The sequence below is a fragment of the Amphiura filiformis genome, chromosome 5, assembly GCF_039555335.1.
Source record: "Amphiura filiformis chromosome 5, Afil_fr2py, whole genome shotgun sequence".
Lineage (NCBI taxonomy): Eukaryota > Metazoa > Echinodermata > Ophiuroidea > Amphilepidida > Amphiuridae > Amphiura > Amphiura filiformis.
The window spans coordinates 24209179-24416591 of NC_092632.1; the positions used below are offsets into that span (position 1 = coordinate 24209179).

The 207413-nt window shown below is 36.3% G+C and overlaps 7 protein-coding genes across 11 annotated transcripts; 5 read left to right on the plus strand and 2 right to left on the minus strand.

The window, feature by feature from the left end:
- Positions 1–10122: 10122 nt before the first annotated feature.
- On the minus strand, positions 10123–25964 carry LOC140152834 (cell division control protein 6 homolog). The gene is made up of 12 exons (XM_072175350.1): positions 25793–25964; positions 21806–22066; positions 20368–20703; positions 19038–19472; positions 17871–18076; positions 15800–15975; positions 14984–15090; positions 14395–14534; positions 13605–13777; positions 12715–12994; positions 11778–11918; positions 10123–10861 (listed from the first exon to the last, which is right to left on the minus strand). The coding sequence occupies exons 2-12, from the start codon at positions 22056–22058 to the stop codon at positions 10757–10759; spliced, it is 2352 nt and encodes a 783-aa protein (XP_072031451.1). The 5' UTR covers positions 22059–22066; positions 25793–25964; the 3' UTR covers positions 10123–10756.
- A 319-nt stretch (positions 25965–26283) lies between these two features.
- On the plus strand, positions 26284–58127 carry LOC140152835 (uncharacterized). 2 transcript variants are annotated; one of them, XM_072175351.1, is made up of 20 exons: positions 26284–26408; positions 35382–35774; positions 36731–36874; positions 37572–37721; positions 38916–39080; positions 40408–40731; positions 41184–41345; positions 42741–42869; positions 43640–43733; positions 44075–44203; positions 44582–44717; positions 46172–46378; positions 47142–47291; positions 48211–48359; positions 48984–49061; positions 50108–50260; positions 51156–51283; positions 51783–51884; positions 52882–53045; positions 53988–58127. In XM_072175351.1, exons 1-20 carry the CDS (start codon positions 26386–26388, stop codon positions 55346–55348), a joined length of 4341 nt encoding a protein of 1446 aa, XP_072031452.1. In that variant the 5' UTR covers positions 26284–26385; the 3' UTR covers positions 55349–58127. The 2 variants fall into 2 exon arrangements, with proteins under 2 accessions (XP_072031452.1, XP_072031453.1); XM_072175352.1 differs by lacking the exon at positions 26284–26408 and having other exon boundaries at positions 35716–35809.
- Positions 58128–60494: 2367 nt separating this feature from the next.
- On the plus strand, positions 60495–74244 carry LOC140152836 (monocarboxylate transporter 12-like). 3 transcript variants are annotated; one of them, XM_072175354.1, is made up of 7 exons: positions 60495–61455; positions 63252–63311; positions 67255–67303; positions 68219–68409; positions 70120–70260; positions 71400–72326; positions 74030–74244. In XM_072175354.1, the coding sequence occupies exons 3-7, from the start codon at positions 67260–67262 to the stop codon at positions 74179–74181; spliced, it is 1455 nt and encodes a 484-aa protein (XP_072031455.1). In that variant the 5' UTR covers positions 60495–61455; positions 63252–63311; positions 67255–67259; the 3' UTR covers positions 74182–74244. The 3 variants fall into 3 exon arrangements, with proteins under 3 accessions (XP_072031455.1, XP_072031456.1, XP_072031454.1); XM_072175355.1 differs by lacking the exon at positions 60495–61455 and adding an exon at positions 62470–62550; XM_072175353.1 differs by lacking the exons at positions 60495–61455; positions 63252–63311 and adding exons at positions 62484–62550; positions 63035–63186.
- An 8365-nt stretch (positions 74245–82609) lies between these two features.
- Positions 82610–93106, plus strand: LOC140152838 (monocarboxylate transporter 14-like). Of its 2 annotated transcripts, none has more exons than XM_072175359.1 (6): positions 82610–84806; positions 87486–87577; positions 88033–88226; positions 89199–89339; positions 89920–90864; positions 91927–93106. In XM_072175359.1, the coding sequence occupies exons 2-6, from the start codon at positions 87504–87506 to the stop codon at positions 92076–92078; spliced, it is 1506 nt and encodes a 501-aa protein (XP_072031460.1). In that variant the 5' UTR covers positions 82610–84806; positions 87486–87503; the 3' UTR covers positions 92079–93106. The 2 variants fall into 2 exon arrangements, with proteins under 2 accessions (XP_072031460.1, XP_072031459.1); XM_072175358.1 differs by lacking the exon at positions 82610–84806 and adding an exon at positions 86896–87003.
- Positions 85324–117567, minus strand: LOC140152839 (cytochrome c oxidase assembly factor 1 homolog). Its single transcript, XM_072175360.1, has 4 exons — positions 117398–117567; positions 112174–112322; positions 108182–108261; positions 85324–87033 (listed from the first exon to the last, which is right to left on the minus strand). The coding sequence occupies exons 1-4, from the start codon at positions 117495–117497 to the stop codon at positions 86913–86915; spliced, it is 450 nt and encodes a 149-aa protein (XP_072031461.1). The 5' UTR covers positions 117498–117567; the 3' UTR covers positions 85324–86912.
- Positions 95372–106405, plus strand: LOC140152837 (monocarboxylate transporter 13-like). Its single transcript, XM_072175356.1, has 5 exons — positions 95372–95530; positions 101807–102021; positions 102835–102978; positions 103752–104638; positions 105610–106405. The coding sequence occupies exons 1-4, from the start codon at positions 95505–95507 to the stop codon at positions 104168–104170; spliced, it is 804 nt and encodes a 267-aa protein (XP_072031457.1). The 5' UTR covers positions 95372–95504; the 3' UTR covers positions 104171–104638; positions 105610–106405.
- A 232-nt stretch (positions 117568–117799) lies between the features above and the next one.
- Positions 117800–201791, plus strand: LOC140152840 (dynein axonemal heavy chain 7-like). The gene is given in 71 exon segments (XM_072175361.1): positions 117800–118046; positions 123641–123712; positions 124414–124438; positions 124441–124524; positions 127008–127152; positions 127755–127854; positions 128171–128354; positions 128946–129144; positions 130065–130184; positions 130491–130674; positions 131473–131514; positions 131516–131653; positions 132267–132425; positions 132949–133062; positions 134253–134273; positions 135863–135990; positions 136845–137148; positions 137557–137840; positions 138823–139087; positions 139819–140102; positions 140621–140715; positions 140718–140806; positions 141186–141272; positions 141769–142074; positions 142504–142768; positions 142771–142969; positions 143733–144004; positions 144645–144772; positions 145189–145401; positions 146616–146714; positions 146951–147085; positions 147774–147887; positions 148224–148373; positions 149287–149469; positions 150066–150245; positions 150784–150915; positions 151776–151997; positions 152884–153081; positions 154265–154420; positions 154709–154877; positions 155624–155750; positions 155986–156202; positions 157034–157350; positions 157802–158057; positions 158881–158999; positions 159664–159844; positions 160235–160464; positions 160824–161013; positions 163018–163140; positions 163142–163159; positions 164284–164487; positions 166958–167100; positions 167269–167520; positions 167942–168056; positions 176629–176792; positions 177564–177909; positions 178453–178586; positions 185095–185506; positions 185964–186209; positions 186568–186660; positions 187971–188147; positions 188495–188656; positions 189289–189489; positions 189834–189995; positions 190599–190784; positions 190973–191110; positions 193739–193969; positions 194626–194778; positions 195020–195197; positions 195831–195934; positions 199176–201791. Coding segments are annotated over 71 exon segments (12045 nt in total). The 5' UTR covers positions 117800–118031; the 3' UTR covers positions 199383–201791.
- Positions 201792–207413: the final 5622 nt, after the last annotated feature.

Here is a 207413-nt window from a genome sequence, read left to right on the forward strand (position 1 = left end):
TTGTCCCTATTTCCTACCTGTGGATATTCAATAATTGGGACAGTCCTTATTAAACTTGATTAAGGGAAGCAAGATGGCAGCTATGCAATTACATTTTGTACAATTGTCAAGACACTGATGATTTTCAGACACATAATAGCATGTAGGGACTGTCCCTAATTTTTTTTAAAATTAGGGGCAGCCCCTAATAAAATGGAACAATTGGCAGGTTTGCAATTACTTTTGTGACTAAAATAACGCTCTACGGTGCTGCAATACATGATTTTATCAAAAGTAAACAAGAATGCTTAATCAATACACCTTGACCTTGACTACTCAAAGATACAAATTTCACTCTGATCATATGCGTCAGCTGCTCTTGATCGCTACAAATCTCATTGCAAGAGTTCTTTTATTGATTGTGTCATTGATTACAACACTTGAAAGCATGTACATTAGAGGAGTCGATTTTGAAAGTAATGCAGTGATTGATCTGTAGTTTGCTTTGCAAATCCTGTTTTATCATGAATAAATTGGCATAACATGTTTAAAGGTGTATTTCATGATTCAGGCATCCTCTTTATGATATTTGTTAGTAGATATCCATGAAGAAAGCTTATTCCATTTGTGCCCCCCTTCCGAAAACCTGCCTACAACACTGACGTACGTACAGTTTTATGAACATTGTGTATGTGTTGGACTCTAATTTTGATCGTAATAATTATACAATGTTGTTTTATCAAAAATCTCAGATTTTGTCACTCACAAATACAGCACCTAAGCCTTGATATTAACAGGGTGTGTTAGTTTATTAAAGTATAATATATTACAATTGCATAAAAAACATTGAGGGCACCATCCTCAGCAAATGTTGCAATACGGTTTTAAAGATCAGCTGTTTTGCTTTAAAATGACCCATCATGCATTGGTGCTGAAGTAGAAAATTGATTTTATGTAACAAATATATGGTACAATATCCTTGTTCCTTTATTTTATCATACAAATTTTTGCTATTTAATCTTTTTCCATGTGATGCAAGTGTGTGCACAGAAACTTCCAACCCTGCTGTGGCTTGGCACGCACCTGTGATGGGTCACAAATCACGGATGAACACTTATAGGACAGACATCAATGTGTATAATCATTAGCAATCATTGATTGTCTTTCAGCCTTGTACTTAACTAACATGTATCAGCCACATTCATCCTTGGCTCACAATCAATGGTTTGTACAAACTAATTATCAATGTACAAGCACTCAAAATCCATCAGTTGCCATGGATACATTAAACTTAAATGTGCACGTAAATAAACTTGAACGTCAATATCTGAACAAGGTTGATTACTATTTAGTTGCTTTTAATGGGAAGCTTCTAGACACGGAAACGGAAGGTAAATGGTTCTGGTCATAATGGGAATGTAGGGAAACAGGTAAACACTCTTCCTTCAGAAATAATTATCATGGTTGAGTGCATACAAGGTATACTAGCATAACATGCGACACAAGATGGTCCAAGCCAGGCCAAAGACAATTATTAAGATACAAGCAAAATAAAGCAAAAACAATGAAATACTTATGAACATTGCCTTTGTGATATATAATTGTTACCAATTCATAATCTCCGCATTTTACACCTTATGTACGTGCGTCCCAATGAAATTGCTCGTTAGATGATATACGCAAAAGCCCAACATTTTTCTGCTTTGCCAATTTTGCAGTTTTCTAAATTTTCACAAAAGGCTTAATTTTACAATTTTTACCTGATGTAGAAAAAAAAGTTTATTATCATGGAAAAACAGTGGCATGATCAATGGGAATTATATAAATAAACATAATTTTTCACCACAGGAGCTTCGTGATTATGTTGAAATATGCATTGTGATACCACTGCAGGCCACTGAGCATTACAGTAAACAAAAGTGATTTGGTTGCACATAATCCTAACACATTTTAAAAATAACTGGTGGTTAAGATTTACAGCAAAACTATGATTGTCAAAATTGCCTAGATGCTACCTTTGGTCTAATTTAATCAGATTGTGTCACATATGTCCTGCTTAAAGTTATTCAACTTAAACATAATAAAAATCCTAAAACATTAAGTGCACACAATTTTGTACAGTATCTAGATTCTGTTATAAATCCCATGCATTTGGACCATCAGTTCAGCATGGGTGATTAACACGAGTAGGACATGATTACAGAGTGCATATTTTATGCTTGGTTTAAATCACATAGTTCACCAACTGCTGGCCATCTGTTGGCATCTATACTCGGTTCAATACTAAAATATCCATAATATAAAAGCATATTATATCATATGAATTTGCTGTGTAGTGATATTTTAGCACCGCAATTTGCGTATTTTGGCTCCAATTGCGTTTTTTTGACATTTTTGACAAAAATCTATGCCATTTTTCATTTTTTTTTTTGTGGATTTGGAGAGTCCCTGGACCTAACATCAAGTGTTAGCACTTGATGTTAGCTCCAGGACTCCAAATCGATGAATTTTTTTTTTTTTTTTTCCATTATGACCCCAATGTTTCATACAAGTGGAAGGTAAAAATGGGCCCAAAATTTAATATTTGTTTTATCATGTTATAATATACCTAAAATTGTTTCTCTCTTAGTAGAATAAATAGTTATTTGGCATATTGCATTAGGGTGCTTAGTCCAGTCCAGTAGTCAAGTAGGTCAAATGTCAAATATTTCATATTTAAAAGGGTATCATTTCCAAAATGCACTTCCTAAATCCATACAAACAAAACATTCTTATTTTGGGAGAATTAACCAACTTATTGCCTTTGCAGATGTACAACTGATTCTATTTTTTCCCAAGACCACATACAAAATGTCGTCTTGGGACCAAGGCTAATAGTCTATTTGAGCTAAAATACACTAGACAAGTGCAAGTGCATTTAAAATATTTTATATTGGAAAGTTGAAACTTGAGGGAAGCCCAACACATTACAACTGCTTCCATGGGATAAAATTACATAAAAAATGTCATGTTACATAACAAATTCAAGCTTGATGCGGAAATGTTACATAATTTACACATTCTCAACCTTGAATCCTGCAAAATACTGTTCCATTGCAGAATAGTGTGATATCTCGGGAGTGTATCCATGTGTGTAACATGGTCGGCCTGTGTGTGCATATTGCTGGAATAATGTCATGTGACATAAGATGTTAATGTCATTTTATTCCAAATGTCAAACTACAGGCATTTTTATTACAAGCCCACCATCAACTATATTAAGAAAAATTTCCTCACAGTTCGCAAAAAAAAAAAACTAGGCAATTTCAAGTAAATTATTAGACTTGGATATGAGCAGAGGGCAAATTGACCTTGGGGTAGCTGCCGTCGCAATTAAATACTAACCAGTGCTAGCATGCAAGCCATTTTGTCTTAATTGGACCTTGCATTTACCAAGTTCCTATCACTTATAAAAGCATTTAGAATATGTGTGGTCTTGGAAATGTATGCATTATGAGTAACTCCCTTGGTGGTAGGTGTGATAATGCACAATTCATTTTTGATTTGCTGAAGTTCTAAATCTATAGCCATCATTATATGAAACAATTTGTAATATGACGGGATGAAAATTTTTGATGACGGAATACATAAGACCAAAGCAATTTGTAACAAGTTGACAACTCACAAGGCAACAACAACCTCAAACTAATTACATCAAGGATCAAAACATTTATGCAAGAAAGCCTCACCTGCAATAGCTGCCAGGTGTTAAGTGTGTACAAAATAGAATGCAGAAATAATAAAATCACTATAAGGCAGCTATTACAGAAAGTGTTTTCTTATACTAAACCCTTTGTAATGATTACAAGTGGATACGTAGCAATAATAATTGAGTAAGGTTCCATAAAGATTCACCCTATAAATGGTGCACTTGGGCTCCTTTTTGCCTTGAGGTAAATTTCATATGCAAATAGAGAGCTCCTTCCTCCGAAACCCCAACAAGAATTAAGGTTTATATATGAGGGCGCTACAGCTGCCTGTTGTAACAATTTTTAGCTCTGCGTAGCAACAATAATATCACTGTTTTTTAGTTATTTGCACGAGTATTTGTGACTTTTGTACTAGTTTGGTGTAGTACGTGAACCTTTGTGATTGATATGCGTTCATATTTTCGTCATCTTGTGTCGTCAGTGACTTTCTGAAGACCTGGTAAGCTTACGGTACAGAACATTGACTGCCGAATTCGTCACCTTGGTGACGAGCTGTCTTTTACACCAAGCCCATCAGTGTGATTGTAATTTCAATATGTGCGGTATACATACAGTGCAGATGAATTGAAAGCCTTAAATGAAAGTTGCTATAAAACTAAACTAAAGCCTTGGTCGTCCTCAGAGTGGAACCATATGAAAACTCTGGGCATAGCAAAATCAACCAAGTGTGGTTGCCGTGGAGGTGCACGTAAACAAAGGCAAATAAGTACTGTTATTAACATTAGAAAAACACATCCTCAGGCTCAACGCCCTCAGAATCAACACATATATGACAGACCCAGAGTGTTAACCAGCATCCCTAAGAGCAAGAAATCTGTGTCTCATAAACCTCAGGAGAGATCCTTCTTACCCCGTTTCTTTTTGACCAATGCCCGCTCAGTCATCAACAAAGCCGATGAATTAGAATTACTTTTAAGACAAGAGCAATCTGACATAGCTGTGGTCACTGAATCGTGGGTTACTCCAAACTCAGCTCCTGAACAATATTCCATTGAAGGCTACAATGTTTTTAGCAAATGTCATGAATCTATGCGTGGAGGAGGTACCCTTGTGTATGTCAGAGATCCCATCAAGGTGGAGGTACTACCAGATGTAGATGTTCCCCCTGAACTTGAAGTTGACTGGCTACGAATAACACACCCCAAGCTACCTAGATCAGTCCCGTATATAGTGTTATGCGCTGTCTACATCCCACCAGACTCTGAATACCAAGACTTGCTAATTTCACATTTGTGCACAACTGTAGATTATATAAAAACTCACAAATCCCAGGCCGGTGTTGCTATCTTAGGTGACTTTAATCGCACCAATGTCAAACCATTGTGTCTTGGTACCGGGTTGACACAGGTGGTCAACAAACCAACAAGGGAAAATGCCATCTTAGATCTGATCATCACAGACTTTTATAGTCTTTATGGCACTCCCATTGTCAGTTCACCCATTGGTAAGAGTGATCATAACTGTGTCAGCTGGATACCCAAGTCTTCTAGGCCAATTAACGGAAATCAATCAGAAATGTTCAACCCATCACTGATTCCAATCTTCGTGTGTTTGGAAGATGGATTCAAGACCAAAATTGGTCTGAGGTATACAGTAATTCTGATGTCCAATGCAAAGCAGATGCTTTCTATCAAATTGTGAATGAGGGAATTACATCCGTTTTCCCTATTAAGACAGTCCGGTTACATGTCACCGACAAACCGTGGATGACTGATAGAGTGAAATCCCTCATTGCACAAAGACAGAAAGCTTTTGCTGCTGGAGACAATACTGCTAGGGTTAAACTCAGAAATAAGGTCATTCGTGAAATAAAAAAGGCTAAAAACAACTACAATGCAAAGAAAGTCAAGAAACTCAAAATGTCAACAGGGAGGTTAGAAACCTGGCTAATATGAAGAAAGCTGATCCAACCATTCATGTTTCTGGTGTTGATACAACAAACCTTGCTGGTGTGGCAAATGCTATCAACACACACCTTGCTAGTTTTCCTAATTCTCAGGAACCTCTTGACATGAGCGAGCGCCCTTCATATCTTCCAAGCCCTGAGCCACCTCCCCGGTACAGACATGGGAGATATATGATGATTTGAGCAAACTCTCGGCATCAAAAGCAGGGGGGCCAGATAATATTCCTCCGAAGCTATTAAAAGAGTTTGCTTATGAGTTAAGTAGGCCTGTGACGAATATTATCAATGCCTCACTGAGTCAGAGTAAGGTTCCTACCCAATGGAAAGAGGCCAATATCATCCCCATCCCAAAACAAACTCCTCCCTCCATCGACAAATTGCGCCCAGTGTCTCTGACGTCATGTTTGGCCAAAGTCGCAGAGGGCAGGGTTTGTAAGTGGATTACAGATCAAATTCAACCTAACATTGACAGTAGGCAGTATGGTAATCAAAAAGGTGTCTCAACAACCCACTGTTTAGTTGATGCCTACCATCATATGATATCTGGTGCTGAAAAACAGGGGAATATCAGTACCCTAGTGCTTACTGATTTCTCCAAGGCCTTTGATCTGATAAATCATAAGATTGTTGTTATCAAATTACTGAAATTAGGTGCTCCTCCCATTTTGGTTCAATGGGTGGTTGATTTTCTTACAAATAGAAAACAAAGAGTCAAGTACAAAGATACATATTCAGACTGGGTCTTGCTTAATGGTGGTGTCCCTCAAGGCACCGTCATTGGCCCTCTCTCCTTCCTCGGCATGATCAATGACGCCTTGATGTTCCAAACCACAAAGTGTGGAAGTATGTGGATGATCTTACTATTGGTGAGAACAGGGCCTATGGTGAAGCCAGCACCGTGCAAGACAGTCTGGATTCTCTGAGTACTTGGGCTGATGAAAACAAATTGAGGCTGAACCCAGCTAAGTGTCAGGCTTTACAAGTGTATTTTGGCAGGAGGGAAGTTCCTGAGGTTGACCTGCATATTTCAAATCACCAACTTGCAGTTGTTGATAAAGTCAAATTACTTGGTGCCATGATCCAAAATGACTTAAAATGGGATAGCCAAGTCGATAGCATGTGCACTAAAGCAAACCGCAAAATGTTTATGATGCGCAAATTAAAAGAAGCAGGGTTCAGCCCCAGTGAGCTACTCACAGTATATAAGGGATACATGAGATCAGTATTGGAATATGCTGCCCCTCTTTGGCATGCTGGCCTTACTCAAAGTCAAGTGAACCAGGTGGAGAACATCCAGAAACGTGTTTGTAAGCACATCCAAGGCAGGGAGTACATATCTTACTCCAAATCTCTAGCAGATCTTGAGCTGGATCCACTCCATAACCGGAGGGAAAACATATGCAGAGATTTTGCCACAAAGACAACTACCTCTGAGAGGTTCTCCACCTGGTTCCCTTGGCTGAGTATAGGTCTGTCATGACCCTTAGAAACATGAGAAAATACAAGAACTTCAAGTGCAAAACAAAAAGATTCCAGGATAGCCCCATGCCATACATGGCTGACCTTTTAAACAAATAATTTGGTGTTTTTGAGTGCAATTGTATTATTGTATTTTTTCAACTCATTTTGCTGCCAGGTTTTTGAATATTATCTTGTCTTTGAATATTATCTTGTGTTAATTTGGTTGACCCCCCCCCCTGTTATCAGGTATCCAAACTTTTTAGCAGCTGGTCTGTTCAGTGCAATTTTGTCTGTGATAGCTATTTCATTTTCATTTTTATCTATTTTTTTTCCAAATATTTAAATCCAATTTTTTTTCTTGCAAGCAGCTGGTCTGCTCATTATGTATCCCCCTTCCAAATGTTGCCCCCTTTAAAACAGCTGGTCTGTTCTGTGTAATCCCCCATGGTCTCAATTTTTTGTTTGGTATTATTAATTACATGTATTTCTAATGTGCAATATTTGATGTTTTTTTTTATATATATTTAAATGTTTCTCGTGTGCAATTATTCTAAATGTAATTTGATGTTTTTACAATTTCTAAATGTGTCTTTAAAATGTTATTTGATGTTTTTATACTATTTAAATCAAATTGTAAAATCCATGTAATTCAGCCATTTGGCTGCAATGTGTTTTAATAAATATACTATACTATACTATAGGTTCCGTGCCATTTGCTGGTGGGAATTTTACAGGAGGACACTTTTGTGCCTAAAATTCCACTTACAGGCGAACCTTTACAGTATACCAATTTTGATGTTGAGAGAAGCAGCAAATCAAGAATAGAGAAAAATGCTGAGGACAAAAAGCAGCAGACGACAAATCAACAAATAAACTGATGTGAAAAAATACATTCAAAATAAACAATACAGACCCAAATAAACAATGACAATCACTTCCAAAGTGATGGGGAAAAAACCAAATATTGGTAATAGGCAAAAGAATATTTACCTGAATTACAAGGCACAGATAACCAATGCAAGTAATATTTGATATTTTTATTCTAAGTAAAATGTAGCATATGTCAAATCAATCACATGGTTGTTAAATCACTAAATCCCACCTGGTATACGCTATTCTGTTTGAAATCCATACACCCCCTATGGAAGACATGACCTTAATCTTTCACACAGGGAGTGTGAATTTCAAACTGGGTCACCTGAATGGGTGACTCCATTTGAAGTGTACACCTGATGTTTGGAAGATTAAGGTCATGTCTTGCATGGGGGTGTATGGATTTTAAATGGACAGCCCTATAAAGTACTTCAATACTCTGCATTACAGATGCATGCTCATTGCTAGAAATGCGGTTGTGAAGGCTATCAAATACCACACAAAATTAGCAATTTGTTTCTGGTCACAATTATCAATACCATATATGGTCATTTTCACGGTAAAGGGTGTAACTTTTGATTTTTAGGGTCAAAATTTCAAACCACTTAAATATGTTTCTGTTTACTGTAATCATGCATAGAAGCAACTTAAATTCCAGTAAAATAGTGTTTCAAGGCTTAAACCTTTTGATTTCTGATAAAAAATTTGACATTTCCATAACATTTTGGTTAAAATCTAAGAAAAATGTATTTTACATAAGCTCAGAAAATTATGACATGAAAGCTGGAATACATGTGAAATCCCATTCCAAAGTAAGTCAACAGATATAAGTTAAATTTTATACCATGTTTTGCTATGTTTGTAATTGCAATTTTGAAAATTTTTAACATCAAGGGTCATTTGCAATGGAAATTTCCCAACCTTAAACATATTTTTTAAGTTTTAATTGGGTTCCTAAAATAATTTAAATGTCTAACTTCATGTACAAATACTACTTGATGAAAGGAACCTCCCAGCCAAGTTTCACAGAAATTGGAGTTATTTTTTAGAATTGGCAATTCAAGCGATTTGTGTTTCGGAGGCTTCAGTTAACAACACAGGTGATCATAAAAGTAAAATATTTGGCTAACTACTACAAGTTGACATGAAAAAAATAGGTAAAAAATATCACAATTACCAATTTTCATGCTTTGCTTCTAAGTATTGAATTTCAGTTGTGACAAAAATTAAATTATCACAGCAAGTCATTTTTTTTGTTTCGTAGGCTTCATGTTTACAATGGTTAAACATGGCAGAAGTAGTTTTTTTGAAAACAACACTGTTGGGATCATCTAAGCTGTTATTTTCTTGTGTGTATTGAATCAATGATTCTATGCGGCAGATATTGCAGATTTATAACATGATAATTTTTTCACCCATTTGTTAAGTATGGTGTTATTTGCATGTGAAGCCTCGGAACCGGGCTTTCTTGGATATCAGCATTAACCATAATATCAATTTTTTTTTAAATTTATGACATTCTGCACATATCATGCAACAATTACAATGCAGATATCAATATGGAACATACCAATTTAGATATGCATAGATGATAATTAAGTTTACTGTTGTTTCGGAGGCTTCATTTGTTTCGGAGGCTTCAATTGTTAACGGAAAGTTTGTATTGGGTCCCATTTTCAAACGGTGATATATATCTCCATGATTTAAAAACAAGTGACTTGAGGATCTACTTTGCTACATTTTGATAAATAGATTGGATGAGCTCTTTTATTTATATTTGCCCAAGCTTGCTGAACAGTTTGTTTGGAGGCTTCAAAAAGTTAACGGAAAATCGGCTCTTTGAAGTCAAGATTTTATAAAAATTTTAAAAGCTTGCAAATCAACTAATTTTTGTTACCCATTTCAAGTTAAGATATCAACTGTTATGAATCAAGAAGAAGTGAAGAAATAACCAAGAATTATGAACCAAAGCTATACCCACAAAGTTTGTTAACAATTGTTAACGGAAAATGAAGCCTCGAAACGACAAATATTGAAGTCCGGTTCTCAAAAATACAGGGCTGTTCACAATTAAATCTAATGTGGCAGTGTTTACTGAACATATGACCGTACTTTCAGGATAAGAAAAATTATCCATGAACTAACTGAAGAAAACACAGGGTTTTACAAAAATGTTACTGTTTTTTACAGTTTTTCAAAATGGCAATATTAGGTACATTTAAGCCTGCTAAAACTGAACGCAGTAACTCCCGAAGATGATTATGCTACCCAAGGTAGCTGCTAACTAGATGACTTATGTGGCCAAAAATCATGGAATTCTGTGGCTTTATTAGAAAACTACGGATCAAAATGTTAAAAATCCAAAGTTACACCCTTTACCGTGAAAATGACCATATGGCAAACATGTTGTGCATATCCAACAGAATCCAAGTGCAATACAAGTAAGAATATGAATTTGGTAAAGTTAATTAAATACAAAGAATATTTTACATGCCTCAAGCATAGACATGGGTATACATATTACGATTTAAATCCTATTAAAAACACCATTTACAACATATCTCTTTAATTGGGTGCCCATATGTTATTCTTCTGTTTTTGTCATTTAAGCATATCATAATATTGAATAAATAAAACATTAATTAGTTTCAAAATTGAACGACAAACAACAAAATATTTAGTGACTGAAATATTGTCAACAGATAATAACAACATGTGTTATCACAATTTGTTCAATACAGATCTTTTAGATCCTAATCAAGTTAAGTCACTTAGAACTTGTGTGTTCTTACTTCTTCTTCTTACTTGGTAGCCCTTCCTTCAAGATGGAGGACACAAGGATTTTATCCTGCAGAGCAAACTCTAGTTCTTTCTCATCCAACTTCAAACAAATCTGTAAAACACAAAAAAGAACGAAAGTGGTTGATTATTGATACTATCATTTACATGTATCAGTTAAGACTAGAGCGCAGCACAGTGATTTATAGTGCGCTACGCACAGGCATAACACCTAGTCGTTGATCCACAAGCCTCAGCACACTTTACAGGTTGTCGCTGACCACTACGGCCCCACATCATTCCATAAACCATTTAACAACAATTCAGGGATTTTGCTGCTACAAGAGCGCATACCCTAGACATTCCACAAATAACCTTCGCAACCAGGATCAGTTCCCCCGAGACTCGTACGGGTTACAACGAGACAATTAGCAGTAAGTTCCTTGTCCAGGGGAATTTCAAGCTAACTCAATTTGTCCACTATACGTACGATCTTAAAATATGAAATCTGTTAATTATTTTCAAACCTTGGCATATCATTGAGTTTGGAAGTCAACAGAGCAATGCTTATGTGTATATATATTGTTTGTGTTTTTCTTCGTAAACTTCATTGATGTGCATATTTTCATGTGGTCGATAATCCACGCTTTTGCTTCTTCAGGTGAGATGTCTACGGCTATAGCTTTTTTTTTTTTTCTCTCAACAAGTCTGTGACTTCAGTGTGCATTTCATTAGGCGCAGCTTCAAATCACAAACCTATGCGCAATAAATTACACAAAACATTTAGAGCTTTTAGAGGCCAATGGATAAGTGCCGCATAAGAGCCCAAATAATTATTGTGCAATATCACCAATTTTTTGTTTTTTTGTTTTTGGATTTAAAAAACAGGGATGATAAAGTTGCAATAGACAATTTGAAAAGATTGAAAGAAAAGGATCTCTACTTATTGAATGGAACTTACCTTGGTTTGCCTGGTATCTTTGAAAAGATTCAAAGATCCGTTGGATCTCTGCTTATTGAATGAAACTTACCTTGGTTTGCCTGGTATCTTTGGCCTTCTTCAATCCCAGAATTCCCCTTGTTTCAATGAGTTCACACAGTGACAAGCATTCTGATTGGTCGACTGGTGCCATCTGTCTTCCGCGACATACCTTGGAGTAGGTTTCATGCAACTGAATGGATTAAAATAATTCTTGTATGAGTCGATACATCAATGACACAATTAAGTGAACAAGTATACATTTGATAGTAAGCTCTTATCAATTTGCTGCAGTAGTGCATGTTACAATCCAGCCATTTCCAGGTAAACTGATTAACGCTAACTTCATTCCGAACCAAAAATGATCACAACACAAACCAAATGGATTGCTTACGGGAGTGCAAACTAAGCGTGAACCAATACCCAAGGAATGAAGTATTCACTACGGCAGTGAATATCAAGCAGCTGAACTTCATAACATTGACAATGATATAAAGTAGTATACAGGAACAATTATGTCCAAGGAAACCCAACAGCCAATGAAATGCACTCCAAAAGATTAGCTAAGACCAAATAATTTCCTAACCATAAAAATGAACACCCCGACATGCACACACACACCCTTGTATCACCATTTTTCTGAGGACACCATATTTGTCTTTGGAAGCATGCTATCACAAATGTCCTTGGCATGATGCTGTGTGTTCAACATATTGGCTTCGAAATGAAAGAAAACAGGAATGTATGTGTGTAAAATACTTCGACATAATACCCCAACCCTAGGTGACAGGTATAAGTTGGTGGAAAACTGGCATTCATTCAAATTTCAATTCCCTGAAGTATAATAAGAACATGCTATTGCTAACTCAATGTCAGCTCCCAGTAAGTTCAGTTGGTAAGCTTACCAATACCAATTTATAATTGTCCTTACATAATTTACATGTATATGATTATCATTTGATATCACATAAAGACAATGCAAAGCTTACCTTTCCCAAAGTAACTTCTTTCAGCTTTCCTTGCTTAACCATGAGTAGTACTGTGCAAATGACAAGCTTCTGTTGAATAGGGAAAGTTTGTGAATCACTGCTACATGTTGTGAGACACGAAGCATAGACCTCCGAGATGACATTGGAGATTTGAATCAGCCCCACTTTCTTGACGGCAGGTGATTTGGTTTTAGATGGAGAGCCCAAAAGTCCTTTTCTTGGTGATTTTCTTGGACTGGTTAACACCGACTTCCTTGGACTAGTCGTTGATTTTCTTGGGCTACCTGTAATTGGAACAAGATTCAATTTCTTCTATTAGTAAGTACTATCATTATTAACTAAAGGGCAAGATTTATTTTAGGCATAATCCTCACAAAGTTGCATGTGTCATCTAACCATGTTGAAATATTGGTACCTGCAATCAAAACTTAAACGAAAATGCATTCAGCCAGCCACAATATTTGAAATTATCTGGGCTAAAGCATTTACCAACCTGATGTGGCAGTGACGTTAGTGCGCATTTCATTGGACGCAGCTACAAATTGCTAGTGTTCGCTCAAAGTGCTGGCATACACACGCTTAAAGACATTGCATAGATGTGCGCGAAACAGATGCCTCAACGCTTTGACGTCACTGCCACATCAGGGTGGAAAATGCTAAAACCTAAAAACCTCCAAGAAAGTGTAAAACTAGGGGAGGGGGCATGGTAGGAAATGCCTCCCAGATGCCCCAGTCAAAATCCAAAATTACGAATATTGCTACTTTTTGTGACAACTTTTGCGCAAAAATTAGTTCAGATTTTTGCACCCCTGGCTGAAATTCACTTCAGGTGCGGGCACTGTGTATGCTCTGTGTTAAAAACCCAAGTTTCAAGAGTCTTTCACCTCAACCTACCTGATATTGCTTTCAATACTGTTTGTTGGCGTACATCATTCTCTACAAGTTCTACTGCTCTTCTACACACATCTAATGCTTTCCTGATATCACCTGCCACTGCTGCAACTTTCCTTGCACAAAACTGAACTGCCATGGGCTCCACAATAGGAGTGTCATTCCCTGTGGCCTGTTGGAAGAATGTCAATGAGAATATTAACTTGTTTCAATTAGACAGGTCAAAGGTGTTACCATCCAATTGAAGTAAACTTTGCCCACCTACTTTAGTGCTGTTGCTGACATGCATTATGTGGACATAATATTCCGAAATGTCAAGGTAAATTGGGAGATTATATTGAATGCATAGACTAGATAATGCATGCTATTGCTTAGTATAAATATATACAAAAGATATGTAAACACATGACAGATTCTTTCATTTTGTGTTATGAACCAATCTGAAGGGTTCCCTGCCCACGAAATCGATGTGATGTAATTAATCCAACATGTTGACATTAAAAAAAATCATATTGTCAACAGCATTAGCCAACGTAACAAGAGTAGGGGCTTTTTTTTACAATTTCAGTTCCACTCCGTAATAATATTCAGCAAATCACAAATCTCCAAAATCCAAATGATTAATCATATCCCCATTAGGAATTGAACAACAATAAGATCAACATAGAATTACAATCCATTTTATCCTTCAACATTTTAAATCTGTCTTAATTTTTTGAACAAAATTCTAATAAGTTGTGGTTTTCAAATTGAATAGCCAATTGCTACATGTGTATCACTGAATCTTACCTCACTTAATCTGTCTTTGAGTATAGTTGAGATCTGATCCTTAGTGTATGGAGCAAAATGTAGCAGCTGAGGCTTGCACCTGGGTCTAGCTTGTAGTCTGGGTAGGATTCTGTCTGTTAAATCTAATGCATTCGCAATTCCTAACAGAGAAAACATAAAATGAATTTTAGAATAGTATTGGTAACATTTCAAAAGTACTAGCTAAATCAGATTGAGTAGTCCATATTTGGCCAGTAAATTTTAAGAGCTATACATGTATGTGTGACTGGCAAGCTAGACATACAGCACTTTTTATATCACTCATACAGTTCATTGGTTGATTACCATTTATCATTTTTACCATCAGCCTCTCCGTGTGATAGTTTTTACCACCATAGTGCTGCGCCGTAGTGCGCTTGCGCCAATGATGTATTGTTCCATTTTCCGGCTCGTGGAATGGAACAATCCATCTTTCACCTTGTGATTATATTTCGACCATCACACTCATAGACAGTTAATATTTGTATAACAATGCTACAGTTGTCATTTGAATTCATCTGCACAGATACTGTAGACATATATTAATACAACTATTAAGTATTATGCTTACCTATAAGAACTAATCTAGACTTCTTGAGAGCTGGCCATTCAAACATAGTGTATAATACTTCTTGGTTCTTGCTGTCTAGATGATCTATTTCATCCAGTATGAGCAGCCTGTAAAAAAAATGAACAAAACCATCAAGATAGGGGTAGTCATCAATAGAAATAAAACGGATTGTTTCAATCAAGACACGTGCATACAAAGTGTGGTCATGCTATGCTATACAAACATCTGTATACTAAAACACTTGCTCACTGTACATGTATGACTGTAGTGATCATTAAAACAATTCATAAAGAATGATTTTAATAAATTCAGAATAACCCCACAATATACCACTGAAGGGTTGCTCCATGCAATCCATCCACTCCCAATGTTTTATTTGAAGGAGGAATGAGTGTGTTTCGACCAAATTTGACCATTGTAGCTTTAAAAATTGCAATTATTTGCAAGCTTCAGGCCAGTTTAACATCAGACTTAACCATTTTAGCATCAAAATGGCAATTTTGTGCACTTCAGACACATTTGTTCCAGGAAAATTAGTGGAGAGCAAAAGATACTCCATACACCTTGTTTCATGGATTTTACTCCAATCCTCAAAGCTGAAAGTAAATGTACACCACTGTTCAGTGCTCACTGTACACCTGCTCTCAGTCTTTTAATGCTTATTCAGCTTTCAGCCCTAATCACTATTCATCTCTGATCGACTCAAAAAAAAAAGTATTCCTCTTTGTAATCAATCAAAATAGTTCTCAAGACGCCGATAATTGAGCTGGTACTACCCATGGAGTTAATCATGATGGGGGTGGGAGTTGTACTTACACCAAAGGACCCTTCTTTGTGATCTCTTTTTCTAGTCTGGCCACCACATCTTTGGCTTTCACTTTACTGGTATCCTGTCCTTTACACAGTTCACATAGCACCTTGTTGTAGATCTGTTGGCTCTGTTTGACACACATACAGTTGATGAAGATGGTTTGCGTATTCTTCATTACATCCTGCACAAAAAAAGTGACATGAAATCGAACTTAAAGCATGGCATTTGTTATTATGAATCTATCTTTCTAAAAAACAACTTGGCATCAAAATGGAATCTTACAAAAAAAAATGAATCCGTCAACCATTTCTCTTCAGTGCAAAATTTTGAATTGACCGGTAAGCCTTAACTGGATTAACAAGGCACGTCTATTAGGGTGATTCACAAAAAATGAAATTGGTATTTTTCAACGGGACACCCCCTCATTTTGTTCATTTTGATAATAAAATCATACCTGCAAAATATGAAAAAAATTCAAAAAAGTTTAGGGGGTGCTACGGTCAATGAACTTTTGTACACAAAGTCAATGGGATTTATGAGCCATTTTCTTTACAACACAAAAAAGCCATGTTAATTTTCCTGATTGTGCCAAAAATATTTGATCATAGTGTGAGTAATGTCCTTAAAATAAATGCTAAAGAAAATTGTAAAATGTTAACCCGCTTTCCAGAAAATTGCATTTTGTGAAAACTGTTACATTTGGGGCAAGGAAGTTGCTGGTTCAGCCAAAATATTATGGTTCTTGGCTAATATAAAGTTGTGTTTATGGGGCTCTAGTTCTTTCTTTCTTTTTTTTTGATGTGTCAAAATGATTGAAATGCATGTAGGTTTGTAACTGTAAATTATGTTATTCAAGTGTTGAATGTGTGTAGGTTTGTAATTTTATGTAAGTGTAGTGTAATGTTTAATGTGTAATCCAATAGCAAATGTGTCTTAGCCACTCTAGCTCTTGTCACAAGTACCTTGCACAAGGTGTAGTTTTGAACTGGCCACTATCCAATGTTGTGACCCCAATTTATATACATTTCTTTTCAACCATGGTGAATCTAATCCTTCCTGTGGTCATTCAATTCAAACAATGCAAATCTTCATCAGGTATGGCCATAATGACCACCCCTGATACAGATGTATGGATTTTGATAGTTACTATTACATAAGATTTCAAAAGCTGGTATCACCATTGGGGTAAACTAATATGTGAAGAATTTTAATCTTTTATTTTATCAACAGTTCAGTTCAATAAGGTATAAATTTGGGGTGCCTGGTGGGATTCCAGGGGATATCCCAGGGTATTCTTTTCTTGAGCTACACTCCCGCTGTCACTTTTGAAACATTTTTTATTATTACAGTCAACTATGAACTTTAATTTGGTAAAACCCATGTTTTCACAAAGTTAGGTATATCATTGAACATTTACTTCAGTTTTGCAAGCCTGGTAGACTTTTTAGGCCCTGAAATAAGCGTTTGAAATTTTTGACAAAAAATCCCATTGACTTTGTGTACAAAAGTTCATTGACCGGTAGCACCCCCTAAACTTTTTAGAATTTTTTTCATATTTTGCAGGTATAATTTTATTACCAAAATGAACAAAATGAGGGGGTGTCCCGTTGAAAAATACCAATTTCATTTTTTGTGAATCACCCTAACGTCTATAAAGCAAGTACAGAGCACAGTTGTAACCAAGAATTCAAGTGAACTTGGCTGATTATCGTTTGCACACTGATGATACAGAGACAGAAACATAACTAACGGGCACCGCAATTTTGAACATGCATGGTAGCTGCCATCAGGGTGCTGGCGAGTTGATGGTTGCCATGTTCTACGCGATGCTGAATGCAACGGGTGCCAGGAAGTGGTCTAATTACGCGACGAGAGTTCATATGGCTTTACCGACTGCTCACTGGACTGACAACTCCCATAATTAATACTTCTTGGTTGCTACTTTCAGCAGCTGCCTTTGTAACAGCGCTCTCCACATGTTGACCATCATGTTGAACTTTGCTTTTAAAAATCTCATGGCAGTTTCAACAGTCCCATAAAGACCCAAGCCTGTATACGCATTCAACAACCACTGACCTTGTTATCTTTCAGTTTCATGATGGATGACAAACATGCCGTCTTTCCAGTGCCTGGAGCACCTGAGATATACATGCTAGCTGGTTTGTCTTTGCCAAGATGTTCTTGTAGGAATGATGAGATCGCTTTAGTCTCTTTCTCTCTACATAATAGTCTGTCTGGTACCGATGTGTGCAGAGCTTGTTTGGCCTTCTGGTAGCATTCACCTGTAAATGTGTGAGAACTTTGCATTTTACAATTTCATTCGAAACTTTCACATCATAGGGCAAATGTTTCCCAACTTAAAGAGGCAAAATTCCTATTAACTTTATTTTGTGTGAAAACAGATGGTTAGTAATTTCTTTCTATTCAAGGAAGAGTGGTAGGACAACTTAGAGTTCTGAAACATGTTTAAAATAAGTTCAACAACTCTTCCTATACCTTTACAGGAGGCAACCGTTGTTAATCCGTGATGAATCCACTCTTATACAGCAGAGTATACGTGAACGGCGGCCGAACGCAAGAGCACACTCATTACACGTGAGGGCTAAAATTTGTCATGCATTATAGAACCTGTGTGCGTAATAGTTGAATTTGGAGATAGCGGCTAAACACTGCCATTTCATTCTGTAGTTTTATTGCCGATGAGGTGAGGCTGAGGTGCAATGATTAACCGACATTCCTCATGAAATGATTATGTGAATTATATGATCTTTAGCTTGGCTTTTGTTATTGAAAGTGATCATGTTTCACCATTGTTCATTGCCATTTAACAACTTGCGTCTGGTGCGTCTGCATGGTTATCTTCGCAAGCTTCGAATTAAACCAAGCAGACAATGCGGACGCATTGTAGTTGAACAGTGATGAACAACGGTGAAACATGATTAAATCGTTTGCTGTGTACAACTTGATCTATTAGTTATTTTGATATGAATCACTGATTCAGTATAATCTGACAGTTAATTATTGTTTAAATGATTTCCATTTCAATGTCAATGCACTTGAAATTACGCAAACTTAATCTGTGGCTTTATTGGAGTTAGAAATGGATAAGCCCTGTTTACAAGTCTTTCATTATTTTCTGAAAATGTTGGTAACAAAATCTCATTTTCGTCAAAAATGGAGATGAGTGTTGCACTGAGATCTCGGTATGTGAAACTTGGACCATGCACAGATATAAACACTTACCGTGCTGCCTCTGAAGGCCTAGTGCAACACTTTTCCTTCTTGATGTGGATGGTTTGCTGTCAGGTAATGTGTCTTCAATGGTGGATTGGCTGTTCTTTGTCTTCTTTCGTGGACTATTTCTTGGACTGATAATTTCTTCTGCCTCTTGTTTCTTTGACAGAGAGCTCTCCCTTTTCAGCTTTCGTGGACTACTTCGCACATTGCACTTTTCATTTGTGTCATCTTTCCTTGACGGGGTACTCTCCTTTTTCACCTTTCGTGGACTACTTCTTACTCCACATATTTCATCTGTGTCAACTTTGTTTGATGGACAATTCTCCTTTTTTGGACTACGTATTACACTGCACATTTCCTCTGAATCTTCTTTGGTTGATGGGGAACCTTCCTTCCTCCCCTTTTGTGGACTACACATACTCCTTGCACTGCACCTTTGATCTACATTTGAAGAGAGGGTAACAATATTGAGTTACAAATATAACCCATGTAAAATTGCAAGTATTTCCTTTTCCTGCTTCTGTTATAATCACTAACTTTTTGTTCACACCATTTAAACGAAAAAAGTTCACTTTTGAAGCTATAATGTGCGATCTAATAATATAAGGCTGTTGATTTCCGTTTAATTCTCTAAACATTTAAACAGATTTTCTAAAACCATTTAAGCATAACCGCCCCCCCAAAAAAAACCTACATGTATTAGAGGTCCAAAACAAGTCAACAGTGGTTCATAATAAAGGCCTTTTAAAATAATTTAAATTTTAAATAAAAGTGCACACAAATCTGGTGACGGTCATATCCTATAGTAAATTCAATGCATGTTGAATGTCTCCATTCACTACAATTTGAAAACTATTAAAATGTATAGAGTCACAGAAAAAATATGGGGCGCACTTTTTATATTTAGTGTGCACTTTTTAATATAATTTCACATTGTTTTCAAAGGGTTCCAGCCTTTGTTATCAACCTATGTCCATTTAGAAGATTTTTAAGCTATTTTTTCTGAACTTTTAAAAGGTCGCCTGTCTGTTTGAACAGCCCTATTATAACATGAAATTGGGTAACTTTGTTCAAACCTAATTTTTTGGCATATTTGTCTTCTTTACACATGTCCCATCTTGCACCTAAATGGGAATCAACCGCATTTGTTTTGGCCATTTAACATCAGTGGGGTTTCTTTCACTTTACTTCATCTTTAGATGGACAGAAACCCTTCCTGGCAGTTATTACTAATATTATTTCCACATTTTGGGTAAAGAAAAACAAAATTAAAATTTGAAGGAAATCGTACATTATGGCTAAGTTATGTCTTTGGTAAATCAACAGTATTACTTACCAGATTCATTTGGAAGTGAGAAAGTCAGGGCTCTTTTGTGAGGTGATGAGATTTTCTTGCGTGGTGACACCGGCAAAACCAATTTCCTCTTTGATAATGGGGAATTCTCTGTGCCAAATGTTCTGTCATTCTCAATAATATTGTCTAATACATTGTCTAAAATATTCTCAGAAGTTCTGATTTCCTTGCTTGGACTGTTTAAGACATTTTTCAATATCCCACCATTTGCAAATTTCAGCTTTGTTGGGCTCAAACATTGTCTTGTGACAGGAACATTTTCCTTTTTCATCTTTCTAGGACTACATTCGGAGTTCTCTTGTGCATCTTTTGTTGACCCTGCATAAACAACAAAATGGAAAGCCAGTTCATAAAGAAACCGGATATTGGAACAATCCACAGAATATCAGTTTATAATTATAATCACATATAGAACAGGAACACTTTGAACAGTGTTTGGAGCACTTGTACAATACAGTAAGGCGCGTGAAAGTCGATTCCGAGTTTATCGTCCCCCGCCCCCGTCACTTTTTGGAAACCAAAAACACCCGCGTCAAATTTTCAAAAATGCCAAAATAATTCATTATTTTCAAAGTATCAGGTTTTCACCAGTTTTAGCAATTGGAAACATATATTTTTGTTTGTAAAACATAAATTCATAACATGGAAGCAAAACCAGGCTCTTTTCTAACTTTTCTTGTCCCTACCCATATAAAAACATGTTTATAAATAACATGTACGAGTGTGGCTTTAAATCAACACACATTTTAGGTCAATAATGAAATATGATGAAATAATGAAAAATGAAAAGTCGCCTCACCAACCTGGAAAAAAAAAGGGACGATAAACTCGGAATTGACTTTCATGGGCCTAATACGGCATACCAATCCTGTCAAACATCCTCCAATTCTTTTATGAACAGTGCAACATACCGTACCTTATTGTACTACAACCTAGGCAATGTCCCCCTTTGCACCGCCACTGCTCATGTTTATAAACCCAGTGCAACATGAAATTTACATTCAGTGCATGCTCCATTATACTTTTATAGGTTCGGGTGTTGCTTCTAAAATAAATATGTATTTAGATATCTTTTTAATTTATTTTGTTTTCCTGGTGATTTATAAAATTGAGTGGAAGCAAGGGAACTTATTTATGAGTTATATAAAACAAATGTTGAATGTTTTTATTTGTTCCATTCGGTGAAATATGAACTGTTCCATTAAAAGCGAATTGAATGGAACAGTCCATATTTAACCTTATGAAAATATTCTTACAATTGAACTCAAACATTCAATATTTGTATAATAATAATTGTCTAAATTTAATGTTTTTAATTACCAGCCTGTGCAGTCTTCATTCACCCTTTGTACCCCTGGCTACATCACCGCTGATAACTACACAATGTTCATGTGTATACCTTTCTATCCTATAAAATTACCTCTTGCAAGATGCCTTTTCCACGGTGACACCTCCCAGTTCCCACTTGCACTCTCCACCGATGATTTCTCAGGGGATGGTTCACGCCTCTTTTCACTTCGACTTTTCATCCTGCTTTCTCTGGTACTCTCACTGCTGTGAGCTGCTACTTGTTTCTTCTTGGCACTAGCCCCTCCTTTGGCACTATGAGATCTTGTCTTTTTGCATGGGAATGGTATTTGTCCTTGAACCTTGGCTCTAGTTGCAATAGGCATCTTGAATTCTGAAAAATAATTCAAATAGAACATGAGACTTGGTAACCAAAGGTTAACTATTCATACCTCCTATTGTGAACTTTGCACACATAGATTGAATTGACTTGAATAACAATATTTTGTTTGCCTCATATGTTCATCACTGTCGGGTCTCTTTTTTCTGACAGGGCTACTTTTGGGGAAAAAAACAAAAAAACACCCCAACTAGTAAGCCAGGAAAATAGCTGACAAGACAATAACTGACTGGAATTCATTACCAGAACCCATCACAAATATTTCAAAAACAGAAGCCTTCAAATAGGCACTACAGGGCTGAGAAATGCGACATTTTCGATGTTTGTACCAGGGAATTTCAGACACTGAGACTTCTACAAATTCGTCCAAAGGTAACCAAAGGGTTGGGGATCGCATATTTAACTATCACTAAATGTTTCGGAATTGAGGTCGCCTAAAAAGTAGACCATTTCGGGGACTGTAATTGGTGTAGATGTCACATTTTGAACAATGAGCGAGAAGTGACCAACTTGGCTGTCAGCACAAGTATTGGGCCTTGCTCAGTGTGCTCTCAAATGTATGCCACTGCCAGCTCGTTCTTCCCTCTCATCATCCGGGAGTGGAACCATCTACAATGTACCAGTAGAGTGAGTAGACCCTGCTGCATACCCATTCTTCAACTGCTGCAAGACTGCTCTGAGGGATGTCCGTCTGAAGACTTGCATGTTTATAATCTGCTTTTCTTAACTTTCCTGTCATCTTACGCGACACATGTCCACAATACGTTGTGCATTTATACTCGGCCAAATGAGAGCTGCACAGTATTGGAAGGAAGGATGGCATCAGAGGTTTTTATGTTTAAGCGGTTAGTGATTTTTCTAAACGGATCTAGTGCATTTAACGGGCGGTTACACATGAAACGTTTAAACATAGACACCCTTACTTTAAAATTTGCCTATTTTGAACAGTCAACTTGAATTAGTCCGAATAATCAGACCCAGAACAAAATATTAATTTCTGACATGATCGTGTTCTGAACTTTCCATTCGAAATCTTGATGGCAAATTGGACAAAAGAAGCATATGGTCCTACTTCAGTTTTTAATCCCCTATTCATGTTGCATGAATCACTCTATTGTGGACCATCCTTTTGATACTTGAGTATTTTGGAAAAGCGGAACAGTTATGACAGGCCTTTTGTCTACCTTCTGTCCAGTGAGGTCATGTCACACTTCCGGTGTGACATGTCCAGAACTCCCATACATTTTCGTAAGCGACAGACAAATTGCAGAACAGCGTACCAATTTAAGCTTCCTGTAATATCTATTGCACATAACATACGAAGTCACAAACTTACAAACTTCAATATGAACTTCAAATACACCAGACCAGCTGTTAATCATTACCGATCCTTCAGAACGTTTTACTCTTGCAGCGTTTGATGTAAAATGCGACTTCGCTATCTCCATTTTCCCTTTCGAAACGTCAGGCGTTGTTTACAATTTTACCGGAAATGTGGGAAATCGCCAGGCCTTCTTCTGGAAATGCGCTAGGCATTGTGGGAAATTGTCAGAGCTGTGCACGTTGTGTAGCCTAAGTTCCTTGGCCCCGATCTCGAAACAATAAACATGGCGGAATAAAATGACCGTGCGTAAGCAGTAAAGGGACTGGTGGATCAAACCTATGTAACTCATCGGTATGACAAGGTCAGGTCATTACGCATCATCAGAGTTGGTAAATCGTCATCTGCTTTACGCCATTGTTGTAGCCGAGAGAGAGCAAGCGTGAGGTCTGGACACTTTTCGTGTTCTGGACACAAATTTGTCATAAATATATTGGCGATGTCCAGTATTTAAGGGCACTTTTTACATACAGGTATGTTTGCTTGTGATAGGGTAGATTCGATAGCTGTACAAATTGTATAAAATATCAATTTGATAATGACCTCAAAAATATATTTTTCCATACGTTGTCATTGTATCCAGTTGTTCGACGTTTATGTCTACCTCTCTGTTTGTAAACAAACGAGGAGGTCCAAATTGTCCTCCTCGCCGAATACGAAAGTCAGCGTAATAGACATACCTTAGACATACCTTAGAATGCCACACCTTCACCTTCTTCTGAGATGATAATAGTGTGGCAGGGTTTGGGGGGCTTTTTTGCCCATTAGAAACCCAATTTGCTTAGTTCCTGCTTAAAGCAGAGGAGTGTGGGCGATTGAATAGCACTTTCAGGCAATTTGTTCCAATTTTCCCCCACTCTTTGACTGTAGAAATACTTCCTTGTATCTAGTCTTGATCTTGATTTGGCCAGTTTTTGGGAGTGTCCTCTGGTGCCCTGGTAGTCCGCTTTCTGGAAAAGGGTATCTGGATCCCGGATCTGGATTGATCCTGTCGATTTGATTCATGATTCTGAATGTTTGGATGATGTCCCCTCTTTCCCTTCTCTTCTCCATTGTGGTGAGGTTGAGTCTCCTTAGTCGTTCTTCGTATGTAAGATGCTGAATACTCGGGATGAGCTTGGTTGCTCTTGCCTGCACCTTTTCGATGACCTTCTTGTCCTTTTCCATGTGCGGGCTCCATGCTTGCATAGCATAGTCCAGGTGTGGTCTAACCAGAGACTTGAAGAGTTTCAGTATGATGTTTCAGTATAATAGTACGGCAATGAACTTGAATATACAAATTTCTTTTTTAGCAACATTTTTGATGCGATTGCCCATTGTGATTGGCTGTGTTTACTTCTGAACTTTGCTAACGGTGGCATGCTTTGACAGTGAATCCGACTAGATTTTGAATGCAAAGGTCTCAAGCCTCGAATTTGAAGCTATTGGTGAGCAAATTCGTGGTTAGACTTAGCAAAGCCAAGGCAATGAATGTGCAATTATGTGCATGTGTAATGTCCCTCCCCATACATGTTGTGCATATATACTGATATATTGGATTTTTAAGTTTATACATGATCACAAATCAATAGAAAGTTTTTTTATTTTTCCTGCAAAACCACCCAAAGGCTATATTAAAGCAATACTATAACATTTCCATAAAAATAGCTTATTGAAGTCATCAAATGTATTAACGCACCACCTGTCATGCCTGTAAACCAGACATATACCTTAATGTTGACATATTTCGAGGTCGAGGAGCATAACAAACACCAAATTGGTGTCGTATGACCTTTGACATGCATGCATTCTTTTGTCGAGAGTGACATGGTCTTTCAATTCGTGCCGAGTGCCTTGGCAGACTTGACTATGCTTCAGTGGTCATGAAAGGAAACCTCTGCCCCACTAATCCCAAGCTATTGTCTGAAATTGCTCCTCGGAAGATGTATCATAAAAACTCAGTCCTCATATGATAAGTCATATTATACCGACCAAAAGATAAATGACTGACTATCAATGAGGACCGAGTTCCGCAGTCATGGCAGATACCTGTAAACATTTGAATTTGTCATCAATCTGCAAGTAAAAAAGTTGTAGCGACGAGTAAAACATGCATGCACATATGTGCAAATGATGGAATATTATAGCACAGTTTACTGAAAGATACTGCGTGAAAGCAGTAGCCAGTTAGTATTTAGAATGAAATTTACATTGCAGATTGTATCACTAGTCTATCACGTCTATCACTGTCTATATGACTTGTAGAAGTACATGTGTAGGTACGGTAAGCTTAATTTTATATCATCATCATCAGACATCATCATCATCATGTATGTATCTTGCAATGACAATGTACTTACTCGTTTGCGTTTCACCACACAGCCGTTATCTGTAACCTATCACTGTGCACCATGCATGAGCAAAGTCATGAAATTTTGAAGAATCAAATAAACGATTTCAAGCGGAGAACAAGTAAGCTTACACTTTGTGTTGTGCTTATGTCAATGATCAGCAAATTCCCGCGGTTTCAGTTTTAGACGCCAGTCACAGCTGATTGTTAAAGGCCAAATTGCCCTTTTCTGATTGGTCAATATTGGAACAGCGCGAAAATAGCTAATGAATATTGATTACTATTTTTCACCCTGTTGTTTATCATTTTACCCTATTTCCTCTATTTTCTAACGAATTATGATTGAAAAACAAAAATAAGATATAATGAAATTATATAATGTTCAATAAGTAGTCAATGGAGAATTCATTTTAATAAAATGTTAATAAAATATTTTATGAATATTCATAATAATGAATATTTATAGCAGAGAAATCTCGAAAATTCTCGTTGAAAATCTCGTCATCGCAATCATGTCGGACGCCAAATGAGCGTGTGTTTTGCAAAATCTGGTCAAAATTTAGACAATAAAAATTGAGTGTTTCTGTGGAAAATTGACACATCATGGCGAGAGGCCGCCGTGAAAGGTAATTATATAACACATCAGCTTGTATATACATGTATGTCTTCAACTAAAAATGATTTGCGGTTGAACAACCTTTTACAAGAAAGCTCATGAAATCCATTTTTGGATTCCAATCCAATTTCCTTGACACGATGTGAAAAAGTGCTCATTTCATTTCATTTCATCCTTCCCATACACATTGCAATATAATGAACTTATAAATCAGGAAGGAAGTTAGGACTTCATGGTTTTAATTTGTGTTTCAGAAATCTGTTTGTATTACCATATGATGTATTAAAGTTGTACCAGAACACGTCTCTGTTTCCATTTTCATGATTTTGCATTATAACAATACATGATGATCATGTGAATGTATTGTATTTATTCATGTATTTTTTACTTGATTCAATTTCAATTTGTTCAATCATGGCTCATGCACTGGTTCATCATATTCATGGATTGGGATTTACATGTTCAAGTAAGATTGACAATACTGGCTCAGTTGAAGTAACTACAAATTTCGAACGTTTGAGGACTTGTCAGTCAAGTTGTAGCAGGTGCCATGATATGGTTTTCGAGAACACTATTATAATCAAATTAAGTAATTCTGGGGGACTTGCTTGGCCAAACTTTACTGTGAACGCTAGTGGCTCCGCGATAAACACACACGAATATAGCGCGGTACAGAAGAAAGTATACACGCGCCTTACACTGCGTACACGCACTACATGGACGCAACAACGCGCATGTTCCAGTTTAGTCCTGCCAGCAAGACTTCAGTCTTTATCATAAACATAATGACATCTACTGACCTGACCTAGGTACGACGAGTTACAGTTACTGGAACTAGTTCCAGTTTGGCCAAGAATTACTTAATTTGATATAGCTTCGAATTTGCACACGATAAGTTATGCATTCGAAGCTAGAGTGTTTTGCTAGATGTTTTTTTGGTCGGGCAGCGGTGCAATTTTTTGCACAGGAGGCGGAGGTTATTTATTCGAATGCTGGACGGTTCGCACCCTTTCAATTTCGGACCCGTGCACTTTCGCCCCCCTTTCTATTTCGCACCGTGCACTTTCGCCCCTTTTATACCGCTGGTATTGTGCTGCTGTCATGCTGTTGATTGATGCACGATCGATTGCTTGAACTCCCGGCGATGCGGCGTAGTATGTTTATAGTACTGGGCCGTCGGGCATGCACTTATTAAATCATGATAAACCCGGGAAGGAAGGAAAGAAAGGATATTTTAAAACAAAATAGTGGAACGATTTTTTTTCTCAGAATATACCGTATTACAGGCCAGATATTTTAGCAGCAGGCTTACCCAAAATAATGAAATAATTAGAATTGAATGATAAAAATAGTAATAATAATAAATAGTAATAATAATAAATTTATATTTAATTATTAATTATAGTATGTATAAAAACAGGGGAAATTTGTTACAACTGACGACCAAAGGATGGTTCCAAAAGGATACAAGTGTCAACAAGCAATGGATAAAATTAAAAACAATGGAAGTATGACACAAAATCCAATGGGGGAGTAACACAAAACATAAACATAATAATAATAATAATAACAATAATAAAAATAATGATAATAATAATAATAATAATAACAATGATAATAATATAAACAAAGTTAATTAAAAAAATTAATATGATGATAATAATAATAATATGATAATAATAAGAATAATAACAATGATAATAAGGGGCTGTGGAATAATTATTCCCCCCCCCCCGGGTTAATTTCCGAACGGCACACCAAAAATCGCTTGCACCCCCCCTCTCGGCCTGTCAAAAAATCGGTTTGCCCCCCCTCGGCCCGCCAAAAATCTTTGCCCCCCCCTTACACATGCCAAATTTTTGGGATCCCAATTTTCAAACCTTATATGGTCTAGATATATGTTGCGAGCAGAGCGAGCAGGATAATTTGCATATTAAAGCATTTCCGTACTACTGTTTTCCGCGTTTTATTTAAAAGGCGCCACATGAATGTGTGCCAAAAATCACTTGCCCCCTCTCCCCAGGGCTCATAATTATTGCACAGCCCCTAATAATAACAATGATGATAATAATAATAACAGTAATAATAACAATAATAGTTATAATAATAAATTGAATATAAGCGTTTCTGTGTTTTAGTTGCAATTCATAATATTTGTAGCTAAGTTCCAAAATAAATACTTTAATGTGTAAGTGTAAGAAAGAAAGAAGAAAGAAAAACAAAGAAGAAAGAAGAAGAAAGAAAGAGAAAGAAAGAAAGAAAAAAAAAAAGAAAAGAAAAAGAAAAAAACAACTAAATACAAAGAAATTAAGATGAACTGAACAAATCTAAATGATAGAAATAAATTATTATGTGCAGCAACATCCAAAAACAAGACATGTTTCAAAAAATTCAAGACAAAGCGGCTTTCTTGATAAAAAGCACTATAAAAAAGAAAGAAAGAAAGTCATCCCCTTTACACGATCTTCTTTATTAATATCTAAGAAATAGATGCTATTACATTATTGACATCTTCGAGTTCAAACATCCTGCCTTAAAATTGTCGGCATAAAGTATTTAGCGGATTATAAGATACCGCGTAAGATATGCCGTGGTGTTAATGAAGCATCGTCATAATGAGTCCGTGATTGACAGGCCGGTAAACAAAATGAATCATGAACATATAAATGTCAATCATTTACAATGTACAATGCAGAATTGGATAGCATTTTTTCCACAAATTTGTTTATTTACTTATGTTATTTATTAAAACCATATTTATACAGGGTTACCCTTCAGATAAATCTGCTATTACAGGGGCCCTGTCGGCATGAAAACAATATACATAACAATTTGTAGAATTATACATAGGCCCTATGTAAGAATTTTTTTTAAACATAAACATCAAAAAATCATACATCAAATATATCAAAATTCATTAAAAGTATTTACATTTCTTTGTTTTATACAATTTACGTAACACTTGTAGAAATATATATATTAAATTAATTAAGAACACAGACAAAATACATCATTCATTAAGACATAAAAGTTAAAACATTTGGTTCATTATTTACATTTCTCATTAAAACGAACAGAAAACTTTCCTGATTAATGATATTTTATATTTGGCAAAGAATATGAATACAATTGTAATATTTCTCAATATGCAATCGTAACATATTGTTTGTAAATAAATATCTTTGTATGCATGTATTTCTTGACAAGTTTATACCGGCACGCGGCCGTGGGGCCCGGGGGCTTCGCGGGGCTCGATCGTACGTCACTAGGCATATGGCATGTTTGCGTGTCTGTTTACGGTACCATTGATTGAACCCACACCAGACCCGGCGCTTTCCCGTAAGTCATTCATCACATAATGGGTTGAAGAAGTCACACCTTATGTTATGTATACAGTCACGTGGCCGCGTGGCCCGGATACTTGTCAAGCAATCGATCCGCACGGGTATGTTCTGGGATCTAATATATGCGTGCTACTGCCTAGTCACCGTAGGCTACCATTGCATTGATTGAACCCATGTCACGCCCGGCGCTTTCGCGTACTAGTAGCAGCTAATACTAAAGTGAAGAAAGGTGGCGAAAGTTAGTCAGTACATCATTATCGCAAAGCTGCTGCCAGGCGTTTGTTTTGCTTGTGCACATTTGCCTTTGAGAAATTTGCTAAATATTTTTTCCCATTAGCTTCATGTCAAAGAAGATCAATTCGCAACATAAAGATGGGATAAAATTATAAATTATAAGCCATCAAATTTTTGGCCAAATCAATATTAGGCCCTATATAAATTTTATAGGCCATAAATAATTTAACACTAAATTACTAAAGCTATTAATAAAGTACTAATAAGGTAACATAATTTTAATAATAATAATAAACAACATTTATTTTCATTTTAGACTTTTTTATAGTCTATATTTTCTTCATTTCAGCTTAATTTAGCAGTTGTCATGGTTGTGTGCAAATTCCTATTGCTATTAGATACGTTGTAATAAAACATGATTCCTCTTTTTCGTTTGTGTATTAATCATCATCATCATCATCATCATCATCGTCATCGTCATCATTATCATCTTTGATTTGATTTGATTTGTTCATCATCATCATCATCATCGCCGTCGCCGTCGTAAATTGCCGCCGTCATCATTATCATCATCATCGCCGCCGTAAATGCCGTCAGTCGTCATCATCATCATCATATCATCTCATTACCTGACTACTAGCCACAAACCCATACCAAGGAAGATAAAATATCAATTTTGCTGCAAGCCCTCAGAGAAAAGTAATATACAAATGTTTAAAATCATGTTTTATTACAACTAATAGTAATAGGAATTTGCACACAACCATGACAACTGCTAAATTAAGCTGAAATGAAGAAAATATAGACTATAAAAAAGTCTAAAATGAAAATAAATGTTGTTAATAATAATAATATAATAATAATATAATATAATAATAATAATAATAATAATAATAATAATAATAATAATATAAAAATAATAAATAGGCCTAAAATAAAATAAAATAGAAATGAAATAAAATAAAATAAAATAAAATAAAATAAAATAAAATAAAATAAAATAAAATAGGCCTAAGTAAAATAAAATAACAAATCAAAAACATAATGAATACCAATCTTCAGTCGAAGCACATTTAATACATTGTAATAATATAGACCTATTAAATTCAATCAAACCGGAGAGTCCATCATCAACATCCCGGGTAAACATACTATTTGCTTTTGTACACGCCGGACTCAGTACCGGTACTGCAAACACAGACAATCAACAAGCGATCGATCGTGCGAGTTGAAGCGATCGATCGTGCATCATCAATCAACAGCAGCACATTACCCGCGGTTTAAAAAGGGGGCGAAAGTGCACGGGTGCGAAATTGAAAGGGGGCGAAAGTGCACGGGTCCGAAATTGAAAGGGTGCGAACCGTCCTGTTTCCATTTATTCTGGTAATGTTGAAATTTGGATCAAAGTTATTTCGATGAGTCAACTGCAACTGCAGTCCGAATAATCAGACCCAGAACAAAATATTAATTTCTGACATGATCGTGTTCTGGCGTCTGAACCAGTTTTAGTAACTACAAATTTCGAACGTTTGAGGACTTGTTCTCAAGTTGTAGAAGGTGCCATAGGGTGTCTTCAGTAAACACATACAAACAAACACATACACAGCACCTGTTGGAACTCCCCGTCTGAGCGGGGAGTTTCAATTATTGGAACTGGGTCTGAACTGTTTCCATTCGAAATCTTGATGGCAAATTGGACAAAAGTCAAAAGAAGCACATGGTCCTACTATACAAGTTTTTTAATCCCCTTTTCATGTTGCATGAATCACTCTATTGTGGAACATCCTTTTGATACTTGAGTATTTGGACAAGCGGAACAGTTTTGACAGGCCTTTTGTCTACATGTACCTCACTGCTTATAAACGAGGAGGTCGAAATTGTGAAGCCTTGAAATAAGTGGGCGCGGGGAGCAAATTTGCTCTCGTAAAGCCACTAATTGCTCCTGGTCCTTGTTAAATTAACATGAACCAGGAGCAATTTTCTAAAACAAATTGCTCCTGGTTCTAATTTTGCACTTGATGCAATAGGGCTGTGTGCTGTATTGTATGCAGAAAAGGATTTACTATTTCAAAATTGCTCCTGTTTCTTTAGAAATTGCTCCTGGTTCTTGTGAAATCCCAGTGAACCAGGAGCAATGTTCAAAAACAAATTGCTCCTGGTTCCAGTTTGCTTATTTCAAGGCTTGGAAATTGTCCTCCTCGCCGAATACGAAAGTCAGCGTAAAAGTACGGCACTACTGCAAAGTTCTGTATCTTTTGACTTGAGCAAGATTTGCTTATTTTGGGTTGATCGAAAAATCTATCTTTTATGCACGACGACACGATAGTTACTGTGTGCATAAGATACATGTAGAACTTGCTGGTATTACAAAACTCGTCTGTGTAGCGTTGTCACTTCTACGCTTTTAAAACAATTGTTCCGAATGTCCAATTTGGCTACAATTTTGCTGGCGAAGTTACGTAATTAATCGGATTAACTACCATAGCAATAGGTACAAACAATTTTGAATATACCGCGCTGCACTACAAGCAGGTTGCACTCATCACCTGTCGTCAATCATATAATAGATTGAATACAATACCGGTCTTTTCAAAGAGACTAATCTTACAGGTGCAAGTGATTAGCATTTCTTTGACATCTATGGTACAATGCATAGGTGCCGCATGAACGTAGTAGTGCAGCGATTTAATCAAAAATTGTTTGTACCTATTGCTATGGTAGTTAATCCGATTATTACGTAACTTCGCCAGCGTATATCCTCATATTTTTGAGACAATAATTAACTTGAGGAAGAAGTTTTTATTCATATGCATGAAATTGTGCCCTGCATGGCAACTGGGTACATGTGCCAAACAAGGTACATATATGACATGAGAACAAATACTTGCACCTTCTAACAACAACGACTGTGGACATGGTGGGCGCACTGGCATTTGTTTGGCATGTTTGTCCGCGTATTTATCATGTTATGCAGTTGCAATCGCTAAAGTTTGTCAAAATCACTGAAGCATGATGCCTTGCTGTCACGCCCGTTTAAAGAAGATGGAAGATCAGAAGTAAACACAGCCGGTCACGACCATGCGACGGGGGATCGCATTACCGTATCGCTCATTCTACAAAATCCGGTGCCAATAGCCTTTTTTCCATTCCTTGATCCACAAAAACTTTGTCGAGCATTTAGGGCATCAAATATGTTGTTTTTCTGGTAGAACTCAACGAGATCTACACGGACATATATAGTTTTCCATACTTTAAATGCTTTCTTCAGCCTGATTAACCCTTGCAAAGGCTCAAAAATCGCTAAAAATGCGTTTCCACAGCTCAAGTGTCGCATCTAACCCTAAATATTTTCTTTGAATAAATGCGATTTCTTTACATATTTGTTGTTTTTTAATTAGATAACGCACCATCATATTGTTTATCAACATTATTTTTTAGTGATTAAAATGTCTTTGTGTAATTCTAAAATAAATTGCACTTTCCACCAAAACGCTGTGAGCTACGTTACCCCTTTTTAACACACGTTATTGGAAAGAAGTAAAACAGAGGTATCAATGTAATTTGTGGTTTTTGAAAGGAAACACTCATAGGTTTTTAAAAATCACAGTAAAAATCGTGATGCTCTAGCATTTTTGGCATAGAAATGTTGTAAACATTGAAATTTTAACCGACCATGTTAAGATTGGTGAGCTACGTTACCAGAATTCTATAGTATGCACTTGTATTACATGTACTTCCTAATAATATGTGAAAGCTACCAGTGGTGAACCCCATTTATATAAGAATTAACCGACATAACGTTCTAACGTTCGCAAATCACAAAACCAGTGAACTACGTTACTGTGAGCTACGTTACACACTCATTTATGCATCTTCAAAACTTCTATGAAATGGTGAAATCTGTTTTACATTTCACTCAAGTGATCTTTAATTGGCTTTTTATGACCTTGGATTGAGTAAAAACAGCCCATTTTATAGTCGGTAACGTAGCTAACATTACATTGAGTTTTAATGTTAAAAAACATCATGACATCCTGAAAGAAAAATATGCAAGTGGTGTTGGCAATTTTTTTACATCTGAAAGTAGTGATACATTTACTTTTAAAAAACACAAAAAGCAGGGTTTTTTGAACAACTTTTATTTTTTCTATTTTTTTAGTGGATTGGCACCGGATTTTGTAGAATGAGCGGTATAGGCCAATTCCATGCCAAAAGTGCCTTTTGTAACGTCCGTAACAAAATTTTGGAACATTATTGCTCAAAACAGGAGCATTTATTTCAAACTTGCTAATCATGCCTCCATAGATTGATGTCAGACTTCAAGATATTAAAGAAAAAAATCTGAGGAAGCACCTTGACAGTTTTTTTTTTCATGGTGAAAAACGTTACGGACGTTACATTTGAGATAAAATGTAACGTCCGTAACACTAAATCAACAGTGTAGGACGATACAGGAGTATTAATTTCAAACTTGCTTTTCATGTTTACATAGAATGGAGTCAGGGCTTGCTCAATATAATTAAGAGAAAAAAATAAAACACAGAACTGAATGGAGATTTAAGGATATATACCATCTGTCAAAAAGGCAGGCACTTTCGCGTAACGTCTGTAACGCTCGTTTCTAATTTCTGTAGCTAATTAACTAAGAAAGCCAAAACAAAATTGCTTCATTATATTGAACATTAGAGTGTACTAGTAGCATACTAAGAAATAAAGTGTTATCCTAACAGCAAACATGTGTGCTATTCACTTAAAAGTTGCAAGTTGCATGTATCTGTAACGTCCGTAATGGTGGAATTGGCCTATATTAAAATGCTGCCAAAATTGCACTTTGTCATGACTTCAATTTAACTAAAATGATAATTTTTAGTTGTAGTAACTACAAATTTCGAACGTTTGAGGACTTGTTCTCAAGTTGTAGGTACTCCCGTAGGTTGCCTCCAGAGTTTTGTTTTGGCAAATTTGCATTAGTACATCTAGTAAAATACCCACTTTAGAAACCAGTGTCACTGATGTATGTCATCTGTGATTGCTTAACTTATTCTAAGCATCAGCATTTGTCCAAAGAAATATTTAAAAAGATTTTTGAGTGATTTTTATGAGCAGCAAAAAGTCCACTCCATGACATGTACATGTGAATATGGTGATGAATGCACGCTAAAGCACGGTCGGAGCCGTGAGTTCCTATTATTGGAACTAGATAATTTTAGACTTGTTCAAAATCTAGGCAACCAGACACAACTTTGACTCATCAAAATAACTTTGATCTAAATTTCAACATTGACAACAGTCTCAGAATAAATAACATCCGTTGCAAAAACTGTCAATGCCATGAACACTGATTTTTTTCCTTTCAAAATATTTATAATTGACACATTTTGTGAATTATCTGATACTTGTGACAGTGAGAGTGGAAACAACAGTGACAGCAGTGAGAGTTCATCCAGTTCATCTAGTAGCAATTCAAGTTCATCCAGTGAGAGTAGCGGGAAATCAAGCAGGGAAAATTCTCCTGATCTGAGGGAGCGAAGGAAGGTGGACAAACATGGAAGAGCACGTAAAGGTAGTTCAGAAGGACGGGGGAAGCAGCTGAAAGAGAGGAGTCCTGCGAAACAGCGTGGTAGTGATAGAGCGAGAGGAAGCCCAAGGCACAAACGTGCGCCTAGGTCACCTTCCCAGTCACCGCTGTCAGAGGGAGCATCATCGCCAGAACAACAATCAGGAAAGGCAAAAGCCAGGTCACCTCTGGGATCGCCACAGAGGGAGTCTTTCCATGAGAACCCTAAGGATACACACATGTAAGATATGGGTCTGCTGAATCAAACTCAATCAAGTAAGGTTACCAAGTACACAGGTGTCATAAATTGTATTTTAACTTTTTCTGTTCAAAATACCGATATTTTTTTGATATTTTGTCATTGATTTTTTGAGAAATTTAGGCCTGCTTTCAATTCAAATAGTATGTACGGTACATTAGTGCAAAACACAAGTACATTTTGTACACCTGTAGGTGTCATAAATTGTATTTTGAATTGTTCTGTTCAAGATACTGAATTTTTTTTATAATTTTCTTGTCATTGATTTGCTTTCAATTAAAATATTATGTACGGTACTCTAGATAGTGCAATTTCACAGTTCAGCATCCAGATTAGACTACCTACTGGTCTACCGTGGTAAACTATAATATAGTAAAGATTATTAAATCTTGCATCAAAATAATAATCATAAGCAGGATCATATTAGTAGACTTATATCCACATTTATATTTGATACTCTAATGAGATGGAGCTGAGTCAATCTCCTTGTAATGTATCTAAAAATAAATCAAAAAATAAATCTTTTGAAAGTCATTGTTATAGTCACAGCCTACCAGGAAATGTATTGATATTTATTTGCAGAAGTAACATTTTGAAGTCATTTGGTTTCTGGTTTTGCATTAAGTCTCATTCTTACATTAGTGCCCATATTTTTAGTAAAGTACAGAAAGGAAAAATGTTAAATCTAATGAAAAATAATATACTCATGTACCTGATAACAACAATGTGCGGTGCAATTCCAAGCTTGGATCTCTTATACACCTTAATAATAAGTAACCGGAGAGTGCAACAGGGCACCTCGTGATGAGCGAAATTTTCCACATCATAATAAATCAAGCCTACATGTGTATGACCTATTATTTTATTAACTAAATAACAAGATATTCATATAGAGCAAATCAATTGCTAATAATATTGACCTCTTTTTATGTGTACAGGCCTGGTTTTCCAAGAGGAAGCAGAGCGATGTCAGAAGATGAGCTGTCCATAGGAGCTGGAGCCAGTGATGATGAGTTTGTCCAAGAGGCTGACAAAGCTAGCCCAAAATCTAGCCCAGAGATACCCAAGAGAAGTAAACCAAGGTAGGTCTGATCAAACTTGCTCTTTGCCACATGTGAAGATGCAGGAAATTGTTTCATCATGTATCAATGATGATGTAAATGAGTAACATGGTGGTGTTGGAAGCAGCACGGTTTTGTAAAAGCGCTTGCAAAATTTACAGTGTGTATGTTGCACAAACATACCTCCTACTCATTCACCCGCAACAGTGGATTACCCAGACAACCAACGACATGAATATTGTGACATCCTACTATGAAATCATGGATTGGAAATATAAAAATTGGACAATTAATTACCACACCATGGTCCTGACATCCCATACTCGGGAATCTGGTCTAAATTCTTTCCAAAGTTGTGAGCACCTTCTGGAAAAGTCTTGTGACTGCGGACATGGATGTAATGAAGTTAGAGAATAATGTGGGTGAAATTAGACATAAACAGACATGCACGGTTCTGCTGTCCAGGACCATGAGTGGTCTTTTCCCCCGATTTTGGACATGTTGGTGATATCCACTCTTTGGTTCCAGAAGTTAGAGCACTTTGAGCTATCTAAGTGTAAGCAATCAACTATCAACCTTACCCAACCCTAATCTGAAACCTTAATCCTATCCTCAGTCCAATTTTTGATTTTTTGATTGATCTCTTTAAGTTAGTAACACAGTCTGGAAAGTGCAGTAATTACAATGTTCTGATAGTATATTATGTTTGTTTCTATAGGCGGGAAGATTTGAGCAGCGGTGAGGTGACCCCAGAGGAAGGCGATAGTGACGATAGCTTCTCATGGCGTGAGAATAGGGTGCGCTCCATGTTGCAGAGTCATGTGCAGAAGCCTAACAGTGATGTCACACACAGAGAGTCATACGACAGGTGAGAAGGGAATTGAATAAGAAAGATTCAATTTCATTGCATGAACGTTTCACCTTGATGGAGTAGTCTTGACTCCCACTCGCCATCAGTAAAATTTCATGCTGCACTTCAGTCAGTTTTGACTTTTGATATGAGAGCCAAAATGTGCATTTTCAAAGCCCTGTAGACTTATGTGACACATTTTGGCTTACAAAATCCACAGTACCTGACAGTACTAATATTTTACAGGGTCAGTTTAGTACTTTTCTTCTGATACCAAAATTTTGAGCACTTCCAATTAAGCCTTGGGTCGGTGTGGGGATGAGAGTTATAATATATTAACTATCTAACTTTGCATGGATCCGCTGCCAAAACAAGGTTCTCTATGCAAATACAAACTGTGCAAATGTGCAAGTTTTTTTTTGTGTTTACATGTATGGTACACAACATGCTAGAATACTTTAACATGGAAGTGTATGCCTAAATTAAAGCACACATTTTGCAAGTAGAAACTTGTTTTGGGATGACTGCAAGGTATCCATTGCACATGACTGATAAATGTTATTTGAGATGCATTTGTGGCAACATGAATGAAGAATTGCAACCAATTGCCAACAAATGACAAACCGATTTGTGTGTAGTATAAATAATTTGTCTAAAAACCTTTATTTACTTCCTTATGTACATTTATCCGTTGTAACTTCTAGCTTTTTCAAAATTTCAATACTAATATTAACATTGATTGAAGTAATTGTAATATTTATTTAATTTTGCTTTACAAACCATTTTTATAAGTACAGTACATTGATTGTTTAGATTCCTTTGTCAAATAAATTTTAATATCTATCTTCATTTGCATTCCAATAAAAAAGTAATTTTTTGGTGTGGTTAAATGGTTTAAATATTTACACCAAAGGTCAATTTCCACTTACACTCTGGAACTTCACTTTCGGGAAAAAAAGCCTGTATTCAGTTTGATTCCCATACAATTATTCTATTCCAGTTGAAAACCACGTACCCTGATGACCTTAATTATCCACACAGAGAGTGTGAATTTCAAATAGGGTTACATGAATGGGTGATTCTGTTTGAATTCTACTGTGTGGGAGATTAAGGTCTGTCTTACATGTACATGGGGGTGTATGGATTCCAACTGGAATAACTCTATACACATACAGATTGTTTACACTTAACATTACTTTGTTCTCTTGTCAGGTACGATTCTGACCATGAGGGTGATCAACAATTTCGTAGCGTTGTAGGTACCACCATCACCAGGCCAGGACAGCGGTACAGTGACAGTGGAGAGATAACAGATAGTGAGGATGAAAAAGAGCAAGAGAGGAGGAAATCATCCAGAAGATCCAGTAGTCCCAAGAGGTAATTATTTCAGATTATAAACTCTTGCCTTTTGTGTTAAAAAGGGGTTTTGTGAGTGCCAACAAAATCCGAAATGTTGCTGCATATATCATATCACAGACATGCCCCCATGAACACATCTCTCCAATGTTGACAGAGCTTCACTGGCAAGCAAAAGAATTGTATTAAACATTTGTATTCTTGTACTCATGGAATCACTCCTTTCTATCTTACCAGTGGTGGATCTAGGGGGAAAGCCCCACTGACCCCCATCAATCTCAGTTCAAGGCTTTTCCCAGTTTTCCCCTGTCAGATAGGGCAATGGCAGATTTTCCTGCTAAGTTTTGAGTTCTTTTCCAAGTTGCCCATCTCTCTGTCTAATAAGGATGGTATATAGGGGGAATCTGGCTATTCTTGGGCTTTCAAGTAAGCAAAGGAACATACTAACTCCATTCTTTAATGAAACACCTTGTAATAAATGTGACCCGTTACAGCAAAAAGTACCCTAAGTTGGGTCCTACATATGTCTCATTTTCTTGTACCAAGCATATTCTAAACCAATCATTAATCCTATTGGACGACCTATTGTTGAAGAGGATAATAAGCTTGTACCTATAGTCTATAGAAAAGTTTGTCATACAGCTCCAGTCTTTTTTACTATGGCTATTCCCTGTTTAAAGTGGTAAAAGCATTGTATTTTATTTGTGTAGGTATTTATAAGCCAACTGGGGGATGATTTGAAATGACCGCCACTTCAGATTGTCATGATTGTTTGTAATTTTTATTCCAACATTAACAATGGGGAAAAGGAGACATATGTACCAGCCGAAAGGTACCTTTCGTTGTAACAGGTCACATATGTGGTTCTGCAGACAATATAATTACATGTAACGAAAGGCATTTTATGTTAATGTTGGAAGTGGGATCAGTGTATACCCAGATTGTCGAATAAACGCCCTGGGGCGTTACATTTTCCCAAGGGGGCATTTATTAGAGGTCATTTTATACGAAAATTCCCGTTAAAAAATCGTTAGGTAAGCTTAAAAGCCACACTAAAATGACGAACTATGACCTTTTGACACTGACTTTTGGTTCACTTCCGGGTTCGGATGCAGATTTTCGCCATTTATTGCTGCTACTCGCGACCATGTGAGCAACTTGGTAAGCTTACTACACAAGATAGCATGGAAATATCAGAATTTTTGAAACATCTTGGTTGAAAAAAGTGGTGGGGGCGTTTATTTGAGGGGGGGCGACTATTCGACGAAATACGGTATGTTGTTTCTTATAAATTATATAAAAACTTTATCATCACAATTTGTTTTCCTTTACTATGGCAACATTGCAGGCGAACAAACGGGGACGAAAAGCGATCTAGAACTCAAAAGTCTTCCTCTGTCCGTCACGGTGATGACAGGGAGAGTATGGACAAAAGTAGAGATTATAGCAGATCAGAACACGAATCTGGTCGGGACAGAAAGAGAACTAGAAAACGTTCAAAAGATGGGAGCAAAGAAAGAACTGAAGATCACAGAAAAGAGAAACGTAGTAAAGAAAACAAAAATGGTGATCAATATGAGGATGCTAGGGTTAAGTTTCGTAAAAGAGTGTGGGATAGGAAGGAGGAGGAATCTAAGGACAAGAAGAGGACTCATGAACCGTCTTCACCTGAGTAAGTTGATTTTGAAATTGAAATAGATAAATTATGTAACACGTTTGAAATTGGTTGTAGCTTCCATACTGCCAACCAGACAAGTAACATGGGTAAGCATAACTATGTGAGTGACTCATATGACTCTCAAAGAGCACGACTTTGTAAAATATTCACATTTAGCGCAGGTACATTATAATGAAAAAAAAATAGCATTTAGCAGTTTGGCACTACATTTATTTGCACGCTTTTCGCATCCCATGCAGCTACCGCAAAAATAAAAACGCATAAATATATTCGTTTCGAGTATATATACATGTAGTTCAGTGTATGGAAGCTTAAATTTCAAAACAAGTGAAACACTTCGGAATTGGCAAAGCGCAAAAATTACACAAAATTTCCATTTTTACATTAGTGCCCATACTAATTGAAAATACAGTTAATTCAAAGTCAAATTGTGTCTATTTTTCTAGGAAAGAGAAGCAGAAAGAGGAAGATGCTACTAACAAAGAAAATGAACAACCTCCACCGCCTAAGAAAAAGAAGGAAGAATCACTAATTACAAGGACTGGGGGTGCGTATATACCCCCAGCCAAGTTGCGTATGATGCAGGAGCAGATCACAGACAAGTCAAGGTAAGCCTGCCAAATTTATGCTCAAACTCATATCTTGTTACTAGGGTTCTTTGTAATATAAAACTTTGACAAAGCTTATAAAACAAATGATTATACAACGGTGGAAAAGAATTTTTCGCTGTAACCTCCCTGTGCCTGATTAGTCCTCTAGACCCTTGTAAGATGAGTTTTTGATGTTCTACAAAATGAGTTACACAGGATGTCCTTGAGATAAAAGACTCCTTGGTAAACACCAGAGCAAGAAATTAAGTAAATGATGCTTACCCATCACCATAACAAATAGTACAAACATAGGAAAGGGCCTAATGCCCCCGTCAGACTTTCCTGCCGCTGCGGCAAGCGGCATGACGTATCAACCAATGACAAGCCTTGATTGTGTCCATTTGTCTGCAGTGCGCCACGCCGCTCAGCGGCAAGCGGCAGGGTAGTATGAAACCAGCATTACATATCGTACGCTGGAAACATTGTTCTATTTTTCAGTGTACAATGTGTAAGCCTCTTGTTAGATAGGCCTTCCAATGTAATATAACATAACAACAAGTATTATGTGATGCGATCATGCAAAATCACAGCTCGGAAATATTGATTTTGAGATATAGCCAAACAGGAAATAGTTCCTTTTGTTTCCTCTTGTTTTGGAAACTCTTTGATTGCTCATATCTTTGGAACTGGTCGTTCAATTTCAATGGGATTTTCTCCAAAATCCAGATTTGTAAATGCTTTTTAATATCCTAAAAGAAACTGAAAATTTTATATTATGAGTTCCGACTGATTTTGCTTAATCGCATCACATATGAGCCTTTGCTTAGGGATTCAAGGCACAAAAGAAAAGAAAACCAAAAAAATTCAAAAATACAGAAAGCAATGGCAGCAACAATTATGAAAATATGTGAGTTTTAATCAATGACTTAAATCTGATGGCATTCTTGATTGTAGATGGTAAGCAATTCCAAAACCTTGGGGCAGTCACTGAAAAGGCTCTATCCCCAGCACATTTCCTGGTGCGAGGAATGATAAAATTAACTCTCTCACTGGACCTAGTACTTATAGCATGTATGGAGCTCTTGACCATGAGACAGTTGGAAATGTACTGAGGAGAGAGCCCGTTCAGGGACTTGTACACAAGCGTGAGTATCTTGAACTTGATTCTCTCATGAACTGGTAGCCAATGAAGATGAGATCTCTAAGAGGGGGCTCACATGATCAGACTTGGGCTTACAATATTTAAGCCGGAGTCTTACGAGTGTGCTCAACTTTTGAAACAAGAGAAGCCAACAATTGTCTAGTGAAGCTAGAAAACACGACTGGTAGCCGACATTTCTATTTCTTAGTAATGTAAAAAACAACTGCAAGTGATAACAAAGAATGATATATTTGATTATGCCACCTACACAGTGAAGCCTATCAAAGGATGTCCTGGGAAGCCTTAAAAAAGAGCATCAATGGTTTGATCAACAAAGTCAACGTACCGAACATTGCCATGATTGTGTCGGAACTCCTTCAACTGAATATTGTTAGAGGACGGTAAGTTGAATATAAGTTCTTTTTAAAAACAAATAACATGCAATTAATTCCCACTAAAAAACAGAATAGTCCAATTTAATTATGATGTTCGTATTATGATCTTGCTTGATTATAATTGATCTTTGTATTGTAATTATAAACATTTGGTTGATGGACAAGAGGATTATAGAACGTTTGCTTGTAATTTTTACAGAAAATCTATAGTCTTCTCACTTCTTTCAACATCACTTTTATCTTTTCAATGGGGGCTTCCAACTAAGTGTGAAGTAAATACTATATTAGGTGAAATGTATTGTGCCAAACAAACATTCTTTCAAAGGTGTTTTGTGATGAGAGTTTAGTCATCAGATCTCACTTGCCTGTAATAACACTAGAACCTCTCGTCCATCAGTTCTTTGAATATCTAGGTACGTGTACAATGACGCATTCTCCACAACTTTTGAGCTTGGATCGTTAATTTGAGGTCAATGAACTGTTCCATCGGAGATGAGGCTGTTTTGTTCCATAGTTTCTGTCATTCTGATACTAGATTGCATGAATTTTTGTCTGAATTCAGACTTTTTTGTAGTCCTTATGTAATTTTATTTTCAGCCTGTTTTAGGGCTATTCTGGTCATTTTCACACTGTTTTTCAGGCTTATTCAGGCTTTTTGTCAAAATTGGTCTTTCATCCCACCCTGAGGTTGTTGTCAAGAATTAATTTATACCGATACAAACTCGGCTAACTATATTTTCCATTTCCTAATCCGATTTCTAATACTTTGTCACCAGGGGTTTAATGGCCAGGTCCATCATAACAGCACAGACGGCTTCACCCACATTCACTCATGTATATGCAGCTCTAGTTGCCGTCATAAATACCAAGGTCAGTAAAGAAAACTTTATAATAAGTAATCATACATATACAGTATACTTTATAAATGTTGTGCATCTCATGTTGCATTAGAAGTTATGGGAAATTTTATTTTATACTAAACTAAGTAGGCAGCTGCAATACTACATGGAAACAGTCACAATTTGGTTAAAACTTGCCACCAAGTTGTAAGAAACATGATGAGAATTTGAACTTGAGTAGGAGAGGTCGAACTTGGGCTGTGTAACTTTTATTAGTTTATTCACATTAGTTAGAGAGATAGGGACCAGTGAAATTATGTTGTTTCTTTTTGTATTTCCTTTCATAACACATGTTTTGTTCTTTTTGAATAGTTTCCTCAAAATGGTGAGCTACTACTACGTCGGCTAATCATCAATTTCAAGAAGGGTTATCGTCGTAATGACAAAACATTGTGCCTATCTTCCACCCGTTTCATTGCTCATCTAGTCAACCAACAAGTGGTAAGGGTTGTTTATTGATTGTTTAATTGTTACAAAGTAATCGGACATTAATACAAAGTAATCGGACATTAAGAACAAAACAAGAACATTCGTAGATATATGCATTCTTAACATTAAAAACTGGATGAAATCAAATATACTGAAGTTAAACATGGAAAAACTGAGTCTGGTTATTGGCTCAGCTCATACTCATTATACACAATCTGGTTGAATGCTAAAAGTTGACTTGTGTATTGTGAGCACTTATTGGATGATCAATATGCGCAGGGACATTTTGCATCGGGATAATACCGAAAAGATCAATTCACCCAAATCCAGTACATTAAACAAGACATGCCTCTGATCTTTAGTACTAAAACTTGCGTTTTTGTCCCACAGGCTCATGAAATTCTTGCATTAGAAATTCTAACATTGCTATTGGAGACTGTGACAGATGACAGTGTGGAGGTTGCTGTTGGATTTGTTAAGGAGTGTGGACTCAAGCTTCAAGAAGTCTCACCCAGGGGCATACATGGTGAGTAATTCTGCTTATCAAAAACCTCAATTTCATGTAAAAGAGAGACATAAACACAGTTTTCTTAGCTGCTTTTGTCTACAAGCATAATAATATGCCTCTAGATTTGTGTTTATTTGATTAAAGGCAAACACCCGCCACAAAAACATTAAAACATATTTTCTTACAATAATACATGTTTATACAGCTGCCTGTTTCAGTAATATAGTTGCCCATGCTTGTAGATGGAATTCTATGTTATTAACAAATAGGATCCCAAGTATAAACCGTCTTCAAGACTTCACTGGTAAAAAACCAATCCTCTGTAAAATGGAATAAAACAATACAATTTAAGCTTGATCGCTAGTCATAGTTCTTTTAGTTAACTGTTATTCACCTCTGCAGAATTCATATAGTAAAAGATGTTGGATAGGATGTTTGTTTGATCAATAACTTATGCATCAGGTGGGTTGGCATGGAATGGGCAAAGCATAGATTAAAACATTGTGTGGGGGTATGTGTGCAGATAGCTTTCACACAAGTGTCATTGTCAAACTATTTGAATCATCCTTGATTCAATGCCTAGGATGCATGATTGGAGAAATTAGTAATTGAGTGAAAACTGAAAAGAAAAAAAAGATATGTGTAGCTTGTCACTTTCTATGAAGAGAATCATTTAACACCATCTTTCGGCTGATTGACCCTGATTAGTCCAACTTTGTCTGAGAAAGTGATAAGTATCAGTAAAAATTTGCATCTTGAATTGACTGCTTACATGCTTTAAAAAATTTTTTTAGCATACTGGTTACTGCTGCAATAAGTCCAGTTGGGCTGTAATTGACTTTAGTGCAATCATCAGTATACTCTTTCAGGTTTAATAAAAGGTGATTTAATTTATAATGTTTTTAAGGGCTCGGATAGGGACGTTTGCACAGTATTTTTGTGGGGCCTGAGGGCACATCAAACACACCAAAATGCATTCTGGACATTAGGAATGCCCTTCTAATATCAATAATTTTGATTTTTTGAAATTTGCGATATAATACAAATTTTATGGCAAATTATTAAAAATTGATATTTTTGATATTTAACAGTCCTCGCAGAAAATTCATATCATTAGATTTATACAGTTTACTGTGAGGATTGTTAAATATCAAATTATATTTGATAATTTGCCATAACATTTGTATTATATTGCGAATTTCAAAAAATTATTTGATATCATCAGGACATTCCTCATATTCAGAGTACAAATTGGTGTGTCTGATATGCTCTCAGGCCCCACAAAAAATACTGCGCAAAGGTGGGTGACCGACCCCTTAAATTTAATTTGATTTACCACTCTGATTTGTCTCTATTTTGTTTAAGAGTGACATTAAATTGTTTGAATCTAAAAATTTATTTGATTTGTTTGTGTATATGTTAAAAATAGATGTTCGAAATAGAATAATTGCCTATGTTGTGTTTGTTTGCAGCCATCTTCGAGCGAATGCGTAACATCCTTCATGAAGCTCAAATTGACAAGAGAGTGCAATACATGGTTGAGGTAGTATTCGCCAACCGCAAGGATGGATTCAAAGACTATCCAGCCATAGTGCCAGAGTTAGATCTAGTGGAAGAGACTGATCAGTTCACTCACATGCTAACTCTGGAAGATAATTACCAGGATGAGAATTTATTGAGTAAGTTGAACTGGCGTCATACGGGAAAACAAATATATGCTGCTAGTTTAAACTGCAATTTAAGCCTTATGCTGGAAAAACATGTGCATTTATTATTTGATTGCCTGTTTTGCACATATGCTGATAAAAAATGTCAATTGTCAGTTCAAGGAAACAACATGGAAAGTTTTTGTATATATTGTGATGGATCAAAAGACTCTTCAAGTTACAACAGCCATCACATATCTTCCTCTGGAGAGGTTTTCTGCAACCGCATGAAGAGAGGTCTTCAGGGAGTCGGATTGAAAGTTTAATTCTGATTTAAAGATAAAACATGGATTGCATATCTTATGGCTTATATTCTGTGAGGATCATCACTCAACACCATCTTTCGGCTGATAAGCAATGATGTATTTCAACTTTGTCTGAGAATGTAGCCATAAAAATGGAATGGAAGTCAAAGAAGCATTGTATTTGTTGCTGATAGAATAAGAGCTAATGCAGTGTTAAGATGAAGAGAAGTCATTTTGTTAAATGGCATAATCTTGAAGAATGTTTGATTTGTTCTTCACAGTTGCCAAAACACACTTTATGTGAAGAAAAAGCAACCATATTGGAAGTCCATCATAATTGGACAAGATAGAATCTCTGCCCATCTAAAGAGAATCCTTAATGATGATATAAACTTTACATGTTAGTCATGTTGCTTCAGTACCCTTTTCCGCTATTTTGCACGAAGTTGCAAGACGTCAGTTCCTCAAATAGTGTAACAATTTCTTTGCAGATGTATTTAAGAATGATCCTGATTACTTGGAGAATGAGGAGAAGTATAAAGCGATCAAGAAGGAGATCCTTGATGAAGACAGTGATGATTCAGATTCAGATGGGGAAAGTGGAGAGGCAACATCTAGTCAAGAATCTGATGAAGAAAAAGGTAGGAAAATCTTCCCCTTTTAGATGGCAGGGGATTATTCAACGAAAAAACACTCATCCTGTTTTACGCAAGGTAATACTAAACAAGTAGGGTTGGTCGGTCGTTTTTTTTCTGGAGTCTAAAATGACTGCAATATCACCAAAAGCTTGATTTTTTGCAAACATATTTTGTTTTAAATTTTTTCAAAAAAAATCATAAATTTTTGCCAAAAAACAGCTGATTTTACATGATTTTAGCAAGATTAAAAAAAATTCTCCCAAAACACAAAATCTAGGTCAGTGGGGCCTATAAAATACTGTTTTTCTCTATGCGTGTTATGTTGTTGCTAAAAGCAAAGGAGATTATATTTCTGTGTTTTTTGGTGTCATATTCATGTATTATGAGCTTTTGTTTCAGAAAGTGAACTAAGCCAGCATGAAATAAACTTTTGTTGTGCATAGATGTGCATTCTCTTAAAAAGTTTTTTGATTTAGAATATTTGCTCACAATATTTTGTGCATTGCATCTGTGCATATTTGGAAGAATTTTTACTGATTACAGAAATTGAAAGTTGCTTATAATTTGAGAAGAAAACATGGATTGCATTTTTTTTTATCATGGCCTACTTTCTGTGATGATCATCACTCAACACCATCTTTCGGCTGACAAGCAATGATGTATTTCAACTTTGTCTGAGAATGTAGCTATGATAATGGAATGGAAAAGTCAAAGAAGCCTCTTTTGAGTTGCAGAGAGAATAGAATAAGTATTCTATTTTTGCAATCACTCAGGAAATTTTGTACAAAGAATGAATGCCTTGTTGCCTTGTTAGTACACTTAACAATTACAATATGATTCATTGTATGTTCCTTTTATTGTTGTTGGAAGTATTGTCATTTAACATTTATCCCATCTTTTATGAACTTTGAATATTATTCAGAGGAAGCAGAAAAGATGGAAATAATAGACCAAACAGAAACTAATTTGGTGGCGCTACGTCGGACCATTTACCTAACCATACAGTCAAGTCTGGACTTTGAAGAATGTGCCCACAAAATGCTGAAAATGGAATTTAAACCAGGACAAGAGGTAGGATGATAAAAAGTTTGATATTTTACTCCAGGTGGAGAGGGAATTATGAAATGTGATTAGTGTGCACCATGGCCTACTTTCTATGAGGAAGAATATTCAACACCATCTTTCGGCTGAGTAGAACTATGATGGTATTTTAACTTATCTGAGAATGTAGGCCTGATGATGTACTCGTATATTCCAAGTGTAAGAAGTAAGATACATCTTTTCTACATTCTTAAAAAAAGTTAATATGTATCTATGATTTGTAGATCTATACATTCATTATTGCACTATGCCTCTATAAAAGCAACATCAGTTAATTTCACAAAGTTATATATTTAAAAGTTAAATATTTTTTGTTTTAGGTACAGAACGTATAGGCAGATGTTTACCAAGTAAATAGAACGCGCATACACATAGGTTATCAATCCGTTAATTTTGAAATGCCCTATAAGTGGATTTTGGTGCATTGAACTTATTTTTATTGGAGAGTTTAATCATGTACTGTGACATGCTTTACATTGCATTGTCATGTGCTCTTTTTGGTGGTATAGGTACAGTGGAATGATATACAAATATTTCAAAACTGGCTTCAGGAACTAACAGGATTAATTTTTATGATATTATTTTTTATTACAGCGGGAAGTGTGTATGATGATCCTAGATTGCTGTGCTCAGCAAAGGACGTACGAGAAGTTCTTTGGTCTTTTAGCTCAGGTACGTATATTCAATTTTCATGTTACAACTTTGTACCATGGCCTACATTCTGTGAGGAAGGAGACTCAACACCATCTTTCGGCTGAATAAAACTATGATGGTATTTCAACTTTGTCTGAGAATGTAGGCCTGGTGATGTACTTTTGTTCAGAGTTATTGTGTTATCTTTTTCACATTCTTAAGTCATCTTTTGAAGGAAAAAATCCTGAATGTATAATAACATATCTATAATATCAGTTAATGTGCTGAACTTGTTGCATGAATGCCTGTCATAACTGCTTGTTCAGTAATTCAATGTTATTACATCAATTTTGCCATCTAAAGAAAGGAGCAGCATGACATCTTGCCAGTGCAGTATTTCATTTGCCATAAATTGTATTGACTTCATGCAGTTTTACTCTTTTACAGCAATTTTCGTTCTTCAGAATTTGACAATTACAATGTTGTAAGCTTTGGTCACAAAAGGGTGAGGGTTCAATTCCTGATAAAAGGGGAAAATCAAAAAAGGGTGGGGGTTTGACCACAAACAGTGCATTATATTGGCAATGGCCACTTCTTTTCACCTACATGCATGTCTGTTGTCCTGAAGATAGAGATAATAAAAATATAATAGATGTTGGCATGTTTATAACCTTTCCAACTTGTTGAAGGCGCTTACTTCACAACAATTTATTCAGTTGCCATCGAGATACATCATTATCATTTCACTTCTACAAGGGCGCATCTGTAGTGCAGCTCCTCTCAACCCATTACATCTGGGTGGTGTGAGACAAATGAGGTAAAGCACCTTGGACAAATGCACCACACAATGGCACTGCCTGGGTTCGAACCCGCAATTCTCTAATTGCAAGTTGTGCAATAGTGACCTACTTAATTTTTTATGATTATGATTACTTACAAACCGTGTAATGTTATTTGCTTACAGTGATTTTGTCAGTTGAAGAGTAACTATGTGGCACACTAACGAGGCTCTCTTCCCAGAGCAGTATTTCACCTGCTGTAGATTTACCATGGTTACCTAATTATACAATTTTGCTTATTTACAGCGATTCTGTCAGCTGAAGAGGGAATATGTAGCAGTGTTTGAGTCCATTTTCCCAGAGCAGTATTCCACCTGTCACAGGCTAGATACCAATAAACTCAGGAATGTAGCCAAGATGTTTGCCCATCTACTCTTCACAGATGCCATCTCATGGACAGTGAGTATTGAACATGTTCATCCATGTTTATTTTATTCTAACATTTGCTGAGCAAGACACCTGTAATTTTTTTCAAAATTCAAATTGTTACACTATTGTAATGTAAATGGACTGTAAAGTATTAGTCAAACATATACGATATGTTCATAACTCACAATGTTCATTACGTACATGGGGGATATGGAATGGTTATCACACATTAAATCGACTGACCTTGGTCATGAATGTTATAATATTGCTTTAAATCTCATCAAGCTGACCGCTACCTTCAGTTTTCATTTACAGTTGGATTATTTGCATATCCTATGAGGAAGAACATAACACACCATCTTTCGGCTGATATAAAACCTTGATGCATTTCAAATTTGTCTGAGGATATGTAGGAAATCTGTTTTGACCACTTTTGACCATGAAAAGTGTGTTTCCAGGAGTTAGAAAATGTGATTTTACTGCTTGCTTTGCTTTGTCCTTGAAAAGGAATTGTTTCCTTCATAATTGTGTCTGTCCACCATGAACGGGATGTTATCATAAGCAGAGCTTGTTTTGCGATATATATGGTCCGTTAGACTTCTCAAAACACAATAGAGAACAAAGGATTTCTCAACTCTCTTTTTACTGATATGCTACTACCTTGCATACAATCAACAAGGGCATGTAATAAATATTGTAAAGCTTATTTTGAGGAGAATTCCCATTTCCCATGTCCAATATCTCAAAAAGAGAAAACGTTGACATTACAGCTCCATTTGTGGTGGACAGTCACACTTATCCAGTATTCTAAAAACAAAAACATTGTCATTGTTACAAAACTGAAGCAAACTATCAATAGAACATCAAGGTAGGTATGTTTTTTGCAGAATTAACAACAGATATTTTGACATTGCCTTACTTCTAGGTGATAGCGTCCATTCGTATGAATGAGGAAGACACTACCTCATCTAGCCGTATTTTTGTGAAGATTCTTTTCCTGGAGCTGTCAGAATTTATGGGCTTGCCAAAACTGAATGACAGGCTTAAGGACAAGTAAGTGTGTGCATTCCTATGAACAATACAATTGTGTCAATTAAAGTTGTTTTTATGAAAAGAAATTTACATGCGAATGCTATCAAGCATAATTAATGACTCAGGATATCTGCTCTCAAATGAGCCATAGATCGTCATTTCTGTAGTTGATATAGTGGTTGTCCTTTGTGAGATTGGTAAAAAACTGGAATATGGAATTGATCGACCTTGGCAGGTATGTAAGTTTAGTTTAACAGAACCAAGATTTGCATATTAATTTATTACTTGCTTTCCTGCATGTGTATGTCAGGTGCTCACAGCTGAATACATTGGAAGCTGCCCCCTTTGCCACACATTTGTTGTCAGGAATCCAATTTATAACCGTCTAAGTCATGTAGACTACCATAAAAATATTAAGAACCATATTCATACTATATTGTTAATTATACTTTGTAAAACACAACCGATGTGTCCGATTGTTTTCAAGTTTAAGAAACATGTTGATTGTTATTTGATTCAGGACATTAATGCCATATTTTGAAGGCCTTCTACCAAGAGATAACCCAGCTAACACAAGATTTGCCATCAATTTCTTCACCACCATTGGTCTCGGAGGACTTACGTAAGTAGCAAATGAATTGTGATTTACATTCCAAAGAATTTTGTTTTAAGATAAGCGATCTTACTGAAATTCCCAATCCCATTATCAGGAATGCACAGTGGAGCATATGTCAAAAGAAATGGCAGTTCTAAAATGCTGATGTATATAATAATCTGATATAGGCCCTATGTTTTGAAATACAGTTGATGCTTTCATTTGCTGCATCATAACACAAGCATTAGAAAATGTTTTTTTGGTTTTTTTGGGGTTTTTTTTGGTGGTTTGTTTTAGCAATTCATTATACTATTTATTTCTATAAAACATCACCACGAAGTAGTGGCTCAGTGATTCGCCCATGGCAAAATTGGTAACGTCACCCTTTGTAGTCTGCTATTAGTCTGAATACCAGGATATTGATGATATGAAGGCTAAGAGTCATTTTATATTCTATGAGGAAGAACATGCAACACCATCTTTCGGCTGATTTGAAACCGTGATGCATTTCAACTGTCTGAGAATATGAAGTGAATAGCCAACTAGGTAGTGATTGGCATACTCATGCATGAACATTTTCAGCGTTTTTGCTGATTTTAGCGTTTTTTTGTTATTGTTTTCAGTGTTTTTCAGCCTATTTCTGAATCAAATTCACAGAAAATGGTAAAAAAAACCATGGTTTTCAGTGTTGTTTTTTTCTAGGCCAGTTTTCATGCCTGCAGACTGGTCTCTCTATATATAATAAGTCCATTCCTATGATTGGTACATTCCTGCCATTGATGGGGTGAACAGTGATATCAACATAACGAAAGTGAGGACAAGAAAGATATCACATGATTATAAATAAACAAAATGAGGTCAAGAAAGGGTTGGTATCAATGGTCACCCCATCAATGTCAGGAAAGTGTCAATTATAGGAAGGATCTATATAAGCTAGTGGTAACTTGATAGTAATGGAATTACATGGAGAGATGATATTTGCAGCATAAGATCATTTATAATATTATAATGTGTTCTATAACAGGGATGACCTGCGTGACCATCTTAAGAATGTCCAGCGACAGATCATGCAACAGAGGCAGCCAGTATTACCTAGTGATTCAAGCAGTGAGTCTAGCAGTGAATCCGAGTCTGAATCATCATCTTCATCTTCAAGCAGCAGTGAGAGTTCGTCTGACAGCAGCTCAGGTATGAAAAGTATGAAAGTACAAGAAAAACCCCAAATAGAATTGTTATATGCCAACAAATACCCATATGCTGTGTATTTATCGTCGGTTATATCTCATACTGTTTTATACGAAAATGGACAAAAGTGTTGCACATACAGAGCTATACAATAACTGGTTTTAGATTTAGTCTCAAACTTAATGCTAAATTAATTTTCCTCAAAGGGTATTTTTATAAAGAAGACACTTGAAAGTTTTAATTTTGGTGAATTCTACATGCTAATCTTTCGAGTAACATGGTATTAAAGTCATAGCTCTGTATGTGAAACGATTTTTTTAAAAACCTGTATTTAACTTGTGATGTGACCTTCGTATGTGTGTGGATAAGATAATGTGGTAGTGATCCGTGTAGTTTATGTGATGCTTCATCCCGTTATTGCAAATGTTAGGTGGTCAGTTTGAGTTTTGTGTGGTGGTTTAAGATGATCACTTGATGGCCTTTTATGATGGGGACACCGTTGCACAAGTATAAAACTGTCACTGAAATTTTGGTCAGGATAGGCTGTGAGTTCTGCATGTAGACTGCCCCTTGCCTACAAAGTATCATTGTGGATGACCTTTGCCCAATGATAGAGTAGATAACCCCTTATCTACTAAAGAGGTGGTGGCTCTGAAAAGAGCTGTTATAGTAGGTGCCACTTTCCAAGTGAACAGGACCTTGTCCACTGAATTGTTGGTACATGTAGCTCTGAGCAGAGTTGAGATAGATTAAGATAACCTAGGCTTTCAGTTTGTTCAATTGTAGTCTCTTCCCTGGCCCTTTATTTACTACAATATTGTGAAAAGTAAATGATGATGGTGTGATAAAACAGATTGAATTGAATGCATTTTCACTCTGTAGGCTCTCATTCTCTTTTATGTCATACATTTTAGAATATACTAATTATGTTTACATCTATTTCAGGTTCGTCATCTGACAGTGACAGAGACAAGTCTAAGAAGAAGAAGAAGAAAAAGAAGGGCAAGGAGGTGAAGGGGAAACCTGGAAAAGAAAACAACAGAGGGAAAAAGGCAGAGAGGACAAGAGATGAAGAAAAGCCCAAGAGAAGAGACAAGTCTGTAGCCGTACAGAGTTCAAACGGAAAAGATAGGAGGGAACGTGTAAGGGAATTAGAGGATAATCGGACAAGACGTAATGAACACGCTAGGGAATCAGAGGAAAATAGGACAAGACGTAATGAGCATGCAAGGGATTTTGAGGAAAATAGGACAAGACGTAATGAGCATCCAAGGGAATTCGAGGAAAATAGGACAAGACGTAATGAGCATGCAAGGGAATTTGAGGAAAATAGGACAAGACGTAATGAGCATACAAGGGAATTTGAGGAAAATAGAACAAGACGTAATGAGCATGCAAGGGATTTTGAGGAAAATAGGACAAGACGTAATGAGCATGTAAGGGATTTTGAGGAAAATAGAACAAGACGTAATGAACATGCAAGGGAATTAGAGGAACATGGGACAAAACGTAATGAAAGGGTGGGAGATAGGCCGGATGGAAGGGGCAAGCAAAATGACTCACGGGCTAATCGTACTACAAACAATGAAAGAGACCAGAGGGTAACTAGAAAGGATGATGGGAACAGATCTAAAATTAGGGCTAGCGATGATCACTCAGAAGAGAGAGCAACAAGAAGGAAAGAGCAACAAGCAACCAATTCAAAGTGTCAACAACTTGAAGAAGAGAGCGAGTCTTCTGAGAGTGGCTCGTCAAGTAGCGAGGAATCGTCGTCGTCATCTTCTGAAAGCGAAAGTTCAATTGATGCTTCTCCGCAGCAAGATAAACAAGGTAGACTCAATGAATCCAGGGAAATGGGTAGGGGTCGCGATGATCGTGACATGTATGTACGTGAAACTTTTTCTGATAAAGAAAATCAGCGGGGTAATAGACAGAGAACTCGGACTAACTCTGAAGGTTATCAGAGCTATAACGATTCTGGCAGGGACTACGTAAGGCACAATGATAAGCCAAATAATGAGTATGTTGATCACAGGCAGGGACGGGGCGATGGATGGGACCCGAGACGAAAAAGAGACGATCAGTATGAGCGAGGGAATGTAAGAAATCCAAGAACCAGGTATAATAGCAGAGGGGAAGATGATTTTGTTCACAATGCAAGAAATAAAGATTACAATAGACAGAGAATGGAAGTTGATGGGTATGATCGAAGAAATGATAGAGGGAGAGGAGGAGGGAGAGGAAGGTACAATGACCGTGGTGGTAGATATGATGGTGACAAAGGATCTAGATACAATAGATATTAGCATAAGAATATAGGGTTATACTTGGAAATTTTACATGATGATGAGAATCAGAGAATCAGTTCTAGCAACGATACTCCTTAACTTCTAATTCTTCTAAAATCATGACCATTCCACACACAGTAAATTAACTTGATTCTTGCAAGATGAGTTTGTAAGAATCAATTTTGATTCATACAAAGTGACGAAATTACACCCCTGTATAGTCTGTCTCGTCTCAACTGAAGAATAATGGCATGTTGAATTTCGCAGTGGCAGATTTGAATGGCGCGGTAACCACTTAAAAAGGGCAATTTGTCCGTACGTGGGCATTGCAAGCACGTAAACACAGATTCAAATCTGCAACTGCAAAATCCAACATGGCATTACTCTTGACTTGAGTGACTTGTGTGATTACAACAGTGTGGGCATCATAGGCTAGTTGCATCATGTCATGAAATACTGGATAAGTGGTCATTTTTGCAAGTTTATTTTAACAAATTTATCATCACACAATGAATTTGTTCATTATAATAACAATGTTATGGCATGAATTTTACGAAAATCCCAACATATACAAAGGTTGCATTTCTAAAAAAATTTATGTGTGCGGAAATAACCACTTATACAGTATTAGCACCTCATTCCCACTGATCAAGTTAAGGTGGATAGTGCAACCCTGGCATGACCCAGTTTGTGATAAACTGGGCTCAGTATGTGTGAAAGGACCCTACAATTCAAATGCAGTTTGTATTATATCAGATGTAGGTCTACAGGTGGTTCTTTTCTCCACTTTGAAGTAGCGATTTCTACTTTTAATTGAAGACAAATTGGGGAGTTTAATGTTGTAGATTGTCACACAGAGACACCCACCTTGTAGCTTGTTAAAATCAGTTGAGAAATATTTACTTAATCAGCAATGCAAATCGTAGAAGAGTCATTGACTAGTCCATTCATCTGCTTTAAAGGGGCATTTTGTGACATAATTTTTCAGTAGATATCCATGAAAAAACTTATTCTAAAAATGTCAGTTGATTCTGATTTTGCATTAGCAAGTTATGCATATTGCACTGCTCCATAGATGTGTTGTTATTTGTTTGGTGCACCAGAACGTAATTCAAAATTCATGATGTCTTTGCTAAAAGAATTAATCAGCAAGAAATTTTTTGTAAATAAACTGTAGCTCGAGGTTTCAAGAGGTATAAAAATCTCAACTTTTTTTGAGAAAAGTGGTGGGGGGGGGGGTGATGATGCTGTGGATCACAAAATGCCCTTTTAAATTTCAATAACTACTGAAAACAAAGATATTGATGGATTATTTGCATTCGAATTACGACTTTTGCCTTGTGTTATACTGTCTTATTAAGAATATTCTTAGTACTGATATTCAAATTTTGGAAGACTCTTGTTTTATACAAACCATGTATATTTCACTGCTAAAGGTGTTCCACTGAGGTGCAAAGTGTACAAGAAGCTTATGCTTTATATATAATGATTTGATAAAGAAGCTTCATATCCAAGTAACATGCAAAACATCTGTTGGAGATCTACCTGAAAATCTATGACAATTTTCAATATGTCTGTATTTGCCTAACACTGGTTATTTGTTCAGTTAATATTGGTTGTGCTGTAGTTTTTTGCATTGTAAGTCTACAGTTTTTGAGTTTTCAAGTTAAAAGAGGATTCTTGCATGCATGATGTGGATAATCATGATAGTGGAACAGATTGAGTAAATACCATTGAGAATTAAACAGTGAACATTGTGTTTATTATTATAGCACAACATATAAGCAGATTTTTCCAATTATAAAAACTTGTGTGGTAAAACCTTGTGTATAATGCTATGTGAAATTGTGAATGATTTTGTTCAGTATGAACAGACTGTCTGAAGGATGCAAAGTGCATACTTACTCATTGGTATCTTACATGGCTGTTCATTGGAAATTGACTGGAAATGGCTAGGCTGTACAATCAGGGGCTCTTTTCACAAAGAGTAACGATTGATCTTACGATTAATTTAATAGTTGCTTATGTGTAGTAAATCAATCGTAAGATTGATCGTAACGCTTTCTGAAGCGAGGCCCAGGTATGTCGCCTGCAAGGTGTGAATGTATTAGGTACCAACCATTCTCTACTGAATCCAAGAGTGTCAGAGAGGAGTGTGGGTACCATTACTACCATATTATACAAGTGCTCCCTGCAAACATGTTCAACACAGTTGAGTAGTAATCATTCATGATTGGATTTGACACATTGCTGTAATAAGTAAGGATTCTGGCATATAGTCACAACTTCAATGTGTTTGCCATGGCATGTGCAATATACTTTGAAGCATTTTAGGAAATTTATAATTTGCATCCCTATGACCAAGTCCGTGGTCAATGATAACTATTTTACTGTAACATACCGTAAAGATTTGCCTAATGGCACAGTTGGGCTCCTTTTGCCTTAGGTAAAAGTTCATGTGCAAATAGAGAGCTCCCGCCTCTAAAATCCCAAGAATAACTGAGATTCTGTACACTTAATTGCTGGTGGTAATTTTACAGGAGAGCACTTTTAGGTTGTGCCTGAAATTCCACTTATGTCAAGGGAACCATAGCAACATTAGGCAAATCTTTACGGTATAGGATCTGTGACATGAGGCACCTATTGGGTTTCCTTGTTAAGGGATGACTGCACCCTGGCAGATCCAGTGTTTTACCATGTTCTGGGGCTGGATTTTATTGTTGGGAACAATAGAACATGGTTTACTGCCAGTGGTCAACCAGCAGTTTGGTTGAAAGCCATCTATAAGCTTCATTTTTTTTAAATGGGATTTCATGAGTTGTAAAACTTCACAAATGGGGTTGCTTTCTGTATATGATTTGCAAGTCTCATGTAAGACAAAGAGTTTTGGCTGTTCAAGGTTTATCAAGATACATACGTGTAGGAAAAATGGTCAATATTGATCAAATAATGGAGATAATTGTCCATCTGTTAAAATGTCAATTGTCAAGTATTTACTGAAATAAGTAAATTAATTTGTATCTGGATTAGCATTCAAGATATGGTTCAAAGGATTCTTGCAAAGAATACAAAAATAACGGGTGACGCAGTTCTAGTATCCAAAATAGCGCAAGTCATACTCAGAGTGTAAAATGCCACATTTTTGAGCACAGATTTGAAGTTGGTTTCCTGATATCTTAGCAGTAGAATGTATCACTGAAAGTTATCCTTTATTGTGTAATTGGTGAAACTGATGAGTACATACCAATAATAGATCAATCAAACAATGTTCATGTGAATAATGTACCATCATGGTAACAGAATACATAATATTGATGTTACACAGCTTCACCATCACCTCAATTTTAAAACAAATATGAAAGTAATGTTATTAATTCATGCATATCAGAAATGTATCAGCATTGTGTTTTGCTTGCAAGAATGCTTTGAACTGTAATTATTCAGATGAGCGTACACTTTGTTGCTATCATATCACTGAAAGTGGTATATTTTTAATATTGTTTATTGGAATTGATTTTAATGTTATTAAAAGTAAATTAGGAGAAATGGTTGAAAAGTTTTGTTTTTATTCAAGTTGGTTTTTGACATCAAATTACTAGTATCTGTTCCAGCTTTGATGACACCTCTGCTACTTTTGGAGAGGTATTAGAGTGGTTTGATGAGACAGGTTCTCTGCAGCAAATCAAGGCTGTATTGATTGCAGTCTTTTGCAGATCTATTTGCTCCATGATTGCATTCATGCATGTGAACATTTACATTTCCAGCTGGAACGTATAATAAAATGATTTTGATATGGTATTGTTCCCCATTTAAATTAAATTTGTTATTCCCTTAGATTTTGTTTTTATTGAAAATTACTGATGCATTTATAAACACTACAATGATAAAATATTCAGTATTAATTGCTTTCATAAACATCTGTGCAGAGCTTATTTTAGAAATAAGCTGTTCAGTTTACAAAGACTTGTGAATAGCATATCCATAAATACTATAATGTATGTTTTGGACATGATTGACTATTCTGCCTCCTGTTCACAAAAGACACTAAAATATTCCTGACACTTTGATGAAGACAACCCTTTTGAATGGATTCCTTTTCAGAAGTTTCAGGTATGGATCCTTTAATATTCTTTTGCTTTATTTATGCACACAATGTTTACCCATTTGAGACCACAAGCATGGGACCAGTAATTGTAATTACTATTGAGAGGCAAGTGTTATCTGTTAAGTGGCTCTGCTATCAGATATATTCATAGCCTAATAGAGCAGCCAATAGAAGGGCACTGATTAGACCTCGCACAAATCCCAAAATATCCCCCAAAAAGCTAAATATGCAACGATATTCAAATTGAGCCTCTAAATAATGTGTCATCTAAATCCCCCCAAAATAAGCTGGGTGATGTTTAATTCTTTTCTGATGTTGATTCATATATAAAATGAAGAAGTTATGTCCTGATGGACATGTTTGAATTATCTGGATTTCATTAGTTCTTTAAGGGCACAGATAGCAACGTTTGCACAGTATTTTTGTGGGACATGAGATGAGAGCACATCAGACATCAAATTACATTTTGAATACGAAGAATGTCCTTCTGATATCAAATCATTTGTCATGAAATGTGTTTTATATCGCCAATTAAACAAAAAAATCAAAATTACTTGATATCAGAAGGACATTCCAAGTATTCAAAATGTAATTCGATATGTCTGATGTGCTCTCATGTCCCACAAAAAATACTGTGCAAACGTTGCTATCCTAGCCCTTAACCAAAACAACTTTTACAATGCAGGTCTTACTTTTTACTCCAAAAAAAATGATTTGCCTTTTTGAAAAATGTTTTTGTAGTTTCCGAAGTTTATGAAGTTTTTCCCGCACTTTGAGAATTATACATAAAACAGTGTATGTTTGGCCTTTCTAGAAATCTAGAAAGGATGGTTTTGTTATGTTCTTGTGTCCATTCCTTTCCTGACCATGGTTAAATGCATTTACGGGAACCATGTGGTGTTGTTTTTTTACATCAATTTTGTCAAGGTTACATTTTTTATAACATTATTTGGAAAAGCACTTTTACAGATAGACTTTGAGATACAGTGTTACTTTGGTTAATATTCAAAAAGATTTGACTTCAATAAGAAATGTTACTTCATAGCTTTTCAGATTTGGATGAATTAAATCAAATTTGATATGCTTTTGACCTCAATAACACAGCCGTAAAGGCCAATTTGAACAACAATAACTGCACCAACAATTATGTGTCTATTGTAATATGGAACACCTATCAATGGTAATAAGTATAATGGTCCCCTATAATCATATAATCAAATCTAATCAAGTAATTTTGCCTTGTATGTAACTTGGGGAAGTGCTCAACATACAGAGTTACATTTCTGAAGTAACATTGTATTGAGGCAAGTGTCCATAACATGAAGCATGATATCTTAAAAAGTAGGTAACAAAAAACTTTTCCATGTTCATAGCAAAAAAAAAGTATTTTTTATTATGTCAAGTAGGCTTTGTTCATTTTAATAAATGAATCGTATAAAATGCGGTTTTTTCATTGTTAAATCTTGGTGCATTGCATTGTACACTTTCATTGGTTACAGTGTGATCGTATGTTAGCAGACAAAACTGCAATGAAAATATAATCAAATAAATGATAAATGCAGTGTTCTGTAACCATTTTAGTACTTTTGTCATTTCTTTTACCTATTTGTGTGTGTAGGCAAATTGAGTCGTGTTTTGGTTTGTTTTCACAGTTCATTGCATACTTACACATGATATAGTTGGCTGCCCAGGGATACAATCGCAGAGTTCAATATGAAAAGAGGCCCAATTCTATTGATTGTAGTATGAAGTGATCCAGTGATGTATTCGTGTATTTTAAATAGACCCTAAGCAGCCATGTTGGCAGACAATCTAAGATGACAGGGACAGATTGTCTAGTTCAATTCCACAACCATTCCCATTTACACCTATCACCTGTTTTATTATATCATGCGAATTGCCCTATGGAGGCCTCATAGACAGAATTTTATTTAAATGAGTATGAGTGATGTTGGATGATATGCATGAGTCCATCCAATACGGTGTTAACTGATTGCCCTGAAAGAAGAAAGAAATCAAGGTATTTATATATTCCAATTTTAGTGTATACACCATATTTATAAGTTAACTTGTGCATATGACAAGCATAGACAACACATTGAGGCTACGGAAAACAAACCCTGTTCTACGGACCCGACTGACCCAGAACTTTTTTTAAATTGTGCTAAAATCATATAAAAACTACAGGTGGAAAATTATTAATTAATTTTGGCTGAACATTTTTAGAAAATAGGTTTCCAAAAAATGTGCAGATTTTTTTCAGATTTTGGTGAAATTTTAGGGTAAGTCTGGGTAATTTTAAAATTAACCTGCATAGAAAAAACAAAAATGCCTGACCGACCGACCCCACTTGAAAGGTCCGTCTGCCTGTAGAACAGGGTTTTTTGTCGCCTAAGGCTGAGTTCACATAGAAGTATACGGTATACGGTATTCGCTATACGAAATACGCTCATTCGATCAGGCTGAGTTCATATAGGAGTATACTATGTGAACTCAGCCTGATCGAATGAGCGTATAGCGAATAGCGAGTATGTCAGTTTACCCATTTTCTTCGTCTTATCAAATGCTTGTAACTTTACTTCTTGAGGTCACATTGCATTCAATGAGGTGTCATAATGTGCAGAATTAGATAGTGCATCTATTAAGGTTGGTCTGAACCCTGGAATTATGGAAACTTTCGGGCCTCATAACTTCTAAATTGTTGGTCTAAAGTATATAAAAGTATACATATTTAGAATGGCAAAGACTTGATATGTTCATCTGTGAGGTCAAATTTGGGCCAAAATGGCACTTTTGGCCCAAAATCCCAAAAATAACGGTTTTTGGCCCAATTCCTTTTTGTGCACCATAACAAAAAAATTCTTGGGCCAAAATTTTTTTGTTATTAATTTTTAAAAACTAGATCAAAATATCTAGTAGTAGATACATATAGGTCAAAAACTTATAACAATATGCTCTGTGTCATACATAGAACCCGTTACAGGTGACTGAGTTTGTGTCTGGTCCATGTTGCATAAACTGGAGCTGAGTAGCAACATTAGCTGTCTGTTTGTGTACAAGTCCAATAAAACATCACAAAATTGTGCAGCTCAAATGTGTTAGCTTCTACTTAAAGGTGGGTAAACTGATTGAAAATCTCATCCCACACTTTACCTCATCAAAATGCTGATTTTGGTATCAGATGAAAGCTCATATTTTTCTCATAAACATTGAAATTTCGTGTTCCAAATCGGTATATTTCCGAAGAAATCATCAAAAAACTGCCGAATTAGTCTCAAATATGATATACCACATTTGAGACTAATTAGGCAGTTTTTTGATGATATCTTCGGAAATACACCGAGTTGGAACTTCTAATTTCAATATGTTTATGAGAAAAATAGGGCCTTTCACTTGAAATCAATATATTACATGATCATGGTGATTATCATTAATAAAAATACTGTAGACTACCATTATCATGCTGTATAAATGTCGGTAATTCCCATAGGAATTAGTCACGTTTACAAAAAAACATTTACATGTTCTTTTTGCATGAGTGCTTGAAAGGGATGACATTTTATGCATAAGTTTTAAAGAATTTGATTTTCCAATATCAGGTGACCTTCCTTTAAAAACACATGACGTGTGAGTTGATATCCGTCACCAACGTCAATAATTGTATGTATGGTTAATCAGTCCATTCAGCCTACTGTTCATTACTTATGGAACCAGCTTCTTGTTCAGGGCCATTATCGGTGGATTGTTCTTGGTAAGTAATAAGTATATTATTAGACCTTTTCTAAATGTGTGATGTATTTTCTGTTGTTCTATTAGGCCCGCAATGATATCTTCAGAAGATAGCTGTGTGCGCGTTCCGAGAAAATGATGCAGGCCGTAAGTATGGTTATGATTGCGTGTGTTCACAGAAGATGATGCATGACGCAACGGGCCTATAATGATTGGCAAATCGCACATGAATTTTTTTTTCCTTAAATTATTTCATAAGGTTCCAAATGCTTATCATCAGATAACAAAATATTTTCAACCTTTCTTAATTTCTTTGTATTTTATAAATAAATACTATCTTGAGTTGATAGTGGAAACACAAACAAACAAACAAAAAACATCAAAAACAAACTTTCCTAACAGACATTTTCTAAATGTGTGAAATATTTTCTGTGTTGTTTTATTAGGCCCGCAATGCTATCCACTTCCGAAGATAGCTGTTTGCGCATTCCGAGAAAATGATGCAGGCCGTAAGTGGGCTTTTCGCGCGTGTGTTTGACAGCAGATGCATGTCGCAAAGGGCCTATAATGATTTGCAAATCGCACCGTAAATGCTATCCTCAGTAGATAACAAACAAACATATAATATAAAAATATACCAAATGAAATGTCTGACTCTGACTCGTCTCATGCTAAGTCTATGATTTTAGTTTTCTTAAAATTATTTTATAATGTTCCAATTGCTTATCATCAGTAGATAACAAAATATTTTCAACCTTTCCTAATTTCTTTGTATTTTATAAATAAATACTATCTTGAGTAGATAGTGGAAACACAAACAAACAAACAAAAAACATCAAAAACAAACTTTCCTAACAGACGTTTTCTAAATTTTTGAAATATTTTCTGTTGGTTTATTAGGCTCGCAATGCTATCTTCAGAAGATAGCGGTATGCGAGTTCCTCGAAAACGATGCAGGCCGTAAGTGGGCTATACTGTATGTTCGCCTGTGATTGACAGCAGATGATGCATGTTGCAAAGGGCCTATAATGATTTGCAAATCGCACCGTAAATGCTATCCTGAATAGATAACAAACAAACAAGCAAACAAACATGTGATATAAAAAAAAATATACCAAATGAATTTTCTGACTCGTCTTATGCTAAATCTATGATTTTATTTTTGTTAAATTATTTCATATATTAAACAAACACACAAATATTTTCTTTTTGTTTTATTAGGCCCGCAATGCTATCTTCAGAAGATATGCGCGTTCCGAGAAAATGATGCAGGCCGTAAGTGGGTTATGCTCGCGTGTGTTTACAGAATATGATGCATGTCGCAACGGGCCTATAATGATATTGGCAAATCGCATCGGCGTTAATGCCATCTTGAGTAGATAACAAACAAACAAACATGAAATATAAAAAAAATATACCAAATGACCTTTCTGACCCGTCTCATGGTAAATCTATGATTTCTTTCTTTTTTATATTATTTCATTAGGTTCAAAATGCTATCATCAGTAGATAACAAAATATATTCAACTTTTCTCCATTTCTTTGTATTTTATCTTGAGTAGATAGCGGAAAACTTGACTAACAAATAAATAAAAAACATCAAAACAAACTTTCCTAACAGGCGTTTTCTAAATTTGTGAAATAATTATATACTGTGTTGTTTTATGAGGCCCGCAATGCTATCTTCAGAAGATAGCTGAGAAAATGATGCAGGCCGTAAGTGGGTTTTGCGCGCGCGTGTTTGACAGCAGATGCATGTCGCAAATGGCCTATAATGATTGGCAAATCGCACCGTTATTGCTATCTTGAGTAGATAAAAAGCAAAAATGAAAAAAAAAAAAAAAATTACCAAATGACCTTTCTGACCCGTCTCATGGTAAATCTATGATTTCTTTTTTTTTTAAATATTATTTCATTAGGTTCAAAATGCTATCATCAATAGATAACAACATATATTAAACCTTTCTCCATTTCTTTGTATTTTATAAATAAATACTATCTTGAGTAGATAGCGGAAAAACGTTTAAAAAACATCAAAACAAACTTTCCTAACAGGCGTTTTCTAAATTTGTGAAATATATACTGTGTTGTTTTATGAGGCCCGCAATGCTATCTTCAGAAGATAGCTGTTTGCGAGTTCCAAGAAAATGATGCAGGCCGCCAGTGGGCTTTGCGCGCGTGTGTTTGACAGCAAATGAGGCATGTCGCAAAGGGCTTATAATGATTTGCAAATCGCACCGTAAATGCTACCCTAGGTAGATAACAAACAAACAAGCAAAGAAACATGTAATATAAAAAAATATATCAAATGAAATTTTTGACTCGTCTCATGCTAAATCTATGATTAAAACAAATTTCATAAGGTACCAAATGCTTATCATCAGTAGATAACAAACTATTTTCAACCTTTCTTAATTTCTTTGTATTTTATAAATAAATACTATCTTGAGTAGAGAGCAGAAAAACTAACAAATAAACAGACAGACAAACAAGCAGACAAACAAACAAAAAACATCAAAACAAACTTTCCTAACAGACGATTTCTAAATTTGTGAAATATCTTCTGTGTTGTTTTATTAGGCCCGCAATGCTATCTTCAGAAGATAGCTGTTTGCGCGTTCACAGAATATGATGCAGGCCGTAAGTGGGCTATATTCGCGTGTGATTGACAGCAGATGATGCATGTTGCAAAGGGCCTATAATGATTTGCAAATCGCACCGTAAATGCTATCCTGAGTAGATAACAAACAAACAAGCAAACAAACATGTAATATTAAAAATATTCTTTGTTTTTTATTAGGTCCGCAATTTTATCTTCTGGAGATTGCCGTTTGCTCATTCCGAGAAAATGATGCAGGCCGTAAGTGGGCTTTGCGCGCGTGTGTTTGACAGCAGATGCATGTCGCAAAGGGCCTATAATGATTTGCAAATCGCAATATATCCTCAGTAGATAACAAACATACAAGCAAACAAACATGTAATATAAAAAAATATACCAAATGAAATTTCTGACTAGACTCGTCTCATGCTAAAGCATGGTCCATTATTGCTTATCATCAGTAGATAACAAAATATTTTCAACCTTTCTTAATTTCTTTGTATTTTATAAATAAATACTATCTTGAGTAGGTAACGGAAAAACAAACAAACAAACAAACATAAAACAAACTTTCCTAACATACGTTTTCTAAATTTGTGAAATACTTTCTGTTGTTTTATAAGGCCCGCAATGTAATCTTCAGAAGATAGCTGTTTTTCGCGCGTGTGTTTGACAGCAGATGATGCTTGTCGCAAAGGGCCTATATGCATGATTTGCAAATCGCACCGTAAATGCTATCCTTATAGTAGATAACAAACAAACAAACAAACATGTAATATAAAAAATATACCAAATGAAATCTGGTCTCATGCTAAATCTATGATTTTTCAAAATTATATCAAAATACTATCTTGAGTAGATAGTGGAAAAACAAACAAACAAGAAACATCAAAAACAAACTTTCCTAACAGACGTTTTCTAAATTTGTGAAATATTTTCTGTTGTTTTATTAGGACCGCAATGCTATCTTCAGAAGATATATAGCTGTGTGCTCGTTCCGAGTAAAAGCTTATACGCTTCTCCCCCAAAACGACAGATAAATTAGCATGAAAGTTCATCTGTGTTGGTAAACTTCACAATTGGTAATTTAAACTTATGATCTCAACACATAATTCAGACGTCTCTCAAAAAGTACTGCTGCAGCTGGTCCAATATTATGGAATTCATTGCCAAACTCAATAAAAACGGCAAATTCATTGAAACATTTCCGTAAAATATACAAAAGTGACTTGATCTCAAAATATGATTAATTCTTGAGCATTGTGTTTCTCGTTTGTTTGTTATGCTTTGTTTTGTTTTTACTTCTTTTGATGGTAACATTTTTTTGTTAAAGGGGGTGACTTCCTCTGGCCTTACTGGGCTTCTGGTCATCCCCTCCATATGGGTAATCTACATTATCCAAAATGAAAATCCAAGCAAAATTAGAAATTATTTCTACGTGAAAAATTATAACCGTTGATGTTATACAGTGAAAGTTATATTTTTTTACAGATAAGATGAAGGCACAAGATGCGGAATATTCTTCTCTGAAGGAAACCAGGTGATTACCTATTAAAACGGGCATATATGCTAATACTGTCTGGCCCCGTCTTTATATGATTTTACAATTATGGTAGTAATGGTTGAACATTTTGTGAATATAATATGAGGCATATCGAAAATCCTAGCATTAAACCGCAATAGTCACAATAAATATCTGCATTAGCAAATGGAAACGCTTTCAACACACATCACCTTTTCTCGGCAATCGTCCAAATTGTGGTGTGATCAGCAAAATCAGTCTGAAGTCGGACATATTCAATTTACAGTTTCTTTAGGATTGTAAACAGCATTTGCAAAGCCACATTTTGAAGAAAACCCCATTGAATTTGGACAACCAGTTCAAAAGATATGCAGTTAAAGAGTTTCCAAAAAATTAGGCCTAATTATTATTAATAAATTAGTTATTATTAATTTTGTTAATCTGTGCTTCGGAATCTGTGGTGTTTACTTTTTAAGTAATAAATGGTTTATCGGAAAACAAAAATAAAGTTGTTTGGTTGTACTCGGGTGCAGGTCTGTCATATTGGGTAAATTGTTTTTTTTTAAAAGTAATTAAAGCCATGTGATTTGCTCCATAGGGACGATCTTAATCTTTCTTGAATTTCTACCTTTTGCACGATTGTAATGCTCAATGGTGTATTAAAATACCATGTGAAAGACTAAGCCTGAAGTGCTTTAATTACAGTAAAATTTAAGTTTATATATATAAAATATGACCAAATATGGGGTATATTTGGTCAGAAACCTACATACAGGCGACAACATTGGGGATGATTGTATGGACCTCCCCCCTATGAAAATATTGGGGATTTATCCCCCGATCTATGTAAGATATAACCGCCTCCATAGTGTAATGTCCCAGTTTTTGATCACGTCAAACTTTTGTTACTCATTAACTCGTTTTTCTGTTCAGTCCTCAGAATGTTCCCCGACGGAAATATTCCCGCTACTCATTATTCGCAAGTGCTTTTCTTTCACGAGTACTCCAGCAATGTATGTTCACGAAAGGCATATATTTCTTGGCGTTCCAGCAAGAATTCAACATCAGTGCAGCAATTGCTGGATGGCTGACGGCTGTACCTATAGCGCTGATGGGAATAATAGGTATTGTTATTTTATTTAATTCGGTAATCCAGCGACCGGGGTTCAATCCCCGCTGAGTCCTGATTTTTTCTCTCTCAACATTTTCATATGCCAGTTTGCTCGAGCCCCAATCATACCATTTAATTTAATTCAAAATAGTTTTGGAACGGGTGGCTTCCAGACATGCTTGGCCCTACCCCTAAAGAAGACAAATTTGACACCTCTGATCTTAAAAATCATAAACAAAAGAAAAAACAAAAGAAAGAACATCCTTACCAACGCTCAACACACCTTTCGTAAATTCAGCGTAACTGTATCTTCCTCACTACCCGTGACTTAACGAAAAACCTTGATGACCGCATTGCGATAGATTTAGCCATCCTCGACTTCTCAAAAGCCTTCGACGTTGTACCACATGAAAGTCTCATCAAACTTGACCATTATGGAATAAGAGGCAGCACAAAACGCTGGATTCGATCTTTCCTCACTACGAGACATCGGAGAGTTACCATAGATGGCACACCATCCACTTGAGAGAAAGTCCTCAGTGGCGTCCCTCAAGGAAGAGTACTTGGACCACATCTCTTCTTACTATTCATAAATGACATCAGTGAAGTTATATCCAGCACAATTCGCTTTTTTGCCGACGATTGTTTGGTTTACCGGGCAATCAGTTTGTCTTACTTCAGAATGACTTGACAACCTTGTCGACTGGACAGAGACATGGGGGAATGCTCAATACTGGGTTTTATTCAGACGAACTTTCACCACGCATCTACCAACATCAACATGATCAAGAGAAAACTTTACCAAACATTGGTTAGACCTCATATCGAACAAACTTTTATTTTGCCCCTGTGACCAAGAAAGCTGCCCCTGCCCTAGCTGCGATCATATTTTCCAATGACATGGCGTGTATTACTGCACTGAATCTGCTCATCCTTCTTGTATATTTGCGGTGAGTATGTAGAATGCCAGGCCCAGCAGTGTATTCGACAATATTGGACGAACATAAGTCATGTATATAGGTGGCTTCATTGATGGGTAATTTTTTACAGTGGTGGAAATTGGGCCCCAGAAAGCACGGGTTGAGTTTACTTTCTCAAATGGCATCAATGTGGTCATACCCAGGTACTTCGCTGACGAGGCTATCTCCATGCTTTCATCATGGATGATGTAGTGACGTGCAGATTGGTTTACGCTTATTAAAGATTCTTACAACCTGGCATTTGGATGCATGTGGAATTCTATGAGCCATTCCTTCCTGTAATGCATTCAATTAGTAAGTCATGTTGAAGAAGTAGCTAGAAGTGAGGAATGTGAAGCATATGATATTCGCTCATACAGCATGCAGTTTAGTCATCTGCGAAGAGATGGGCTTCTGAGCTCTTGACCCAACTTGACAGGTCGTTGATAAAGATGAGAGAGCACTAACACTGAAGTTGAGGAACAGCAGATGTAACTCTCGCTTCGCTGCTAACTTGCGCTGCCCATCGATACCTACCTGATGAGTGCGGTTGGTTATCATAATCCTGCTGAAGGATTTGAACTTATATCAGAAAAACTTTAGTGACATAAATGCACCTTACCCCAAAAAATAGTTATGTCCCTGATTTTATTTTATCCACATTATTCCTCTGGTCCAAACGATTCAGATAATAGTTTTAGTCTATCTACGACAAACTTAACACAATGCTTTCTCTTTATATTTGATCTCACTGGGATATACAGGTCTCCCCACTGGTATATTGCTACGGTACTTTAGTTGTCGAGGAGTAGGAGTTGCTGGTGCCATCATCTACTTCACTGGAGTCTTCCTGAGTTCCTTTGCAACTTCCATAGTATTTTTGTTTTTTACGTTTGCAATTATTGGTAAGTTACTGATGATGACGCAAGGACGAAAAGGGGGAAAACATAAAAGTATATAGGGGTAAATAAAATTAACATTTCTTTATCATAATCATATAAGACCTACTCAGGCCACAGCGATCATGATCATCTACACTCTTAAAATGTCTAGTCTAATTCAAGTGCAATAAGACCTCAGATTCCAGTAAAATAAGACCGGGAATAAGACCGCACTAGATTTTGTTTGTCAAATTTGCCCAGGAATCATGTCCAATTTGACTCAATACCTGTCAGATTTGACCTGAAAAGCGACACATTTTTGGTCAAATTGACTAGAAATCTAGTGACATTATATTTTACAAGAGTGAAGAACATCTGATGATTAATATTTTGTTGTTGTTGTTGTTGTATTGCTGACTTAATTAAGGGATCTGGAATGAGCGTTTCGACAGTATTTTTTATGGAACATGAGAGCACCTCAGACGTATCGAATTGCATTTTGAATACGAAGCATGTCTTTCTGATATCAAATAATTTTAATTTTTGAAAATCACGATATAATACAAATTTTATGACAAATTATAAAAATTTGATATTTTTCAAATTTTTCATATATAACAGTCCTCGAAGTAAATTTTATAAATCTAATGATATATTCTTAAAGTGTATGTAGCTGGGAGGAAAAGCCGACGATCAATTGAAAATTTTGACCTTTCATATTGAAGATATGGATTTTTCCCAAAAAGACCTAATTTTTTTTTTGGTGTTTTGGGAAAAAATCCATATCTTCAATACGAAAGGTCAAAATTTTCAATTGATCGTCGGCTTTTCATCCCACCTACATACACGTTAAGTATAAGGCATCAGATTTATAAAGTTTACTTCGAGTACTGTTAAATATCAAAAATATCAATTTTTAATGATTTGCCATTAATGTGTATTACATTGCGAATTTCAAAAAATCAAAATTATTTGATATCAGAATGACATTCTTCGTATTCAGAATGCAATTCGATATGTCTGATGTGCTCCAATGTCCCACAATAAATACTGTCCAAACGTTCATACCCCTTCCCTTAACTTTCAGTACTAAATTGTTTCCCCTACAGCATTATTTCTTACATTGTCTGCAAACACGACATCTTTTTCATTCTGTTATATAGGTATCGGAGGTGGGATGTTCTATCATGCCACCATCGTGGTCGTTCAAAAACAGTTTCGGGGACATTTTGCATTAACGTATTCAATCATCTGTACGGGAAGTTCTATTGGAAAGATGGTCCTATCACCATTGATCGGATTCCTTATCTACGTGTATGGATGGCGAGGGGCTTTGCTAGTTGAGGCAGCCATTCTTTCTCATTGCATTGTCGCTGCTATTCATTTCAAACCAAAGGAAAGAATTTTAGATGAAAAAACACTACAAAATAACGTTATGGTCCTAAGTGAAACTACTGACGGGAATATTTTCAGCAGCGCAGAAGACGTCAACACCTCCAACATTTCAAATGGACATAGCAACAGGACCAATATTATGAAAGATTGCTCCCCGAGCAATTGCACGAAATGTCATACAGACATGTCAGGGAAGCCCGGATTGCCGAAACAACCCCGGAAAAGTATGTACTTTTGTTTTGTTCCGTCTTTACCAGTATGGATAATCACATTCGCGTATATTTTCCAAGTGGTAGGATCTTTATGCGTGATGATTTTTGGTGTAGCCAAAGCCGAGGAAGACGGAGTCGAGTTTATCAGCGCAAGTTTGGTCCTGGCCATTCTTGGACTGGGTGGAATATTTGGACGAATTCTCAATGGAGTTGTGATTGATCGTGGATGGCTTTCTCCAATTGGTGTTGAAATAACCATGTCGGCATTAATTTGTACAATATGTTTCATTGGTAGTGCCGTTGATGGTTACGCTATGTTGATGACTATCGCAGCCAGTGTAGGATTTACGTCTGCGTTCCTTCATACCGTTTTGGCAATTGTAGTAAAGGAAGTTGATCACGATCCGTCCAGATTCTCAACCAATATAGGTTTTGTATATTCTGTTAACGCTATTGGGCAGATTGCTGGCGGATATTTAACGGGTGAGTGTGTTAATGGGGTACTACACCCCTGGCCAATTATAGCGCATTGGTGACAGGTAAGATATGTATATTATAGGGGCAAGGACTACAACTACGCCACTGAAAATTCAACAACTCAAGGCAAGTAGTTGATTTATTGATCAAATATTGTTTTTCCCTCATTTTTGACTGTAACTCCACAACTGTTGTCTGTGCTGAAATAAAATTTCCAGTGCAGTATAGTTGTAGTCCTTGCCCCTAAAATATACATATCTTACTTGTCACCAATGCGCTATAATTTTTGAGAAAAATACAAAAATAGGCACAAAATTGGGCAGGGGTGTAGTACCCCCTTAAGGAATATAAATGTAACCACTGTAGAATTTACCACGTCGGTTTGCGAAGCCGTAAACGAAAGAGCTAATAAACTTATTGAACAGCTCCACTCACAGGGAGGTATACTATAGCGGGGTTTAGAGAATAGAAGGGAAAAGGTCAAAATTTGGATTGGATTCCACAGGGGGGGGGGGGCAACTTTTGAAAAATTCATTGTTTTGATCAAATTGGTCTCATATTGTTGTGCTTGCAAAAAACATTAAAAAAATAGTTTGCCATATCCTAGGTGGTTTATTACCATGGTAACATCAAATTCCATTAAGTTGACCTTGACCTATTTTGCGATGTTACCTATGTAACAAAACATCCAAAACAATGCAACGTTTCTCATTTTATTTATTTATGACAAAGAAAAATTTGAGACCAGTTGGATTAAAATTGGAGCATATTTCAATTGTAAACGCCTGTGGACACCAAAATTTGACCTTTGACCTATTTGCGTATAACTCAATAACAAAATGGCGGAGACTGGTCAAACTACTTTTTTCTGAATCATTATGATGAGAGCAATACATTGATATTAAGAAGATTTTTTGGGACTTTTGATGTGTTATTAAATTATGGTTTTCTATGAAATGAATGGTGATTAAATGGATCTGTTGCAATTAGTGGTGGTTCAGCCCCTTATTTTTCTTAATTTGACTGGTCTGTAATAATTTAGATATATCTACTCTTACAATCAAAGCCTTGCACTTTCATAATTTCTCAAAATCGGCATATGGAAACAGAAAAATACGAAAAATAGAATGTTCATGTTTTCACAAAGTGTAAGAAAATCTACTAAAAGGTTACACTGAAACGTAAAAGAAGCCCCCAAAATGAAGCTTATAATTAACATGATTAATACAAATTTAGAAATATAGCGATCGTTGGCAATGTCCGCAGGCAAAATATTAGAAGGTCCTTATATCTTGGAAAGTAAATGAGTTAGAAAATATGCTTAATATTAAAGAAGTCAAAATTCATACTAGAAAAATAAGCATTCACGCTAACTTTCTAGATATCGCAGTTGGTGTCAACACATGAAGTGACCACCGCATGTTTTTAGAGATAACATTTCACATTCCCAAAATTAAATTAGAACGTACAACCTATACACTTTTAACAGACAAAAAACTAAATCAAAGCAAAAATAAGCCTGACAGAATTAATTTTAATGCAAATAAAAGTTTTCATTAAATCTGGACCAAGTTTGTAAAAGGATTAAGACACAAAGAATATTTTTTAACTGTGGGACTTCTTTTACGTTTGTAACGTCTTTTTAGTAGATTTTGATTACCTGCTTGTAGTGCAGAGCGATATATTCAAATATAAATATTGTTTTACAGGTTTCGTACGTGATGTCACTGGTAACTACTCAGCAACTTTCTACGTAGCGGGAGGATCATTTTTATTGGCGTTATTTCTGTCAATCATTCTTTACTTCTTGGAACGAGGACGACAATCGAGGAATTCTTTTCCCACGGACACGACAGTTTGATAGTAACTTGAATATAACGCACATAATCTGTGCTAAGTCGGCACAATTCGTGGTAGAAGTAGTTATTTATTTTGAGCTCTTTCGAGACGAGTAATGGATATATTCTGTAGATTTAGGTTTTGTCTGTGACTGTTAATGTGAGGCCGTCGTAGGTCGTACGGGGCTCAAACTCGGTGGGTGAACCGAGCTAACACTGAGCTATGCCATCATCTAGTAATGAGGGTCGAGTTTTTAGCGTATACAGTGTTTGTCTGTGATAATGCCGCCTTGTGAAATAAATAAATATAAAATCTCAATTTTTAATTTAAATTTATTTGGTAATTTTCTAACCTATATTTTCTTTAGAGCAGGGACAGATATTTCCCCTTTTATCCAATTTGGCCGCTAAATAAGAATCTACTTCTTTTATTACTGATTTAATTCCGCGATTTGTTCCATTCAGCAATATCAAAGATTAATGTCAAGCATCTCACGACAGATATTTAGTTGGCTTAGTGGTTTTGCACAGTGCTTTTTAACCGGGAGGTACCGAGATCGATTCCCACCTCTGCCTGCTATTTTTTTTCAAGACTGGGAAATAATAACCTGACATTCGCCGCTGACATTCGTACTGCAGAAGCGGAGTTGTAACTTATTAAACTTTGCTCCTTCCGTAAAAGGGTACATTATTTTGGCACTACATTATTTCTTTTTTTCCACATTGCTGATATTAAATATCAAATGGTCATAATTGACAGTCACTTCAAATCATCGCCAACTGAACGAGGTTCAGGAATGTCCTCTCATTGTTAATTGTTGGTTAACCCACCACTTGAACAGGATTTAACCAAAGCAAACAAAGACTTAAGCTTTTTACGAATGCTATACATAAGTATAAGCTTATTATCCTCTTCAACAATAGGATTAAAGATTGGTGCTTGAATGGAATTACGTGCTAGTGTCATTGGTTATTGTTAAAAGGCAATAAGGTGTGTAATTGCAATATTTCCTCTGAATAGGAAAGACTCTCTACATCGAACCATGGATGCTGGTGGTTCGAATTAAGCCCGATCCTGACTCCACTTTGCAGCGGTATGCGATGCTGCGATGCTTTTCAAACATCTCAGCATCCCGCGATGAAATTAAAATGTACAGGTGGAGTCAGTATCGGGCTTTAGGAGAATGTATCTTCCAAACCCAATTCGAAATGATGCGCTTGAGAATTCAACAATATAAATAATGGTAGCTCTATTATAATACACATTAATGATTTAAGCAGATAAAATTCCAAAATATAATACGTTTTCTGTCTATGCTTGTCACGTGGTAGGCCTATGTTGAAGTTGCGATTATATTTTTAAATAAGTTTCAAATGAATAACAACCAGACAAGTGGCCGAGTGGTCTAAGGCGCTAGGCTCGTAGAGTACTAAGCCTTGCGCCGTGAGTTCGAACCCCGCCTCTGCCAAACTTTAAAAGAAGTATATTAAAATTTTACTTTAATTTTAATTTCATATTTGGGAAATGTGACTGGGAGAATTTATGTATGGCGTGGAGTGGTGTGATAGGGCATGTACTTTAACTGGCCGGCGTGGTCCGGTGACTAAGTCTTTATTGGGCGTTTTATCGTAGGTCAACGAGTAATGAGTACGCATATCACTCATTGTGTGACCCATTGAGATCGATGATTTTCCTGGGCTGAGAGTTTTTATATAGCGATAGTAAAACGTGCTTCTTTTTCGTTCACAACATCTTGTCCTGTAATTTTCTCTGACTTCTAGAAAACTTGTCTCAACCTAAATCTGAAATCTGGAGGGGCACAATAGACTCACAATCAAGAAAAAGTGATTATTGAGTTCTGTTTTCACCACTCTCTCTGTGCCGAATTGATCAGGTGTGTGTACAAAACGTATTCGCACACATCTTGACCGTTTCGATTGAGATGATTTAAAGTCGGGGTTCAAGTTTACGTTGTTGATAATCAAAATTTAAGGAATTTTATCATAATTTGATTTTTTTCTTTCGATTTGATTTGTTCGGGTTTTGACAACCCTGGATAACCCAAGAAAGCCTCTATTGAATTCCATTGGGGTCCATTTGAACACCGGGACGGGTTGGGAACAGTCAGGGGTTAACACCCTACTCTTTTCGAAACTGGCTGCGAGATACATGTACAGCTCTCTGCAAACGGGACCGACGGCTTAACGTCCCCTCCGAAAGACGGAGTACTTTCATGATTCATTTATCCAATTCTAAATGAACCATGGGGAGAGCGGAAGTCTGAATTTAATCTACAGAGGTTGCCAATTAATTTCAGACTTTTTTTTTCCAAGTCAATATCCTAGCTGTTTAACTTAATTTATCTAGTCCCCAAAATATGTTGTTTACCGCACTTGTCAGCGTCAGTGCAGTCACAGGAGCATGTCAGTTACGTATATTCCAATAGACCCTCCCTCGGGTCCATGGAGAACGACTGGTAATGTAGATTACATAGCATTAAAATCAACCCAATACATGGACCCTACCAGTCTGTAGGCAATTTGACTTCCAGCTCCCAGTACTTTGTGGGAATTCACTTTTACGGATTTGGAGTCACGCACTCTCTATATACCACGTCCATGTTTTCACTACATCAACGTTTGTGTAAGCGACTAAAACAACGATATTGTATCCGACCAATCAACGCAGCTTGGCAGCGCGGGGATATTTGAAAAGGCTTCCCTAGCTAAATAATGTGCAAACATTTGCAAACCGCACGCGATAATATACGCAATATGGACAATAGGCGTAAGTCCGAGTCGAGTGGTTGCCTTTTATTATTTCTCGTACCATGGGTCTATCAGACGCGTGCCACTTGAGCTCAATACCTCGCAGTTGTTGACAAGTGTCCCATCCGATCTTGCGTCACATCCCGCGGCATAGCTTTGTGCTACCATATTTGAATTGAAACTGGGGCGGGGCTTTCGTAATTGACATCGGAATCACCCAGGGAACTTCTATTATTATCGGGAATTGTACATAATTATGAATTTTTTGTGATAATTTTTTGAGTGGTATTTTTTACATTACCTACGAATACAATTTTTCATAGCACTAGATATAGCTTTAAAATCACTAATAAATGCGCAATTGATACAAGCTTTGATATGTCCAACACTGAAATGCATTGCATTCGGTCATCTTTATTAATGTGTTTAGCTGCCAGAAATTCTAAATGGCACAAAGGTAGGTTTGGTAAAAAATATGCATTACCTCCGAATACATGTTAAAAGCTGTGTCATTTCCACAAACTGAGAGAATAGTAAACAATAGGTGCAGGGTAATACACTCTTTATTTCTACCAAGTTTCAATAGTCTGCGTTTAAATATTTCTGAGATGTCAACAATAAAAGCAAGTATTCGTATGTAAATTTCGGAAACCGAATGTTACCTACGAATACAATTTGACATCATGACAGTATAATTGTGAAACACCGCCATTCATGCCAATGCCCATATTGGTACATAACGAAGGCCTGTATGTTTGCTATCAAATCATAATCATGAAAGTTGCGAATTCACATACATGCCCACCATGCAAAACTGAATACGGCTTATTTGTTGAAAAATATGTACTGAAATAGACGACGGTCTGCTCATTTGAAAGAAAAATCAGATTCGAAGAAGATTAGAAGGGGATAAATACTTGGATTTGTCAGCTGTCATGTGTGTTTCATTTTAAACTTTTACCGACCTTCTGGTTTCTGAGTAATTTGTGTCCAAATTGGTTTATTCGAAGGTAACTTTTGACGTTTTCGCTAAGTTTACCTACGAATACCATGGACAAAAACGACTTTTCTCATTGTCTCATGATCTAGACAACACAGTGGTGGACCCTAGTATAAAGCTAATTATAGTTGCCCTCAAACGAAAGGCCACAAGACGTAACTGACTCCAAGATCATGAAGATGGACTTCACAAGTCTGCAATAACGGTTTTAAGCAAATTAAAGTCACTTTAGTGCCATTGTTTAGCAAATTAAAGTCACTTTAGTGCCTTTGTTTCTTACTTCAATCCTCTTTCAACCACTGTGAACCGACATTAAATATACATGATAGGGTCTCAAGTATCAATAAACGCACATAAAGAAACTAATATATTCAAAGTGCTTTATAAAATGAAGATTTGATTGCGATATCCACCAAAAGTCTAATTCTTACCTACAAATACGAATACAGCATGACATGTGTAATGAAGTGTCCCTACCAATGGAAATTACTTGTCAAAAACTTTAAGCGGTACCCCCGGACAATATTATTACCCATATACGGATTCATTCAACAATTATTTATAATGTAAATTTGCTGTTTAACTACTTGTATATCAAAATGAAGTGTTCAAAATCTTGCTAAAAGCATAACAAAATTTTGATCTAAGGTAAAAGCACTTATTCATTTGAACGTATCATCTGAAAGAGATCTAAAAACGACCATTTTATTCATTCATTATCATAATAGCAAAATTTGAACCTCTAAACTCAATATAGAAATTGTTAAATCGCTCCTGTTACCTACGAATACCCGAGTTTCTTCACCTATCATTTTATAAAGCATTAGGTGTATGCGTATAATTCCTAATATTCCTGAAAACAGATATCCCACTCGTTCTTATACAATATGTAAATTTATTCATACTCATTTGATAAATAAAATACAGAAACTGACCTAAACTTCATTTTCAAAAATAAACTAGCATAAATTGACTAAGATCATATTGATCGCGTTATAAAAATAAAAACAAATATTTTCTGGTTGAGCTAGCATTTCCCTTACATTACACGAAAAAAGTGTTAATGGGAATATTCCATTTGTTTTAGGTTGATTAGTATTGCGATAGTGAAAGCATCCTAGTGGTATTCGTAGGTAACATTGGGTTTTGATGTCACATTTACTATCACACGTCCAGGATTTATTGTTCAAGATTAGTGATGGCACTTTTGGTTCATGTAGGGCCAACATGCCATCAATCAATGGGCAAAAGGAAAAAATTGTGGGGACTTTTTTATTTTGGACTTTTATTTTTGTCCGTGGACACTTTTGGTTGGATTCAACCATATGTATAACGACGGCATTAAAGCCTTCGCAACCGGCAGACTGTCGATACTGTATACCGTAAAACCTCGTCTACAAGCATATAGAGTGCTTTTGATGAAAGCTAAATAAATCCAGGCGCCATCCATCGACAAAATTATAACATTATAGAATTTGAGCAAATAAATCACCGACCAAATTGTACGACCAATTTAATCTATTGTATTGGCATATTTAAGGCTGTTTCATATCAATTTAACTTTCATCAAAAACACTCTGCATGTAGACGAAGTTTTACGGTATATTATAAAGTTACAGATTCATAATTGTAGAAGTGATGATGTAACAGGATTAAATACCATAGCAATATATATCGCCCTGCACTACAAGGCTGGTTGCCTACCATCGTAGATTGAATACAATACCGTTCTTTTCAAAGATACTAATCTTACAGGTGCGATGAGTGATCAGCATGGCATGAATATAGAATTACGATCCAAGTCTTTATCCCTGTTCTTTGTCATTGTGGTGCAATGCAGAGGTACCACATGAACGTACTACTGCAGTGCGAATTTTTCAAAAATTGTATTAGTAGCTTGATGATTATACAAAAGAAATTAACAATGGAAGTTAAAGCATATGGTCGAATCCAACGAAAAGTGTACACGGCATGTTCAGGGCCATAACTTAAAAGTTTTAGTTTGTAAATTAAATCTAATACTGGAACTAATTTGCAACTCACTTTGCTACGTTGCGTCCGAAAACATCGGACTTCGTCAGGCATCTGATTGAAGATGTTGTGATGACGTCAGATGTTGTGACGTCAGACGGCAATGTGAGTTGCAAATTAGTTCCAGTATTAGATTTAATTTACAAACTAATGTTTTGAACTACTGGATGAATAATCTACACCAAGATATAACTTAAAAGTATTAATCAATTGGCATTCGTTTTTGTATTGTGTTTATTCGCCTTGATCATACGCTTCGCGCCATATATAATAAGACCCCTTCTGTGAAAAACTTAGACACAGAGACCCCAAAACATGCTATTTTTACCCATTTTTTCAAAATATTTCTTAAAGTATTTTTAAAAACATCTAAATCAGTTATGAAAAGAAGTCATTGGATTGAATCTAAATTGATTTCCTGAAAGGTGTGTATTCAAAGATTGCCTGTTCAATTTTTCACATATTTGTACATAATTATGAATTTTTTGTGATAATTTTTTGAGTGGTATTTTTTACATTACCTACGAATACAATTTTTCATAGCACTAGATATATCTTTAAAAATGGAAATCACTAATAAATGTGCAATTGATACAAGCTTTGATATGTCCAATACTGAAATGCATTGCATTCGGACATCTTTATTATTGTGTTTAGCTGCCAGAAATTCTAAATGGCACAAAGGTAGGTTTGGTAAAAATATGCATTACCTCCGGATACATGTTAAAAGCTGTGCCATTTCCACAAAGTGAGAGAATAGTAAACAATAGTTAAGCAATAGGTGCAGGGTAATACACTCTTTATTTCTACCAAGTTTCAATAACCTGCGTTTAAACATTTCTGAGATGTCAACAATAAAAGCAAGTATTCGTAGGTAAATTTCGGTAACCGAATGTTACCTACGAATACACTTTGACATCATGACAGTATTGTGAAACACCGCCATTCATGCCAATGCCCATATTGGTACATAACGAAGGCCTGTATGTTTGCTATCAAATCATATGTCAATGAAAGTTGCGAATTCACATACATGCCCACCATGCAAAACTGAATACGGCTTAATTGGTGAAAAATATGTACTGAAATAGCCGACGGTCTGCTCATTTGAAAGAAAAATCAGATTCAAAGAAGATTAGAAGGTGATAAATACTTGGATTTGTCAACTGTCATGTGTGCTTCATTTTTAATGTTTACCGACCTTCTGGTTTCTTAGTAATTTGTGTCCAAATTGATTTATTCGAAGGTAACTTTTGACGTTTTCGCTAAGGTTACCTACGAATACCATGGAAAAACGACTGTTCTCATTGTCTCATGATCTAGACAACACATTGATGGACCCTGGTATAAAGCTAATTGTAGTTGCCCTCAAACGAAAGGCCACTAGACGTAACTGACTCCAAGATGGACTTCACAAGTCTGCAATAACGGTTTTAAGCGATTTGTGAGCAATTAAGCAAATTAAAGTCACTTTAGTGCCTTTGTTTCTTACTTCAATCCTCTTTCAACCGTTGTGAACCGACATTATTAATACGTGATAGGGTCTAAAGTATCAATAAACGCACATAAAGAAAATAATACATTCAAAGTGCTTTATAAAATGAAGTTTTGATAGCGATATCCACCAAAAGTCTAATTCTTACCTATAAATACTGAAATGTTACTTACGAATACAGCATAATACATGACATGTGTAATGAAGTGTCCCTACCAATGGAAATTAATTGTCAAAAACGTTAAGCGGTACCCCAGGACACTATTATTACCCATATACGGATTCATTCAACAATTATTTATTATGTAAAATTGGTCAAAATCTTGCTAAAAGCATCAAAAAAGATTTGATCTAAGGTAATAGCATTTATTCATTTGGACGTACGATCTGAAAGGGATCTAAAAACTACCATTTTATTAATTCATTACCATAATAGCAAAATTTAAAGCTATAAACTCAATATAGATATTGTTAAATCGCTCATGTTACCTACGGATACCCAGGTTTCTTCACCTTTTCATTGTATAAAGCGTTAGGCGTATGCGTATAATTCCTAATATTCTTGAAAACATATATCATACTCGTTCTTATCTTATACAATGTGTAAATTGATTCATACTCATTTGATAAATAAAATACAGAAACTGACCTAAACTTCATTTTCAAAAATAAACTAGCATAAATTGACTAAGATCATATTGATCGCGTTATAAAAATAAAAACAAATATTTTCTGGTTGAGTTAGCATTTTCCTGACACCCTGTGGTCTACATTACACGAAAAAAGCGTTAATGTGAATATTCCATTTGTTTTAGGTTGATTAGTATTGCGATAGTGAAAGCATCCTAGTGGTATTCGTAGGTAACATTGGGTTTTGATATCACATTTACTATCACACGTCCTGGATTTATTTTTCAAGATTAGTAATGGCACTTTTGGTTCCTATAAGGCCAATATGTCATCAATCAATGGGCAAAATGAAAAAATTGTGGAGACATTTTTATTTCGGACTTTTATTTTTGGCCCGTGGACACTTTTGGTTGGATTCGACCATATATGTGAAAATTAGAATTCAATGTGTGGGACACAATTGTCGATTTATCGATAGACCTTTTTCCCCCTTTCCCATCATGCACTATTCCAGGGGGGTATACATCATCTCCCGGGGGAGTACAGAGTTATGTTCATTACATTCTGGAATATGGACATCTCGGTTGGTGCCTTCATCACAAAAAAGGAATCACCGACAATCATGATAATGGCGCACGCGATCATTAATACGAGGGGCGGTCAAAAAGTTCGTAGAACTCGGTATGCTACTTTGTCGCACGGTATTGAATTTGGTCTCATTTGAAAGCTTGTTCCTTCAAAACATTAATGCAAATATATTAGATTTTTGCATCAATGTATGTGGGCAGGACACTCTTCAGAGGAAGCCTACCTCCATGAATTCGGAGGTACTACCAGAAGTGAATACAGGGTCATTATGGAAATTTCTCTGAACGGCGGTAAAAACTCAAATGAAATTTAACAATGTAGGCCTACCGTTGCTGTAAATGGTAATGAAGTCCTTGATATTCAACAGCAACGAAATGGTTCTTAGAGTTCAAGAATGGAATGAGCGTCCTTGAAGATCATCCAAGGTCCAAAAGACTTGCTGACGTCACCACTAACGATATACGTGCTGGTACAGTGGCATTGATAATGGATAAAGAGCCAAAAAGAAAGATGAGATAGCCACAAAATATGGCAACCCTGTTGAATGTGTTTTCAACATTAATCCATTAACATTGGGTATTCCAGGGTGTCTTCTAGATGGAGTCCCAGAATCTTAATGTTCAAATTTGATACCATATTCAGGTTCACACCTTCTATACACTTAGAATGAGGACCGAGGCAAGTTTAATCTATATGTGGCTAAAGGTGATAAAACATACATTAATCACTGGAATTACGAGAGGATTTAGTGGAAGCACCTGGATCTCCCACCCCTAAGAAGATCATCACTCGGTCACCATAGTGCAAGGTCTTCATCGCAGTTTCTGAGATCCAGGGAGAGTCTTGATGACAGATCATTTGCCAAATGAAAGTACAATCATAGGCATATATATCATACAATTTTGATAGCAAAATTGAGGCAAGCCATCATGTGAAGAAGGTTGATGGTAGGAATGTGACTGTTCTCGGATTGTGTCCTGTACGCTATTCTTAGTTTGTCAAGCTGCCATTTAGGACAGAGGGGTCAGTTAACTAAAGTAACCACATTGTGGTTCAGGCATGGCCTCCAGTTAGTGAAACCTATTTTAGAATTTTAAGTCCTAGCTTCATAATATCAGGTTTGCTGGTGATTAATGCTGGTGAGCCTTCACTGAAGAGTGGCTCAAGGAGCTACCGGAAGACTTCCATTTTGTTGACATAGAAGGTTTCAAGAAAAATTGCGACGGGTGCATTAAGGTTTGTAGTGACCATGCGCAAGAGTGTGATAGAAAGGATTTGGCTAGTACTCTTTCAAGTACCTTGTTCTACGAACTTATTGACCGCCCCTCGTACCTTTCGGGGGCAAAACACAACATTTCTATGCCTTATTGACATGGTGTCGTCGCGGAAAAAGTTTCCTGTTATTGAAACCTAACTTTGTATACATTTTATAGACCTAAAGGTGAAAAACTAATGACGGGACACGCAGTGATATTTTGCCGGCGTCCATTTCACCTTTTTTCGGAGATGAATGAAATAAAACGTAAACAAAATCTCTTACACAGATGTTCTGCATCGCTCCGTAACTGCATCACTCGTGTATTTAATAATTGCATAATTTGTAACATCGCTGGTCTTACGATAATCCGCATATATGGAATCAGTATGCCCATATTAAGACAAAATAATTGCAAAGACCATCGGATGCACACGATCTATGAGGTTGATGAACTACGTCATACCCCCCTGGAATAGTGCATTGTGGGATAGAGGGAAAAGGGCCAATTGACCACTCAACAATCACCGAGACATTTCTTTTTTGCCAATTATGATATGCATTAGTTCACACAATAGAAAGAAGCTGTCACAGTTGACCAAGTTTAGTCTGGTCCACACAAAGCAGAGCAGCAGATAAGTTGTCAGCTTTATATACTAACCAACTTCAAAGTTCAAGTGAGAAAAAGAGTGTAGCTGAGTGGTACTTTCCAGTTAAAAAAACACCCATCGACCATACGCCATGTAGGAGGGCAACTTTACGATGTGAGTGAAACACAGCTGACAAATTTACTGTGATTTTGATGTCAATTCACCGTCAATTGGCTTTCCTCAATGAGTCTTCAATGCAAACTTGATCGACTCTATTGATCTCCACGCTGGTGAGTTGGTGTGTTGTTTACTGTTTACCCTGGCTACTCATATCACTTGAGTCCTGTTTTATCATGGACGGTTTGTGCAGCTCGGGTATAAGCTCCCGATTTAAGCGTTGGCCGACAAGCCACACAGCGTCATCATTCCGATACTTCGTGTCAAAAATTGCCGTGATAGTAGGCCGAATCCACTAGTTCTTTAACAGCCACGCATGGCGTTTTATTCGAGATAGGCCGAGCGACCCAGGCTATTGCACACGCCCGTGTACGATTAAAAGGTACGCTTTATTGCCACTACGAATTAAACGTTTCCACAAATCATGCTCATTATTATGTTCCGGGTTCTGTTTAACGTTGAACTCAAGAAAATTCGATTGTTTGCCAGTTTTTGCTTTCAATACCCTGACTGGAAGTTCAATACCCTGACAAGAGATTACCCTGTTCTTTCAACACATATATTCAACTGCAAGCCAACCAATGGATTTTAACATAGACCAAAAATAAAGGTATATTTTGAGATTTGAGATTATAATCACACATTGAGATATCAATGGAAAATGCACATTTATTACGTCTATAGCTAGGAATAGATACCAGAAATATGCTGTAACATGCTATGAATAAAATTATCGTCAAGTGGCGGTCTTTTCAAAGCATAAGCTCTTGTATGTATTTTATGAATTAAAGTGTGTGTGGTGGGTGGTTGACAATTCTATAAACACAATGGGAGAGTGCAAGCTTCAATTATCCTGGTCAATAGGATCATGATTACAGTCTGTTCAATTAACTTAGATTCTTGTTTTTTAAAGATATTTGAAATCAAAGAAAAGTGTTAGCACAGCCTTAGAACCAACGTGATTTATACTTTTCAAACTCCGAAGTTCATTTGAAACCCCATTTCTTTTCAATTTTGGTCTTTTCCCGCGATATTCTTATAAAAAAGCTGTAGAGCGGTGGACCCAAGTAACTGCCTAAAATGAGGCAAAATTGAAAAGAAATGCGGTTTCAAACTGAACTTTGGAATTTGAAAAGTATAAATCACATTCATGACATTGGGTCTAAGGCTGTGCTAACACTTTTCTTTGATGACTTTGACCACAATTTTTTACTTTTTCAAATATAAAAAAACACCAAGAATCTAAGCTAATTGAACGAAGATATCTCTTGAGGTGAATTTTATTTTATTAATTTAGTTTATTTGTAATCCAGTGCTTGATACATTTCCACATGATTTCGTCTGTACAAATGTAATTATTGATCTCATGGTGACACTGTGAGCCAAAGATCTGTGGTTCAAGTCACGCCACAGCCAACCCAATAAACAAAAAGCGTTTTCGACATTATCCGCAGAAGGTTAGAAAAGGTTGCAAGAAAACGTTTAAATGTCGGGTTATATAAAGAGTATACAAAGTACGTAACGTTTTCATAACATTCAAAAACATTGTTTGATAACTAACTGGAAATATTCTAAAATAATATTAATTGTTGGCAAAATATTTGCCTAAAAATGTTTGCAAAAAACAATTTACAACAACATTTTGACATTTTAAAATTTTTGTAGTGTGTTTTCATACAACACGCTCTGAAAATGGCATACACTCAATTTTATGGGAATATTAAAACGTTTTTAATATACCAAAACCAGAACCCCAAATATAACGCATATTTAAAACGTTCTGTGTTTGCTGGGGCAAGAGTTTGTCTCTGGTTTATCTGGTTATGCATGTTTCTGTTGTAATTTCATATAATTGTGTTAGTGTTCGATGCATGGTTCTTTTTTCCGCTGTAAATATATAAATTATTGAGAATAATGATTCATTAATTTGATCTCATGCAATATTTGTAATGTTTAAGTAGTGTTTCAATATTTCAGTGTACGATGCATATAAGCATCTTCCCTTATATAGGTAACTGCATACCCAAAACCTATGTGTGCACTCATCTCCTTCAATCCAGTTGTTGTCCAAGTTCAGCATCCACGTCAGATAATTGATTGAAGTATCAAATATAACGCTGGATTTTGAGGGATTCTACTATATTTGCATTGGGTCATGCCTATACATGTACTATCTACACACAATTAACTTCATTATACAGGTGCAAGGATTTGTGCTATCAGTCAGTTTGTAATTCTGCCAATAGTTCATTACTTATGGAACCAGCGTTTTGTTCAGGATCATAGATGAATATCGGTGGATTGTTCTTGGTAAGTAGGTGCAACTTATCAATAGCCCATCTGAAAAGAAAAAGAAAAAGAAAAGAAAACAGATTAAACTAGAGCTGCTGTTGCATTCTGCACGTACGAAATGAACGCGCGGACAACGCCGAAAGTGCACAACATTTTGTACATTTTACAATATATCATTTTATATTATTTTCATTTTGTTCGTAAGAAATCACTTATAATGAAGCAATAGTCGGATGTGCACATTTGACTTCATTCACGCGTGCGGTTCATACGCGCAGATTGTCCATGCGATATCGGGCTACTAAAAAAAAAGATGCGATTTGCAACATCCGCTCCACAGGTCAACAAACTTTGGTCACCAGAAATTCAGTCGGCCCGATGATACAGCCGACACAGAATGCGAAATATTGCTACTCATAATAAGCAAGTTAAGTAGATCAGATTATAAAATTCATAGTTTAACCCAGGCTATTTTCGCCTATTTTTGTAACGATTAACAGATCTGCAAATCAGCTAAAATGGCGTCCGCGAAAAGTGCAACAGCTAGAATGAAGGCATCAGATGCGGAATATTCGTCTCTAAAGGAAACCAGGTGAATACCACAGGCTTACTTTTAAAAGTTATGTAGAAAGGCTGAAATATTACCAAGGAACCGGGAGACTAGGCGTAAGATGATAGTAGAATGGTAGATTGGTCAGTGTGTGCATTTGATAATAATGCAACCGTAACTAGAGACTATTCTGTGACGCACCCCATGCCAAAAGTCCACTTTTCAGGGGGGAGTGTACCAAAGAAATGACCAAAATAATGAATTTTTATGTTAAACCGTTCAAATTAGCACCCAAAATGTAGGGGTTTAGTGCACGTAAGCGATTTCTTTTTAAGAAAAGATATCCACTTTTTGGACAATCCTAGCTATACGTGCCTCAGTGCGTCTGACTATAATAATAATGCCTAGTAATATTAAGCTTCAATTGATTATTGAATTCTATATTATTACCTGCATGAAATCATTTTTTCATTAATTTACTCATCTTTTTTGTTAAGTCTCCAGAAAAAAGCCACACGACTGAGGTTTTTCCACTATGCATTATTCGCTAGTGCTTTTCTTTCACGAGGACTCGTGCAATGTCTTAATTTGAAAGGCGTATATTTGTTGGAGTTTCAGCAAGAATTCAACATCAGTGCAGCAATTGCTGGATGGCTGACAGCTTTACCCGATGCGATACTGGGTATTATAGGTATAGCAATTTTAATTTGACTCATAATACTTGTACTTTGGACCCTTCTATCGATGCCATTGGTCGATATTTCTGTATTTGCGGCACTGGACATGAAATGAAGCGGACCCATATGCTTCATTCACATGACCATCGAGTTGATCATAACGCTTACTTTGCTGCTAAGATTCAATCAGATCCATCTGTACTGGAATACTTACGATGAGATGCTAAGTACCGCCGGTAAAACGCACAATATGCTATAGATGTTACTGTAATAGAGCTTACTGGTCGATGACAACTCTATTCAGTTCAGGAGTTATCTTGATTACAAGATAAGAGTGGATAACGTTCCCCAGGATGAATTTTCAGCCCAACACTTTTCCAGGTTATTCAATATCTTTCTCAATTGACGTCTCGATACGAGCTATGTCGTCAACAAATTCAAGGTCACTTACGAATCTTCTGTGGATCACGACGATAGCTCCGTTGGGATTAGTGATATCAAGAGTCTTTGATAATGCAGGACACATATAAAAATATGCTGGTACGGTGTTCCCTTGGTCAGTGGACATCTAGGCAAGTAAAATAGCAGCCGTGTTACAACTACGATGTATTACAATTATACTGAACTCTATAAATATTGACACCGGACCTTACTTCAAACTCTCAGTCGAACTGTACTTGTACAAAGGTACCACACACCGACTGAAGTACATTATTTTTGTAAGGTCTGTTCTAAGCTTTGTAAGCATGGCAAGTCAAGCTAAGTTACGAATCGTTTGGATGCAAAGAACATTTAATGTGTGGTTCCACTAAGGCCCGCCACAGCCTATCCATCTGGACCACTTGTTGCGTATCCATTTTTTCTCAACAATTATGCAGGATCTAATGTGAGAATTTTGACCACGGTGGTACACAACTAGCCTGTTCTGGTTCTTATTTTGATGACAAACTTTAATATATTTTCTTTTTTGTTTACCATGTTTACAGGTCTTCCTACTGGTGTATTGCTACGGTACTTTAGCTGCGAACGAGTAGGAGTTACTGGTGCCATCATCTACTTCACTGGAGTCTTTCTGAGTTCCTTTGCAACCTCAATAATATTTCTGTTCGTTACTTTTACAATTATTGGTACGTTTATTACTGGTGATGACACAGGGTAAAAGAAAAAAGGGCCAAGAAAACCAAGTGATGATGTTTCACATTCATGTTGTTGTCTACAAAAAATAGGGAGGGCGGTTCCAGAAGATAATGGGTATGAACGCCACGCAATGTAAATATTCATGTGAAACGTTTTTATTCATTTTGTGAACCACTGTCCATTTGGCTCAAGTTTGATTGCCACTGGACTTCGACTGTTCATGTGAGATCAGATTTTGTATTTTCAGCCTATTTAAAAGTTGACCTCAAATGACCTTTAACCTCAGTATGTGACCTTAAACACTACCAATAGATGAGGGTTCCCAACTTTCTATAGTGCAGCTATGACCAAAGTTTGGTTGCAAAAGAATTTGAGCTGTTCATATATGAGACCACAGTTTAACCAAAAGCCTTGAATAATCATGATAATTGTTGACCAAATACACACACCCTACAAGAACACCCCGAGACACGCACGACTCGTGATTCTATAATATAAGGTCTTTTCCTTCGGACGACCTAAAAAGACAAAAAATCTTAACAAAATCTTCGTTATATTTTATTCTGTTAGGTATCGGAGGTGGGATGCTCTATACTGCAACCATCGTGGTCGTTCAAAAACAGTTTCGAGGACATTTTGCATTAATGTATTCGTTCATCAGCATAGGCAGTGCTATTGGAAAGACCCTCTCACCACCATTAATCCGATTCCTTATCTACGTATATGGATGGCGAGGGGCTCTGCTAGTTGAGGCAGCCATTCTTTCTCACTGTATTGTCGCTGCATTACATTTTAAACCAAAGGAAAGAATTTCAGAAGAAAAAACACTACAAAATAACGTTATGGTCCTAAAAGAAACAACTGACACACAGAGGGAACAAAACAATGGCCTGAAAGACACGGGGAATAATAGTAGCAGCATACAAGATGTCGATACCTCGAATGGACAAAGGAACACGACCAATGCTATGAAAGATTACTCCCCAACGAAAGGTCATACAGACAAGTCAGGAAAGCTCCAATTGTCGAAACAAACCCGGAAAAGTATGTACTTTTGTTTTGTTCCATCTTTACCAGTATGGATAATCACATCCGTGTATCTTTTCCAGTTGGTAGGATCTTTAGCAGTGGTGATTTTTGGTGTAGCCAAAGCCGAGGAAGAAGACGGAGTCGATTTTATCAGCGCAAGTTTGGTCCTGTCCATTTTTGGACTGGGTGGAATATTTGGACGAATTCTCAATGGAGTCGTGATTGATCGTGGGTGGCTTTCTCCAATTGGTGTTGAAATAACCATGTCGGCATTCATATGTACAATCGCTTTCATTAGTAATGCCAATGATGGTTACGCTATGTTGATGACTATCGCAGCCTGTCAAGGATTTACGTTTGCGTTCCTTCATACCGTTTTGGTAATTGTAGTAAAGGAAGTTGATGATCCGTCCAGATTCTCAATCAATTTGGGCTTTGCGCATTCTGTTAGCGCTATTGGGCAGATTGCTGGCGGATATTTAATGGGTGAGTATGTTAAGGGATGGGGTATGAACGTTTGGACAGTATTTATTGTGGGACATTAGAGCACATCAGACATATCGAATTGCATTCTGAATACGAAGAATGTCCTTCTGATATCAAATAATTTTGATTTTTGAAATTCGCAATGCCCACACTTTATGGCAAATCATTAAAAATTGATATTTTTGATATTTAACAATACTCGAAGTAAACTTCATAAATCTGATGATTTGAAGATATGGATTTTTTCCCCAAAACACCAAAAAAAATAGGTCTTTTTGGGGAAAAAATCCATATCTTCAATATGAAAGGTCAAAACTTTCAATTGATCGTCGGCTTTTCCTCCCAGCTACATACACTTTAAGAATATATCATTAGATTTATAAAATTTACTTCGAGGACTGGTATATATCAAAAATTTGAAAAATATCAAATTTTTATAATTTGTCATAAATTTGTATTATATCGTGATTTTCAAAAAATGAAAATTATTTGATATCAGAAAGACATGTTTCGTATTCAGAATGCAATTCGATATGTCTGAGGTGCTCTCATGCCCCATAAAAAAATACTGTCGAAACGTTCAAAACGCATGATGTTAAGGAATAATGTAACGACTGTAGAAATGACCGGTTTGTGAATCCGTAATGAAAGAGCTAATAAACTCTATATTTACACCTCATTATAGCGAGGTGTAGGGGACAGAGTACCCATGCAGAAAAATACTTTCAGGTACAACCGTGACGAAAAAGCTAGGTGAAAATCCATGATAATGCGCCTCTTTGAACCATCGGACCCGGGCATCGGACCGATCAGGCTATATAGGCCTACTATGCGTCACCATATATTAGTATAAAAATAAAAATACTGTTGACGGCGTCACACGTTCAAAGTACCGCCTCCACGTAAGAAAATCTAATCCTGTCAACTATTTTACTTCAAGCGCAAAGTGAATCCTGTGACCAATAAAATGCGTACCCTTGTCCCGGTTAAATTACTAGTTGCCACGTTTCATTATTTTGATTATCTGACAATAATAGTAAAATAAATTTTGTTTTTATACAGGTTTCGTACGTGATGTCACTGGTAACTATGCAGCAACTTTCTACGTAGCAGGAGGGTCATTTTTATTGGCAGTAATTCTCTCAATCATTCTTTACTTCTTGGAACGAGGACGGAAATCAAGGAATTCTTTTCCCACGAACATGACAGTTTGATATTTGAGGCAAACACTACAGAACATTATTTTATACTGCGTTTGCAAATATCTGTGCAAAAGATGAACAGAGATAGGAAAAGAAAGGAATAAATAAATAACTGAAATAATAATTATTACAAAAACTAAACACATAACAGCACAATTGCAGCCATTCGATAAAGCCAAAGACTTCATGCGTTATGTACGTAACTAAAACACTCTGTCAGCGCTCAAAAGGACACAATAGACATGATAGACGAATCAAAGTTATTATTAATGGGGTTCTGTAAATTAGATTTGTCTTCAATGACTTTTACAGTGTGGAAATCTTTAATAATTATACATTTTGAACAACAATGATTTACTTTTGCTATTCAAGTAATTACACGTCAACGCTGCACATACACAAAAATATTATTTAAAAATGAAATAGACCTACAACTATTCTAAGCTCTGAGGTTTCTGGCTTCTTACAAAACAAAGACGTTTTAGGTATGTTTGAAAGAAAAGTGACGGTATCTGCACAGCCAACATGAAAAAGGTTATTAAATTAAATTAAACATGCTCCAAGTCCCGTCCGATTGCCTGATCAGGAAATACTGCCGTGCCATGTTGCCTGCGCAGGCAACATGGTATCCCACAATGCAATGCTCTATTTCAAATAGAGCATCTTTTAATATACCGTTATTTCTTGGTTTAGAGTAAAGAAGTAGGTAAAATATATAAAATTATCAATGGATATACAATCAGTAGTGTTTTTTTCATCAATTTTAGTTAAAATAATAGTAATTTGCATGTTTAAATCAAATTTTAAAAAAACCGTTAGAAATTGTTTTGTTATTTAAATTATTTTCCTCCCGGTGGAATTTTTTTTCCACCGATCTTTTATAAAATCACCATGAACAATTTAGTCCTTAAGTCTGTCAAATTCGGAAGGGTTACCAAAGCTTGTGTTGCGCAGGCAACATGCTGCCTGACTCGGCAGTATTTCCTGATCAGGTAGTTCACGACCCAAAAATGTAACATCTGTGCGCGCAGTTATCGAGCTATAAGGGAGCGATCGTTATTTATGGCAGGGGGGGGAATGGGTAAATTTAGGGGGGAACACGAAATTTTTTTGTGGTCTTGAGGGGGGAACCTGAAATTTTTAGTTGATCCAGGAGGGGGGATTGTTAAATTTTAAATGGAGAAAATTGGGAAAACAAGGGGGAACGCGAAAATTTTGAGCGGACGCGAGGGGGAACGCGAAATTTTTGTCGATATTTTTGCCAAAACACCCATTCCCCCCCCTGCCGTAAATAACGATCGGTCCCTAAGCATGATAGGACTCAACAGGTCAAGTTGCTCCTATTTTCGTAAAAAAATAAGGCACATTATTTCTCACGTTCAAAGGATTTAGGAAAAGAATAGTTTGCACTATCTGGGATGTGAAGTTCAGAAGACATAAAAAAAACCCAAAGGCCATTTGAATCCTATACTGACACTGGAACTCTTTGCTGTGTAACATACTAGTATATACTAACCAGACATTGCAGACAGTCCAAAGCATTCTTTTTATGACACTTCTATGCCTGTTTTGCCCTGGGTCTCAGGTACAACCGGGTTAGACCCAGGTTGATTATAAGTGTGAACAGGAAAAAAAACTCACAAAAAACGACACGGGTCAATTTTTTTCAACCTAGGAAAGAGTATAGGTTACAACCCGGGTAAATTGTCAGTGTGTACAGAAATTCACTGTTTGACCCACACCACTTTTCGTCATACATAAATTCTCCCAGCCACATTTCACAGGTGGGGCTCGAACTCACGCCGCGCCGCTATCGTGAATTCTGAATGAGCCTAGCGCCTTTGACCGCTCGGCCACCTGACTTGTTGGTATCCATCTTGAAACTTTTTTGAACATAAAATCGCAACTTCAACATAGGCCTACCACGTGACAAGCAAAAACTGAAAACGTACCATATTTTGGAATTTTATTTGCTTAATAACATTAAGATAAGGATAATGAACTGAGTGCAATGCATTAGTCAAGATAATCGCACGCGCCGTGGAGTTCTTGCATTTAGCTCGAGAGCCGAAGTTTTCTTTTGGGCGGCGCGTTCACTGGACTTTAGCGATTCGTCTTTCTTGCACCATGTCAGATAGTGATCATAGTGTGAAATGAGTACAGTCTGGTAACGGGCGGCGAATGGCATGATCGAGCCGGCAACTTGTGAAACTGCCCGGCCGTAGGCCTATGGCATTTTCAACCCGGATTTTCAATATACTTGGTTAGTTTTAAGGGGTTCATTATCGAACCCCGACGGTTTTAGCTTGTATTTATATTATTTATTAACATAGGCCTATTTGTTTGTGATATTTCAAGCGTTTTAAAATTTCAAAATAATCCCATTCAATTACACGGTTGACGATGAAAATTTACTGAATTTAGAGAATGCAATGCGGCCACCACCTGGTCTGGTAACTAAGAAAAAAGGTCCTACTCGTCGGACTAGCCATTCAAAGGTGTTATATTTTAGTTTTATATTCCATGATGCCGATTAAAAAAACCCCAACAAAGCAACCAAAAAACCAAAAAACAACAAAAAAAAAAAAAACCCAAAAACCCTCAAAACAACAACAACAAACAATCGACATCGAATAGGCCTATTATGTATTTGACGTCGAACATTCGTCGGAGATCATTTTTTGAACAACAAACATACGTTAAGAAATGACTCGAAACAGATTGAATACCAAATATTTGTTGCATTGAAAAAAGTCTGTTTCAGGCCTTATGTACCTGCATTTAAAACTAAAGGGTTCCAGTTTTATTTCCAGGATGCTAAGGGGCTGTGCAATAATTATGAGCCCTTGTGGGAGGGTTTTTTCTTGGGGGGGTTGGCGAGACGAAGGGGGGGGTGCAGTTTTGGCAAGCCGAGGGGCGTGGCGATTTTTGGCACATATTCTTGTGGTGCCTTTTAAATAAAATGGTCTTAGGGAAACAGTATAGGCCTACGGAAATGCTTAATATGCAAAGTTCAAACGCTTGCGCATTCGATTGATTCATGCAATAGGCCTATCATGATATACATCGGGTTATACTAAGAGCGCCATGCATATCCATATAGGCTTTGCGATCAATAACCTGAAAAATGTCATTCATAATCATAATGCATATAATTATAATTCATAACTTATTCATAAACCATAAACCATCATCGGGAAAACAATTGCACTAGTCTCGGTCCAGCCGGTTTGTAACAAAGGAGCACAAACCAGCTGGGACCGAGACTAACAGTAAATAAACGGATGAGCTTCTGCCAATTTATCTCGGTTTCTGTTTACAACATGAGCAAACAATGGACGGATACCAGCATTTAAAAGCCGTGTATACACTAGACTAGAAGATACTGTTTTAAAATTACGATGCACGCTACCTGTACTCGACATTAATTTGTGAATAATGTGCCACATCAAAGCTGAGGAAAAGTAAGTCAATATTAAACAAAATAATACAACCCGTCCCTCAATGCCATCCAATATTTTATAAGTATACACTATAGTATAGACAATAGAACGACAGTGCAGCTTTACTTGATCTACAACCCTGGACACAAAAAAAAATGTAGATATTTTATAGCGCTTTATGCCGTAAACAGCCTCAAAGCGCTTTACATTTATAATAAATGATTTATTCCGCCGTTATTAGAATATGTCGGAACCACGTTTGCAGCCTACAAGTGGCGCAGGGTCCATCAGTACAAGACTGTGACTACCCCTAACAGCTTCCCATTGCACCTGGGTGGGGTGAGGCAAGCGAGGCAAAGCGTCTTGCCCAAGGGCGCAACACGGTGATGGGACGGGAATCGAACCCACACACGTCGAGCAAGTGTGTGTATGTATTTCCCTTGAGTCCAAGGCCGTAACCACTGAGCCATCGTGCCCTCAAAAGGGTTGGAATGAAATTAGCACGGTATTGCAAATGAGCCCTTTGTTCCCCTGATCCCGGCCCCCGATCAATGTTGAATCCTGATATTTTGTTCATGTGCGCTCAACAGTGGGGAAAGGGGAGGGGGTGAGACTTAACACTAAGAAAGCGCCATTTCATCACTCTAAAAATAAGGAAAATATGGCGGCCATTACCAGGCCCGTCCCGAAATTTCAGAGCAAAAAAAAATCATTTTTTGCGCTTTTTTGGACAAAAAAGGTCCAAATTTTGTCCACATTTCACAAAATCGCCCCCTCCCTTGGAAAAAGGTCCACTTTTTCAAAATCAGCACCCCCAAATGAAATCCTGCGTACGGGCCTGGCCATTACCGTACAAGGTGCACATTCTATTTTTCATTCCAACCTTTTTTGTCTTGCATTAGGTCCAGACTGCTCGAAATGATAGGTTATACCTCATCAATTGAAGTTTCACCATGTTCACAGGCCAGAACTCAGTTGAACAATTTTATGTTACATGACTACTACTTTTATCTTTTTGTGACACTTTGTAAAACTTGAATTGAAGCCATTTCATATTTTAGTTTGAAAAAGCCGGAACTTTGTGAAATGACCAGTGGCACGCGTAGATTCGCGCACATTTGCACTTTTGGAGCCAAAATGGGCAAATATTAGGTTAATTTGGTCAAAAACTCATATTTCAGGCGTCAACATTGGGGGAGGGGGATGATTGCATGGACCACCCCTGGCAAAATATTGGGGGGGGGGTATCCCCCAGATCTACGCCTATAGAAATGACGGCCCATGGCCTTTCGTGGAAAAGATTTCCCTATAAGCCTAAAGTGCCGGGTGTCGAAAGCAGAAGCGAAAACGACCACTTGTTTATCCACTACGTGGGGGGTGGTGTCTAAAAAAGGTGGACAATTTTGCAAAATGAAGGTGAAGGTCCGATTGAAGCCGCAGTTATGATAATGATTCCCCAAATATCAAGTGAACAAGTTAGCAAGTTAGGTGGCCTATGCCTATATATTACAATGGGAGCATCATCTAAATAAGAGCAGAAGATAAAGGGCTCTAGGCGGCGGAAGCGGGGGGTTATTTTTTGCGTGGGCGTCCAAACCCCCCTAAAAACATAATTAATAGAAGAAAAACTAAAGCAATAATTTCCCCCGTAATTGCCCTGTGCATCTTGCGTTTTTGGCCCAAATATAGGGTTAAATTGCTCAATTTGGAGCGCTTGGGCACACTGGCCCATAAAATAGGCCCTTTATACTATAAATCACTACGCTTTTTTTCTTTATACTAATATACCTTCCTCGAGTCTGTAATTTAGTATCACTAAATGTTATGATGAGAAATATATAAAAGTGTACATTTTCAGAAAGGAAATGATGCAAGGATTCCAACTAGCAGAACAGATTCGTTCAAAAACTAACAGAAATTGATATAATGCGCAATATGAAAACGATGATTCATCAAATTTTTGCCCCCCCCCCCTCCTTCGGGTATGTGGGAGGTTGCCTATATGGGGAGGGGTACTAATGTGTATTTCAAAGCTCCTGGCTTGTTTTACACTTTTAATAAAAAGTGCTTCCTTCTTACAGAAAACATGCTTTAAAGTTGTGAGTTTCCTATACTTTTGTACATTCTTCAAAGTTTTTTTGTCTAATAACATGGCCTACATGACTGAAATTGATATATATAATGCGCAATATAAAAACAATGATTCATCAAATTTTTGACCCCACCTCTTCGGGTATGTGGGAGGGGGCCCACATGGGGGGGGGGTACTAATGTGCATGAAGAATACATTGTGTGAGTAATTTTGTAATATTTGGTATGTTAAACATACAGAGTGATGTCACTACAAATTGGGACTAAAATAAGAGACCTATCCCAAGGGAAATACATACACACACTCAACCACCCCACCCAACCTCCAACCCACCCCACCCCGACTGACGGCCAAACAAAGCCAAATGATACAGCTAAAAGGTTCATATCAAACCTTTGACCCAAGTTTGCATCCATTTAGACTTTAAACATGACTTAATATTAGATTATACATATGCCTATACGGCATCAGTCCAGCATCATCTCAAACGTCATCGTTCATTAATATACATTACATACTTCTTTAGAGATGAGTTTTTGAACGCAAAACCCGACACAATCAGCAATCATATGCTGGTCCGATAATCGACCAAAATGCATCCATTTTGGGCATGAAAACCGGGTGTTCTGATTTGACCACATGCATGTTAAATGAGTACCATTATCTAGCCCAGTCATCCAGTCAGGGTTCTAAGGAATATTCATTTTAAAATTGGAAATAATTTATATGCGTCCAGAAAGAATCATAATTAATATTTCTTTTTTCGTTGTAAAATCGGGAAAAGCGGAACGTTCCGCTTTTTACCGACTTTGAGGTTTAAAAAGCGGAACGGTTGGCAGGTATGCAAATTGCCTCACAAATGGCTATTTTATAGCTGCAAATTGCCTATATTCCAGAAATGTCAAGAGAACATGTTATCAAAGTATCTAAATTACAGCAGACACAAAGGGTTCCAATTATGTCAAAATGGACTGCCCGACAAATGAATGTTTTATTGCTGCAGTTATGTTACAGAAATATCAAAAAATTAGGCCTACTCCCCTGCTCTAACAGAATGTTTTTACCTTCAATGAGTGTTTGTAGGCCTAATTATTTGTATACTAGAACACTGAGAAATTGTTACTCTTAATTCGTGATGCTTATAAAACTTTCTCCGTCTTTCGTTTTCCACTCTCTGGAATAATTTTTTTTTTGTTTTGGGGGTTGCCAACTCAAGACCCAACACACAACGAACAATATTTATCACTCGGAACGCCACCACACCACTCCACGCCATACATAAATTCTCCCAGTCACATTTCCCCAATATGAAATTGAAAAAAAAGTAAAATTAAATTTGGCAGAGGCGGGGTTCGAACTCACGGCGCACCGCTTTGGATACTCTATGAGCCTAGCGCCTATAGACCGCTCGGCCACTTTTCTTGTTGGTATCCATTTGAAACTTATTTGAACATAAAATCGCAACTTCAACATAGGCCTACCACGTGACAAGCAAAGGCAGAAAATGTACCATATTTTGGAATTTTATTTGCCTAAACACATTAATGTGTATTAATAGCGCTCAATTGTTGTTAACTGTGTGTTCTACATACAGAAATCCACCAATAAATGGGCCTCTACATCATGTACATGGACAATACATCATATCGATTTTGACTCGCCGGAACGAAACAGTAATCTTTGGCAACGTTTTTCTATCCTTATTCTTGCTCAATTAAAAAATATTTTGGCGTATATAAAATTGAAATAAAATTCTCTGCTTCTTTTAAAAACGACATCAAATGTGCCACAATCGGGTATCACGAATCGTTATGTGCAGTAAATATTCATATATTCTTTTATACATAGGATGCTTCAATTTTGACACAAAAAATATTTCATTGAAAACCCTCTCACTCGGCTATTTCAAAGGTAACCACGCTTCCCCAGAATGTGCAATAAATTAGCATTAAAAGTTTTCTTATTTTAGCAGCATTCCAGAAACACTTGTCGTTTGGCGAAAAGAGGAGTAGAACGCCACTGACCATGCATCCTCTTTTGTTATGCATAGAGCCGTGGCAAGTTTTCCGTGACGAAAATACCGAATTCCGCGATTTTCCGTGCGTGGTTTTAAATACTAAATTCCGTGATTTTCCGTGATGTAATTTCAATTCCGTGTTCACATTCCGTGATTAAAAAAGAATCACATTTCACAAATCAAAATTAAATATAAGCGTAGGCCTATGTCTACTCTATGTCTAGTTGTTTTAAGGTTGATATCTTTGAAGACAGACTTCATTTTCATTATATTTACCTCACATTCTCATTATTTTTTCTTCATTTTTATTTGACTCAAGGAAAAACACGTTTTCCGCGAATTTCCGTGTTTTCCGTTTTTTTCTTAAATTCCGTGGATTTGTCCGTTTTTCCGTGACACGGAAAACTTGCCTGACTAGTCAGCCATGGCTGTTGTTATACAAGACCCCCCCCCGTCACTTAAAGCCATATTATAACATTTCTGTGAAAATAGATTAGTATTTATTTTCCATAAAATGTTAGCTTTTACTGTCAGATATGTCCCCTTTTAATTTTGAGCCGAATAACTGAGGTAAAGCATAGAACATTGGAATTTACTACTAGCGCCCATGCATGTTACTCCCGCGGTTGTAATACGGTACGATCCTTGGGGTGTGTGTGTTATGTGTATCCCGCACGCCGTGTACGTACTTTGCATAACTGGAAAGAAAGCAAGGTACACCAACTTGACGTGGGGGAACAAGTAAAACACAGACTAGACAGTACGAAAGGGGGGGGGGCAAAATAGGCATTAGAAGAAAAAGTGTACTAGAACAAGCGATGAAAATCACTGAGCACAAAAGTAGACAAAAACCAAACAACCAATGTAGGCCTAAAAACAGGCAAAGTTCGGTGCAGAGTGCCAAAATTTAATGGCCAAAAATTGCCAATTCCAGAACCCACAGAGGTGTCAGGAAAACAGTACAAAAGTACACTGGAGTGATGAAAATCACTGTGTACATAGTCGACAAACAAAACCTAACAGACACAAAAATCAACCGACGTTTCGAGCAGATAAACTGCTCTTCTTCAGGGACAGACGACAAAATATTAAATTAAACAACGAAAACTACATGCTGTAGTTTAAAGCCAAATACAAGACAAAAACTGAAGGCAAGAAAAGGGTAGCAAACAAGACAAGCCCAGAGCAACTATAAGCTATGTCTTCACTTTGCATACGTGTTCGACTAATATTTCCATCAAAACGCCGGTTCCATCGTTTTATTCAAAATCTCAGATTTCGACAAAACTCCCGACAAAACTACAGCACCTAAAGTCTTGATTTTTGCAGAGTATCTTTATTGACTAAAGTACATTACAATCGTGTAAAAACCAGAATTTCTTTGAGGGAGTTCTCCTCAGCAAATGTTATAATATGGCTTTAATTAGGCACTGGGAACGATCGAAATCGGTGTTGAAATAAGCAGAATGTTTAGTTACACCTTTTCATTTCATAATAAATTTTCTCGGGTCAAATGAAAAGCAATAATTTTCATTTCTTTGGTAAATGTCAGAAAAAAATATAATGCTTGGTACTGTATTTTTTTTTCTCAAACCATGTGTTTAACTAAGGTGTGAGTAAGATTTTCGATTTTCACAGGCTTCAACTTGCCCTATGAGCTTTTTTTGTTAAGGTCAACGTTTTTGCTTTTCCAAGTAAAATCCCGGGGAGTAAAATGCGCTAATGACATATATTTCCCAACAATTTTCTCCATTTAAAATGTAACAATCCCCCCTCCAGGTTGAACTAAAAATTTCAGGTTCCCCCCTAAAGACCCCCCAAAAATTTCGTGTTCCCCCCTAAATTTTCCCATTCCCCCTCTGTCATAAATAACGATCGCTCCCTAAAATTCAATACAATAGTGACATGGTTGCCTAATACTATTTTCTTTTGTTATAACCTGTCCCGGCAACCTGTATAGGTCGCATGTCACGTGCACAAAACTTTACATTTTTTTGATCCATGGGGCCAGACGAATAATTTGATATGCTTTGTTTGTTTATTTATTTGTTTGTCAAGTTTAATTTCGGTGCAACGTCACTTACGGTCATGATCATGGATACAGTGCAAACTTTGTTTATTTAATTTCCATGTCATAATCCGAATCAATGTCACATATTTTTGATTTCGTAACTTTCTTTTTGAATAGAGATGTCAGAGGCGACAATTCTTGTGACACGATGAAACAACAGAAATTATCAGGATACCTGGTGTTTATTGGTGCATTTACAACACGTGTGCTATTAGTGGTGCTCATGCAAAACGGAGGTATTTTCTTATTAACTTTTCAGCGGGAGTTCAACGTAGGCGCAACCCTTGCTGGATGGCTGGGAAGTTTGCCTATTGCAACCAGGGGCTTCATAGGTAATTATGATTTATGAACACCTTATCCGTGAATGCATTTTTGCTGATTTCGACAAACATTACACTCACAATAATTGTGTTGTTTATGAAATATCAAAATCTCGATTTAACGTTCGCGTACAACCGGGCGTACAACGTGCATTCAACAAAAGGCCGCTTTAATAAATTGAACTCACTTTGTGCTGAACTGAAAACATGAGATAATTTCGTAACATTGAGCTGACCACTCCCAATCATGCATGATCATGGAAGTCGGTAATTCATTTATTTAATTTAGAACTAAATCTACCCTCTTTTAATCGATACTCAGCATTGTTATGAAACATGAAAATCGTGATTTACGTCAATGTTTTGGGTGCTAACGTTAAAACGAGTTCAACATGTAACACAGGCCACAGTACATTTTTGAAATTAAAATTCTAACTGACATTTTATTGAACTTAATGTACCCCAAATATACCATCTACAATCAAGGAAATAAATAGTTGGAACACTCTGTTGGAATTCTTCATTGCCGCTCTAAGAGTTCAGTGAAATTAATATAACAATGTTTGATGAGAAGTTCAAACCTTCTCCTTTCCCCTCCCCTCTCCCATTCCCCCTCAACCAACATCGGGGAGACTGGAGAGCCCATGTGATCATCATTGATGAACTGGGGGAGAGAGGTGGCGATTTACATTTAGTATGTGCCAACTTTAATTTCCTTGATTGTAGCTCCATCTCGATCTGGGATATCTCAACATCATTGACACCTTGCAGAACAATAGCAGAATAACTTAAATACGCCCATATATCTTTTGTACATGTTTACAGGACTCCCAACAGGTGCTGCTTTAAGACGATGGAGCTGTCGAAAAGTCGGAATAGTAGGAGCAATTCTCCTACCTGTTGGCATTCTATCCAGCATATTTGCTTCCACAATTGAACATCTTGTTGTTACATTTGCAATAGTTACAGGTTTGTATATATATGATAAAAAGGAGCACATACAGCAAGAAGATGAAGTTGAACGATATGAAGACAAATGTGAATGTGGAAATGAAGATAATGATGACAGTACAGATGGATATGAAAGAAAGGAAGATGTAAAGATGATGATGGAGATCACTATGTAAATGATAATAACGATGAAGAAAATGATGATGATGATGATGAAGAAGAAGATGATGATGATGATGATGATGATGATGATGATGATGATGATGATGATGATGATGATGATGATGATGATGATGATGATGATGATGGCAGGGAAAAGAAGATAGAATTGGAGATGAAAATGTAAAGAGGAAGATGGAGATATGATAATGTCAAAAGCACTTCCTTTCTCTTGACCCAAAGCCTGACAGTAAAATTTCTTGAAAACTTGATTGTTGGGAGTGGCCTTCTTTTCCTTGTTCTTTGTCTTCAAATCTGTTTCTCACTTCTCTTTCCATATAGGCCAGCATACTTATAGGCTTTTTAGCCTGGCTTGAGCATTTTGTTTGAGCCTGGTCATGAGTGTAATTTCCCTTGTGGATTTAATAAAGTTTTACTTGACTTGACTTGACTTGGTCCCATCAGTGGGTCCTGATGCAACCGTTTAAACAAACAAACAAACAAACAATTGTGATCATGCAAATTTAAATTGTGATAATTTACTTGAGTAACCTTTGTATTTTGCGCTTGATAATGTTGTTCATTATTTATTATTAATAACTTTGAATATTTGTGTTATTTTCTTATGTTAGGTATTGGTGGAGGTATTCTCTGGCTCACATCAGTTGTTGTTGTTGAAAAACACTTCACAGAGCACTTTGCTTTAGCTCATTCAATGGTTTCTTCTGGAGGCAATATAGGAAAGATGATTTTACCACCATTCATCAGATTTCTCATTGACACTTATGGATGGCGTGGAGCATTACTAATAGAAGCTGCTCTGCTTTTCCACTGTGTTGCTGCTGCAAGTGTTTTTAAATCACAACAAAGAACCACAAGGGAAATGGATACAAAAACACAAACAGATATTAAACATGATTCAATTAAACAATGTGATACAAGTTCTACCCAACTCAACAAGGATAAAGATAAAATGGCTCCTATGTCCAAATTCCACACACATCAGTGGACCAATCATTATCTGAACCCAAGAAATTCGAGATTCACTTGAAGTCCTATTGTCGGTTTCTTCCTGCCTCACCAGTGTGGATGATCTCCCTGATGTACTTTTTCCATAGTTTTGGATTTGTCTCCATATCTATCCACAGTATAGCTAAAGCAGAAGAGAGTGGGGTCACTTCCCACCAAGCAAGCTATTTGCTCTCTCTGATTGGAGTTGGTGGAATATTTGGTCGAGTTATGAATGGAATATTAGTAGATCGTGGATGGCTATCACCAATTGGTATTGAAATAACCATGACGATATTCATTTGTACTATCACCTTTATTGCTAGCAGCATTGAAGGTTATATTATGGGACTGGTATTGACAGGGTGTCTTGGATTTGCTTTTGCATTCCTTTTCACAACTATGCCAGTTGTTCTGAAGCAAATGGATGGTGATGCCCACTTTTCTGTCAATTTAGGATTTGTATGGGCGGTGGGTGCTTTTGGAGATCTTGGTGGAGGACTCCTGACAGGTAAGTTGAATGGGCCTTGCGCCATTACAGTTCAAAGTGTAGATTCCAGTTCCAGGTGTAGATTTCAAATGGAATCAGCCATTCCAAAATACAGGTAACCCCTGGAGGTAACCCCATTTGAAATTCACACTACACTCCCTGTGTGGAAGATTAAGGTTATGTCTTTCATGGAGGTGGTTGGATTTCAACTGGAATAGCCCAAATATCATGATTATATAGTTGAATAAGCTTGTATTCTCAACAAAGTTATAACCATGATCAACACAATATTACTTAAAATATATAAAGTTATATTGATGATGAACATCACAATAACAAAGCATCATAACATAACCTATTAAAATGTACCATAACAAAAAACAAAGTAACATAATGTAACATAACATAACATAACATAACAATTAACATATAACATAACATAACATAACATAACATAACATAACATAACATAACATAACATAACATAACATAACATAACATAACATAACATAACATAACATAAAATAACATAACATAACATAACATAACATAACATAACATAACATAACATGACATGACATAACTTTTAAGTTAATTAAAATTAACCAACCCAATCATCTGTTATAACAGGTAAAAAATAAGGTTACATATACATGTCACATGATAGTATACAAAATAGGATGACCCTCAAATCAAAACCCAAATCACTGCAAGTCCACTTGTTTGTTACTCTGCCGAAAATAATGTCATTAAAGTCAACAAGACCAATCCACGGCATTACATGTTGTTGATTTGGGAGTCTGAAGTGCCATAATGTGGCACAGTATAATTATTTTACAAACTATTATTTTACAAATTGAGTTTGAGCCTGTGAAAATTAAAGAGGCCCTTGAAGATTTTGGCTTTTTATAACACTGATTATAAGCTACATTAAAGAATCTTATCATTTTGAATGACCATCAATTTGTTTCTTCTTCTCATGCCAACCACAGGTCTCATACGTGACATAACTGGCAGCTATAGTGTAGCTTTCTACCTAGCAGGAGCATCATTTTTTATGGCTCTTATATCAGCCATTATTCTCTACTTTCTGGACACAAGACGTACAAACTCCCATCTTGAAGAGATTTCAGAGCAGAAGGTTTGATCTGGTCTGATCACATACAATATGAGATATATTAACTTGATAAACTATACTAAAGATTTGTGAGTTTCTGGGTCTTTTTCAACAGACTTACCAGCATGTAAAGCAATGCATTGCTCATAATAGGACTGGGCATTTTTGGTAATTCGTATTATTCACTTTTATAGCTCAAAAGATCTTGTGGTTTTTGAAATTTGTCAAAATCTGATTTGTCAAAAGGTAGTTTTCAGGGGTCAGGACTTTTTCCCCCTGAAAAGTATCTTTTTGGCAATTTGGGTACTTTTAACACCTCAAGAATCACAAGACCTACAGAACTTCCAAATACCATGTTTGAATAAAATTTTAATAAAATAATAGATTGCATGATTTTATTTACAAAAATACAAACTTTATTTCTGTGGATTACATGTATGTCAAAAGCTGTCAAGGTTTGTTTGTGAAGAGTGCAATATAATTATAAACAATAACATCACATTAGTAGAAAATAAAATTTGACCTCTATATGTTTTTAACATGGTCATTAGATAATCTTTTATAAATCAGATTGTGTGATTACTTTTTTACAATAAATATAAAACAATGATTGATAATACAATCATTTTTTTCCAGAGTGTATGATTTAATGTCATTATACAGCTGTCTATTGTATATGTCTTATCAATCATGGTCATTGTGTAGAATTATAAAACATAAAAAGTCTATGAGGGTCGGAAAGTTTTAACTTTCATATTTTCCACGATTATAAGCTTGGGTCTTACTTGCTTGAGAGAACATTTTGTCTAATATATTTTTCCATTCATTGTTGTAAAAGTAAAAAATCCAGAGTGTATGATTTAATGTCATTATACAGCTGTCTATTGTATATGTCTTATCAATCATGGTCATTGTGTAGAATTATAAAACATAAAAAGTCTATGAGGGTCGAAAAGTTTTAACTTTCATATTTTCCACGATTATAAGCTTGGGTCTTACTTGCTTGAGAGAACATTTTGTCTAATATATTTTTCCATTCATTGTTGTAAAAGTAAAAATTAAATCAGAATTCAGTGATCTGTAAAGATATACAACAAAGTCATGGTAAAATAAAATTTAAGTGCCCATAAAATACCATTTAGTCACTTTGGATGGTTTTAAATTGAAGCAGACATAGAGAAAACTAGTGAAAATTAAGTGCTACTTATAGGTTTTGGCTTAGGCAACAGATAGTATCTGTGTGCTGGCCAGGCTTCAACTACAAGTGCAAGATTTGAGATGTTTTCTCAAAATATAAAACTATCTTAAGGGATGGGGTATGAACGTTTGGACAGTATTTATTGTGGGACATTAGAGCACATCAGACATATCGAATTGCATTCTGAATCGAAGAATGTCCTTCTGATATCAAATAATTTTGATTTTTGAAATTGCAATGTAATACACATTTTATGGCAAATGATTAAAATTTGATATTTTTGATATTTAACAGTACTCGAAGTAAACTTTATAAATCTGATGATATATACTTAAAGTGTATGTAGGTGGGATGATAAGCCGACGATCAATAGAAAATTTTGACCTTTCGTATTGAAGATATGGATTTAGTTTCCCAAAACACCCAAAAAAATTAGGTCTTTTGGGGAAAAAAATCCATATCTTCAATATGAAAGGTCAAAATTTTCAAATGATCGTCGGTCCCATCTACATACACTTTAAGAATATGTCATTAGATTTATAAAATTACCGAGGACTGTTATATATCAAAAATGTGAAAAATATCAAATTTTAATAATTTGTCATAACATTTGTATTATATCGTGAATTTCAAAAATGAAAATTATTTGATATCAGAAAGACATTCTTCGTATTCAGAATGCAATTGATATGTCTGATGTGCTCTCATGCCCCACAAAAATACTGTCGAAACGCTCAAAACGCTCATTCCAGATCCCTTAAGAGCCACTAAACCAATACTAGGCTTGTTTGAATAATGGATGCATTTTTCATAATGGGGTAAATGCAAATTTACAATTTTGAAATTTAAAAAAAAAATGAAACTTGTCGTTTGCATCCGACACTCGTGTGGAGGGGTTAAGTTATGGGGAATACTATGCAGGCCCATAGCCAGATTTGCAAAAATATACAAAAAGTCCCAAAATTTAAGAATTTGCAAGCGTAGTGAGCCAAAAAATTTGTTTTTTTAAGCTTTTTTGGTCAAAAAAAGGTCAAAATTTTGGGATAAAAGTCCACTTTTCACAAAATTGTGACCCCCCCCTGGAAAAAAAGTCCACTTTTTCAAAATCAGCACCCACAACAAAAAACCCTGGCTACTGGGCCTGATACTATACAATATACTTTGGCCAGTAATGACACTCTGCTCCTGATATTTCACTAAATAACTACCGGTACTATAATTATTGTAAACTGTGGCACACAAGACTTACTCTTGATTATCAGGTTGAGTTCTAGATGCCCACATAACAAGAAGACCTCGATTTCTGGAACCTTTCACAGGAATCTTAAGCTGAAATGATATAAAAGATGTCATCACCAGTGGCGGCGCCAGGAATTTTTTTTTTTTCGGGGGGTCATTAGGGGGGCAAAGTGAATTTCAGGGGGGGCAAAATCAACAAAGTTTGCGCAAAATTACCGTAAAAAGTTGAAATTTTAAGTAATTTTGGGGTTTTTCTGAGGGGGGGGCAACAGGGGGGCAAGAGTTCTGACTGGGGGCATTTTTCCCCATGCCCCCCGGTGTGGCGCCGCCACTGGTCATCACTTATTTAGTCACTAGTTTGCATTTCGCACTTTATTCCCCCACTTTATATATAGAGAGAGTTATGACAATTTTCTATGTAAACTGGCATCGTCATCATGCTGATGGCGGCCCACTTGTTGTTCATCAGAAAGATACAAGTGGACACAGTGCTAAAAATACAATTTTTTAACACACTTTGAGGCTTCTTTGACCTCTTTTTAGAAAACTTAATAACGCTACATCCATTTTTGGCACATATTGTGCATTCGAGTTTGCACTCTAAATGTTAATAAGTGATAATGATCATTTGTTTTGTTGCTACAATGCAAAACATAGATGTCAAAAATTGTTAACTAAGAAGATGCATAAAGTCTAACATACAATACAGGTGCTCCTATATGGTGATAATCAAGTCATAATCAACCCCCTCCCCAAATGATCGATTACATTTAAGCCCTTCCCTGTCCCTGCACATTAAGATTAATTATTTAGCAATTATACAAAATGTGATCATATTGCATCAAAATAAAATGACTGATTTGCAAATTGCATGCTAACTTCTGTATTTTAACTTGGGGGGGGGGGGTAACATTTCCCATAGCAGCCCCCATGACACGCCAATGATATGAAAGTTTGGGCTATGTCTTTTCAATGTTGTACAGGGCTCACAGTCATAATTCTCTTTATCTATGTAAAATCATGCTTGAGTTTCCAGACACAAAACAGAAACAAAAATGAGTACTTAAAATCTTGATATCACATATGTTTGCATGATAAACACAGCTCTTCATTACCAATTTCTGTGCATTTTAATCTTTAATTGATCTGTGCAAGGTTTTTTTTTTATAAAAAAGCAAAACCGGCAATATTGAGAAATAGAAACCAAATGACCTTTCTTTTTGTTTAATTTCTAATTTTTCAAATCAAATAACATGTCAACCATCACACTTAAAAGGACAAGAGATTTAACCAAAAGCAAAAGAATTTGTGTTGCTAAATAAAAATGGACATTGTCTACTCATGATTATACTACATGTACTTAAGGCTGCAATTTGTTGGAATTTGTAAAACTGTACTGGTTTCAATATCTATGTACATGCACTATGCACACATATTTTTGGGTGAAATAATCTGCCAAAACTTACTTGTCCCCCTTCACCTTGCCAAAATATCCTTTCCCCTTTCGGCATGTCAAAAAAAAAGGGACCCTAAGTTGTATACAAAATTTTGGTATCCAAAGTTCATCTTCAGTACAACCTTGCATTATACAAAATGGCAGTTTATCTTTGCGAAATAATGCAGCATATTTTTTTATTAATTGCATAGCCAAACAGTACCATTTAGGCATTTATCAATTCATCATTGGCAACAAACTTAATCAGTTTTACTTCAAATGACACAGTGTATGACCCTCACAATAATGGACAATAGTTGCCTGATCTGTTTTTGATTTATGATTAATGAAGGTAAAAGGCATTAACCCATATGTGAGATCATGCATGAAAAAAGAAAGTTCAAGCATATAAAGGATTTAGCTTAAGCTTGTGAAAAGGTAGCTTGTAAAAAGGTCCATGACATTCACTGAATGAGAAGAGTTGTTTAGAGTAACACCATCTTTATTTGCTTTGCAGAATTATGTTTCCAGATGCCAAGTTTAGAACCAGCTGAAATTTGTATCTTCCAAAACCAATGTAAAACCCAAATGGCCAATCCAAACTGATCAATTCAGCAGCTTAAGTCACTGTTTATTAAAGTCAGTCTTTCAAACGTTTCATGAAGGCAGTTTAATTACAAGCTTTATAGTCTGATTTACACACCATGACCTTCCTCGTGCGCTACTGGCTCAATCAATACAGGTACTCCTGTTATTTTCTGGCTAGCAATTTACCTTTTTGGTAAATCTCATAAGTCTTTGGGGGTAGACCTTTTATGTCTACCCACAAAGGCTTATGGGATTCTTGAAAAGGTGAATATGCTGAGGGGGCACTTCAGTTTATATGATGCGATCAAGCAAAATCAGTTGGAACTCGGAAAAATTCAATTTTCAGTTTCTTATAGGATAGCAAAAAGCCTTTACAAAGATTTTGCAGAAAACTCAGTTGAAATCAAACAACCAGTTCATAAAGATATGAGCAGTAATAGAGTTTCCAAAACAAGAGGAAACAAAGGGAAATGTTTCCATTGTTTGGCTATATTTCAAAATCAATATTTGCGAGTTCCGACTGCATGTTTTACTTGATCGCATCACACATATGAAATTAATACAGTACAGGTGTAGGGCTGAGACTATCGAAATTGGTGAGAGAATTTTTTCTTTTTTAATGGGGGCTTTGAACCTAATTGATGGGGTCAAAGGGTGAGAATATAATTTTTTTACAAGTCTTTTTGTTTCATCGATTTTGTTCAAAGACTTTGGAAGGCGTTAGGAAAACTTTATATACCGTAGCTAAATAAGTTTATTAGAGAACATGAATCACTTTCAAATGCCTAAGAATCTCGCATTTGAAAAAAGAAAAACAAATCCTCAAGCACTGTTGGAAAAGATCAAAACTAACAGTGCTGATTTTACATGAATATATCTCCCTGATCAATTGTGAGTGGACACTACGAATGAGCCGTAAACGTGGCAAATTGTATTCTGAGTTACAGTGTAAAATATGCGTGAAGGTGGTATTCATAGGTATCTCAATTCGGCGCGACAAGTATCTCATCAAACACTGTTTAAACCAATCAATAATCCTATTGCTGAAGAGGATAATAAGCTTCTACCTATTTTTACAGAATCCTTTAAATAGTTCTTGTCTTTGTTTGCTTTGTCTAGGTATGTATAACCATCAATTAACAATGAGAGGACATTCCTGAACCTCGTTGACTTGGGGACGATTTGAAATGACCGCCAATTATGACTGTTTGATATTTATTACCAAAAATGTAGAAAAAGAGACACATGTAGAACCGAAAAAAAGTACAATTTTGTTGACGGAACAGATTTCAACAAACCATAACGTTAACCCCGCTTCTGGATATCGTTTGAAGTCAAATGATATACCATTTTAAAGCTTATCATAATACTAATCATGGCGTGTCCGTCCGTACCTCTGTCCGCGCGCTATCGCGTGCGCGTGACTCGCTAACGCGTGCTCGTGGTGCGCTATCGCGTGCGCGCTATCACGCACATGCGGTGCGTAATCGCGTAGGCGCAGTGCGAGCATCGGAAAGCATTACAGTGTGGTTAATCGTGCAGGTGCATCTCATCGGATCAACACATATTTCAAAACGGCACATGTGCAGAGGCCTATTAGTAGGAGAACATGACTATTTCCGGGATGCAAAGAGGCGAACGATGGGTTTCAGATTACAGCCAAGTAAGCATCACAGCTACAAAACTACTAAGTTGATTATTGTGTCAAATTGGGTCTTGATCATTGAGACACGTATATCATAGTAGTTTAAAAGGTCGGGGCAAGTAGGCCTATATGGGTAACGGGTGTTGGGTAATCGGAGATAGTCATAAGAACCACCCAACCCGAGAACCGCGAAATCTAGTGATATATTTTCTAAACACAAAATAAAACAAAATTGATCAGGGCTGACTTTACGGCTGATTTGTGGTGTCCAGTCACACTTCATAAAAATTCTCTAGATGAGAACCAAAAAATTTTTTATGTGGCCTTATCATACCTGTGCATTTGTTCCTTCTATAAAATTCCATCTATCTGTTAAAACAATGAATTTATTGTATATTGGTTTGCCCAGTCTGTCAGTAGCTACAGGATCTTGTCTCAAAAGTTCCATAGCTTTAGGAAAATAACTGTGTGAAATTAGACCATCTGGAAAAAGAAGGAAAATTATTGTGAAAAGAAGTTTATATGATACTGTTCATAATATTAAATATGTGTGGCACTACAAACTTTATTTCATTTTCAGTCGCAAAAGTTTGATTCCATTATACTTTCTACATCACTGGTAGCTTCACCGCATCATACTGCAAAATACTGCATTGCGGTATCGCAATAAAGTTAAATACATTTTAACGTGGAAATGGGACAAGTTGCGTTGAGTTGCAGAAAAAAGTAATCAATATAGGCAATGCACCGCACTGCAAAGCAAATGCAGCGTAGTATGAATGGACCTAAAGGCTGTCCATACTAAACATTTAAAATGTCTGGAAGTTGTTTAAACATTTAGAAAAATCGCTAAACGTGTAAAAGTAAAAAAACCAAAAAACAATGGTTGACTGGAACCCTTTTAAAACAATTTGAAATTATTTTTTTTAAATTGCCTATTTGGGCCCCCGCCCCCTAGTGCAAGGAAAAAGGAGGGAGAAAGAGGAAAAAGAGAGGAGAGAGAGGGGGAGAGAGGGAGAGGAGGGGCAGAGAGATGGGGAATCCATACGATATGCAATACCATACAGCTCAACTGATCATACTTTTCCTACATTCACAGTCATGAAAATAACTATAGATACTTGAGAGACCATTAGTAGCCCAGTTCTGAACCTTTTCATTGATCATTCATAACAATAGGTATCTGATGGATCAGTGAAGATAAGAAGGGATTATAATATATCCGTAACCTTGATATTATAGTACATCTCGAGGAAAAAGTGCAATGGACATGTTTTCATTTTATGTTTCAAATATCCAGCATGAAAATTGAGATTTAACCCAAAATGGAAAATTTATTGGAAATCTGTTTAACAGATTTTTTGACATCTTTTTCTGCACTGTATTATACCTAAATTAAGAAATTTGATAAATATTCAAAGAAAATATAGGTCATCCAAAAAATTTTGATTTTTACACATTTTGGGGCAAAAAAGGAAAAATAAGCAAATTTATCAAAATCTGTTTTAACAGCTTCATTCATCAAGTCATAACAAACGGCCTACATGCTTAATTTCTAATAAAATATTGAAATTGTGAAAAATATAGGTATTTATTGATTTTCATGTTTTTTCTTGCAAATATGCTAATAATATGCAAATTATTATTGCAAAATAAAGTTTCTACATAGCATACATCTTTCAAGTGTGATGTTCAAAATGACAGACATCAAAAAGAGATTCGATGAAATGTAAAGGTGTAGTAACAATTTTGGCATGGACTGTCTGGTTAGGAAAAGTACGGTAAGTTGAGCTGTACGATTATTATCAATAAGCCTGGTAAAAATTGTCTATTTGGGCCCCTTCCCCCACCCAAGTGCAGGGAAATTTGGTGGATTTGGGCCTCCGCCCCATACAGACTTGCCCCCCTGAAAAAATACCAGCTACGCCACTGAGAATAAGTTTGTGGTACAAATGCACGCAATAATTTTTGCCATATTGAAGTTAAAACTGATGAAATATGGTGCAAAAGTAGATTAAATTTCCACGAGGCGTGCAAAAATGGGCACTTTCTTGACTAAAATGGCTGAATATGAGGTTAATTTAGTCAGAAACCCACATAAAGGTGTCAACATTTGGGGGGATAATTGTATGGACCATCCCCCTGGCAAAATATAGGGGATTTATCGATGAACAAATACTAACATCTGATTCATCAAAAACAATGGGAAACAAATTGGTTTCTGCTTATTCATATATTTATCATATATCTTTTTTTACCCGACTCAACCAAGAAAAAAAAAAGACATACAAAGTAGTCTTACATGATTTATCACAGCATTACCGTAATTATTCAAAATACTAGAGCTCTAATGCAAAACACTTCCATGAGCAATTCATAGCTAGTGTTTCTTGAGTAATCACAGTCAGGAAATGCAGCACCAGCACCTGAATTTATAGTGCAAGCATTTAAAACAAACAATGACATGACAGCGAGATATATGAGGGTCATTCAAAAAGTTCTATCTCCATCATCACATCTCTGTTATTTTATGTGCCAGGGTATTGAAATTACCCATGATTTATACCCTTTAAATCTTAGTAGGCTGTACAAACCTGGGGCCAGGGTGTCCCCTTTGACAGACGTAAGAAATGGGTACCGGTAAAGTTAATTTTTTTATTTATACCGGTACTTCCATGGTCTGAGCTGCGCGCCGAGCATACACAGATGCGCGTAAACACAGAAGAGCATGACAGTCAACCGGCCGGTCACAGATATAGGCCTTGGTTTCTTTTTTCTGAGTGCATCTGACTTGGTCTATCCTCTGTGAAATTGTAGAAATTAAGTGGAGATAACCTTGTATTTATTTAATTTTGCAATGCTATTAATTTTCGAATGACAAATAATAAAGGTTTTCTGGTTGTAAAGGGTCCAATCTATCATTACCAGATTTCACTTTAGCGAAAATGAGTGAAGAAATGTGATTTTGGACCAAAACAGATTGCTCAATTTTTGGGTACAAAGTCGGGTAGTTTTTTTGTCTTAAAGAATACCCCCAGCAGACAGATACTTCTGTTTTTTTCAGTGTACAAACTTTACATCATTTCCTTCCAAAAGCCATGAAAATTATATCATATCAACGTTGCAAACGGTCAAATCCCACGTAAATAGTCCAAAAAACGCATATAAAATATTTTGTCAAAATTGTCTGTGTGGAAGCCACGGAATCAATCAATATTGCTTTTGTAGTAGACAAGGACATAGAACCAATCGATGCGTGGAGTTTATACAGGGCGTGAATTCAACCGATCGGATTGACTCGTGGTATTCGGAAAACTGTGTAATATCAGACCTGCTACAACAAAACATGCATAAAGTCGCAATGGCTTTATCAGACAAAAATCCAGTATGATACTGCCCGACTTTGTCATGTTTATGAGGATGCAGATTCCATAATATTCTATGGCGTAAAAAGCCGATCTAGTCGTAATTTTATATACTTTTACTTCCATTTTTGTCCTAATGAAAACCGTTGAACACTTCTGATTTTGTTACTAACTGACAGATCAATGTTTTATGAGCAATTTACCTATGGTTATTTTCTAGGGGAAGGTTGTAAACGGTCAGGTCCACGGTTTATTTGGGCACAGTTCATGAAACCTTCAAATTTATCATATTATCTTAACGCAATTATTTTCCAGAAATATTTTATGAATACCAGTTCTTTGCATGATAAGACAAGGACAAACCTACAAACATAATTTTGAGGCTTTTAAAACAACTGATGACTACTCCATAACTATCAAAAAATGGTTTTAAGATGGGCCTTTACTTCGGCAAACTTCGGAAAAATCAGTGCGGTGACTGGGTTGAGAAATTGCGAGCATAGAAACTGTGACCTCGTAATGCATAGATCGTGACCTGCCGTCTGACTGATGATAAACAATCGTGCTGAATGGCTGATCAACTCTTGACAACAAGACAGTTGACCCATCATGTCCATTGTCTGGTTGTTGATGTGGCATAGGACTGTACTACATGTAGTAGGCGACTTGTCACTTCTACGCACAAGGAATAAACCAACTTGAAGCAATCCAGAACAGAGCAGCCATATTTGTCGGTGGGAAATACGAAAGAAAGAGCAGCATTACAGCAATTAAAAACAAACTGAATAAAGAAGAAAGACGGTCCGTCTGACAATTTTCTAGCAAGTAGTCGCGGGTCACCGTGCCATTCCAGTGTGAACACTCCTGTGTCTGGTCGAAAGGAATTCAAGAAATACCTCAACCACAAATAACTATATCCCTATATCCTGCAACAAGAACTGCTACAAGTACTCATTTGTACCACGAACCCTAATTGACTGGAACGTCCTGCCGCGCGCCACAAGGCCCACAATCAATATCAACCATCCAAGAAAAGAAAGCATTCAAAGCTGCTGTTCATCACCACTTACTCCAGTAACCAAACCATCTACCAAGAAAGATACGCATGCGCATTGTATCCTGTCCGGTTGACTCTCCTTTACAGTCATTCAGTCAGTGCCAGTGGGACAGGTGTTTGACAGTAGGCCCTACTTTAAGTTTAAAGACAACAACACACAATGTGATTGTGAACACCAGCACGTAGCTGCACCACGGAAGGAATAAAAATATAACTGTAAGTGCTGGAACAACCCGACTGAGAGAGTGTAGGTAACCCAGGCAAACCTTAGTTAACACATTTGCTAGTCAGCCAAATTCGCCGATAATGTCAATGCATTTTACATAGAAATTTAAAACAACTGCCCGAAGAAAGAAACCTATAAATATGTTTTCTATACTTCACTTGACCCAAATATATGTTTTTTTATGGTGATAAGTCACCCACACATGAAATTTTAGAGGGATTTGGATAGCATTACCATTAAAAAAAGCTGCTATCATAATGAGACTAAGATCTAGAAACACCCCGAAATGCCGTTTTGGGGAATTTTGCTAGCTGAAACTTTTTGATGAAAGTCAATCTTTGACAAGATGTAACTTTGCTACGGAAAGTGCTATGAAAAAATGGTTTTCAGTTTTGGCTTTATTTACTCAAGGGCTTTAATTTGATATATAAAATGATGCAGTTTGATGGCAAATTTGAATTCACCTAGCATACCTAGAGAGTGGCCCCATGACAGGTAAGCTATATTCGGGGCTTGAGATTGGAATTCCAGTATCCTTTCTCACGAAGTAAGGGCTAAGAGTAAAATTGTACAATTGTGTTTGGGAGTGGCCTTCTCTCTTTCTTCTTTCATTTGCTTTTCCTTGTTATTTTCTTCCATTTATTGCTCCTTTACTTTGACTTTGTTTAATCAAAGCTATCTAGGCCAGGCCAGCATGCATTTTAGCCTACACTGGCTATCCAGACTTGTGCTGTTTTATAGTATGAGCTTGGAACGGTCCATGGATTTCCATGGATTAGCATGTGTCCGGTCCCTCACGGACCAACCTGGGCTGGGTAAACAAACAATACACCAACAGAGATCATGAGATAGATAGTTCTACATGGATAGGTAAGCTTAAAAAAAGAAATGCAAATGCTAGACTTCATACCTTGTATCTTTTTGTAACAAAACCAAGATCCACCCGCACAAAGAGGAAATAAACCAAACGCAACTCTTTTTAAAATGAGATTCATTTTATCACCCGACATATTCTACTATTCTGATGGCAGAACCATCGGATTTAAGCATGAAAATTTATCAGCAGCCGACGTGCCCCGGGAGAGGTCATAGGTCAGCTGTTTTTAGGTCAAAGTTTATGATATAATTGACCTTTAAGAAATTTTGTTTTTAAAGAAGAAATTAATAGAAAAAGTGACAATTTAGTTAATTTCTATTGAAAAATTTATCTTTAAAACATAAGTTTTATTTTATTTCATATTTTATGATCTCAGTTTTTCCAACAATAGAAATTTAATTTGGGTTTTTATTATCAATACTAGCGAACGAGACTGCCCAACAACGTTCGTAGCAACACACGTACACTGTCACGATTATTTTGCAAAAGTTTATTTTTTTTAAATAGAAGTTTCTACTGAATTTAACTTGCGACAAAGTAAACAGCATGGCAGAGAAGATTTATGCACTTCTCTGCAAGTTGGTCAGTTACTGATAAACATTGATTCTATCTATATAGCCGACACGCTGAAGATTAAACTACCGAGTCAGTAAGCAGATCAATCGGAATGGCCGACGTGCAGGTAAATATTGGATAAGCTTATAAATACAGGGAATATGAAAAGAGGAAAAAAGCAGACTGGGAGGGGGCAAAGATTCTCGAAAAGGAGGGGGCAAAGATTCTCGAAAAGGACTTAAATAAACACACAAGATGGATACGCGAGGCATTATGGATCAGAAAGAGGGGGCAGGAGACGCTAAATCGCGATTGAAGGTGTATATTCTCTAATGCATTCGTCAATTGCAGTCCCGGCTCCTGGGTACCCGGGGCACTACGGGGACCTAGCCGGGACATGGCGGGAACTTCGTCAGCAATTTCCGCCCGCTTAGCCGGGAAGATTTCGCAGTACTCGTCGTGGAGTCGGAGGAGCCGGGGGGTGGGGGCGTGGGGAACTTGTCGGGTACTTCGGCAGAGACTTGTAATCGGCAAAAAATTTCGTTGCTGTGGTATAAATGATTTTTTTTTATTGTCGCGTCCGACGAGCATACACCATTCTATGTAGGCAATGTGCTGCTGAAAATAGTGCCGTGATTCGTGAAGATGGAAACTTGCGAAAAAGTTCGCTTTATTCTTTTATTTACTCAATGAACTTGTCCTTTTAATATATAAATATGCGTGATATATCAGTTTGAAATATACTCACTTGAATAATCCAAAGTAGTGGAATTTATATTCAAAATTGGCGATTTTTTCAATCTGTCATTTGGATTTCATAGTACTGAACATCAAACCTTGATGACGTAGTAAAAGTGTAAGCCCTTTCTTATCAAAGTAGGCAACCCCTGATACTGTCAATCCATCTCGGCTTCAGGGAAATGCTACCGAAGAGCGGCCGATCACTCAATCGGCGAAAAAAGTAGGTCCGATTCACTGCTTCGGACAGTACCGAAACGAAGTTCGTTGAAAATGGGAGGAGCAAGTTCTGTTCATTCATAAAATGTGTAGAAACTCTCAGGGCGGTGTTTCTATATAATTTATAGATGATTGGAAAGAGGAAGGCGTCGTCTGCCGCAGAGGCGCAAGACGAAACTTGGACAGATTTCGATGGTCCCGTATCGTGGACCCAATTTTTACAGACATCTATGTTTCAATACGATTTTTCCGTAAACTATAAAAACCGGGGACCAAAACGTAAATCTGGCCAAGTTCTATGCTTCGAGCTCTGCTTTTCAGATTTGTGATAGATATTGTTAAACGATCCAAATTTGCAAAAGAGTGGGAGATGAGGCTGTAGATCATGAAGTGAAACATTTAATGAACCCTATCTATGTTATCAAGTGTTTTATTTGTTTCATTCATAAGACCATTTTAGGATACCGAAAGGAATTGTATACATATTGTCAACTCTAACTTTAATTAATTGTGTGTGCTTTTACAAAAGAAAATATCATTCCTGCCAAAGAAAATGTACATTTTATCTAAATATATGTCTTATTATTTTTGTATATTATATTTGCTGAATAAATTGAATTTAATTGAATTGAATTATAAATTCTGTACTCAAGTGTTTGTTATTTTTGTAAATTTTAGAAGTCATTGTCCATAATAAACAACTTTGACAACAATTTAAACATTTTGTTTTGCATTTATACAAGAAAAGGAGGGGAAGCAAGACTAACAAAATAATGTTATGTCTCAAAGCACATGTCGATTTCAAAATTGAATGCGAATCCATTTTTTTTCTCCTTTTAAAAAACTTAAACCTATATGAGCCTGCTAGGAAAAACAAGAATGTGCAAAAGCTCTGAGACATAACATTTCATTGTTTAGCCTTATGCTGGTTTCATTGAGTGTTTGCCGCTTGCAGTGCTGCTCCGTGAACGATTTTACTGTTTCAAAGTTCTAACGGCACTCCCAAGTTGAGTTCAATTTGTATTTGGGTAATTGGCTTGACGCAGTCAGATTTTTTGCGGCAAAGTTTGGCTTGCAGAGTTACTCAAAATCACCATCAAAGCGGCAGACAATCTGAGCCAGTATTTATGACTGCGACTACTACAAGCATTGACTTCAGCTTGACGAGAACACTCAGTTTCTGGTACATATTCTTGGATATGTCATGCGGCAAAAGGAAAGCATTACTTCCTTCTTATAAATTGCCAGTCCGATATTTGCTTCAATGCTTAGTAGTAGTTTGGGACCTAAAGTTAGTGTGATAGGGACAAGGTTTGTGTGGTCCAGTTTTGACTTCAAAATGTCAAAACTACTACAAGAGTTCTTCGGGCAGTCGCACAAGACCATAATACGCCAACACTATCAGTAAACTCTGAACAAGCAAGTGCAAAATGCAAATTAAATGTGAAGGCAAAATTAATATAAACATAAAATAATGTTAGAAATTCAATTTCAAAAGGTGTAAAAAACAAACGAACAAGAAAATTGAAAAATTGAACTTGATTAATTTAAGACAAGTTTAAGGCAAGATTTCCCAAACATGTCCTCAATCACATTCAATTGTATTCATAAAATCGGCAATGCATTTTATCACAATCGGACATCAATCAATGTCAATACACATACTACGTACGATGCTTAAAACAAGTTGTAGTCGCACAATGAAATTATTGACATTTATATAGCGAATTCGCAAATATTATTAAACATTGAGGGCAGAAGGGGTTTGATGCTCATTTTCCTACCACCCAGTCTCTTTTTTCAACTTAATTCGACCATGGTGTGTCCACACAAATTGTCAACAAACAAAGTTTTGGTGGTCACGCAACCTTTGACCTGTGTCTGAACTCCCCGTGCATGTTAGCCAATCAGAGCGCGATTTGCACGTGATCGAAATTGCTCCGTTTTCCGATTGACCTTGTTTGGAACTAGCGAAATATTGCTGGCTCCTGATCGTTTAAACATTTTATAGCTTTCTATTCGAAGATGACAGAGCAGAATAGTTTATTGAAGCTGATATAATCATCTCAGGTTTATTCTACAACTTTTACTTCAAGAAAATCCGTGTATCAGGCGCTGCTGTTTTGCTATTCACATTTTGTGCCCTTTTTTGTGATTTAACTCGCTGAAATTAATTTCCAAAATCACATTTAAAAAAATCATTTTTCAATTCTAATAACTGTTCGACGAACAATAACTATCGTACATGCAATTTATTTGCATGGTTTCTAAAAATATTTTTCTAGGACTTTTGTGGGATTTCAACCGATATCCCATCTCATTAAATATTCATATAACGTGTGACACATAAATATACACAAAGCACACACAGAGCGTGTTATGGATGTTTGTCACATGCCGTTGACAACAAATACAGCTCAGAAACTCTTTTATCTAAAATGATGATGATGAGTCGCTATCTAGCACGGTACTCACTGACACGCACGGGGGGACTTCGTCGGGAGGTCGGCGGGGACACGCACAATTTCCCGGGTATAGGGCCCGAGACTTCGTCGGAAACTCGTCATCAAATATTGCCCCGCATTGCCGGGTATTCGGCGAGTACCGTCGGGAAGACGTCAGTTACTCGATTTTTCAAAGCGAGTTGATGCCGACTTCCCGTAGTGCCCCGGTACCCAGGAGCAGGACTGCAATTGACGAATGCATAAATCACATATATGATCCACTACTAAGAACTGTGCACCCTAGGGATGAGAAGTCTCGCGGGAAAACCAGTGGATCATCGCATTACTGAAGAAGTCTTCTGACCAGGAAGACGAAACTGTCTGAGTAGAATTTCATTGGATTTGACTACATAATCAAAAACTTTAGTTTACTTCACAATCCTGATGAATTTGTTTCAAAAAGTAGTACCGTATGTATTTTTGTCTTTCTGTAAACTGCCACTTGTGCATTTACCCAGTTCATGAGTTGTTGTTTTACGAGAATCTTTGCAAGAATCGATTCGCGGATTCGCATCAGATTTCTGACCCTTACTTTCGCACCTGTGAAAGCAATGATTGGCATTCTTCTTCAGAGAAGAACGACAGTCCCTTGCTCAGATTGACGCGAGCGACGAGCGCCCTCTGTTAATGAGCGACATAAACGAAGCTTTGTGTTCACTTCAAGAGCGCCTATCTGCGCCGACCAACAGTTTGACGCAAAATCGGCCCGGGGGGGGGGGCACTGTAATGGTGAAGGGGGTATCAGGCACGTCAATGGACTCACAAAAAGCACCCTAAACACGTATTGCTGAGACTAAAATTGCACCCCTAAACAAGTATAAGTAGTGCGATTTGCTACCCTAAACTAGTAGTTGTGGTCGCATGTCATGAATTGGTCATCTTTTGTGTAACATAATGTAAAATGAGAAAAATATCACCAATTTTGATTCAATTCAACACAACTTTTAATGAATACATTTTAGACCATTATAAGTATATATTTCTGGAAAGCTCATATTACAAGGATGCCAAATCAACAAAGCATAACATCATAATACAGGGTGGGTGAGAAATATACAGGGTGGAACAACAACAAAATTAGCATCTTTCTTGTCATGGTGAACCCCATATTTTTCCTTTTCTGAAAGCTATGTAGATCAAAATAAATATGGATTCAGAAAGACATTGCATGGGTCCTTCAAACAAATTAGGAAGAAAGAGTTTAGTATCGCTTGCGTTAAACATACAGGGTGGTCAAAAATTGTAAAATAATTTCACAATTTTATGACACTTTTCAATCAAAAATTTTTCCTCCATTTCTGGCACTAAAACTAATAGCATAATTGAATTCCTCATAAAATTTCCTTAAAAATATGTGTTCTTTTGAATAAGCAGGGTGACTCAGGCAAGAGATAGTCCATTTAGAAATGTCGGAGCATAGTATGCACACTTTGTACAGTAACATATAGGGAAAACTGTCTTAATTAGCATTTAATTAGGCAATTAATTGGTTACATCTTTTGTTACAGTTGATGTACTATGAGGTAGATCTACAATCCAGGATGATATATGTGCAATTTGAGGTCCATGCTATTTGTACTTTTCAAGATACAAAGGTTTGAAGTTTGCCATATTTTCACAATTTTGTGTATAACCCTATGGGGTTTCTCCCGAACCGGCTCTCCGAACCGGCTGCTCCATTGACACATCTTACATATTGAGGTATAAATCTCAAAGTACTTGTCCAATTGACTTGGGGTTTTTTGTATTTGAAAAAGAACATAATTATCTACAAAATGACACCAAACTTTCTACAATCGGTATTATACTTTTAGAATAAACCTAACTTGAAGTGTGAAGAAAGCGTTTTCATGTTACGGCTGCTCCATTTTTGGGTGACCTATTTGTGACATGCGACCTTGTCTTTTCCCTACCCTAAACAAGTAATAGATGCAATTATTACCCCTAAACACACAGAAACAGGTGCTTTTTTTAAAAACCCTAATAAGAAGCTGCTGCCTTGGTCAATTTTGGAAATAACGTGATTTTGGGGTGACAATCAAGTCCAACAGGCTGCGAGAATTATTATTTTTAGCTTGCCCGATCGGTCAGGCACTAGTCAAGAATTGAAATTTTATGTCAAATTACCCCTAATCACGGCAACAATTGTCGACGAAGTCACATAGGCTTCTTGGCTTCATGGATGTTTAGGCCTGTTATTGTACGGTAGTAAATAATTGTACATTTAACATGTTCATTATGCCATTCCTTTTATTTTCAGTACCAATTTCCACGTAAAAACAAAGGGAAAAATCCTGAGCTTCCCGGTTCCTTTTTACCAACATTACCAGCAGTAAGTATTTCACTGAAATAACGTTTTTACTGCCATAACCAAAAATAATGCTTTGTGTAGAATGTGTAACAGTACGCTGTTATGCGAGACGAACATAAAGTTTATTACCCTGGCAACTCTTTTGTTAATTAAAGGTCTTTCATGTGATGTGTTTCAACAAATCACTGGTATATATAGGGCTAAACCTGGACTGCTGTGTAAAACATCTTCATAAACACCTGTACATTAAGCTTTACAATTAATATTGTTTGACTATTTATAGCATACATTTGAAAATTTATGAAACTTTTTTTCAAGTTCTGGGAGCACAAGGAAAATGATGAGGGAGTTCTTAATTTTTAATTATTAACCATATTTTAGCCCTATGTTGCTAAGAAAATCTGTTAAATCGTCAGGATAGACCTGGCATTTGAGTTGGTAAGAAGATTTGTGAAAAATGAGTTTGTCATTTTAAACAAAAAACCTTATTGCATCGGGTGCGGGCGGGAAACAGGAACCAAAACATTGTTAGTGTGATTGGGTGGGAAACAGAAAACAATTGATTGACTTGTCATTTCCTTATTTTGTGTACATCAAGGGACCCTTAGCTATTACAGATACAGGTAGTGCACATAATTTGTATAACAAGCTGAGAGGTGTGGTCATGTTATTATTTTTTTTTTTTTCATGTTGATTTTTACACTCTATTTTTTTGTCATTAGAAACGTAGCAAACCAATATGGCAAGCAAACCCCCATCATTTTTACTGTCTGGAAAACCACCAGAAGATGAGATTGAAGATCTCAGTGTATCTGCACAAATCAAATCTCCAAGTAAGTACTAGCGAAAATTGATTGATCTATCCTTCATGTATAAAGCATGTATGCACAAAATTAGCATAATTGTCAAGACATTATTGAATAGATAGACAGCTTTATTCTGTAAACTGTATAATCCCTGTCTTGTTGTCAGGCTATCTGAGTATGCTTACATCATGGAAGAAAGAGATGAGAAGGAACCACAACGACTTCGATCGGCCAAGTTTTAATCCGCTTATCTATTGACGCATGAAAAGAAAAGCTATCAATGGTACTTCCTTTCATGTATGATCCATTTACCATGATCGATGCTTGGCGTAAATCATTACTGGAAAAAATTTATAACAAACCCATCCACGAACAAACAAACGCTACCCAGAAGTAAGATTATGGAATTTCACTGATGCTCTGAACATGTATAGTAGCTTTGTTTTGGGATCTACAGTCAAACTGTTTTCTTGATCGTGTTGTGTAGAAAATGTCCTATAAAACATCGAAAAGGTAATCAAAATCAGCCGTTTTTTTGCTGAGTTTCATCTTTAGCAAATAAGGTAAGATTTTGGTGACTTTTTCGATGAAAAATAGATGTAAAATGTTCTTAAATAATGCACAATGTTCCGGTTGAGTCCGGTACATAAAACCTGTTTAATTTAAGGGTAGACGAGGTGTTGTTGGTCGAAGCAACCAAAAAAATCGATTTTCATTCTCTAGATCAATAAATTATTGACAAATAACACCTTGATGTTTTGCAAAAGTTCATCCTACAAATTATATATTTTGAAAACTTGCTTAATTTATTATTGTTAATGAGTTATGTACATTTTACAAAAGTGTTGTTGTTTCAGCCCTCTTTACAACATAACTCAAGAACCACAGGACCTAAAAAATTATTTCTGTGATATTTGAATTCTTCTACACGCTCGCAAGGAAATGAGCAATGCAATATTTGCCAAAGCTCATTACCATTCGCAAGATGTTGTGAACTACCAAATCGCAACACTTTAAAATTGTGTATTACCTTAATAGTTTATATGTGTATAATCGTAACTAGCTAACTCGTTTCAGTGCCAAAGACTGCCTACTCTGAGAAAAAAAGTCATCAAAGTTCGGAAAAATTGGGCAAAATGGAAGAAAAAGATGTAGGCCATCAATGACCGATGATCACGTCACCAGAGAAAATCCTATAGGGTGCTTGCACGGAAGGTCATTAGTTCAAATCATCCTTCACACACGCTCCAGAAGACATGCAAATACATGGAATACAATACCAATCACCTATTTAACGCGGGGTATTGATCAAAGTAAATCCTCATGAATAACAATGTCAACTAAATGTCGGTAAAGGAGTGGACAAAGTGAATGCGTTCGTTGTGGTTCCTTCTTATCTCTTTCTTCCATGCTTACATGAAGGTGATTAATTGAGTTCAGATGCAAAATGCAATATATCTAAAGGCTGTGTGTATGTGTATTTTTGTATTGACATTAATTGTTTATATAAAGAGACACCTTTGTACTGGCTGATTAGCAGCACTACTGAAAAGGCAATACATTTAATGAAATCTGATGTCCTTGAAAAAAATACTGTAAAACTTAAATGAAAAATAAAAAGGTGTCAATAATAATATTCATTTAAAGGCCCATTTAGTATAAATCCCAGTATAAGTGTAACAAATTAAAATTGTGTACAAATTGCCTAAAAGTGAAGGGCAAGTCATTCAAATTGTCATTAGGTATTTTTGAAATGAAAAATTTGGCAAAAAACAAAGAAAACAGTTGTAAAAAGTTGAAGGCCCATTCATTTTACAGATTTGTGTAAAATGTCTTCGATTGCCTTTAATACATGGCTTTGAGCTTAACTACTAACAGGCGATGTTAACACACCTATGACAGCAACAAAGGTGCCAAAACCTGAATTTTGATGATTTTTATGATCCTCCTGATTAACATGTTGCCTTTTGTGGCTGACATCTTCAGTTGCTATTGGGAAATGTCAAAGTCAAACTTAATTTATAGCAGAGCAACTGGCAAACATTGTTGGATAGGCTTGTCTGTCTTCACAAAGCTCCAATTTTATGAAATACCAGCAAAAAAGGTTTTTCACATGAAATCAGTCCAAGAATACCACTTTTTACTGAGACTGCAGTAAAGGAATATAATTGAAGTACTTGCAATAGCCTTGCATTCTGTCAGCAATTTCTACTCTCCTTTCATGCAATTATCTTACAGTGCAAGCCACCAAGAGATGCAAACAGCAGTAAACCGGACACTTTTAAAGACAAACTATGAATATCCATTTAGTGCTGACAATTAATAACTTCTTTTAAGCTGGAAGGTCATTTTCATATTAGATCACAGTGCTATGTTTCTTTGTTGTTTGATACATAATTTTCTTACTAAAGTGATCCATACCATAATTTCTATTTATTGTTGCCCTCCTATTGAAATACACGCAAGATGAATTTACCTTTAACCATTGTCCAATGTTGTTCTTGATTTAGCCAAGAGGAGAGGCAAGGGTGTACGCAGTAAATCATGGGATCCAGATGCCAATGGAGCTATCAATGGCAGTCCTAAGGCTAAAGGCTTCTCACATCCGCGAAAGGATAGAGAGACCTTTCGCAATGCGTTGGTCAATATTATCATGTAAGTAACACAAATTTAATCCACATTGTGTTTCAAAAATTGATTGCACAAGTAATAGTAGATGTACAATTCATTTGGTGTACATGTATTGTATAATTTATCTGGTGTAAACATGTGCAGGTATAACATGTTCATTATACACTTCCAGGAGGCCCATTTCATGAAAACTTACAACCAATCTTACTGTTTGAATTATCACTCATGATAATAACGTAATTTTCAAATCACATGATGTAAGATGTTGTGAAACAGGACCCTGGTTGAATTTTTGGAAACTTTTTCAGACATCAAGTTTGGATCAAGATCAATTAACTTTATTGATGCCATTTCTGATTTCAGAGAGTTGAAGTGTTAAAAGATATTCTTCCTACCTTTATGGTTTTATGTTATGTTAACTTTTAGGATAGGTTATAATGGGGTTTTATACAGTTCAGGTATTTTATTTTACAATTATTCCAATATTTTAAGTAGATCTTTTAAAAGTAAGGTTTCTACAAATTCATATTATCTGGTTAAAAACTTAAAAGCTAGGCTGTTATAGGTGCGTTGGCATTACACTTATTTGTAATCAAACCTTTTGGTTTTTTTATGTTACTCTGCAGGCAACAAGAGACATCCCCTAGCAGGCCTGCCTCTGTTGAAGGTGAACTCCCACCAATATCCAGGACAGGATCTCCCACTGCTGCAGAAAAAGACATCTTGGTGAGTATTAAAGTTGTTGTTTTTAACATGGTACTAAATACATTTTTTTTGCTTGGGTATTGAAGTATGATTTCCTAAGAATTTGTGCCAGTGGCCATGAAATCGTCCCTCTTTAATGTGTAAGCTGTTACATCCACACTTTCTGTATTTCTTGATCAGTTGTACACAGCATAACATTTCTGGGGGAAAGATGTTTCACTGACACAAACTGATTTCACTGAAAATCATGTCACTAATCATAATTAGGTAACAAATAGTGAATGAACATTATATCCTGTTATTGATACCACTCATGTCACGATTTGTTTTATTCTAGCGTTACTATTACTACATCCATAATGGCATAGACACAGAACATGTTGCACCTATGGAAGATTCCTGGTTAGACAATGTCCTCCATCTTGTGTCTGAAGATCTCAAGAAAGGGCACAATGAAACCATAGATAACCTATCGGATGAAATGAGAGAAGACTATCTGCTCAGTGTCAAGAAAGCTATCGGTATGTCGGTTTGTTTGATATTCTATTTTTGCAAATGTAACAAATACCAAAAAACATCCTCCATTAAAGTTTTATAGAGGTCCTTTACATTTTTTTTGTCAATGTAGTGTTTGTTCTGCGAAAATGGGGAAGTGGGTCCTGATTGCCTTCAATTGAATCACATAATGAAATATTGGGATTTAATCCATTGAACAAGCTTTGTAGCATTGTGTCATGGTGGCTTGACCTGATTCTTTTCACAAGATAAAAAAGAGCTTGAATGCGCTTCGGTAAGTGCAAAGGGACCTTGCTGAGAACTAAAATAGTTCTGTTGGTTCTTGAAGTCCTGTAATAAAATCAAAAGAAAAGTTTTTTATATTTTGATTCAGAAAATACCTTGAGAACCAAAAACTATTGATCTGTAATTGTAATTCGATTACCTCATCTTCAAGATGTTACTAGCATGAAAGTTCATCTGTGTTGGTAAACTTCATATGTTTCAAGATGTTACTTTTCACAATGATAATTTTGAGAGCAATTCTAACGTCTTGACAAAATGGGCAATATCTCTTTTAGATATTAATATATTTGTCATTGACTTTTCCATTACAGTTGATTTTGTGCTCCGGGATCCACGTGAAAAAGATGAAGAAAAGAAAGAAGAACTTCCTCCCCATCGACAAGAACTGGCTGTTGTACCTAAACCTTGGAACAAGGCCTATGTCTCAGCAGAAGGATTAATTACAGCTGATCTGAATATTACTAACCCGACAATGCTGCAAGTACTGGAATTATGGCATGTTTCATTTGGGTAAGTGTATAGACAGTAGATTTTGTCCCACATTTTCATAATTAAGGTGTACGTCTATGTATGTATCATTTAACATGGTATGTGTGCATGATATTTTGTGAAGGACTCAATGAATATGCTGGTTTTGTGCACGGGAGTAAATGTTTGAACTTGATTAGAAATAGCCATGATAAAGATGGACGTAAATTACATGCAAACATGATTTTACAGGTGTTGTTTAAGATTGAGAATAAAAGTATTGTTTTGAGACCCAGCCATGTCTCGATCACCTGATATAACTTGGAGATATAGCATTATTTTGTGAGGAACAAAACAATTAATGCTATCTCTCATGTTATATCACGCCATAGGAGCACTCCAGTTCTTCCTCCAAAGATATAAAAATGGTGTCTTATGAGTTTCAACTGAATTATCTGTTTTTGTGACAAAGTGGAAAAGTGCAGAAGGCTAGTGGATTTTTAATATAAGATTATACTTGTGCCATTATCAGGGTGTTAGCTAGCCACCTGTCCACCCATCATTTTGGACAGGCTATTTGTTCCAGGGACAGGCAAAATTAATGCCTGTGACATAATGCTAAATTCTAAAAATAGTGCTTAAATAAGTGCTGTGAACCTAAACAAGACCAGACAAACTAATCAAGGCTATAGCAATAGCTATTTGAACTGACTGAACTCCCAGAAGGGGCGGAGGTGTAGTGGGTTTTTTTTCAGGGTCAAATTTTGGACTGGCGGTTTTGTTGAAAATGATGGGCACTTGTCGAATTCTAGCTAAGACCCTGACCATTATTGAGATCGATTTGTTAAAAGATTTTTCTGACAACACTGACAGGATTCAATTTGTACAAGTGACAATAGGATTAAGTTTTGCTATTTGACCACACCATTCATTCTGTTTTGTTTTTGTTTGTTTTTTTGCAGCAAACTGCGCCTTGTTGATGTAGCTGAACTACAACAAAAGACTGAGTCAATGGAATTGGCTCTGTTTCAGAATCTGGTCATGAGGCATATTGATTCAGCCAAGGAAAGATTACTCAAGAAGTAAGGGTTTATCACAGGAATGTGAATTGTCACATGAATACGTGTGAATTTTAAACATTCAGTTGTTATTTTCCTAGGAATTAGTATTGGCTATTGCCTATTATGCATAAACACTAAACAGCATGAAAAAGTATTTATCTTAGTTTTAATTGAATTTTGGAGAAGTAAGCATATCAGAAGGGCTCTCAAGTATGTTTTTTAAAACAGCTGACACAATAAAAGTATATCGTAACAATCAGAAAATACTACCCTGCTGAATTCTGAGAGTTTACCAACTATTTTGTATTCGTTACCTGCCTACTTTAGGTGGTTTCCAGAAGTACAGAATATCTACTATCAAGGCAACAGAAGAAAGCAGGTTCCAAGCAATCATAATGCAAAGAAATTGGAGTCTTTCTTCAACTGTGCTGCAGCATTGATGACACAGCAGTTGCAAGAGTTATGCCTAGATTCAATGGATGATTTTACACACTTACTCTGTGTAACAGAGGTAGGATATCATCACAAGCAAACTTACTGTTGAATTTCTTCATAGTTAGGGAGGGGATGTAGCATGAGTTTTCCAATGGAGTACCAACTCTGATTTAGTGTCTATGTGGTATCAGCTGCTGGCTGGCACCTTTCCAAGAAATTTGTCATTATTTGATTTAAACTGGTATCAATGCAACATGTGTATCTCGAATGATTCATAAATTAGTAGTCTGATAAATTTTTAAATGACTGGATAGTGGGGTCCCTCTTTATGGACGTAGATTGACAAGCAGCTTATCAGACTACACTATCTTCAAGAAAAGAACAGCCCTCTCTTGCTCTGATCAACATGCATGCTCCGTTAATGAGCGGAGCTATGTATCACCCTTTTGCGACACTTCATGAGTGTCAAATGCAGCTTTGACCCATAATCAGCCAATCAGATTATCTGTCTGTTGTTATAATTTGGGGATGATTGATATGGCCGATCAGGACATCAATTCTGTGTTTTATGCTATCTACACACTAAAAAGGTAAATAAAGGTTGCTCTTCTCTGCAAGCAATTGTATGGAAGTTAAGGGAGACTTCCAACATTTTCCTCTGGTTATTCCGCAGTTCATTAAATGAAATTATGGTGTAATGTAAAGGAAATAACAACTTGTGATCATGGTATTTGCTTTCAAAGAAAATGGTATACTCAAACATGTGTGTGCGCCATGGTCAGGTTTGACTTTTAAGGTGTAAAAAACTTGTACAATAATCTTGTCTTTTCCTTTGTTTTATTCCACTAATGGTTTTTGTTTGTTTTTCACTCAGGGTTTTGCTAATTCCTATCAACATTCTGGGTTTGTTCTTCAGTATGGTCCTAGATGGCACAGATATCAAGTTTGAGCCAACATTCACAGATTTTGAGGTAGTGTTACTCAATGTCTTCGATGTCATGATAAAGGCTGTCAGTGTTGTACCAAGAGTTGAGACCAAACTCTATTCAGAATGGGTAAGAATTGGTGATACTAAAAGATGATAAAACTTGTTATGAAAATCCTTTCAGAGCAATGTATCATGTGTCAAATGATTCATCTGTCATGCAAGATCATTCCAAATAAATTAGGAGAAAATAAACTCATAATCAGTCACTGTAATCAATCAAGGATGACCCCTCAAAAGTTTAGTACTATTCACTAACTTAGATTTAGGCATGGTGGATTCAAGTTAAGAGTACACATTAGAAAAGAAGTTTGAAAATTACAGTAAATTTGTGTACCCAATTTTGGTACAAATTGTCAAGGTATTGAGGTAAATGCAATTCTGAGAAATAAAGCAATGGATTTCTCAATTACTTGGTACTAAATAGGGGTCAATAAAAATCAAGCAATTATCACTCTTTCTTAAATACTTTTGTACCATCAAATAATACGGATACCACATCCAAGAACACCAGAAATTCAATTTGACAAAGCTTATGGTATACATGTATCTGTATCTTTAAAGGCCTTTGTCTCAAAAGTTGTTCTTATAACATGTTTTGTGAGAACTATGGTCGCATTATGTAACATACATGTACATGACTTTTATTTTAACATACCTTTATTTTGGGTATTTATTTGCAGACTGGTTCAAAAGCTAAATCTGTACTGCGTCCAGTCATACTTGAAGACATTCTGAAGAGACACAAGGAGAGAGTCCATGAAGTTGTAGAGAAGGAGAGTGTTGGACCAACAGATCACCTCAGAATCTATGACAAGTACCAGTTTTTAATATCCAAACAGGTAATGAGAAATAGAGAAAGGAATAATTATGCGATATAATTCTTTTATTTTTATTTTGCGTTTTGGATAAGCTGTTTATAAAACTCTTACCAGTTGCACGAAAGGCAAAGAACGCTGGACATTCCGTAGCAATCCACATTAGACCTTTTCAGGAGGATTTTTATGAAAAACACTGATCATTAACGACCATCAAAACATATTCAACCAATCAATTTCTAGCGATTTGAACATGTTGAATGCGGTGTTTTGAACATATTGAATGCGGTGTTTACTGTGTGGTCAAATACATATTTGACCACACAGTAAACACCGCATTCAATATGCTATGTCAAGTAAGATTTTGTGCAATGAGGTATATGATTAATGTGAACGAAAGTTCCCGCTAAAGATTTAGTTGCTGGACTAATTTGAAATTTTTGTTTCAAGGCTTGTCCCACACTGGTGTGAGCAATCATGCCATGCCACATACACTTGTTTTAATAGTTAACTGAGTAAGTGTCCACTTGTTTTTTCTTCACTGCAGGCTGAAGCCGATGTTGAGAGATTCATGTCCGAAGAACACAGCTTTGATGAATATACTAAAGAAGTGGAAAAGTACAGAGAATTGATGGAAGAAATCCAGTTCCACACACGGAAGGTAATGAGAGGGCCTTGTTTTGATATTTACTGTTACAAATTGGTCAATTAGTGAATTAGTGTAAGGTATTGGGATGAATTAAATGTCAAAATGTGCACAATTATGTTGAAAATGTACCAAATGCGATTAAATTAAAATGAATATTAATTTTAAAAGTGTTGGCTATTTTCTGACACTATATTTTTTAATAAGTAGCTATTTAACAAGTCAAATCTATAATCGCTTTTAAAAAATGCTGCTTCTAATTATCATTGCTGTATATTATTTAATATGATCGTGTCTAGTTAGAATTTAGTGCTTTTATGATCGTATCTCAAAAATGTATTCTAATATTGATTAACCTTCTATCAGGGGAAACCACTTGATGGACAGAGTAAAGCATGGGTATGTTATATGACATCCATCCAATGCCATCTAAACAAAGCACCCATATTACAACCTAGATTATAGAACTCAACATCTAGTCATATTTATTCCATGTTTCCATATGCTACCACCATTGTAGCAACATTTTTCACGCATTTGTGTTTCAAATTTTCTAAACCCCGTCATATTTTTTGGTCCTCAAGTTTGTTGTTATTTTGTTTTACATACCAAACGGCATCTACGAACATAAATGTTATAAAATTAAATCATAATTGTCCTGGACTCTCAAATTTGATCCACTTTTGTTGTTACTAAGTTTATATATCCGCAAGGCACCTTACATATACCTAAGGCCAGTATATTCTGGGGGTGTTTCCATTGTGGCAGAAGCAGATGGCTAAAATTTGCCACAGTGTCTTCAGCTGCAGAAAACGTAAAGAAGGGAAACAATCATAACCCTGAAAAAGGCAAATTATTTAGCTGAAATGGCAACCGAGAACAGAGCGCACGGCCGAAAATTGCTGCGAAAGGAAAACCAAAAATGCAATATCTGTTGTAGTGGTAAAATGCTTTGAAAATCCCAGACTATATACTAGCCTTTTATATCAACAAATTTTGTATATCCTCTTGGCTATATACATTAAATCCATTGCATATATTCCAGGGTTGAACTTGATTTATAATATATTTTTAGTTTTCATGCTGCAATGTATTTTAAGTTTCTGTAAATATAAGATTTTAGTGTTCTAATGTATATAGATGCAATGCTGCTTGTATTATTGCTTTATTGCTTTTTTGCCTATTTGTTTGCATTTTGCACATAGGATGGACTGGAACAGAGGAAGGTTTGTTAAGAATGCACTGACTTTTTGGCTGTTTGACTTTCATAAGAGGCAAGCAGTCGCTTTGATAAGAAACACAAAATCAAAATTTGCTTACCAGTCTATATTGAACTGATTCGTTCCAGTTTGCATTGCCTCTGTGAAAATCAAGTAGTTGAATGATTAATTAAAGTGTGTATAATTATCTTGATTTGCTGTGTAGCTCTGTGTTTCTATCTTGAAATATGTACTCAATATATTTCCCAACAGATCTGTTTTCATATGCCCTTATAATTATGTTTTATTTCTTATGTAGACTTCTCATCTCAATTAATTTGGGTTATATTGCTTTGTACTGACACATTACAAATTCATATATTCATTTCTTCACGAAGTTTCTGTTGATATCATTTTATGTACGTCTTATGATACCATGGCAAACTCCAACCACTGTAATGAACTTCTAATATTTTCATTCTTATAAATTTGGTGATGGGAAAATACTTTTTTGTGGATGTATTTTATCTTCTCAGTTATTTGGGTCATATAGATCTTTCTGTGTGATAATGAAACCTCACTTTTTCAAATCTCCTGTAGACATTTTAGCACAACTTAATTCTTAAAGCATTAGCTCATTTTCATTTAAGAATAACATTTTGACTATCATAGTGTAAAATCTTTTGCTTGTCAAGACATAGCCTGAACAAAGCAACAGTAGTTCACACAGAAGTGTCACATAGGGGCTCAGTGCAACAAAGCCTCATCTCCATTAGCTCCCCTGGGGAATGTTATTCATAAGCTTGATTACATTTATACACAACATTACCCACCCAGGGGAACCAATGGAGATAAGGCTTTGTTGCACTGAACCCTCAACATGTTTTAATGGGAATATACAGTATGAACAAATAAGTTTTCAAAACTATGCAGTATCAATGAATGCTGACAATACCATCAGTAAGTTTCATTTTGCACATCAACATCAATCACTGATTTTTTTTATTGAACCACAAGGTCATGGACAGCAAGTAGATAACATTCACCACAATCTATTATTCTAAGATTACTTGCGTGTATTTGTTACTTTTTCAGTTCTGAAGGAAGAATGTGATTATCCAGTTATTATGAGGAACAGTCAACTGATCTCTGGTGTTGGTTTAGAAATACTCAGCCTAATATAAGATGCTTCTAAGTGGCGTAGCCAGCTTTTCGCACAAAATTGCAAATGTATTGATGGCCTAAAGATCTCAACAATTTCTGAAAGGGTGTCTTCCAAATCCAAGCTGACCCGCTCCCAGAATAAAATTGTACCAATGTGTTACAATGTACTGATGGGGCCACATGATCACCGGCCTTTTGTTCTACCACTGATGCTTCTAAATCAACAGAGATAATAAAAAACATAGATTATTTTGAGAAAGTGTGAACAAACAATGCTTGCATGCTTATTTAAATCACACTCAATTTTCTAGAACTTCTTGAGGTTCTTTAAAATCTAATTGGTAAAAATTTACTACTGTGAAGTGTGAAATATGTCATTCTTCTATCTAATCAGTCAAGCTGACGACAAGTGTGTGTTCTATGCCTAACAGTATAATATGATTTGTTCACAGGTGGTTCAATTAGGCATGTTTGAGTTACACTGTGATGAGCTCATCAGGGCATTAGCTAAGAGATCAGAAGCACTCAGCGAAAGATTGCTGAAACGCATGCTGAAAGACCATGCAGATGCAAACAGAAAGTAAGATGTTATTTCATGGAGATAGGATGAAGTACTGAAAGAGGCTTTCACAAGGGAATCAGCAACAAGGTTTCAATGATTGTGTCGTTAGATTGAAAAGGTTGACTCTGACTTCTTTCAGACTGGTACATTACTTGAAGAAGTCAAGGTCATACATGATGAAAGCTTGACAACCTTTTCAATCCGACAGCACACCCATTGAAATCTTGTTGCTTGTAATGTTCTGAAAAGTTGTGATAACTCATTAATCTGCAGGTGGATGGGTATTTTGTGTAATCTAGCAGTGTATATCTAGAGTATGTGATGATTTCCTAGTTTAAGGAGCATTTTGAAAAAAGTGAATACCATGCATGTGGTAAATTAATCATCTAAGTTGTTCTTCTAAAGTTCTTCAGAAGTTTAAATTATATAACAATTATGCAGACTGGTACAGAGACTAACTAGTATTTCAGCCATAATGAAAGAAATTTCTGGCATTAGTGCCTTTATAAAAAAAAATGCATTTGACTGTCGTCATTGGTAGGAAAAACCTCCTTATTGATTCAAGGTTTATTAGAACAAAATGCACTTCGCAGCCAAAGGCTGAATTACATACATTGCACATATAAAAATACATAAGCTAAATAATAAATGGCATATAAATATAAATGCCATTTACTTGTGGAACTTGATCATGTTTAAAACAAAACTGCCAAGAGGTTACATAGCCGATTTTGGTTTAAACATGTTCATGAGCCAATGACACATGAGGTTTTTCCTGCCTAACCACAATATCTGAAACATTAACTTCGACAAAAAGTAAGTGGGAAAGTTTATTTATCATGATCAATACAACTTCTGACCTTTCTGTTCAGGTTGTGTGAAGAATATGAAGTTATTGCAGAGAAAGCCCTCACCACTCCACCAAACACAGAGAAACTAATGGAACTCAGAGAGTACATCGGCAACGTAGAAAAGAAGACCATCTTCCAACTTGAGAAGCAGCTGGTACTGAGTAGAGACAGGCTGGCTTTTCTCGTTGATTATGCTTCCTTCTCACCAGCTGAGATGAGATTGAATAGCAGTACATTCCAGTGGCATGAGAGGATGCCAGAGATATTCCAAGAACATAGACAGATTGTGGATGAGAAGACATCACAGTACCAAGAAGGCCTCAAGGTAGGGTAATTGTTTAGTACACATGCCCTGTAGAATAAAAATTGTATTAGATGGTGATATATAGTTTGATAGCAGTGGAATATCAATTCAAAGTTTGCTAGGAAGGCTGATTGCAAAGATGTCCCTAGCATTACTCCATTGCGAGAAATGCCAATGAAAAATAATTGCAATTGTAATGGCCTCAACAGACTTAAAGAATACTGGTTTGATATTAGTTTCAAACATGTTAATCATATAAATTTACTTTTGTCTTTCAAGCTTTTCTAATAATTACTTCCATTCATTTTGGGTATTGGGTATTGACAAAATGACAATCCAAATACAATGTTGCCACAACCAACTTTATTATGTTTCATATGTATCCAAACTTGAACCTTTGAAAAAAACCCTGCTTCCTTGTATCCACAGTTGAGGCGGGAACGATTCCAAGAAGAGTTGGAAGGTTACAGCAAGCAGATGGAAGAATTCAGCACCTTTGGAGACCTCGGAGAAGTAAACCGATACTTGAAGAAAGGACAGGCACTCATGAACAGATTGGAAGCAGCAGCTGAGAAGATAGAGGCATTCAACTTAGAAGAGGAATCATTTGGTTGGGACACATCAGCTTACCCCCAGCGCAACCAAATTCTCAATGTGCTCACTCCATATCACAAGTTGTACGAAACTACGGTTGAGTTTAACACAAAGCACAAGTAAGTGAAATTTTATTGTGCCTTTTTTAATGGACTATTCCATTTGAAATCCACTGATACTTGTTGAAGAATTAGCTAAAGTCTTTCACAGAGTATGAATTTAAAATAGAATAAACAATTGGGTAACTTGCAGTTGAAATATTCATTGCAGTTATAGGTAAAGCCATATAAAGGGGAGTATGGGTTTCAAAATAATTAACCTTGGACAATGTTTTTGTTGTATCTATCTCTGAACGGCTTCCTCAGCAACATCAAAAGAGAGAAAAGGGGAAAAATACAAATGGCTGCCAGGGTTCAAATTTTAAAGTTGGTCAAATCTGGATAGAAAACTACACTACTGTTTAATATTCCTCCCTTTCAGAAAAGGTGTAGATTGACCTGTCTGTGATGTAAAGTTATAAGAAAAAAAGGCCAAATGTCAAATTTTCCCTACTTTCTTTTTCTACTTTAAATTATTATTTTTTATCCCTGTGGCTTTAGCCATAAAAGGGATCTTGAAATGGTGTTTTACTTCTGTGTATATGTGACTGTATATGTGGATGTATGTGTATTCCATTTTGGTTAGGATTTTCTTTTTCCCCAATATCTGGATATCTGTATGGGGTACAGTGATGTAACTTGGTAGGGGGTAGCAGGGCCAGAGTTTCTCAACCAGATTAGATTTTCAGTGCCAAATATATTGCTTAAGTAGATGATTTGCATAATTTATACATATGATTATCTTTTAGAAATACTTACAACAAGTTAACATTGATGTTCCAAGTCTGGTTAAAAAATGAACATATATTGACTAATCTAGTACTACTGTACAGTTCTCACATACCAGCTTTGTTTGGATGAAAAAATGAAAATGCTTTTCGCAAACATTTTTGAAAATACAAGGGCGAGTGGAAAAGCTTGTAAACAAAATCAGTTGTGGACTGCAGTAAATAAAGGCCAAACCTAGTCCAAATAAGCCTGATCTCTGACTTTTGTTTTGCAGAGCATGGATGGAAGGAGTATTCCATGAAGTTGATCCAGACACTGTCGACGCAGATGTAGGCAACTATTGGCGTACCTTATACAAGCTAGAGAAGACGTTCGGTGACAATCCCAACGCTAAGAAGATAGCAGAACGTGTGAAGGAGAAGGTTGAAGGTTTCAAGGAGCACATTCCATTGGTAGCATCCATGTGTAATCCAGGCTTGAGAGACAGACATTGGGAACAAATGTCAGAGATTGTAGGATTCCCACTCAAACCAGATGAGGTATTTAATATACTTCTAATAAACTTCTTTGCAGTTTTTGTAACTTAGCATGGTGAAATATACATCATTGAACTGGGCGATTCCACGGTTACTCGCATTACACTTTTTAACATTATCTGTTAATTGGCGTACTGTGGTTTTTTATAGTTTAAATTAGGGTGATAGAAAATATGAAATAACTTCAAATGTAGTAGATAGAGGTAAAAGCCTGGTTACTCGCATTACATTCACATTACATTTGTCTAAAAGATGTAAACAAATTGAGATAGTAAGTAAATACAGGAGAAAAACAAAACTCGAAAAACATAGCATGTGAGCAATTTTGAACAAAAACATGCAATAGAATCTTAATGAGGTTTGGTAAAAGAGATCTTTTATAACCAATTATCAAATTAACATAGAAAACTAAATTTATGAGCAAACTCGTAGCCTATTCTTGTGCCAAGTCTTTGAATTTTGTGACTTGCAATTGTAAGAAATCATGCAAAATTGCCTATTTTTGGCACAATTTCCCTTTAATTGCAAAACTATTAAAATTTGACTTTTGTTGCCAGTTAGAACTACATAAAGGATTAAGATTTAGCTGTTTAGCCAAATGAATATTTTGTAATCCAAAAAAATTAGTTCTGTATTTTTCTGGAATAGGGGGTAATACCTAACAATTTTAGTAGGTAACACATTTTTGCATCTTAACTATATTTTGCTTTTCTTCATTTTATCTGCGCTTACAGGACACAACTTTGTCCAAGATGATCGACATGAATCTGGAACCATATCTGGTCAAATTTGAGTCAATCAGTGAGTCAGCTAGTAAGGAGTACTCACTAGAGAAAGCTATGGATAAAATGGTGGGTGAATGGGCTGATATGGAGTTTGTAATCGTCCCTTACCGTGACACGGGTACTTCGATATTGTCCTCTGTGGACGACATCCAAGTATTATTAGATGATCAAATCGTCAAAACGCAGACCATGAGAGGATCACCATTCATCAAACCATTTGAAGGGAGAATCAGGTAAGAAAATAAGTGAATTTATGTTTGAAAAATGTGGAAGGACCGGTTGGTGTAGTGGTTATTGTGCTCTTCCCTTACTCCTAATAATGGGTTTGTAACCAAATATTCCAGTTTTCCTCTGCCGTCTAAAATTGGATCTCCTCCTGTAATTCTGCCCTGTCTTTTCCATTATTGCCCATTTTGATATAGCTGAATGCTATGCTGAGCGTAAAGCTTAGCAATGGAGCCTGGAGAAATTATATTTCTAAAAAAGAGTCAGTACATGTCAAAGATCTGCATTTGAGGGCCAAATACACCTTGTTTTGCTATGTTTACTGTACATTTCAGAGCTTATAAAGGGCCAACCACTGTTGGTCTATGGGCTGCCTGTTAAGATTAGTGTAATGTAAATTATAAGCTACCAAATGCTATTGTAATTTTACACTATGTGCTGGCATGAGAAAGATTGCTGTGGCAGATGTACTGTCATGTAATTTACCAGCTGGTGATATTATGGTCATAACTTTTATTTTATCCAGAGGTTGGGAGGAAAAACTGCTCTTGCTACAAGAGATCCTTGATGAGTGGCTCAAAGTGCAGGCCACCTGGCTTTATTTGGAGCCTATCTTTAGCTCACAGACATCATGGCACAGATGCCAGAGGAAGGAAGACGCTTCACAACGGTGGACAAGAACTGGAGGGATATCATGAAAGCTTCAGCAGTAGTAAGTATGACTGAAACACATTATGTCATTATTAAATACATTCTAGTAACTAATGCTATAGAGTTATGTTTCAGATCAATGGGCTATTCCAGTTGAAATATGTATACCCCGTATGGAAGACACAACCATAATCTCCTACACAGGGAGTGTAGATTTCAAATGGAGTCCCTTTCAGGTAACCCCATTTAAAATTCACACTCCCTGTGTGGAAGATTAAAGTTGTGTCTTCCATAAGGTGTATATAGATTTCAACTGGAATAGCCAATGTAATTATTGGGAATATGCACTGAGAATTCAGAACAATTTGATCAGCTTGCTTTGTTTGTAATAACATACATGACATATTATGATGCTGGTTTATGTGATTTTCTTTCTACAGGACAAGCATGTGTTAGCAGTGACTGAGATTGAGAATGTTGTTGAGCGGTTGAAGAAATCCAATGAGCTGTTGGAACTTATTCAAAAGGTAAGAAAAGACCCCCCCAGAAAAAAAAAACAAGATTTTGACAGAACTACTGCTCACTCAACTTCAGAGCAACAACACTGTCATTCTAATATAAAAGTGTTCCCCATGGCTTGTTAATCAGCCCTAAATGGCATAAGTGATGGCAGCAAATTTGCTACCCTATATAGCATAACTATCAACATTTAATACCCTGCATGTTGTAACCACTTTTAAATCATGATGGCAAAAATACTATTTTAATACTAGACTTTAAAAAAGTTCTTTCAGGCCTCTAGGGGTTTTATTTTTCTGTACTCAAAATACACATTAAAAGATGAAATACAAGTCTAGAAAATGTTAATGCCAATTTTTTAGGCTTTAAACCAAGTGTCAATATAGCCAAAAATGGACCCCTAAACGTCAATGACGCTCTATGCTCAAAAATCCTACCCTTATTGTGTGAAGTGTGGTATTCAATTGTAATTTTCTACCTTCTCTCTGACATCATCCTTAACAGGGTCTGAATGAATACTTGGAAAAGAAACGTCTGTACTTTCCACGCTTCTTCTTCCTGTCTAACGATGAGCTGCTGGAAATCTTGTCTGAGACAAAAGATCCCACTCGTGTACAGCCTCATCTCAAGAAGTGCTTTGAAGGCATCGCTAAACTGGAATTCACAGACATTCTTGATATCACCCATATGAAGAGTAGTGAAGGGGAAGTGGTTTTATTGAAGGAAAGTATCTCAACTGCAAAAGCCAGAGGACAGGTGGAGAAATGGCTGTTGGAGTTAGAGGGACTGATGATTACCAGTATACACAAGGTAAGAAGACAGCATAACAAGGTTTATCCTTCATTTTGGCAAAACATGAACTTTCTAGTATAAAAGACTTCATTGAGATGTCAGAAAGCTTTTTCACCTAGTTGTATTATAGTCAATGACTCAGAGTCTATCCAAACTAAATTGTTATTTATTGCTGGAGATATTTCAGTTATAGAACCATGAAAGTTGAATGCACATCAGCCACCCAGGCCATTGAAAATTTTCATCAGGAATGGTTCCATCTAGGTACAGACATGATGTGAATGTAGAATAACTTAACTGAATCTAACATCTGCTGTGATAAGTATGAAAAGTTAGATTGATTAAGTTAGTTTTCAAAATGTACCTCAAAATTACAGTACTTTTCTTTGCTTTTCAAATGTCATCATAACTAATTAAGTATTATTGCATGTTGTATTGTATCTTCAGGTCATTGGGGAAGCACTAGATGCATATGAAAATACACCTCGTGGCAAATGGGTCATGGAATGGCCAGGCCAAGCCGTTTTGTGCGTCTCACAAAAATACTGGACCAGCGAGATTCACAAAGCCATCGTGAGTGGCCATAAAGATCTTGATGCCTACTTGCAACTGAACAATGCCCAGATCGATGAAATCGTAGCTCTCGCTCGTGGCAAGCTCAGCAAACAGAATCGCATTACCACTTTGGGCGCACTGGTCGTGTTGGACGCCCACGCCGTGATGTACTGGCGCAACTGGTGGATCATAAAGTGAGCAATGAGAATGACTTTGAATGGTTGAGTCAACTGCGATATTACTGGGTCGAGAATCAGATGTTGACCAGGATGATTAACTCTATGTTGCCGTATGGCTACGAGTATCTGGGTAACTCTGGCAGGCTTGTCATCACACCGCTCACTGATAGATGTTACAGGTAAATTGAAAAAAACCCACCTAATTGTCATGGAAAATGTCCATATGGGTGTGAAGTTGCGTACTGATGTAAATATTTTACTTTCAGTAACAACCAGGGGTGTGTAGATTGAGAATCTGCCGGGTGCCACAAAGGTGCTATTGGGCAAATTGAGTTATTAAGGTCAAGGATTACACAAGAATTGAACTTTTGTAAAATGCTTAAAATCAATAAAAAGTTTTCCCTGCAGTCCCAAGGAGTATTCAGTGGTCATCTATTTAGAAAAATTGATTAGATTGTGTACTGATATGGTCAAGGGTTCATGCCACTAAATCCTGAGGTAGCTTCCGGGTCAAGTTTATCACACTTAGTGCCAACTTTGCGCTAAAACAATGACAAATTTGTACAACATTAGCAATTCTAGTGTTGAAAATTATGTTTTACTAGAACTTGTGAATGTGATTTCTACAAATCGGAACAGAAAAGCAAACATTTGAGTGATGATTATGTGCGAATGAACAGACAAGGTCAAAACACAGTTTGCAGGGGGCTGTAAACACATGAAAATTGGACCTTAGCGCTAATTTTCTCAAAAAGTAGACATTTAATGTTAAGTCATTTTCAGATGTGTTATGCAAAATTTTCTTCAAATTAAGAATTTTTAACTCTCATATTTCAAAGTTAAAGGGTAACTTTGGCCAGGAATGTGATCCCCATTTTGTTGTTAAGGCTTGGAACCCTCAAGAATGCTTACTGAATAAGAATTATTCTGTTTCTCTTTCAGAACACTGTTTGGAGCTCTACAGCTCCATTTGGGTGGTGCCCCTGAGGGTCCTGCAGGTACAGGCAAGACAGAAACCACCAAAGATTTGGCCAAAGCTGTGGCCAAGCAGTGTGTTGTATTCAACTGCTCTGATGGGTTAGATTACCTCGCCCTGGGTAAATTCTTCAAAGGTCTGGCATCATGCGGTGCTTGGTCCTGCTTTGATGAGTTCAACCGAATCGATTTGGAAGTATTGTCTGTTGTGGCGCAGCAGATTCTCACCATTCAAAGAGGTAAGGTGTCCTTATGAATGTTTTCCAAAATCTCTAAACAGCATTATTCTCAGCTGTTGACAGATATTCATCAACATGTTTGCTGATTTTGACATGAGAAAGTAACAGTTAATATGCCATGTACTCTTCTTTATCACAATATTCATAAATTTCCCAGATACTGGTCCCAAGTGCCAGCCGATGTCACTAACTATATGTGCAACAGTTTTGACATTTTTTAGTACAAATTGCATCAGCATTTTGAGACTATCACTCAACCTTAGGACCCTGTAATTTTTACCTTCTATATAATGCCTATGTATTTTTGAATGTGATTTTACTCTCTTGTTAAATTGTGCAATATTTATTCTTGTTCTGTTATTTATTTGTTATGTTTTTGACCAGCATGTGACGGTTTGGGTCCACTTGTCTCTTTAGGTATAATTTCCTTCGCTGTTGTTGGGCACTGGCAGCCTTTCATGCTGATCTATTTTAATGTTGCTGTTGTTTGTTTGCTGCCAATGGTTTTAATAAATGAAAACTAAAATAAATGAATAATAGATCCCAGTAGGGGTGATTCTAGATTTTAGTTTGTGACTAGGATTGTGAAAAATGATCTCTATCTTCTGACTTCTTATTTAACTTTATATATTGTTTGTAGGTATCAATGCTGGTGCAGACACCTTGCTATTTGAAGGCACAGAGATCAAATTAGATCCTACTTGCTGTGTGTTTATCACCATGAATCCAGGGTATGCTGGACGATCTGATTTGCCTGATAACCTCAAGGTATGTCCTGGGTGTATGTGTGTGGGGGGGGGGGGGGGGGCTAGTGTTTGTGCTGCTGGTATACATTTATACAAACATGCATAGACCAAAGGGAAATCACACTAGTTTCACTCTTTCTTTGTGAGATAGTTATGTAAATTTTGCATGCCGAAAGTGTCATAAATAGCTTTTCTTTTAAAAGAAGTATGTACTTGAAATATCTTGGTGTAGATCATTCATCCAGTAGTTCAAAACATTATTTTGTAAATTAAATCTAATACTGGAACTAAAATTTGCAACTTAAATATAAAAAAATACTTGAAAATTCAGTTAAAATGAGCAAGTACGTATTTGCTTTACAATCAATTTTGTTTCTTAAAAGTGAATAATTTCTTCAATAGTCTTATAGTTTTGTCATTTCATTTTATTTGTAACAGGCCTTGTTCAGAACTGTAGCTATGATGGTGCCAGACTACGCCTTGATTTCTGAGATTGTCTTATACTCATGTGGATTTGTGAATGCTCGTCCACTATCAGTGAAGATTGTAGCAACATACCGTCTGTGCTCTGAACAACTGTCCTCCCAGCATCATTACGATTATGGTATGAGAGCTGTCAAATCTGTACTCACAGCTGCTGGAAACCTTAAGGTGAGACAATGTAAATTGACATCATGTACATACTTGTCAAATAGCAGTGTAAACCCATGGAATGAACTTTTGCAATGCTATAAATTTCAAACATGTATTTATGTAATGATGGTCAAATAGTTTTCAAAGGGGTCGAAGGGTAGCATGACCTATACTTGTTCAGCTTATATATTTTAAAGAATCAAATTGGATTTGAATTTTGATAACATAGTGGATTGATATACAATCATTAGAATGGCATACACACAGTTGAGCACAGTACATATGCTAGCTGCACTTTGCATGATTGACATGCACTTATGTGCATTTATGCAAGCATAAGTTGGGATTTTGTTGATGCTTGCAGTATCAAAACCCCAGTCATTTTCCCAATTTATAAGCCCAATGAAGTATAGCACTGTTTGCACCAGCGTTTTGTTACAAGAAGTAAAAAAAACCCAATGTAATAAGGCCTCTTTGGATGGTACATAATTCTGTTTGTGGTTAACACAGTTCACCAAATTTTTGTTCACACTATACCATTTGCCCAAGATATATCTCAGGCATTAAAATGTTTTGGGATAATGGAAAAAATATGAGCTTTCTTCTGATACCAAAATCTCAGTCTTGATGAAGAAAAATGGGGCATGAGACTGTAGATCCGATCATACCCATTTAAATGCATTATATAGGGTCCACAACTTATAAGTTCCCTCCAATACTTTTTAAAATAAGTCTAATAATATTTTATGAAATGTAAAAATTTAAAAAGGTATGCCTAGCCCTATTTGTTTTACACATATCGACCAATTTATAGCGTCACACCTCATTGCGTTCAGTCACAATGGTTAATTGTGTAAGAAAAGAGGCAGTTTTAAAAGTTGCACCTGAGTCCATAGCAGTCAGGTTTTCTTTAACAAACACATGAATAGACCTGGCCTACTGTATTGGTTGAGAGCTGACTCCTATGGACTCAGATGCAACTTTTAACACTGTTTAAAGCGGTCTCTTTTTTTTACATAATGAACCATTGTGACTAAACGCAATGACGTGTGATGCTATAATTTGGTTCATATGTGTAAAACAAATAAGGTTACATTTTTACACATTTGCATTTTGTCAAATGTTTTTCGATTTATTTAAAAAAGTATTTAGGGGGGAACTTATAAGTTGTGGACCCAATAGGAACATAATGAGCAACCTTAACAGAATATTGAATGTTGTTTTGTTTTCAGCTGAAATACCCAGAGGAAAACGAGGATATTCTGATGTTACGTTCTATCAATGATGTGAACTTGCCCAAGTTCTTGTCCCATGATCTTCCATTGTTCAAGGTAAACCATTGTGTGTGTGGGGGTGTGTGTGTGGGGGCGTGTGTGTCTGTTGTTTTCTCTGTCTGTATCATATCATGTTAAGTTATTTTTCATTTTAATTTTGCATTGTTTTTTTTTAATGTAATTTTTTGTAATTCCTTGGTCATTTTCCTGTCATAAACTTAAAAAAGATGATAATATTGATAAGCTATAATGTCTGCATTGCAGTTGACAGTACTTGACACTTTTTGTTTCAGGGCATCACATCTGATTTATTCCCTGGCACTACTCTTCCCAAACCAGACTATGCTACCTTAACAGAAGCCATCCAAGAGAATTGTAATAAATTGAATCTACAGATGACAGATGTCTTCCTTGACAAGATCCTACAGGTAAGAAGGATAAATAGTGTTTAAAAAGAATGGGAGACAAATTTTCTGATTGTATGAGTCGTAGATTCAATCCTATAATATTAGTGGCATGTTTTTCTGCAATAATAATATTATTATTATGATGAAGTATGATCTATTCATGTTACACCTAGTATACACATTCTTTCACACATTTGATTGATTGGCTAAGTTATTGAATCACTTCATAAAATTGCCTAGCTCCTCATTTGATGAATTTGCTGTGTACAGTTGCACAATGGTTCATTGAGTTAGCTTGAAATTCCCCTGGACAAGGAACTTAATGCTAATTGCCTCGTTGTAACCCGTACGAAATTCTGGGAGCTGATCCTGGTTGCGATGGTTATTTGAGGAATGTCTAGGGTGTGCGGTCTTGAAGCAGCAAAGTCCCTGAATTGTTGTTTAATGGTTTATGGAATGATGTGGGGCCGTAGTGGTCAGCGACAACCTGTAAAGTGCTGCTGAGGCTTGTGGATCAACGTCTAGGCGTTGTGCCTGTGCGTAGCGCACTATAAATCACTGCGCTTTTTTTTTTCTTTTTAAATGTGATAGATGAGGCAAATACATCAGCCAGTGAGAAAGGCGTGTGAGGCCTATTATAGAAGATTTTGCATACATTTACACTACTTCACCATACAACTCATTCCTGTGTTTGTTTCTTGTGTGACAGGTGTATGAAATGATGATTGTACGTCATGGCTTCATGATTGTTGGTGAACCATTTGGTGGCAAGACATCTGCCTACAGAGTACTGGCTGGAGCCCTTGGGGACATTGCTGAAAAGGTATGGCACTGGGCTATTCAAATTTAAATCCATATACCTGTATGGAAGATATGACCATAGGGAGTGTGAATTTCAAATGGGGTTACCTGAATGGGTGACTACATTTGAAATCTAAAATCGACACCCCTTGTGAGGGAGATTAAGGTCTTGTCTCACATGGGGTGTATGGATTTCAACTGGAATAGCCCATCTCTTTATGTATAATTGTTCGCTCAGAAACAAGCAGTATGTTGAATGATGATATGACTATCTATGAGAATGATTTACACTGTTTCAGTCACAAATTGTTATTGTATTCTGATGGTGGTATGTCAACTTTTGTTTCTTTATCAACAGGGTTTGATGGATGAGAATAAAGTGATCATCACAGTCATCAACCCCAAGGCTATCACAATGGGTCAGCTATATGGTCAGTTTGACCCTGTATCCCATGAGTGGTCAGATGGAATCCTGGCTGTTAGCTACAGGGCCTTTGCTTCATCTACAGTGAGTACCGTATTTAGCCTAATTAGCGTCCTAGGCCCTAAAGTCAGTTATGGGCTGAGGGTGCTTATTAAAATGCAGACAAATATGTACAATGAAGGTTTGTTTTTGGCTGAATATGTTTCAGAGTGTCATGACGTTCACTGCTGCTCTGTATGACACTCTGAAACCAGCATAAGACACATTCAGCTATGAGTCTTATTTGAGGTTATATTTGTCAAGTGTGGTGCATATGATAATATTGCATGAATTGGGGATCCATGTTCTCTGTTTGAATTTTAACAAGCAATTTAACAGTGAAGGAGAAGAGCAATTTCGTTCTTGAGATATAAGAAACAAACAAACCTCATCAATCTGTTTCCACTTATTCAAATATCAATTAGTGAAATGCATTAATTTGGAATACCAAGCACTGCGTACACAGGGTGAGAACGATGTGTCAATAGGGAACTATTGGTTTGAAGCACATATTGTGCAAATTTTATGAACATCAATGCTTGGTGTCTTACTACAAACCTGAAACTTAATGAAACTTAGGCGATGGTGCCGTCCCTTGGTGTAAATACCCTTTTTACAAACATGCCCACACATTGTAAGAATAAGGGTTAAGTTGAAGAGATTAGAGTTAGGATTGTGGTCACTTGTATTCAAAGGTGGATATCATGCTCATTAATGGACTTTCAAAACCACATATTTCTGGGCTTCCATAATACCCTAAAGAAGTATTTGAGGTCCTCTCAAACGTACTCTTTTGTCAGATTTTTGACTTTTTGGTACCCTAAATGATATACACACATATCAATTGATTGCTCTGAATATAAGCCCTTCCCTGTTTGCGGTAACCACTATGCTGAAGTTGTATAAGTTGTATGTGACTAACCAACCAGTTCATCTTTTTTTTTTTCCGTTTGCATAGACTCCAGATCGAAAGTGGCTGATCTTTGATGGTCCTGTGGATGCCATCTGGATTGAGAACATGAACACAGTGCTTGATGACAACAGGAAGCTGTGTCTCATGAGTGGTGAGATCATTCAGCTGGCGCCAACCACAAACTTGATCTTCGAACCTATGGATTTGGAAGTTGCCTCTCCAGCTACTGTAAGTAAAAAGGAGAGCTTTTATCATATAGCTTAAGATTTCAACATAACCATTCATGATAGCTTTAGACATTTATGTTGCTCACTGCACTCATTGGAATGCAATTGTATGTAGGTTATCAATAAGAGATGAAATTTTCAAACAGTGCTGTATATTATGTTAATATTTTTGTTATCCATTTTTTCCATGCACTGTGTATAATTCAATTCCTTCTGTTTAGGGATGGTGTCAAATCTCAAGTGCTGGTTCATTGGTAGAACTGGCAGTCTAACTGCATTCTATTCCAAATCATTGATACCAGATCATTGATACCAGGCATGGTGGTCGACTGGTGGTTGGGGTTTGAAGCCATCCTTGCCAAAATTTAATTCAAATGTAATTCAAGTTAACCCATCAAAAGATTCTGGTGTAAAAGTTTTTTGCCTATCTTGTAGACAGTTCCATGCTGTAGCAATGTGTTTAACTGTAATAGAAATTGATATTTCATATAGATCTGTACATGTTCGAAATAATTTGTGTATTCTTTTTCAACTGTAAAAATATTCCTACTGTAAAAGTGTTCAATTCATTTTGCAAATATACATGTTATATTTCAGGTATCTCGGTGTGGTATGATCTACATGGAGCCCCACATGCTTGGCTGGAGACCATCAATGTTATCATGGCTTAATGCAATGCCTGCTTCTGTGACTGATACACACAAAGAAGTCTTGAAGGATCTCTTTGACCGCATGGTACCAGCCTGTTTGGAATTTGTCCGCAAATCAGGAGTCAAGGTATAACAATATGAGAACAATAAGGCAATCAAAATTCAAAGCAGGAAAAAACTTTGAAGAAACACTGTGGACTATCCCCAAATTGTTCATACAAATATGAGCTGTTGGTTGCTTTAGTGTTTAATAAAATGGTTTAAACTAGAAAAATATACTGCAAATCCTAAAGTGATCTTAAAATACTAAAATTATTTGAATTATGAGTGAAATTTACTACAATCAGTACCTTTTTTATCTTCTTCAATATGTATGAAAGTTTATGCAATTTCAATGGTTCTTTGGTATGTTTATAAGGCAATTATAACATATTGATGCAGTACTCAATACATGCTGATCAAACTACCCACCTTTTAAAGAATGAGAATTAATGTATTCTCTTCAGTGTCTGTTATGTATCTCATCTCATACAACATATGACACCATTAGGACAACTCATCAATTGGTATCAATTGTGTTATTTGAGACGATAGACATAATGTATAGGCTAAAAAGAATTGATTCTCTAAATGTTGTCTCTTTTGTATTTAAATCTGTTGTGTAGGAATTATCGCCAACCAATGATACCAACCTTGTGAGATCTCTGATGAACCTCATGGATACTATGATGGATGAGTTTCATGAAGAGGGAACTATCAGCAAGATGGAGGACAGAGAAGTCATTGCATGGATTGAGGTATGCTTAGAAATACAGGCTGTTCCTGTTGAAATCAATATACCACTATGGAAGACATAATCAGTCCCAGAACAACGCCAAATATGGATTAAAAGACCTTTGACCTTGGATGTACAACAGCATGTTATGATCTAATGGGAAACTGTGCACATCAACAAACACCATTTCTATCAAAAAGGCAACGCCTGATATAATTTGAAACCACATAAATTACTAGAGTTGGTTCTTCTCTTGGATTTGGACCAAGCTTTAGAATATCGAATGTTGCGCTTTGCAATAAAACAAACCAGAAATTTATCACCCATTGTAAAAGATATGGTACATGTACCGAATACATGTACATACATTGGCTGACCTTGTGGATTTCCTGGCCCAGCCATGCTAACCACATAAGGAGATTATACCATTAACCTAGTGCAGCTATTGTCATAGCAGGGTATTATTATGTAATACTCCTGATCCATATTTGGCGTTCTCTTGGACTGATAATCTTGCACTCAGGGAGTGTGAATTTGAAATGGGATTACCTGAATGGGTGAATCCATTTGAAATATACACCTGCTGTTTGGGAGAATAATGTCATGTCTTGGGGTGTATAACAGGGGTTGATTTAGCCATTGGCCCTGGCCAGTTAGTTTTTCTCTTCGAGCCAGTAGATTGTCTGGATGGCCCATTGGGTCAGTTGGGATTTTGGCATAAATATGAATATGACATGTTAAAATATCTGGGCCAGTGGATTTGTCCTTGGGCCAGCTGGAAACCATCCCAATTTAAAATTAAATGGATATTTTTTCTATTCACTATATACTGTAGTTAACATGAAAAAAGTAATAGCACTAATAATTGTTTCCAACCCACAGGGCATTTTCCTATTCTCATTTGTGTGGTCTATTGGTGCCAGCATAGATGATGTAGGTCGCGGCAAATTTGACTTGCTGCTTAAAGAAATCACAGCAGGAGGCTTGTCGGAGGAAACTCGAACAAAGTTACACATTCTGGAGTTTGTGGACCCACCCAAGAAGCCATTTACAACACCACTTCCGAAAGAAGGGACAGTGTTTGATTACCGCTTTGTCAAAGAGGTATGGAGAACAAAATATGTAATAATTAGATATGTTGAAGTGTCAGACATTTGAGTTGATTTTTTTCTTGCACCACCAACAATTTTATAGTAGGACATTCAAAATACTCTTTTTTAACTAGTTTAAAGGCATGGATCAGAATATTGAGTTTATATAAATATTTGTCACTGGACTATTTTGTGAAGTTTTTGGCAGAATCATACTGAGTCCTGGTTAAAGGGACTTGAGCCTAAATTATTCACCCTTTGCATGGATCTGCCATCTTGCTACCAAAACAAGGTTCTCCTTGCAAACGCATGGGGAACGTGTCACAACACGCAAGGTAGAACCTTATTTTGAGATGACCGTGCGAAGGGTCAATTGCCTGAAATAAGGCCTAAAAAACAAGTTGTTTGCTTGTTCTTGTCCTGACCGTAAAACTTTCTTTTTGAACTTTTTGTCTGGAAAAGTGATGAAACATAAAATACCATTTCCTGTACATTTACCATATTGGGTCATACCTGGCTGAGGGTTCTAATATACCAGTTAAAATCCATACACCTCCATATAGAAGACATGACCTTAATCTCCCACACAGGCCTAGGGGTGTAGATTCAGGTAAACCTATTTGAAATTCACACTCCCTGTGTGGATGATTAAGGTTGTGTCTTCCATAGGGGGAGTAGAATAGCCCACTGTGGAATTAATTATTTTAAGAATTTTGAACAAATATTTGTCAAGATTTCAAATGATTACCAAAATTGTATGCCCAAAGTACAAAAAAAAAGTTTGTAAACTGTACGTACTTAATCATCATCAATGCATTTCAAAAATAGTACTCATATTAGCAAATAATTTTGCAAACAAGTAATTTAGTCATTTTGATCCATCAATGTGTAATATACAGGACACAGGTAGATGGGAGAAATGGACAGAGGACATCAAAGATGCTCCTCCTATTCCAAAAGACGCCACCTTTAATGAGATCATTGTGCCAACCATTGACACAGTTCGATATACGGAACTCATGAGACTCCTCATCACACACCAGAAACCATGTCTGTTTGTTGGACCAACTGGCACAGGAAAGTCTGTCTATATCACAGTAAGTTGTCTTATCAAATTGAATTTATGCCAGAAAGGTGTGACAGGTACTGGTAAACTAATTATGTTTTGACATGAAACATGTCTTACAATTACCCACCTGGGGCAACCCGTAATTTGTATTTTAATATTGCTGAACTATTTTGTGTCATCTTATCTCACATTGACCAGTTGACATTGGTTAGCCATTAGCTGCCATTCCCTAAAATTTATACCATAATCCATGTTAAATAAACATCCATAGTCAATAATGATGTATTTTTCTTAATTAATGTGTTGAGATACTTTGGTAAGCCCTTGGGGGAGGTGCTAATCATGGTGGATATGGTATCAAACATTCAGGTCCATTCAAAACAGAAATATGCACACTAAAATAAGTAAAATAACGCTCATTGACAATGTTGATAAAAAATAACACAAGGCACCAATATTGCATTTTGCACCCTAAAGCCATAATGTATGATATCCATCAAATTTTAGTTTTGATATTCTTACTGTAAATGCTGAAATAATATTAGTAATGACTGCCAGGAAAAGTGTCTATCCATTTTAAGCCAAAATAACAAGTTTAAGTGAAACTATATGCGTGACTTAATGTCTGAATAAGACATATCAAAATTGCTTTGTTGACCTGATTCCATTTAGGTATAAGTTGGGACATGTGTAAATATTACAAATATTCTGTCGGTCGGACATCCGGGCTATCTCTAGTCTCGGGCCCAAACTGCATGTGGCTCATGGTTTGTTGTGAACAACAGAAACCGGCTGTGAAGGAGGCTACATAGCGATGTTGCTGGAGTGACATTCAATTTCGGAAAACGACACTCGACCATGGAATTTAATTTTAAGTTTGTCAGTATATAAACGGTAAATCAAGTAAGTTTCTTTCACTCTGAAGACTTAGAAACGGTTGTTTGATTCCACTGACTATTTGCGATCGAAATTTACATTACACCAATGACAGAAATCATCAACAAAAATCGAATCAGGGACTTGTTTTCACTCGAACATCATCAACCGGAAGTGACGTGACACGGACCGACAGAATACCGTAAAAGAAAAAATAGATTCATATTGGCCTTAACTCTGCATGTATTGCAACACTATAACACTGAATTAGTACAGGTGGAGAATGAATCATTTTACACATCTATAACCTTGATCACTATGTTACTCCATTGCAGGATTTCATCTTGAACAATCTTGACAAGGATGTGTACAAACCTAACATCATCAACTTCTCAGCTCAAACAAGTGCCAACCAGACACAAAATATCATCATGTCCAAACTGGACAAGAGAAGAAAAGGTGTCTTTGGTCCACCCTTTGGAAAGAAGACAGTAAGTGTTACAGAATTACAAATGTAGTATCTGCTTGGCAGATTACCAACCGATACTGCCTTTTAACTGGAGTTTACACATAGTACATTTGGCTAGCTAATTGTTGCCTGTAAAATCTATCAATATTAACAGTACTCTGACCAAGGTCACTCCACTCTGTGGTTTAGTGGTAGTTATAAAATCATATAAACTGAAAAGAACTTGAAATGTCCAACTACCAGCTGTTTTCTGTTAGTAATTTTTCAACTTATAAGAATTTACCTCTGACTTTTCTTTATCCTTCAATAGGTTGTGTTTGTAGATGACCTGAACATGCCTGCCCGTGAGGAATACGGTGCTCAGCCTCCTATTGAGCTGCTGAGACAATGGCTTGACCATTGGAATTGGTACGATAACAAAGACTGCTCACCAATGAAACTCATTGATATACAGCTCATGGCTGGAATGGGACCACCTGGTAAGTGATGCTAGGATTAAGTGAAAAATACACTGGACTTGGCAGTAATATTATTTAATTGAATAGCATTGAAAAATAAATAAAAAGGCATAGAGATTTATGCTGCATAAACCCACAAGCTTCAGCACTATTTATAGGAATTTGCTGATCACTGGCTAAGGACACACCATGTAAATCATAAAAGCAACAGTCATTAGAAAAATAACAGAGGAAAAATTATGACGTAATAAGAGTATGTAGCAAGTAACTCTGGAAGACTGAATGGACTAAGAAGCCCAAATTCAAAGTTAATCATGTATGCTTGAAAGTGTCACCAATTCATGTAAACACAAACCCCATTTGTTATGAGACAACTCAAAATCCAGTCATTTTAAACTGAAATAGCAAAACAAAACCCATTTTAGTTCTACAAGTTTTGATACCTTATGTCTGTATAGCTCAACATTTGTAGCCATGGGGACTCCGTCAATGAAAAGATTTAGAATCAAAAGTTGCACTAAGCTAATCAAGTCAGTATACCATTAACATTCTCTACATGACTGGTAAAGGATGACCAGTGATGAAAAGGCACTCTAGCAACAAAAGCAACATTTGCAATGGGTTTAGGTTCAACTTTTAATCTGCATCTATGAGGCATTTGTTGAGTTTTATAATAAGACTCAAGTTTGGAATACTACTTATCACCACATATTGTTGTTTCTAGTAAAGCTTAAGTTCTTATGCCAAACTGTTTGTGTATCCTTTAGGTGGTGGTCGTAACATAATTACACCTCGTTTTTTGAGACACTTCAATACAATCACTATCAATGAATTTGACGACCCTACTATGGACACCATCTTCCGCAGGATTATGATGTGGCATGTCACTGCTCGGTATGTACATAAGATTGTTATTTTAATAATTTAATAATTAACATTATTAAAATATTTATTATTTCAAATTATAAAATAATTCAATTATGTGGTTTTAGATATATGCATTAAGTTTTGTTAGAGCATAGCTGTCACTCAAGCTCTACTGGGGTTCACCGCAAGTTCGATATTGATGTCAAAGGCCAATAGTTTTTCACAAAGTGAAGTGTGTTTTATTTATTTATTTTTTCCACAGTGGATTTGGTAAAGAATTTGAGCCCGTGAGTGGCATGATAGTCAATGCTACTTTAGATGTATACCATGCCACCATGAAGCAGCTTCTGCCAACACCGACCAAATCACACTACCTGTTCAACCTGAGAGATTTCTCACGTGTCATCCAGGGGGTTCTACTCTCCATACCTGATTACTGTGAGACTCCTCAGGTCATGAAGAGACTTTGGGTACATGAAGTAAGTATTACATCCTGCATATTGCCATCTATAAAATACAAAAAATGAGATCTTTATAAATGTAAACTGATGCTCAGCTTAGTCTTGACTCATTGTAAGAAAGAGAAGTAATAATTTTGGTTGGACACCCTCCATTATGCAAATGGAACAAATTAGTCCTGTTTCCCTACATTTCAGCTGTTGGTGGTAATTAATAACTAAATTTTCACAGGGATTCTACTACCATACTATGGCCAAAAAATGCTTCCAGCATGACACCTGTTACCAACTGTCAACATTTGACAACCAATGAGCTCAGCCAAGGGCCACTTTCTGGAAAGCTGGACTGAACAAGGTCATATGATGTTACTTGACACCCCCGTCTGGGTCATATATTGCCCTTGGCTGTATGACTAGCAATTTTGAAGGCAGGGAATGATTTTTCTGATAACTAAATCTGTCAAAAATTGAATAATTGCTGAAAGGAACCTGCCGTCGCCTAATTCTTCTCTCCTTTTGACCTTGTTTCTGATGAATTCTAAAAAGAAATGATAAAATTATGTCTCTTAAATCCACCTTTCGTACAAGATATGAACTATTAATGATATACTAAAATGCAGCAAACCTTTTACGAGCGCGACTACCGTGATGTTGCAAATTCGGCGCTAACAACGCGTACGGCGCACATTTCATTCATAAATTTCCACTCAGCAACAACAGATCGCCTCAGCAGCCAATCAGAGACAAGTGCGTGCAACGCAGTAAATATGCGATGTATCCTTACACTACGCGCTCGTCTAAGGTTTACTGCATTTCAGTATAATTCTATTGATTGTATATTTTCTTCACCAGATTTTCAGAGTGTATTATGACCGTCTGGTGACTGATGAGGACCGTGCCTGGCTTGCAGAGTTCATGCAAGGAGTTGTCAAGAACCACATGAAGGAGGACTTCCATAAGCTCTTCGCCCACTTGGATTTCAACAGCGATGGAATAGTAGAAGAGGACGATCTGCGTAGTTTACTCTTCTGCGATTTCACCGATCCTAAGAATGAAAACAAGAATTATATTGAGGTTATGGATACGGAGAAGCTGCGGGTCATCGTAGAGGGTCATCTGGATGAGTTCAATGCTATTAGCAGGAAACCTATGAATTTAGTGATGTTCAGGTAAACATGAATTAGTGAAGATGATCTGTTGCAAATTTTTAAGGGGGAAAAGGGGAAAAACTATACTGGACTGATTTATGTAAATGCTATTAGCAGGAAACCTATGAATTTAGTGATGTTCAGGTAAACATGAATTAGTGAAGATGATCTGTTGCAAATTTTTAAGGGGGAAAAGGGGAAAAACTATACTGGACTGATTTATGTACAAAAAACATGTGTTTTTATGACCCTATATTCAGTGGAAGCTAATATAAATTTGTGGGATAGGCTTTTATGACGGGAGTTCATAACAATTAGTAAGTTTTTAGTGGTTTTTTTTACCATTTTTTTCTACTGTATTTCAAACCAGGCTAATTGCCTCCACAAAAAATGCAGACATGGGAATGCATTTAATCATTGCCTATGAATGATGAAAACTGGATTAAATTTTTTGTATTTCTTACATCTCCAGATTTGCCATTGAGCATGTGTCTCGCATCTCTCGAATCATCAAACAACCTCGTGGTCACGCTCTATTAGTTGGCGTTGGTGGTAGTGGCCGTCAGTCCTTAACACGACTTGCAGCTCACATGGCTGATTATGAACTATTTCAAGTGGAAATTGGTAAAAGTTACACCAGTGTAGAATGGCGAGAAGATTTGAAAGTGATATTGAGAAAGTCAACAGAATCAGAACAACATGGTGTGTTCCTCTTTAGTGACACACAGGTATGTATAGTGTATTTCCTTAACACCATCAAAAAAGCTCAGGACTAATAATAGTCTGTTTTGCTGTAAAACTAGTGACTGTTCTGTTCCTGTTCTGAAAAGCATTGATCAACATTTGAGTCTCTATTTCACAATAGGCCTTTTTTATGAGAACTTCAACGAAAAACTCTGATCAAAATATGTGATGTGATTTGTGAAAACCATTCACATGCTGATATTTTTGAGTTTTGTAAACAAAAAAAACATGGAAATTTAGAACTCTTTTTAGAACTGTTTATATTTTGTTTCTGTGACTTCAACATCAACAGTTATGAACAGAGAAGGATTGAAGAATTTTAGCCTTATCTTTATAAACAAAAAAATTGGATAATGCGACATGTGAAGGGTTTTCACAGATCACATCACATATATTAAACTAATCAAGTTTTGGTGATTTGAATGCATATTTGTCCACAGTGGACACCATGTTCAATAAGTAAAAGCAATACGATACATGATTGGCGTGAACGATCATACCACGCCATGCACTCTTTCAACAAGCTGTTGCCAGCATGTTTTGTTTACCACTAATTTCCAAAAAGTCTATATTACTATTGCACAATTTCCATACAGGAACAAAATAGATGCAGCTAGCCATACTGCAATAAATTCAGAATACATGGCTAGTGTCGAATCCTATCCCTAGCAAATCCAACACTGTGAATTCCAGACCAGAATCCAATTCATAGTGAATTGAGCAATTTACAGTATTTGTGAACTTGCTCAGACCTGTTTACATGGATATGAAAACGTTTTTATCAATTTATTTTTGTTTCCATTATAGATAAAGCAAGAATCTTTCTTAGAGGATATCAATAATCTTCTGAATGCTGGTGAGGTACCCAACCTGTATGCAACAGATGAGAAAAGTGAAATCTGTGAAAAGATGAGAGTTCTAGACAGGTAAATATGATGCGACGTAAGAAATGGAACTAATAAATAAAATAAATCAATGCAGGGTTTTATAACGTGTGACTTATATCCACCAAGTGGATTTTGAATTGCGTTTGAATGCAGCAACAACGTAAACCAGGTTAGGCTATTTAGGTATATGGGAGGAGGATAAGTACCCGGGGAAAATCCTGTGAGGATAGTCATGGTTCGCCAGCGTTGTTCACTTACGGCACTGCTGGAAATCATACCCAGGTCACAGGTGTGAGCAACATGTGCTATGACTACAACACCAAGTCATCCCTCCATACCAGACCTAAACCTAGTTTTCGGTCTATATCATAACTTTGTAACAATCATATCCTGCTTTGTGGACTGATAAAATGTTGCCTGGAATGCCTGGAAAGGCAAGACGTACTACCAAAAATAGATAAATAAATAAACAAAATAATCATGTCTTAAAGGAGTATAAGATGCAGTTAGTCATCAATTCTTGCTTTTTTTTAAAGTAAAGAGCATCAACACTGCTTTCCAAACAGACCCTCTTATATAGCTAAATATGTTGTGAATTAAAATATGTTGTTATTTTTTGTGACATTTATATATCTTAATACTGATTTGATATATCCACTTTACAAGAGAATCATCTTGTATTTGATTATTTTGTGCTCAACAGACAAAGGGAGAAATCTAAACAGACTGACGGCTCCCCACTGGCTCTCTTCAACATGTTCATTGATCGTGTCCGTTCACAGATGCATATTGTGTTGGCTATGAGTCCTATTGGTGATGCATTCCGTAATAGGTTGAGGAAATTCCCATCTCTTGTAAACTGCTGTACTATTGACTGGTTCCAGGTATGTACAAGGATGACAATTAGGGTTTATTTTTAAATGCATAGCAGAGGGGCATAGACAAGGTTTATATGTTTGTGGTAGACAGACTTTGGTTGGATTTTATATTTTATAAATTTTTGGCACACTTTTTATTCTTTTTTTACACCAAGTTGTCATGGAAATGTTATAAATTTTGAGAAAAATATGCTGACATTGTATCTATTTTAGTACATGTAGATACATGTGCATGATTTTACAGACCAGGAATGGCCACTGATTGACGAATTGGATAGGAACTGACTCAAATTCCCCAAGTTTGGTGAGAATCCTCCAACTATGGACCTTACAGAGGTTGTTTATTTTGTCATCATGTATGTCTTGTTAACCATACTATTTTGTTCAACATTGCAGTCGTGGCCTGAAGATGCCCTTCAAGCTGTGGCCACACGGTTCCTGGAAGATATTGAAATGTCAGAAGAAATGCGCTCAGGGTGCATCTCAATGTGCAAACGATTCCACACAGGGACAAGGGACCTGTCTGAGAGGTTCTTGGCAGAATTAGATAGGCACAATTATGTGACGCCTACATCATACTTAGAACTTATTAGCACATTTAAGACTCTTCTGGCAAAGAGAAGAAGGTAAGCTTCAACTTTACATTTAATTTTGGTTTCTTTAGTTTTAAATTATCCTTTTCTAGTTTGTGTGTCAAATGTTTAACATAGAGAATGAAGAAATTGTTTGAATTGTTTGAATGCATCAATTCGCAAGTGAAGTTGTTACATCAGTTTTACTGACAGTTTTTGGCAAGGCATTTCATGTTTTAGGTGCTGCAATCTGAAAAAAACTTCTTTCTCCCCAATGATGTTTTACTGGTCTCTACTCCAAGAGACCTTGTTGTGAAATGTAAACTGTGATATTGCAGTGTGGACCAAAATATGTTAGGAAAAGAATATGTCATATTTTCTGAAATGTTTATCAAATCTATTTTATTTGACAGTGAGGTACATAAGAACAAGCGTCGTTATGAAGTTGGTCTTGAGAAGCTGCAGTCAGCGGCCTCCCAGGTTGCCGTGATGCAGAAAGAACTGACAGATTTGCAACCTCAGCTGGTTGTGGCTAGTAAAGAAGTAGATGAGATTATGGTTATCATTGAGAGAGACTCTGTGGAAGTAGCCAAAACAGAAAAGGTAAATTATATTATTATACTTTGATATGAAAGAATAGTAAATTACAAGGAAAGGTTAAGGGAGACTGAAGGGATAGCTTAAAACTGGACTAATGACAGTTGGGGTTTAAAGTCATTCATAAGTATAGAAGGATTCATTGTAGTACCACAAATCAATGAAGAATATGTCATAATAGTTATCAGCATAATAGCAAATTGAAAGTTACATGGTTTCACACCACTCAATTTAGTTGTTAATTATTCCAATTAGTTTAGCATTTATGCAAATTAAGTTAAGGGCTGGGGTATGAACGTTTGGACAGTATTTATTTTGGGACATTAGAGCACATCAGACATATCGAATTGCATTCTGAATACGAAGAATGTCATTCTGATATCAAATTATTTTGGTTGTTTGAAATTAGCAATTTAATACACATTTTATGGCAAATCATTAAAATTGATATTTTTGATATTTAACAGTACTAAAGTAAACTTTATAAATCTGATGATTTATACTTAGCGTGTATGTAGGTGGGAGGAAATGCCGACGATCAATTGAAAATTTTGACCTTTCGTATTGAAGATATGGATTTTTTTTCCCAAAACACCAAAAAAAGTAGGTCTTTTTGGGAAAAAAATCTATATCTTCAATATGAAAGGTCAAAATTTTCAATTGACCGTCGGCTTTTCCTCCCTGCTACATACACTTTAAGAATATATCATTAGATTTATATAATTTACTTCGAGGGCTGTTATATATCAAAATTTGAAAAATATCAAATTTTTATAATTTGTCATAAAATTTGTATTATATTGTGATTTTCAAAAAATGAAAATTATTTGATATCAGAAAGACATGCTTCGTATTCAGAATGCAATTCGATAGGTTCTGAGGTGCTCTCATGTCCCACAAAAAATACTGTCGAAACGCAATAAACGCTCATTTTAGATCCCTTAAGTTAAGGTACAAAATAATGTGTTAGTCAATAGGAAAACTGGCTAAGTTTCAGACAAAACTTCTGCAATGCCCCTGTCATACTTGCATGCCAGCGGCATGACGTATCATCCAATCATAAGCCTTGTTTGTGTCCGTTTGGCTGCACTGCTCATGCGTCATGCCCCTGGCATGAAAGTATGAAACCAGCATAAGATGTGTTTTAAAATGGGGACAAATAACATTCACTGGCACATTTGAACCATTTTTGACACAAAATATGTTGATCTTTTGAGAAAAATAATGAAATACACAGAAACACTATTTCTTATTATTATTTATATCAGGCTTTTAAGCGATACAACAAAACTATATATTGTATAGTTTTTCAAAATACCCGGATGCAATACAATATTGTTTTTAATATTGTACGCGTATCTTGTACGCCATCGCACGTCACCATGGTCACGGCACCTGACAGCACCAACACGCATCACAATACAACAACACAACAACACGGCCACCGTATTGGCTCACAGGAGATTTTATAAATAAGCGAAACCAAAAACTTAATTTGCAGCAATTCTAGATTATGAATAACCTAGGAAATATAATCCACATCTACAAATAAACCTGTATATTTTCTGAATTTATCTTTGGGGAAGGAAAGAGCAGAAAATAAGCAGGTCAAAAGGTAAGCTTACATTAATTACAATAGGCCTACACATTGGTTAGGCCCGACAGTGGCTAGGTAAGCTTAAATTTTTATTTTACCGCAGAGCGAAAGCCTGATATTGAAAATAATAATATTGAATGGCTTAGAATATATTGCACTCGATAGAAAAATATTCTTGTATCACACTCAAAGCCATTTAATATTATATAAATAACTATTCATTCCAATCACCCAAGAACGATGACCAGAATGCCTTGATCTATAAGGTAAAGCTGCTAAAAGCAAGATAATAACTTGATTTTGCATTTTTTGTGAATAGAGCCATGATAGACTGTTATTTGTTTTTCTTCAAAACTGAGCTTACATCCGAACACCGTGTTTTATTTTGTTTTGTTTGTGTGTTTGTTTTTTAGATTGTGAAAGCCGATGAAGAGGTAGCCAATGGGCAGGCTATGGCTGCTAAGGCCATCAAGGATGAGTGTGATGCTGATTTAGCAGAAGCCTTACCTATCCTAGAGTCTGCCTTAGCTGCTCTCAAACACACTTACACCAGCGGTAAGCATAATAGGCTATTACAGAAATTAATATCAAACTTCTAAAAATTAAAAAAAGAAAAAAGTCATGACAAAAATTGTCAATAAAGAAGACAGGTAAAATTTTGCAGGGTTGGCGATTTTTTTTTATATTAAAAAAAAAAGATTTTTACACATTTTTTTTATTCCAAGAACTGCTAAACCACTTGATAAAGTCAAGAGACAAGTATAATGCTAAACATATCATATCAGGTATTTACAAAAAATCAAAACATGTTTTCACATGCGAAAATTTCAAAGTAAAAATTTGGTAAAATCATGGTAAAAACCTGTTGAATTCTGCACCTTGAAAATGATTTTAGATAAAATGACATCGGAGAGGTATTTAATTGTATCCAAAAGGCGTAGAAGCATTACAAATGAAGTAAAACAGTCAATTCAAGAAAGTAATTAACTTAAATTTTTCAAAAATGGTAAAAATTGAAAAAGTTGATATAAATCAGTGATTTAAAAAAAATCATTAATTGATTTAAATCATGTCAACCCTGAAATTTTGCCTAAAATGTTGGGAATACCAACCCATTTTTAATGAAAAAATTGGAAATTCTGAAGTCTTCTTTTTAAGTACTTTCAGTAAATGATCAATTCTGGGTGGGGGATTCTCACTGCTAAAAAGGTATTTATTTTTAAAATCCTATGTCCTATGATGATGGAGGGGGGAGTGATCTATTTTTGAATTGCCCAATATATTATTCAGCATAAGTCTAGTCAGTTATGCTTTTATAAAGTTCTAATTTATCACCACTGTTCTATCGTGTGATAGAAATGATTATGTGAAATACATATTGTTGCATAAATCATTATACATAGATTGCTTACTAAGAGCTTCATTTTTGCACAATTCTTCCCCAATCACTGGATTCTTGAAATAAAATAAACATTAATGTAACTTGCTGTGTCTTGTATTGACATGATGACAAACAGCATTTTAAGAAGTTCAGTTTTGTTAGTATGTATTTATAAACTTCTACCAAGAAGATGGAATAAAAACCTGTTCAATTGCACTTTATTTGTTACTACCCAAAGACCCAATAGTAAAATAAAATGTGTGTTGCCTAATCAGCCTATTTTTTCCTTGTTATTCAGGATATCACTACAGTGAAATCCATGAAGAGTCCTCCTGCTGGTGTGCGTTTGGTCATGGAAGCTGTGTGCATTCTCAAAGGTTTAAAAGCAGACAAAATCCCAGATCCAGGTGGTAGTGGAAAGAAGATTGAAGACTTCTGGGGACCATCCAAGAGGTTGTTAGGAGACATGAAATTCTTGCAAACTTTACATGATTATGATAAGGTAGGAGATATAACTGGTAAAAGTTGAAGTTGTCTTGTTTCATACTAATTGTTATTGTTTGCATTCATTGAGCAGTCAAAGTAGTAAAACAGTTGACTGACTTAACTTAGACGAGCTAGACTTGTTTCAAGTCCTTTGGCGTCCATAGTTAGTGAATGTAAAATTCATGGAAGCTTTGCCACAAAAATTTCTGTTTCAAAAGTTATTCTTTAGAAATAATTATTTAGCATCATAACATGATAACTTTGTAAAAATTTATTTGACATTTGAATTGTTGAGGCCAGATAGTGGACTTTCAGATCTTACTTTACTCCAGGCATACTGTGCACTGCAGGGTAGTGTTTGAGCAAAATGCCACCACGCCCACCCCACAAGGCACACTTCCTCCCTAGCTCATGTTGCCAGCGCCAAGGACTTGTAGAGTTGGTAATTGATTACATAATACACCATGGGAGGCTTTCAGTTATTTTTCAAAATCTGGGAAAGTCCATTTATTTTAGTAGGTTTGTACCGCAAATTATACACAAAATGTAAAAAGAAATAAAAAATATTTATACAAATAATGTCACATCATTTGTGATGGTTAAGCTTGATTTCACAAGAATGGGATATAGTTCTTCCTAGTTGAACATTTCATAACAAAAGCATTAATATTTTTAAAATGAAATTCAAAGTTGGTCCTTTTTAAAGTTATGATTCCCAAATAGCAGTGACTTGAACAGGGGAAGCCTGTGATTGGTTTCTTCAGATCTGTGTTGCAGATTATTTGCTCTCCCATTCATTTGTGTAGGGCCAGATTTAATCCAATTACAAACCCGTCAAGGCTTTCGTCCTACACAAAAATCTGACCTGACTAAAATTTTTAGAGAGTCCAGTATATGATAGGCCTACTTCTACCACTGATTATACATGGATCCAATGAAGAGCATGAATAGAGAAAAAGTAAGGAGGAAGCCTTGATCAAGGCTAAGACGAGCATGCCTATTGTGATGTACCCTGTATAATCCTATGTCATGAAGTAGGGGAAGTTACCTTTCTAATCATGCAATAGTTTGTTCATTAAGACTTTTCTGGAAATCCCCTATGATGGAAATAACAACATCATTTATCAAGACTATTTATGTCAAGGGGAAATCCCCTGATATCAGAATGTTGCAATAATGCACAATGGTCAGTGGTAATGTCTATTATTAGAACATTTGGGAAAATCCCAGATGGTTTGCTATAAAACATCTTGCTGGTAATAATTCTAGGCAGACCTGTATCGATGTGATTGTAATGTGGTTGGTGTAGTTACCTCTCAAAAATGAGAGCAATAATAATTAAGCTGGGTACTCAGAGAGTATTTCAAAGTGTGGCCATGGAGGATTCCTATAGTGCTACAAGTTCAGCCTTTGAGCGATGGATCTCGTCAAGTGCAGATACCGTTGTTTGCCCACACAGCAATTGTTTTGTCCTCAACGACATGCTGAAATTATGGTTATTATTTCGGAGCTACGAAAATGGACCAAAGTAAGACATAGGGTCTACTGCGGATTGTGTTGGACTTTATGGAATAGGTTACAATTATTATCATCTGGATGCAGATCTGACAGGATGCAATTCCCTTCAAAGAAAGGAAATTGCAAACCAGAAATATATTTTGTAGTTAATGTACTACTGCCTGCCAGTGTTGTCGGAGAAGATCTAGAATACGCCAAAGAACGTACTTCTTCCAAGAAAGGAATATATATTCTTCTGTCGACTTGCTGAAGTCTGGTTTATGCATGGATTATCTAAATGTGATGATCTATGGTTTTTGATTCAACGCAACTGTCAAAATAAGTGGGGACAACTGCATCGCAGTCCTGCTTCCTGAAGATATTGTGTGAAAGGTGGAAATAGCACCAAGTTTGGAGAAAGCAGCACAAGGAGTTAAGTTTGGAGAAAGCAGCACAAGGAGATTTGTGTGAGGATTTTATTTGCAAGGATATTTATCAATGCAAGTGTACAAAGGACTTAAGTGATTTTCGCAGGGCAAGAGAATAAGGATATACATCAGCCGTCCAGAACATTGCAAGAACTCTTTATGGTCACCAAGAAGAAGAATGCTGGCTAAGTATTAAAGAGTGATTATATTTGATTATTGCATATGTGCATTTGTTGTCATATATTGTACCAATCATAACTTGCTTTCAATTAAAGACTTAGATTTTGTTAGCTTAATCAAACAGTGTATTTGTGTTGTGTATTCGTGTGAGTTCGGGTAAAAGGTGATTTTGGCCTTGAGTCAAGTACGACTCTTAACACTATCTTTTTTTAACTTCGACCCAAACAAACCTAACAGCTAAATGCCCAACCCAGTTATAATTTTTCCCCGCCCAGAAATGGTATCAAGAACGATGGATGATATTTTATCATCATCAGAAAAAAACAAGATTTCCGACATTCATATTGATTTACTTATGTCTTTCTGTTTTGATTTCTCTAGGATAACATTAATCCCAACATCATCAAAATAATTCGCAACAAGTACGTACCTAATCCAGATTTTGTGCCAGAGAAGATTCGACAAGCCTCAACAGCTGCTGAAGGTTTGTGTAAGTGGGTGCGTGCCATGGAATCTTATGACAAGTAAGTAATTTATTTTGTCATTGTATCAAACCATGCTTATATGGTGCATTAATATAAACAACATCTCACCTGCACATATGAAACAAACATTTTAAGAGTAAACAGGGAAGCAGAATTACAAGAGAAAATACATCATGAAATGTAAAAGTGAGTTTTCTTTTATTTCAGAGTGGCCAAAGTTGTCGCTCCTAAGAAGGAGAAGCTGAAAGGAGCCGAGGGAGAACTAAAAGTTGCCATGGGAAGCCTGGAAAAGAAACGGGCTATGCTGAGGGAAGTCCAGGACAAACTGCAAAAGTTGCAGGATAAGCTTGAGGCTAACAAGAAGAAGAAACTGGACCTGGAGAACCAGGTGGATCTGTGTTCCAAGAAATTGGAGAGAGCTGAACAGCTGATTGGAGGACTGGGAGGAGAAAAGGACAGGTAAAAAGGAGGAAAAAAATGCTGCTATCATACAAGCCGTTGCAGAAGACATATTGTCAGTAATCAAACGCTAGTAGCAATGTGCAAAATACTACTGCAATTAATTTGCAACTAAAATTACAGTGTTACTTGCAATTGGTTTGGCTTAAGTTCAACTGGTAGTGATCTGTTCAATTTATGATAAGAGGAATGGTGTGTAGATCCCTAGTATTTCAATAATTTCTGAAACAGTGAAATCATTTGCATGTAAAAAGAAGCACGGTGGCAGAACATGTGCTTTGCAACAGAGACTGATTCCTTACCAAATGTGATGAGATGTACTGTGATCCTATTCGCTGAGTGGTGTAGGGCAAGCATTTTTTATCCTTTATCAAATCTCTCCCACCATCAATGATCAATTGATTCATTTTCATTTCTTCAGATGGAACCAATCTGCTGCTGACTTAGGAGAGCTGTACATCAATTTAACAGGAGATGTGTTGATATCATCAGGTCTTGTTGCATATCTTGGTGCTTTCACTTCAGCATACAGACAGGTAGGTATATAATAAGACAATCGGATTGTATTTGCTTTATTCTGAATGATACAACGTTCTCAAAGAATCAGTGGGTGTCAGAGAGGAGTGAGGTACCATAGTCTGTCATTGCAATGCACATGCAAGGTATTGTGGCCTGTTATGCGGTGCACTTAAAACCATGTTTGGTGAGAAATTTTTTGAATTTTTATTCACTATCTCTTTTAAAGTAACAAAGACAAGTATATTTTTTTGGGAAGGAAGTAATAAAAGGAATATTCTTCTGTATCTTTGAATTTTGGAGAAAATAATGATGCATTTTTGAAACATTCCAAACACTAGATTTTTCTCGCCAAAATGTTCGAACCACCGTAACTTAAATCGGCGCAGGTGCATAATATGCAAAAAAACACCCCAAATATGTTATGCTCAACAATGACTTGATTTCTTGAGCATTACTACTATACTACTCTAGACATTTTACTTGTTTATAATTTATACAGTGCCTTTCATACAGAAATAGAAAACTGATGTTAATAATTAAATATTACAATATTTAATTTTTCCTAAGAATGTTGTGTAAGCCCAGTAACACTAATTATGACTCAAAATAGGACCTGTAATATAACACATCATATATATCAAATAGAAACTACAACTACTAAATTGGAAATAGTCAGTGCTTTAGTCACAATTTCATATTTTTCCCCTGAGTATTGCAAAACCACTTCACTATTTCTTTTCATTGTCTATACCCTCAATTGCAGTTACCCAAATTACAACCAGACATCAAAATTGGAACACATTACCTGAAGTTACTAAGATGCAGAAATGTCACTTTTCAGGAAATTTCCTGATTTCAGGAAATGTTAAAGAAAATTTCAGGAAATGTTAAAGAAAATTTCAGGAAATGTTAAAGAAAATTTCAGGAAATGTTAAAGAAAATTTCAGGAAATATTTGCTTTAGGCTTCCTGTGCAAAAAGGATAGGGTAAAGTTTTCAGGATTTTTCCATGTTTTTCACAGGCGGTATAGGACATGTGACATTAGAGGCTGGCAAAAATACAAGGCTGACACTTGACAGCCCCATTCAAAATAGACGGTTAGCAGTATAAATTGAAAAAAAACATACTTACAGTGGGGTACATTTGACACCACATAACAAATTTAGAATTGTTTGTGAAGATTTCATGATTATGTGTTAATATGGCGATGTCACATCCGCCACCACCTGGTTTTTCAGGAAATTTTGACAACATAAAAGTGGTATCGCTGAAGATGATTGCATCAGTAAAGCTGCATGCATTATTTACTCATGTGACAAGTCATCAGTGGGTATATTTACATAACAGCCTTTCATTAAGACTTGAAAGACTATTTTGATTATCTAGATAATCCCGTATCTAGTAGCATGTATATGAAACCTATTATAGAACCAGAAATTATTAAAATCATAGATAAATTCAATCAGAACAAAAGTGCTGGTTGCGATAATATTGGAAACTTCATTATCAAAAGGGTAGCAAACGAAATTGTAAAGCCACTTGCCTCAATTTTCAATCTTTCTATCACAACAGGTATTGTCCCTCAAAAATTAAAAGTAGCAAAGGTAATACCAATCTACAAAAAAGAAGACGCTGAAGTGTTTTCGAATTATCGCCCAGTATCGGTATTGCCTTGTTTTTCAAAGATACTTGAAAGATTGGTTTTTAATAGATGTATTGCTTATATTGACAGTCATAAAATACTTAATGATAATCAATTTGGCTTCCGCAGCAATCACTCTACTTATATGGCCATTATACATTTAGTGGATAAAATTAATAATGCGGTAGAAAAAGATGAAACTACTATTGGAGTATTTTTAGACCTTTCAAAGGCTTTTGATACTATAGACCATAACATATTAGCCCACAAATTAGAACACTCACGGATTCGAGGCATTGTACTGGACTGGTTTAGGAATTACTTAAGTAACAGGAAACAATATGTATATTATAACTCGTGTGAATCCAACATGAAAGATATCATATGCGGTGTCCCTCAAGGTTCCATATTGGGACCTCTACTATTTATACTTTATATAAATGATATTGTTAACACATCTAACGTACTTAGCTTTATTCTGTTTGCAGACGACACCACAATACTATACTCGCATAAAGATATAAGAAGCAAATTTTGGTTAATTAATAATGAACTAAAGGAAGTCAGTAATTGGTTCAGAGCAAACAAATTATCAGTAAATGCCAGTAAAACCAATTATATGATTCTGGGAACACCACATATGACGACCAAGAATTGGATAAATATTGATTCAACAACAACTGTCTGTAATGTAGATGTTAAGATAATTATAGACTAAATCGTTCTAGAAAGGGTAGATAATACCAAATTCCTGGGAGTACTCATAGACGAAAACTTAACATGGAGGTGTCATATTAACTGTATAGCAAAAACTATTTCAAGGAATATTGGTGTAATGAACAAACTCAAATTCTTTGTACCAGATCGCATTCTTTATACTCTATATTGTACCTTTATTCAACCTTATTTGAACTATGGAATATTAATTTGGGGAAACACATGTAAAACATATTTGGATAAAATTGTGAAACTCCAAAAATGGGCGATACGGACAGTTGCCAGTAGTCATTACAGAAGTCATACAGCCCCCTTGTTTGCCAAATATAACATTTTAGCAAACAATGACACCTATAAATTAGAATTGGGAGATTTTATGTATAAGTACAGTATTAATGAATTACCGAGCTTATTTGACAGTTTATTTACCCTACGATCTAATATTCATGATTACCAAACAAGAAACGCTAATAACTATAACTTGACTAAAAATAGCAGGGTTTTCACCGATCACGCTGTCCGTACAGCTGGTCCTATATTATGGAACTCATTGCAAAAATCTTTAAGAGCGTCTTATTCAGTGAAACATTTCCGAACGTGTACAAAAGACATTTAATTTCAAAATATGATTAATTGACGAGCATTGTAGTTTGTTTTTTTGTTTCTTGTTTGTTTGTTTGTTGTTTTTAATTTTATTATTTGCTGTTGAATTTTCTGTTTGGTAACTTTTCTGTTAAAGGGATGGCTACCTCTGGCCTTACTGGCCTTTCGGCCATCTCCTCCATGATTCTTTGATGGTATTTTAATGCGTATTTTGTATTTCTATGTGAATTGTGGAAATAAATAAATGAATGAATGAATGAATGAATGAATGATGTGGTTACTGTGTAGTTCATATAATGGGATTCAATTCTCAAGTTAAATATTAAACAATCTTTAATGAGATTTTGCTTTCCACTCCCAGTTTAGATTTCATGTTCCCCAAAACAAACAAAAATTACACAAATATTAGTACTGCTTGCAGTGGTTATGTGGACTTTGTCAAAAATAAATAAATAAAAAAATAAAGATTACAAATTCATCATTTTAAATGTCTTGCACCTGAAAATTATAATATTAATAAAATAATAGAAGATAAGAATAACTTGCATAAATTCAGAAGAACTTAAATGATATTTATGTCTTTTTTAGCCTTTCATCAGAACATTAATTTTGCATTTCCCATTCTAAAAGCAATAAGTTGTAACATTTTCTTTAAGAAATATATTCCAATTGAAAATGCCTAAAAATGTACGACCCTAAAGCATACAAACTTGATAAAAAGTGCAATTGGTAGAAGTAGTCCGTAATTGATTGTTAGCAAACAACTGTGATTCACTGTTTACTTAGCTGCTATAGTTACCTCATCAAACTTAACCAGTCCAGACCAGTTCAACCCAGTCCAGCTTACTGTAGCCAAGTTTTATACTTTGCTTTATTTTTTCTGTTGTTTCATCATAATAGCATTTTACGTCATGTGTGGATTTATTTGGCTTTGACTGATGAGATGCTCATCACAGGATCAAATAGATGCTTGCCAGAAATTGGCTTTTGCACAGTATTTACAAAGAATCTTGAGGATTTCCTGTATTTGGTTTGCATAGAGAAGAGTAGCTCAGCAAAACTTGAGTGTCTTCAACGACACAATAGTTATAGTTAGTGTCCGGGAAAATCTGTGTTGCGGAAAATGACATGTTATTTGCGGAATTTGGCATCATGCAAATTTAATTATTTTGGCAAATTTCTTCGGATAAACTATTATTCATTTCAAGAAAATCTAATACCCTCATTGGTATTACCATTAAAAATGATTGATAAGGAAGACAATTTTTTTATCAATGAAGTCATTACAGGTAAGAAATGGATTAAAAAACAACAACCATCTCCTATACCACCCCTCACTCTAATAAATGTCCCTGGTCGTGACATTGTTTGCCTTTATGTTTACAAAAGGCAATTTGAATTGTATGACTTACATTTGTGTATGGATGCAAAACATGTTCATTTGAGTGCTTAATTACAGAATTTCAGCGTATAAAAACACAGAAAAGGTCATTTCTTTTTCAAACATGGAAAATTACGGCATCATTACAAAATTTGCGGAAGAATAACACGGATTCTCCTGGACCCTAGATATAGTCTTATCAGTGGAATTAATTGTTGGAGCAGTTAATAGTTGGTTATTGATGACCAGGCTGGACTTTGCTATGTACATAATAAATCTGTTCTGTAGTTTTTTGAAAGAGCGGTGTTTATATCAAGCCATGGGTGTGTGATGGATAACTCTCTTTGTCGGAGGACTTTTGAATTCTAAATCCAGATACACCAAGGCATCTCATCAGTTTTGTAGTTTTTTTAAGTCTTAGAAGATGTTATGACATGGATGTATGCTCAGTTTAATGCCATATGAATTAACCAGGATGTTAAGTTCTTAGTGTGCAGTATGTTAATTGAAACACTTAATTACTGAAGCGCTACTTACAAAAGCTCCATGGTTCAACTGGACACACAGTCATGAAAGTTTGATTGATCTTGGTTATAGTGTATTATTTTGCCAGTCCGGAGACATATTCTTGTTTTGGTTGAACTAAGTTATAGGAATTGCACAGCATGTGACTAAGCAGAGGTGAATACATAACACAAAGAGCACACAAATTGTTCAATTTTCTTCAGTGCAGGCAGCATATTTTCAAACATGGAAGTGTTTCTGCTAGTATGTGAATTAGACAAGCTATTTGAAGGAGTACAATCAAGACTAATATTATAGGTTTGAGTTTTTCTTGAGGTGTCTCAACTACTACTACTGATGTTTCTGTTTTGACAGGTTGAAAGCTATGCGAAAGATGCTTTGTTGAATATAAGACCACTACAAAACTAACAACATGCCTGGTGGCAACTGGAGTTTATTTCCTTCATATACTACCACTACATCTAAAACTATAACTATAAGTAATTCCAGTTCCAGTAACTTGCCAGCAGAATTTGAATGGGATGCGTGGATAACAGTGGAAATTGCATATCTGTGTTTCATCTGTGTAGCAGGGACTTTCGGGAATTTGATGGTCATCGCTGCAGTTGTTCTTTACACATCTTTACGAACCGTACCAAATGTCCTTATAGTTGTGTTAGCAGTGATAGATTTTATAAACACTGCTATTTTGATACCCTTCTTCATACTCACATTGAATAGTCGTACATGGCCATACAAATCTGAGAGCTGTGAATTTATTGGTTACGTGACTATCATATGCCTCGGTATGTCCGTCACCACATTAGGGCTTATTGCTGGTAATCGCTATGTGAATATTACTCAACCAAAATTTGTCTATCAGACCAGATGCAGTCCATCATATGTGGGACTCACTGTCGTTATCTGCTTGCTTATTGAATTGCCTGCTGTCTTGATTCCACCACAAATTGGTTTCGGAACAGTGGGGTTTAATCCGAAAATTCGCCACTGCTCGTTGGTGTACTATACCTGGAATGACTGGCTTTATCCATTCTGCATGTTTATATCCTGTGTGTTTGTTGTTGCTGCCGTCATTCCCATATTTTACTGTCTGACTTTTTGTGCTGTTTACAAAAGCAGCAGAAAAGTGGGACATTCTTACGCCAATACTGTTCACGCTATAAGCAATGAGCAGGGACCAGGTGGCAACAGACGTGTAAAATTACACAAGTCTTTCAGCCGCGAGGAATTTCGTCTGACATCAAAACTGGTTCTAATATTCACTGTGTTTTTATCATGTTGGATGCCATATTGTATCACAGTCCTCCTTGATTCAGATGGAAGCATTCCAGCAGTGGTTCACAGAGTCACCAATTTGGGTGTCTGGACAATGTCTTGTGTTAACCCATATCTGTATGCATGGATGATTAAGAGTTTTCGTGTTACATACAAAAGGATCCTGTGTGGTGGTCAGCAGCAGGATGCATTAAGCTACTGTTGTAAATTAAACTCAAATTCATCTGCAGAATGTGCTCAAGCGAAATCTTTCACACTTGTGTCTTGTGTGTCGTCAACAACTTCAGAAGAATGAAACTAATAAGATAGTTGAATCAATCTTTAGGCAAACTTGTGCAGAGATGTGAAGAAATTAGGCAGATATCTGAACGTATTGTTGACTTTGACAAAGGAACAAACTGAAACATTTAGAATGTCCCAATCCCATCCCATATGCTGCCTTTGACCATTAATATAACTGCTTGCCTGATTTATGTGAATGTGATGTGATTTTATCAACTTTGGCAAATGTAAAAATTTAAGAATTTTGCCATTGTATTTGTTAATTAGTATTCCATGTGTCTCTTAAGGGAAGGGGTATGAACGTTTGGACAGTATTTATTGTGGGACATTAGAGCACATCAGACATATCGAATTGCATTCTGAATACGAAGAATGGCCTTCTGATTTTTTTTCTGATAATTTTGATTTTTTGAAATTCGCAATGTAATACACATTTTATGGCAAATCATTAAAATTGATATTTTTGATATTTAACAGTACTCAAGTAAACTTTATAAATCTGATGATTTCTACCTAAAGTGTATGTAGGTGGGATGAAAAGCCGACGATCAATTGAAAATTTTGACCTTTCGTATTGAAGATATGGATTTTTTTCCCCAAAACACCAAAACAAATTAGGTCTTTTTGGGAAAAAAATCCATATCTTTAATATGAAAGCTACATACACTTTAAGACTATATCATTAAATTTATAAAATTTACTTCGAGGACTGTTATATCTCCAAATGTGAAAAATATCAAATTTTAATAATTTGTCATAAAATTTGTATTATATCGTGAATTTCATAAAATGAAAATTATTTGATATCAGAAAGACATTCTTCATTATTCAGAATGCAATTCGACAGGTCTGATGTGCTCTCATGTCCCACAAAAATGCTGTCTAAAACGCTTCATTCCAGTTCCCTTAAGCCAGTTGAGCAAAGGTTGCTAATGTGATGATTATTTCTTTACACTTTTATTCAGTACTAGGCTATTAAAACTCTCATAGTAAGGCCAATACAGCACATGCTTGTCTGTGATGAGGCAAATGAAACTCCTCTTCTATGTGTGTCGTTGCCATTAGTTACAGGATGTTGGAGGGGAGGGGATAAACTGCATATTTGTAGGAGTGAAAAAATGACTTGATAAAATAGACAGAATACATGATCACATAATGTATAATAGTATATCAGTGTAATAAAATTGATGTTCAACCTTCAATGTATTTTAGTGTGTATTATTATCAATGGATCCTTAGTTTTGAACAAATGAAAGTAATTCTTCTTCTAAAATCATGTAACTCAACACAAAAACAAAATGTGATTCCAGTTGTATGTTATTCATAGAATGTAACTAGGTAATGGTTTACCCATTTATATTTACAATTGGGTAAATGATATGTGAGAATACTTCATTCCTTTGCTCCCATGTACAGCAAACCTTATCTGTACCAGGAGTTACAGTCAGGGTTGAAAAGAGTAGGGTGTTAAGTAAATTGCACAATAGGCTCTTACGATGGGTAACCATGAAACAAACCGAGGGTGTCAACAGGTTTGCTGGCGTATAAATATAAAATTGTTAAGCTTCCATCAGGATTAGTTCCAACTTCTTCAAGACAAAACCATTAGGAGATCTGCATGTAGACTGCCCCTGCCTTGCCCATTACCATATAGTAAGTTACCCCATATCTGCTAAAAAAAGGGTGGCTGTGAAAGAGCTATTAGTGGGTACCCCTTTCCTCCTAAAGATTTAGTGGCTCTGAAAAGAAGCAATTCAAGTGGACTGCCCCTTGTCCACTATATACCATTTTCACCCTGATGCGTCAGTTTGCATTTCATTGGGTGCAGCTTCAAATTGCTAGAATTTGCAGTAAAGACGCCACCTACATGCTGCTGCCTCAACACGTTGACATCACTGCCACAAAAAAGAAAAAAATTATAAATAAGGTTTGTGACTCTTAAAAAAAAAAACCTGTTATTGTATGTGCCCCTTTCCTACTGAAGATTTAGTGGCTCGAAAAGAGTGTTAACCCTGACGGTATCATAATGTCCCATTCATGTGCTTATAAGATGAATTTGTAGGGAATGACCAGGTGATTTTCAACATTGGTCATGCATTCTACTCATCACTATATCATCATTTGTGATAGTATAGCTTATTGAATTTGTGCTTGTTATTTTCAGGATCAATTGAAGGCTTGGTTCAAGGAAGTTCAAGATGAAGGAATTCCAAGCTCTCAAGAGTTTTCTATTATCAGTACACTAGGAGATCAAGTACAAATCAGAGCCTGGAATATTTCTGGTCTACCAACGGATGGATTCTCTATTGAGAATGGTATCATTATTAGGTAAGGAAACAGTATCATCTGTTTCTTTTTCCACAACCAAGGAGAGATCCTGACTAGGCTAAAGTTGCAAAATTTCAACCCCCCCCAAAAAAAATTCACTACCCTGTCTGGCAAGTCCAACTGGAAGTCTACTTACCCCATTATCCACTTGCCGATTTCCTAATGTGCTGTGCATGGAGAGTATATGTGACACGATCTGGTCCATGGGGGCCAAAGGCTGCAAATTTGAAACTGAGATAAAGGTAAAAATATGGAGTAAAAAACAATAAAATACATAAGAAAATAGACATCAAAAATCTTCATAACTTTAGAACCAAGTATGCTATACCTTTGGTGTTTTCAGTAAATGATAGTCTATTGTATGTATAATGTAATAATTACAGTAACTCAATTTTCAAAAATGCCTCCTTTGGCCCCATGGACCAGATTGTGTCACATATGAACATAAATGCCGAAATAATAAACACTCATGCTGATCGGGCGACCTTCATTCATGACAACAAGACAGGTGACCATTGGATGATGGTGATCAGCACTTAAAAAAGGGGTGAAGTCTCCACCTTCTATGCGCTTGATGATCTCCATCTGCGTACCTGAAACTCTGAGGAAAGTTACTTTCATGAAGCTAAATATTCTGTATTGTCTCTGGGGCATGCTATTTTTGAAGGGGGTGTTTATTAGAAGTGAATTTGGAAGAAAAAATTGTGTTGTGTAAGCTGTGAAATCACTGAATGAGTCCTTAAAAGATAACTGTTTGTGTTTTATCACCAGCAATGCCCGCCGTTGGCCACTCATGATTGATCCTCAGGGTCAAGCTAACAAGTGGGTTAAAAACATGGAGAAAGCCAATAATCTTCACGTCATCAAACTCACAGATGGAGACTTTGTCAGGACGCTAGAGAACTGCATCCAATTTGGTACCCCAGTGCTGCTGGAGAATATCTATGAAGAGTTGGATCCAATTCTAGAGCCCCTATTGTTGAAGCAAACTTTCAAACAAGGCGGTGCCATCTGTATCAGGTTAGGTGACAGTACTATTGAGTACTCGCATGATTTCAGGTTCTACATCACCACAAAGCTACGTAATCCTCATTATCTACCAGAGACTGCTGTCAAGGTAGGATACTCTAATACATCAGTTCTATACTAATTGCTCAACTAGTGATAGGTGAAAATTATGTTTTTGTTATTGCACATCATAAAAGTCCCAACTCATGCTGTGGAGTAAAGTAACAAATGTGTACGGGTATGCCAGTCACAAAATACATAAAGTGCACCTGTGTGTTTGCCATTTTATATTCATAAACTGTATTAATCTTCATGAAGCAATGAACCAATGGACCTTTGATAAGTGTTTTTCATACATTGATTTTTTAAAAAGGAAATTAGACAACTCCTTCTGAAAATGCCGTACTTTTAGTGTGAAAGTAATACCTTTTAAACCACATAATTAAATACAAACAAATACAATGAAATATTAATTATTATACCTATGTTTGGAAGTCTTTATAGGACCAGCAAAAGTGGTGATAAATATTTTGTTCTGCACTATGTTGCTGCATTAATTTGATTGGATGCTTTGTATAATGTACTTAATTGAGATTTAAATACTGCAAACAATCTATTAAGTGTATCTGCCATTAACCGCTGCTTCTTTTAGGTGACACTACTCAACTTCATGATCACTCCTGAGGGTCTAGAGGATCAGCTACTGGGTATTGTAGTTGCAAGGGAAAGACCAGAACTTGAAGAGGAGAAGAATGCTCTCATCATTCAGGGTGCTGATAACAAACGGTAAGCTATGAAGTGTAAATGTGACCATCCACGATGAAAACCCAGGTGTAAAGTTTCAATAGTCTATTGGCTTACGTGATATTTTTCATATTTGTCAAATTTTTGGGTAGATTCTTGGCAACCATGTTTAAACACATCTAGAAACTCCACTGATTAAGAAAAAAATGGTTGCCAGTTTTTTCATTAAGGGTGCATGCCACTAAATCCGCGTGTGAAGCGGTTTCCGGTAAAAGTTTATCACGACTATAGTCCCAACTTTGCATAAAAAATGTGCAAAATCGGTACAATATTAACAATTTTAGTGTTGCAAATCGTGTTTTGCTAGAACTTGTGAATGTGATCTCTACTAATTTGAACAGAAAACGCGAAAATTTGAGTGATGTTTACGATGATGAGCGCATGAACACACGAGGTCAAAAGCAGCGGTTAGCAGTCGGACGTAAACACGGGAAAATCGGGTCTTTTTATATAGCGCTATTTTTCTCAAAAAGTAGACCTAAAATATGGTGTCATTTTCAGATATGTTATGCAGAATTTTGTTCTGATTAAGATGATATCAAATATATATTTCAAAGTAAGACGTAACTTCGACTTATAGCCTAAAAACGTGACCCCTATTTTGCACGTAAAGTCTATGGAAAGCTATTTTGTGGCATGTACCCTTTAAGGAGCAATTCCATATGCGTTTTCAAGGCGTCTTTATCTATTTAAAATGCACGCTTGAAGAAAAGAGGAGGGACATCAACAAGCGCTGTTCATGGGCGCCGCCAGGTTTTTCGCTGTATGTGCGTTTGCATGAATAGGCCTGCTTTTATTTCCAATTTAATAAAAGTTCGATTTTGGTAGAAGTTTGAAACCTTTTTATATGAATAAAGAAGAGTTTCAAAATATTGAAAACATTTTTTATTGGTGTTTAAATTACAAAGAAGTTTTTCAATTTCATTGTTATTTTTTAACCAATTTTTTTTTCATTTAAACTCAAGTTTTGGCCTTCAATTTTAATAAAATTACATAAAATATTAGATTTAAGATATTTAAGTTTCTAGTTTGCTTTATTTATACCACTGTCCAGTATTTTAAATTGTTATAACATTCAAAGTTTAATTTATATTAATATTTAATTTCAAATAGCCATTCATTACATTTGCTTTTTGGACAAAACGGGTTAAAAGTGACGCTGAAGGGGGGTAGGCCTACTTGATTGACATTTCTTGTCTTTTTAAATATTCTGCAGGTACTGAGAATGTTTTAATTTTGAAGTTATGCACTTGTAAAAGATGTTTAAAGAACGTTTACTCTTAACATCAATTAATATCTTCATGAAAATAGCAAATCAGCAACCATTGTGCATTCATGTGCATCAAAATGACGAAAAATGGCAATTGTCGGCTATCATGCTTGTGCTTGAAATCGACATCCTGTCTAAAGTATGAAAGAAAATAACCCAAAATTTCTTACAATTAATTCAAAATGTAGTGAAAAAGATAACAAAATCATTTTCAAGGCCTAAAAGCGATGTTTTAGCCTCTTCAAGGGTGCATGCCACTAAATCCAGCGTGTGAAGCGGTTTCCGTAAAAGTTTATCACGACTATAGTCCCAACTTTGCATAAAAAATGTGCAAAATCGGTACAATATTAACAATTTTAGTGTTGCAAATCGTGTTTTGCTAGAACTTGTGAATGTGATCTCTACTAATTTGAACAGAAAACGCGAAAATTTGAGTGATGTTTACGATGATGAGCGCATGAACACACGAGGTCAAAACGCGGTTAGCAGTCGGACGTAAACACGGGAAAATCGGGTCTTTTTTATATAGCGCTATTTTTCTCAAAAAGTAGACCTAAAATATGGTGTCATTTTCAGATATGTTATGCAGAATTTTGTTCTGATTAAGATGATATCAAATATATATTTCAAAGTAAGGCGTAACTCGACTTATAGCCTAAAAACGTGACCCCTATTTTGCACGTAAAGTCTATGGAAAGCTATTTTGTGGCATGTACCCTTAACATTTAGAACCTCCATTTTGAATTTCAAAATGGCCGCCAATTTTTAAAAACAATTCCAATTAACCACAACTGTTCATTCAAATAATTCATACAATAATTATTATATTTCATCTAAACTCATAATAAAGGTGTCAACGATTCATTGGAAACAAAATAAGAGCATTAAAAATACTCAAAATTAGTAAAAATCCAAGATGGCCGCCATAATTGAGACTTTTTTACGTAAAATGCCATAACTTTTGAAGCAATGGACATATGAAGATGCTTTTGATGGCTAACCATATGTTTTGGCATATGAGGGTTCCAATAATATCAATGTATTTATGATTGGAACATTTTTTACTCGCATCAGAACTTTTCCTGTATCTGCTTCATGCATTACAATATGTTGCAATACGCCGAGTGACAAACTTTAATGAGCTCTGACATCATCGCCCAATTTACATCTCGCCGTGATTTGATAGTATATTCACTCTGCAAATAACCACTTTCCTGGCTCCACACTGGTGTATCAGGAACTAACTCTTTGTTATGCCAAATAGCTTCCCAATTTTACGTGCTGAAGGCCACACATAATATGTGTATTTGCCAAATGCCAAATATGGACATCATGACCAATATGTATGAATATTGCATGGTAACTATAGGGAAATAACCGGATGGTGTCTAAATTTGGTTAGAATATACCTTATGGTCGAAACTATCGAGTGAGTTTGATATTTTTATAAATGAACTGTAGTATGAATGGCAGCACGCCGTCATCGACATCCACATTCACTACGAAACAGTGAAATGCTTGGTTGAAATTAAATCAGGTACCCGTGTCGGTTCTGTAAGTTTTTAAATTTTTTTGCATGTAATATGAAGATAACATATTCAATCAACATATTCATTGGTGTTGTAAAGTTCATACAGCTGTCACCTTCCCCACCACACTTGCAAATTTGGTACAGATCACATTGTTTCCTATGCGGGGGCACCTTCTCGAACACTTTGATTTCTCACAGTTACACCTGATGAGCTGCAGACCGGATTTGGAGCGACCTGAGAAAGAACCGTCAGTAGCTTGCTTTGTAGGCTCCACCACCCCATGGTCAGATGTTCAAGATGAGTTGGGTTCAATACCATATCTTATAGCGCTAGATATTACCCTGGACATAGGCACGGCGTATAATGTTCAATCCATGCTCCCTAAATCGGTGGCAGTTTATCAACTGGACTCACTTGGGCAGAAAAGAGAGCAAAGAAACTTTTCACATCCATGTAGAACTTCACGGGATCCCCTTCGCCACGACCAGCTAGTGCTATCAAAATTGTGGGGCTTGCCTTCAGGAAAGTTGCAAAGCATATAGTACCTTCTTTCTCTTTCCTTGGATATGTTCTGTAGTATTACAGCCTGTAAGAGCATGCCAGTTGATCAAAACGGCTGATTTCTGTGGGCCAAGCTTGTCATATATAGGCTGCAGAAAGACTTTGTGTCGTCTTTCACTTGTACCTATGATTAGCGCAGAATTGTTGCCAAGTAGTGGTGTTCTTCGACGTTCGTAGAGACAAAAGTAGCATATCTGTGTCTTGTGAATATAATGTGGACATTCATCCCCTTGCTCGCAACTTCTACAGCATGGTAAGAGTGTCCGCCTCTTCCGTGTGTGCTGACATTGTTTGACAGTCATAATTCGCCTTGACCTCCTGCCGTGTTGCAGTCATAACATGGACGTTACTGTAGTGGATGAGCCGATGGGAAAGGTAGAGAGTTAGCCAATCCTTTGTGCTGCTGCTGGCGAGAAACATCATTTTTGTCTTTTTGTCCCTTCACCTTGCCTTTCCGCCGTTATATAATAATATGTTTCTTCTATGCTGCTTTCTTTGAGTAGTCAAATACAACTCGCACTTGACAATATCCTTAAGCCTTTGAGTCAATGAGTGTGACGAAGGATGTTGCAAGCTCTTTGCAAGTCTTAAAATTCCTGGGCCTCAAGGAAAAACAGATGATTAATTCTGTTTTCAACTGATTAAGTGTCCCTAGTTAAAGAAGAAATAAAAGAAACAAACAAACAAAACGAATTCTTAACTGCATCGTCCCCGATCTCTTTTCAAACTCGGTAGGCTGTGCAGAAGCTTTAGGTGTCATTTGCCACCAGATCTTCCAGAAGCTTTATCACTTGTCTGTAGTGGGATGACAAAATCCACCCGGTGCCATAAGATCTTTGTTGATATATGCATCCTAATTACTTCTTCCAGATTGATGCTCTCTCGAGATGACCTTTCGTTGATATGTTGAGGTGTTCCATTGCCAGATCAACACCAGTTCGTGTGAATAGAATATGGTTGCTGGTATTAACTGCAAACTCGCAGTTGCTTTAAAAAGCTTTGCCATAGTTCTGGGTCAGTTTTATGGCATCCATGCGTGCGATGAATTCTGGAATGTTTTGAGCATAATCTAGCCTGGAATAGGCAGAGAAGAACTTGCAAAGATGCTCCAGTGATACCAAGTAGAGTCGCCAATTACCCTCCCGTATAGCCCTCGGGAAACCAATACTGGCTTCATATACCATCCATGGCCACGGGTTGGAGACTTGGAGCTTGTTGACTCTGTCTTGGGTCCACATCGACTCGAAGCTGGTGAACTTCAACATACATGTTGACACTGTGGCAAAGAAAGCCAATTCCACCAGAGCCTTCCTCAGTAGAAAAATCGGCCACTGTAGACACAAGATCAATGGGACCAGCTACAAAACCTTCATCAGCCCAATAATTGAGTATGCTGCTACATCCTGAGACCCTTATTTACAACGCAACATCAGAAAGATTGAGCAGGTACAGAAAAGTTGTGCAAGGTTTGTCACAGGTATCTAATATCGCTGCAGCAGTGTGACAGCCATGGTTCAAGATCTCCAATTGCCCACCTGAGCTACCAGACGTCCCCAAAGCAGGCTGGAGATGATGTATCGCATTCCGTTTGACCTCATCGACATCAGGTCCCGGGGATCAGGTGGTCCCAGTACATGACTCCGCTAGCTTCAAACACCAAAGGCCATGGTTTCCGCTTTCAAAATCCGCGATGCAGTTTGACAACTTCAAAGTCATACTTTACGCGCACTATCCATGCCATCCGTGACCGGAACAGCCTGTTAACCGACCAGCTGCATCCTGTTTCTTTAACGCTGTCAAGACTGTGTTGAAGGCCTGCTGGCAGCAATCACCTTGCTGAACAGTCTTACTCACACCTGAGGAGGAGGGGGAGGAGGAGGAGGACTAGCGTCTAACTCTCGTAGCTGTTTCTTGCAATTTAAGGATTCTATCTCCATTATAAATGCCTGGTGCGCTTCTGCAACGCCTGTCTTATCCCTGCATGCTTCAGTCAGCTGCTTTATGCTGGCTACCAGGGTGTTACGTACAACGGGTTGATCCTCAAATAATTTCTCCAATCAGAGATCGTAGAGTGCCTAAAGAGTTAACTGGTGAGCTTCGATCGCTCTGTTGTAACGATTGTTATTTAGTTTTATTTACCAGCAATGTTCAGATAAACAGTTGTCTCAACTATAATGCATTTGTTACCCAAACTCTTTGCACACATTATGAATATATTTAAAATAATGTATATACATATATATATTATAAATATCATACAGATAGGTTCAAAAATGTGGCAATTGAAGGATTGGTATTGTTCCAATTATATATACGTTGTTATTATTGGAATCCTCATATGCCAAAACATATGGTTAGTCCGAGTCATCAAAAACACCTTCCTATGTCCATTGGTTCAAAAGTTATGGCATTTTTCGTAAAAAAACCCAAAATATGGCGGCCATCTTGGATTTTTGCTAATTAAGAGTATTTCTAGTGCTCTTATTTTGTTTTCAATGATTCGTTGGCCCTTTTATGTGAGTTAAGATAGAATATAATAAATATTGTATGACATTTGAATGAATAGATATGGTTAATTTGTAACTTTTTTCTAAAATTGGCGGCCATTTTGAAATTCAAAATGGAGGCTCTTAATGTTAATGGAAAAACTGGCAACCACCTTTTTCTAAATCAGTGAGGTTTTTAGATGTGTTTAAACATGGTTGCCAAGAATCTACCCAAAAATTTGCTTTTTTTACATAAGCCAACCGACTACAAGTTTCAAGTTTTAGATTTTGAATTAGTTACAATGCACAAAAAATTCAGCTTTAAAATAATGTATTACATGTGATAATTGCTGAGTAAATAGTCACTTATATAATCATTAATCTTCTTGAAATTCATTTTGTTTCCTCTTGAATTTTGTTGCATTTTGTGAGCCATAAATATGTGTTTGTTTGTTCATATCTATCGATGGTTGTGATAAACACTTTTGAGATGGACAATATAGAACCCATTTTTCCAGTTGAAATCCATGATACACCACGTATGAAAGACATGAAATTAAGTGACACAGGGGGTGTGAATTTCAAATGGGGCTATAACTTTATTAATTATCATTGTGTAAATTCCATGTGTCTAATTACAGGCAACTCAAAGAAATTGAAGACAAAATCTTGGAGGTCCTCTCAAGCTCTGAAGGAAACATCCTTGAAGATGAAACTGCCATCAAAGTGCTGTCCTCCTCCAAGGTTCTTGCCAACGAGATCTCAGAGAAGCAGGCTATTGCTGAGGAGACGGAAAAGAAGATTGACAAGACCCGTATGGGTTACACCCCTATCGCTGTTCACTCCAGCATCCTGTTCTTTACCATTGCTGACTTAGCTAACATAGAGCCTATGTACCAATACTCATTGGGATGGTTTGTCAATCTCTTTGTAAAGAGTATTGAGGACTCAGAGAGTTCAGATGATCTGAACAAACGTTTGGAGAATTTGAAAGCGTTCTTCACCTATTCGTTGTATTGCAATGTGTGCAGATCTCTATTTGAAAAAGATAAGGTAATTATAATTTATTCATTACTGAATAAAAAATGGTAAATGTGTAATAAGAATTATTGTAGGGCAGATGCAATTGATGACAAAGATCTCACAGCCAGTTCCAATCAGGTTAATGCATGGCTGTTTGTACACCATGCCTGCCTGAGAATTTAATAGGTAATAAGCAATTAAAGGAAAATATTTCAATTCATCTTGCATCCACTGACTTCAGACAGATACATTGACGATTGGTGCTTGAACGGGGCTCAAAGTCTTTTACATCCCATGTGGACATTTTTTATCATTTATATTGGAAACAATGTTGTTGATTAGAACTTTGTCATGCGAAAGTGATTCAATAAGTAATATTTCAAGCCTCTCTTCTTCACACTGTCATCAAGACTTCTGTAGAGACAATAGACACATTTTTAGTATGTTGTTGTTAAACATACTGTTTATCCTGTTTTACTTCCCACAGCTGCTATTCTCCTTCATTCTGTGTGCAAACCTGTTGAAACATGCCAAGGAGGTTGATGAGGATGAGTGGAGGTTCCTCCTCACAGGAGGTGTAGGTCTGGATAATCCTCACTCTAACCCAACATCATGGCTTCCATCTACATCATGGGATGAAGTATGTCGTGTGGATGACATGCCAAGATTTGCAGGCATCAGGAAGAAATTCCCAGCTCAGAAGGAAGGTTGGAAGAAACTGTATGATAGCACGGTAGGTTATTGATTTAGAATATGTTGCTGGTTGCTTGCTTCAAAGCTATACTTTAATGCTGACAGGTTTGGGTAATATTGCTAGATGTATAATTGGCTCATGGACAGATTCAAGGCAGAATTATTAGATGCAACTCTGCAAATTTCATTCAGTTCCTCATCTATCCTTGATTTTGAGACTGGCTATTGATGAATATGTCAGTGAAGTCCTTTACACATAGACTTTGAGTGCACAATGCACATTGATGACGATAAGATAAACAAGTATACATTATTTTTGTTAATACATGTATACTGGTATTAATCTGTAGCTGGGAAAATCTTAACAAGACTAAAATATGTTATTTATTTGACTTCAGGAACCACAAAATATGGAGTTACCAGCTGAATGGGATACTGACTTGGGAATGTTCCAGAAGCTTTTAACCCTCAGATGTCTTCGACCAGATAAGGTACAGTTTTATATTTGACATGATCTGAATCCAAGCAGACCAATTGAGATATAGGCAAATATAGGGAGCTAAAATACAATAAAAACTCAAGGAAATGTACATATTACAAGTTCATAACTTAGCAATCAAGTATGCCAGGAATATAATGATTTCAACATAGCAAGTGTAGCGAGTGTAAGTATTGAACAAGTTAGAAATGGTAATAAGTGATTTGTCAAAATTTCAGATTATGTTACACTTTAAACATACATTTACTGTAGAAGTGGAAATGTTTTTGTGACATTGGGTTATTCCAGTTAATATCCATATACCCTTATGTAAGACATAACCTTAATCTTTCACACAGTGAGTGTAGATTTCAAATGGAGTAACTCATTCAGGTAACGCCCACCCACCATCCCAACAAAAGCAAGAGAAATATTAAGTTTTAAAATGTTTGGACAGAGAAGATGTAAGGAAGAGGAGGTTGATCCAGCTATCCTCAAACAAACTATGTGTGAGACCGCTCATTCAAAGTAAATGATGAATCACCCTATTTAGCCACTTAACAATAGAATACTACAATGGGGTTTGAACCCGGAACGGGTGTGATACACGCAACTACTTTTAGGGATAGGTCAGTGATTGCATGTCATCGTACCATGCATATCATACATGCAGGCCCTGTCATCCAGTCAGATTTCAGATAACATATGACTGAAGTTCCATGATAAATTACAATTTTCGTCGCTTGTTGTCACTTTCAGCCTCTATCATTTGTGAAAGAGAATGTTGTCAATTATCAGAATATCTTTATTAGGTTTACAGGAAATGACCGGAAAATACATAAAAAATAGAAATGATCAACAATCATCACTTCTCTAAAAAATCCTAAAATTTCTTCTTTAGAAATGTATAATATTAACAAAAAAGGCGGATTTGGGGAAATTTTACAACACCTGATTTCTTTCTTGTATTATATCCACATGTGGTATCCCATCCAAGCGGGGGGTCCTTAATACACGCGTTTCATACTTTTCAACAAACTCTCTATAGAAACATTCGAAATATTTCCAATTCTGGAGTGAAAATCGGTCGACCGTGAGCGGTCTCACACATCACATCAAAGGCTACTGCAAGTGGATGTCTAACTACTTGAGAATAAAGGACTATGAATAGGTGCAATCGGATTACCTACAGGATTATCTCAAGTATATAAATCCGTTAACCCTCCTCTTCCTTACATCTTCTCTGGTTTGGAGCATGATATGTAACATATTCTTAACTATCACACAGAGTATCAGATTAACACCATCATTTTTGCATTTCAGATCGTGCCTGCTGTCCAAGACTTTGTGACAGCCAAGTTGGGTCGTCGTTTCATAGAGCCACCTCCATTTGATTTGTCAGGTTCCTTCAATGACAGTACCTCATGTACTCCGCTCATTTTCGTCCTGTCACCTGGTAGTGATCCTACAGCTGCTTTACTCAAATTTGCTGATGATCAGGTATGTAGTAAACAATAGGGTATTCCATTGAGTCGGATGGATCCTCATTAATGCCTACCAATTTGGTACTTCTGTAAGCCTACATTGCATAAACATGCACATCACAATACCAGATATGCCACTTTTCTGGGTTTGTTTGCTGGAATCGTGTATTTTTCACCAAAACGATAAAATATGACTGAAAAAAGTTCTCATGAGGTAAACGTGTGATTTCAGTAGTGTCAAAATGGTCCAAATTTTGTGACACTTTTTTCGGTTAATTTGATGTTAATTTTAATGAAAAATCTTAATGTTGCATATATGTGCTTTGACAAAACTTGACAAACATGCTTTTCTTAAATTGTCAGGGTTTTGGAGGTAGCAAGCTGAGCTCTTTGTCTCTTGGTCAAGGTCAAGGTCCCATAGCCATGAAGATGATTGAATCAGCTGTGAAGGAAGGAACATGGGTTTTACTACAGAACTGCCATCTTGCTGTGTCATGGATGACAACACTGGAAAAAATATGTGAGGTAAGTCAGACATGTGAGGAGTAAAAAATTTATGAAAATGTCATAAAATATGACAAAGAGGGTGAGGCAATTTGATAGTGGGATTATATATACCCACCACTGGAGACCTAATGATGCTTAAACCTAAGATGAGAGCAGATTTGGTTCCAATAAAGCTACAGGACATTATCTTCCACACGCCTCAAAATAAGGTTCAACCCAAAGTGCATATTGTGTGTGCATACACCTTTCATGCACATGCTTCAATTACTGTGTAGGTTTTGCAAAAGCGGGTTACTAGAAATGCTCAAAAACATAAATGTACTTTTTGCGCATGCATTTCCAGAGAAAACTTCATTTTGGTAGCAAGATGTTGGGTCCCGTGCAAAGAGTGAATTACAGTGTCACTGTAAATGTGATCAGATTTAGACAATTTATGTTAATTTGAATTCAATTGCTTGATGTAGATAAGTCACAATGACAATGGCAACAAGACTTGATACCATAGATTTCAGAAAAGTGTTGCCAGTTTTGAGTGAAATTTGATTAAGGTTTGAATAATGAATATGTGAGGTTTTCTGTTCACTTCAAATAAATCATTTGTATGTGTTACAATTATTGCACTAATATTTTTTCTATCTGACATTTTTTAGGAGCTGAACCCTGAATCAACTCACCCTGATTTCAGACTGTGGTTGACCAGCTATCCTTCACCAGATTTCCCAGTTGCTGTGCTACAAAATGGTGTCAAAATGACCAATGAACCACCAAAAGGACTGCGGTCTAACATCGTCAGATCCTATCTTAGTGATCCCATATCAGACCCGGAATTCTTTGCTGGAGTAAAGAGATCTGTAAGTTATTCTTTTGTCAGTTTCATATAAATGCAATCTGTTTCTGTTTTAATTGCCAAAGTTCCCCATTTCACTAAACGGAGTCACAATGGCAGATGTATACTGCTTCAAATGATGAAAAACAAATGGTATGATTGGGAGAGTAAAACATTGCTATCGTTATATTCAAGTATATTTATTAAAATAAACATTGTGACTCAAAGGTCAAATTACATGTCAGTGTACAGAGTAAAAGCATTAATTAAAAATTGATATAAATATGAGTGAAAAAAGTATAATATAAAATAACATAAAATGGCAGACACAATCGTTGATATATGATCCGTTATATTTGCTGCATCCAGGGTCCTTGGAAGAAGATGCTGTATGGTTTATGTTTCTTCCATGCTGTGATTCAAGAGAGAAGAAACTTTGGTCCTCTTGGATGGAACACTCCATATGAATTCAATGAGACTGATTTGAGAATCAGTGTGCAACAGGTTGCTATGTTCCTCAATGAATATGAGGTAAGTTTCTATACACAAATACAATATAACGTCATCAACTTACAAATAAGACATTGAGTGTAGAACAGTGCGTCTAAGTTTCCAAGTGTCATAATACCACAAGACTGTCAGTCCAAAAAACTTGTACTTAGTTTTGACTCCCTGGTGATTTTATCATACCACTAAGACCATAGAAGACATTGCTTTGCAGGGAAAATCTCATTCCTAATCAGTGAGTGTGTACATATGCATGTTTTAGTTTAGTGATAAAGTCTTTGCTTTTTGTAAAGTTTTATGGACTGGGAATTACACAATAAAACGTAGATTACCCTGCTACATTAGTTTGACAAAACTGTTTCGTAAGGGCCGTAGCCCTCACTCCTTATAAAACTTTCTCCTAAACATTCTATTAGATTATTTAAGACTGATTTAGTGGCATGATATTATTGGGTTTAGCATCAATGTGGTACAGGAAATTATGGCCTCTGTGTCATTTTACCCTGTCATACCATACCTCCACTTCAACCAACTACTAACATTACTGTTTGTTTACACAAAGGAAATATAAAATATCAGGGAAAAGCAAAAACCATTGAAATTTGGTTATCTTTCTTTGCAATCCAGGAAACCCCATTTGAAGCCTTACGCTACCTGTGTGGAGAATGCAACTATGGAGGGCGTGTGACAGATGCACAAGACAGACGTACACTGATCAGTATTCTGAATCGCTTCTTCTGCCCGGCAATCACAGATGATCCCAATTACAGGTTTGATGATGATGGATTGTACTATGCACCGGCAGAAGGAGATGTAAGTCAAGCAACATTAGGAAATGTTTCACCAAAATGTTTGTACAGTAATGTACATTTATTTGACAGAAGGAACACAACTTCCAAACAATTTTAATAAAAAAATATAGAGCATGGATAAAGGTTGCACCCTGAGATGCTATTTATTATTGTGGCCTAAATTTCCCAATACATTGCTTCCTTTCACAGTATGAGAGCTACATTGAATACACCAAGAGCCTGCCAATCATTCCTAAGCCTGGAGTATTTGGTATGAATGATAATGCAGATATCACCAAAGATCAGAATGAAACCAAACTATTATTTGACAACATCCTCCTTACAATGGTATGTCGGTATTATTATATACGAGTATATCACCACTAAGTAATATCTACTCACAAGTATTGTAATCACAAAACTACTGGGTTCATTCATGATCAGACCTTAGATCAGTAAAATATGCTCTGGGACTACAGTACATTTTGTGTTTACATTTTGTGTCCACACTTCCATAGCAAGCAGCTTACATATACATGAAATATAAACAAATGACTTATATAAGTGATTATTAAATTTTAGGGTATGAGATCTCATCAAAAGATTGATGGTACTTAATGTGCTTTGGGTCTTTCTGTGTCCTTGATTCTAGGATTAAAACTTGATGTTAAACATTTTAATTTGTGAAAATCACAAAGGCCATTCTAGGAGATGTTCCATCTTTCATTATTGCACCATGTTTTATATGTCTTCATCACCCTTTTTAAATCAACAATCTGTTGTGCACCAATTAAATATTTCATTTACTCTGACATATCCATAAACCATCACAGCCATTTTCATTTTCATCACTGCACATCAAGTCTCATTTCAAATTGGTGTCACTTCAATTAATTATATCATCTTGTAAAAATTCCACGGTAGGTCATACACTGGGCTATAAATATAATTCTGCCCTCTAAAGTAGAAATGCAGGATCTATTAATAAATGATGTACTACCTTCTTACTTGGGAGTGTCTGTGAATGAAGAACTGAGCAGATACTGTCACAGACTTTGAATATATACAGACCAATCACCAACAGGTGAAGTACCAGCATCCCCGTTAAAGTGGAAGAGATGAAGATGCTATGCACATACTACATAATTATTTTAACAAACTTTCTTGTAAACTCGCAATGCGTATTTTGAAGGCATGCAGTGCTGGTGTGATTTGTTTGACACACCATCGAACGATTGGTTTGCAGAATATGTTAGAATTCACAGCATACAAAGTATAGGGACATTGCCTGTTGGTGGATCGTATGTATATTTTCTCGATGGTGGTTTAAATGCTCCCACCAAAGTTAAACAAATCATTTGCTGGTAATTAACAAAGCAGATATTGCCTTTGTGCTTCTGAATGCAGATGTGTGTATCCACACAATGATGTGTACAAGTCAAATGATTCTACTCACTGAAACCTGCATGTGTATAAAGCAATCAAATCCTTACTAAAGCAACCCTTTCTATCAAGTCACTAATCAATAATTATTTCCTAATACTGTTCTCACCATGCATGTCTTTTCTACCCCTGATGTCTCATCTTTCTATCATCATCTCAACTTTCACCATCCATCTATATCACTGCATCACCATGGTTATCTTCATCATGTATTCTCTCTCATCACTGCATGCTGCATGTGTGTATACTCATGCAATCAATACAGGCAGAGGTAGGTCCACTCACTGCACATATATTCTTTCATATTAACTTGACTTTCATATTGTATGAGTTTGTATTGTTATCAACTATGAAAATGAACCCACTCTACATGTAGTTCACATGTACCACTTTTGAATTACATCCATTATGTAGGCCTATGTGCAATCGCATCATTTTTCATGCAAATGTACATAATTGTATTATTTCATATGTGCCAGTATCTCCATATACCTCCAACTAAGGGCTAACATTTTTTGGTCTGACAGCAAACTTAATTGGGCAAAATAAAATCCACTAGTACTTAACAAGCCCTCCCCACCTGGTGGAAAATAAACTTGCTATTGGATGTCTGCATATGTGTTAGTTTTTACTGCTGCTCCAAACATATCTGTATCAAAAGAAAGTTGCAAATAAATGTATACAATGAATGTGTTTCTATTGTAGCATGTATATTAGCATCTTACCAAAGCAATATCATAAGACTAAATGCATTCATAGATAGAATACCATGCATAATAGCATAGATCAAGTGATCTCATAAAACTGTAAATGCATTCATAGATAGAATACCATGCATAATAGCATAGATCAAGTGATCTCATAAAACTGTAAATGCATTCATAGATAGCATACCATGCATTATAGCATCATATCAAAGCAAGTTCATAAAAATGCATTGTTAGTGTATCATATTGAAGCAATCTCATATAGCATGCCTATTGCATTTTGCATGTTTTCTTCCATCCATTGCATTCCATGTTGATGTCCAATCATTGATTCCATCCATGTATCCATGCATGATTCCTGCTGCTGCTGATGTTGCTGTTATTACTCCTGTGGATGCCGCCTACTGATGACAATGTTGTTGCATGAAATAGGCTCAGGTATTGTATAGTGAAGAACAAAATGATTTTATTTCAAATAGTTGTACTATTTATGTTTACCATGCTGTCACAATCATACATATTGGTTGTTTAATTAGTATAAGAGCAAAAATGAATTTACTAAACAACAAGAAAGTTGTGTACATCTTCATGCATCTGATACATCAAAGTAATTAGTTTTAAGTAAGGGAAGGACAAAAAGATAAATATTAAATATTTACTGTGGTATTTGAAAATCTGTTATTATGGTTTAAAAACTGTAAAATAAACATCAGCAAGTAAACATATGTTGGGATGTTGAGCATTTGTGTGTGTTTAGTTAATTTTGAAAAAGGAAAACAAAACCTCTTCTTATACAAGTATTTGCTTTTTTGTTTCAAATCTTTAGTCAAGATCAAGTGGAGGTGGAGCCAAATCATCAGATGAAATCGTCAACGATGTGGCTTCTGATATCTTGACCAAACTACCTGATAACTTTGACACAGAAGCTGCTCTGAGAAAGTACCCAACAACATACACACAGAGCATGAATACTGTACTTGTGCAAGAAATGGGCAGGTTTAACAACCTGTTAAAGATTGTACGCAGTAGTCTTATCAACATACAGAAGGCTATAAAGGTAAAGAATCAACATAATTATTATCTCTGTTGTTGTAGAGTAAGCTCAATAGACTCTTGGAAGCAGCAATCAGATGGGGCAGTATTTTTCTTGGAGGTTGGTCATGAATGTGTCCAACATGACCAGAGTCAATTGCCCCCATCTCTCTCTGTTTCCTCTTTTTTTTCTCTCTCCATCTTTCTTTCATTGTTTATAATGCTCCATTTTCTCTCATTTTCTTTCTTTCTTTTATGCAATTTATTCCCACATTTATGATCTACCACCTTTCTTTACTTAAGTTTATTATGGGACGCATTCAGACTTACCTATGCAAACAATGCCACAATGACAACCGCAAGCAAACCAATGCGTCCACAGCAGCCTTTGCTTAAAGCATACGCAAATCACATGATATAAGTGAGCCGGGGTGTATTTCACTAAACTTTTAACCATCCCTAACTCAAGTAACTGATCTTAAGTTACGAATACCCGTTTACGAAATGTACATGTAACTTTCCGAAGGATCCCTGTAGTAAATTGCTACTATTAAAATGATACTTTAATAGAAAGAAGAGACTTAGTTATTTATGGTTATAGGGGAATACAAAGCTGTGAAATCTTGAAGTTGTGAATATTATCCAATCCATGAACTGATATTGATTCATTTTTCACTATAGGGTCTGGTGGTCATGTCCTCAGACTTGGAAGAAGTTGTCAACTGTATTCTCAAGGGTAAGATCCCAGGCATGTGGATGAAGAGGTCTTACCCGTCACTCAAACCTCTTGGTAGTTATGTCAACGACTTCTTGGCAAGACTCAAGTTTCTTCAGGTAAGAAAAATGTAACCATCAGTATCATAGGGAAAAACCCTGACATACTTCAGCTACAAAATCTGCATGTTGCCATAAAAAGATTTGGAATTTGAAGCATTATAAAGTGATATTATCAATGAAGATCTTGGTGTAATCAGAGTTAAACCTATAGATAACAACATTCATTTTGATTCAATTGTGAGCCAACTTACCTGTTTGTTGATTCCATGAGATGACAGCATTTCTTTCTCATTTACAGGATTGGTATGACAGCGATGCACCTCCTGTGTTCTGGTTATCAGGGTTCTTCTTCACACAGGCTTTCTTGACAGGTGCTCAACAGAATTATGCTAGGAAATACACCATCCCCATTGACTTGCTTGGATTTGACTTTGATGTGTTAGATGACAAGAAGTATGAGACACCACCGGAAGATGGTGAGTAATGTTTTTATTGCACAGTGGTAGTAATTGAATACTTCGAGTCATTTTCTGATGGGTTTTGGTAATGAACAGTTCAACAGCTTTCATTTTGATTAACCAACCGTTTCTTGAACTATGTTGTCTTTTGGAGTAACAATCTGTGAAAGGTTTTACTTAAAAACAATGGTAATTCAGTCAGTTGAATAATTTAGGGAGGGGGTTAAGGGGAACCTATGTTTGTTTTGATACTGGATAAAGCATCTATGGGAAGCCTTTGATAGAAATATGAGGCAACAGGATTGACCAAGGGAGATATTGGCAAATGGGATTTTTGAATAGAGGCTGATGCTGTAATTTTAATGTTCAAAACCTCTTTCATGCCCTATTGACTCCTTTGCACTATCTGCCGTTTTGATATCAAAACAAGGTTCTTGCCTCAGTTGCACATGCTCAGATATGCACAATTTATGCCGGAAAGGTTTTATAAAGGTGCACACTCATGAAAGCATGCAAATCAAAGGCAACACACAAACAATATACAATTTGTAATTGCAAGCTGTGTGCAAGGGGTCAATACATTGTAATTAGAATTAATACACACACACAAATCCACACTTGTTTAAACAATTCTTTATTTCATTTCTGCAGGTGTATATGTTCAGGGTCTTTTCTTAGATGGATGTCGATGGGACAGAAAGACTAAAAGATTAGCGGATTCATTACCCAAAGTTTTATATGACACAATGCCTGTGGTAAGTGGAGATAATACAGTGGAATCTTGTGCTGAGATGTTGATGTGTCGAATGCACTCCTGTGCATTAGATGCATCAACAATCAACATGTGTGCATGTTGAGAGTAATGCGATATTGGATTTTGTAGTGGCAGATTCAAATCATGTGCGATAACCTTATCCTGCGGGGTGTATACACACGCGTAGAACAGCGATTTGTCCGTATGTTGGCTACGCAACTGCGTAAACACACTGATTCGAGTGTGCCACTACAAAATCCAACATGGCGTTTCTCTCAACTAGAGACGAGACACTGTTTAAGGATTAGGATTTCAGCAATGGTGCACTTGATTATTAGCAAGTTAAAGATAATTGATAATTCAATTTTCAAAATTATCTCTTTCAGTCTACTTTCATTAGATCATGTGACATGTACATGACTTTAAGTTCAGAATGTGTGTCACTCTGTATTTCACTAGTTTGGTGCCATTGTCCTAAATGGAACCCTTTTGTTGGGTCATATGCACATATATGGTCGAATCCAACCAAAAGTGTCCACGGGCCAAAAATAAAAGTCCGAAATAAAAATGTCTCCACAATTTTTTCCTTTTGCCCATTGATTGATGACATATTGGCCTTATAGGAACCAAAAGTGCCATTACTAATCTTGAAAAATAAATCCAGGACGTGTGATAGTAAATGTGATATCAAAACCCAATGTTACCTACACGAATACCACTAGGATGCTTTCACTATCGCAATACTAATCAACCTAAAACAAATGGAATATTCCCATTAACGCTTTTTTTTCGTGTAATGTAGACCACAGGGTGTCAGGAAAATTCTAGCTCAACCAGAAAATATTTGTTTTTATTTTTATAACGCGATCAATATGATCTTTGTCAGTTTATGCTAGTTTATTTTTGAAAATGAAGTTTAGGTCAGTTTCTGTATTTTATTTATCAAATGAGTATGAATCAATTTACACATTGTATAATAACTAGTAGGATATATGTTTTCAAGAATATTAGGAATTATACGCATACACCTAACGCTTTATACAATGAAAAGGTGAAGAAACCCGGTATTCAGAGGTAACATGAGCGATTTAACAATATCTATATTGAGTTTAGAGGTTTAAATTTGGCTATTATGGTAATGAATTAATAAAATGGTAGTTTTAGATCTCTTTCAGATGGTACGTCCAAATGAATAAATGCTATTACCTTAGATCAAAAATTTTTGATGCTTTTAGCAAGATTTTGACCACTTCATTTTGATATACAAGTAGTTAATCAGCAATTTTACATAATAAATAATTGTTGAATGAATCCGTGATATGGGTAATAATAGTGTCCTGGGGTACCGCTTAAAGTTTTTGACAATTAATTTCCATTGGCAGGGACACTTCATTACACATGTCATGTATTATGGTGTATTCGTAAGTAACATTTCAGTATTTGTAGGTAAGAATTAGACTTTTGGTGGATATCGCAATCAAAACTTCATTTTATAAAGCACTTTGAATGTAATATTTTCTTTATGTGTGTTTATTGATACTTAGGACCCTATCATGTATTAATAATGTCGGTTCACAGCGGTTGAAAGAGGATTTAAGTAAGAAACAAAGGCACTAAAGTGACTTTAATTTGATTAATTGCACACAAATCGCTTAAAACCGTTATTGCAGACTTGTGAAGTCCATCTGGAGTCAGTTACGTCTTGTGGCCTTTCTTTTGAGGGCAACTACAATTAGGTTTATACAGGGTCCATCACTGTGTTGTCTAGATCATGAGACAATGAGAACAGTCGTTTTTTCCATGGTATTCGTAGGTAACCTTAGCGAAAACGTCAAAAGTTACCTTCGAATAAATGAATTTGGACACAAATTACTCAGAAACCAGAAGGTCGGTAAACATTTAAAATGAAGCACACTTGACAGTTGACAAATCCAAGTATTTATCCCTTCTAATCTTCTTTGAATCTGATTTTCTTTCAAATGAGCAGACCGTCGTCTATTTCAGTACATATTTTTCAACAATTAAGCCAGTTCGGTTTTGCATGGTGGGCACGTATGTGAATTCGCAACTTTCATTGACATATGATTTGATAGCAAACACACAGGCCTTCATTATGTACCAATATGGGCATTGGCATGAATGGCGGTGTTTCACAATACTGTCATGATGTCAAATTGTATTCAGAGGTAATATTCGGTTACCGAAATTTACCTACTAATACTTGCTTTTATTGTTGACATCTCAGAAACATAAAACGCAGGCTATTGAAACTTGGTAGAAATAAAGAGTGTATTACCCTGCACCTATTCCTTAACTATTGTTTACTATTCTCTCACTTTGTGGAAATGACACAGCTTTTAACATGTATTCGGAGGTAATGCATATTTTTTACCAAACCTACCTTTGTGCCATTTAGAATTTCTGGCAGCTAAACACAATAATAAAGATGTCCGAATACAATGCATTTCAGTATTGGACATATCAAAGCTTGTATCAATTGCGCATTTATTAGTGATTTCCATTTTTTAAAGATATATCTAGTGCTATGAAAAATTGTATTCAGTAGGTAATGTAAAAAATACCACTCAAAAAATGATCACAAAAATTCATAATTATGTACAAATATGTGAAAAATTGAACAGGCAATCTTTGAATACACACCTTTCAGGAAATCAATTTAGATTCAATCCAATGACTTCTTTTCATAACTGATTTAGATGTTTTAAAAATACCTTAAGAAATATTTTGAAAAATGGGTAAAAATAGCATGTTTTGGGGGTCTCTGTGTCTAAATTTTTCACAGAAGCGGGTCTTATTATAATGTCCCCAAGCTTATTATCAATGCTAATAAACACAATATAAAAACGAATGTCAATTGATTAATACTTTTAAGTTATGGCCCTGAACATGCCGTGTACACTTTTCGTTGGATTCGACCATATGCTTTAAAATTGGCATGCTAGACTCCTTTTCATTTTTGCAGTTAGCATGCTACATCAGGGTATTACTAGCATGCCATATGAACATGCTGAACCATGTTAACAATACGAGTCATGTCTTGTAGGCTGCATTTTCCATGCTAATGTACGGAATGGTGTGGGAACTGTTGAGTTTGACCATGAGTTTCACTATCAGACTCCTGATATTTAGTTATGGTCTCTGATTGTTTTTAATCAGATCATCTTACTGTAAGGGCTGTGTAACATTTTTTTAAACACCTTTATTATTGATCTTATGTGCAGATGTGGCTGAAACCATTGAAGCGATCTGATATACCCAATAAACCTACCTACACATCGCCAGTGTACAAGACCAGTGAAAGACGAGGTACACTGTCAACAACGGGTCACTCAACCAACTTTGTCATGGCTATGAAGATCCCCTCTGATAAACCAGAAGACCACTGGATTGGAAGAGGTGCAGCATTGCTTTGTCAACTAGATAACTAAAAGAGTTTGGTCATCTAGATGGCTTAGTGTAATTGATTTGTCAGATATTTTTTGAATTTTTGCTAATTTCAGTTTAAGTCAAAAACTTGATAAAGCACAATGTGATAATACTTACAAATAAATTTGTCAAATTTGCTGTCAAAGTAAAGTTACTGTGCAGATTTACCTTACGCTAGGAAGTTAAAAAAAGAAAAACAACTTGTGTAATATATTATATCTATTTTGTATATATTGGAGAGATTGTTAAGAAAAGATGAGTGATGTGCTCATTGATGAAACAAGTGTAGCCATAATTGCTAGTTATGAAATTAAATCCTATCTTTATTAAAACTTACACTTTGTTGTTAATATCTGATAGGCTCCAGCTGAAAATGTTGATAAGCAAAAATCTATAATGAAATAGCCGTCTGGTTTATCTTTAAAGAAATGCTGTATCATTTCTATTTGAACACTAATTAGATTAAGCAAATACAATTTATTGCTTGCTCATAACTTGGTAATTCGTTTGTGTAAATAATAATCTGTATATTGTTAAAATGTGTAAATATTTACAAGATATCCATGCATCCAGTGCATAAGCACAAGCAATGATCCGTCCATAATGGTATATTTTTATGCTGTATATCAGGTAATAATAATATAATTTTGTTAATAATTTTCATGAAGATAAGTAACAGCAAGTAATGTTTTATCATTAATGACCCATTTCGTGTTTCTGGTGAAATACTGTGAATGTAGATAAATGTATATAAATATTAAAAATAATGACTTCCAGCTTCACCAAAGCAAGAAGTGTATTTACAGCAAATTTTAAATTCCAAACTCCAATCCGTCCAATACTGGGGTTTTATTGTGTATGTATTGTATGTATGACTGAACATAATGTTAATTCAGAACTTTGTTAATAAATGCAAGCACAATTGTAATTAGTGGTAAGTCTTCATTGACTAAGGTATAGTTAAAAGATTTCTTCAAAGATGAACAGAAGAAAATATAGTTGTTATACAAAGGAATGATTTTGCATCAGTTATTTTTCAGGTATTGTGAAAAATGTAAACATTTTTCTCATTTCTAAGGAAAATGTTACATTTTTCACAATATTCTCAAAACAACTGATGTGCAGTCATTGTTTTGCAGTCATAGTGTACCAATTATCTGATATCTGTCAGAAGTTGTGATGCACCAACAATAAAACAACTTTCCAGTCACCTCCAGTCATGTGATTTATAAGCTAAATTATAAAAATATTTTTGTATTTGTATGCATCAGACAAAAAGATATTAAAAAGCATTGTATTAGATTCACCGGTATGATGTTAGCATGCTGTAATCTATGTACAAGACAATGTATTGAAGCTCATATTATATATAGAAATGTATAAAATAATGCAATTGTTTGCCTTGCATATAATATTTTATGCAAGTATAAAATAATAACAATTTCCGTCCGAATATAGAGATTCCATCCAAGAATAATTAACTTTTATTTATATGAAATCTGTAAAGTTGCTTGCAATATATAATTTGTGTATATAATTCGAGTAAAACAAGATTGAAAGCAAATGCACTTCACAATATTTGCTTGTTTGTGGCAGAGCTTTCAATAAAATATTGGAAACTTTATAAGTGGGAAGTTCAACTTTTCCTGTAGTGTAGTATTATTCACATAATGAATTGAAAAACAAATGAAAAATATTAATGAGCGTTAAGAACCTCTTGATATACTCTAGCTGTCCAGCTTTCACAATGACGCAACAATTTGTACATCATTCTTCTTCCAAAAATAAGTTGTCTCTTTCAAAAATTGTTTTACTGGGATTACACATACACGCTGTCAGTGTTTGTCATATTAGTGGACTGAATGAGCAGCAAATCAGAGGCAGTGGGCTTTTCCAGTTGAAAAAACACCCCCCTGGAAGACATGACTTAATCTCCCACACAGGGAGTGTCGATTTCAAATGGGGTTACTCATGCAGGTAACCCGGCCCATTTGAAATTCACACTCCGTGTGGTAGATAAGGTCATGTCTTCCATACAGGGTGTGCAGATTTCAACTGAGTAGCCCATTGCATGTATATGTAAATCAAGGTATGTTGGGTTAAAGGAATTGTTGCAAACCATTTGAACAGTTTAGCATTATAATATCACACCCACAATTTGGAGGTACAAAGTACACTGTACCTTGTCTATGTATACAATGCAGTGATGAAAATAAAGATTCAGTCAATGAATTTAACACAATTGCTGTGTCCAACTTCTATGCGTATTGTCTATAAGAGGGTGCACCACTAATTGAAGAGTATTTTTCAACTATGTGCTCAGTCCACCACAAAGTTGCTCATTTACATTCGGCCAAAAAAAGTTGTTTGGTTGTACTCCAACGACCGTTCCAATGTTTGAGGCCTACCCATTTTTTTTTTACAAAATTTGAAAAAAAGAAGTTATAGGCCCTAAATTACTTTTTATTCAGCTCGGAAACTGGAGAAATACTGCTACTGAAAAAAAAAGCTATTTCTCTTTCTTAAAGTTTGTTCGGTTTATATAAAGCGGAAAAAATGAGACTCGTAACTTCGTGTATTGATATAGAATGGCATGTACGCAGTTGGGCGCAATGCTTACGCTTGTTGTGCGTTGCGTAATGCGTGACTGTCGCACGCTTATATAAATTTACGCGAGTTGGGACTTTATTGATGTGTGCAGTAACAAAAGCCGAATAATTTCCGCCTTAAATAAACCGAACAAACTTTAGTTGGATCAAGTTATTTTTATTACTTTCGCCTCTATATTGAACAGAATTAGTGTACTTTGCTAGCTGGTTTTTGTTTATTTAACATTTAAACGGAAATGCATTCATGTTGCTGTACAAGTGTTTAATAAACCTAAAGACCATGTAACAACCTTAAACATTAAACTTGCTTTGCCTCTTGCTTCCACAAGGCCATAGAAAAAAAATCTGACTGACCGACCTTACCTTTTTGGACCGGTTGTAGTACAACCAAACAATTTTTTTTGGCCTTATTGGGACATGTGGTGAGAAGGTAACATACATTACATCAAACATTTTTCCCCAGTATTTTGTGCGTGGATTTACACGGCCTGCATGCCGGCTCCAAGAAGCTTGTACTACAGTGCATATTCTACCGTTGCTGTGTGAACCTAACCACGTACAAAGCACGAAATCAACAGATAGTTGAGGTAAGCTCGTTCTAATTTTTTTTCTGCAAAGCTAGTGAATACCAATCTTATGGGAATCGAACGCAAACCGTCCATCATAATCAAGAAAAAAAGCACGAATTTTGTCTAGAAATCAGGTGGGGTCTTTCTTTTTGTTTGTACCTAATCTATACGGCAGCCATTTTCGATGATCATGATGATGGAGAAAAGGAGATCGATACTTCAATTGAGCACTCTTCTTGTAATAGGCGTGATAGTAAACCAATTGACCAAATCATCCTCTTTGACCAAATGTAATCCGTGGATGACCGAGCATTCATCTAGCTACTGCACGCATCGTGATTTCAAGGAACCAATTCAAGCAAATCATGACATTAATAACTATAAACCATGGAGCTTAGCTTCACATGATTTTTCATCCTCAATAATACCCAAAGTTAAACCTTCAAACCCTCTTCATCATTCACACGCCACGGGCATTCCTTTTTCGGATCTTCCGTTGGCTATTATGCAAATTCGTCTCGACATTTCAAGTAGAACGTCTCATATCATTGTCTAATGATGTTGAGTCCAACCCGGTCCAGTTAGACATCCTTGTACTGTTTGTACGAAACCTCTTAGAAAAAACCAACTTAATCTGAAGTGCATTTTATGTTCTCAAACATCTCATGCGTCATGTGAAGGTATTAGCAAGGATAAATTTATCGAAACCAGCACTCAATGGATGTGCGCTACCTGCATATTACCACCATTTTCAGAATCATATTTCGACTTAAGTGACAAATCTCTGGCTACAGAATCATCCGCATCTGAACTTGAAACTGGTGATACAGCTGTGACTACAAACCTCTTAAACTGTTCTGTTTTTAATGCTCAAAGCATAGTTAACAAATCTCAGGAATTCAATGTACTCTTAGAACATCAGGATTTTGATATCATTTGTATTATCGAAACGTGGCTTGATGCAACTATACATGATTCGGAAATTATTGGTCACCCATACATAGTGTACCGTAAAGACCGCAATAGATCAGGGGGTGGAATTCTGATCGCCGCCAAATCTAATCTTTACCCCCGTCTCCGTCATGACCTTAGTGTCGATGGGATCGATCTTATCTGGGTTCAATGTATAACTAAACAAGGCAATATCCTGATTGGGTGCTGCTACTGGTCCCAAATATCTGGTAGAGTTTTCATTGGTAAACTAGAGGAATCGCTCTCTAAAATTGTTGATATCAGTCATAAGTTTAAAAGCATCATACTTACTGGCGATTTCAATATGTGTGATAGACCGCATCAGGCATCACTTTTTAGAGATCTTTGTGAAGTCACTGATATTCTTGCCTTCCACCAAGTTGTGAACTTTGTCACTCGGCGATCTCATATTGATAAAAGTAAAGGGTCTATCATTGATCATGTGTACATTAATACCCTGACACTCTTCAGTCACTTAATTCATTGCCTGCACTGGGCAAAAGTGACCATGATATTGTTACATATAAACTTCTTTTAAACAGCCAGCAACCTCCAAAAAGCCGTCCAATTCTATTGTATCATAAACTCGATATTGATATCTTTCTTCAAACTTTAATTAATACACCGTGGGATCTATGCTTCACTGATCCACCTGATGTTGATTATGCTTGGAATAATTTCAAAGATCTTTATCTTGCTGTTGTCAACGACGTAGTGCCCAGAGCTGCGCCGAAAAACCGTAGACGCGCTCCGTGGATAACCAACGATATGATTAGGCTTGTCAGAAAGAAGCGTAGGTTGTACAAAGCTGCTATATCTAGTAATTCTACAATGAAATGGGCAAAATATAAGAACTTTAGAAATAAGGTTAAATATGAAGTGAAAAGATCTTATTCTAGTTATGTCAAATCTCTTGCAGACGATGTTGGTCAAAACCCCAAAAGATTCTGGTCTTTTGTTAAGTCTAAGAAGGCTGCTCCACCTGTGTCTTCTTTTACTTACAATAATAACACCATTACCAATCCTGCTGAGATTATGCAAATTTTTGCCTCCCATTTTCAAGACAACTTCACTGTTGATCAGTCTGCTTATGACCCAAATGATGTAATTCACAAGTGTGCTGACCATCCTGGTATGTTATTACTTTCGACCTTGAATACGGACGGTGCTGAGGTTCTTGAAATTCTTTCCAAACTTGATATTTCAAGTCTCCAGGCCCTGACGGCATCAGTTCTAGACTGCTGAAATTATCTGCTCCTGTAATTGGTAACATTCTTGCTAGAATATTCAATCTTTCTGTGGCCTCGGGAACTTTTCCCGAGGACTGGAAAAAAGGCGAATGTTGTGCCTATTTACAAAAAGGGTTCCAAGGATCGATTTTAAAACTACCGCCCATATCTCTGTGCTCTACAGTTGGAAAAGTTATGGAGAGGATTGTAGCCAATAGACTACAGTCGCACCTGATTCGGCATGGTCTAGTCGCAGAGGGTCAACACGGTTTCTGTCCAGGAAGATCCTGTGCTACTCAGCTTGTCACCATGTACCATGACAAGGCCCATTCTGGACTAACGCTGTCCTCCTAGAATTGATGCTGTGTTCCTTGATTGGTCCAAAGCCTTTGACAAGGTCAGCCATAGTCTTCTTCTGTCTAAGCTTCATGGATATGGTATATGTGGTCAAATGCTTAAATGGTTCACCTGTACCTCTATAATAGAACCCAAAGGGTGCAATACCTTGGTGAATTCTCCGACTGGATTTGTGTTAGGTCTGGGGTCCCACAGGGCTCCATTCTTGGCCCCCTACTTTTTAATGTCCATGTTCTTGATCTTCCCTGTTTTGTTTCATCGTCTCTTCCACAGTATGCCGACGACACGGTCCTTTATAGACCTATCACATCTCCCCAGGATGAAGATATTCTTCAGAATGACTTAGATGCAATCAGGACGTGGAGTACCATCAATAGGCTTCCCCTTAATGCTGCTAAATGTGTGGTAATGCACATTACCAGATCCCATCGTCCTCTTTCCGTTAGATATCAGATGGGTGACGTCCCTCTTGACCCCGTTTCTACTCATCAGCACCTCGGCGTTGTCTTGTCTTCTAACCTTGAGGGGTCCCCATGTTGATACTATCACTAGTAAGGCCCAACGCTTGCTTGGCTTCATCCAAAGAACGGTTGGATCCAATGACCCGGATACCATGAAGAAGCTTTTCTTTGCTCTGGTGAGACCTATCCTGGAGTACTGTGCTCCAGTTTGGGCTCCTAACAGGGAGGGTCACAAAAATAAGCTGGAAGGGGTCCAGAGAAGGTTCACCAGATACTGTTTTCCTGGTCCCTGGCAGTCTAGGCCTTCCTACAGTACAAGACTCCAGACCCTTGAGATTCCCACCATTCTTTCTCGCTTTGATTATCTTCGCATTATGTTTGCTGTTGGATGTCTGTGGAATAAATACAATATTAGCTGGGCTGACTATATCAAGCTGAATACTCTTTCCTCCAGACAAGCAGTCAACATAGATTTCCGCATTTCCATCGCAGTTTAACTGACGCTTTCCATAATTCCTCTTTGTCGCATTTCCCAGATTATGGTCTTCCTTACCAAATGATGTCTCCAGTGAAATTGTTTTTAGTTTGTTTTCATTTTCGCGCAAAACGCGTAGTTGTATGTACCTTTATCAGTAATGTGTTGTGTGTGCGGTTTTTTGTTTTTGTTTTTTTTTAATCGCTTTTTTATATATATTATCTTTCGTCAACGGGGTTATCGGAGACCCACTTCAAAGTGATTTAGTTCGCTATTAGGGAATCCGCCAGGGACCCCGTTGACTATCGTATTTGTGTTTATTGTTTTAAGGCCTTTTTTCTGCTATTGTATGTATGTTTGCCTGGATTATCAATAAATCAAATCAAATCAAATCAAATCATTACATCAAACATTTTTCCCCAGTAGTCACAATTGCATTAACCATATCAAAAAGCAATCACCTGCATCTCTTGGGGGAAAATATTGACTGTTAGACCAGTATAAATATAAATTATTGGCTAAAAGAGGGCAATTGAGATGCTGCTTGCGCACTACGTTGAGTTGGGTTGCGTGCATACTTTGCAAAAGCTGGACAAATTGCAGATTGCTCATTCGTATATTTGTGTTATGCATATACTTGTGGGACATAAATGTTTCAAATGAACATAATTATTCTGTCGTAAATTCAATTATACAGACAGTAAGCCATTTTTGGAAAAGCTGTTTTCAACTTGACATTGACCATATATTCATCTAATCATTTACTCCAAAAGACTTTGGTTGCGCTTATAAGTTTCATCTGGCGAAATTAATTTTGACTTTTTTTTTATACATTGGGAGTAGTGTCAGTTTCATATACAAATCTGGAGATTTTAACATTTAAATACACTATAAATTATGAAAAACAAACAAAATTTGGTAACTTGATTTCCAATACGGACTTTTATTTTCTGCAAAATACTATAATATACAACAGATTCCAAAGGCATCACAAATGTTAATTTTCATTCATTAAAATTAATATTAGGTATGTGAAGTCCAAAGGGAATTTCAAGGTCTTAAAACCAGACCCCAATGTCAATTTGGGGTTAAAATTAATTACATATGCCAATCTATCAGAAGTGTGCACATGCAATATTGATATAAAACTGGATCAATTGAGCCCTTTATTTATTGGTTAAGCTATGAGTTAGCCAGACCAATAAATATTGGGCATAAAGCATCCAAAATTATAATTATTATGTTTTTGATCCAATATTTTCACAGACTTGGATCATCATAATAATGAAAATAAGAGGTGCACCCTAGGAAAAGTCAATGGTGTTTATGGCCATACCTATTTTTGAAGCCATAACAGGTAT

Bases quoted from the DNA above. Each gene is read 5' to 3' on its own strand.
- LOC140152834 (XM_072175350.1), bottom strand. From the start codon at position 22,058: ATGCCTATTGCAACTAGAGCCAAGGTTCAAGGACAAATACCATTCCCA. The intron at 13,778-14,394 runs GTAAGATTCAGT...TTCTTCCAACAG, and splicing joins TCAAAGACAGATTAAGTGAG to GCCACAGGGAATGACACTCC. The intron at 10,862-11,777 runs GTAAGTTTCATT...TGTGTTTTACAG, and splicing joins AAGATACCAGGCAAACCAAG to ATTTGTTTGAAGTTGGATGA.
- LOC140152835 (XM_072175351.1), top strand. From the start codon at position 26,386: ATGGCGAGAGGCCGCCGTGAAAG. The intron at 26,409-35,381 runs GTAATTATATAA...TACTTGTGACAG, and splicing joins GCGAGAGGCCGCCGTGAAAG to TGAGAGTGGAAACAACAGTG. The intron at 50,261-51,155 runs GTGAGTATTGAA...CCTTACTTCTAG, and splicing joins CAGATGCCATCTCATGGACA to GTGATAGCGTCCATTCGTAT.
- LOC140152836 (XM_072175353.1), top strand. From the start codon at position 63,102: ATGGTTAATCAGTCCATTCAGCCTACTGTTCATTACTTATGGAACCAG. The intron at 70,261-71,399 runs GTAAGTTACTGA...TCTGTTATATAG, and splicing joins TTTTACGTTTGCAATTATTG to GTATCGGAGGTGGGATGTTC. The intron at 72,327-74,029 runs GTGAGTGTGTTA...ATTGTTTTACAG, and splicing joins TGCTGGCGGATATTTAACGG to GTTTCGTACGTGATGTCACT.
- LOC140152838 (XM_072175358.1), top strand. From the start codon at position 86,980: ATGAATATCGGTGGATTGTTCTTG. The intron at 88,227-89,198 runs GTATAGCAATTT...CCATGTTTACAG, and splicing joins TGCGATACTGGGTATTATAG to GTCTTCCTACTGGTGTATTG. The intron at 89,340-89,919 runs GTACGTTTATTA...TTATTCTGTTAG, and splicing joins CGTTACTTTTACAATTATTG to GTATCGGAGGTGGGATGCTC.
- LOC140152837 (XM_072175356.1), top strand. From the start codon at position 95,505: ATGTGCCACATCAAAGCTGAGGAAAA. The intron at 95,531-101,806 runs GTAAGTCAATAT...CTTTTTGAATAG, and splicing joins CACATCAAAGCTGAGGAAAA to AGATGTCAGAGGCGACAATT. The intron at 102,022-102,834 runs GTAATTATGATT...ACATGTTTACAG, and splicing joins TGCAACCAGGGGCTTCATAG to GACTCCCAACAGGTGCTGCT.
- LOC140152839 (XM_072175360.1), bottom strand. From the start codon at position 117,497: ATGTCGGGTGATAAAATGAATCTCATTTTAAAAAGAGTTGCGTTTGGT. The intron at 112,323-117,397 runs GTATGAAGTCTA...TTCTTTTTCCAG, and splicing joins TTGTTACAAAAAGATACAAG to ATGGTCTAATTTCACACAGT. The intron at 108,262-112,173 runs GTATGATAAGGC...ATATCATTTCAG, and splicing joins TAGAAGGAACAAATGCACAG to CTTAAGATTCCTGTGAAAGG.